The sequence below is a fragment of the Schistocerca piceifrons genome, chromosome 4 (genome assembly GCF_021461385.2).
Source record: "Schistocerca piceifrons isolate TAMUIC-IGC-003096 chromosome 4, iqSchPice1.1, whole genome shotgun sequence".
Classification (NCBI taxonomy): Eukaryota; Metazoa; Arthropoda; class Insecta; order Orthoptera; family Acrididae; genus Schistocerca; species Schistocerca piceifrons.
This window is the reverse complement of record NC_060141.1, coordinates 481,163,879-481,452,236: the sequence shown is the minus strand read 5'-3', so window position 1 is coordinate 481,452,236 and position 288,358 is coordinate 481,163,879. Positions and strand designations below refer to the sequence as shown.

The 288,358-nt window shown below is 42.6% G+C and overlaps 1 protein-coding gene across 1 annotated transcript; it reads right to left on the bottom strand.

Moving 5' to 3' along the window:
* Nucleotides 1-100,091: 100,091 nt before the first annotated feature.
* Nucleotides 100,092-111,005, bottom strand: LOC124796285 (glycine, alanine and asparagine-rich protein-like). Its single transcript, XM_047260404.1, has 6 exons — nt 110,923-111,005; nt 109,821-109,886; nt 109,677-109,729; nt 107,139-107,444; nt 104,227-104,436; nt 100,092-100,794 (listed from the first exon to the last, which is right to left on the bottom strand). The coding sequence occupies exons 2-6, from the start codon at nt 109,855-109,857 to the stop codon at nt 100,555-100,557; spliced, it is 846 nt and encodes a 281-aa protein (XP_047116360.1). The 5' UTR covers nt 109,858-109,886; nt 110,923-111,005; the 3' UTR covers nt 100,092-100,554.
* Between the last annotated feature and the right edge of the window lie 177,353 nt (nt 111,006-288,358).

Below are 288,358 nucleotides of genomic sequence, written 5' to 3'. Positions count from 1 at the left end.
AATCCCAACTTATGAATACGCGCATTGCATTAGTTTCTTTACCTTATTTGAAAAATATGTAAAAATCAGCCAACCAGTTGCATAAGTTTTCTATATACCTTGACCAGGTTTCGTCGCCTTTAAGGGTGACTTCATCAGAAGGTAAGGTGTACATCTTTGACGATATGTTCTTCATGTAATTACCTTACCTTCTGATGAAGTCACCCTTAGAGGCGATGAAACCTGGTGAAGGTATATAGAAAACTTATGCAACCGGTTTGCTGATTTTTGCCTATTTTTCAAATTTGTGTATACGGTTGCTGCAAACGTCAGCCATGTTCAAAGTGGTTCTTTATCTTAATTACTTCCAACTTCTGTTGAAATTCCTCTTACAGTTAGCAAACATCATAGTATCTTGCACATAAAAAATCATTACTGCCCATAGCGAGTAAGTGTATATCCACCAGATACAACAAGTCTTTAGACTTGAGAGTCGTCCGTACATCTCTCTACCTAAAGTCAGTCTACCACATTACCCATAACACCTTAAATCAGCAATCGCTGTTGAGCAGCAGCGCTGCTATACAATCGATACTTGTATTTGTCCATCTCTGCTTCAATATAAAATGGTTTTTCAAAACTTGAACTAATTTACCCTGTGTACGTACCTTTCAGTATAACTTTCTGTCGTCTCCGTCAATTACAGACATTAGAATAGAACCGTTGTTATTAAATTATTCATTTAATTTTATTTTGTGTTTTTGTGTATTTTTATTAATTCGTAATTCTAGCTAACGCATAGGTTATTTGGCAGCACGCTCACAACTACAGGTTATTATTCGCAGCAAATTGCCTGCGTTGCATGAAAGTAGGCGTGGGTGGCTCGATCCTAAGACTACATCGAATTATTCTTTTTAAACAGAGGCGTGCATAACCCAAGTACCTGAAGTACGAGTGACCACAGGTAAAGACGCAACTGGTTTGCTCGTATGGGATGCTGTTTGGAAGTGCGGCTACAACTTAGCAGTAACCATTAGGTACCGTCGCAGTTTTGGGCTCGCCCGGGATATCAGTCTGAACCCTTTAGAATTGCATATGTGACTCTGACACGTAACAATATTTTGTAATCCAGGTCACAAATCTGTTGCACGATAGGCACTTTGCTTCGGGGCTCTGAGCATAGAGGTTTGCAGCAGCTGCGCGCATGAGAATCGGTAGTGAGAGCTATGTGTGGAGCAGTTCGTCTCGGAACTTCAAGAAAGAAGAAGAAGGCGTGCTGAGTTCCAATCTGCAGTAGCCAGCAGCAACGGACACCTCGACGGCGGCTGAGCGGCAAAGGCGGCTGTGGCAATGTATGTCACCAACTTAATCGGCATCGACACTTCGGACAACAGCAGTACTGCAGATGCAGACAGCTTGGCCGATATGTTAAGTACTTCCACCGATAGTGTTAAAAAGTGTGAACCTGCAGCGTCACTGTCAGTGATGGAGTTTCCGACTATTAAGCAGTCAGCCAGATTGTGTGGTTCACATAATGTCAGTGGGCCAGTTAGTCCAAAATCTCAATGTGGTCATGCTGGTAGGGACGATATTAGTGGGGCAGATAGTTTGAGAACATAGAAAGGAGATGTAATTGCGAGTGATTCGATGGCATGGTTATGGGAAATTCTGACAAACTTGAACTCTGAAATGGGGGTATTGGCAACAGTGATGGGTTCAATAAAAACAGAGATAGGTCCATTAGAGATGAGTGAAAAAATGAGATGAAGAAATTAAATTATATATGGAATAGATGATTGGTTCAAAACTGGGAGCTACAAGAACAGATGTAGGCAGAATTTCTGAGGAGGTTGGCCTCGTTAACACCAGAGTCGACAGAGAGGAAAACATTTCGGACTTAAGTTGGAAAAGATACAGATCGAATTGGGCAACTAAGTGAAAATTTACGTGCAAAGGGAAAATGTGCATGAAATAGTGACCAATAAGTCTGTTAATAATTTACAGGTAGAATAGCAGAATGTGAAAAATAGTTGCTTAAAAATAAATAAAGAATCTGTGCAGCACGAACAGCAGTTTAAAGTCATGAGGGCGACTGGAAAAAAGGGCCGGTGACGCCTGTATATAAGAAGGGTAGAAGGACGGATCCTCAAAATTACAGACCAATATCCTTAACATCGGTTTGTTGCAAGATTCTCGAACATATTCTCAGTTCGAATATAATGAATTTCCTTGAGACAGAGAAGTTGCTGTCCATGCATCAGGACGGCTTTATAAAGCATCGCTCCTGCGAAACGCAACTCGCCCTTTTTTCACATGATATCTTGCGAACCATGGATGAAGGGTATCAGACGGATGCCATATTCCTTCACTTCCGGAAAGCGTTGATGCCCCACTACAGACTCCTAACTAAGGTATGAGCCTATGGAATTGGTTCCCAAGTATGTGAGCGGCTCGAAAACTCCTTAAGTAATAGAACCCAGTACGTTGTCCTCGATGGTGAGTGTTCATCGGAGGTGAGGGCATCATCTGGAGTGCCCCAGGGAAGTGTGGTAGGTCCGCTGTTGTTTTCTATCTACATAAATGATCTTTTGGATAGGGTGGATAGCAAGGTGCGGCTGTTTGCCGATGATGCTGTGGTGTATGGGAAGGTGTCGTCGTTGAGTGACTGTAGGAGTATACAAGATGACTTGGGCAGGATTTGTGATTGGTGTAAAGAATGGCAGCTAACTCTAAATATAGATAAATGTAAATTAATGCAGATGAATAGGAAAAAGAATCCCGTAATGTTTGAATACTCCATTAATAGTGCACCGCTTGACACAGTCACGTCGATTAAATATTTGGGCGTAACATTGCAGAGCGATATGAACTGGGACAAGCATGTAATGGCACTTGTGGGGAAGGCGGATAGTCGTCTTCGGTTCATTGGTAGAATTTTGGGAAGATGTGGTTCATATGTAAAGGAGACCGCTTACAAAACACTAATACGATCTATTCTTGAGTACTGCTCGAGCGTTTGGGATCCCTATCAGGTCGGATTGAGGGAGGACATAGAAGCAATTCAGAGGCGGACTGCTAGATTTGTTACTGGTAGGTTTGATCATCACGCGGGTGTTACGGAAATGCTTCAGGAACTAGGGTGGGAGTCTCTGGAGCAAAGGAGGCGTTCTTTTCGTGAATCACTACTGAGGAAAGTTAGAGAACCAACATTTTAGGCTGACTGCAGTACAATTTTACTGCCGCCAACTTATATTTCGCGGAAAGACCACAAAGATAAAATAAGAGAGATTAGGGCTCGTACAGAGGCTTATAGGCAGTAATTTTTCCCTGTTCTGTTTGGGTGTGGAACAGGGAGAGAAGATGCTAGTTGTGGTACGAGGTACCCTCCGCCACGCACCGTATGGTGGATTGCGGAGTATATATGTAAATGTAGAATTAAATTTCTTAGCAGCAAATCAGGATATTACTACGATATGTGTTCCATGGGTTCAGTGACAATTGTAGATGCAGGTGCGGGTAATATACATGATTGTGTATCGGAGAAAGTAGATGAAGGTATCTGTGAAGGTGCCTAAACAATAGTCTCGTCAGCTTGAGATTAATTTTGTGTTGTATCGACGGAAATATGTGAAGTTTTTCTTAAGGCGGTGTGGCCATAGTCTCGTCAGCTGATTATAAATTTTATTATGTATCGGCGGATGTGGATGATTTATTTATAAAGGAAAGTAAAAGTGATGATTAAGGCTATGGTTTTGTGAACGTTGAAGCTATTAATTTAGAGATCTCTGAGAAAGAAGTTTAGTCTCTATTTCCGTTGATAAAAGTGAACCGATGGCTCTTGGTGAAAATATGAATTTAGAGAGAATGTTGGAGGATGAATACCAAAGTGTGTTGGACGGAGCGTTAAAGCATAATGTGATGGTGTCGTCCGACAGGGGAGAAAATGCAAAGATGAAAGGGTTAGATCCGAGTTTGGCGGAATTCAAGTGTAGTGTGACTTCAAATGTTGAGCGATGCAATGAGGCAATTTATACGATTTGTCGGCGTAGGTTGACGGAGGTATTGATGGTGATATCTGTAATGTATACACAGAGGTAATTGATGTTTTCAGTAATGAATCTCATCAGTTGAGGATGTTAAGGAGTTGTGATGAAGTTTCTAATGGTTCTGGAGAAGTAACTGGGGATTTTTTAAGACAGACGAAATTTTAAATTCTATATTTAATTGTAAGAATGTTGCAGCTTCTGATTTCGTTAAGTCGGAGGAAGCGAACAGTATATTTGATGCTTAGGAGGATGATAAAAAGACGGCTTTTCGAGGTGGTTTAAATGCTGCAGATGAGTTGTAGATAGATCAGAAGAACCTAAGGAAAGATAATGTAATTGAGGATTGTTCCGAAATTGTAACGTGTACCATAAATACGAGGAAAAAGGAAGCGACGTTGAAAATAACGTTTTGAGGGCGCAATGCTTAAACAGTGGTGAAACTCAAAGATGTGCAGCTTGTAAGTGGAATGAATGATGTTGATAAAGAAATAAAGTGGGCGTTCCTCGAAGCAAAGAATGGTAAGGGTTAGAGTCCGTTCATAAACGATAAAAGAGCTTTCAAGTTAGCGCAGTTCAAAAAACGCAAGAAGGTGATATTTAGTATGTACTCACATTGACGATAAAAATGCTATAGCAGGCAACGGTGGCAGAGTTGCACCTTGCGAATTTTAAAGGGTGTGTATAAATATAAATGTGTATATATGACGAATTTTCAAGTGCAGTTTATAAGAATTTTGGGAGCTATTTCTATATGGTGCATAGGCTGGACTTAGTGAATTTAAGATGTATGTAAGATGTACGGAGACACATATTAGCGCAAGGAGTTTGTCGGCATTGATAGCACAACACGGAAGTCGACAGAACGTAATTATTTAATTATTTGCGAAGACAGGAATGAATCACACTGTACGTAAGATTTGGTGGGAAATTTCAAGGGGTTATTTAAAAGTATTACTTCTAATATTCTGCATGGGTTTCTCCTATAATATGTATAATTTATTTGTAATTATTTATCACACATTTCTGATGCAAGGAGGTCATCAGACCTCATTAAAATTTTCCTTACTGTTCGGAATAAAACATGTAGTTACGTGCAAAGTGTGGGCTTAGTTTTTGGTGTAAATGTAAATGTCGTGTTACTCGGGGCTATATTACGTGGGTTAATTTTGTGATGAAAGTTACTTTGGAAGGGTTTTTGAACAGATTTATGTATTTAAAATTCTGGGTATAAATGATATTTTAGGGCAAATAAGCGTCAGCATTTGCTGAGTTTATGATCCAGTTACCCGCTGAGTTAAAAGTGGAAGTTAAGTGGGTTATTTGTGTTCAGGGTAGTACTAGTTCTAAATTTTCTAATTAAATGCGGTAAAATTTTAAACAAATAGTAAAATGTTAGTTAATTTATGGAGTAGAACAAATGTAATTGTACGAGAGACATGTTTCGTAGTGGGAACATAGACATAATGTTTGAAATATCGAGCAGAATCAAGAGTTTTGCATATGCTATAAATCGATTTTTGTGAATGTATCGATTCCACTGAGAAGGGCGTTCAGAGTCTGATCTATGGAGATTTGGGAAGTCAAATAAATACCAATAATCACACCATAGTCGTATTTCGTCAGCTATCACCCTTCAGGACTGGCGGTGGCTGCTCACTAACGCATTTTATGCGCAGTATGTGGCCAGGGGTTCAAGAAATTCTGCAGAAATGACTGGACTGCAGACCATGTAAAGTTCGACTCTAGAAAACAGATCGTGTGTTGTGCTAGTTATGGTAAAGTGTTACTGTGTGGTCAAAACAAAGAAAATGTACAATGAAATAAGTGTAAAAGCAGTAAAAACTTTTGAAAAGAAAGAGCTGAATCGAGACTTTATTCAAATAAACGTGTTTTTGCCCCCCATGAACCATGGACCTTGCCGTTGGTGGGGAGGCATGCGTGCCTCAGCGATACAGATAGCCATACCGTAGGTTCAACCACAACCGAGGGGTATCTGTTGAGAGGCCAGACAAACGTGTGGTTCCTGAAGAGGGGCAGCAGCCTTTTCAGTAGTTGCAAGGGCAACAGTCTGGATGATTGACTGATCTGGTCTTCTAACACTAACCAAAACGGCCTTGCTGTGCTGGTACTGCGAATGGCTGAAAGCAAGGGGAAACTACAGCCGTAATTTTTCCCGAGGGCATGCAGCTTTACTGTATGGTTAAATGATGATGGCGTCCTCTTGGGTAAAATATTCCGGAGGTAAAATAGTCCCCCATTCGGATCTCCGGAAGGGGACTACTCACGAGGACGTTGATTTCAGGAGAAAGAAAACTGGCGTTCTATGGATCGGAGCGTGGAATGTCAGATCCCTTAATCGGGCAGGTAGGTTAGAAAATTTAAAGAGGGAAATGGATAGGTTGAAGTTAGATATAGTGGGAATTAGTGAAGTTCGGTGGAAGGAGGAACAAGACTTCTGGTCATGTGACTACAGGGTTATAAACACAAAATCAAATAGGGGTAATGCAGGAGTAGGTTTAGTAATGAATAGGAAAATAGAAACGCGGGTAAGCTACTACAAACAGCATAGTGAACGCATTATTGTGGCCATGATAGATACGAAACACACGCCTACTACAGTAGTACAAGTTTATATGCCAACTAGCTATGCAGATGACGAAGAAATTGAAGAAATGTATGATGAAATAAAAGAAACTATTCAGATTGTGAGAGAGACGAAAATTTAATAGTAATGGGTGACTGGAATTCGGCAGTAGGAAAAGGGAGAGCAGGAAACGTAGTAGGTGAATATGGATTGGGGCTAAGAAATGAAAGAGGAAGCCGCCTGGTAGAATTTTGCACAGAGCACAACTTAATCATAGCTAACACTTGGTTCAAGAATCATAAAAGAAGGTTGTATATATGGAAGAAGCCTGGAGACACTGACAGGTTTCAGATAGATTATATAATGGTAAGACAGAGATTTAGGAACCAGGTTTTAAATTGTAAGACATTTCCAAGGGCAGATGTGGATTCTGACCTCAATCTATTGGTTATGACCTGTAGATTAAAACTGAAGAAACTGCTAAAAGGTGGGAATTTAAGGATATGGGACCTGGATAAACTGACTAAACCAGAGGTTGTACCGAGTTTCGGGAAGAGCATAAGGGAACAATTGACAGAATGGGGGAAAGAAATACAGTAGAAGAAGATTGGGTAGCTTTGAGGAATGAAGTAGTGAAGGCAGCAAAGGATCAAGTAGGTAAAAAGACGAGGGCTGGTAGAAATCCTTCGTGACAGAAGAAATACAGAATTTATTTGATGAAAAAAGAAAATATAAAAATGCAGTAAATGAAGCAGGCAAAAAGGAATACAAACGTCTCAAAAATTAGATCGACAGGAAGTGCAAAATGGCGAAGCAGGCATGGCTAGAGGACAAATGTAAGGATGTAGAGGCTTATCTCACTAGGGGTAAGATAGATACTGCTTACAGGAAAATTAAAGAGACCTTCAGAGAAAAGAGAACCACTTGTATGAATATCAAGAGCTCAGATGGAAACTCAGTTCTAAGCAAAGAAAGGAAAGTAGAAAGGTGGAAGGAGTATATAGAGGGTCTATACAAGGACGATGTACTTGATGACAATATTACGAAAATGGAAGAGGATGTAGATGAAGATGGAATGGGAGATACGATACTGCGTGAAGAGTTTGACAGAGCACTGAAAGACCTGAGTCGAAACAAGGCCTCGGGAGTAGACCACATTCCATTAAAACTAATGACAGCCTTGGGAGAGGCGGTCCTGACGAAATTCTACCATCTGGTGAGCAAGATGTATGAAACAGGCGACATACTCTCAGACTTCAAGAAGAATATAATAATTCCAATCCCAAAGAAAGCAGGTGTTGACAGATGTGAAAATTACCGAACTATCATTTTGATAAGTCACGGCTGCAAAATACTAACGCGGATTCTTTTCAGACAAATGGAAAAACTAGTAGAAGCTGGCCTCGGGGAAGATCAGTTTGGATTCCGTAGAAATGTTGGAACACGTGAGGCAATACTAACCCTACGACTTATCTTAGAAGCTAGATTAAGGAAAGGCAAACCTACGTTTATAGCATTTGCAGACTTAGAGAAAGCTTTTGACAATGTTGACTGGAATACTCTCTTTCAAATTCTAAAGGTGGCAGGGGTAAAATAAAGGGAGCGAAAAGCCATTTACAATTTGTACAGAAACCAGATGGCAGTTATAAGAGTCGAGGGACATCAAAGGGAAGCAGTGGTTTGGAAGGGAGTGAGACAGGGTTGTAGTCTCTCCCCGATGTTATTCAGTCTGTATATTGAGCAAGCAGTAAAGGAAATAAAAGAAAAATTCGGAATAGGTATTAAAATCCATGGAGAAGAAATAAAAACTTTGTGGTTTGCCGATGACATTGTAATTCTATCAGAGACAGCAAAGGACTTGGAAGAGCAGTTGAAAGAATGGACAGTGTCTTGAAAGGAGGGTATAAGATGAACATCAACAAAAGCAAAATGAGGATAATGGAATGTAGTCGAATTAAGTCGGGTGATGCTGAGGGAATTAGATTAAGAAATAAGACACTTAAAGTAGTAAAGGAGTTTTGTTATTTGGGGAGCAACATCACTGATGATGGTCGAAGTAGAGAGGATATAAAATGTAGACTGGCAATGGCAAGGAAAGCGTTTCTGAAGAAGAGATATTTGTTAACATCGAGTATAGATTTAAGTGTCAGGAAGTCATTTCTGAAAGTATTTGTATGGAGTGTAGCCATGTATGGAAGTGAAACATGGACGATAAATAGTTTGGACAAGAAGAGAATGGAAGCTTTTGAAATGTGGTGCTACAGAAGAATACTGAAGATTAGATGGGTAAATCACATAACTAATGACGAAGAATTGAACAGGATTGGGGAGAAGAGAAGTTTGTGGCACAACTTGACTAGATGAAGGGATCGGTTTGGAGGACATGTGTTGAGGCATCAAGTGATCACCAATTTAGTATTGGAGGGCAGCGCGGAGGGTAAAAATCGTAGAGGGAGACCAAGAGATGAATATACTAAGCAGATTCAGAAGGATGTAGGTAGCAGTAGGTACTGGGAAATGAAGAAGCTTGCACAGGATAGAGTAGCGTGGAGAGCTGCACCAAACCAGTCTCAGTACTGAATACCACAACAACAACAACATGTGTTTTTGACATTTAATTAATACGCTTTAATTTTATGTCTTGTATTACATTTAGAAAATTTGAACTGGTAGTATGAAATATCCTAGGAGGCACACGCTGTTTCATACACAGCCACAAAGGTATGTTATTTTTGTACTATTATGTTACGTATGCTGACTTTGGTCCTACTTAATACATCAAGTTAGCGAGGTAATGTGCCACATATACTGTAGATGTGAAACAATAATCGTATTTATGTGAGGTAATAGGCCATTGCGAATTGCTATGAGGAAAGGTGAATTCGTTATACGGCTGAACGCTAGCGGGCCGTGACAGTTTGGGCTTCCGGCTAGATGGCGGGTACGAACGAGTCTTGAGAATTTGGACTTCTCTTACTCGCAAGGTCTTTGTTTAGGAGATGCTCATGGAAATGGCAGGGTGTCAGTAACTCTTAAACATTGCTATGTTACAGCTCTTTGAGATTCGACAATACCACACAGTCGAATATCAGTGCAAATTTGACTGCATCTGCGATCTCAGAAAAAGGCACATGTTCGTTTAACGGCAACCCGTACCTTGGTACAGTTGTTCCGACTATATTTCCGATCAGGAGCTGAATCATTAAAACATTAATGGTCGGGTATAAACTAGAAAGGAAGGCCAATATAATATGAGAAAAATTTTCAAACGATGATTAGTGTCTAGTACAATACTAGAGTCTACATTTACGATCAAAGAGCCGACCAAGTAAAACTCTGAGAGTCCGGTACATACCAGAAAATAATACAGAAAGGCAATATAGTAACCGGACAAATTTTTAAACGACAACCAGTGTCTTAATACAATACTACGGCCTATATTTACGACCAAAGAGCCGACCGAGTAAAACTCTGAGGGTCGGGTACGAACCAGAAAATATTTAGGAGATCGGGTAGACAATGACACCAATCACCACGACGATTATAGTATGTTACTCCCCTTTATCAGCAAAAAGCTCCGTGGATCCACGGTGAGTCGCGGCGGTTTCTGAGTGGTGCCGACGACAGCCAGGCAGAAAGGGACTGCTAGGCCACGAACGGTCGTCCAACACGAATGTTGCCAACCAACAGATGGGATGCCGGCCTGCTGCTTGTAGCCGACGCTGACCCCACTGAAGTACTCCAGTATTTTTCTCTCCGCAGGCCCTCCTTGCGTAGCTCTTGGCTTCGGCCGCTCGGACCTCGTGACCGCCTCTTGTCACGTCGCGACCGCCAACCTCAAACCTGGTGCCTCCACACTCGGGCCAGCGAACCCGTATATACATTGCTGGCCACTAAAATTGCTACACCACGAAATGACAGGAAGAAGATGCTGTGATACGCAAATGATTCGCTTTTCAGAGCATTCACACAATGTTGGCGCCGGTGGCGACACCTACAATGTGCTGCCATGAGGAAAGTTTCCAACCGATTTCTCATACACTAACAGCAGTTGACCGGCGTTACCTGGTGAAACGTTATTGTGATGCCTCGTGTAAGGAGGAGAAATGCGTACTACCACGTTTCCGACTTTGATAAAGGTCGGATTGTAGCCTATCTCGATTGCGGTTTATCGTATCGCGTCATTGCTGCTCGCGTTGGTCGAGATCCAATGACTGTTAGCAGCATATGGAATCTGTGGGTACAGGAGGGTAATAAGGAATGCCATGCTGGGTCCCAACGGCCTCGTATCACTAGCAGTCGAGATGACAAGCATTTTATCCGCATGGCTGTAATGGATCGTGCAGCCACGTCTCGATCCCTGAGTCAACAGATGGGGACGTTTGCAAGACGACAACCATCTGCACGAACAGCTCAACCACGTTTGCAGCAGCATGGACTATCAGCTCGGAGACCATGGCTGCTGTTACCCTTGACGCTGCATCACAGACAGGAGCGCCTGCAATTGTGTACGCAACGACGAACCTGGGTGCACGAATGGCAAAACGTCATTTTTTCGGATGAATCCAGAACAGCGTCATGATGGTCGCATCCGTGTTTGGCGACATCGCGGTGAACGCACATTGGAAGCGTGTATTCGTCATCGCCATACTGGCGTATCACCCGGCCTGATGGTATGGGGTGCCACTGGTTACAGGTCTCGGTCACCTCATGTTCGCATTGACGGCACTTTGAACAGTGGACGTATATCGGCAAGCAAAGAGCTTCCGAGGAACTACCGATAGATACCAACTGTTCCTCATAGATACTGGCAACGGAGCCGCAGGAGGGACAGTCTATATTACCCTTGAGCTAGTGGCGGCACCCAGAAGAGTCTACTAATTTAATGGCGCCACGGCTCAAAAATAGCCATGAAGGTTTCAAGTTTTGTTGAAACTACGCTTCCACTTTATATCAACATTACCAAATTATGTAACCTATACCCGTACGTTCATTATTGTCGTGTAAAAATCTGTAGTAAACCAGTCAAGAACTTTTCGAGATTTTCGGTAACGTTTCCCAGTTATCTATTACGTATATATTTGTAAATTATATATGTAACTCTCAAACTGTTTTTGTTATTAAACCATGTGACAGCAGAACTGTCAAACGGAAAGCAAATATTTTTTATTTTCTTCTTCATATCAAAAAGTGCATTACCATCGACAAGTACCAACAAGGCTGGCCGGAGAGGCTGTGCGGTTCTAGGCGCTACAGTCTGGAGCCGAGCGTCCGCTACGGTCGCAGGTTCGAATCCCGCCTCGGGCATGGATGTGTGTGATGTCCTTAGGTTAGTTAGGTTTAATTAGTTCTAAGTTCTAGGCGACTGATGACCTCAGAGGTTAAGTCGCATAGTGCTCAGAGCCATTTGAACCATTTAGTACCAACAGGCACAAAAACAGAGAAACAAAAAAAATCAACCATATCGGTCGAGCCCTTCTCAAGTGATGATCTTTCACAATTGATTTTAATTTCCGACTTTCTCGGTTGATTTTCCAAAAATTTTCTTTCATACAAACCTTGTCCTGACAATTACGAACACAAAAAAGACTAAAATCAACTCAACCTGTCAACCTGTTCTTAACTGATGATATTTCTTATATGCGGCAATTGATATTAATTTCCGACGTTTTCATTGGATTTTCTCAAAATTTCTTTCGTACGAACACAACAAAGAAATCATTCAAATCGGTGAAGCCGTTCTCAAGTGATGATGTAGCGGCAATTGATTTTTATTTATACAGATTTAAAACACTCCATCCGAGTGTTTATTGGAGCATCGTATAAAAATTGGAAGTAAATCGGTCAGACCGAGCGAGGTGGCGCAGTGGTTAGCACACTGGACGCGCATTCGGGAGGACGACGGTGCAATCCCGCCTCCGGCCATCCTGATTTAGGTTTTCCGTGATTTCCCTAAATTGCTCCAGACAAATGCCGGGATGGTTCCTATGAAGGGGCACGGCCGACTTCCTTCCCCGTCTTTCTCTAATCCGATGAGACCGATGACCTCGCTATTTGGTCTCTTCCCTCAAACAAACCAACTAAATCGGCCAGAACTTTCCGATATTTTTGGAGGCAACGATTCCAGTTTTTATATTATATATGTGACTATATGTTATATATGTTCAAAAATATATAGCCTATACCCATGCGAGTTTTTATTAGACTGTCCTCAAAAATTTGAAATAAACTGATCAATAACATTTAGAAATCTTTGGTAACAACGTCAGACAACGTATTGTCGCTACATAATACATTTCAAAAAAGGTTTTGCATCACCCCTGTTCCGACAACTCCTGCAGATAGACGTTGACTGTGGATATTGTATCACAGACACAATCCCTTTGACTGTTCATAGATGACCCGCCCAAAGATGTAAACAACCATGCAAGAGCAGCGCCTATTAGACGGAGGGGATCGAACAGCCGATGAGTTGCAGTCATTCCATCAGGAAGGAAGTATACGGCTCGTGTTGTCTGTAGTTCAATAACGCCTAGACGGTCCACAACGCGGTTACATCGCTTCCGCATTGTTGCTTTGTGTCAGGAAGGGCCGTCAACAAGGGAAGTGTCCAGGCGACTTAGTGTGAACTAAAGCGATGTTGTTCGGACATGGAGGAGATACAGAGAGACAGGAACTGTCGATGACACGCCTCACTGGGGCCGCCCAAGAGCTACTACTGCGGTGGCTGACCGCTACCTACGGATTATGGCTTGGAAGAACCGTGACAGAAACGCCACTACGTTGAATAATGCTATTGGCGCAGCCACAGGACGTCGCGTTACGACTCAAACTGTGCGCAATAGGCTGCATGATGCGCAACTTCACTCCCGACTTCCATGGAAAGGTCCATCTTTGCAACCACGACACCATGTAGTGCCGTACAGATGGGACCAACAACATGCCGAATGGACCGCTCAGGATTGGCATCACCTTCTCTTCACCGATGAGTGTGTCATATGCCTCCAACCACACAAGCGTCGGAGACGTGTTTGGAGGCAACCCGGCCAGGCTGAACGCCTTAGACACACTGTCCAGCGAGTGCAGCAAGATGAAGTTTCCATGCGGTTTTGGGGTGGCATTATGTGGGGCCGACGTACTAGCCGCTGGTGGCATGGAAGGCGCCGTAACGGCTGTACAATACGTGAATGGCATCCTTCGACCGTGCACATCTTGTGAATGGCTTCCTGCAGGATAACGACATCGCTCGACTAGAGTGGCCAGCATGTTCTCCAGACATGAACTGCATCGAATATGCCTGCGATTGATTGAAAAGGGCTGTTTATGGACGTCGTGACCCACCAACCACTCTGTGGGATCCACGCCGAATCGCTGTTGAGGAGTGGGACAATCTGGACCAACAGTGTCTTGATGAATGTGTGGGTAGTATGGCACGACGGATATAGGCTTGTATCAATGCAAGAGGACATGCTACTGGGTGTTAGAGGTACCGGTGTGTACAGCATTCTGGACCACACCACCTCTGAATGGCTCGGTGTATGATGGTACAAGATGCAATGGGTGATTTTCCTGAGCAGCAAAAAGGGCGGAAATGATGTTAATGTTGATTTCTATTCCAATTTTCTGTACAGGCTCCGGAACTCTCGGAACAGTGGTGGTGCAAAACATTTCTGGTGCGTGTAGTATGTTAGCGACACTAAACATCGGAGGTGCAAGATGTCTTTCTTCTGTAATAAAATGAAACACTTGCAGCCATCGTTCTGAAGTTGTTTTATTGTATTGTAGCCAGTTTTGGTGACTCAACACACCATCTTCAGGCCTTAGCTAACAATAAAGGGGTGAAATCCGATCGTATACACTATCCCATCAGTGGCCAACATCTAATAACTGTATCCAAGATTCTCGGGTGTCCAGCCGGATCCGATCATCGAAGATCCAGCCGAACTTCGACGATCGGAATCGGCTGGACACCCGAGAACCTTGGATACAGCACATTCGCCTCAGATCACATATCTAATAACTGGCTTCCGTAGAGTACTGTAACAGCGATGTTGTTTCTGTATGGCTGCAGATACAACACCGCTGTTACGCTATTCTACGGAAGCCAGTATATAGATGTTGGCCACTGATGGGATCATCGGAGTTCATCTCCTCATCATCAGCTAAGGCTTGAAAATGGTGTGTTGGGTCACCGAAACGAGTTGCAATATAACAAAATAACAGGTGTTTCATTTTATTACATAAGTGAACGGCCGAAGTTCTATGGGCCATCGATCACGAGGTTGGACGTACAAAAAAGGCTTCGTTTTGGCGCTGAGCAATAATAAATAAACATTAATCGCAGTTTTTGTTTGTTATTTATGAAGTTAAAATCACCGCAGACATAAAATTGATTCATGGACCTACAACACTTGAGGAAAATACGGCCAACGAAGACATAATTTCATATAAAAATAGGTCAGTCTCGCTATGTTAGCAGCCGCCTCTAGGCGTTGTGATTTTAATTGCTGGCGATGCACTTTGGTTAAAACAACACGGCGATCGACGTTTCAGATATTCGGGTTGTCGGGGCCATCCATCAGCCAATTCTAGCTCTTTATCAAGTGCCTATTGTGTCGTTATTTTGCCGTTACTTTTGGAGCCTCATCAAGAGTACACACTCTCTTGAACTGAGGGCTACTGCAGCCAAATATTCACATTTTTGTACGAAGGTGGTAAACACCTTTCTGACTGTACAAAGTTTATTAAAAGCACGATGGTCTATACGCGGTTTATGGGCGGCCTCAGGTGATCTAAATAGAGATTAGAAAGGAAGTATTTTACATTTTTTTCTTTTTACACAGGTTTACTGGGAACTGTTACATGGAGTAGAATAGACTCGCACATTAGGTACTTACATTATTGTGTCCTCAACATTATTTAACGCTTTTCTTGAAGCCTCTCTCCATCCATTACGTCACTAGTAACATTGAAACCCACTAGAAGTGTTTGTCAAATGGATGAAACGAGGTGTTCCTAAACGAAATAAAATGAGTATTTGGTGTGTAAAATAAGGCCTTCAAAGCATGCGAAGTTGTATATAAGCACGAATAAACACGTACTATTATATCTACATCTACATCTAACAAGGAGACGGCACGACCGTTGGGTCTGGGATTTGTCCAAAATTTTGTGTGGTGAAAGAGGACCCCTAACACTTCACGTGGTTAAAATATTAGGACTTACTACTCGGAAAATAAAAAAAAAAAAAATCGATACAAAGTTTCTTAGGTGCCTTATCAGTATAAAATGTTAGTCCATTGCAGAGCCGCCGTGTGGCCTACACGGTTAGCAGTCGGACCCTTACGCCAGAGGTATCGGGTTCGATTCCTCCTGTGGCACTTTTTTTTTTCTTCTGTTGCTTGCAAAATTGCAGCGCTTTGCAGGAGAATCGTGAAATTAATTCCCGGGAAGACTGTATAAAAATTCATTCTGTAATTCACCATCAGTTATCGTCACCAATATTCCGAGACATGATTCAATATGCCTCGTTTGCCTCAAAATTATCAGAAACTCGAAACATTTTCGTAAATGTTAATGGGACATATTTTTGCAAACGCCCTGTGATTGTAAAAAATGGCTCTGAGCACTATATGACTTAACATCTATGGTCATCAGTCCCCTAGAACTTAGAACTACTTAAACCTAACTAACCTAAGGACATCACACAACACCCAGTCATCACGAGACATACAGGTTGCATATCAGAAAATCCCTGATCCCGCCGGGAGTCGAACCCGGTAAACCGGGCGCGGGAAGCGAGAACGCTACCGCACGACCACGAGCTGCGGACCCTGTGTTTGTAAAAAAATCCGCCTTTATATGTTGCGCAAGATGCAAAAAATTATTGCTTTGTTTGTTTTCACGATAATTACCACTGCGGTTCTTGTTTATAATTGAATGATTCCCAGTCGAATTTGTTATTCTGATTAAAAACCCAATGATTATCCTTATATACTTTACAATGAAAAATGGAAAACCCACCGCCATGAATTGTGTTGTAGGACAAAAAGAAAATAATTTTTATTCAATAATGTAAGTAATTTCTTAAAAATGATGTAGGTTTGGGAAACTTTCTGAATAATTGGTGGAATAACAAAAGAAAAGGAAACAGAAGAAAAAAAAGTGCCGGAGGAGGAATAGAACCCGAGACCTCTGGCGTAAGAGTCCGAGCCCTAAACATCTTTTTTTTTTAAATTTAATTTTGTTTGCTTTAGTTCGTTTAATCTGCTCGGGGCGGACGTCGTAAGACATCCATTTAAGTTCGTTGTTGATCTGTTAACTCAGTTTTTTTATTACAGAGGGCACATTACCCTCTGACCGAAAACTTTTCACTCACTAGGACAGACAGCTGCTTAGCAATAGACTAACATTTTATACTCATAAGAACCTAAGAAACTTCGGATCGATTTTTCCCGGGATTTTCCGAGTAGTGCGTCCTAATATTTTAACCACGTGAAGTGTTAGGGGTCATCTTTCACCACCGAAAATTTCGGACAAATCCCCGACCCCACGCTCGTGCCGTCTCCTTGTAAGTGATTACTCTGCTATTCACAGTTAAGTGCTTGGCAGAGTGTTCAATGAACCACTTGGACGCAATGCAGGCTCGGTCATAAGGAAAACATAACTGGCTGGAGCCCTATGCAAGCAGTCACGAGGGAAATTGTATTAGCCGTGGTTTTCAAAAAAGCGAGATGCTGCTAGAGAATATAGGACTAGTGCATCAAACGGTGAAGCGTGTAAGAGGGGGAGGGGCAGTACGTAAAATAAATTACTTTTTAAATCAGCAGTTGATATAAAATATGGACGATGCTTAGACAGAAAACTAATACGGTTAATCCCATATGATACAAACTAGTAACATTTATTATTATCATTATTATTCACGTATGGGCCCTTTAGGGCCATGCGAGGTACAATCCACCAATGTCACTTTTGTTGGTTGGCTTTCCTTGGTGTCCGAATTTATTTCATCCTTTCAGAAGGAAGTCTCTTTCTCTCATCAGATCTCGGTGTTGCAGTCCGGTTTCCAATTTACCTCTGAGGAACTTTCCAAAAAACGGTTCAAATGGCTCTAAGCACTACGTGACTCAACATCTGAGGTCATCAGTCCCCTAGACTTAGAACTACTTAAACCTAACTAACCTAAGGACATTCCGGGCGGGAAGGAGCGCCGGTCCCCGACACGAATCCGCCGGCGGATTTGAGTTGACGTCCGGTAAGCCCGCCAATCTGTGGATGGTTTTTAGGCGGTTTTCCATCTGCCTCGGCAAATGCGGGCTGGTTCCCCTTATTTCGCCTTAGCTACACTATGTCAGCGATTGCTGCGCAAACAATTTCTCCACGTACTGTAGGGAAGCAGCATACTCACGCCTTATAAAATTCACATCAGTCTTTCCATTGTGTGCCAGCCTAGTCCGCTGTAACTAGCTCTGACGTCATAAATATTGTGCAATACTTTAAAATGAAGTAAATAACCTGAAACGTTTCTAGCATCTCAGGAGTAATACAAAATCAATATGTGTTGGATATCAGTTCAATAACCATTTTCGAAATTTGGATGTTTTTCTGTAAAAATCATTGGCGCAACAGAAAAGAGCTAGAAACTTAAAAATTTATATTTAGATTCCTTTTCCATAATAATTTAGTAGTAACAGTATTTTGGATCTAACAAATTAAAATTTTAGTTGAAATCCATGATTTTCTGGTTTTTATCTTAAAAATTAAGAAAGCAAGATAGATTAAGTAGGCGAATAAATAAAGCTAGGATGTTTAAATTTAAGTAGAAGGGAGATCCGCTATAATCATAAAAATGTGAGAAGTTTCAACAGAATAACTATAAAACTATAGCTATAGCGTATCTCCAAAGAGCACGTTCAGAGCTCGCCTACTGCGTGTAGTGTAATTAAATTAATTCTCTCGCCCAAAATATTTGACTTAGCCACGTCAGACTTTTATTATGATTACTAACCTGTGTGCTGATTGCACGATTAAATTGAAAACTTCATCGGCCATCAGCAAAGAAAGCAATGACTTATTCGATAACTTAAAATGGTGCATTACTAGCCCATCGGCTAGTCGAGAGAGCAGATTTGATCAGGTGTTCCCTTAGCCGTCCGCACTGAGGCTTTATATGTAAGAACGCTGCACGAGAAAAAAAGGCCCCAGTTCTCTCCAGACACTGATTAGCGCACCACCTGTGCCGGGAGTCCCGTCGCGTCGGTATCGTTGATATAAAGAGCCTCGGATGCAGTAATAAGTTACTCGGGATATGCGTAACCATGAAATCGTTTTCGAGTGAAGTGTTAATTTTGGGATGACTTTAATGTTCTATCTTCAGTTTGGGTATGTCGTATTTTCACGTGCCGCCGCAGGACAGACATTCTACCATTATTTAGCGTGGCGTTTGATGAACATTATCATCAAATTATGGCTAGCATTCACTTAAACATTTAATTTGAACAGTTATAGTTGCATCAGCACATTAGACTCTGAACTGCTCTGGTAGTTGGATTGTGTGGATTCTCTTTGGTCTGTGACTTTCAGAATATAGTGAACATTTTAGAGAGAATGGTTTTTGATTATGAATCCCAGACAATCTCCTAATTCCTCAGAGCTATAAGCTGTAGCTATAAATGTAGTGGGCGCTAGGAATTCTAATTACAGGCTTCAGGTTTTGCTAGTCACTTTCTGGTTGCCAATATTGTAGTTAGAGAGCCAGTGTTGAGAATGGCAAATAACAGCATTAAATAAATAATAGGAACATTAACAATTATTCCACCAGCTGCCCCACAGAACGGGTACAACACCATTACTCTACCACGCAAACATAAGGGTTACACTCGTCTGGTGTGAGACGTTCCCTGGGGGGACCACTTGGGGCCGAACCTCACAATAACCCTGGGTTCGGTATGGAGCGGCGGAGGGGTGAAGTGGACTGCGGTAGTCATCGTATGTTTGCGGACCACTGCCTTTCTGTCGTTTCTAGGTGCCCGGTTAACTTAACATAACATAACATAACCTAAGGACATCACAGACATCCATGTCCGAGGCAGGATGTGACCATAGCAGCAGCACAGTTCCGGACTGAAGTGCCTAGAACCGCTCGGCCACAGCGGCCGGTGAATTTTCCAAGCAGATATCTTTTGCCTCAATGTTTTTCTATATGTGACATCTGTCTGAGTTATACCGGTTACACTAAGATCCTCTTTAATCGCAACGATCCATTCAATTTGCTCAGTTTTGGCCTTACTTCTATTTTTGTAGAATTCTACTATTTGTTTTGTCAACCTAGTGGGTGCCATTCTTTCAACGTGCCCATAAAATTTAACTCTTCGTTTGCTCATGTCACAATGTATGTCTGCATACCCTTCTATTTCATTATTACTTCTCAGCCTATAAGTTTCTCCATCAGTAATTTTGGGGCCTAATATTTTCCTAGCCGCGCAGGACTAGCCGAGCGGTCTAGGGCGCTGCAGTCATAACTATGCGGCTGGTCCCGGCGGAGGTTCGAGTCCTCCCTGGGGCATGGGTGTGTGTGTTTGTCCTTAGGACAATTTAGGTGACGACCTTAGCAGTGAAGTCCTATAAGATTTAAAAAAACAATATTTTCCTAATAATTTTTCTTTCTTTCTCACTTCTAATATTTATATGGATATCAATTCACGCAATGTGAGCGCCAATGGAGAATTTATAAATAGTAAAAGTTTTTACTGGCAGCAAAGTACGTTGTTGAAACTTTGGAACATTGTGATATCCGGACAGGCAGTCAAAATTTCCTAAAATATTCCTGTGTCTCAGTTCTGTTTCGTTGTTCAAGATAAGCACAGGAGATATTTGTAGGCCTCTGAAAATCGCTGTCTCTTCTAAAATATTAGAGTGGCTGGTGGAAAACCACCAGTCCAAGGCCCCCCCCCCCCCCCCCCCTGCCCCTCACCCCATCTACCGCTGCAATCTGTCAATCACGAAGTTATTTTACTTTTATTCGAGCTACATAACAGCAGTAAATGTCAGCGCGCAGCTCGTACTACAATTGCCCCATCGCCGTGCGGTACGAGGTAAACGAACACTCCATTTGAGAGCGGATGGCGAGCCCTCAGCCACGCGCCAACCGGCTGCTCTGCTGTCAGAGGGTGGGCAAATGGCAGGCGGGAGGGGCGGGAGGTCACAGCGGTGATTAATGTTTTTTCGCTCGCCGGCGCCACCAGGCAGATGGCAAGTGGCGAGACCACACGGTGGCAGCGGCGGCGGCGGCGGCGGCGGCAGCAGCGGGCCGGCAGAGCACGCAGCCCGCACCGCTCCCCCGGCGCAGCTCGTTTGTTTCCTCCCTCACTTGGTTTGTTTGATCTGAGGCGGGCGCTGAGTGGCGGCAGCCCGAGAGCTTTTTAATGAGCAGGCTTGTTTGTCGACTGCAAAGAAAGGCACGCCGGCTATGAGCACGAATCGTGCTGCCGCCGCACCCCGTCCGTTACTTGTAGCGTTTGCTCAAATTCCCCGCGGCGCTTGCTTGCCCTTTCTTTCATTATTACTCTTTCCGTTTTGTTTTCGCCACGACCCTTCTCTCCTCTGTCCGCGGAAGAGACCAGTTATTCTGCGTATCTTACCTCACAGATTGCCTGAACAGTAACGAATCGTCTGTGTGTATGTGTGTCTGTGTGAATACGTTTTTGTCTCACTTTTCAGCACTCAGTGTTGAAATTAGCATCCGTAAGGAATATGGGTACAAATAGTGTAACATGTTTCACGTCAACCACCACCACTCCCTCAATTTTTGCATGTTTCCAACCGCCACTCTAATAAAGACAGGGAAACATGGACACTCGAGACGTGGGAAAACGAGACTCTCGTGCAGATCTGAACGAAAACACACGTCGTGAGACAGGCGTGTCTTCATACGTTTCTCTGTTAAACCTAGAAGAGACACGCATAGTTACTTAACACAAGTAGGCACGCAGGGCGTTCCATGACCAAGAGCCTTTCCGTAACGTTACTATGACATTAGTTAAGATTATTACTACATTTCAGTTGCCACTTGAAACGATATTCGGGAAATGTTTTCCCCTGAAGCACGTATCAAAGCCACAGCATCTGTTCAAAGTGGTTCAAATGCCTCTAAGCACTATGGCACTTAACATTTGACATCATCAGTCGCCTAGACTTAGAACTACTTAAACCTAACTAACCTAAGGACATGACACACATCCATACCCGAGGCAGGATTCGAACCTGCGACCGTAGCAGCAGCGGGGTTCCGCACTGAAGGGCCTAGAACCGCTCGACCACCGCGGCCGGCCCACAGCATCTGTTCAGAGCAGTCCTCACCACAATGGAAAGGAGAGGAATAAAATTATTTCTTTAATTATGATCTCGAGATTCGACTTGTAAAGACATTGCTTTCCCCGAAAGTCGATAATATTTTTTTTTCTTTTGTGCATTACCTTGTCATAGTACGTATGTAACATTCATTTCAACTATTCTTTATTTCTTAATATGGCACATTGTTTCTTCATTCATTTTGCCACTGTTTTATATTTTATATTGTTCGAATTTGAATATTCTGGTTTTATATGCTTTGTAAATCTTTGGTTAGGCTAGGAGAAGTCAAGACCACCTACAATACATCAGACCACAACACAGAAACCAAGATGGCGGCCGTCTTAGGCCAAGTATTTCAGAGCTACCCTAATACGAATAATTTACAGACTTCATAAATGGAAAGTAGATTCTAAATTGGGTAAGAAATGTATTATTACGTATTTTTCTATCTTCAAACTTAAATAAAAAGTTGTCACTAAAGCCACAAATTACGTAATAAGAACTACGACGAAGTAATATTATGAGATGCAACTCAAAATCAAATCCAAAAAACTACTACAAAACACATGTAAATGGCATATTTGGACACTAATAATAATTTGCACAATAGAAGCTACATAACAATGATAAATGAAGCGTGTAACTAAAGCACAAAATTGTATTAAACAATATGCAGTTATTTCTAGTCACTGTCATTACGTAATATGTTAGAAGTGTTCGATTTTGAGTACCTGTTGGATTTATTTGCTGCTCAGCTTGGCCACTTTGCGTTTTGTTATTTTTGCTGCAATGTCTTCATGAGTTCCTCTTTTTTGTTTGACTAGTGTTCGAGCAATTTCCTTTGAAACACACTTTTCATTTAACAGTTTTGTGTAATTATTAATAAAAATATTTGAAAGCACTTTAATACTTTTCTTGATTATTGTCTTTAAAGGAATGCCACATTTGCACACATCACTGAGGTTACTAACGGCATTGTCACACAATTCAGTTTCTAAGGCAAGTACTGCATCTCTCTGATTTTCAAGTTTTAGGAATTCTGGTTCATATGTGCTGCTAATCAGAACTTGAAAAAGTTTATACATATTACAACACAAGGAAATCATTATAGAAGAAGGACACTTCAATCCCCCACGATTCAGTTGGTTGAAATAGGAAAGGAGTTCTTTGGTTTCACTCTGCAACAAAATTTCATCCTGTGTCTGCAACATTTCTTCACATCCTGAACATTTTCCACCTTTTTGCAGCTTCTCAAGCACTGTTTTGCTGGTGTAGCTAGCAATACAGACCAAGACTTTTAAGTCTTCATCCATCATGGGAATGTTTGCTAGTTCCTCTAGAGCAGGTTCTAATTTATCTAAATTTTCATACTTTTGGTTTTTTATGCTGTAATTTACTTTTGCTGCAAAATCATTTAATGTAAATTCACCATGTTTAGTAGATCTGAGCTTTAGTAGACTTATTACTTTCAGTTTCCTCTCAGATTCCAAGATTTGCTGAACTGAAACATTATATGTGCAGCCACTTAGCCTTCTATAAGCTCCAAATCTTGCTTCCAAAGCATCAGTTTGTAATTTTGCTGTAAGAATATAGGACCAGTTGTAAGTGTTAAAAATGTATCTGCATAACTGAACTGTTGCTGCAAGTGTGTGAGAGAAAGCAGTATATGTTTCATTGGTTAATTTTCCGTGAGTAGGCAATGCATGCCAGATATCAAGAAATGTTTTCAAATTTTCAAGAAACACAAGTTTGGAGTCAGTAGGTCCAGTGATTGGGCTAGAATTATCATCTGATGTGTATTTGACTTTCATGGGATGCTGTACATTAGAAACTGTCCACCATTTAATGATTAATTTCAAAAACTGAATAGTGCCATCAGAAATCTCAATCCCCTGACTTTTCAAAATTTCTAGTGCTGCCACATTTTTAGAATCAAAAACACTGAGAGCAAGGGTAACATTCTGTCTCACAATAGAAGTTGGATACACTGCCTTTCTCACTAGCTTTGGGGCAAGTTTCAACAGTTTATTTTTCTCAGAATGAAACAGGTTCCTCAAATCTGAAAACTTTGCTTCACTGACAGTATATTCACATGCAGCATTCCCTTCATCACTGTGTAGAAAGGTATTGATGAAAGCAAATGTATCCTCAATATTTGGCATTATGAAGGATTCATTTTTTGCATTCAACCAGTTATTTCTGATACACTTAAGCAAGTACACATTGTCAAACAGAAGAAAGAGAAATTTGGATGGAGCGACTGGATTTGTAATACACGGCTGTAAAGTGCCACCACACATAAGCTGATACATTTTTCTATTAGTGCTATGGTTATCTGTTACCAGGCATATAACATCATACTGCAGCTCATGCATTAACTTTAATACATCAATTGTCATTTTCAGTAGAGTATCAGAATTAACATTTTTTACAGGAAAGAGAGCTATCACTTCTTTATAATCAGAATGTAAAGATGATGCAATGAAAACCTGCATTGTACCTGCTGTTGTAGTATCTGAAGTATTCTGAGCAACACCAAGTATCTTTCCTGCCTTATAAGAGAATTTTGAATTAACATAAACTTCATCTAGCATCACTGAAATTACCTTGTCACTTCCCTGAATAAATTTATTTTTTCCCTCAAAAAAGCAACCTGTGATGGACCAATACAAGGTTTATTTGGACCCATTTTGCATAGAAACTGCCTTAAATAGACAGGATGAGGTAATATTAATACATTTGCTTTTCTCAAGTGATGGTAGGCACCAGGAAATGAAAAGCAAATGGTTGCTGCCCATATCAAAAGCTCAGGAGAATATCTGCTTTTCTTTGTTATTGCGAGTTGTAATTGCTCCAAAACAAATTCTATTTTAGGTGCTATTTCAGCGTCAAAATCACTACCAGCTTTTAGTGCTTGTTTGAGAACATTGACTAAAATTATAATCTTGTCAATGGTGCCAGTAGAGTTATCTGTGAAACCATTTAGGTGACTCACCAGATTATCAAATTTCATCCACTTGTCACATTTCAAGTTCTCTTCCTCCCCAGACTGTAGTATCCATTTCAAGGTTTCCGTAGGCAAACACACATTTTTGTGAAACACTTTTACTTCCAAGGAACTTGACATCTTGAAGCATACTGAAACTAATGGCAAATCACTGACTGAATCATCCTTTAATTTAATGAAAGATATGTAGTCATCCTTTACTAAAATTGTAAATGGACAAACATTCCTTTTCTGCACTTCGCTTTTAAAATGCTGAAAGTCAGGTATAGTGTCATTTTCGCACCACTTACTGAAACTACATTCATCACGTTCCAGTAGCTGTTGAACACGATCTTCAGGATTCTTCCTTTGCTTAGGAACTGGTACTGTGTGATAAGAAGGTTGGTTAGGAAAGATGGTTGGAATTGCATCATTTGTTAGTTTTGGTATTTTTCGTGGCACACGTATTGGTTCACTATTTTCCAAAGGAAAAATGTCTTCCCTAACCACAAACTTAGGTTCAAAATGCTTAATGCACACCACAGCTTTATCGTTCACTTCAAAATTATCTCTATGAATTAGTTTAATCCATTTGTTCCTCAATGCTGTTTCCTTGGGAAACTTAAATGTTGAGGTATCGTATGTTTTGCCGTAATTGGATTTACATCCTGGTACACAACAACTACGACCCATCGCAAGAGCAGTTTACACTTTAAATTATGCCGAACTTACTACAGAATATAGAAAATAAATACTAGCGTAGCACTTTTGACGACATTCACAGCATATAGCATTAATAACAGCTAGTAATAAATGCTTTCGCTTCTCTTGAACGTCACGTATACAATGTTGCACACACGCGTTATGGAAACACAAGCACGCTGGTTTGTTTCCCCCACGATTGCCACCATATTGTCAACTATCGATATCTGCCTTAAGGTCTGATTTATTGTAGGTGGTCTTGGAGAAGTACTCTGTCAGAGACAGAGCGAACGACTATAGACAGGATGCGTGCGAGCTGATGTGGTATCGTGGCCGGTTCGCGGGTGGAGAAACGTCGCAAAGTTCGGCGTGAAAGACGGTGATACACGGAGGAACAATTAATTACAGTGCGTCTGCTGTGTTAATAGGAGATCGTGCATTATTAAGTGAACAGCAAAACCTGAAAAGTATATTGAGTGTTTGCGGTGATGGTTTTACATACTGTGTGAACTTGTGACAATTAGCCGTGAACCACACACCATTGTCTGTGGAGACACTAAGTGTTAGAATTGCGTGAAAGTGGAATAAACCAAAATGTTAAGTAAAAGAACAGTGCTATGATTTGATCAAGAAACATTTATTATATCATCCAAACTGTCTTAAAGACGACGACGTAAATTGAACTGATGTTTAACGGACTGTTATAGTGATAAACGCATGTGACTGTTTTCCTTGGCAACACGTTGAAAGAACTGTGCGAAGTATTGGCATTAACCGGCTATATATCGTAAATACTAAAGACATTGCATAATTTCGACCTACCCGCACCGCGTGATTAATAAACTTTTAATAATAAAACGCCGCGCGCGTAACGACAACGCACACACTGAACCTATTATTATCGCGCCAGTGCTGCCAGCTGATTCGACTACAACGGAGACGTGGACCACCGCCGTAACTGGAATATTAATGAAACAGGAGGATCCATCATTATCTTCGCGCCACGAACCAGGATTCACTTCACACATCGTCCGCGCGGACCACTGCTGACGTCATCGCACTGCCTGCAGCAACAGTTAAGACAGTAAAAGAAAATTATTACGCTCTCTCTCATTTCAAAATTAAAGACAATTGCAGTAAAATTAACTATTCTAAAGATACTGTCACAATATCTCAATTTTGTTTCGTTCCAATAAATATTCTTTCTATTATTTCGTCTTGTTAACAGTGTTGAAAACCCGCCAAATTAAAGTTCAGTTAATAATTTTCTTTCAAAATTCTTCTCAGACATTTTGCTGCTCGTTATAATTTTATTTTAATGTTTGTTTGTAACTTCTTTTGGAGGGAGTACATATTTTATTTTTTGTGTAGTAAAATTAGTTACCATAAAATTACGTATGTTACCAGCTGATGCTGTCCGCCATTACTGCTTGAAAACTGCACTTATTTTCTCAATGGCTGTCAGCTTCAAAACAGAATTACGTATTTCGTGGGCATCTAGCAGATGCGCGATGTCTATGTAGGCCCCTACAATAATTTGTTTTTACTTTTGCAGGCTTACTGGAATTATATTGACTGTAATTGTTCATTTGGCCACTGTTAAAGTGATCTATCGCATCTATATAATAATTGTACTTTATTACCTAATTTATTTTTTTATTACATAAACATTGGCATACCATATTTAGATTAAAATTTACGTCTTATTGGCCCCACATAAGATTCTGCACGTTCTGACAAAGACTATGCCAATTTTTTTTTCGTCCATGACTAACAGATTCCTTGTATACTTCATGTTTTATTATTTAAAAGGTTTTATTTATTTATTTATTTATTTATTTTTGAGAACCAATTTTTGCACAGACTCCATATAAATTTCCAAGTAAGCTGACATCTAACTTCGACCAGTCGAATAATCAATTAACAATTCATCGAACTTGATAAGTCTAAAGACACTACCGAGGTATTGTCTACGTAGAGGACCATCGGTTAAGGGGACAAGATGATTTTAGCATTCCCCGTTTAATCAATATAGAAAAAGCCCAAGATAGCGATATCTAGGTTGCCGTTCTGGCCGTTATTTCAAACTGTCCTGGGAGCCTACTGTCCCCTTTGTAAACCAATTTCTTACTAGCCTTCGAAACACCTGCAGAAGAGACGCAGTCCGACGCCTGGGACGGAAGATCCTTAGGGGAGTGATCAACTAGGGAATATCGCCAGTCGGAGCTCCACTGCTAATCAGCTACAGCTACTTTCACCAAAGACCCAAACGCTACAAACGTTGTTGTAACCTTCAGTGCAAAGAGTACTGAAATACATTTAATGTTTTCGTCAGGTACTTTGACAGTATTATGTTCATCTCGTTCTTCTATAGAACATTGTCTACTTGACCCGAAGCACTGTGAGATATGTTCGTTAGCATTTCAAGGACGGGTTACGATAGTTGTTTGGATGGTTTCACTGACAACTTCGATGTTGTGCCAGTTTAAAAGGAAAATGGGATATCGTTTTAAGTGATCTGTTTTAATTTGTAAGTATAAACATGTATTTTGCACCCATGATTCTTTTTTTAGTTATATTTTCTTGTACACCGAATTTTTTGAAACTTTTTAAAATTCCAGTGTTGACAGATATCCATTCAGGATGTTTGTCTGGAAACGGAGAATGATGTACATGTCAAATAAATCAGCTGTTGGTTAAACTGCATTTTCTAAAGTACTATGATGCAGGTCTCCACACCGGCCGGTGCTATGCAAGTCTCCTCATCTCTGCATAGCTAGTACAACCTACCTACAGCAAAACCTTCTTACTGTACTCAATCCTTTGTCCTCTACAATTACCAAATTAACTACTCCTTGATGCATCAGAGTGCGTCCTGTTGAGTTATTCACTCACATTCACGTTGGGTCATGATTTACTTTTTCCCCGATTTCATTGAGAACTTGTTCGTTAGTGAATAAGATTTTCTTTAATTAATTTATTTATTTTTTGTTGACAACTACCTTTCTGCAGGATCTAGCTTTCAGTATCCGATCTTCGGAAAATCGTTCTTAACAAACGTACATGCCACCAATACAATGAGAACACTTCCCACTCATAGGAAACGACACCATTTTGGCTTGTGTGTAAAGGAAGATGTTCTCAATGTACTGCTGTTATGTATGGATGTTAATAAGAATTTTCCGGTGATATGATGATGACCACAAGATTCTGTCGAAACCGGTCATTGTGAAACACAAAAAAATACCAAGCCAACGTTTTCCTACTCACCAAGTCCCTACAAACATGTGCAAGTTGTTCATTATTTATTCAATCTGCCCATCTAATCGAAAGGCGACATTCAATCCACCTTCCATATCATTTTTATGAGGTTCTGCAACAAGTCCCCTCTCTGCCTATAGTCTCTCATATTTTCTTCATGAAGATCACGATAGGAACCGAAACTGAGAGTGTTTCATTTTAATTTCCATTACATTTGTCATTGAGCACTCCAGATACATGTTCGAACCCTCTTGTAAGTATGGGTGATCGCTGGATTGACTGAATGTGTGAGTAACTGCAAAAGCATGCAACTCGGTGAATTCACGTGGAATGTCTTGGCTCAGCATTGCAGCAGACGCCCTAGAACGGCAATTAAGTTTCACTCAAGCGGGCAATTCTCTGTGCAGGTTTTCTTAACGGGTGCCCTCGCCATAGGCTCCTGACCAAGGCGCCAAGCACCCGTTTGTTCAAATTTTAGTCACAAGAGCGATGGAAAATTTTGACGACGAGTGGACAGACGTTGTTCGTCCTGTGTTCTGATTAGAGAGGACGTCTGGCACCATTGAAAAATCGTCTTGTTGATTGGTCAGTTCGCAACCTCGAAGTTTTTTCGTTATAACTGCACGAAGGCGAGCCAGGTTGGACTTTGCATCGAGTCAGTCCGTCGTAGAAGAGTCGTTGGTCTGATCTGTAGTACGCATGATTTGCCGCTCCTGTGCACACTTACACAGCGATTTTGGATTGGTGTTGGCTCAGATTTCTCGAGATAGGAATTTTCTGTAATTTTCTCACGAGTATAATTTTGCTCTCATTTTACGAGATTCAGATGAGGCAGAACTTATTCTTTACACGGTTATGACTCACTTCAGGCTTCTTATTTTCGACTGAGTTTCGTGTCTCCTTCTGCTGCAAGGCACAAGCCAGTTTTGATGACTCAACTTTTGCTAGAAAGTGATGAGTGTTATCTTCGGCTGTTCAACAAATGTCTGGATCTTTGCATACAAGAAAAGCAGACAAGAAAAGTCTGGAACCGCGAGACCGCTACGGTCGCAGGTTCGAATCCTGCCTGGGACATGTATGTGTGTGATGTCCTTAGTTTAGTTAGGTTTAAGTAGTTCTAAGTTCTAGGAGACTGATGACCTCAGAAGTTGAGTGCCATAGTGCTCAGAGCCATTTGAACCATTTTGAGACAAGAAAAACACACACTACGAAGGAATTATCCAACAGTATAGATTCTCATTGCCTGGAGTAGAATCGTCTCGCTTCGAACTGACCGCCCAATGACCGGCGGAGATATGCCTGCAGATGCCTCAGAAAATGGTGGGATACCCACCCGACTGTCGCCCACCTTAGGGTCCAACAGTCACGACTGATGATCGGCGGTGACATTTCATTTCATAGAAGCACCACATTGGTTGTCACCTCCGGTACTCTTACAGCACAGCGCAACGTCGACGACATTCTGCGCCCCGTTTTGTTGTCCTTCGTGGCAACCCATCCCAGGCTTACATTTTAACAAGATAATTCCCGCCTCGAAACGGATTTTCTTTGTGCTCGCCAAAACATACCTTGACCAGCAAGATCACAGAGAGTGTTAGGAGCATTATGGCCAGAGCCCTTCAATAAGGGCGGGAACTTGACGACCTAGTGCACCAGTTGGACAGAATTTGGTACGATATTTCCCAGAAGCACATCCAAAAACTCCTTCAATCAGCGTCAAGCCGCAGAACTGCTTCCATAAAGGCCGCAGGCGGATCAAAACGGTATTGATTTGCTCAGTTTGTGGAGCTATTTCTCTTGAAAATATAATCAAATTTTTATGAAACTGAAATGATTTGTTTCCACATACACATCAAATTTACCGATTTCCATCCCATTCGGATAATATTTTCGTGGTATGTCCTCTTTCTTTTTATTATTATTATTGTCATTATTATCGTTATTATTCTTCTTAGGGAGTATGTGAGTCCATGTTGCGTCCCTAACCTAGCCTAATCATCACTGAATGACGAGTATTAATACAGTTTGCTAGCACGGAATCATACTGTTAAGATTTTTCACGTTTCCTATGTTCACCATGCTTAATGAAGATAAGGTGCATGCTCCACTTTGTGAATAAATGTCTTTTAAGTATGAGTTCAGTTCGATAAACTTGTCCCCAGTGTTCATACAAGCAAGCCTTCCTTCCTCCTGTCGTCACTAATCTCGTGTACTCAGTAAGAGAAACGTACCAATAGGCGTACAGGAAATTTCAACTCCTGATCGCTCGAATTCAAGTAACGCATGAGATTACCGTTGCACGTTATCCCTCTGGTAGAACCTAGGGCTAAATTCATTTAATATTTCTGGAACTCGAGATGGGAAAGCACTGTTTTACACAGTAGGAAGCTCGTGCCTGCAAAAATTCCCTGCTATACGGTAAAATATCGTCCCACGATGATATTCTGGCTGGTCAAGAAACATTGGAAGCCTCTTTTAATCATCAGCATTATTCTGTAGCACCACATTTCCAAAACTTCTATTCTCTTGTATTATCTATGTGCATGTCACCCATGTTTCACTTCCCTATGAGGTTGCATTCAAGACAAGACACATACGTGCTGAAAAATCATAACACCTAAATTTTTATTTAAAGTTTCCAGAAAGTCTTTCCTTGCTGTTGCAAGTATTCATTTTATACGTCTCTACTTCGGCGACAGCTGGTTGCTTTGACACAGAAATAGTTCATTTAATTCTACTACACTCACCTAACCTCGTGTTTCTTCTGTTTATTTTCATCTCATAATCCATTTTCAAGATATTATCTTTTTCGTTGTAATCTACCAGCTCCTTTCTAGTTGCTGGTATTGTTGAACAGTGTACAAAGTCTTTGCTGAGGATCTGATGGGAGTAAGATTACAATAAACTTTCCAGTTTACGTATCTTTTTCTGTAGAGTTGCTCCAGTTGTTCCTGTTTAGGGGTCTAATACTTGAAGCTGAAACTCTCACATATTACGTTCTCATGGTTCCATTGATCTAAATAATTTTGAAGATTGTCGTTGCAGAAATTTTGTTTTTACCTTAATTTATTTTGTCACATTTTTGTATATCGCACAGTCTTTTGAATTTTCACATTAACAAAGCCCAAATCACATTGATTGCCCAAAACACAAAAATACGCCCGATCACATCAAAGGCATGCTTACTACTACTACTTCACTCTGCGGTAGTAAAAATATTCCAAAGCGTTTAAAATTTCTCTTGACGAATGAATTTCTGTTAGTTTCTATTATTACTTCGTAAATGAATCTAGAAATAAACATAATAAAAATACTAGATTTCGTAATTAATAATAGAAATATTAAGAATCCAAATAATTCGTAATTTCAAACGTTTCTAACAAAAAGATAATTTTAATTCTACATTCAGACCTAGAACTTATCGATTGTAACATTGAAAATCTAGTAATTCCTTTTCATAGATCTTAGCTTGAAATATAACATATTATGTACAAAATTATATGAAATTTTTCAGAAAAAAAGCTGAGATAATACTGACCTGCTCAAAATTCGAAACATAATTCTGGTATCGACTACTACTGTTGGGGGAAATTAATGTTAGAGGAGTTTGTTCATTTACACCATCTAATTAATCTCCAAAAACTTTTGTCACCTGTGACCGAATTACATAGTAACTGGAAAACCTTAAAGATTTTATTTATTCTCCTTGAACTATAGTTGTCTTTCTAATTTCTTCTTGATTTGTCTAACTGCGTGCTCTGTGTACGGATTGAATATCGTGAAGGATGAACTGCTATCCTACACGATTCCTTTTTCAGCTGCTGCCTTTCATGTCCTTCGATTCCTGTAACTCCAGTCTGTATCCGTACACTTTGTAGAAAATTTACGCTTCAGCAGTTTATCCCTCCTATCTGCAGAATTTCACAGAGCATAGTCCATTTACAACCGACAAAAGGTTTCTCTAAATCTACAATAGTTAGAGTATTAATATTCGTTTGCCTTTATTGAATCGAAGTCATAATGCCAGTATTGCCTAGCGAGTTGCTAAATTTCTCCGAAATACAAATTTATCTTTTTCCTAGTCTTTAAATTTCTGCGTAAATATTTCACCTCAGTATTAAGCAACTATGACTTTGTAAATAAATGTATTAGTATTACTCAGCTTGCCAGTCCATGCTTTCTTTCTTAATTCATTTATTACATTCTTCTTGACAGTATAAGGGTATTTGCCCTGTCTTATATCATGATATCACATGTAACATTTCTGTAAAGATTGATTTTCGCGAGAATCTTAATAATTTTGAGGGAATGCCTTTTACTCGAGCTATATTATTTCGACTCGGGTCTTTCAGTGCTTTGAAAATTTATCTCGCAATAAAACATCACCCATGTCGTCCATTTCCTCTTCACTTTCCACCGTACTATTGGTTTCAAGTTGCATTCCTTTACATCCACTTACGGCCTCCTCTTTTTGTTTATTACTGAAATTCCAACTGATCCTTGTATCTTCATAGAGTAACTTATCTTTTTTACTGTGGTTTCTTTACTTTTCCTATATGCGACAACTATTTTTCCTGTTGTCTCTCTGCCTTCTACATATCTGCATTTCTGCTCCAGCCATCCATGCTCTATTTCCTTTTGCCTTACCCATTTACTGCATTTTTTAAATTTTCTTCCTTCATCAATTATATTTAATAAACCGTAAGTTATTCAAGACTTTCTGTGGATCTTGTCTTTTTCTCCAGTTGTTGCTCTACTGCCGTCACTATTTTACCTCCCAGGTACCTCATTATCATCTAATGTACTTTGGGGCGAACTTTGAATCGCTTCAAAATATAAATCATTGACGCGATTCTCTTCTCCTGGTTACAGATGACTCTTAACTGTCTCCGTTTGTACTGGAGTAGTAGGATATGCAAAGGACCTCGTTGTTCCTCGCCACGTCAAAGCAAAACACAGAATCCCTAACACTTCCATCAACCTGACGTTTGCAAGGGAGATCGTCGTACTATCGCAGTGGTACCACGCAGATCCAGAGTCCGCTGCTTTTGCTGCGAGGCTTTACCAGAAAACAATGAAAAAAGCTACTGTTCTTTCACACTAACGTAATGTGTTACTTAGTTTATATGGATATCAGCTATTTTTTATTATGCAAATTTCTTCAGATAGTATAGCAGACTGCACGATAATGAAGTATAAGAATGTGTACACCTACAGCTATCACATTCAATGTTATAATCATTCTTATTCGTCAAAATACAATTCTTTCTTGCCTTAAAACTGTGTAGCATGTGTTAGTAACATTTCATACCCCAAATTACACTTCCATAAACTCAATAAAAGTCGACATTGCTCCCATATTCCCGAACTTTGATTTGCACTCTGACTTAGCGAATTAGGTGTATTCTCTTCGAATTAACACTGAAGTGTTTGGCGCGAACTAACTCTCTAGTATTTCATTCAGCACGAAGCCGATGACAAACAATGTGAGTTGGCTTTCTCCATGTATCCTGTGCTGGCGTAACGACAAGCACCGTACGAAGATCAATAACGATACAGCAGAGACGGCTGTGAGGCGACGTCAGCCAATAGTTCGCTGACTAGGACGTCACCACGACAGGAGTGGCATCTACACAAGAAGAGAATAAAAGCGACTCGCCGGCTAACCTCGGCCGCAGTAGCAGACCGGCATTAGAAGACGGACAGTAGAAGACGCGTACTAGAAGAGCCGCAGAGATATTAACTTAAGAACCTGAGTGATTAGTTTGCATGGAAATTGTATATATCAAAGGATATTGATTATTTGCATGTCGCCAACTGCTTCTGACCCATCATGTAGAAACGAAAGTTATGTATTGTCAGTTCAATTATTGTAATAATCTCCAGTAATACGACCTGCTTGTATGTGGTCTAGTTATCCGAGAAAACAGCTTCCTAGGTACCCTATAGGAGACGAGTGAGTGGGCAGGAGTCCACATATTCAGTTGTCTAATAAAAGTTCCTAGTAAAATTACGTTCTGATTACGTTATGACATATCAGTTTTAACAGGTTCTCCCCTGTTATTTTCAACAAAATTTGAATGTAAATTCAGTAATAATTAATAACCGGAAAAACAGTTTTGGCGAGCAGGTTACAGGTTGATCTTTTATTATGGCAATCAGTCAGAAGAAAGGTCGACTAAATTGAGATGATGGTGATCTCCGGGACATTTTCCGTATCGGAAGTTCCCGTTTTCTATCCTGAAAAACTGAGTCAGCGTCCCTCCGTAATGAATGAGGTGTTGAGCTCAGAAAGAGGAAGAGGTGACAGTAATGTGCTAGGCATAGCTAGGAGGTAAGTATTTCTAGAAAGGAAAAAAAAGAAGGAAAAAACATAAAGTGAATGTGTTATGTGGAATGTTGGATATTTTTATATGGTTATTATTATTATTTATTTGTACAACATTCTTTTTATCATACCACTACTATGTTTTACCTACCTAATCCTTCAATGTATAAAATGTATTGCATAATAGGTACTTTGTAGCTGCCTTTTTAAGTAAGTGTATTTTTGCAATTTCCTTGATCTCTTTTGGTACTTTATTGTACAGCTTTATCCCTTGGTAGAAAATGCTGTTTTGAGTTTTATGTTTACTTTTTCTTGGTAATTGTAAGTTGAGTCTACCTGTTGTTCCATGGTCATGGACAGAGCTGTTTGTGCAGTAGTTACAAATCTTATTTTTTATGTGTATAACTGACTGGTAAATGTATTCACATGGAGCAGTTAAATTCCCCAGTGTTTTGAACAGATCTATACAGTGAGCTCGACTAGTATTTTTGGTTACTATTCTTATGGCTCTTTTCTGGAGTTCGAAAATTGTGTTCATATTTTGTGCATTTGTTCTCCAAAAAAGAATCCATAGCTAAGAATTAAGAGAACATATGAATAATATGTTACTAAAAGTCATTGCATGTTACACACTGACGGTAGGATTCTAAGGGTATAACATGCTGATGACATTCTGTTTGCAAGTACCTTTGTATGTTCACACCACTTCAACTCAGAACCAATATTTATTCCTAGAAATTCTGCATTTGTTACACAGTCTATAGAGGTGCCATCTACATTTAATTTAACATTGTCATTTTTCCTCTTCAAACTGAAATCAATGGCATTAGTTTTCTTTATGTTCAATATCACATTATTGCTTATTGGCCAATCATAAACTTCCTTGAGAGTTTCATTTGCTTTCTGGCAAGGAGTTCTCTTAATTTCTCACTGACTATAATATTGCTCTCATCAGCGAAGAGAATTTTTCACCATGAATAACATTAGTGGGAAAGTCATTGATGTATATCAGGAATAGTATTGGTCCTAATATGCCAACTTGTGGAACCCCTATGTTAACGTATTTTGGTTCTGATAAGTGTTTTACTAAATGTTTAGATCTATTTCATGTATGTGTTATCTCTACTCTTTGTACCCTATCTGCTAGGTATGATCGAAACCAGTCATTAGCTACCCCTCTTATTCCTAATGCTTCCAAAAATATGCCTGTGACATACTCATCTTTATAAATAGCATCAGGTACAACTTTTGTGAATTCTATTACGACTGACTCTGTATTTTTGCACTTCAGAAACCAAACTGTTATTCCATTAGAAGATTGTATTTATTCAGGTAATTTATTAATCTGTCTTTCATAATTGATTCTATTATTTTTGAGAATGCTGACAGCAGGGAAACTGGCCGGTAATTTTCTATGTCTTCTGCATTACCTTTCTTAAGCAAACGTACAACTCTTGCCTGTTTTAACTGCTATGGCAATGTCCCTGATGTGAAGGATTCATTTATTATATTGGTTAAGGGGCCTTGTATAATCCCTCTGCATTGTTTCAGTAGAAACATTGGTACTTCATCTAAGCCTACTACTTTATTTTTTGTTGTTGAACAGTTTCACTTTCATTATCTGTGGTTGGAAGTAACATCATTGTATATAGTGCAACATTATTTACAGGTGTTATATTTGTTTTGGGGAATTTTTGCTGTAACTTCTCTGCAGTACTTGAAACATGCTCGTTTAGATAGTTTGCTAAGTGTTCTGGATCATTTATTACCTTCTCCCACTCCCTTAGCAGATGATATTCTGCAGTTTTTTGCCTCTTCCCAACTGCTCTGCATTTATTCTCTGCATTATATATTATTTTGCCACTAAATGACTTTTTTGCAGCAATCAGCACCTTCCTATAAATCTTTTTGTACCTATGATACAAATTTAAGAATTCTGGATCACTGCAACTACTTTTCATGAAAACTGAGTTGTTTAAGGGTTTGGGAGGACTTCTTATACCTGCTGTTATCCATCTGTTTTTGTGAGATGTTTATACAGTCATGCATACATTTGGAAATGGCTTTTCAAAGTTCAATTTAAACAATTTAGAGAATTTCATATTCACATTGTGTTCCTTATACACTTCATCCCAGTTTTGTTTTTCTAGTTCTTTTGAAAGATCTTTTATTTTGATTTCTCATGGATGTCGTTTGTAGGCTTGTAGTTTAGGGAATAATTCAGTGCCTGATTTTACTTTTATTATTTGACAGAGATGGTTGATAGTCCGAGATCTTAGACAGGTACATCACATTTTTCCCTGTCCATATTTGTGGCTGCATGATCAATTACTGATGCAGTCATTGTAGTAACCATTGTTGCAGTATTGACCAATAGGGACATGCCAAAACTTTGAAGGATGATTATGAAGGTGCTGCTGGATTCATTTATGATATTAGTGTTGATGTTGATGTCCCCACTCAGAATTATTTTGACCTTTGTACTTGATACTTTATCTAGAACTTCTGTTAATTTATTGAAAACAGTGTCCACAGTACCACTTGGAGATCTAATGATTAATTTCTTGGTGATATCAAGCCCTGTTAATTCAATAGCTGATGTTTCAAAGTGTTTGCCTTCACTTACTGTACTGAGGTCATGTCTTGATTTGAAATGTGTTCCTTTTCCGATATAAATGCATGATCCTCCACCCTTTGAAGTAGTTCTGCAGTAAGAGTTTGCCCTTTCATGCAATGATAATACTACATGTTGGATTTCTGTGTCTCTACACCAGAGCTCAGTAAAACAAACTACCATGCAGTTCAAAGATTGGAGCTGAACTTCTGATAGCTGTATATATATATATATATATATATATATATATATATATATATATATATATATATATATATATATACACAATCGTATTGACCAACTAGGATCACGTTAACAGCTTCAGTTCCTCTTCTTCCTTTGTTGTTGTTTCCTATTTTTCCAGTATTCCCTCATTTTCTCCCCATGAAGATTTTTTAATACTTCCGCTTTGAAAGCCTTCCAAATTTAGTATTTTGTTTTTAAAACGGTTTCTTTCTGCTATTTCTGATTCTTTGATATTGTTTCTTTCACGATCTTTTCTTACTTCTGGATTCAATGCTATTGTCGATTTCTTCTTCCAGGAATATAGGAGTATTTCTTTTGTTAGTCTATTTCCATCCATTCCGTAGAGATGTCCAAAAAAGGTTAATCATCGTTTGGCCATTACTTCAGATATTTTCTCTATATTATTGTAGATCTCCTCATTACTTCTTATTTTCCAACCATCTGCAGTTTTCATTGCACCCATTATTTTTCTAATAATCCTTCTTTCCAATCTTACAGTTCATCGTTAGGCATTCAGATCCATGTAAACATTCTGGTCGTACCACTGTGGTGTAGTGTTTTAGTTTTTACTGATTGCATGTTTCGATGAAGGATTCTTAAGTCAGTGAAATTCCCCGAGATAATCTTTCCGATGGTTTGTTTTTCTTTGTGACATCTGGCTTGTATGATATTTGAAGTGTTAAAATCTGTCTTGTGAGTTATTGTTTCATTATTTTTTAAACTGTTAGAGATGCTCTTTAGGCAAGGGAAACTTGTCTCGATTTATCCTAAAATAGACCTACTTTTCCTACCTATGACAACAGGTATTTGACCATTTGTGGCCCAAGATCCACCCACTATACTTTCATGAATCAACTGTACCCATCTTCCCTTCCCAGTCCTTACTAGGTGTAGATCATGCCTAGTGAAACCCCATCTGTTGATAGTCTTAACGGGCACCAGAGAAACATGACCAAAGTTGGATGTCCTCAGAGCCATCCCTAACGAAATATTAATTTGCTTCACAGCTACAAGGTATGGTCGATCATGACGCCTGAACAAATCAAAAAAGCGTACGTTGGTGCCATGAGTCAGGGAAGCTACCTTGTACAGGTCACCACCTATGTCATATGACATATCCTTGCCCAAACAGTTTCCCACACCACCCACTATCTCTACTTGCTCCTCTTTTGTAAAGTCCTTACATAAAGACCCAAGGTCCTCTATCACATGAATTAGCCCTTCCTTTGGCTTGAAGATACTGGTCGCCTGGTACTCTGCCCCTAAACTTTCCTGTAACTAAGGACCGACACACACCCAAGATTCGTATCTAGCAGCACCACTTTCTACTTCCTAAGACTTTGTACATTCCTAGGATTCTTGTCCTCGGTTGAGGTGTACTGCACATTTCCTGCTCCTCGTTCTAATTGAGGCTCTTCTCCACTTAACTCTGGTAGTTGTATATAACAGTGTTTGATGATGATCGATTTAGTCTCTGAGTGCAACTATGTAGCAGCACCACATGTTTGCACCTATTGTCGCTATGTTCTCACATCCAGTGTTTAGTGTGTTTTAGACATGCCTATGAAACACACTTTTGTAATGGGTGACATAAATGACTATAATTGGAGCAGGTAGCGGGTCTCCAACACCCTCAAAACTAGCGAATGTTTTTGCGAAACTCTCTTCAGTGCTAACACAATTTGCGTTACTCTTGCAACGGTACTTTCTTACGATACTGATCGACTTAATCTCTGAGTGAACTTATGCAAGGAAACTTTTAACCCACATATCAAGTACACCACAAGAAAACACAGCCTGTGACCATGTAAAATATTGATTAACTCCACAGAGACCAAGCATGGCCCTTTGCATCCTCTGACGTCAGAAGACAGTAAGGACTGCAAGAAGAGACATAGGAGCCTCATGAACGATCAGAAATAGCATTCATATTGCATACTTTGAAACACACCAGTAAAGCTCGTTATAAGGGCATGGGTGGTGAATGAGGTTGTGTGAGATAGTAATTACGATCGATGTAGTTCCGTTTTCAGCACAATACCAGATTATACAGGATACATGACAGGTTTACTTGATATTTGTGAAACACTGTGATGGAGATGTGTGAATGAGCCAGAAATATTGAGGGAACATGTGGTTAGAGAAACCAGGTTGGCATTGTGTTAGTAACTGTAATTATGTGGCAGTGATATGGCAATCAGATGTAATCCAATTTGGTGAATGTTATAATTGCAGATAGATTTGCTCGTGAAAAAGAAAAGAGTTACAAATTTAGTATTAGCTACTGCTGTCATGTGACACAAACTAATTTGTGATGTAGTTTCCATTTCCTGAAATCTTGAGGCTTGCTAATGTTTTGTGTCTTGACTGGCTCTGTATCTGCTTACTTGGTAGCGCTTCTGTGTATGTTACATGATGAATATTGCATGCCGCATTTATCAAATCTTTCTCCTAGACACAGGATGACAGGTGCATCAGCAGCAATTGCGAACAGAATCGACTTGTATGAGATTTATGGGGTACAAAGTGCTGTCAAAATAGTAGAGGCTCGCAACTAAGTACTATATGTTAATATTAACATACTGGACTGCTTTCAGTGTTGTGACATTCACTGAATGACACTTCTGCAAATTAATTTTGGTAACTATATTTAATGGCAGATGGCCAGACCTGTGGGAAAATACTTTGTGAATCACACTCGTGGAGAATAAGCAGTGAAATTTGTACATGACATGCTGATGCACCACAGATTTGCTGTAATATTTGGTTTTTAGGCGAAGGTCAATGACCGAGAAAACAGGAACGAATGCTTCAGTTAAGAGTCTGATGAGTTGTCACCTGCAGTCTGTATTATGAGGCTCCAGCTGGATAGCAACGCAACTTAGGAATGACGATCGATTACTTTCAATTGAGAACGTTGGCAAAACCAATGATAATCTCGTAACCGCCGTCACGTGATAGGCTTTGGCGCCCTCTATGCTACGTATATAATCGGTGCTCCCTCGATTTCTCGTTGCAGTTCGCCATTTTACCTCAGATGCCTCCCGCAGTCGGAGAGGAAACGCTAGCAGAAAGTTTGATACATCGACCACGGACTAATAGGCTAGACGTTTTAAGTGATGTCAGTACCAGCCGTGAAAGCTTACATTGTATGATAGAGACTTGAAATATTCAGACCCAAGCAGTAGATATTACACATGCATTTATTTATACTGGGAAGAATATTTTTGAATATGGGCTTAGTGCAAGCTGTTACAGTAGTCTTTAAAAGCAAATATTGTCGATTAATCAAGTTTTGAATAAAGTGATTTAGAAGCACAAACCTAGGATCTGTTTATGTTTGTAACAAAAACAAGTCGCTTAGTCGTCAGAATATTAACTTCAAGTGCAAATGTTATGTAATATCTTTTAGTAATTATTAAACTTAAGTTATTTATTATTTCATATCGATTTTTATCATTTCATTTCTTTTTGGAACAAACAGGAACCATTTTCTGAAGTTTTACGTTTTCTATAATCCTGAACAAAAGTTGTAAGAAGTAACCAATAACGAGGTCCAGACTCAATTCGTAAGACAAACTCTTCGGTGGGGAATGTATATTTATTTGCTCTAGTTTTTGAGATGTGTCGTATTATGCATAATTCACTAGCAGATTTAACTTTCTCGATTTTTCGAAAGTTAAGCCATTCTCAGTTCATCCTACAACTTCGACTAACCTACCGAGGTGAAAATAATATAACAATTCCAACTGGATAAAGAAATGATTAAATTTTTACATTTTATTTCGTTGCTTTTTTCTCGTTACGATTTGCATTATGCAATTATTGCGCGCCGTTACATTATGAAGTCGAATTAGCACTACATTACTATGACCAGTGCAGATCTGTGTGGAGGATATAGAGACATTTTGGCCTTCTCGCCGAGCCAACAGACTCCAATTCGTAACAGCTCAACGATGTTTAAAGTTAGTAAGTGTTGCGTGCTTTGCTTCCAAACTCAGTGATTTCAGTAAAACGTAAACTGTTCTTGCCTGTTACCAAACAGTTACGCTGAAATAGTACGTTGCGTCTCCTGAATTATAAAAATTGGAGTAGTAACTGTTTCGTTAATTTACGGCGACCGAAAATCGAACCTGCTTTATTTTGATTTTTTTAAAGTATAGTGTCGTCTACTTACGCCTAGTAAGACACCCAGTGCTAAACTAAGATAATATGGGTATTTCTCTATCTGTCTGAGTCTGATTTCATAGTAGATAAAATTCTGCAACTATTGATTTCATTAAAAATATTGATATAAACGACACTGGAGTAAAATACTTTCATGTGGATGTTGTTCCAGCTCACGCGAATTTGAATTCTGTAGTTGAGTGTAACATATCACACACTTATTGTGCTCATACCTAATGCTTCCAACACACGATATAACACGTGATAGTGCGTTTCATCACAGTACCCACGTTCCACCACGAACTTCTGTCACCTCTCAGTACAAACACGCACAGTGACCGCAGAAATGTGGTACCTAGACAAACTGTAACATCGTTATAATCATTATCGATGAAAAGAAGAAAGGAGTGGCAGGACCAATGAAAAGAGGGGACGGGAGGCTCTTACATAGCATGCGCAAAATACATACATTCCATGGATAACAAGCATAAATACATTATTACACAGAACTTTTAAGAAACTGGGAGTTATATAGGAAACACTAATTCCGCGAATACTTTATAGAACGGCAGTACAGGAATAGATGTTACAAAGTTTTTGTTTACCGCGACGTAATACGGGGTGATAAATTATTGTTAGCATATTTATGCTGTAGCAGAGAACCCGGAAATTTCACAGAAAGGTTTTCGGTTTGCTTTTCTTCCGCAGCAACGAGTGCACAGAAGCTTTAACTGAATTCCCCCATGAATTACTGATGATCACCGTTCTTATGTTTGATTTGTGGGGCGCTCAACTGTGCGGTCGTAAGCCCCTGTACATAGTCCCAGTTTTGTCACAGACCAATTTTTACACCGTCCAGTCTAGCCACTGTCACGAATGATGATGATGACGATGATGATGATGAAAAGACGAGGACAAACAAACACCCAGTCCCCGGACAGAGAAAATCCCCAACGCGCAGGCGAAACGAACCCATGACCCCGGGATCCAGAGGCCGCAACGCTAGCCACTAGACCACGTATTGCGGACTATCACAGTTTCCGACTGCACGGATCGTTCTTGAAATTGCAGTACCAAGGCCTTGGTGTATTGCAGGTGCATCTTCGAAGACTATGTCCTTAGGTAATCCCAAAAGAAGCAATCATACAGGTTGAGACGCTATTCCACACCGTGCTTAGCAACTTGAAGGTGTGGGCTCACAGTATTCTAGTGGAGCCAGTTCTGTTCGTTGACGTCTCCATAAAGATGGAATTGTGCCTTATCATGAAACCTGATTTTCAAAGGTCTCAGTCATCTCATTTTCAAAAGAATACCCCTGCTCTATTGTCCTTCGAACGTTGACTCTGTTGCATTACGTAGACGAGAAAGTTAAGTTTCTCTTTCATCATCCTCAGTATAGACAGTCGTACATCATGTCTTTTGACATTATCGCCTCCTCATTGAGTAGTAGTGTTCAACTCGTGCCACATATTCCAGGGTTCCAGTTGTGGCTGGTCGTCCTCAGTGGCCTTCCTTGAGACGTGTAGGGATCCAATCTCTTCAAAACATTTCATCAACCTGCAAAACAACGTGTAAACATTACACCAAATAACGTATAAGAGGATGTCTAAATTTTGTCATCACAATCTGACTTGCTTTCAGTTCTGTAATCTCACGTCACGGAGAAGTGGTTGTTCATAATGGTGCTGTTATTGGATCAAATGTGCACCTGAATGCGCGTCTCACCATAGCAGTATATCTATAAGTTGTTTAAATTGTCTTTACTATACGTATACGCTATTATAACTTTCGTGCTTCTGATGTAAAAAGCGAACTGAAACATTGTTGAATGCGCTATGGAAATTTCAGAACTACAGGACAACAATATCACAAGGAGACTCATTTACGGGATACGATTAAACCATAGCAGACAAACTCTTTCTAACACCTATCTGACCCTCCCTTTAGTATCACACTTAGCTGTGTAAAATGAGACCTCTTAGATCATTACGTTCCGTTTCGTGTTTTTGTTTGTAGGTGATGAGTGCCTTTTACTTGATCATCAGAGTCTATAATAGAATTATCAATTGAGAGTACGATTTATCACGGAAGAACTTAACAATATCATCACCTCATGAATAACTGCTGCTCAAAAAAGAAACAACCATGTCAAATGATCCCCCGTTTAACGTCTTTTACTTTCCGAGAGATAACCAATAGCACGAAATTTTACAATTGTTCCGGTGTTTAGTATAACAATCGCTGCGAGTGCCTCACTCGACGAGTTATTCATGTCTCCTCTTTCCAGTCTCTCGGGAAGAAGGCTTACGAAAGTTTGTTTCACTTCTTTGTCGCAGTTAATGAAAGAGTTTAGCCTGAAGTGCCCGCGGCATAATTGCAGCCACTTGCAACTTCTGCAGCCAACTGGCTGGAGCTCCATTTGCGGGACACGGAACGGCACTTGACCTGAGACTTCTGAAGACGCACGTCTCGGTTGCCAGGCTAAATCTGGTCTAGCGGACTACCTCCCTCTGCACACAGAGGTGACAAACTTCGCACTGAATACATCCAATAATAGACATTGAGTGAAAGAACAGCGACATTTTGTCTGAGGAGAAATCGTAAGAAGCGTTTTGGCTAGTACATGGAATTCTTAGGTGATGCTCGTGACAAAAACATAAATACAATAGAAGGAAAGGTGTTCTCGTGATCTAGTGATACTCGCGACTCGCAAGAGGAAATAGAAGATACGCATTCATTCATTTGTCCATCTGCTTATCATTTCTGCAAGTGAAGGTAGAAATGAATGGGTCATTTTTAAGAAGCCCCATATCTTAAGCATGCTAGTTTAAAGTAAAACGAAAAATGAATTCTGAAATGAATTTGTGATCCCAGAATAACAATTTTCCCTACATCTATAAAACGCCCGTTAAATCACGCAGGGCTAACAGGTAATTAGGATTGTGGACAGGGCCAAGGGAGTTGCGGTCGGATTCATTTCACAATTGTAATACATTATCATTTAGTTCATAAATACACTTTCGAAAGAATTAAATTTGCTTCGCGGCTGAACGCCTCCAAATGGTTCAAATGGCTCTGAGCACTATGGGACTAAAGTGCTGTGGTCATCAGTCCCCTAGAACTTAGAACTACTTAAACCTAACTAACCTAAGGACATCACACACATCCATGCCCGAGGCAGGATTCGAACCTGTGACCGTAGCGGTCACGCGGTTCCAGACTGTAGCCCCTAGAAACGCTCGGCCACTCCGGCCGGCGAAGGCCTCCAAACAGATGCTTTAGAATAAGTTCAATTTTGAAAAGACATGACACACAGTTAAATTTACGAATGAGATAAATCGTATACATATGTGAGATCAGCATGCGGAGCGGCTGAAGGCCGCCGGATTAAATCTTCAAAATTCCAAATATACTATGATGATTACTGAATGCAGAAGGCCACAATGTTTTAAGATGCTAACAGGGCTGATGGCCCACAAGGGGCACAAAGAGCTAAACAAACGGAATAAGATGGCTGAAGGCCGCAAAGTTAAATTCTACACATTAATAAAATATATATTGCTACAATCGGTAAAATAATATATTAAGTTTAAGAATTTCCTTTTGGAACACCAATGGTGGAAGGCCCACAATAACTTGTAAAATCTTTAGGAGGAAAATACAATAACCTTTCAAGAGCAGAAGGCGATAATATTTGGACCTGAAGGAAACTCTGAAAACATGTTTCCAGGACTGAAGGCCCCCAACTAACATTGCCAAATTAAAAATATAAAATACACTTAAATTACAACAACATTAAGACTGCCAAAAGGATAATTAAGAGAACGGCACTTAGGAGTCTCCAGTGAATCGGTCTGCCCTCGTTCACTTAGGCGAGACAGGTGGTGAGTCCAACTACACTTAATTCGAGCGAACCCATGCAAGGCACAGTCACGGACCGACCGACCAACCGCTTGCTTGCCACGACGGAGTACACGAGAATTCATGGCCCCCAAAAAGTTACAAGTATCACTATCCCCAAACAAACGCGTATGTGAACTGAGCTTCCAAAACTTCACACAATGTTGGGCAGCAACAACAGGTGAGGGAAGAACACTACCTAAAAACTACGTTAGCGGCCAGGGCAGGTAACCAGAACACTAACGGCCACAAGGCAGAAGATTCCGCTGGTGCACTTGACTATGGGTAAATTAATTTGATTAATTCCACCTGACGGTCGCTATCTCGAACATTTCACTCGTTGTTGCTCACAGGAAAACCTCCACAACAGCAACGCCGGAAACAACAACGTAGTGCTCAAAACCACTCAACTTTCACGTCCTGGGTCGTCGGGCGACGATGCTCGTACGGATCGGACAGCTCCAGACTGACTCCGACACTGCGCAGTCGACTACGCCGCACGGAGATGTCCTAGGACCAAACGACCGACCAACAATCCACCAAAGGTCAGGCCCGGCTTAAGTGATGCGTGGCGGCAACGGTCGGGCGGGCGATGTCCACGCAGGGCTCACTGCTGCTGCAAGTCGGCGACTGGTTGGCGCGGGCTGCGCTCCGGACGTGTTGCATCTCCCTGCCAGGGCCCAGCTCACGACCCGAAATGCCGCCGTGACCTCTCCTCCTCGCACGTTCCGACTCACTCGCCTCAGAGTGCCGACAACATCTAAAATAGTCGTCAGTGGAAATAACGCCAACTACACACACAACCTGACAAACACTCCACGAAGATCTGAACGATACCCACCAGTCACTAAGCAAGCAAGAAGACAAATCGGGAGTCGATGCGCGCGCGCGCGCGCGTGCACACACACACACACACACACACACACACACACACACACACACACACACACACAGCCGACTCATGAACGATCGGCTGCCAAAACGCGTCGTCCCGTAGGACGACCGACCGACGATCCACCCAGACCGTGGCCCGGCTCAAGTGATGCATGGCGGTAAAGGTCGGGAGAGCCATCCCGGCGCAGAGCTCACTGCTCCAACCCAACTGCACTAGTGCCGCATTGCAACTCCCGACTGGCAGGTCCGGACTGCGCTCCAGACGCGTTCCAACTGATTGGCAGATCCGAACTCTAACTCCTGACCCGGACTGGTTGACGACAGACAACGACCAGGAAGTAATAGCAGTCGAGCAAAGATACAACGAAAGGGGATATGTCGATAGGAGCAGCTAACGCCGCTCACGGTCAGGCAAAGCAGCAACTCAGTGACAATAGTAATTTAAATTAACGTAGTGAGGTGGAAGTACGTTAAAAATAGGGTGTAAAATACATGATGGCGGGAACACGAGCCACGCACGGCTCAATCTACAGTGAACGTTACGAAATATATCGTACTACAGATCTATTTTTTCACTCATTAATACGAAAACTATAAACTGTTAGCAATATGCTTTTTTTATCCACCGAACACTTAGGGGTTTACCTTTTAAAAACTATATCGTCACTAAATTGTTACGCCAGCCGGAGTGGCCGAACGGTTCTAGGCGCTACAGTCTGGAACCGCGCGACCACTACGGTCGCAGGTTAGAATCCTGCCTCGGGCATGGATGCGTGTGATGTCCTTCGGTTAGTTAAGTTTAAGTAGTTCTAAGTTCTAGGGGACTGATGACCTTAGAAGTTAAGTCCCATAGTGCTCAGAGAATTCAATGGTGGACGCCAGATGTGGACTGCATGACTTACGTCCGAATTCTGAGTAACTAGCATGAATTAATGCTACCTTTGACTGACGTCTCACCTCTCTTCCTCGAGCTCCCATACAGAGTCCAATTTTCTTACATAAATTCAGTCACCTCCTGTCAAATTCTAAAATTTTCTTCTTATTTGCTACGGGGACTGTCTTGTCAGGGTCTACAATGAGTGTTCCATGCTTAACTGCTCCTTGTGCGATTCTCAACCCACATTAGCTGTGACTGCCGACTCTTGTTACACGATATCTTCCAAATGAACGCTATTTTCGTCCCACAAAATCGTAGTCGAATCCACTGATGCAAAAAGAAAACAACACCAAAAAATAATTAATGTGGGGTAATGAATTTTGGGAATAGATTTGTCTAGGTAACATATTTAACTGATTAACATAGTAAGATCACAAGTTAATGTAATGACGGGATAAGCCATTGCTAATATAAAATGCTGGAACATTAATAACCGATATAATTGGCAGAATGTTGAATGCAAGCATGCAAACGTGCATGCATTGTGTTATACTGGTACTGTATATCAGTTTGTGGGATGCAGTTCCATGTCTCATTCACTTTGTCGGTCAATATAAATACCTTTAATGCTCTTCGTGGATGACGCTAGAGTTGTCGTCCAGTGATGTCTCATATGAGCTCGATTGGAGACAGACATGTTGATGGATCAGGCCAAGGCAACATTTCTACACACTCGGCAGAGCATGTTGGGTTACAACTGTGGTACGTAAGCGAGTGATAATCTGTTGGAAAACACAAAAAAAAAAAAATGCTTCAAATGGGTCTGAGCACAATGGGACTTAACTGCTGAGGTCATCAGTCCCCTAAAACTTAGAACTGCTTAAACCTAAGTAACCTAAGGACATCAGACACATCCATGCCCGAGGCAGGATTCGAACCTGCGACTGTAGAGGTCGCACGGTTCCAGACTGTAGCGCCTAGAACCGCTCGGCCACTCCGGCTGGCTGTTGGTAAACACAACCTGGGACACTGTTCACGAATGACGGCTCCATAGGTCGAATCACCAGTGTGACGTAGGCATGAGGCAACTACGAGTGTGTTCCTGCTGTCATACAAAATCGCACCCCAGACTATAACTGCAGGTACACATCCAGTATATCTAGCACACAAACAGGTTGGTTGCAGGCCCTCAACTGGCCTCCTTCTAAACAACACACGGCCATCTCTGGAAACGCGGGAGAACCTGCTTTCATCATCAGACCTCCACCCTGCCCTCCAATGAGCTCTCGCTTGACGCCACTGATGTCGCAAATGGCGCTGGTGTGCGGTCAGTGGAATGCACGCTACGGGCCATCTAGCTCGGGCTGCCCTTGAAGTAACCGGTTTGTAGCAGTTCGATGTGTCACTGTGCTTCCAACTGCTGTTCAAATTCGGCCGGAGTGGCCAAGCGGTTCTAGGCGCTTCAGTCTGGAACCGCGCGACCGCTAAGCTCGCAGGTTCGAATCCTGCCTCGCGCATGGATGTGTGTGATGTCCTTAGGTTAGTTAGGCTTAAGTAGTTCTAACTTCTAGGGGACTGATGACCTCAGATGTTAAGTCCCATTGTGCTCAGAGCCATTTTTTTGCTGTTCAGATTGCTGCAGAAAACGCACAACGATGCGCCAGAGTCGTACGCCGGACACGATGGTCTTCCCTCTCGTAGTGTCAAGTGGCGACCGTACATTCTCGTGACCACAGCTGCCACCATTCATGTACAGTGTCTACATTTCTGCCAAGTCTTTCTGCGATAACGCAGAAGGAACATCCAGCTTCTGTACCCCTACTATACTACCTAGTTCAATCTCAGTAACATGTTGATAATGACGTCTCTGATGCTTAAAAGTCATTCTTTACTACCGTCAACTCAGCACGTCTAATCTCAAAGGTAACTAACGCTCACCTCCGTTGCAGCGTATATTTAAAACAAACCTGATTTGTACCCTCATCGTGCCGCTAGCAGCGCCGGTCTCATGTGACTGGAGCGGAATTTCAATTGAATGTTTCAATTGTAGAAACACGCCTGCCAACTTTCATTCATGTCACGTAGCTCCTTCATGGTGTTGCATTTTTTTCCGGCACTATGTTTCGACTCGAGTAAGGAAATTTGTTGAATTTGTTCGGGTTTGGCGAAGTTGAGGATGGCCGTTGTATTTACAGATTGTTTCTGAGATGGTAAGTGGCTTTTCGAAAATAGTTACGATTGAATACAATTAGTGTACGGCGTACAGATGGTGTACTAATGGAATAAATGATAAACAAATTCAGAAAGACTACAATGCATGATACATAGAATACTAGTGCAGCAAATACAAAACTGGACGCTAAAGGTTCATTTAACAGCCCACGAGCCATAAAATTGTAGGACGCTAGAAGACGCAGAATTTTCTGTGAGTCTGGGAGAGATGTTGTTAAATTGTACATTAACCTGAAATGGTTGTAGAGACAGTATTTTTGTGTTTTTAGACAGGCGAGAAAATAAAATCCCTGAAAAGAACTATCATTGGTAACTAATAATTTTATTATTGAGTGGCAGATAAGGACACCAAAAAACTCTCGGGATTAAAGCTTTCGGCCATTGGCCCTGGTCAACAATAGACACATACGCGCGCGCACACACACACACACACACACACACACACACACACACACACACACGCACACACACACAAACACGCAAACGCAACTCACACATACGACTACAGTCTCAGGCAACTGAAACCACTGTTGCCTGATACTGCAGTCGTGTGTGTGAGTTGCGTTTGTCTCTGTGTGTGTGTATGTCTGTGTGTGTGTTGACGAAGGCTAATGGCCGAAAGCTTTAATTGTGGTAGCCTTCTTGCTATCCCTATTTCTTGCTATCCCTATCTGCGACTAAGCAAATACTATATACGAGTAGCAACTTTTCTTTCCATAATAGTGTTATATTCCATTCTGGATTTTCCAGTGTCTGATTTTATTATTGAGTTTCATAACCTAACACAGATTTTGAAAGACATGGGCAAACTCATTTTGAACGTTTGCAGGACACCTGGAGAGAAGGGTATACGCTGTATTCCTATGGGGACTGATTTCGTGTTTTTGCTTGACATGAAACACTTTGTCTTTTGAAGTAGTGTTGAGCAATACTTTGGTTGACGACATAAGCGACCCCTAAGAGAGTGTGGTCCCTCTACACTCGGCTACGTAGAAAAGCACAGTACAGCCGCTACAGCTCGCGCAGAATAACGGGGAACCATCGCATAAAGGGCGGATACTTCAGGTGAATGAACACTTCAAACTTTCCCCTTCTTGTCACTTCACTAAACAGTATGTCACTGCAGTCTTCACACGGCATAGGTTGATTGATTTTTTTTTGGGGGGGGGGGGAGGGGATCAAACAGCGAGGTCATCGGTCCCATCGGATTGGAGAAGGATACGGAAGGAAATTCAAAGGAACCATCACGGCATTTGCCTGAAGCGATTTAGGGAAATCACAGAAGACCTAAACCAGTACGGCTGGACGCGGGTTTGAACTATCGTCCTCCCGGATGCGAGTCCAGTGTGCTAATCACTGCTCCACCTCGCAGCATATGTGCAGGCATGATCAGATGCAAGTGATTATGTGCTATACAATTAAATATTGGTCATAAAAAGCAAATGATGAAACCAAAGTATCACTAAAACTGTGATTGAGGGGGTAACAGAAACCGCCAGTTATTCCGCTAGCCCAATATTCAGAATAAAGGAGGAAACGAGAGTGCAGATTCTTACCAAGGTTTCACTACTTCAGTAAGATGCACCAGGAGGAGGGCAAAATTTTATTTTTATGTAATACTAACGAACGGTTGTCAGGGGACTGATACATTAATTTCCATGTGATGCTAGTTTCACTTCGACTTATTCGTAGTAACAAACGTTTCCCACTAACTACATTTTTATTCCCATTTAGTTTTTTCCTTCTGGTAGCACACAGTAGATTCTGTTTTGTTTTTGAATAAAATGGGAGAACCACTTGGAGTTCTTCTTTTATTTTAAAAACTATGACAAGTTTCCGCCACAACGACCATTATCTACTGGTAACTACTTAGCAATGACGGAAATAAAAGAATAGATTCCAGAGTCGAATTAAAATTCAAGGTGAAAGGATATCAATGGAAAGATTCGCTGATTACATTGTTTTCGCCAGTGAAAGTGAAGAAGAATTACAAGATCTGCTGAATGGAATGAACAGTCTAATGAGTACAGAATATAGTTTGAGAGTAAATCGAAGAAAGACGAAAGTAATGAGAAATAGCAGAAATGAGATTGGCGAGAAAGTTAACATTAGGATTAGTGGTCACGAGGTAGCTGAAGTTGAGGAAGTCTGTTACCTAGGCAGTAAAATAACCCAGGACGGACGGAGCCAGTAAGACATCAAAAGCAGACTAGCACTGGCAAAAATGTCATTTCTGGCCAAGAGAAGTCTACTAGTATCAAATATAGTTCTAAATTTGAGGAAGAAATTTCTGAGAATCTACCTTTGGAGCACAGCAATTAAACACAGACTGTCGGAAAACCAGAACAAAAGAATCGAACCATTTGAGATGTGGTGCTACAGACGAATTTTGAAAATTAGGTGGTCTGGTAAAGCAAGGAATGAGGAGGTTCTGCGCAGAATCGGAGACGAAAGGAGTATGTGGGAAACACTGACACGGAGAAGGGACAGGATGTAAAGACGTCTGTTAAGACATCAGGGAATGATTTCCATGACACTAGAGGGAGCTGTAGAAGGCAAAAACTGTGGAGGAAGACAGAGACTGGAATACATCTAGCAAATAATTGAGGACGTAACTTGCAAGTGCTACTCTGAGATGAAGAGGAATTTGTGATGGGCTGCATCACATTGGTCAGAAGACTAATGATTCAAGAAAAGAGCTGGCGGTAGGCATCATCAAGAACAAGTGTGATACATATATGTAGCAATAAGTAGCGAAACAACTCGCCAACACACTTCATAAAAACAACAAAATATAAAATAATGGAATGTGAACTCATGCGTTATTGAAATAGATACATTTACGTTAACTAAATAATTTTGAAACAACTTGTGAACAAATATTATGAAAACACCGTGATAACATAAATATTGGGTGAAGTCGTTTACAGTCTAGGAAATCGACATATGTCACATTAACGTACATGTCGGGTGTCGTGGAAGAACACTGAACGACTCCTGAGATGTGCCAGGAGGAGGTACTTACACGGGGGACAGGTAAGTTATAGGAAGGCCTGCAGTGGTAAGTAAGCAGAAGCAAGTGGTGAGATAATAGTTGATAATACACTTTAAAAGTAAAACTGAATACAAAATAAAATGTTATTTAAAACACTGTCATGAATACATGTTAAGATGACATGTAAAAGGTAGTATTACGAAATGAGTAAGGGCAGCAGACGACGCTCAACAACCCTCAAGTAAGTAGGCAGGGGCAAGTAATGATATAAAATTTGATAAAACGCTTTAAAAATAAAATTAAATACAGAACAAAATGCTATTTAAAAGTCTATCATTGATACATAGTAGGATGACATGTAAAAAGTATTATTGCCCTTCCTCTATAGGAAGGGCAACAGACGACCCTCGACGTCTCTACGGCGAACGAAAAGTCGATCTTGGGTGAAAGCGATAACAAAAAAGCAGAAACAGTAACATGTATTTACGCCTACAAACACGATTCTTATACGACTTGCAGCCACGAGGAACAGAGCGTGCTCCGTTATTAACAAATGGGGCTACCATTCTATGTAATGAAACGTCAAAGCTCTGGTATTAATGACATTATAATGCATCAAACACGGTATGAAAAGTTTACAGGAGAGCACTGTTTTAGGAATTTTGGTTGTTCAAGAATATCGTTCTTATTGTGGTGTACACGGTTGCAAATTTCCATTTCCTCCAATTTCATCTATAAATGTGCTTTTCTCCATTTTATGCTAAATCCTGAGGTTATTGACAATACAGACACCGAGTCTTTGTCACATTAAAAGAGAAGCTAAGTTAGATTTGTCTTCTTCACTTTAACTTCCTACTTCTGTATGTTCTTTGAACCTAGCCTAATCTAGCCTCTCTGCCTAATATAGATGTTACGCATCCTGTGAAGTAGTTTTTATAAATACATGCAGATGTAAATTTGTTGTTTTTAGGTTTAATAATATGCACAGCTAGCTTACCTTATGTGTTACTGGTTTTGAAGGCAATTCTAACATTACATATGCAGAACAATGAACTCAGTTTATTAGAAACGTTCCCAAAAAAGAGAGCGGCATGAATTTCAACCTTCCTGGCGCATGGTCATTAAATTTGTTGCTTCTATTCTGGAGAACCTCGAGCTAAAAATTGTGTATTTTACCACGTGCGGAAAAATTATTTTTGCAGCAGTACTGCGCAGTATATTCAGTTCTTGAATCTTCCTGGCAGATTAAAACCGTGTGCCTGACCAAGACTCTAACTCTGGACTTTTGGCTTTCGCAAGCAAGTACTTTATCAACTGAGCTATCCTTGCACAACTCTCGACCCATCCCCACTGTTTTACTTCCACCAGTTCCTCATCTCCTACCCTCCAAAGCTATGTTTTGCTTCAGTGACGCTTTGGTAGAGCACTTCCCGTGAAAGGCAAAGGGCCTGAGTTCGAGTCTCGGTCCAGCACATCGTTGTAATCTGCCAGGAATTTTCATAACGTAGCACTATCCACAGTAGTGTGAGTTTATTATGGTTTCCAGTTCAATGCTAGTTTCTGTATTATTAAGGTATAATTTAAGTAATCTGTTTACCATTGCTTGAAGACGGGCTTGTTTTGGAGCAGAGTGGCAAGAATTCTGAGAAATAATAACATCAGTTGTTGTGGGCTTGCGGTATACCCCAAATAAATGACTTATTGTTCGGATGATCAACGGCATGATGATGGAGAAGGCAATGGAAACCACTACTTTAAAGACACGTAATGAGTATCAACAGGACGTGTGGCCCGTAATTCTGAAATGTGGGATGATAATCTCTCCATTGGCAAATGATTTCGAACTAGTCCCCCATTCGAATCTCCGGAAGGGTACTGCCAAGTGGGAGGTGACCTTGGGAAAAAGATTGAATAACCAACGCAAGGATACCATTATACGAGTCGGAGTGAGGGATGTCAGAAGTTTGAATGCGGTATGGGAGCTAGAAAATCTTAAAATGGTAATGCTAAGGGGCAATCTAGATATAGTGGGCGGCCAGTGAAGCGAAATGGAAAGAAGACAAGGATTTCTGGTCAGATGAGTATAGGGTAATATCAACAGGAGAAGAAAATTGAATAACAGGAGAAGGATTCGTTACAAATATGAGGGTAGGACAGAGAGTGATTTACTGTGAACAGTTCAGGGACGACGTCGTTCTCAGCAGGATCGACGGCAAACAAACACAGACAACAACAGTTCACTATACATGCCCCCGTCGCAAGCAAAAGATGAAGAGACGGAGAGAGTATATCAGGATAATGAACAGGTAATTCAATACATAAACGGAGACGAAAATTAATGATAATAGAGTATCTGTATGCGTTTCTAGGGGAAGAAGCAGAAGAAAGAGAATAGGGAATTGGTAGTAGGAATGGGAGAGGAGAAAGAGTAATTGAGTTGTGCAATAAATTGACATGCTAAGTGCGAATACTCTGTTCAAGAATCACAAGAGACTGTTCACTAGGGAAACACAGGGAGTTACAGGAAGATTTCAATCAGATTATATCATGGCCAGGCAGAGATTCCCAACTCAGAATAGTTTAACAGAGTAGTCGGGAAGAATCAATACACGAAGAAGTGGGATACGATATTACTAAGGAATGAAGAGATACGTCTGAAGATCTCACAGGCTATAGATACTGCCACAAAGAATATCTCAGTAGGCAGTTTAGTTGAAGAGAAATGGAAATATCTAAAAACGGCAATCACCGAAGTTGGAGAGAGGAACGTAGGTATAAGGAAGTAACTGCGAAGAAATGGTTCAAATGGCTCTGAGCACTATGGGACTTAACATCTGAGTTCATCAGTCCCCTAGAACTTAGAACTACTTAAACCTAATTAACCTAAGGACATCACACACATCCATGCCCGAGGCAGGATTCGAACCTGTGACCGTAGCAGTCGCGCGGTTCCGGACTGAAGTGCCTAGAACCGCTTGGCCAGCGAGGCCGGCAACTGCGAAGAAATCATGATTAACAGAAGAAATACTTCAGCCGATCGATGAAGAAGGAAGTACCAAAATGTTCAGGGTAATCTGGGGATACAGGTATAGAAGAAGCATAGTAATGAAATGAACAGGAGGTGCAGGGAAACTACAGTGAAATGGTTAATTGAAAAATTTGAAGAAATCGAAAAAGAAATTATCGTCGGAAAGACTGACTCAGCATATAGAAAAGTCAACACAATCTTCGGTGAAATTAAAGCAAGGACGGTAACATTCAGAGTGCAGTGGGTTTCCTCTGTAAAATGCAGAGGAGAGAGCGGGTAAGGGGAATGGGTACATTGAGGGCCGCTATAAAGGGGAAGACTTATCTAATGATATGACAGAAGAAGAACCAAGAGTTAGTAGGCAAGAGATAGGGGATCCAGTACTAGAATCAGAATTTAGAAGAGCTTTGGAAGACTTAAAAATCAAATAAGGCAGAAAGAATAAATAACATCCCATCGAAATTTCTAAAATCAATGGAGGAAGTGGCAACAAAACGACTATTTACGTTGATGCGTAGAATGTATGAGACTGCTAATATACTATCAGACTTTCGGAAAACATCATCCATAGAATTCCCAATACTGCAAGTGTCGCCAAGTGCGAGAAATATGGCACAATCTGCTAAACAGCTCATGCATCCAAGTTGATGTCATGAATAATATACAGAAGAATGGATCCCAAAACTGGGGATGTGTTAGATGACGAGTAGTTTGGCTTTTGGTGAAAGTGAGGATATGAAAAAGAAAGTTCTGAATTTGTGGCTGAATACTGCAGAAAAATCATGAAACGTTCATAGCATCTGTCGACCTGCATAAAGCGTTCGACAGTGTTAAATTGTACAAGACGTTCGAAACTGAGAAAAATGCTGGTAAGTTATAGGGAAAGATGGGTGATATGGAATACGTACAAGACCCGAGAGCAAATAATAACCGTGGAAGACCATGAACGAAGTCCTGGGATTAAAAAAGGTGTGAAACAGGGATGTAGCCTTTCGCCACTGCTGTTCAATACATACATCGAAGAAGCACTAACGTAAATAAAACTAAGGTTCAATAGTGGAATTAAATCTCATGGTGAAAGGATATCAAAAACACAGTTCGCTAATGACGTTGCTATCCTCAATGAAACTGAAGAAGAGCTACAGCATCTGTTGGATGGAATGAACAGTGTAACGAATACAGAATAGGTTGAGAGTAAAGTGAAGAAAGACGAAAGTAATGACAAAGAGTAGAAATGAGGACAGCGAGAAGCTTTACATCATATTTGGTGACCACTAAATAAATGAAGTTAAGGAATTCCGCAACACAGGCGGTAAAACAATTTATGTTGGACGGAGCAAGAATAAAAAATTTGACACAGTACATGAATTCGTGAAGGGCTGCATCGAATGAGTGAGGATACTGAGGACTCAAAAAAAGATGATGTAAGTAATGCATAAATCCAGAAAATTATTTGACCACTTTGCTGATGTTCTACAGTAAAGTGAATATTAAGCTGAAGTTCATTCATCTTACGAGTTACCAGAAAAGTGTCAACCTCAGATCCCAGATTTAAAAAAAAAATATGAAAAAAGGCAGAATATCAGCGAAACATTTTTTCCCTCTTGTAAACGTTTAACAAAAAACTGGTTTTCAACCTGACTGATACATATATTGTCAATAGTGGCAGCAAGCGGAGAGCCCATGGCTATTCCTTCGCTCTGTATAACTTTTTTGCTGTTGATGGAAAAGCAATTATAATTAAGTACTAACATTATTAATTCAGTAAGTTCAGTTATTACACCCTGCGATGTTTCGTGGGTGAGTAGGTTTTCAATTGTTTCAGTGCTAGCGCGTAAAGGATATCGATGTAATGACTGGTAATCCCAAACAAAGGAAATGTAGCTTCCTGTGGAACGGTGCGGAACGGTAGTCATCTAGCATGTAGCAATTTTTTACCGAGTAATTTTTATGAAAAATTTTCCACAACTGTATTTAATTTTTTAAGAATTAAACATCCTGGGTTGTTAATTGCATTAGAACTCGGTCCTTTGTCACATTTTCTTTGTGTATTTCAAGGTGGGCCGTTTCTCTCGGGTTTCATTGGCCTCGTTATTTATAGAGAAATTTTTTGATATTTGTTAAGCAAATAATTAGAATTTTCAGTAGCCTTTCTAATTTCTATTTGAAATGTGTTGGTTGGAGCAGACCTCATCTCAATGATGTTTTCGACGGCGAAGGTGAGTGTCCTTGATATATATATTCCATTTCATGCGCAATGAACAACATGTTCCACTTTGGTTATTATTAGAGCCTTATTAAGCAATAGTTTACGATTAATAGTATTGCACAAAAATGTTCATAATTAAGAACTGCTTAGTATAAACAGCATTAGAGATGATTTCAAAAACAAAGACTGCAGGTTTATATAGCTGATTTTTCCTAGCTTTGTGTAAATAATTTATTTTCAAAAATGGTTCAAATGGCTCTGAGCACTATGCGACTTAACTTCTGAGGTCATCAGTCGCCTAGAACATAGAACTAATTAAACCTAACTAACCTAAGGACATCACACACATCCATGCCCGAGGCAGGATTCGAACCTGCGACCGCAGCGGTCACGCGGTTCCAGACTGAAGCGCCTTTAACCGCACGGCCACACCGGGCCGGCAATTTATTTTATATGAGTAAAAAGAACTTAGACATTATATACTACGGAGACTATTCTCTTTCGCTTTCGTCGATCCTTTGTATACGCAACTGTTTCTTCCTTGGTGTTCCAGTGAGAAACCTTTGACTTTGAACATTTATATTTGTCGAAATATTGCTAATACTGACATAACCTGTTAATAGGATTGTTTGCAGCATAGTTAGCCGTAGTTTAAACTTCGTGTGAGATATACGTTTCTGCATGGTCTTTATCTGTCAAAATACACCTCCCCTTCTGCACGATGGTCCTTCACAATGTAGATCCCACCATTACCGTTGTACCCTCAGCTGCCGTGCCACATACACAGCTATGTGCCAAATTAATTTTTGCGCCCTCTAATTGCAGGTACTGCCCTCCGTGTGCACAGCACGAGAGCTTCACGTCAATGGAGCAGCCCATTAATAGAGTTCAGAATGGCTGCACCATTCATGTTTTAATTATGTATCGGCGTGTTTCAGTACTGTGATGTGGGTGTTTCAAAAGCACACCAGGATTGCAGACATGCACCGCAAACAAAGAAAAAAGCAGTCATTATACGGACACATTAACGGCACAGATTTAGGTGGAGGTTGTCTTGGACTATAGTTGCGTAACATGACAGTAGACGTCGGGCCTAAACTACCACATTTGCAGCACTGCCCATGAGCAAGGTAGCAACGTAGTTCTTAACAAATGTTTTTTTTCCTCTTTTCTGTGTGTTGTGCAATTCTCCTTGTTTCTTTTCTTATACTGAAATGAGTGAAGAGGCTAATCCTAGTTCATCACAGAGTTCGAGAATTACTCTCAGAACACCGGAGGAAATTGGCAATTAGTATAACCACTTTTACGAGCGGCGTTCGTTAAGTAATGTAACACTTTTTTTTTGAAGGCAGGTTGTTATTTTTCAGAATTCCAATTCAGCTATATTATTGGCAACTCTTTTAGCTACAAAACCCTATTCTTCGACATCATCTGGTTCAGTACTGCGGCCTTAAGCCACCTTACCGAGAGGGCTTGTATGCATTCTAATGGTCGACGTAGCCAACGTCTTGCTGCATCAATAACCTCCTCATCATCCAAGTACTTCTTCCCGCAGAGTGCGTTCTTCATTGGGCCAATCAGACTGAAGTCGGAAGGTGCAGATGTGGGCTCCAGGATGAATGTACAAGAACAATCCAATGAAATTACGTGAGCCCCTCTTGGCTGCGCACACTTGCGTGAGTCATTTTGTGGTCATGGAGAAGTAGAAGATGGTTTACATTTTTGTGGCAACGAGCACACTGAAGTCGTTTCTTCAGTTTCCTAATGATAGCACAATACTCTTCAAGTTGATCGTTGTATCATGAGGGACAATACACTTCAAGTTGATCGTTGTATCATGAGGGAGGACATCAAAGGGAATAACCAAAGTCACAGAAGACTGTCGCGGTGACTTTAACGGCTGAGGGTGCGGCTTTGAACCCTATCTTAGGAGGAGAAGTAGCGTGTTTCCACGCCAAGGATTGCCTTTTTGTTTCCGATTCGAAGTGATGAACGCATGTTTCACCACCTGTGCGATATTCGATAGAAAACTGTCCCGCATCAGCCTCGTATAGTGCAAGTAATACAGCACAGACGATCCTTCGTTGTCTTTTACAGTCTGAGTACCCCAACTGGTGGACCAGTGTGTCACCACCAGCAACAGAGACATCCCGTTGTACAGCGACGTGTTTGATTGTGATACGTCGATCACCTCAAATGAGAGGGTCCAAACCTTTCATCACTGCAGGAGTTGTGTGCGGCCGGCGGCACGCGGGTGACCGGACAGTTTTGAGCGACCTTGTTGCAATGATGACGGACACTTCGTCCAGAGACTCACCGTGCTTTTACTCATTGCCCGGTCTCCGTAGACATTCTACAATCGCCTATGAATATCTGAAATGCTCTGAATTTCATCAGAATAAATAAATAAAAAATCTCTACTTGGAGCGCAGTCACGTTAAAGAGCTCATTTTAAAGGCTACGTATAGCTCCGATGTACACTACTGGCCATTAAAATTGCAACACCACGAAGATGACGTGCTACAGACGCGAAATTTAACCGACAGGAAGACGATGCTGTGACATGCAAACGATTAGCTTTTCAGAGCATTCACACAAGGTGGGCGCCGGTGGCGACACCTACAACGTGCTGACATGAGGAAAGTTTCCAACCGATTTCTCATACACAAACAGCAGTGGACCGTCGTTGCCTGGTGAAACGTTGTTGTGATGCTTCGTGTAAGGAGGAGAAATGCGTACCATGTTTCCGACTTTGATGAAGGTCGGGTTGTAACGCTATCGCGATTGCGGTTTATCGTATCACGACATTGCTGCTCGCGTTGGTCGAGATCCAATGTCGGTTAGCAGAATATGAAATCGGTGAGTTCAGAAGGGTAATACGGAAAGCCGTGCTGGATCCCAACGGCCTCATATCACTAGCAGTCGAGATGACAGGCATCTTATCCGCATGGCTGTAACGGATCGTGCAGCCACGACGACGTTTGCAGCAGCATGGACTATCAGCTCGGAGACCATGGCTGCTGTTACCCTTGACGCTGCATCAAAGACAGGAGCGCCTACGATGGTGTACTCAACGACGAACCTGGGTGCACGAATGGCAAATCGTCATTTTTTAGGATGAATCCACGTTCTGTTTAAAGCATCATGATGGTCGCATCCGTGTTTGGTGACATCGCGGTGAACGCACATTGGAAGCGTGTAGTCGTCATCGCCATACTGACGGATCACCCGGCGCGATACTATGGGGTGCCATTGGTTTCACGTCTCGGTCACCTCTTGTTCACATTGACGTCACTTTGAACAGTGGACGTTACATTTCAGATGTGTTACGACCCGTGGCTCTACTTTTCGTTCGATCCCTGAGAAACCCTACATTTCAGCAGGATAATGCACGACCGCGTGTTGCAGGTCCTGTACGGGCTTTTCTGGATACAGAAAATGTAGCCAGCACATTCTCCAGATCTCTCACCACTTGAAAACGTGTGGTCAATGGTGGCCGAGCAACTGACTCGTCACAATACGCCAGTCACTACTCTTGATGAACTGTGGTATCGTGTTGAAGCTGCATGGGCTGCTGTACCTGTACATGCCATCCAAGCTCTGTTTGACTCAATGCCTAGGCGTATCAAGGCCGTTATTACGGCCAGAGGTGGTTGTTTCTGGGTACTGATTTCTCAGGATCTATGCACCGAAATTGCGTGAAAATGTAATCACAAGGTAGTTCTAGTATAATATATTTGTCCAATGAATACCCGTTTATCATCTGCATTTCTTCTTGGTGTAGCAATTTTAATGGTCAGTAGTGCATATCGGAAATACTTGCCGCTGAAGGGGCAATACAGCACCACGTTCCACAGCAAATTTTACATTTTTCCAACCGAGACTGGCTGAGAACTAAATGTGTTGCCTTACTTATTTAGTGCCTGACGTATGTTAGTTATGCTTTCACAGAATCGCAAATCACTGGTGTGGACTGCCAGCCCTGAGAGGAGGCAGGGAATAATTCACCGTACTGCTGCACAATTCTCGGACGATCTCTCGTTTGTTTACGCTCGCAACTGGGTAATTGTTAACGTTCTCATTTCAATATGACAACTAAAACTTTATGACCCTCTTCGTATGCTATGCCTTCACCCTCAGAGATTTCTTGAAATCCGTAATTTTGGCTTCCGTGAATAACAATCGCCGATAAAGTGCTTAAATGGAAGAGGCGAGGCCCGGGCACTGTGGTACACTATAGAGCGTAAAGTAAGAGTAAAGAAGAGCGCGCTGCAGAAACAAACAGAGTAGAAATACGAGTGGCGGAGGCCTGCGGTGCGTCCCTCGGAGCGCGGAGTGTGCGAGCAGCCGAATGGTGTCGGACGGGGTGGTAGCGGTGGGGTGGGAGTGGGCCGGCTCTGGCCGCGCCGGGCTGCGGGCAGATTCGGAGCGGAGAAAAACTCTCCGGCAGTAAATTCGCGCCGGGGCGATTTGTTTACGGCCGCGGCGGCCGGCGGGCCCACGGGGCGCGCTCCAATTCCCCGTGATGGAGCCGGGCCGATGCATGCGGGGTGCGGGTAGCCCGCCACCAAAGGCGGCCACCCGGCCCTCCTTATAAACAAGCGGTCGTTCCTACTCCTGCTGCCTAGCACCAGATGCTCCTCCAGAGCCCTCTCAGCCCTGTAGAATTTCTGACCGGTATGTCTCAATCACCCTTCCTACGAGGTGACACCTGTCGAGATGCACATGAAGTATAACCCACTGTTCCAATGTAATACTCGTGTTTAGCACAAAGGTGGAAGTATTACAGGGAGGAGACAAAAGTCGTGGGATATCTCCTAATATCGTGTCGGATCTCCTTTTGCCCGACAATTCAATCTTAATGTAGACAAGTGTATGTTGTTGTTGTTGTGGTCTTCAGTCCTGAGACTGGTTTGATGCAGCTCTCCATGCTACTCTATCCTGTGCAAGCTTCTTCATCTCCCAGTATTTACTGCAACATATATCCTTCTGAATCTGCTTCGTGTATTCATCTCTTGGTCTCCCTATACGATTTTTACCCTCCACACTGCCCTCCATTGCTAAATTTGTGATCCCTTGATGCCTCAGAACATGTCCTACCAACCGGTCCCTTCTTCTTGTCAAGTTGTGCCACAAACTTCTCCGCAATTCTATTCAATACCTCCTCATTAGTTATGTGATCTACCCATCTAATCTTCAGCATTCTTCTGTAGCACCACATTTCGAAAACTTCTATTCTCTTCTTGTCCAAACTATTTATCGTCCATGTTTCACTTCCATACATGGCTACACTCCACACAAATACTTTCAGAAACGACTTCCTGACACTTAAATCTATACTCGATATTAACAAATTTCTCTTCTTCAGAAACGCTTCCCTTGCCACTGCCAGTCTACATTTTATATCCTCTCTACTTCGACCATCATCAGTTATTTTGCTCCCCAAATAGCAAAACTCCTTTACTACTTTAAGTGTCTCATTTCCTAATGTAATTTCCTCAGCATCACCCGACTTAATTCGACTACATTCCATTATCCTCGTTTTGCTTTTGTTGATGTTCATCTTATATCCTCCTTTCAAGACACTGTCCATTCCGCTCAACTGCTCTTCCAAGTCCTTTGCTGTCTCTGATAGAATTACAATGTCATCGGCGAACCTTAAAGTTTTTATTTCTTTTCCATGGATTTTAATGCCCACTCCGAATTTTTCTTTTATTTCCTTTACTGCTTGCTCGATATACAGATTGAATAACATCGGGGAGAGGCTACTACCCTGTCTCACTCCCTTCGCAACCGCTTCTTCCCTTTCATGTCCCTCGACAAGTGTAATGTCCTGCGAATACATAGAAAGAAAGATCCTTTATCATTTAGCTACAACATAACAGGTCAGCATCTGGAAGCAGTTAATTCCATAAATTATCTGGGAGTAGGCATTAGGAGTGATCTAAAATGGAATGACCACATAAAATTAATCGTCGGTAAAGCAGATGCCAGACTGAGATTCACTGGAAGAATCCTAAGGAAATGCAGTCCGAAAACAAAGGAAGTTGTTTACAGTACACTTGTTCGCCCGCTGCTTGAATACTGCTCACCGGTGTGGGGTCCGTACCAGATAGGGTTGATAGAAGAGATAGAGGAGATCCAATGGAGAGCAGCGCGCTTCGTTTCAGGATTATTTAGTAATCGCGTTACGGAGATGATAGACTCCAGTGGAAGACTCTGCAAGAGAGGCGCTCAGTAGCTCGGTATGGGATTTTGTTGAAGTTTCGAGAACATACCTTCACCGAGGAGTCAACCAGTACATTGCTCCCTCCTACGTCTATCTCGCGAAGAGACCATGAGCATAAAATCAGAGAGATTAGAGCCCGCACAGAGGCATACCGACGATCTTTCGTTCCACGAACAATACGAGACTGGAATAGAAGGGAGAACAGATAGAGGTACTCAAGGTACCCTCTGCCACACACCGTCAGGTGGCTTGCGGAGTATAGATGTAGATGTAGATATAATGCACCATCTTGACGTGAGATCAACAAGGCGTTGAAAGTCCGTTGCAGAAATACTGAGCGTTCTGCCCCTAAAGCCGCCCATAACCGCTAAAGTGTGGTCGGTGCAAGATTTTGTGCACGAACTGACGTCTCTATTATCTGCCATAAATGTTGGACGGGATGCATGCCTGGTGGCCAAACTACTCTCTCGAACCGTCCAAAATGTTCCTCAGACCAAACGTGAACAACTGTGAGTCGGTGACACGGCGCATTTTCGTCTGTAGAAATCCCACCGTTCTTTGAGAACATGAGGTCCATGAACGGCTACAGTTGGTATCCAGGTTGTCGAACATAACCATTTCGTCAATGATTGGTTCAGTTGTCCCAGAGGACCCACTCCATACCGTGAAAACACTGTCCACACCATTACGGAGCCACCACAGGCTTGCACAGTGTCTTGTTGACTACTGCATCAATGGCCTCGCAGGGTCTGCGCCAGACTCGAACGCTACCATCGGCTCTTAGCAGCTGAAAATGGTTCAAATGGCTCTGAGCACTATGGGACTTAACTTCTGAGGTCATCAGTGCCCTAGAACTTAGAACTACCTAAACCTAACTAACCTAAGGACATCGCACACATCCATGCCCGAAGCAGGATTCGAACCTGCGACCGTAGCAGTCGCGCGGTTCCAGACTGTAGCGCCTAGAACCGCTCGGCCACTCCGGCCGACTTAGCAGCTGAAATCGGGACTCATCTTACCAGTCGTCTAGCGTTCAATCGATATGGTCAGGAGCCAAGAGAGACGATGTTAAGCGACGTCTTCCTGTTAGCAAAAAGCACTTGCGTCAGTCGACTGCTGCCATAGCGCATTAATGCCAGTTTTGGTCACATTTTCCTGACGGATACGTTAGTGTGCGTCCCACATTGATTTATACGGTTATTTCATGCAGTGTTGCTTGCCTGTTAGCACTAACAACTCTACGCAAGTTGCACTCCTGTCAGTAGTTAAGTTAGCCCGTCAGCGACAGAATTTTCCGTGGTAGAACGTATTGCCTCAGATTTGGTATTCTGGGCACACTCTTGACACTGTGGATCTCGGAATATTGAATTTCCCTACTATTTCCGAAATGGAACGTCTCATGCATCTACACTCTTACTCATAAAATAATTGCAGAATGTCGTGCCACACAACGTGGCACCACACAAAACTTGCACTAATAGCATATGCACATAGGGAACACACACGATACACATCTGTAAGTCCACGGTATTGTGATAAGTTGAGAAAACCGTCCCGAAACACATGTGCTGCAAAACGTCACTATTTCCTGCGCATGTACCTCGATATCAGTATGGGATATGATCACCAAGCACACGTACACAGCCCACACAAAGTGTTGGCATACTCTGGATCAGGTGGTCCGGCAGCTGCCGGAGTATAGCCTCCCATTCTTGCACCAGTGCCTGTCGGAGCTCCTGAAGTGTCGTAGGAGTTTGAAGACATGCAGCGATACGTTGACCGCTAGCATCCCAGACGTGCTCGATGGGGTTTAGGTCTGGAGAACAGGCACGTCACTCCATTCGACTGATATCTTCTGTTTCAATGTACTCCTCCATGATGGCAGCTCGGTGGGGCCGCGCGTTTTCATCTGTCATGAGAAAGGTGGGACCCACTGCACCCCTGAAAAGGCGGACATACTGGTGCAAAATGACGTCACGATACATCTGACCTGTTACAGTTCCTCTGTCAAAGACATGCAGGAGTGAACGTGCACCAGTCATAATCCCACCCCACACCATCAAACTACGACCTCCATATATGTCCCTTTCAAGTACATTAAGGGGTCGGTATCTGGTTCCTGGTTCACGCCAGATGAAAACCCGGCGAGAATCACTGTTCACACTATACCTGGACTCGTTCGTGAACATAACCTGGGACCACTGTTCCAATGACCAAGTACTGTGTTTTTGGCCCCAGACATTACGAGCTCTCCTGTGACCAGGGGTCAATGGAATGCGAATAAACCATGTGTGTTCAGTCGCCTGTAGGCTGTGTGTCTGGAAACAACTCTTCCAGTAGCTGCGGTAAGGTCCCGAGCAAGGCTACCTGCAGTATTCCGTGGCCGTCTGCGGGCACTGATGGTGAGATATCGGTCTTCTTGTGGTGTTGTACACTGTGGACGTACCGTATTGTAGCGCCTGGACGCGTTTGGTGTGCGCTGGAATCGTTGCCATAATCTTGAGATCACACTTTGTGGCACACGGAGGGCCCGTGCTACGACCTGTTGTGTTTGACCAGCCTCCATTCGCCCTAGTATTCTGCCCCTCATAACGTCATCAATATGTGTTCTTTGAGCCATTTTCAACACACAGTCACCATTAGCACGTCTGGAAACGTCTGCCCGCTTACTCGCTGCACCGTACTCTGACATGCACCAACACATCTCTGCGTATGTGGATTGCTGCCCGCCCCACCGTGCGACGACCGCAGGTCAAATGCACCACATGGTCATACCCAGAGGTGATTTAAACCCACAAACCGCCCACCAGAGCGTTGTTTCGCCATGTATCAGCATTATCCTTAATTTATTAGCACGAGTATAGCTCCAAATACCATTCCGCGTTAAAAGTCTTGTAATTGCCGTCTTGCGGCCATAATCACGTCGGATAACTTTTCGCCTGAATCACATGTGTACAAATGACAGCTCCGCCAATGCACTGGTCTTCTATACCTTGTGTTCGCGATACGACAGCCATCTGTATGTGTGCGTATTGTCATCCCATGACTTATGTCACCTCAGTGTAACACTCGTATTTAGCTGAAAGGGGGAAGAACTACATAGAGGGGCTGTACAGAAGAAACTAACTTGGATACAGCATTATAGAAAAGGAAGGGGAAGTACATGGTGGCGAGATGAGAGATGTGATACTGCGGGTAAGATTTGACAGAGCACAGAGTAGAAACAAGGCCTCTGGAATAGACGACATTCTCCCAGAATTATTGAGAACCTCGGGAAAGCCATGACAAAACTAAACCACATCTAGTGCAGTATCCGTGAAATATAAAGAAAGTAATAATTCAAATTACAAGGAAAGCAGGTGCTGAAAGATATGAATATTACCAAACTATCACTTTAATATGACATGGTTGCAAAACTACCACTAATTCATTACAGAAGAACCGAAAAACTGGCGGAAGCTGATCTTGGGGAAGTTGGCTTCTGGAGAAATGTAAGAACACAGGAGGCAACACTGACTCAACAACTTTACATTAGAAGACAGATTAAAGAAAGTCAAACCTACGTTTATCGGGCTTGTAGACTTAGACAAGTTTTTGACCATTGCAATACACTCTTCCAAATTTGAAGGTATCAGGGGTCAAATAAAGTGAGAGAGATTGGTTATTTACAATTTGTATATACAAACAATCCTGTCGGAGGAACATCCGCAACTGAGCATTATACCAGGGGTTCAAAATACAGCTACAGTTGTAAGGCTGTTTTATTTAGGACACGACCGGTTTGGGGTTTTATACGCTCATCTTCAGGTGTCGTAAGTTGGTGCTGTGATCCCGAGCGCCACGGTGGACGAGTACAAGACGCGGTGTGCTACCAGCGAGCGCGTATTCCATGCCCTGCGCTCGCTGGTAGCACACCACGTCTTGTGCTCGTCCACCGTGGCGCTCGGGATCACAGCACCAACTTACGACACCTGAAGATGAGCGTATAAGAACCCGAAACCAGTCGTGTTCTAAATAAAACAACCTTACAACTGTAGCTGTATTTTCAGTCTCCGGTAATTTGTACATAAACGAGGGGATAGTTCTAAAAGTCGAAGGGCATGAAAAGGAAACGGTTTGAAAGGGGGCTGAGGCTGGTTTGTAACCTACCACCAAGTTATTCAGTTTGTCAATTTAGCTAGTAGTAAAAGAGGCGAATGTGAAATTAGATATGAGAATTAAAGTTGAGGGAGAAGAATTAAACTTTAAGGTTTGCCAATAACTCTGTAATTTTGTCAAAGACAGGATTCGTCTTCGAAAAGCAGATGAGCGGAATGGACCGTGTCTTGAAAACAGGTTTCCAGATCAGCACCAACACAAGGAAATCACATGTAAAGGAATGTAGTGAAACTAAAATGAGCAATGCTGTGGGAATTAGATTAAGAAATGAAAGACTAAAATTAGTAGATGAGTTTTGCAATTTTTTGATAAAAATAACTGATGATAGCAGAAGCTGAGGGGACGTAAAATATGCATTGGTAGTAGCAAGAAATTACAGAAATGGAGGAATTTGTTAACATCGAATATAAATTTAAGTATACAAATGCATGGTTTTGCAGATATACATACCGACAAAATTTTTCGCGCTCCCAGCCGCGAGCTATCGTCCGAGTGCTTATTGGCCATCGTCAGTTGGTGACTGTCGAATGATTGCTGCTGCCTTCAGTGACGTCGCTGGTTGTCGATCCACGGCCACATATGGCAATTTTTTCATATGCACACGTGCCGCGCATGCTTCAGCCTACCAACGGCCGAGTTCCAAACTGTGCTTAGCTGCAAGCCGCCCTCTTCATTGAAAGTATTGTCACCAATTTTTGGTTCTATTGTTTCTTTCATGACTCCATCCCAGAAACTGTTAGTCCATGTAATAACAGATGTCTCGTGAAATGAAATCTGGTGTCCGTTTTCTAGAGCATGTTCTGCTGCCGCTGATCTCTCAGATTAGCATGTTCTACACAGAACTATTCACAACCACACGGTATTTCACGTACTCTTGGCATATTGAGACCTACATCGTCTTTCACAGGCCTCACGAGTCGAATTTTTTCTGCAGCCCTGAAGACCGCATCTATTTTATCTCTCTTGAAAAACCGGGTAATCTTTCCTGTTACTGAGCCATAGAATGCGAAAAACACGAGGTTCTTCGTGCTCTCATCGGAGGATGGAGATTATTTTAGCCAGACGAACGACGTCACTATGGGAAGCCCGTTAGCTCCAGTTACAAACAACTTGTTTCTGGAGTAGTTTGAAGGCATCGCCCTGGACGTGGACGCTGCACAATGCCTAGTAGTTTTTATCTTTACGTCGACGACACGTTCGTTGTCTGGTTCAAAATGGTTCAAATGGCTCTGAGCACTATGGGACGTAACTGCTGAGGTCATCAGTCCTCTAGAACTTAGAACTACTTAAACCTAACTAACCAAAGGACATCACACACATCCATGCCCGAAGCAGTATTCGAACCTGCGACCGTAGCGGTCGCGCGGTTCCAGACTTTAGCGCCTAGAACCGCTCGGCCACTCCGGCCGGCTCGTTGCCTGGTCTCACGAACGTGGAAAGCTGGGAGAAGTCTTGAATCACATCAACAACGTCCATGCAGCATCAAGTTCACGATGGAGGCATAGACACATGGTGCCTTACCGTTCCTTGACGTCCTCGTCCACGATAAATGGTTGGTTCAAATGGCTCTGAGCACTATGGGACTCAACTTTTGAGGTCATTAGTCCCCTAGAACTTAGAACTAGTTAAACCTAACTAACCTAAGGACATCACACACATCCATGCCCGAGGCAAGATTCGAACCTGCGACCGTAGCGGTCTCGCGGTTCCAGACTGCAGCGCCTAGAACCGCACGGCCACTTCGGCCGGCCCACGATAAATCAAATGGGTATCTCAACAACAGTGTTTATCGGAAACCCAAACATGGACCGTCCTTCGCAGGAAAGGTCTATTCTCGCAACCTTTGTACCTCGAGCGGAAGCCGTTTCAGACACTGAAAACTTGCCGAAGGAACTGAGGCACTTGCGGAAAGTATTCAAAGAAAACGGCTACAGCAACCGGCAGATTTCGCAAGCCATCTTCTAGACAAAACATAAGCAGAGGCCCTGAGGCGACCCGAAGAAGTTAGCGTTTTTGCCGTTCTGTGATTCGGTAACAGTAAAGATTAGCTGGCCCCTAAAGGGCTACAGGAAAAATTCGATTACTCATGAGGCCTGCGGCAGTTAAACATAAGCTACAGAACGCCATTCATTCGTAAAATATCGTGTGGATGTGGACAGTTTTATGTAGGACATAGTGTGACTAGTACTGAACAGCGCCGTGTAGAACACGAGAGATGTTTTCCTCAGCACTGTCCTGAGAAACCAGTGGCAGCCGAACATGCTGAGCTGGTGCGTTTTCTGACGCCAGTTTCCATCGATCGTCATTTTGATCTTTGAGTCGACTTCGCTGCTTATTTGTCTTCTGCTCATCTTTGGCGGCGCCGATGTAACGCCAGCGCGTGCGCTCTGCTGGAGAGGTGTGTCGGAGTCGGTGGTGAGCGAGAGTCACGTGGGACTGTGTACGTAGACAAGACGGCAAGAGGACGAGTCGGACAACGAAGGAGCGGAGCCAGCGGCTACGGCGTGTTGAGTCCTGAGGGCACATCCACCGCCCATGGTGATTTGGTTTTCCTAGAGGTCGGAAGGATAAGCTCCTTCGAGTCTGTTATAAGCTACGCCGGCCGGTTGAATTGGAGTCGCCGAGTTGCTTCGGTGGGTTGCGTGTGGCTTAATTGAATATGCCAGTGTACTAAAAATCATTGAGAATTGTTTTAGTTGTTTATCACCTACCTCGGTGTCGTGACTAACTATCTTGACGGCAGTTGAGGAAGTGTGGCTACGCCCAACCAACCGACATGAAATTGGGATAAAGACGTAGCTAGAAGTGCAACGAGTAATGAATAAGTCCTGCTCTGGCGTTTCAAGACACGCCAAGATACATCCTCTGTTCTACCTTGTAGTTCATTTGGTAGTTTGGCGTTTAAATGTGCGCCGAGATCTTTCTTGTCAACTTTAGGGCATGATTTTTAGCGAACTTATTAATTGAAGTTTAATGGCTGGCACTGGCCAAGTAACTCACGGAGGCTAATTTGTTTCTAGTCAGTTGTATTGATCACTTGTTCTCTAGATAAGATTGTGTAGTTTATGTCTCAGAATACTGTCTGCCGTTGATGTGTGTTGTGTGTTGGCAGCGGTTGATGCGAGCATACTGGGTACAGAGCACCACGGGGGCAGAGAAATATTTAAGGCCCTCTCCTCTCCTTCACATCTTGTGTTATGTTGTCACTGTTGCGTGATTCCATCTTTCCGGTGGAAAATTACAGCATCCGAAGTTCAATTGCAGTGCAAAGTTGAGTACATTTCTATATCATTTCCTGTTTCGTGGATCTCTCGTATTGATTTGAATCCTTGGTCTACTTTCGTCTATCGCTAATTCAGACGCAGTATTGAAGCGACCTCATTTTAGGGATATTGTCATATGGTCATGTTCTAGTTGTAATCATTCTAAGAATATTGTTGATTAATAAACTAAGTAAACTTGAAGATTGGCTTGGTCAAAATTAAAGCAACTCCTTAATTGTTTTAATCGTTTGCATATAGTTTTATTTAGAAAAGTTGGCTAGCCAAACCTTAAAAGATCTGTGTTCATACCCTTAATCTGTTCCTCAGCTGGTTGGAAGTAATGAGAGTTCAAATGGCTCTGAGCACTATGGGACTTAACGTCTGAGGTCATCAGTCCCCTAGAACTAAGAAATACTTAAACCTATCTAACCTAAGGACATCACACACACCCATGTCCGGGGCAGGATTCGAACCTGCGACCGTAGCGGTCACGCGGTTCCAGACTGTAGCGCCTAGAACCGATCGGCCACACTGGCTGGCTAATGAGAGTTCTGATGGGAACTGTATGGACATTTGTACTATTTAAGTAAAGCTTTACCTGAGTATATTTACCTAGTCATATTCAGATTTCAAGTTTTATGGGTGTTGTTCCGGTTAAAGAAATTTATTTGTTGTTTGTCCAAGTGATCTGTCCTTGTAAGGCAGTCTCCTGCATTACTGTCATTGTGATTTTATAATGGTTATATATTGCAGTTGAGACAAGAAGAGAACAGAAGCTTTGTAAATACGGTCCCATAGAAGAATAGTGAAGATTGCGCAGGTAGATGGCGTAAATAATGAGGAGGTGCTAAATCGAATTTGGGGAGAAAAGAATTTTGTGGCACAATTTGACTAAAACAAGGGAGTGGTTGATATGGCATGTTCTGACGCATCAAGGAATGGGAGAAAAGAAATACGTAGCAACTACAACGGATCACTATCGTGATTTTGGTGTGTCACTACCATTACCACAATACCACATGCTCTAGACAACAGACACCGTACTGCATTCGACAGGCGCTCTGTTATTACACGAGCTATCAATTTCTGACATAGTGTCATCAAAGAAGCTATCGACTTAAAAATTTGTGGTAACGCCCCCAGTAAGTACAGTGAATCACAGTTTCGGACTCGCCCATCGAATGCCTGAAGCGAGCGTGCCAGGAGCGCAATGGAAACATTACCATACACAGCGAGCTAGTGACGTCACTGAAGGCAGCGCGGTTGTATAAGGACGGCAGCAGAGATCATTTGACTGTCACCACTTGACGATCGCCGAGGAGCGCTAGGGTGTACGATTGTGGATTTTAAACTAAATGATGTGACTGGAAGGCAGAAAGAATATTAGATATAAATTTTTGTGTTATAAAATGTTATCTGAAAGTATTTCTCTGAAGTGATAGCTTGTGCAGAATTGAAACGTTGACAATAAGCAGTTGAGACAAGAAGAGAACAGAAGCTTGGCAAATACGGTCCCATAGAAGAATAGTGAAGATTGCGCAGGTAGATGGCGTAAATAACGAGGAGGTGCTAAATCGAATTTGGGGAGAAAAGAATTTTGTGGCACAATTTGACTAAAACAAGGGAGTGGTTGATATGGCATGTTCTGACGCATCAAGGAATGGGAGAAAAGAAACATGTGGCACAATTTGACTAAAACAAGGGAGTGGTTGATATGGTATGTTATGGCGCACCAAGGAATTGTCAGTGTGGCATTGCACCGAAGCGGGATAAGTGGCGTGGTGTTAAATTGTAGAGAGAAACTAAGATAAGAATATACCAAACACGTTCATATGTATGTAGGTTATTCACAGTTTGGCACAGGACAGACTAACGTGGAGAGCTGTTTCAAACCTATCTTCGAAGTGAAGACCACAAGATAAAAACTAATCGTGTGTGATCCCATATAGCTCTGAAAAGTGTGAAGCAATTTCAGTCAAACTTGCAGCTATTCATGACACTCAAAGCAGTGATGTAGTACTGATGTTTACCATTTTAGACCTATGTGAGTGTGACTTTTGTTAGTAACAATGGGCAGCACTGTAGCACCTGTCCAATGTGTTGTTCCGACAGCACAGATTAGGTATTCTCTAGCTCGCTCCCGCGTCGATAAGACCTATGCGCGCCTGTGCGCTCGCCAAATGTATCGGTGATGAAATGAAATGAAGAACTCGCCGTGGTGTAGTTTTTCTGTTTTAGACACATCTGTGAACAGTCTAATGAGTACACAGTATGGTTTGAGAGTAAATCGGAGAAAGACGAAGGTAATGAGAAGTAGTAGAAATGAGAACGGCGAGAAACTAAACATCAGGATTGATGGTCACGAAGTCAATGAAGTTAAGGAATTCTGCTACCTAGGCAGTGAAATAACCAATGGCGGACGGAGCAAGGAGGACATCAAAAGCAGACTCGCTAGGGCAAAAAAGGCATTTCTGGCCAAGAGAAGTCCTCTAATATCAAATACCGGCCTTAATTTGAGGAAGAAATTTCTGAGGATGTACGTCTGGAGTACAGCATTGTATGGAAGTGAAACATGGACTGTGGGAAAACCGGAACAGAAGAGAATCGAAGCATTTGAAATTTGGTGCTATAGACGAATGTTGAAAATTAGGTGGACTGATAAGGTAAGGAATGAGGAGGTTCTACGCAGAATCGGAGAGGAAAGGAATATGTGGAAACCACTGATAAGGAGAAGGGACAGGATCAGGATGATAGGACATCTGCTAAGACATGAGGGAATGACTTCCATGGTACTAGAGGGAGCTGTAGAGGGCAAAAACTGTAGAGGAAGACAGAGATTGGAATACGTCAAGCAAATAATTGAGGACGTAGGTTGCAAGTGCTACTCTGAGATGAAGAGGTTAGCACAGGAAAGGAATTCGTGGCGGGCCGCATCAAACCAGTCAGTAGACTGATGACCAAAAAAAAACTGTGAACGTTAGCAGTACTACGCGAAAATAAATAATTTATTGGTCAACATCCTATCAAGAATAACCATGACCGATTGTGACTGCTGTCCGTGCTGTAACCTTACGACGAAAACGTGGAATATATTAAATCTTAATTGTGCAACGTTGAGGAACGAAAGACATGGCAACTTTGGGAGCTTACCTGTGGAATCTCTAGAACTACTACAGTGTAACAAAAAGAGATGAATATACAGACAAAGTGAAGCTATTCTATGAAACAATGCATACAGTTGTGAAAGTATGTATTGATGTTTGCACTAGCGGAGGGTATCATGCCGTAACTTTTTCTGAATTTGACGCACCAATGCTGCAACTATCCACACTCAGTTGGAGGAAGTTTACTGCAACACTACGCCGGCATAATACTATACTGTGTTTAGATACCGCAGACGTTTCCAGTGAGGTCAAAGAAGTCTGAATTACGAAGAACGATGTGGATAACGATTTCTCGGTGAAGAATGTGGAATCGCAGGGGAAGTGGAGGCATTGATACTCAGGAATGTTACTTTACTCGTTTGGTTAAATGAACTATCATTTGAGTGGCTGGCATACAGGGGAGCGTGGTGCAATAATCGCTCGGTTGTGCAGATCATGGTTGGCGTGAATAGAAATTTTGAAATAATTATCAGGAATAGCAAGATTAAACTTGTCACCGACTTCATGTTCTCTATACCACCGCACCATTAACTGCTAATGCGAACCATGTCACAAAAGTTAATCATTAAAAAAAAAAGGAGATCATCTAATCTAAGAGTAACGACGGGGAAACTGTGATACAGGGAGAAGTCTCACAATGAGCCAGTGTAGACATTTACTTCAATTGTACTCCAAAAATTTCGATATAATGTTCGACTAATCGAGACGACAATCTCCTTGCCCATTCTACACACACATCTCACTTCTACCATGAATCGATACAGAGTACTTACTATTTCATTCCTTCATATGACGATGTATAACGGAAAAAAGACTAGCAGCAGAGGAATTAATACGCACCGGGCGCAGAACACCACCTCCTCGCAGACAATAGGAACTCTGCTGAACAGAAAATTCATAACTCGTGACAAAAGACGATGGACCATAACGGGTTGAAGCAAGTTTGGTGACAGCGGGTGGCTGAATGATGTTCCTGATGCCACCCCTCCCCCCAGTAGGGAATCCGTGTACCTCACCTGACCGATTCAATAGTTAAGCACACGTCCAAGCATGAGATCGTTTTCAAAATGCTTGCGTATCATACACATGAGGGGGGACGTGGGAATCAGCCCAGTACTTACCTAGTAGGATGTAGGAAACAGCCTGAAGACCATACCCAAGCTGGGGGCATACCGACTCTGATCGTTAATACGACGGGCAGACTCGATCCGGGGCACGCGCACCTCCCTGAATAACGGAAGCACCGCGATAGTGCGCTCGTCTATCCTCCGGATGGGTCTTTGTTGTTTTTTCGGTTTCTTACGCACTTAATACTTGTTTGAGAAAGAACCAGGTGTTTCTTGTCAGGCTGACAGACTTTCATATTTTATTGTATTTTACTTACGCGACATTACTTTTTATACCAGACTTACATAACTGATTCCTGTTACACACATCAACAACTGTGGAAGTAAACTAAAGCTGGTAATTTACCCGCGTTCGCAAAATATATAAATCGGATCGATAAGGGCTCATAACGTGTGTGAAAGTCGTGCCAGAAGGTAAAACTAACTTTCTCCAGTTCAGCATTGACATGATTCATGTGACAGCTTACAACTTCGTACATTAATATGCCTCTTACTGACCCAATGAGATGTCACCCAGACAGTACATGAACCTGCAGTAACAACTCATAACACTTTGCATTGACGATGGGCTGAGCGAATTTTAGAACTATGCCAATGAGTATGGTTTTGTATATACTAAAACGTATTTAAGCGATTCAGTTTAATTTATGATAATAATACTCGCCACCCCCTTGCCCCAATGAACCTTGGACCTTGCCGTTTCTGGGGTGGCATGCGTGCCTCAGCGACACACACAACCGAACCGTAGATGCAACCGCAACAGAGGGCTGTCTGTTGAAAGCCCAGACAAATGTGTGGTTCCTTTCCAGTAGTTGAGGGAGATGACTGATCTGCTCTTGTAACATCAATCGAAATAGCCCTGGCGTTGCTGTTACTGCGGACGGCTGAAAGCAAACAGACAATACAGCCCGAATTTTACCTGAGGGTATCCACGCGGAGTCTACTCAGAAGGACCTTGTCTTCAGGAGAGACAAAACTGTCGTTCTACGGGTAGGAACATTGAATGTTAGATGCATTAAAGGGTCAGGTATGTCAGAAATTTTAAAAAGGGAAATGTATATGTTGAAGTTAGATATAGTTGGAATTAGTGAAGTTCGGTGGCAGGAAGAATAGTATTTCTGGCCAGGTGAATAGAGGGTTATAAATACAAAATCAATTGACGTAATGCAGGAGTAAGTTTAATAACGGAAAAGAAAACAAGAAAGCGAATTAGCTACAACGAGCAGGACAGTGAACGCATTATCACACCACCATTATATAACAACTTCATATGCCAAATAGCTCCGCAGATGATGAAGAGGTTGAAGATATGTATGACAGTTAAGAGAGATGAAAATTTAATTGTGACAGAAGACTGTAATTCTGTAGTGGGAAAATCCAGAAACGAATAATAATTGCAGGTGAATCTGGGCTAAGGGGTCGGTGATGAGGGAGGGGGGGGGGGGGGGGAGGAATGAAAGAGGAAGCCACCTCGGAGTATTTTGCGCAGTGCATAATTTAATCATCGCTAACACTTGATTTAAAAACAACAAAAGAAGGTTGTATACATGAAAGAGACTCGGTCACACGGGAACGTCTCGAACTGATTACATAATTTTAAGACAGAGATTTCGGAACCAGATTTTATATTGTAAGCATTTCCGAGGGCAGACGTGGACTCTCACTACAATTTATTGGTTATGAACTGTAATTTAAAATTGAAGAAATTGCAAAAAGGTAGGAAGTTAAGGAGCTGAGGCATGGATATGTCTAAAACACGAGAGGCTCTTGAGAGTTTCAGATGGTGCATTAGGCAACGATTGACTAGAACAAGGAAAAGGGATGGAGCAGAAGATGAACGGATAGCTCTGAGACACAAAATAGTGAAGACAGTAGATCATCAAATTGGTAAAAAGATGAAGTCTAGTATAAATACACTACCGGCCATTAAAATTGCTACAACAAGAAGAAATGCAGATGATAAACGGGTATTCATTGGACAGATATATTATACTGGAACTGACATGTGATTACATTTTCACGCAACTTGGGTGTATAGATCCTGAGAAATCAATACCCAGAACAACCACCTCTGGCCGTAAAAATGGACTTGATACGCCTGGGCATTGAGTCACACAGAGCTTGGATGGCGTGTACAGGTACAGCTATCCATACAGCTTCAACACGATACCACAGTTCATCAAGAGTAGTGACTGGCGTATTGTGACGAGCCACTTGCTCGGCCACCATTGACCAGACGTTTTCAGTTGGTGAGAGATTTGGAGAATGTGCTGGCCAGGGCAGCAGTCGAACATTTCCTGTATCCAGAAAGGCCCGTACAGGACCTGCAACATGCGGTCGTTCATTATCCAGCTGAAACGTAGGGTTTCGCAGGGATCGAATTAAGGGTCATAACACATCTGAAATGTAACGTCCACTGTTAAAAGTGTCGTCAATGCGAACGAGAGGTGACCGAGACGTGTAACCAATGGCACCCCCTACCATCACACCGGGTGATACTCCAGTATGGCGATGACGAATACACGTTTCCAATGTGCGTTCACCGCGATGTCACCAAACACGGATGCGACCATAATGACGCTGTAAACAGAACCTGGATTCATCCGAAAAAATGACGTTTTGCCATTCGTGCACCCAGGTTCGTCTTTGAGTACACCATGGCAGGCGCTCCTGTCTGTGATACAGCGTCAAGGGTAACCGCAGCCATGGTCTCAGAGCTGATAGTCCATGCTGCTGCAAACGTCGTCGAACTGTTCGTGCAGATGGTTGTAGTCTTTGAAAACGTCCCCATCTGTTGACTCAGGGATCGAGACGTAGCTGTACGATCCGTTACAGCCATGCGGATAAGATGCCTGTCATCTCGACTGCTAGTGATACGAGGCCGTTGGGATCCAGCACGGCGTTCCGCATTACCCTCCTGAACCCACCGATTCCATATTATGCGAACAGTCATTGGATCTCGACCAACGCGAGCGGAAATGTCGTGATCCGATAAACCGCAATCGCGATAGGCTACAATCCGACCTTTCTCAAAGTCGGAAACGTGATGGTACGCATTTCTCCTCCTTACACGAGGCATCACAACAACGTTTCACCAGGAAACGCCGGTCAAATGCCGTTTGTATATGAGAAATCGGTTGGAAACTTTCCTGATGTCAGCACGTTGTAGGTGTCGCCACCGGCGCCAACCTTGTGTGGATGCTCTAAAAAGCTAATCATTTGCATATCACAGCATCTTCTTCCTGTCGGTTAAATTTCGCGTCTGTAGTACGTCATCTTCGTGGTGTAGCAATTTTAATGGGCAGTAGTGTACTTGGCTATCCAAGGAGATAGTGATTAAACTGATGAAACAAGAGAGTATAAAACTGCAGCAAACGAAACAGGCGAAATGAAATGCAAAGTACTAAAAAAGATTGACAGGAGGTGCAAAAAGGCTAAGCAGTCATGACTAGAAGACATGTATAAGGTTTTGGAAGCATATTTCAGTAGGCAAAATTAAAGAGGCCTTTGGGAAAAAAAGAAGCAGCTGTTCAAAAAGATTTCGGGCATGCAGCGGGGCGTCGTAAACTTCATTGCCGTGAGCCGAAGATGGCTAGTAGTTGTCCAGCTGAAATAAGTTTACGGCGACCGGCTGCATGTCCGAAATCTTTTTGAACAGACGATTCGCCGGGAAAATTTCAAATTTACAAAGAAGCAGCTGTATGAATATCAAGAGTTCACGTCGAAAAACCAATACTAATCAAAGAAGAGAGAGTTTAAAAGTAGAAGGAGTATACAGAGGAACTTTGCAAGGGAGATGGTAGCTATATTATATAAGGGATAGAGGATGTAAATCAAGATGACGTGAGAGATATGACACTGTAGGAAGAATCTGAGTGAGTACTGAAAGACCTAAGTGGAAACAAGGTCTCTGGAGCAGACGACTTTCCGTGAGAACTACTGATAGCCTTGGGACAGCCAGCTATGACATAACAGTTCCATCTGGCGTGTAAGATATTGGCAATGGCAAAATATACTCAGACTTCAAGAAAAACGTATTTATTCCAATTCCAAAGAAAGCAAGTGCTGGCAGGTGAGAATATTACCAAACTGTCAGTTTAGTAAGTCATGGTTGCAAAATTATGTTTGCAAAATACTGACACGAAATATTTACCGAAGATTGGAAACACTGGTAGAAGCCTACCTAAGGGAAAATCAGCTTGGAGATAAGTAGGAACATGCAAGACAATATCGACCCTTCGACTTACCTTAGAAAATAGGCTAAGGAAAGACAGACACACGTTTATAACATTTGTTTACTTAGAGAAAGTTTTTGACGGTGTTGACTGGAATACATTCTTTTACGTTCTGACGATAGCAGGGGTAAGACGCGGGGAGCAAAAGGCTGTTTACAACTTTTACAGAAACCTGACGGCAGTTATAATGGTCCAGGGGCAATGGTTAAGAAGGGATTAAGACAGGTTTGTAGCCTATCCCAGATGTTATTCAATCTGTACCTTTAGCATGCAGTAAAGGAAACAAAAGAATAATTTGGAGTAGGAAAGTTCAGTGAGAAGAAATAAAAACGTTGAAGTTTTCCGATGACACTATAATTCTGTTCAGAGACAGCAAAGGGCTTGGACGAGCAATTGAACGGAATTGACAGCATCTTGAAAGGTTTTAAGACGAACATCAACAATAGTGAAACAAGGATAATGGAAAGTATTCGAATTAAATCAGATGATGCTGAGGGTGTTAGATTAGGAAACGAATAAAAGTATTGGATGAGTTTTGCTATTTCAGCAGCAAAATAATTGACATTGCCGAGGCAGAGAGGATATAAAATGTAGACTGGCAATGTAAGAAAAGATTTTTTATGGTATATGTTTGTTAACACTGAAAATAGATTTAAGTGTTAGGAAGTCTATTTCTGAAGGTATTTTTCTACAGTGTAGCCATGTGTGAGAGTGAAATATGGACAATAAACAGTTTAGATAGGAAGAGAATAGAGGCTTTGGAATGTGGTGTTGCGGAAAAATGCTGCAAGTTGTATAGGAAGATTGTACAACTAACGAGGAGACATGGAATAGAATTACGGAAGCCAAGAAATTTGTTGCGCAGTTTGAACAAAAGAAGGGATTGATTTATAGGACACATTCTGAGACATCAAGGGGTCACCAGTTTAGTATTTGAGGGAAGTGTTGGCTATAAAAATCTTACAGGGAGGCCAAGACATGAATATAGCAAGCAGATTCAGAAAGATGTAGGCTCCAGTAATTATTCGGTGATGAAGAGGCTTGCTCAGGATAGAGTCGCATGGGGAGCTGCATCGAACCAGTCTTCAGACTGAAGACCACGGAAGTGAATAGTAAGGGGTTAAAAGTCATTAAATTTTGTTAAAACTCATGCACCTTGCTACAAGCAGAGTGTAGTCATGCCAGAAGCACAGACAGGACGAAGAAATAAGCGGTATGTTACAAGTGGGTCAGGTCTCGACGGGTTACAACTATACTACGCTGAGAGAGAGAGAGACAGGTGAAGAGTCCAGCAGAAAACAGCACGGGACAGAAAACCAACGGAAACGTGTGACGCATATTCATTAGCTCATAAGAAATGTCAAACAAGCTACCTGTTTCATTAGAACCAGTATCAAAGAACTTATTGAGCGATTATAGCAGAATATAAAGGACACTTACGGTCATTAAGAACTGAGAATGACGTCATAGCCTCACGTTGGCTCCTTTTAAATACTTGAGTTATCCATCTCTCAAGAACTGATCACTGGGATCGACGGCGTTCACAGTAATAGCACTCCACTCCATGATCATGAAACTATAGCGAATCTGTCTCCTAGATATTACAGAACAGAGTGCGAACCAGCCGAAGATGTACTTGAGATGACGGTCTTTTCCTGATGAACTTCGTACTGTGCATCACCTAGCATTGCTTATGGGGAAGCTGATTGTCTTCCGACAATATAACATCGCAAAGTGCTGACAGTACCGAACTTCCGGTAGCAGGGCCTCGTGGGATCCACGTTCCTGTTCAACAGTTAGTCATCTCCGTGTGCTGAAATCAACCTGGCCGGTAGGATGGAGATCGACCGATCATACTACTCCCAACAACACCACATCGCCGATGGGTCATCGAGGATCAACATAGAATTCAGAGTGGCTCGAGCACACCCCAGCAGCTAGACGAAACCATTCGTGCTGGACCATGGCCGCGCCGGCAGCGCGCCGCAGCGCTAGGTCACTCCCTCCTCGCCTGGCGCTGCAGACGAGGAGCTGACTTGGCTGCCGTCAGTGAGAATCCAACACGCAGCTGAATGAGGCATCGGCTACAAGTCGACTGCAAATATGATTAATAAATAACTGAACTTCGACAATGCTGTACTACCGTCAGAGACGCGTCGCAGGTATCCAACTGCTATGCTCACTTCATACGAGGAGTCTCCGCCCGGCCACCCTATTCGGAATGACCTGATTTACGTTCCGCCTGATATGTATGTAATTAAACGTAACCGTCTTGCAAGCTCTCACCAACCTTTTCTGTAGAGCTGCTTGACTATGCAAAATGGTTACTACAAGAGATCTAGAGGAAACTGCTCTGTATGGGTATCAATGCAAACGTAAATTTCTGTTACTATTACAAATATAAAAAAAACGTCATTACAGATGACACAGCCTTTACACTTGTAAACTCAAATTTTCTGCAATAAATGAGATTTAAAGAATCAAGTTTCAACTTGAAATTAAGTGACGAAACTTTTTGTATTGGTCTGGGACCCAGGACACTATTGTCCCTGTTAACTGACCACGAAGGATCTTAAATAATGTTTCAGTCACAAGCAACAAAGCAGGTGCACGTTAAACACTTAAATGATGTTGCATAAAGCTTTATGTTGGACGGAGATTCGAACCAAGCACTTATCCTCGTTGTTTTCTTGTCACAAATAGACGTTAATTATCGATGTATTTCACCAGTATCGCGATTTGCACGTCTCTGAATTGGAAACAACGTGAGGAACAGTTCTGTGTTCTCTGAGAGTCGAACCATTGACATATCATCGTTGTTGGCTACACCCGAAGAGATTTTGACTGTAAAATTCTTATTCAACAGTAACTATCAGTGACATGATGCGATGAGGTTTTCTGTAAAATTCCGTGTAAGTTATATCATTATGATATGATGAGAAGCTCTGTGTGTGACTGGATGTGAAAACTGGCACCATGGCACCAATAGTTATTGTTGACAAAGCATCGAAACGCGTTAAAAATCTTGGTGTGAACACGCTACGACTTTAAACGTCACAATGAAAACTTTCATGCCAGACGAGGATTCGAACCAGGCACTCAACATTCATGGAGAGCATCTACGTAAATCTTCGTCGGCTTTAATCTTGGATCTTGCGGCAGCTCTTAAATACCGGCGTAATTTCTCCGCGGTCCAACACCTTGATTACGAAGTCGCTGATACGTCTCAAGTAAGGTAAGAGATCTGTATGTCTAGGCCGGGAAAATGCTACAAATAGACAGACCGTGTAACAATGTGTTCACGTTTGTCTCTGTTAACAACTGACGTTTTCACGGAGGTCGTAGAATCACGGACTTAGGCTTTATTTCGCTCACAGTGATGGTTAAGATGCGTGAACAACACATTCGCTATATACATGCATGATGAGTCAGAGTTGCGTATGTTTCACGAATACTTAAATAGCTTGAAAAAGAATGTACAACTCACGTGCGAAGTAGAGAACGCTTATAGGATTCCATGCCTGTATACTGAAATATGAGTTTGTAGGAAATCGCATAGCGTCTACCGGATCCCAACACACACATACAGCTACATACAGCTATTTACATGCCGGATGCCATTACCACTCAGCGTAGAGGAACTCTGCCACACACTCGCTGCCCACTCACGGGCAGCGTTGAAGTGATGGTCACAATATAATGTCTGAGCTTAAATGGCTGCAAACAACTTTTTCATCACTTGGTGTATACTAGATGGAGTCAACTCAGAGCTTATCTTATGCGAAGTAAACCAGCGACCAAATAGGGAAACATCTTCACTGGATTGATGTCCACGCCGTCTTCCACAGCACCAAGATCTAAGATGTGTGCCGGCCGTAGTGACCGTGCGGTTCTAGGCGCTACAGTCTGGAGCCGAGCGGCCGCTACGGTCGTAGATTCGTAGGTTAGGTTAGTTAGGTTTAATTAGTTCTAAGTTCTAGGCGACTGATGACCTCAGAAGTTAAGTAGCATAGTGCTCAGAGCCATTTGAATCCAAAATGTGTTATGCTCAACCAAGAGCAAGGCAGATGTTCAGAATAATCCGAGTGTGGATTGTGAGTGCAGAAAAGCATACAATGGCAAAATCGACAGGCCAGCAGCGACATACACATCTCCGGAAACGTACCAAGGATTTGCCAAATCCATATCACGCAGTATTGCTGCTGCATTTTATTCCAAAGTTGGAGCAACGTGCTGTTAAGTACGTAGGCATTTGGTTTGACTCGTCACCGTATATCATCTTTTTATAACTTGGTGATGAGGTCATCACTCCCGTAGTTTCACTTTAATAAATCTGCAATGAAGAGATGACGTCACCATTTCATATCTTAAATCATTTGTTAAATAAATGTTTGTCTATAAATAGGTCTGTGAACTACATTAATAGATTCAGCAGTGTTTCAGTTTTGGGTAATGTGCATAATGTTCATAATTTTGCACTTATTAGCTTTAATATATTCAATCACAATTCCAATACGTTGCATCGTCTTTCCTATCTTTATTTGAAGGATTTTATACCTATTCCAAATATTAGTGGTTTCAAAATTAAATATTGACGTTTCTGGTTCATAGCTTAACTTAACACGTAATTTTACAGAAGTCTTCGAATATTTGTTCAGTTTTTTCTCTGTTATTAGCTACCTGATTGTATACCAGCTTAACTGATGAAATGATCTAGTAGACTTGAGAATTAAAAAAAAAACAATGAAGAAAACACTGCATAAATTGTTACTTTGGTGAAACATAAGTTTTATGTAATCGCGGAACTAGGCCCGAAAAGTTTCTGTTTAATTCAAATTACTGGATCATGTTTCTGTTTACATGAACCACTTTCCTGTAAGAGTTATCATTCATGTATTTCAGAATTTCTTTCCTTTAGCCGCGCGGGATTAGCCGAGCGGTCTAAGGGGCTGCAGTCATGGACTGTGCGGCTGGTCCCGGCGGAGGTTCGAGTCCTCCCTCGCGCATGGGTGTGAGTGTTTGTCCTTAGAATACTTTAGGTTAAGTAGTGTGTAAGCTTAGGTACTGATGTCCTTAGCAGTTAAGTCCCATAAGATTTCACACACATTTGAAATTCTTTTTCTTTCCTTTAAATATATTTGTTCTTCGAATATATTTAACTGTGTGCCTGCCTATGCTTACATAATCCTCACTTTTTAAGACGCTGGATATGTCAGTCAATTTGAACCCGTATACCACCATATTCTTAATTACATTCACATTTTGTGACTATTTTTACTTTTGATATGCTATCATTATTTGAAATCCTAAACTGCTTTCAGACCTTCACAAGATGTAGCCAAATTGTTTTTGTTTGATAACATGTAAGAACGTGCTACGTGACAATGAGAGGAAAGACTAAAGACACATGTAGACACCAAAAATACAACACATTACCGTGCCTGATACGATGCAGTGAACCTGATGGCATTCAAAACAGCTTCTAGTAGAAGAGATAAATACAGATCCTGCACGGTTTCCAAAGAATCTTATACCATTCTATGTGCAAGAAAGGGCGCGTTCAAGTGACGAAGGTGGAGGTGGATGGCCAACAGGGACCTTTCTCTTCAAAGCAGAGAACAAGTCTCAAGAGATTCTGGACGATTCGAGCTATGCGAACACGTGCCTTGTCATCTTGGAACACAGCATTACCATTGGCGAACCAGCATTGCACCATGCGATGGAACTGATCAGCCAAAATGTTTATATAATCCTTAGCAGTAATGGGACTTTGCTGAATAAACTTGCGGCCCATGCAATACCACGACATGGCTGTCCAGATCATCACCGAAATCCATCATGTTTCAATGTTGCGATGTAAACTCGGCCAGATGTTGGAACCAGTGTAAACAAGACTCATCCGAGAAAATAACATTTTTTTACGTACGGTACATAGACTGAAGCGGCGATTGAAAATTTGTTACAAGGCCGGGAATCGAACCCGGATCTCATGCTTACTAGGCAGGTGCGTTAGCCAATAAGCCACCTTGCCACAGCGTTTCGCGTAACTGCGTGGATTACCCTGAAACGCCTCCCTTCTCCATCCAAATTGTCACTGACTTCCAGTCTACTTCTAAATTGCCTCTTACAGGCGAACAGAAATGCCGAGGCTCTCCATGTTCTGGAATAGCAACTCATCATCTAACATAAATGGGGGTTCAGCCTGAAACGAGGTGCACGTGCTTACACAAATGAAATGACACAATTTCAGAGACTTTATGTACACACACTGAAGAGGAGAGTGAAAATTTATACCGACGCCGGGAATTGAATCCAGATTTCCTGCTTACTAGGCAGGTGCGTTAGCTACTAACCTTTCATACTGCTGGTGTTGATAGGATTCCCGAGTGCGACATTCTGTTCAGCAGTCATTTTTGCAGCTGTCATCCCCGTATTCTTCGTCATAATCCTCTTCAATGACTACCTGTCACGATCACGCAACAAAAAATTTGTGACAAAGCGGATGATGTTTTTCCACTGCCGTGTATGCTCTATCGATCTTCGATACGGTGCCTTTTGAAAGCCGGCCGGAGTGGCCGTGCGGTTCTGGGCGCTAGAGTCTGGAGCCGAGCGACCGCAACGGTCGCAGGTTCGAATCCTGCCTCGGGCATGGATGTGTGTGATGTCCTTAGGTTAGTTAGGTTTAATTAGTTCTAAGTTCTAGGCGACTGATGACCTTAGAAGTTAAGTCGCATAGTGCTCAGAGCCATTTGAGCCATTTGAGCCTTTTGAAACACTAATCACTTCGGCTGCATTTACTACGAAAGCACCCACCATACGACCACCTGCAAATTGCCAACGTTCCGATTCGCTATCTCCGTCCTAACACTCTCACAAACACGCGGAACACTTCCGACCACCATTGACACTTGCAACGTGTTAAGGACATTGCAAAGATGCCGTTCATGGTGAAATATAAGAGCGCAAGTTGCAGGTTTGTCTACCATCTGCATTTATGTACAGTCATGCATTTCTCGCGGTGTTTCCACATTTTTGATCGTCCCTTGTAGCTATTACTGCTTGTGGCTTTTTTGCTGTTAGTGCGTTGGATTTTTTTAAAATCTGATACAGTACAGAGCTACACCGCCATCAACTCAGGAGCCCTTGCCACAACGAGGATAAAACCTAACGAAACTCGACGGCAGGCAGCAAGCGAGCCGCTGTTTCCAGGGTAGCTGGCTGGCTGCGTTGCGCAGTTGGCTGCCGTGGATTAGAGCAGGCGTCCCTGCAAGAGCCGCGCTGGCTGCGCTTGTAACGGGACACCGCTTAAGCGCTCTCTCCATCTCTCTCTCTCTCTCCTTCTCTCTGCTGTCCTCATTAATCCTCCTCGCAACACGCCTATCTCTCCGCTCGTACACTGCTTGCCACTGTCTGGTCCACCCCCACTCCCGCCCCCCGCACCATGAGTGCAGGCACTACTTCGTTAGTTTCAACTGTGCTGTTCGTCTGCTGCTCTGCACATCTCCCGTGTTTATGTGGTTGTCGTCATTCAGGCGCCAGCATCACGTACAGCTCTCCGAGAATAGACAGTAGAGAGGTTTCAGCAGTAGTATCAGACGGAAAATTAAGCTGGAGGACATGGCATGCAGCTCCATTAAGCGGAAGTGAAGTGCAGGTTAAACACGTCTGATAAATATTTGCTCTCCTTAAAACACCCTATTTATCAACAGGTGTTTCATACGAGACGTAACTTGGATGTCGACAATAAGGGGATTTGCTTCCTGATGTAGTTTCGTGCTGACCAGGTAGGCGTTGTGGTTGCTGATCCTACGCTGCCATGCGTTAGTTTGAAGTGGGTGTGATCCCCCGTGACTGACTGCCTGACCGCCACACATGTAGGTTCTCATAATTATTTTGTGGCACCTGAAAATGAAGCTTTACGCTTCGAAACTGGTAGTGGAATACATTAAGAAAATTACTGATAGTTGAAGCCAATATTTATTCTATAAATATGTTCTTCAGTTGCAGATGTTCACTTCATCAAATATTTTGCTGATGGAGGCTCAAACACAGGCTGTCCCATAACTTTTGGATAAAAAATTTTAAACTATATTTCAAATTAAAAATCTTTAGAAAGGAAACCAACATCATCATCTGTGTTTCTTGCAACTCCTACAGTTAGTTGCGTCTTAGCAGCCTTTCTTGCTATTGTTATCAGCTCCCCTCTTGTAGCCTTCAGTCTTCCACGGCTTCCTGAATTACAGTACTAAACACGGTCAAGGCCATCTCCTTCTTCTTCGCTTTTGCCTTTCTCTTCTTTGGGAGTGTCAGTTCTATTTTTCGTTTGATCCATCTGCCCATAGGTGTCTAAAAACGTGCCCAAATAACCTAAGATAAGTTTTTTCAATTGTCTCTACAATATGTTACAGCTATTTCTCTGATTTCATGATTACTTAGCAGCTCTCCCATGTGTATTTTCTATTGCTCATTTTTTCTTTGTATTCTTATCTGTAATTTTCGGTCTTTGTGTTTCACGTTTAATTTTAGTTTATACTATTGTTTCTTATTCCATGATGTTATGGGATTATATATATAAGACTACACAAGCTGGCAGATGACGTTCACCGGGCATTCGCCATACCTACACCCTGCCATTGGATCGCCACATTGTGTACCTTGATTCATCACTCCACACAACGTTTTTCCACTGGTCAGTCGTCCAATGTTTACGCTCCTTATACCAAGCGATGCGTCGTTTGGCATTTACCGGCATCATGTGTAGCTTACGAGCAGCCCCTCGACCATGAAATCAAAGTTTTCTCACCTCCCGCCTAACTGTCATAGTATTTGCAGTGGATCCTGATGCAGTCTGGGATTCCTGTATGATGGTCTGGATAGATGTCTGCCTATTATTACACATTACGACCCTCTTCAACTGTCGGTGTCCTCTGTCAGTCAATAAACGAGGTCGGCTTGTACGCTTTTGTGCTGTACATGTCCCTTCACGTTTCCACTTCACTATCATATCGGATACAGTGGACCTAGGGATGTTTAGGAGTGTGAAAATCTCGCGTACAGACGTATGAGACAAGCGACACCCAATCACCTGACCACGTTCCAAGTCAGTGAGTTCCGCGGAGCGCCCCATTCCGCTCTCTCACGATGGCTAATGACTACTGAGGTCGCTGATGTGGAGTACCTGGCAGTAGGTGGCAGCACAATGCACCTAATATGAAAAACGTATGTTTTTGGGGGATGTCCGGATACTTTTGATCACATAGCGTACATAAGACAACCAAGAAACATAGATCATACAAAATACACAGATTGTTTGCAGGAACTCTTATTCGGTATATTTATAAAAACACGCTTCACGTCATACCTGAGAGTCCACTGCATTACTTACGCGTTACTCTCTACATATTTACAACTTATTTACAAAATTACACTTAAAAACGCACTGCTTATCGTATCACTTAATTTCACTTCTCTTTTAGGAAACTATTGCCCAATTTATTTCTGTTTCTGGTTTTCATTCTTTTTCATCGTGACTATAGTTCTAATTTTCTGGAGAGTCGAAACACCTCTCTAGGCAAACAAATTTTATCCTGTGTACCCCAAGAACAGAAGAACGCATTAAAAGCCTCGTTGCGCGAGATAACGAATTTCTCGATCAATTTCTTCTCTCTCTTCCCCTATCGAACACACTTTGTTCACTAAGTCCGTGTCTATTATCTGTTGATATTGCGGTTCATTGGCATCGTTATTCAACTACTTCCGATTGTTTTCATCATACATGATTTCACAACAGGAAAATGGTTTCACAGTATTGATCAGACGAGTATCACTATCACATACCTCCTTCCTACATCATTCAAACCACTTTTACGGGAGAGTATTCCAATTTTCTTCAACTGAAAGCTGTTGTCACTACCTTCAGAAGACTTACAAATACCGTGGACTTATCAAGCAGGTACAGGTATTTCTAGAAGTGGGGTGCCCAGTTCGTTCTTTCTATCTCGAGGATGTGTAAAACGATAGAACCCACAACATTTGCCGGAAGGGGAAATGATAAACAACAGAACAATGTTTCATGTATGTCTCACAGTAATGTTGAAACCCACTGCGTCTTCCGGCCGTGTCCGCAGCTCGTGGTCTCGCGGTCGCGTTCTCGCTTCCCAAGTACTGGATTCTTTGTTCGATTCCCAGCGGAGTCAGGAATTTTCATTTGCTTCGAAATGGCTGGGTGTTTGTGTTGTCCTCATCATTTCATCATCATTCATGAAAGTGGCGAGATTGGACTGAGCAAAGGTTGGGAATTTGTACGGGCGCTGATAACCGGGCAGTTGAGCACCCCACAAATCAAACATCATCATCGTCTTCCAGCCGTAAACATTTTTCCACGATTCCGCAAATAATATATGTATATCAGTATTTTACAGCCATCACTTGTTAAACTTATAATTTGGCAATACACGCATCTTTCAGTATATGCATTCTTCCGAATGACAGCATTCTTCTTGTGGATGGTTACGTTCTTCTTGAAGTCTGAGGGTATTTCAAGTGTCTCATATTCCTTGAACAGCAGGTGGGATATGTCTGTCATGGCTGCCTCCTCAAAATTATTATTTTGGGGAATGTTGTCTATGCCAGGAGCATTTTTGTCTTTGATCTTTCAGAGCTCTGTCAAATTCTTTTCGCAGTGTCGTATCTCCGGAGAATCTCCATCAACTTTCTCTTCACTTTCTGTAAGTAGTGGCTCGTTATCTCAGCTCTTGATAAGCAACTGCTTTTATTTCCCGCAAAGGCCACTTTCATTTTCCGGTAAGTGGTGTCTACCTTTAACACTTTTATGCATCCTTCTGAACCATGCATTTATTCTTTAGTCATTCCTGTTCACTTGTTTTACAGTTTCCAACAACCTTATTTTCAAGCGTCTGTGTTTCCTTCACTTCTACCTTGGCTATGATGGTGCATTCACTATGCTGTTGATAGTAGCTTACACACATACCTGTTTCTTATTCATTCTTGGACCTATTCCTGCATCGCCCCTATTTGATATACTATCTTTAAGACTGCACTCACTTAACCAGAAGTCCAGTTCTTCCTGCCACCATTCCTCAACCCCACTATTTCTAACTACAACTTATCCATTCCTGCTCTAAAATCTGTAACCAACCTACTCGACTAAGGGATCACTTGTCCCCTGCCCCGACCCGTAGAATGGCAGTTATATTTTTCATGGTGACAACATCCTCCTGAGTAGTCACCCACCGTAGATTCGCCCGTAGACTACTTTATCTCCGGAATATTTTACTCGTTAATTAATCTACAGTACAACCGTATAACCTTGGAAAAATAATGGCTACATTTTCCTCTTGCTTTCAGCAGTTAGGTCATGAGGGATAACGTTACGCGGCCTGATCAGTCAATCATCCGTACTATTTACCCTGCAACTAATGAAAAGGCTGCTGCCCAATGTCTGGTCCCTCTCCAGTTATTATTACATTGTGTTTGCACTTACGGTGTGACTATCTGTATCGCTAAGGCATGCAAGTCACCCTACCTCGTTACGGTCCATGGCCTATGGAGGGTGAGGAGAGAGGATGGAATAATTATTAAATTGAACAGAAAATGGTACTTCCTATATTGCAAAAATTGGTAGATGCATCAGAGGTAGATGTAGATAATATGTAAGTGTAAGCGATCAACAATTCAAGAAAGTCGAGCTTTAGCATGTTGCGTCTGCGACACTGCAATTAGACAAGTAATGAATAACAGAGCCACCTCGTAGGTCATCATATAAACCATATCCTATTAAGTGACCTATTATAACAAGTATACGTCTATATACACACTTATATAGAAACACATTAATTTTTTAATAATCGACATAAATTAGACATCTAAGAACTGTAAACCAAGAGTCAATACATGTTTCTCTCATCATCTCAATTCTAAATGTTTCCTCTCTTAATTTAGACATTTTACTCTGAACCATAATTGTCTGCAACGTAAGTACGCTAACATAATTAAGTCCTCTTTCAAATCATCATGCCTCTGAAATCAGCAACCAGCTTCGACGTAACTGTTTAAAATATATCAAATACACTCCTGGAAATGGAAAAAAGAACACATTGACACCGGTGTGTCAGACCCACCATACTTGCTCCGGACACTGCGAGAGGGCTGTACAAGCAATGATCACACGCACGGCACAGCGGACACACCAGGAACCGCGGTGTTGGCCGTCGAATGGCGCTAGCTGCGCAGCATTTGTGCACCGCCGCCGTCAGTGTCAGCCAGTTTGCCGTGGCATACGGAGCTCCATCGCAGTCTTTAACACTGGTAGCATGCCACGACAGCGTGGACGTGAACCGTATGTGCAGTTGACGGACTTTGAGCGAGGGCGTATAGTGGGCATGCGGGAGGCCGGGTGGACGTACCGCCGAATTGCTCAACACGTGGGGCGTGAGGTCTCCACAGTACATCGATGTTGTCGCCAGTGGTCGGCGGAAGGTGCACGTGCCCGTCGACCTGGGACCGGACCGCAGCGACGCACGGATGCACGCCAAGACCGCAGGATCGTACGCAGTGCCGTAGGGGACCGCACCGCCACTTCCCAGCAAATTAGGCACACTGTTGCTCCTGGGGTATCGGCGAGGACCATTCGCAACCGTCTCCATGAAGCTGGGCTACGGTCCCGCACACCGTTAGGCCGTCTTCCGCTCACGCCCCAACATCGTTCAGCCCGCCTCCAGTGGTGTCGCGACAGGCGTGAATGGAGGGACGAATGGAGACGTGTCGTCTTCAGCGATGAGAGTCGCTTCTGCCTTGGTGCCAATGATGGTCGTATGCGTGTTTGGCGCCGTGCAGGTGAGCGCCACAATCAGGACTGCATACGACGAGGCACACAGGGCCAACACCCGGCATCATGGTGTGGGGAGCGATCTCCTACACTGGCCGTACACCACTGGTGATCGTCGAGGGGACACTGAATAGTGCACGGTACATCCAAACCGTCATCGAACCCATCGTTCTACCATTCCTAGACCGGCAAGGGAACTTGCTGTTCCAACAGGACAATGCACGTCCGCATGTATCCCGTGCCACCCAACGTGCTCTAGAAGGTGTAAGTCAACTACCCTGGCCAGCAAGATCTCCGGATCTGTCCCCCATTGAGCATGTTTGGGACTGGATGAAGCGTCATCTCACGCGGTCTGCACGTCCAGCATGAACGCTGGTCCAACTGAGGCGCCAGGTGGAAATGGCATGGCAAGCCGTTCCACAGGACTACATCCAGAATCTGTACGATCGTCTCCATGGGAGAATAGCAGCCTGCATTGCTGCGAAAGGTGGATATACACTGTACTAGTGCCGACATTGTGCATGCTCTGTTGCCTGTGTCTATGTGCCTGTGGTTCTGTCAGTGTGATCATATGATGTATCTGACCCCAGGAATGTGTCAATAAAGTTTCCCCTTCCTGGGACAATGAATTCACGGTGTTCTTATTTCAATTTCCAGGAGTGTATATTGAAACTGAATATGTATGCAAATGCCTCTTCGTGTAATAAATTTCATCAATATGTATACAGAATTTTCAAATGCATATGGAAAGTAATAAAGTATGGTAAAACTCATTATTCACCATAATCCAATAGCTTATTAATAATACGTGTTAAAATTAAAATTATTGAAACATGGATTAGCGCCTCATTTCTTATAATCAGCATATCAGCAATCGTTACTCCCATACGTAAAAAAGTATAACTGTAAATAGAGATCATTGAAACAGATCATCGAAACTGCGCATTCGTTCTACGATATGTACTAAAAACTGTTGTTTCTTCACGGTAGTAAAGGATCTCCAACATATATTGAAAGCTCCAGTTCTGTTACTCATTTTACAATGATTTGTGCGATGATGAACGATAAGATTTCGTAAAACTCTATTGGTTATTGCGCCCTGGTACATTTCCAGATGTCTTCCGAAGGAATGAAATAATCTCAAGTCGAACCATTAAAATATGTTGGACGATTACAAAAGTAAATATTGCGTTACGTGACTCGTTTAAATTATTTCGCCGCTACTATTAATGAATGTGTTGGAAACTATGACAATCTGTCAATGGATAAGTGTGACGTATATAAATTTTTATTTTAGACATAATAACATAATGTGATAATCATCGTAGCCGGTTTAGGCCACACATTGATCATCTACAGATCTGTATGACACAGCCGGCATTCGGTGAAAAGTATTCGCAGCCTTTCCGAATTAAATATGAAAGAATTGTGTATTTAGCAAGTATACTGTTCGGTTATTCAGAAAGATTATCAAGGGTGAGCTTAAATCAGTACTTTCTGTCAACAGCGGAATATACACATAAGATATGGAAACTCGAGCAGGTATTAATCTCCCCAGGGAAAGCGAGGGTCTACGAACTGAAATCATGGAAATTTGCCACTTGTTTCAGTTTAATCGCACAATTCAGTTTAATCAAACTCCGAATTGCGAAGGAAGGAAATATTTGAAGAATTTATATTGTTACATTGCTTCAATATTAATATGATACAAACTTCCAGGACTATTACAAAAGGGCACATGCACAAATTTTAGGTGGGGAGCCCAAAACTGTCAGCAAATGTTATGAAGCCAAATATGTATCATTCTGATAAGGGATACGAGAACCTACTAATCGTTATTTGTACTGTGTAAAATGTTCAAATATGCGTGAAATCTTATGGGACTAAACTGCTGAGGTCATCAGTCCCTAAGCTTACACACTACTTAACCTAAATTATCCTAAGGACAAACACACACACCCATGCCCGAGGGAGGACGCGAACTTCCGCCGGGACCAGCCGCACAGTCCATGACTGCAGCGCTTTGTACTATGTAATAAACTGATTCATTATGTAAGTAGTCGCTAGCATTGTGCGACTGAGAAATTAGACCAACATACGGCAGTACATCACGAAGACGAGGAAACAGGAAACTCAACCAACGCACTACAAATAGCGTGACGTGTACACTAGCATGTCAGCCTTATGTAAAGAAATGTAAGACTGCATTCTCTTCACAAGACGAAGTGTAAATTCTATTAGTCATAGCGAAATTGTGTTTTATATGCTTATGGAATTATCTGGTTATATTTTCGTTTACAGACGAACAAATGGGAACTGTGGACAACTGACAAAACTGACAAATTTCACTGGATCACTTACCGAATTGACATACGTAGCATACTGCTTACTTACCCAAATTTAGAGTCTGCAGACACCTGTTCATCAGTTGAACGTGAAACGGTCGTCATGTGCACTGCTTTGTGGAACGTAATGAGGGTAAAGCAGTTACTCATCTACTATGCACATAAAGTGAAACTTTTAGCTACTGATGTTTGACGCGCAAGTCGCCAAAGTGGCGTCACATCGAAAGACTTGCTCCCGGCGAACGGTCTACCCGACGGAGGCCCTAGTCACACGAAATTTATATTCACAACTACTGATGTCTTCGGGGTTTGTTTTTTACTGTCAATCTGAGTGAATGGATCCTGCAGACCTGTGCAGTCACTCCTCTATTTCTTTGTGTTTGTAATTTAGTTAGATAAAACCTGTTTACCAAGACATGGAATGGTGATAACGATATTCGTGTGTGCAGCGCTTCAGATGTGAAGGGCCACCAACATGTATTTTCAATTAAACTGAATGCGGACATAGTGACTAACTAACAGTCGTGTACTTACTCCTTTCTTTCTTGGCAGCACCAGTGTACATAGTCTTTTACAATCTTATAGAAGTTGCACAGTATCTTGGAGAACTTCGTAGCGTATTCGGTATATGGTACTTCATGTAATTAATCTAAAGAGTTTATTATAAAGTACTTTTTTAATATAAGCTACAAAGTGGTTCGTTTTTTTTTTCACTTGTTTCATGCGCGTCGGGGACATATGGCGAGTGGTCAAGGCTATACAATGCGCGGTACGAGTTAACACGTCACCTTACACTATACCCAGCTGATTGACGTTCGCCCATGGCAACAAGAAACCTTAAGCTATACCACGTCTCCTACAGCTTATAAAGAAATAAATGAATCAGTATTCAAGTTTACGGATTTTTTTTAATATGTGAACCCGTCGTCGAGGCTTAGCGTCTCTCAGTAGTAAAGAAAACGTAATGGGTACTGCGTTCAAATCCAGCCACTGCTTATAATTTGAATAAAAATCTTCCAAAATGGCGGCCGAAGTCTTCCGCCATTAGAAGTCACCCTCATTCTGCCAACAACTCTGTCAAAGAGGATGGACGAGCGGACAGAGTTTCAGGCCACTTCCCTGCCCTTGGGATGGGAAACTGCCCCCAAAAAGCGGAAGACTCAGCAATGATCAGGGGCATGAGGATGCAGAAGGCAGTGAAACCCACTGTATGAAAGACACAATGTGTACCCACACAACATGTGGAATGTAATTGAAAAAGTGTCACGACGATCTCTCAATTGGTAAAAGCTTCAACATTAGTCCCCCTTTCCTATCTCCAAGATGAGACTGCAAAGGGGGAGGTAACGATGGTCAAAAGATGGAATAACCAACAAAGGGGTACTACTCTACGGGACAGAGCGTGGAATATCAGAAGTCTGAATGCAGAAGAAGAGCTAGAGAATCTGAACAGGGAAATACAAGGGCTCAATGAATATATAGTGGTGGTCAGTAAAGTGAAATAGAAAGAAGACAAGGATTTCTGGTCAGATGAGTACAGCGTAATATCAACACAAGCATAAAATGGTATAACAGGAGTAGGATTCGTTATAAATGATAGAGCAGGCCAGAGAATGAGCCACTGTGAACAGTTGAGCGATAGGGTTACTCTCATCTGATTCGACAGCAAACCAACCCCGGCCGTGGTAGTTCAGGTACACATACCGTCGTCGAAAGCAGAAGATGAAGAGATAAAGAAAGTACATGAAGATACTGAACGGGCAGTTCTGTACGTGAAGGGAAGTGAAAATTTAATAATCATGGTGGATTTGATGTGGTTGTAGGTGAAGGAATAGAAGAAAGGGTTATGGGAGAATATGGTACAGGCAGTATGAATGAAAGAGGAGAAAGAGTAATTGAGTTCTGCAATACATTGTAAATGATAATAGCAAATATTCTGTTCAACAACAGCAAGACAAAGAACTATACTTGGAAAAGACCCGGAGGCAGGGGAAGATTTTTGTGGATTACGTCATAGTCAGGCAGAGATTCGAAAATCAAATACTGGAATGTAAGACATACCCAGACTGATTATAAGATCTTAATTTAGCGCTGATGAAGCGCAGACAGCAGTTTAATATAGTAGTACACTTGGTATTTAAAAGAGCTCTGGAAAACTTGAGATCAAATGAAACGGAAGGGATAGGTAACATTCCATCAAAATTTCTAAAATCACTGGAGGAAATGACAGCCAAACTACTATTCAAGTTGGTGTGTAGAATCTATGAGGCTGCCGACCTACCGTCAGACTTTGGACAAACTATCATCCACACAATTCCGAAGATAGGAAGGCGATTTGGATATGAAACAGTGGCACAACCATGTTAGCATTTCATGCTGCAGACAATAATAATGTACAGAGAAACGGAGAAGAAAACTGGTGATCTCTTAGATGACGATCAATTTCGCTTTAGGGAAGGTAAAGGCACTTGAGAGACATTTCTGACTTCATGCTTTACAACCGGAGTAAGCTTGTAGGAAGATCGAATTACACGCATACAATTCGTAGGTGTAGAAAAAGCGTTTGACAATGCGAAATGGCGAAAAATGTTTGAAATTCTGAGAGAAATAGGAGTAGGCTACAGGGGAAAGGTGGGTGATATACCATATGTACTAGAGCGAAGAGGGAAGAATAAGATTGGAAAACCCAGAACTAGGTCCTCATATTAAAAAGCGTGTAAGACAGGGATGCAGTCTTGCACCTCTACTTTTCAGTCTGTACATCGAAGAATCAATGACACTAATAAAAGAAAAGTTGAAGGGTGGAATTAAAATTCAGGGTATCAATGACAAGATTCAATGATGACATTGCTATCCTCAGTAAAAGTGAACAAGTATCACAAGATCCGTTGAATAGAATGAGCAGTCTAATGAGTACATAATATGGTTTGAGGGTAAACCAGAAAACCACAAAGGTAATGAGATTCAGCAGAAAGGAGAATAGCGAGAAGCTCAACACCGAAAGGCTGGTGTTAAAAAGAAGACGGAGTATAGGAATACTGCTACCATAGAAGCAAAAGGATCCACAACCGACGAAGCAATGGACAGTAGGAAAAACGGAACAGAAGAGAATCGAAGTGTTTGAGATGTGCTACATAAGAATGTTGAAAATTAGGTGGAATGAGATGAGGAGTTTGTGCGCAGAATCGACAAGGAAATCAGTATACGGAAAACATTGAGGAGAAGAAGATACAAGATGATAGGACGTCTGTTAAGACATCAGGGAATACTTTCCATGGTACTGGAGGCAGTTGCAGAGGGTAAAAACTGCAGGGGAAGACAGAGGTTTGATTGTATCCAACAGATAATTGAAGATGTAGGGTGCAAGTGCTAGTCTGAAATGAAGAGGTTGGCGCAGGAGAGCAATTCATGGAGAGCCGCTTGAAACTAGTCAGAAGACTGATGATTAAAGAGAAAACGATATGTGGTCAATTATTGTTTATCGATGGTGAAAACAAACCCAGTTATTATGTTTATGAAATAGCATTAATAATCATTAACGGTTTGTTTAACCTTACACTTAGCTTAACTGCGAATTATTCCTGTTGTCCTTTAATGCTAGACAAAATTAATTTCAGATAGAACTGCCAGCACGGAAACCGATTTTGTTGTCTGTTTAAAGAGAATTACTGGTTGTCTGGCTGATTGTGGAAATAGAAAATATTTTCCTTTCTTCGCAGTATTCTTCCACAAATGAGGCGAACCTGCATGTATTCAAGGCATTAGTGTTATAAAGACAAATTCCGTAGGGCATCAGAGTGAGTTGTGTTGGACGTAGGAGAGCACACAATCATATGCTGCTAATTTATATTTTTATACCAAAAATGAAATCGTAGTCGAAAGTAAGCCTTTTCACCACTCTTATTGAAAGATTGCAACGGCCTTGCCGCAGTGGATACACCTGTTCCCGCCAGATCACCGAAGTTAAGCGCTGTGGGGCGTGGCCGGCAGTTGGATGGGAGGCCATCCGGGCCGCCATGCGCTGTTGCCATTTTTCGGGGTGCACTCAGCCTCGTGATGCCAATTGAGGAGCTACTCGACCGAATGGTAGCAGCTCCGGTCACAGAAAACCATAGTAACGATCGGGAGAGCGGTGTACTGACCACACGACCCTCCTATCCGCATCCTCAGCTGAGGATGACATGGCTTGAACTATATTGTTGCCAGTGCTCATAATGCACTTCGTATTCGAGAACACACAAGGTAGGCGTTCTAAGGACTATGCATATGTGGAGCCTCGAAGGTTGAGGTTTGCACCGATATTGTTCAAAAGAAAGACGGATTTAACGTATGTATAACTTTTATTCACAAAAGTTTACACTTTCTTCAATGTGTTGTTGATACAAAACATATAAAAACATATAAGATAATAATTAATAGTATAAAAATAATCTGTAAGAAACTGCGACATACGTTTCAACGTAATCGCCTTTCTTCACAGTCGATCAGAAGCAGTATGCGCGCGACGGCCCTCACAAGTTGAGAGGCAGACAGAGGTGGAAAGACAGTAAGCGAGCAGTAAGGCATTGTAGAGCGGAAAGCTTCGGAAATAAAATAAGTTACAGGGTACGAAGTTACTGGCAACGGGCTCTGAGTTCTTCAGATCCTTATGCAGAGGCCGCTCCTCCGCCGTCCCGCGCTGCGAGCAGGCGCGTCCCGAGCACCAGGAGCCAGACGAGCAGGAAGGCGGCGGCGGTGAGCGCGCAGAAGCCGGCCAGCGTGAGGACCTCGCGCAGCGGCGCCGGCTAGTAGTGGTAGCCGCCGCCGAAGCCGGCGCCGGCGCCACCGTCGCCGTGGAAGCCGGCGTGTAGGCCGTGCGCGTGCTTGTTGGCGTTCGCCTGCGCAGCCTGGGCCGCGGCCGCCGCGTGCAGCGCCGCCTGCTGCGTCGCCTCCAGGTCGGCGCGCGCGTCGCGCAACTGGCCCTCCACCTGGCCCAGGCGCGTGCGCGCCGCCGCCACCATGTTGGACTGCGAGGCCAGCTCGCCCTGCGGCCACACATTACCAACGTGTCAACGTAAAGCAAGGGAAGTTACAGCTTATGGAACAGATCCCCACGTAATTTGCCCAGATGGACAAAGAATCCGTAACCTTCAGTGTGGGATCAGCAGGAATCTTAAAGTAGCGACCTAGAAAGGCATGGATGTGGACAGCAGATAGGTGCCATTAGGTTGGAGTGTGGGTCAGCTGCGAGGGGTGGCAAGATAGTCTGCACATTTCCCATGAGCACTGTGTGCAGGTTGCACAGTGGTTAATCCAGCTGCCTAGTAAGCAGGAGGACCCAGGTATTCATTCATCGCCGCTGATTCCGCGTAGTCCCAATGCCGCTGGTATCATTAGTTCCTTCCCTTTCTTTTCCTTTGTCCCCCCTCCACCTTTCAGTTACGTAATAGATGGGCATATTGTATTTATTAACTCCAAGAACTCTTATGACTGTGTGACAATTACAAACGTACTCAAGAAAAATGTTCAAATGTGTGTGAAATCTTATGGGACTTCACTGCTAAGGTCATCAGTCCCTAAGCTTACACACTACATAAGGTAAATTATCCTAAGGGCAAACACACCCATGCCCGGGACCAGCCGCACAGTCCATGACTGCAGCGCCATAGACCGCTCGGCTAATCCCGCATGGCTACAAACGTACTGGAAGCTAAGGTAGACAGTTCAGTAAAAGCTTGGTAAGGACTCTAAACATAAATCGAAATATGTAAGAAAATGGAGTTAGCAAATGGGTTGGGACAAGGTTGATACATATGTCTCACGGTGTTCGAAATATATATTGATAGCACCTTTGAAAACTTTTGGAAGGAATATCAAAGTATGGATCAGCAAGTATAGTGCACTGTTTGCAAATGCCTAACTGATTGCAGCTGATGTAGAAGGAGATATGTCACGAGTTTAGAATACTTGGGAGCGCGGGGAACGCTAAGAGTGATGAAAGTTAAACTCTGCGATGCAAGCACTTCACTGGACTATCAGATAGAAAGCAGCCTTTTCATTTGCCACAGTACTAGAAGGTGGAAGGTTGGTGGGTCCCTCGCCCTGCCTGCCTTTTATCCCTAGCGAAAAACCCACGGTACTCATTTCGACAGCAGGCTGAGTGAAGCTGTGGCTGTCTCGGACGGATTGGACGAAAAAAGAATCCACACCACTGCCCAGAACTGAACCCAGAACCCCCACGGCTCTATTCGGGTGTTCCACCCTCTAGAACAGCTTGATCACGAAGTGTATGTACATAAATGCTGGTGTAACATAATGGGTAGGAGTAAGACTAAAAAGAATCTCATACAGTTAATAGGGTGTGAAACTTAGATTGGATGGAAGAGATGATAAAGGTGTATAGAAGAAAATTCGGAAATAAATTATTGTAATTAAGAAGCTATTTCGAGTACAATGGAAATACAGAATGTGCCAAGCTACAAAGAAGTGTCTATACGGGAGCTCTGTGGGAATCACTGAGACATATGTGACAGAAGTCTGGCCAGTAGCAAAGAAACTGAAACAAAGATTCTACACTATGGAAGTCATGCATTACAGAAGCTGTTGCACAACTTTAATAACAGGTATATTAATGAACGAAGATATCAGGCAAGTAATGTAAAAGATACACTTGCAGAAAAATAGAATAGGGGCTATTGGAATACTATGGCCATATGGTACATACGAATGGTTATAGAATTCCTCAAAATAAGTGGCTGTGGAGACTTCCAGAAGTGAAACAGAAGTAGACGTAAAGGACAGAATGCAGGATTTGCAGTGAGCATGCAAGAAAGACAGATGTCAGGAGACATTTGCGCTGATAAAGAAGCACAGAGAATAGTTGATATTGCATAGCTAGCAGTACTGGCTTCAGAAGCCTGAATGATACCTGTTGCAAGTAACACACTTCAGCAAAATCCTACTAGTAATCATAGATAATAAGGATGGAATAAAAATTAAATGTCACATCAGCTACCAGCAAAGAATCACAGCAGTAGGGAGACTATCGTAAACCTGTCAGAGACTGCAGAGAATTTGGAAGGTTAGTTGAACAGACTTAATACTGTCATGTAACCAGGTTAAGATTAACATCAACGAAAACAAAATGAACGTAGTTGAATAAAGTCAGGTGATTGTGAGGAAAATAGGTTAAACTTTGTAGGCGAGGTTCGCTGTTTAGGTGTCAAAGTAACTGATGGCGCCAGAAGTCTAGAGAATATAAAATGCAGACTGGCAATAACGAGAAACAGTTTCCAGAAGCAGGTCAACATTGAATTAAAATTTAGTTCTTAGGTTATCTATGTTAGTATTTCACTGAAGTGTAGCCTAATATAGAAGAAAAATGTGAACTATAAGCCATACAGATAAGAAGTGTGCGCTATAAATTTCCGTTTACTTTGGCTTTGCTCAGTATCTCTTCGTTATTTATCCAGCCAAACTAATCTTATGTATTCTAATTCGTAATATTAGAAGCCAAGATCACTTGATGTGAAATAGTTTATTTCGTGACTAGTTTGACAGTAACTGGCAATCATCTTCAGATTACTGCCCAAACTGGTCATTTCATATCAAGCAATCGTGGCTTCCAATATAACAAAATTGCAACAATAGCTCGCCCCCAACAACACGTGTAACTTATGCATTCTTCCTACAGAAGATTGTAGGAGATTAGATGTGTAGGTTGAATAACTAACGAAGAGGGACTGACCATGCCAAGGCATGAATCAATCGTTAATTCTGAAGGTAAGACTGTGGGTAAGATTTGTAGAGGAATTCCAAGACTTGACTATAGTAAATGGGTTCAAGTGAAAGTAGGCTGCAGTAGTTCTACAATTGTTGTTGTTGTGGTCTTCATTCCGGAGACTGGTTCGATGCAGCTCTCCATGCTACTCTATCCTGTGCAAGCTTCTTCATCTCCCAGTACTTATTGCAACCTACATCCTTCTGAATCTGCTTAGTGTATTCATCTCTTGGTCTCCCTCTACGATTTTTACCCTCCACGCTGCCATCCAATGCTAAATTTGTGATCCCCTGATGCCTCAGAACATGTCCTACCAACCGGTCCTTTCTTCTAGTCAAGTTGTGCCACAAACTCCTCTTCTACCCAATCCTATTCAATACCTCCTCATTAGTTATGTGATCTACCCATCTAATCTTCAGCATTCTTCTGTAGTACCACATTTCGAAAGCTTCTATTCTCTTGTTGTCCAAACTATTTACCGTCCATGTTTCACTTCCATACATGGCTACACTCCATACAAATACTTTCAGAAACGACTTCCTGACACTTAAATCTATGCTCGATGTTAACAAATTTCTCTTCTTCAGAGAGAAGGAGTAATAGGGACTGCCTCATCCAACCAGAGAGCAGCTGAAGTTTGGTAAGACTGTTGGGGGGTCGCCGTGTTTCATGAGAGTGTGTCACGTGGTGCGCTCACCTGTGCCTCCTGCTGAGCGCGCTGCGCCTGGTCTGCCGCGGCCTGGGCGGCGTTGAGGGCGGCGGTGACGGCGCGCACCTGGTGCTGCGCCTGGGCGGCGGCCTGGGAGGCGGCCGTGGCGGCGCGCTGCGCCTGCTCCAGCTGCAGAAGCTCCGACTCCACCTGGGCGTGCGTGTCGCGCGTCTGCTGCTCCAGGTTAGCCACGATCACCTGCTCACCGAACACGACACCATCGTGTTACCCCACTGCGTGCCAGGCACTACACTCTAAAGAGGCTTCCCGACAGAATAAACCTGTCGGATCAGCAATGTCATCCTTCCCTATTTCCTGTCTCCCAGTCCAACTTAAAATCTATGAGACACTTTGCAAGAAAAACGTAACCAATAAAAGTGGTAAACATCCTATCTACATTGCCATTAGAGACTGGGCACAAACTCGAATTTGCGAGAGAGAACGGTTGACTGGTTGGGGAGGCGACCAAACAGCGAGGTCATCGGTTGCACCGGATTAGGGAAGGACTGAGAAGGAAGTCAGCCATACTCTTTTAACTGAACCATCCTGGCATTTGCCTGAAGAGATTTAGAGGAATCGCGGAGATTCTAAATCAGGATGACCGGACACGGGTTTGAATTGTCGTCCTCCCGAATGCTAGTCCAGTGTGCCTACCACTGCGCCACCTCGCTCGGTGGAGGTCGGCTGTCTCACTCTGAAAAATGTTCAAATGTGTGTGAAATCTTATGGGACTTATCTGCTAAGGTCATCAGTCCCTAAGCTTACACACTACTTAACCTAAATTATCCTAAGGACAAACACACACACCCTCGCTCGGCGGAGGACTTGAACCTCCTCTGGGACCAGCACCACAATCCGTGACTGCAGCGCCCTAGACTGCACGGCTAATCCCGCGCGTCTCACTCTGAAGAAGACAGGTTAGCCACTATCACCTGTTCACCAAAAACGAGACCATCGTGTCACCCCATTGCGTGCCAGAAAGTACACCCTAAAGAAACTTCCCGACAGATTAAACCTGTCAGATCAGCAATGTCACCCTTCCTTTTCCTCTCTCCTAGTCCAGCTTAAAATGTATGAGACACTTTGCAAGAAAAATGTAACCAACATAAGTGTAAACATCCCATCTGCAATGACATTAGAGGCTGATCACAAACTTGAATTTGCGAGAGAGATCGGTTGATTGGTTGGTTCGGGGGAGGCAACCAAACTGCGAGGTCATCGGTTCCATCGGATTATGGGAGTATTGGGCCATACTCTTTCAAAGGAACCATCCTGGCATTTGCCTGAAGAGATTTAGAGGAATCGCGGAAAATCTATTCAGGATGGTCGGACGCATGCGAGTCCAGTGTGCTAACCACTGCGCCACCTCGCTCGGTAGAGATCGGCTGTCTCACTTTGAAGAAGACAACTAGCGCTCACCTTAAACCAATTAGTGAAATCATGAAAAGTTTTGATGGACGGGCAACGATATGAACTGTCCTTCCCAAGAAGATTCCAGTGTCTCACCACTGTGGCTCCTCAGTTTATGAAACTATTTACAAAAATTATAATAATTCAGTGAAGAGACAGGCATGTTCTCTTGAAATAATTTACAGAAATGTCTCATACGAAAACAAAGCTGATTTTGGTATAATACAGTTTCAGTTACTTTCCCACACCGTGATGGAAATTCTGCCCTAAAATCTGTGAACTCCAAAACAGAAAACTATCTCTGAAAATCACAAGACCAATATCCTTTCATCTCCAATCCCAGCTTGTGCTACTTCTCTAATGACTGACAGAAGTGTAAACCATAATCTTCCTGCCTTTCTTTTCTTGAAGTGTCGCCATAGTGACTTGAAACTAAGTCACAAGTTACACTTTCGTAATTTACGACATTTTTCCATGATACAGAAACTGCTGTGGCTTGGTACATTTAGCTGGTAGAATTATGCTGAGTACTATAAAAGTTTTGTTACTCTGATGAAGGGTACCAACCAAGACAGCTGAAACTGTTGTTATGATTTTAGCAACTTGGCCTCCTTCTTAGTTCTGCTACACCTCAAATGTGAGGTTGATTACTGAGGAAACATTATAGCCAAAAAACTCGAGACATTAGTGTTCTATAATATGGGATGAATTCAAGATGCCGACACATGATGTGTCGTAATCATGCATTGGATGTGTGTGGCGGACATTTTGAAACAACTGAGAATTACGTTGTCTTGTCCCCGAATGCATGGCGAGATCATCCCTCTATCATCTCTTCTGGCGTCTGATTGGCTGGTTTTTAGAACAGAGACTCTAGTACGGAAAGACACGAAGGGATGGTGTCAATCTGCTGGTGGTGGCCTACAGTGAAAGTGTATTCTATTCCGTTTCAGCTGTGTATCATTACTTTGAAGTTGGTGATCACAAGTGGCACACAGTTATTGTCATAAATACAATGTAACACGATAGCTCTAAAAATGATTGCAGCACTCACTGACAATAGCCAAGCAGTCTACTGTGGTTATCTCCAGCGAGTAGAAAAGTGCTGTCAACAGATGCAGGTTCAAAATGGTTCAAATGGCTCTGAGCACTATGGGACTTAACTGCTGAGGTCATCAGTCCCCTAGAACTTAGAACTACTTAAACCTAACTAACCTAAGGACATCACACACATCCATGCCCGAGGCAGGATTCGAACCTGCGACCGTAGCGGTCGCGCGGTTCCAGACTGTAGCGCCTAGAACCGCTCGGCAACTCCGGCCGGCCAGATGCAGGAACCTGTGATGTCTTCTTCATAAGGGACACAGCTGTTGAAGACTCAGAGTGAGTACATGTTCACCTGCAATACCCGCGTGAAAAGCCTGGACTAGTGACGAGTGGATGAAGTTGCTGCACTAGGTGCTTCACGTTCAACTCTGGGCTGGACTCACCTGTTTGCCGGCGAGGGCGGCCTGCGCGGTGGCGGCGGCGGCGGCGGCGTTTTGCGCCAGCTGGTTCTTGGCCTGGAAGGCGGCCTGCCCCGCCGCCTCGTGCTGGTTGGAGACGGCGTTCCTGGCCGCGTCGACGGCTCCCTGCGCGATCGAGACGAGTCCGGCGCCGATGCTGTGTCCGTGTCCGCCGTGGCCGCCGCCGTGGCCGCCGCCGAAGCCGCCGGCGAAGCCGTGGTGGCCCGAAGCCGCGCCGAAGCCGCCGTACTCGAAGCCGCCGTCACCGCCGTCGCCGTGGTCGCGCTTCACCTGTGGGCGATACCCGTCAGCGGCCAGAGGCACGGGAAGCGGCAGCAGCACCGAGTGGCGGCGCGTCACCGGGACACGAGGTGGAGGTGTGGGGGCAATGAGGTAAGTTCGACGAGGTGACACGGGGAAACAGGCGCTTGTGGTGGGCAGGTCGTAGCAAAGGAACGTACGGGTGGAATAAATGTACTGGAAAACAGGTAGTGGGAGTACTTTGGTCTCCTCAACAAATCGCCTGTTGAGTAGAGCAACGCCTCGACGCACTCGGACATTGCTGCTCGTCTGTAAAGTGAAACACTGACTCAAGTCTACGGCATAGAATACCAGCAACGTCTCTTAAAGGAAGTTTTGCATATATGGCTCCAAGGCTGCTAATTTGTAACACTTGCTCCTTTTGTTTTGCAATAAACTCTTTATTTTACCAAAGCTGGGCAGATTTGTCACAGGGAATTATCTGCGATCGCCATATACACGAAATAAGCTTTTTTTCTCTCTGTCGATGGCTGTTTCCATTTCAAAACGATCGGTTTCGGGCAATATCGCCCACTTTCAGATCATATTTCGTAATTACCGAGTAACAGTTCACGGTCGTGTATGTCAGTCATATATGACAGTTATCTGATTGTCGCTTTTCTAGTGGTTATTCTCTAACTACAACGTATCATCTGAAGATGGGCGACATTGACCGAAACATGTACTTTTGAAATAAAAATAGCGAATGACACACAATATGTAAGAAACTGTTACGTCTGCCATATCAGTGTGAGGAAGAATAACATGTATGGGTCTCACTATTTAGAATTCGGAGAACCACTCTAGGTATGGACAAAGGTTCGAAGTCTACATGTAAATTGGAAAAAATCTAGACGTTACACGGGTTTTGTCACTGTATCATTATACATAGCGTAACCCTTGAAGTGGAGGTACATGATGTGTTGTCAACTTCTTAATATCAGATACGATGCATGCCAATGAACTTAGCAGCATTACTATACATTGTCCCCTTAAGCTGTTACAAACCAACTATTCCCATGATAATTACGCAACACTATCTCTCAGATAGATTGTAGTTCTATATCATCATACTTAATCGCAACGCCAACATCTATAGTCACTGTTTCACATTACTTCTTTCTTTTTTGTATTGTAACTGGTTTCTGCTTCTATGTTACTCTTCGCGAGAATATGTTGAATTTCTTAGCTATGTATAAGGAGCCTGAATACAACTACTACCTTCAGGCGCAATTTTTAGTTTAATAAGTTATGACGCTTTACCTTCAATCAGACATATAGTCATAGAAACCTAACAGTTTCGCTGAGTCCCACCTAGGCTCTGAAATAAGATGAAACCAGTATACTACTTTCCGTTAGTGTAACGAAATATTTAAACTGCTTTATGTCGTTAAAAATTATTTTGAATTTTGGCCCGTCAGCTAATAACAGCTCGTGTTTAAAAATAGAATGTTTTCTACATGCTTTGAGTTTAGCTATACTTAATTTTTCCGCGGCGCAATACATGAGCAACATACAAGAGAACATGACCGATGACAAGAGAGCACAACTCAACGCTCGTTGGTGTGGACTTGACACGAGTTCCACGTCGGACGTCCGACACTGCTCGATTGCGAGTCAGCAGTTATAAATGCCGATTCCCAGTTTATTGCGTCTGGAGGAATTGATTACGCTCCAGGCAGGAAAACTCTGGCAACGTGGATCTGCCTACATGCAATAGGTTGCGACACAGAACTTTAAGATGGCCTATTACAGGAACAATGGCTCTAATGATCTCAATTTGTTTTAAATTACTGAAACTGAAACGGCAACCAAAACTGCAACCTTAGGAATTACAAATGAATACTTTTCTCTGAACTGACCTTAAACGAGATGAGTGTTGCAAATTCGTTTTTATGTTACCAAATCCTACCCTATTAAAAACTGAAAAAGCTGCATTAAATGCCACACCTCTCAAGAATCCAAGTTTACGTGAATCTAGAATCAAGAAGTTTATGAACTAGAGAATTTTAAAGCTTTATTTCGTCTTAACTCTTGATACTAACTGAAATGATTTTCGTTCTCTACTGAGTAACTTCAGCGACGGGTGCACAGTGCTCCTAGGATTTTGCAGAAGCAGGTGATATCGTTTCTACGTGGCGGCACACTCGTAAAAGGACTGTCATTGGTTATAGTCTTACGAAACTAGACTAAATATGTAGCATGTGACGCTGTGATACTCACCCTGACTTCTGCTGCAGAAATTTCTGAAGGAGCTGCCTCGCACAAGGCGACGGCTGTTGACGTAAGCAAACAATATCGAATAAGGAACATTGTGTGACATAGAAATGTAATTGCAAAAATTATGACTCTGTTCTTCCCACTTACCGAAACAGACTAGAGCGATGACACCTGTGGTCTTCATCTTGTTGCTAGTCTGTATGTAGCAAGGATCTGCAAAGTATCAGTTCATGATTTACATTAGAAAATATCTTAACTTACAATTGCTTTATACAATATGGGCTATGAGTAGAGGTATCGTTAATGAATCGCACAGGAAGATAGAACCAAGACATAAAAGAAATGTAGCATAGATGACTAAGGGCATTTGAAGGTATTTAATTTATGTGCCGACAGCATACAGAATTTCCCTTGGTGACATTTTGTTGTCGACTCAGAATAAGTCATAGATGCTGTTACAACTATCGACGCTGTCACAGCTACAGTTAGCTTTGGCAGGTTTCTCTCAACAATCCAAATATTATAAAACTGGTTGGAGAGACTTTCGAATATCATTCCTGAAGGTTATCTATGTAACAACGTCAGGGGATGCCTATGTGACAATGCTACAGGATGGTCAATCATTATAAGCTGTGTACTTGCGGCAGTACACGAGATCACTTACCAAGCTAAAGTACCTGAGGATGAAGCTTTACAGCTTAGAAATTGATCGCAAATAGACGAAAAGCCATGAACACAGCTAATTTGAAAAATCGTAGGAGATTATGTAGTTATCTTTTCTCGGGAGTAAAGTATCTAGCAGCTGAAGTCCCGACTGGAAGCCACATGAACTTAAAGGGCGAGAATGGCCATGGCCAGTAATAATAAACACTGCTTCTATTTCTGTACAACGTCATGACCAAATAAATTATTACATTTTTACTACGTTGAAAATGACTCTACAAAATACTTTATGTCACATTCCAAAGTAAATGCCTGTCGTCCCCACAATCATTTAAAGACCTAAACACTACATCGCGCTTTAATCTATCGTCCCTTAGTTGCCTAGTAGTCTCGGCTGATTATGAAGGTCTTGAGCACTATATGTTAAACTGAAATATACTGCGAACGTAAATGTGCAGACGAGAAGATCTTTCCACTTGACACATACGGACACACGTTAACATTTCAGTGCGACACGAAGACATACTTGCTCTTCATGTTACTCCACGCATTGTAGAGATTATTTTCTACGGAGAATTGAACTTACCAAGAGCAGACTCTCACGAAACGTAAGGCGGCAGTGAGGAGGAAGAGAGAGGGAAGAGAGGGCTTGTCGGCGCTGTGGAGCTGCGACTGATGCCGAACTCTGCCCGTCGCTCGGTATTTATACCAGTAGCTCACCCAATCCCGCGAAAGTACCGCTGTGGGCAGCTGGCCTAAGGTGGGGACGGGGGTAGGAGGTGGAGAAGGTTTCGGTCAAGCGTCCCCACCCTTCTCCACATTCCGTGGCATACTCGTCTCTAGACTTTTGTTTGGAATCTCTGGTCCAGCGTTATTCCTCTCTATCCGAGACTCCACCGCTGCCCCTCTCGGGCATTGTCCCGCCACACTGTTACAAAACCGTTGCTATCTTTTTGCGCGCGAGAGATCTCAGAGGCAACTGTATAGCAGGAGCACACTGGCGCAAGCGTGCCGGCAGTAAGGAAAGGAACTGGCAGTCAGAAGTAGGGCGCGTGTAAGAAACCACGGGACGAAGAGCCGCTCAGCTGCCGGTACCGACTAAAAATCGCCGGCGCGCCGAGTTCACTTCTTGCGGCGACACCCAAAAACGCGGCAGCGGCAGCCGTTCCAGCCGGCGCAAGGCACGGCGCGGGAGTCCACCGGAGGGCGGCGTTGCATCCCTGCAGACTCACCGGCGCCGGCCGCCATCCGCCGGTCGAGCGAAATGCCACCGCCGAGACCTACAGTTAGTGGTTGCTGCCTTATCAAATAGTTCAAATGGCTCTGAGCACTATGGGACTTTACATCTGAGGTCATCAGTCCCCTAGAACTTGGAACTACTTAAACCTAACTAACTTAAGGACATAACACGCATCCATGCCTGAGGCAGGATTCGAACCTACAACCATAGCGGTCGCGCGGTTCCAGACTGAAGCGCCTAGAACCGCTCGGCCACAGCGGCCACCGCTCTGCCTTATCAATCGCGTGTCCACTGATGAAATGCTGCGATTAATAAGTTCACCTGATAAAGTGGTAGCCATATCCTTGAAGGGGTATATTGGTCGAACTAAAAAAGACTAAACTCCTCCCGAACAGGCCATGAAGACCCAACGGTACCGCGTCATCCTCAGCCCACAGGCGTCACTGGATGCGGATATGGAGTGGCATGTGGTCAGCACACCGCTCTCCCGGCCGTATGTCAGTTTACGACACCGGAACCACTATTTCTCAGTTTGACTCACAAGGGCTGAGTGTACCCCTATTGCCAACAGCGCTATGGAGACCAGATGGTCACCCACCCAAGTGCTAGCCCAGCCCGACGGTGCTTAACTTCGATGATCTGCCGGGAATGACCTGCTCTTTTTTCCAGTCGCTAGGAACGATGCGGTACACGGCTGTTGGAATAGGAGCAAATTCTTTCGCATAACTGTATTGTTAGCCCATCAGGTCCAGTGACTTTGCTTCTAGGCGCTACAGGCTGGAACTGCTCGATCGCTACGGTCGCAGGTTCGAATCCTGCCTCGGGCATGGATGTATGTGATATCCTTACGTTAGTTAAATTTAAGTAGTTCTAAGTTCTAGGGGACTGATGACCTCAGAAGTTAAGTCCCATAGTGCTCAAAGCCATTTGAACCAATTTCAATGTAAGTCTGTCACCCGCTTAACCACCTCCTTTACCACTGAGTCTATGTAATCGTTCCATTTCGTATTCCATTTGAACAGTAGGCAGGTGGTTGTAGTATATTCCTAGAGCCTTCGTTTAAAGCCGGTTCTTGAACCTTTGTAAGAAAGCTTCGTCAGGATCGGCTGCGTTTATCTCCAAATATCTCTTAGTTCAGTTTCTTCAGCATATCTGTCACACTCTCCCATGAGTAAAATAAACATGTTAGCATTCGTGCCACCCTTCTCTATAGACTGTCTTTACTCCTATTCGAGTAATATTCTATGATGGGTCAACTGCGTGATTCGTAAGCAATCTCCTTTGTAGACTGATTACATTTTCCTAATATTCTACCAATGACTGTAAGTATGTCCGCAGCTCGTGTTCGTGCGGTAGCGTCCTCGCTTTCCGCGTCCGGGTTCCCGGGTTCGCTTCTCGGCGGGGTCAGGGATTTTCTCTTCCTCGTGATGACTGGGTGTTGTGTTATGTCCTTAGGTTAGTTAGATTTAAGTAGTTCTAAGTTCTAGGGGACTCATGACCATAGATGTTAAGTGCTCAGAGCCATTTGAACCAATTTCAATGTAAGTCTGTCACCCGCTTAACCACCTCCTTTACCACTGAGTCTACGTAATCGTTCCATTTCGTATTCCTAATAAGTGTCACACCAAGGTATTTGTATGAGCTGATCGATTTCATTTACGACTCACTGATACTGTAGCCATAACATACCACGTTTCTTCGTTTGGTGTCATGTACAATTTTACAGTTTTCACATTTACAGCAACTGCCAACCTTTCCACGATTTCCAATCTTACCAAGATCTAATTGACATTCGGGCACTTTCTTCATATAGTTCTTCATTATAGATAACTGCATCATCTGCGAAAAGTTTGACGTTACTATGAATATCATCTGCAAGCTCATTAATATACAAGACGAGCAGTAAGTGTCGCTACAGACTTCTCTGGGCATAGTTACATTTACATCTCTTGATCACTTTCCGTACAAGACAATATACTGCTTTCCCTCTCGCAAAAGGTCCTCAATCCAGACACGAATTGCGATTGGTACCACATACAACTGTATTTTTGATAATGAGCGAATATGTCGCATCGATTCTAATTTTTTTTGGAAATAGAGAATTACTACGACTGCCTGATTGCACTGATCCGTGGCTTCCAGTAAATTTTTCACATGATCACTGGTTTCGGAGTCCAAATCTGGTTCGCATGGAGGTGATACCTCGATATTTGTCATTTCGACGTTCAAGCGGCCATTAAAGGAGGAACCACAGAGGGTCCTTCGTTAGTGACACTGTTCTGAAAGTTCCTTGAAGCTTTCCTCGGATGTTGTATATATAGCATATATTAAACATCTTCTATACACCTTGAGGTGCACTAGAAATGTTTTATTTACCAAAACTGGATTTCGGGTTTATACTCCATCATCATGGCATCTGATACAGAGCAACAAACAACTTTATGTACTTCACTTTCTACAATATGATAACTGCATATTTAGTACCAGTAATATTAGTCTTCTTAGTAATGACTTGCGTGTTTGTTGATATGATAGGATCTGAAATCTATCCTATAACGTATACAGATAGTCATGTATGTTACTGCTTTCAAATTTTAGACAATATAGAGATAACCATAAAAAGTAAACATGGATCTTACAGATCAAAGTGTCTGCGTTACCTGGCTTCTGTTATTTCCAATATCATATTCATATATTCATATATATCATATTCATATATTCCTGTATATAAATTATAGTTTTTTGACAACTTTAATGTGAAGGAAGGATATTAAAAAAGGGATAAAATTGCAAAATAATATACCATATCATTTTAAATTAGACAATTTTACATGCAGAACGTAGACATTGTTGAAATTCTGTATATACATCTTATCCAGTAATTCTGCTTGTTAATTAAGTATTTCATCTGATTGTTTTCTCATGTGGGTGTATATTTCAGTTTATTCTGTAATAGTTAATAATCTACCTTTTCTCCTTTATGTGGAATGGTGATGTTTTCGTTAGTATCACTAACAGATTGCTAATTGCTGAGGGAATCGCTTCATTAACAGTAATGCGTTCTCTAATCCTCGTCTTGAAGTTTCTCCCTGTTTGTCCAAGGTAAAATTTACCGCATTCACTAGATGTTACTGTATACCCATTAGACATATTTTTGCCTCTTATGTGTAAGACGTGATCTCACATTTTTCTCTGCCCTGGAGTGAATTTGCAGGCCGGCTTTTCGAAAGAAATAACTTATTTTGCCGAAAATGTGACTACGGTGAGGTAAGGTTATAAATTTATCTTTTTGTACCTGCTTGCTCTTTTCCGATCGGATGAAACTGATGATGGACTATAAACTCGAAAATCAGTTTTGGCAAATAAAACATTTGTCGTACAGCCCATAGTGAGTTGAAGATGTGCTTTAATAAAAATTTGGAAGCTGCGGAGCATTAACATTCAAGATGTGTATATGGAGAAACCGCAACGTCAGAAAATTGCATTGAAATGCAGGAATATTTGCACAGGATTGAGCCGTGGCGCAGCGGTTTGCATTTTATCCTCAATACGAACAAATGTAATGTACTTCCTACAAATAGGCAGAAAGACCAGTTATTGAATGATTTCACAATTGCAGAACAATCAGTGGAAACACTCGCAAATGTATCTAAGAGTACGCTTACAGAGCGGTTTAAAGAGGAAAGATCACGCAGGTAAGGCAGATCTAGACAGAGATTCGTTGAAAGAATCCTCAGCAAGTATAGTCCACCCACAAAGGAGGTAGCTCACAAAAACCTCGGTCTATCAACACTTGAGTGTTGATCGTCAGTGTCGTATCCGTACCAGATAGGATTGATAGGGGAAATAAAAAAGATCCGAAGAAGGACAGCGCATTTCATTACAGGCTCATTCATTTAGTAAGCGCGAAAGCGTCGAGGAGATGCACAACGAACTGCAGCCGCAGACGTTACAAGACACGTGATGCGCACCACGGTGTTGGTTAGTATTAAGATTCTAAGGGCGTACGTTCCAAGAAGAGTCAACTAGTATATTATTACCCCTGCATCTACGCCTACTTACTCAGCAAGCTTCCGTACGGTAGATGGCGGAGGGTACCCTGTGCCATTAGTACTCGTACGGTAGATGGCGGAGGGTACCCTGTGCCATTACTACTCGTTTTCTTTCCTGTCCCACTCGCAGATAGAACGAGAGATGTTGGCAGCAGCTGGGTCGTTCTGCAGTGGGCTTCAGATGGCGATTCTCTAAATTTTCTCAGTAGTGTTCCTCGAAAAGAAAGCCACCTTCCCTCCAGGAATTCCCATTTGAGTTCCCGAAGCATTAACGTAGCACCTGCGTGTCGTTCTAACCTACCGGCAACAAATGAAGCAGCCCGCCTCTGAATTGGTTCGACGTCTTCCTTTAATTCGACCTGCTGACGATCCCAAATACTCCAGAGGGACTCAAGAATAGGTCGCGCTAACGTCCTACATGCGGTCTCCTTTACACATGAATCACACTTTTCTAAAATTCTCCCAATAAACCATTCGCCTTCCCTACCACAGTCCTCATTTGCTAGTTCCATTTCGTATCGCTTTTGCAGCGTAACGCCCAGATATTTAAGCGACATGACGGTGTCAAGTAGGACATAAGGGTTTCTTTTTCCCACTCATACACATTAACTTACATTTTTCAACATTTAGGGCCAGCTGCCACTCATCACACCAACTAGAAATTTTGTCTAAGTCATCTTGTAATATCCTACAATCACACATCCTCGGCACCTTCCTCTATGCCACAGTGTCATCAGCAAACAACCGCAGATTGCTGCCCAGCTTGTTCGCCATATCATTTATGTAATACAGAAAATAACAGTGTTCCCATGACACTTCCCTGGGGCACTCCTGTCGGTAATCTTGTCTCTGATGAACACTTGCAATCGAGGATAACATATTGGGTTCTATCAGTTAAGAATTCTTCGAGCCACTCACATATCTCGGAACCTATTCCGTACGCTCGGGAAGAGTTCATGAACGTAAAACTGGTGAGATTCCAGCTCACACTGTGGCTTCCCGATAATAGTTCTTCCTGCTAATCATTAGCGACAGGAACAGGAAGTGGTGGAAATGACAGCGGCACGTCTAGTAGCCTCATCCATACTCCCGTAAGATGTCCTGCGCAGTACATTTTATGTTATCTCTATTTTGGCCATCACCAATTATTTCGCTATGCGTATAGCAAAATCCATCTACTACTTTTAGCTCCTCATTTCCTAACCTAATTACCTCACCATCACCTGATATAACTTGGTTACATTTTATTGCATTTGTTTTACTTCTGTTGATTTTCATCCTATAACCTCTTTTAAAGATGCTGTGCACTCCATTCAACTATTCTTCCAAGTCCTTTGCTGTCTCTTACAGTCTCATCGACGAGCTTCGAAGTTTTTATTCTTTCCCTGTGAGACTTTACATTATTTTCTAGATATCTCCTTGATCTTCTTTACAGCTTGCTCAAAATACAGACAATATTACTTTCTTACTTTCTTCTCAACCACTGCTTCCCTTTCGTGTCCGCCTCTCACAAGTGCAGTCACGTTTACGTACAAATGGTATCCCTGTTACCTTCAGAATTTCAAAGAGTCTATTAGAGTAACACTGTCAAAGGCTGTTTCTAAATCTACATATATTTATCTTTCTTTCGTCTATCCTCTAAGCTAAGTCGTAGGCTCAGTAATGCCTCGCGCGTTCCTGTATTTCTCCGGCACTCAAACCGTTCTTCCTCGCGGTCGCCTTATAACTGTTTTTCCATTCTTCTACAAATAATTCGTGTCAGTATTTGCCACTATGAGTTATTAAACTGTTATTTCGGTAATACTCGCACCTCTCAGCACCTGCCTTCTAAGTGGCCGTGCGGTTCTAGGCGCTGCAGTCTGGAACCGCAAGACCGCTACGGTCGCAGGTTCGAATCCTGCCTCGGGCATGGATGTGTGTGATGTACTTAGGTTAGTTAGGTTTAACTAGTTCTAAGTTCTAGGGGACTAATGACCTCAGAAGTTAAGTCCTGCCTTGAACCTGCCATGTTCGGGTTGCAATAATTACATTCTACTTGAAGTATGAGGGCATTTCGCCAGTGTCTTATATCATGTGCACCAGGTGGAATAGTTTCAACGTGTCTGGCTCGCCCAAATCTCTCACTAATAATGAGAAAATGTCGTCTGTTCCACATTAAATACGTGAATGCAGGGTTCTATAACTACTGAAGACCAGTTTTGTATAAACAGTCACGAATTGTAAGGAATAGTGAATTACCTCGAGTGCGCGTCACAGGCCAGCTTGTTTTGTTTTTCAAACTAGCGCTGTCACTACAGAATCGTCAGGTAACTTTTCGTTATGTAATGTAAGTAGTTTTCAAATACGTGCCTCTCGCACGCTGTTCATTTCAAACCTTGCGCCGCCAGAAGCATTAATTTCTAACCATTGCTTCCTTACCATATTATTGTCTGTTTGAAATCCTATACGGTCTTTTTAATTTGGCTTGAGACACACTGTATTTGTATATACGTGACGTACTTGTGTTTTCTTTTGTTTTATTTTCTTTAGCCCTTGAATGACCTGTGGGTCCATTTTTTGTCACAAATGTGAGTGTATCGCATTCTGGAGAGAGTTCAAATTGCATTACACTGTAGTTTGACCTACTTTCATTGCATTCCACCTGCCTTTCCTTTGTAGATTTGTTTTAATGAATACTTGCATCTATATGTGTGCCATTTAGATCCATTTTGATTGCCTGACAGAGAACTTTCCAAGCTCTTCCGTGTCTTGGTCCAGTGTCTCACGTTACGTTTGGCTGTGTCGTTGAAGCAAAATCTCTGTATTCCAACCTGTCACGTTTTAGTTCGTAGCTCTCCGTTAAAGATCTATAGCGGGGAGTGATCGTACATTCGTTTTAGATATGCGTCCAACTTTGCTGGTACCATATCTCAGGAGAGTCTCAGTGCATATACACTTTAGCATATCGGCGTTCCTCAATAGGACACAGATCTCAATGTGAAATATGTACCCGACACGTTTCAAATGGAAACTGTCCAGTTTCTTGTAAGGTCTCCGATATGAACACCAAATCTGAGGTGTACAAGGGAGTATAGAGTTCAACATTTCTGTAACAGAGAGCTTCGAATCATGAATTTTGTAACATGAAATGGACAAACTTGCTAAACGCTATAGATTCCGTCACATTGATACCCATGTATTCCACGATGGATTTTAGTTTCTCAGCACCAAAATGGAGATCTACAAGACTCATTACTTCAATTTACATCGCATTAATTTCTAATTTAAATCTGTTTCTCGACTCATAGTACCTATTAACAGTGTCCCGAAATACCTCTCTATCGCTTACAACTATGACCAGGTCATTGAAAAGCATCAGTGTAATTATTATATCCTGCTCGGTCTTTCTGCAGATTCGAGACTACAGATTCTCTGTATACATTCCCAAACAGTGGATAATTGTATTGGATTTGCAATTGTGCGTTTCATTTTGAAGATGAGGGAAATTCACTAACTAGGCAGCTACAATCAATATTGTGTCTGACTGCTGTATTATACTCCTCTGCACATCAAAATTGTAAATCTTACGTGAACACCGTTTTACTGGTTGCTCTTTCGTTAGTATTGTTGTATTGTTAGTACTGTTGGCCCTGGTTTTCTGTCCCATAGACATATGCACTGAATTTCACAAGGAAATATTTCAGAATATCATCACATAAATAAATAACGATCCTACTTAAAGTGGGTGCGTAGCGGATGCTGAGTCAAGTTGACGATTGCGATTCAAGAAACGAGACTACTTACTCAAAATGACATCGCTTGCGATACTCGTCGTTAAAACGACGGTACGCATTTTACACAAACTAAATGTGCCGGGATGGCGTTCGTGCACTGAGTTTATGAACTGTAACAGCCATCGCTGCCTGTGGAAAATCATGCAGCCGGTTTCTTCACGACAAGCACAGGTATAATTTCGACATTTTCCGCCAATCTACACATGAAAGTGCTGTAAAAATTACGCCAGCATGCCTTATAAGTTTTTCAGTGTCAGTCATGGTGATAATAAAGTTCGTCCATTGGAATTTTGTGGTAAGTAAATTGCTAACTACTATTAAGTGCATTCGGAATCTTCACTGTTCAAGCTTCTAAACTCGCAACATCAGACACACCGTAATATGCGTCGTTAGAAGCAGCTCAAATCTACCTACATTTTGTATAATGCATCTCTCTGAATGTGTGGCGAATCGTGGTAACCAAGTGCTCAACTGAGCTAGGTGTCTCCCTGAACTTTTTTACAGTACGAACAAGTGAAGAATTCCTTTAACAGGTACTCACTGTTATCGAAACGGGCGCCTTTAGCTGAAGCGTGCGATTCGAGGAATCTCTGCACATACTATACATCATCTAGATGTAACACCCCCGGAACAGTCGATTCACCACAGTGGTCACTTTCATTAGTAATTTAACTGTCTGAAATTTTAGCCTGATCTGTTACGATTTATACGTTCAACTATCTACAAATATATAGTTTCAGTGAGACATTTATCTGCTCATTTTTAATTTTTGTATCAAATCAAGTACTTGAGATCGTATGCACAATGAAAAGTGTGTACACCTTTACACAGAATTTTTGTCTGACAGTTTTCGACAATGGACTCACAGAAACAGTTACCACTACCCTCCAAACTACACATTTTTTGATTAATTCCGTTCTCCCTGTTACGTCCACATATACATGTGCTTGGTACATTGCTTGGTGGCGGATATTTGGTACCAAAATTAAGCATTTTCTTTCATTTTCGGATGAAAAGAGGGCAAAAACTGTAGTTTTACAAGCTGCGACATAGCCGCAAAGAAAAACTTGATCCAGGAACTTCAGAATTTTCTTATGTAATTCGTGTCGATGATAAAAAATAAATTGTAGTTATTATTTTATCGATTTTTGCTGGAGAACATCGCAGCTGTTTCAGTAAATTACACTGTAACAAATATTGCAAACAGCCACAAGTTTTCTTGAAATGATTTTGTTATACCATTAATAGTTTCGAGCCTGAGATAGTCGTCATCACGCTTTGCTCTCTTGACTGGCAAAAGCATTCTATGCAGCATCTTCCTATCTGTAACCCTATTGTATGTTCTTAGCGAACCTCTGCCACTCCCTCTGTCACCATGGAAGTTATTCCCTGATGTCTAAACAGATGTACTATCATACTGTCCCTTCTTCTTGTGTCTGCCATATGTTCCTTTCCTCGTCTATTCTGCGGAGGACCTCCTCATTCCTTACCTCATCGGTCCACATAATCTTCAACATTCTTCTGTAACACCACATCTCAAAGGCTTCGATCCTCTTCTGTTCTGTTTTTTCCACAGTTCATGTCTCACTACCAAACAATGTTGTGCTCCAAACGTACGTTCTCAAACATCCCTTCCTCAAATTAAGACCAATGTTTGATACTAGCAGACTTCTCTTGACCAGGAATGTCATTTGTTTCAGCGATAGTCCTTGCACCATCTGTATTGAGTTATTTTGCTGCATAGGTAGCCGAATTCCTTAACTTCGTCTACTTCTGGTCACGTGATGGCTATTATCAACTGATGTTCATTGCCGAATTCAGTTAGTCTTTCTCCTCTCTCATTACTACTGTCGAGCACACATTCTCCCGTAACCCTTTCTTCTTCTCCCTTCCCCGCAACTGCATTCCAGTTCCGCATGACTATTAGATTTTCAGCTTCCTTCACGTACTAAATTACCCGTTCAATATCCTCATATACTTTCTCTATTTCTTCATCGTCGGCTTGCGACGTAAATGCGTATATCTGAAACATTGTCATCCTTGTTAGTTTGCTATCGATTGTGATGAGAACAACCCTATCAGCGAACTATTCACAGTTACTCACTGTTCACCATGCCTTATTATTCATAACGAATCCTACTACCGTTATAACATTTTCCATTGCTCTTAATATCACTCTATACCATTCTGACCAGAAATCCTTGTCTTGTTACTTTAAATCCGTCTTGGTTGCAAATTTTTTATTATTCATATGACCGGTTTCGGTTCATTCAGAACAATCTTCTGATCTGATATTTAAGTTACAGGAGTAACCCGTCCAATTCAGCAACTTTCACATGCTACGTAGCAATCAGTGATTTTTGCAGTTGGTAACAAAGGCCGCTGGTTAATGGTGATTCGATGAAACAAGGAAATTAATGTAACAAACAGGCTGTAATTCACTATGGGGAGTCACGGACTATGAATTCTCATCCTGTGTGTGAAGCATTATCGATAATGTATGAGTAGCGAACTGTCTTGTTTTACTTAAAAACATTGCACTTCACTCCTGTTTACAAAAAAATAAAGGTCCTTGTGCACGAAATTACAGACCAGTACAACTGACGTCTATCTACTGCAGGATCCTAGAGTATTTGCTAAGCTAAAATGTCACGACATTACTGCAGGGAAACAAGTGTTTGTCAAAGAATCAGGACGTATTTAGGAAAGACAGCTAGCTTTATTCATACACGGGATGTGGCAAACAACGGATACAGATAAACAGATAGATTCCTGAGGGGCAGCCTGGAGGAAAACAAGTTTTTGTCAAAGAATCAGGACGTATTTAGGAAAGACAGCTTGCTTTATTAGTACACGGGATGTGGCAAACAACGGATACAGATAAACAGATAGATTCCTGATGTGTGCTCGACAGTAGTAATGAGAGAGGAGAAAGACTACCAAGATATGATCACACAAAGTGTCTCCGCTGTTATGTGTTTTAAGTTGATGAATGACCATGTCAGAAGCTTGAGCGTGATAGGAAAGATACAAAATCTGAAAAGGGAAACGCTAAGGCTCAGTCTACTTACAGTGAGGGTGACTAACGTGAAACACAAAGAAGACAAGGATTTTGCAAAAACAGACATAATGTCTTATGGGATAACAGCAATCAGTGATTTTATAATGTTACTTTAAATCCGTCTTGATTGCAAATTTTTTATTATTCATATGACCGGTTTCGGTTATTTTACAACCACTGAAATAAAATCACATAACGGCCATCCAAAACAGCTGTCAGTGTAGAATGTGTAAGTTTTCGCAGAAATTATTGCTTTCTACTTGAGCTACTCTGCTACGCTATTTACTAGTGGTAAACGTCGTGCAATGCAAAAAAAAAAAAAAAGATGTGTTACTAACACGATTTTTCCATAGTTCAGTTAACCACAGCTCGTTTCTCTACTAACAGTATCAATATGTTCTAAACTCAGAGATAATTTACTTCTTCCTAACCCGGCAAAATCAGTAAAACTTTGGGAAAACGGTTTCGGGAAAGACCACGTGCCTGCCCGACTGATCAGAACAACTTCTGCTCTACGTGCCTATGACCACATCACGGTAGTCGCCGTAAGTCTATGTGATCACGAGAGACAGCGTCTTGAGCGTATGATATACAGTGGGCATTTCTGCTCTCACATTGACAAGCACAAGATTATTTACTATTGTAGTTTGGTCTCCAGTGTCGGTGTACACCATGCAGCAACGATGACATCATAACCAATGTTCAAGCAGCATATGACGTGAGGAGTACTATAGGTGTTTGGGCAAAATTTATCCGGGAAAAGGAGGATGGTCCATACATTCGTTGTGATTTTGCTTGGCATATAAGTATGAAGGTTTTTTTATTTCAAGATCTAGTATCGCTATTGCATTGAAATCTTGGTCGTAGCTTATTTCAAGGTTAATACCGTTGTTTACGTCTTAGAAAATAAAGTGTCAAACTGAAGAAAGTTTAACACTTGTACATTTCGTTCTCTTTGGATTTAATAGTGGTGTGAAAGCTGTGGACGAATCTCTAACATTTGTGCCTTGTATGGAGTGAGTCCTATAGAAGAAATCACGTCAAAAAATAGTTTTCTTGCTACAGGTAGGATCGTTTTGACATGACTTGTTGGCCACGTTCAGGAAGCCTATGGCTGTAGCTTTGTCTATTATGAGACAAAATGCTATTCCCCTGGGAGACTTGAACATAGAACTAATGCATCCTTCGCATTACATGGCAACGACATTTAGATAGACCTAGGGACCAAATGCAGCATTTGGTGCTCCCTCACTGTCCTAGTGATATGAAAAGTCAAAATTAGTTGATGTTTCCGCTCAAAATTAACTTCTTGGGCTAAAAACACGCTTTTGATAGTTAGTTGACACATCATAACTGAATATAGTTCAGAAAATTTAATTAAAATACCAAGAAAATATCAAATCAATTATCAGGATGATTCTGTGTCCCTCCAAGAAGTAATTCCACTCTCACAGGTTCCCAGACATATTCTACAAGCCCAAAGCACTCTCGCAGCAGAGGGAGCGTTTCTTGAGCGTCCTAGCAATCCGACAGTGAAGTTGCGCTTGAAAGAGGCAGCGGAAACAGTCATCAATCTTACAGATTCCTGAAATACGACAGCTATAAGCTAATGTATATAAGCCAACCGGAAAACCATAAACTGAGAGCAGGGCAGCTCTCCTCGTCATAACTGTTTTATTTTATTTTTGTTTTAGTCTCTAATTAAAAAGAATGTTCATACGAGAATTATTGAGGAGTAATTGTTAGAATGGACTGCTACGATAAGTGTAAATTAGAAGTTAACTAATCACTTTAAAGAAGGGCAAGTCCTTAAATACAAATAACTTTAAAAAAAATAGCCTGGATTGGTGTTCACGCACAACGATCTACAGCAACATCTAGGGATACGAATGCGATGGTATAGATGGGTAGACGGTGCTGGGATTTGTGTATACGATTCAGATGCTGCTGATACATTTACTCAGACTGACATGATTCATTAACAGTGTTCGTTGGCAGACAGATTCTAACTCAGACATAATTTCTGCCACCGAAAGGATCGCTCAGCAGTTTTTGAAGAGTATCAACACCTTTGTATCCCACATATAACACAGTCCGGTCACATTCTAGTTAATTACAGCAATACATCTTAAGCGCACATATTTTTGTAGATGTTTTTGTTTCCTCCTAGAAGACAAACACCTCGTTTTGGAAGCGATAAAGAAGAGTAACAGACTACCACACCATCATACAGCTCATACAACTCCACTACTCTGCCCTTCCTCATACTGCATTGAGGATTTCTCGTAAACTATGATCCTACACACGGAACATAACTTGAAGTCATGTTGTCTTTTCGCACTCGAAATAAGCTTGGCAATTCCGTGGGGATCTCAAATGTTTTATGAAATTGGTGTACTACCGAAAATAATTAACATGACTTCTGTTCTACCCTCGACAAGGCGTAACCCACGGGGTGACCACCGACTCCTAAATTCTGCGAGCTCAAAATGGCCCCTGAGTTTGTTTATGGTCTACACATTTTCGCCAATCAACATAGTACGTACACTTTTATCGGCAACTTGTTTCATCTATGGATTTTCCACTAAAAACACTATTCTACATAGCTCAAGTAACTCTCTCGCTGTATTAGAATATTTAATAGCAAACCACCCTATCAGCTACAGGACAGGCGACAAACGTTGCATCTCATCATTAATGGTTGTGTGCGAATAGATGCTCCCAGCTTGCGTACTCTCAGCTCGTATTTGGTTTAATTCACCTAAGCTCTTGCAGCTCGTCCTGTTGTTAAGCTCGTCGGCTAGACCCCCAGTGATAGAAGACTTTCGTTTCTGCTGCGGATAAAGGCGAATACACAGCTCGTTTGCGAATTATATTTATGAGCGGTAGACGGGAGCGACCTATTTTCAGTTATCTGTGTGGATACTAGTTTAGTTCCTTTTATTAGTTCTTGTGTGTTTTTGTACTTACTAGACACAGTTTATTGTTTTAATAGCAGGGTATTGTAAAGTACTCCAACGCATGTATCGACCCTCGTATTGCCAGATTTTTGTTTGGTTGTTTTGGCTATATTACCTCAATGTCGGTTAGACTGTCAGGGAAAGAGATCTACGTTCCTGCAGCAGATAAATGCGAGAACTGTTGCGAATTATGTTTACGAGTACTGTGAGCTGACATAGCCACTCTTAAGAGGCGAATGGTTTTAAATTTCGTCAGTGTTCTTTAGCTTCAGTTCCTATATTTCGTGCGTGCTTGTGTATTTGTCAGGTCATCTTTATTACGGGTAGGAACCTTGACTGCTATGTTCGGATGCGAGCTGAGTTGGTGAAGCTTCGCTTGCAACTCGAAGCAGGGTTGGCTTCGGTGACGTTACTTGAGGCTGTTGCTAATGGGCATTACCGTGTGGGCTGGACGGGGCGATCCTAGGGATGTCCTGCGTGACCTATGTGCCCCCTGATCGATCCACTACTGCGGCTGCCGTGGGTACTGACCACACTGAGATTGATCCCGCACCTGTAGTCGAGCGAAAGGTCGTTCCAAGACTGGCTGGTAGTGAAAGACTTCCCAAGGGGCGCATGGGACGGCCTGCCCGGTTCGTCTGGTGAACAGGGACGGGCACTGTATTTGGCCGACCAAGTCCCTGACCCAGATGAAATGGTTCGTGCTGTTCTAGAGGAAGTCTCTCTGCCAGCAAGATCTGGACATTCACAGACGGTGGGATTGGTAGCTGGAAGCTCCAACGTTAGGCGCGTAACGGTGTCCCTTGCAGATACGTCTGCCAAGGAAGCGAATGAATCTAATGTGCACCCGTGTGCATACCGGGAGGAGTCATTCCAGATGTGGAACGAGGGCGTCCGGATGCCATGAACAGCACAGGTTGAAACCAACTGCAAGTGGTGACGCGTGTTGATAGTAACGATGTGTGTCGCTTTGAATCGCAAGTGATTCTCTCTCGTTTCGGGCAGCTAACTGAACTAGCAAAGACTGCCTGTTTATTCTGCGAGATGAAGACAGAAGATTCTGCGACCGTGTAGGTTGCAGATTCCTCGGTCTGCGGCACATCATGGTGAGTTTCCGGATTCTACTAAACAGGTTAGGAGTCCACAAAACACAGCAAGCAGCAGTACGGGTAGCGGCCGCTGTGTGGGGGGAACTGGGCTGTTATTTAGGTTAGAGGGTCTCGGGAGAGTGCAGTAAGGGCTTCAGTTTCAAAGGCTGCAGGATGAAAAAAAGGGGGTAGACATAGGAACAATGAAGGTCGTAAATTTAAACTGTCGTAGTTGTGTTGGAAAAAGCCAGAGCTCCAATCGCTAATAGAAAAGTCTGCAATTCAAATCGTTATGGGTATGAAAACCTGGCTAAAGCCGGGAATAAGTTCAGCCGAAATTTTTACAAAGGACCTAACCGTTAAACTGATAATTGATCTGTTTTACCGACCCCCCCCCCCCCCCCCCACTCAGATGATACAGTTTCTGAACAGTTCGAAGAAAACTTGAGTATAATTTCAAATAGGTACCGCCCTCATACAGTTATGGTTAATCGTGACATATGTTGGCGAAAGTACGTTTGAAGTCGGTGTTGGGCATAAAACGTCGTCCAATTAACGCATTCTCAGAAAATTATTTTTAACAACTAGTTCGGGAACCTAGTCGCGGTGTAAGTGGTTGCGAAAACATAGATGATCTCTTATTAACAAAAAGTCCTGGCCAAATAAGGAGCATAACGACAGATACATGGATTAGTGACCACAAGGTTTTTGTTGGTATACTGAATACCGTAACATCCAAACCCACCAAAAATGAACGCAAAATACATCCATTCAAAAAAGCACGCAATATTCGCTTGACACTTTCCGAAGAGACACCCCTTCCATGACTAAACGTAGACCATATGTGGTTTAAATTCAAAGGAATAATATCGACGGAGGTTGGGAGATATATACCAAATAAATTAATAAGAGATGGTACTCTTTCCCCGTAGGACACAAAATAGGTCGCAACACAATTGCAAAAGAAACGAATGAAACATGTAAAATTTAAAAGAATGCAAAATCCTCAAGGTTTGCGATGTTTTGCAGAAATTCTAAATTTAAAGCGAACTTAAAAGCGATATACTTTAGTTTCTACAACGAAACTCGAAATCTGACAGAAAACTCAAAGAGATTCTGGTTGTATGTAAAATATACCAGCAGCAAGACCCAGTCAATACCTTCTCTGCACGATAGCAATAGTGATGTTATTGTTGACAGCGCTACTAAAGCAGAGTTACTAAACTTGTTTTTCCGAAATTCCTTTACAAAAGAAGACGAAGTAAATATTCCTGAACTCGAATCAAGAACAACTGCCAACACGAGTAACTTTGAAATAGATATCCCTTGTGTAGCGAAGCAGCTTAAAACATTTAATAACGGCAAGGTTTCCGGTCGATACTGTACTACAGTCAGGCTCCTTCAGAGTATACTGATACAATAGCTCCACACTGAGCGATCACATGCAACCGCACGCCAGTTGAAAAATCCGTACCTAGAGACTGGAGAGTTGGACATGTCACACCAATACCCAAGAAAGGAAATAGGAGTACTCCACTGCATTGCAGAACCATATCACTAACGTCTGCTTGCGGTAGGATTTTGTACCATATTCTATACTCCAACTTCATGAATTATCTCTAAGAAAATGATTTATCAACAAACAGCCAGCAAAGATTCCAAAAATATCGTTCTTGTGAAACTTAACTAGATCCTTATTCTTACGAAGTAATACGTACTATAGTCAGAGCGTCACAATTGAGTACGTACTTTTAGATTTAGAGAAGGCTTTTGATACCGTTCCTAACAAACGACTTCTAACCAAACTGCATGCCTATGGAGTATCGTCTCAGTTGTGTGACTGGATTCGTGATTTCCGGTCGCAAAGGTCACTGCTTGTAATAACTTAAGGAATGTTATCGAGCAAACCCGAATAAATATCTGACGTGCCCTAAGAAAGTGTTATAGGCCCTGTTTGCTCCTGATCTACTTAAGCGATTTAGGAGACAACCAGAGCAGTTCTCTTAGAATTTTGGCAGATGCAGATGATACTGTCATTTATCGTCCTGTAATGCCATCAGGTCATCAAAATTAATTGCAAAATAACTTAGACAAGCTTTCTGGATAGCGCAAAACGTGACAATTTACTCCAAATAATGAAAAATGTGAAGAATCTGCTCAATTTATGTGACCAATCTAAAGGCTATAAATTCAAGTAAATACTTAGTGATCAAAATTATGAATAACTTAAATTGGGACGATCACGTAGATAATGTTGTGGGAAAAGCAAACCAATGACAGATTTATTGGCAGAACACTCAGAAAATGTAACAGGTTTACTAAGAGATGGCTTTTAACACGATTGTCCGCCTTCTTTTGAAGTGTTGGTGTGTCGTGTGGGATCCGCCTTAGATAGGACTGACGGAGGAGATGGCAAAAGTTCAAAGAAGGAAGGGCAGTTCGCTCTGTGTTGTCACGAAACAGGGGAGAACGTTCCAAGGGTAACGTACACGAATTGGGATGGCAGTTATTAAAAAGGCATTTTTCTCTGCGGCATGATCTTCTCATGAAATTTCAATCACCAATTTTCTCCTCAGAGAGTGAAACTAGTTTCTTGACGCCCACCTACATAGGGAGAAATTACCATCATAATGAAATAAGAAAAATAAGAGCTCGCACGGACATATTTAAGTGTTCTTTTTTCCCGTGTGCTGTTCGAGAGTGGAACGACAGAGAAGTAGCTTAAATGTGGTTTGATCAACCATCTACCAGGCACTTAATTGGGTATCGCAGAGTAATCATGTAGATGAGAAGGAACTGATGAGGAGGAATTCGTCCTCCATCATCTCGTTTCTACAGGCTTGTAGACTAAACATTTTATAAAGTAACTCGGTATTCACAAAGCAGTCAACTATGGCAACTCAAACAGTAATATGAATCATGCTTGCCCGCGGGCTCATGAACTGTTTTCAGTACGATACTTCATTAGGCACTAACTCCAGGATTTTGACCCAAAAGAAATTAGTAGTCATTATTTCAGCCTCTTCATATTTCGTTGCAAACACATCAGAATCCCAGTGTCGTGGAACAATTCCATCCATTTTCCCTTAGTTCAACGGATCCAACGGATGAAACACAGAAATCTATTCTAGGCTAATCAAGACCATCTGGATAGTATAAACAAATCTCAGCACCGTCTATCCATCAATGCCGACGCTTTTGTATCCCTACTTGTTGTTGTGAATCGCTGTTTGTAAACACCAACAGAGGCTACGTTTTAAATTACTTTTTATTTAAGGGCTTTCAGCCTCTGAGCCCTTCATTAAAATGATTAGTTAATTTCAAATTTACACTTAACGTAGCAGTCCATTCTAACAACTACTCGTCCATATTTCTCGTAGGAATATTCTTATAACATAGGGACTAAAACAAATATAAAATAAAACAGCTACGACGGGGTGGACCGCCAAATTAATTTTCCCTCTTCTGAATTTCTGGCATTTCCGCTGGCTTTCATACGTTTGCTTATAGCTGTTTTATTTCAGGAATGTGTCAAGTTGGTGGATCTATCTGCTGTCTCTTACAAGCGCAACATTCGCTCCTGGATTGCTAAGATGTTCAAGAAACACACCCACTGCTGCGAGGATGATTGGGACTTGGCAACATCGTAAAACATGTCTGGCAAACAAGTGATAGTCGAATTATGTCCTGGAACGACACGGAATTATCCTGCTAAGTTCATTTGATATTTTCTTAACATTTCAACTAAATATTCTGAACGAATTTAGTTGCGGTGTGTGATATAACGACCAAAAGCGTATTTTTACTCCAGGAAGGTATCTTTGAGCAGCATCATCAACTACTTTCGTCTTTTTCGAAAATGGTTCAAATGGCTCTAAGCACTACGGCACTTAACATCTGAGGTCACCAGTCCCCTAGCTTTGATGATGATGATGAGGTCCCATACTCCGAGGAGCGTAGGGTACGATGCGGGAAACCCGCACCGCCGTACTAGGCAAGGTCCTAGTAGCGGTGGTTTGCCATTGCCTTCCTCCGACCGTAATGGGGATGAATGATGATGACGAAGACGACACAACAACACTCAGTCATCTCGAGGTAGGAAAAATTCCTGTGGATCAGAAGTTGTCCTGGTCAGGCAGGCAGGCATGAACTTTTACTGGGAACGTTTTGCCGATATTTACTATTTCTGGCGGGTTAGCCAAATTATCACTGAACCTCCAACAGAATGATATTGTTAGCAGACTGACGAGTTCTGATTTACTAAACTACGGAAAAATCGAGTTCAAAAGCAAAACTTTTCTTTAGCTCTACGCGATGTTCACCACGTGCAGCAGAGCAGCTAAAGTAGTAGGCAACAAATAATGTGAAAACTTCCGCATCGTACGGTGTCAGCTACTTGCGTGGATAGGCTTTCTGTCATTTTATTCTAGTGATTACGAAATCATGAGGAATGTCTGCATTGGGTAGTAGAGACCGCTGGTTAATACGATTCGATTAGAGAAGGAAATGAATCTACTGAACAAGCTGTAATTCACTCCAGAGAGTCAGTGAGTGTGGTTCACATGCATTACGAATAAATAGTTACCCAGCCACATGTGGAGTTTGGTTGTCTTGTGGATCGAGGGTAGGTGCCTATACTTACGGTCTGGATTCGGTTTCTACGGTGGCTACGATTTTTAGTAGGTATAAACGGATCCTATTCACATTCGGCAGTGCCAAGTAAACAACGTAAGACTTCACTGTGGTTCCAAATACACATTAATCGTGATGTCACTTAGCAACCGGCTAGAGGTTAAGTTGGATGGAAAAATGTGTGGAAGTGTCAGGATGTAGAAACTCTGTCACCACTAAACCTTCTTACACCTTAGTAATGAACGAAATGCTATGTTATGTCACAAGACACATATTCAATCTCTTATTTGAGCGTAAGATGATGATGATGATGTTTGGTCTGTGGGATGCTCAACTGCGCAGTCATCAGCGCCCGTACAGAGTCCCAATTTTCACACAGCCCAAATTTTTCACATACCAATACAACCAATGTCACGAATAATGAGGCCAAAACAAATACCCAGTCACTGGGCACAGATAAATCCCCAACCAGGCCAGGAATCGAACTCGGGACCCCGTGATCCAGAGGCATCAACGCTAGCCACTACATCACTGAGCTTAAGATGTTGAGTATCTTGATTCTGTATGGGAATTCGGACTCTCATCTTTCTTGTCGAACGATCTGATTCTTTGGTGACAATACAGTTCGATCAATTCTTTTTCTGTTCAGGATTCTAAACTCCTCAATGTCGGTGCCTAATCTGAGCTTGTGCTCCATCTCTCATGACCTCGAAGTTGATGGGACGTTAAACCCAATCTTCCTTACTTTTTCCTTTGTAAGGCACGTGTCTGGCTTCTAATCCTGGTCCAGCACAAGAATTTTCCTCTTATCTTTTCTAGCTCTAGCATGAACACAGTTAACTACTGCCTGTGGAAAACAAACTTTGATTTAAAGCCTCTTCATTCAGTGTCAATAATAACAATATAGGATGGTATTTACTCATAGTCTGACACAGGGCTTTTCGTCACATCATTTCAAGTTCATACATACCACTGCTAGTTACTGGTGGAAAAAGAGTTTCACAGTTAAGTCTCCTCACATGTCGTCAACAGTGATATGTGTGGGATTCGATTCCAGTAAGCATTGGACTCATGTCATTTCTAGTTCAAACATGGGCACATCTAGCTACTGGTGAAAGAAATCTATATTTAAGCTCCATTTTCGCTAAAGAAATGGCGATAAGTATCAGCTTAGAATCATGAGAGGGCAAAATTTATTCATTCACCTCGTCATTTCAGGTTCCGACATTTCGCTACTGCTCCAAAAATTCTATATCTAACATCTTATTGTGCTTAGTTAACTATATGATTATGTGTATAGACAGGGACTTTAGTATGAATAGGAACAGTGATTGCTGTGATCAGATGTGATCTCCACTCACAGCTCCAGGCGGTGTTGGCTTTGGTCACACAGCTTGAAGCTGCTGCCAGTGGGGATCACAGTGGGGTGCCAGACGTGAAAATCCGAGGGACGTCCAGCACGACCCATGTGTCCCGTAATCCAGCCACTGTTATAGCTGCCCCGGGTACTGCCTGCGCTGAGGATGACACGTGGTCCAGTGGGAGACCATTCCAAGAAGTGGTAGGCAGCGAAGGACTTTCAGAAGGACCGGTCGGAGGACATTTCTAGTTCGTCCGACGAACAAGTTTTCTGCTCTGCCTTTCTCCGGCGAAGTCACTCAGACAGATACAGTAGCTTGACCTCTTCCTGAGGAAGCCTCTCGGCCTGTAATTTCTGGGAATTCACGTAAGTTGAGTTAACTGGTAGTTCAGAGCTTCATCGTTAGGCGATAATGGGGCTCCTTAGGGACATGGCTGCCACAGAGTAAAAGGAATGTAGTGTACACTCTTTGTGCATACCACGACAGTCATTCTAGATGTGGAAAGGGTGCTTCCAGGAGCCATGAAGAAATGAGAGCGTAGCAAGATGCAGGTTTTTGTTGTTGTGGTCTTCAGTCCTGAGACTGGTTTGATGCAGCTCTCCATGCTACTCTATCCTGTGCAAGCTTCTTCATCTCCCAGTACTTACTGCAACCTACATCCTTCTGAATCTGCTTAATGTATGCATCTCTTGGTCTCCCTCTACGATTTTTACCATCCACACTGCCCTCCAATGCTAAATTTGTGATCCCTTGATGCCTCAGAACATGTCCTACCGACCGATCCCATCTTCTTGTCAAGTTGTGCCATAAACTCCTCTTCTCCCCAATTCTATTCAATACCTCCTCATTAGTTATGTGGTCTACCCATCTAATATTCAGCATTCTTCTGTAGCACCACATTTCGAAAGCTTCTATTCTCTTCTTGTCCAAACTATTTATCGTCCATGTTTCACTTCCATACATGGCTACACTCCATACAAATACTTTCGGAAACGACTTCCTGACACTTAAATCTATACTCGATGCTAACAAATTTCTCTTCTTCAGAAACGCTTTCCTTGCCATTGCCAGTCGACATTTCATATCCTCTCTACTTCGACCATCATCAGTTATTTTGCTCCCCAAATAGCAAAACTCCTTTACTACTTTAAGTGTCTCATTTCGTAATCTAATTCCCTCACCATCACCCGACTTAATTCGACTACATTCCATTATCCTCGTTTTTCTTTTGTTGTTCATCTTATATCCTCCTTTCAAGACACTGTCCGTTCCGTTCAACTGCTCTTCCAAGTCCTTTGCTGTCTCTGACAGAATTAAAATGTAATCGGCGAACCTCAAAGTTATTTCTTCTCCATGGATTTTAATACCTATTCCGAATTTTTCTTTTGTTTCCTTTACTGCTTGCTCAATATACAGATTGAATAAGATCGGGAAGAGGCTACAACCCTGTCTCACTCCCTTCCCAACCGCTGCTTCCCTTTCATGCTCCTCGACTCTTATAACTGCCATCTGCTTTCTGTACAAATTGTAAATAGCCTTTCGCTCCCTGTATTTTACCCCTGCCACCCTTAGAATTTGAAAGAGAGTATTCCAGTCAACCTTGTCAAAAACTTTCTCTAAGTCTACAAATGCTAGAAACGTAGGTTTGCCTTTCCTTAATCTTTCTTCTAAGATAAGTCGTAGAGTCAGTATTGCCTCTCGTGTTCCAATATTTCTACGGAATCCAAATTGATCTTCCCCAAGGTTGGCTTCTACTAGTTTTTCCATTCGTCTGTAAAGAATTCGTGTTAGTATTTTGCAGCTGTGGCTTATTAAACCGATTGTTCGGTAATTTTCACATCTGTCAACAACTGCTTTCTCTGTTATTCGAATTATTATATTCTTCTTGAAGTCTGAGGGTATTTCGCCTGTCTCATACATCTTGCTCACCAGATGGTAGAGTTTTGTCAGGACTGGTTCTCCCAGTGCCGTCAGTAGTTCTAAAGGAATGTTGTCTACTCCCGGGGCCTTGTTAGTTGCTCATATCGGCATCAACGGTGATGTCGCTTTGGACTAGACGAGATTCTCTCTGGTTTCAGGCGACTAGCTTAAGTGGTACAGACTGTCAACCTTGCTTGCGAGATGAAGGCGGAGCTCACCATCTGTAGCATGATAAACAGAATCATCTGTGGTCCTTTGATGCAGAGCCGAGTCGAGGGTCTGAATCAGAGGCTCAGACGGTTCTGCGATCATGTAGGCTGACGATTCCTCTTCTTGAGGAATATAGGGTGGTGGGGTTTCAGGTTCCGATAGATGGGGCAGGAGCCGCTTACGTGCGGGAGGCGGCTACATGGGTAGCGGGGGATGTGTGGCGTAGTGGAGTGAGCGGTGTTTTAGCACAGAGGTCCTCGGGGAAACACAAAGACGGTGGTCTTAAAGGATCACAATGCTCACATCATTATGCTCTGAAAGCTGGCAAAAGCTGGAGATAAGTTCTGCCACAAGGACCTAACGGTGTTCAGAAAGGACAGGCAAAACACAGTTGACGGTGGTGTGTTTGTTGCTGTTAGAAGTAGTTTATCTTGTAGCGAAATTGAAGTAGACAGTTCTTGTGAACTAGTATGGGTAGAGTTATACTTGACAACCAGAATAAATGAATACTTGGTTCCTTTTATCGATCTCCTGACTCAAATGACACAGTTAGTTGCTGAACAGATCAAAGAAAACTTGAGTCTTATTTCAATTATAGTTGGTGGTGATCTCAATCTACCTTGACATGTTGGCGAAAATACATGTTTAAAGCCGGCGGTAGGCATAAAACTTCATCCGAAACTGTACTGATTTTTTTTTTCAAAACTTATTTTGAACAGTTCGTTCAGGAGCCCACTCGACGTTTAAATGGTTGCGATAAAATGTTTGACTTCTTAGCTATAACTAAGGGTGCATCATGACACATACGGGGATTAGTGATGACAATGTTGTTGTAGCGAGACTGACTACTATAATATCTAACTCCACCAAAAATAAACTAAAAAAGCATGTATTTAAAAAAAAACAGATAAAGACTCACTTGAGCTTCTGTAAGAGATAGTCTCCAATGTTTCCGAACTGATTATGTAAGCGTAGACCATATGAGGTTGACATTCAGTGAAACTGTACCGACGGCAGTTGAGAGATATATACCAGATAAATTAATAAGACATGGCACTGATCCCCGTGATACACAAGATGGGTCGGAACACTCTTGCAGAAGCAAAGAAAAAAAGTATGACAAATTTGAAAGAAAGCTAAATCATCAAGATTGGCGATGTTTTCAGAAATTCGAAATGTAGTGGGTACTTTAGTGCGAGAAGCTTTTAATGTTTCCGTAACGAAACTCGAAATCTAGCAGAAACCCGAAGATATTCTGCTCGTATTTTAAGTACACCAGCCGCAAGACGCAATCAGTACCTTCACTGCGCAATAACAATGGTAATGTCACTCATGACAGTGCCACTAAAGCGGAGTTACCAAACATGGTTTTCCGGAACTCCTTCAGCAAAGACGACGAAGTAAATGTTCCAGAATTCGAATCGATAATAACTGACAACATGAGTAACTTAGAAGTAAATATTCCCAGTGTATTAATGCAGCTTAAAGCACTTAATACAGAAAACGCCTTAGATCCAGATTGTATTCCACTCAGTTAACTGTCAGAGCATGCTGATATAATAGCTCCATACTTAGCAATCATACACAGTTGCACTCTCGAAGAAAGATCAGTGCCCAAGGACTGGAAAGTTGCAAATTGCCAACAATATCCAACAAAGGAAATGTGAGTAATTCGCTAAATTACGGATCCATACAACTAACGTCGATTTTGCACTAGGATATTGGAACATATACCATGCTCTTGTGAAACAAAACTATCACTTCATACTCAGGGAGTAATGATTGCTATCGAAAGGTAGTATCAAATTGTTTTTTTTTTTTATGTTTAGAGAAGGCTTTTTTCACCGTTCCTCAGAGGTGGCTTCTAATACGAAAGCATAACATTCTACGAGTCGGGGCACCAAATGTTAGACGTTTGAACGTGGTAGGGAAGCTAGAAGATCTGAAAACGGAAATGCATAGTCTCAGTCTATATACAGTGGGTGTGAGTGAAGTGAAATGGAAATAAGGCAAGGATTTCTGATCAGATTAGTATAAGGTAGTTTCAAAAACAACAGAAAACGATATAATCGGAGCAGGATTCGCCATGAATAGGAAGGCAGGGCAGAGAGTGAGTTACTGTCAATAGTTTACTGACAGGGTTGTTGTCGTAAGATTCGACTGCAAACCAACACCGGCAACGATAGTTCAGGTGTACATGCCGAAGTCGCAAGCGATGATGAAGAGATAGAGAAAGTACATGAGTATGTAAAAAGGTTAATACAGTACGAAAACTGAGATGAAAATCTAATAGTCATGGGGACTGGAACGCAGTTGTAGGGGAAGGAGGATAAGGGCTTGGAACAAAGAATGAGAGAGGGGAAAGACTAATTGAGTTCTGTGATAAATTTCAGCTGGTAATAGCGAATAATCTGTTCAAGAATCAAAAGAGGAGGAGGTATACGTGGAAATCGCCGGGTGAAACTGGAAGATTTCAGTTAGATTACATCATGGACAGACAGAGATTCCGAAATCAGATACTGGATTGTAAGACGTACCCAGATTCAGATCACAATGTAGTAATGATGAAGAGTAGGCTGAAGTTTAAGAGATTAGTCAGGAAGTGTCATTACACAAAGAAGTGGGATACAGGAGTATTAAGGGATGACAAGATACGCTTGACGGTCTCTGAGGTTATAGATAAAACAATAAGGAATGACTACGTAGGCAGTACAGTTGAAGAGGAATGGAGGTCTCTAAAAAAGGAAAACATAGAAGATAGAAGTTGGAAGGAGATACATAGGTACAAAGAAAGTAAGTGGAAAGAAACCATGGCTAACAGAAGAAATACTTCAGTTGATCGGTGAAAGAAGGTAGTACAAAAATGTTCAGGGAAATTAAGGAATACAGAAATATAAGTCGCTGAGGAATGAAAGAAATAGGAATGCAGGGAAGCTAAGACGAAATGGCTCCATGGAAATGTGAAGAAATCTAAGAATAAATTATTGTCTGTGGAACTGACTCACCACATAGATAGGTCAAAACAACCTTCGGTAAAATTAATAGCAATGGTGGTAGCTTTAAGAAGGTAACGGGAATTCCACTGTTAAATATAGAGGAGAAAGGGGATAGGTGTAAAGAGTACATTGACTGCTTCTGTGAGAGGGAGGACTTACCTGATGACGTGATGGGGGAAGAAACAGGAGTCGGTACAGCTCATAATTTAAAAGAGCTTTGCACGAATGAAGATCGAATAAAGCAAAAGGATTAGATAACATTCCATCATAATTTCTTAAGTCATTTGGGAAAGTGGCAACAAAACGACTATTCACCTTAATATGTAGAATGTATGAGTCAGGCGATACACCATCAAGCTTTCGGAAAACATCATTCACACAATTCCGAAGTTTGCAAGAGCCGACAAGTGCGAGAATTATCGCATAGTCAGCTTAAAAGATCATGCATGCAAGTTGCTAACAAAAGTAATATACAGGAGCATGGAAAAGAAAATTAAGAATTTGTTAAAGGACGATCAGTTAGGCTTTAGGAAATATATCAGAGAGGCAACTCTGACGTTGCGGTTGATAATGGGCACGAGACTAAAGAAACATCGAGACGCGCTCATAAGATTTGTCGACCTGGAAAATACGTTCGACAAAGTAAAAAAGTGAAAGTGTTCGAAATTCTGAGAAAAACTGTGGTAAGCTGTTGTCAAAGACGCTTAATATACAATTTGTACAAGAACCAGGAGGGAACAATAAGACTGGAAAACGAAGTTCAAAGTGGTTGCATTAAAAATGGAGTAACGCAGGGATATCAAGTGTTTCGCCACTACTGTTCAATCTGTACACGGAAGAAGCAATGACGGAAATAAAATGAAGGTTCAAGAGTGAAGAGTGAAGTTGAAAGGATATCAATGATAAGATTCTCTGACGACATTGCTATCCTGAGTGAAAGTGAAGAAGAATTATAGGACCTGCTTATGGAATGAAGAGTCTAATGATACAGAATATGAATTAAAAGTAAATCGAAGAATGAGGGACATAATAAGAAATAGATACGAGAATAGCGAGAATTTTTAAACCAAGACTGGTGATTACGAAGTAGATAGATGAAATTAAGGAATTTTGTTCCTAGGTAGCAAAATAACGCATGACGGATTGAGAAAGGACAACATGAAAGGCAGACTAGTACTGACAAAATGGGCATCCGTGTCCAAGAGAAGTCTTCTAGTATCATCAACCATAGACTTTAATCAGAGGAAGTGATTTCTGAGAATGTACGTTTGGAGCACAGCATGGACTGCGGAAAAACCGGAAAAGATGGGAATCGAATCATTTGAGATGTAGTCTACAGAAGATTGTTGAAATTTCGGTGTAGTGGTAAGGTAAGGAATGAGGAGGTTTTCCGTAGAATCGCCGAGGAAAGGAATATGGGAAACTCTTACATGGATAAAGCACAGAATGGTACGATATCTGTTCAGACTTCATGGAATAACTTCTTTGGTGCTAGAGGGAGCTGTAGAGGGTAAAAGCTATGGGGAAAACAGAGATTGGGCTACATCCAGCAAATAGTTGAGGACGTAGGTTGCAATTGCTGCTCTGAGATGAAGACTTTCGCCCAGGAGAGGAATATATCATCTCGCCACAGCTGTGTGGCTCGATTCGTGAGTTCCTGTCAAAAGGTCACATTTCGTAGTAACAGATGGGAAGTCATCGCGTAGAATATAAGTAATATCTGACGTTCCCCAAGAAAGTGATATGTGCTCTCTACCGTTCGTTATCCATATGAGTGACATAGGAGACAAGCTCAGCAGCTCTCTTAGATCGTTTGCTGATGATGTTGTTTGTTGTTATTTACCGTCTTGTAAAGTCATCGCATGAGCAAAATTAATTGCAAAATGGTATAGACAAGGTATGAGTAGATGCAAAAAGTGCTAGTCGACTCTGACTCATGAAAAGTGTAAATTCACCCTCGTGAGCACAATAAAGACTCCGCTAAATATCTGTTATACGATATATCACGTAAATCTGAAGGCTGTAAACTCAACTAAATATTTAGTGATTTAAGTTACGAATAACTTAAATTCGAACGATCACATCGACAATCTTGTGGGAAAAGCAACCCAAAGACTACGATTTATTTGCGGAACACTTAGAAACTGCAGCAAGTCTACTAAAGAGGGTACTTACACGACGCTTGCCCGCCCTCTTCTGGAGTATTGCTGTGTGGTGTGGCATATACTTCAGAAGGGACTGGCAGAAGACATCGAAAAAGTTGAAAGAAGGACAGCTCGTTTTGTATTATCGCGAAATTGGGGAGAGAAAGCCATGGACATGATACGTGAATTCGGGTGGCCATCATTAAAAAGAAAGGAGCTTTCGTTGCGGTCCGCAGCTCGTGGTCGTGTGGTAGCGTTCTCGCTTCCCGTGCCCGGGTTCCCGGGTTCGATTCCCGGCGGGGTCAGGGATTTTCTCTGCCTCGTGATGACTGGGTGTTGTGTGATGTCCTTAGGTTAGTTAGGTTTAAGTAGTTCTAAGTTCTAGGGGACTGATGACCATAGATGTTAAGTCCCATTGTGCTCAGAGCCTTTCGTTGCGGCGGGACCTTCTCGCGAAGTTACTGTCGTCGAGAAATTTCAAACTTCAACTTTCTTCTCCTGTTGGCGTCCATCTACATAGGGAGAAATGATCAACATGATAAGATAGAGCAGAGCTTACACAGAAAGATTTTAAAGTGCTCGTTTTTCCCACACGCTGTTCCAGAGTTCCCGGTAGAGAAATATCTTGAAGTTATACAAAATTGTTAAGGCTTTCGTGGCCACTTGTTGACAAACTGCTTATTGGCTTCTGTCTCGGGTTCTTCGGCCGACGTTCATCTAATGATTTTTCTGACGTTTCGCCAGCACGAGTGGCTGGCATTGTCAAAGCTTCACCCTCCATTGCCGGTGGTGAAATGGAGCCGAGCTCGCGGCCGCAGACTATAAGTACCTGGCGCGCCAACGTCCGAGGGCTTCTCCGCGGTCATTTCCGGTGCGGTTCTCCTCTTGTTACCTGCGACGGTCGTTCGCTGCAGTAAGGGAAGCCAGGTGACTTGCAAACCTAAGGTGTGGTACAGGTACGTCGATGATACTTTCGTGGTGTGGAGCCATGGTGAAGAACAGCTCGATGACTTCCTAAGGCACTTGAACAGCCTCCATTCCAACATAACATTTACCATGGAAGTAGAAAAAGACAAGAAACTGCCATTTCTAGGTGTGCTGGTCACCACCGGTAATGGAGGGTGAAGCTTTGACAATGCCAGCCACTCGTGCTGGCGAAACGTCAGAAAAATCATTAGATGAACGTCGGCCGAAGAACCCGAGACAGAAGCCAATAAGCAGTTTGTCATCTTGAAGTTAGTTCGATGAACCCTCTGCCAGGCACTCAGTTGTGAATTGCAGAGTAATCATGTAGATGTGCATATAGATGTAGACTTCCCGTCCAACACAGAACTGTACGTTAGGTCATTTAGAGCTTGTTACTTGTAAAGTAAGTCATGTTTAACGTCTTTCGTGATTAGGACAGAGCCTAGTACGAAGATTTTCGTCTTCTAATTTCTAGTTCAGGTTTACTAACTTATACTAGTTAAAATTAAGTATGCCAAGTCTCTTTATGCCTAGTCAACAATGAAGATCGGTCCTATGGTCGAGTTAAGGTCCAGCACGAAATCTTTGTTTATTTTCCTTTGCCTACAGGGTTTGAATCCATATCCAGAACAAAACAGTTGATCATTTCTTGTGAAGTTCAAACACATGCACAGCTTGCTGCTAAAAACTTTTAATGTCACATTGCGTTAAATAACAAGGGTGACAGGCGTCTTTTGAATTGCATGTACATACACATGCTATCATGAATACAATAAAATTACTAGTGACGTATTGTTCATGGTGAGGTATCCATACATCGCGGTTTTCGAACTGGTCAGTACATTAACCAGCTTATGCAAATGACAGATAACAGGTCGTTGGAAAACCTTTTGGAGAGGAAGAGTACTTAGAATTACATAGATGTGCTTCGAATTATATCGTACATAGCGTTAATGGCAGTGTCACCTGTAATAAGATGTTTCCCGACATTTGTAGTATCATTGTATTTGTTATATCTGAAATTACTGCCACGCAGTACAATATTCTCTAGAGCCTCTTGCGGTAACCATTTTGTATAGTCCAACTACTGCACTGAAAAGTGTTTAGAGGACCTGTAAGAAAGTCACATTATGTGCGCCGCATACAAATCTGGAGGAACGCAATTCATGTCATTCGAATAGTTTTGAGCATGGTTGTGCTGCGCATATAGAAAACGACGGAAGTGACTTATTGCAAATTGTCCGAAGTATCAGCTCGTAGTTGCAAGTTATGTGATACGTGTCGATGTTTAATTTTCGTTTACAATGAACGCATTTTTTTACTTTTGTTCACTGGCACACTAGTATTTAAGGTAAGCGGAAATACTAGCCAGGTTTAATTACTTGTATGAATTCGTAGAGGCAAGACCTGTGTATATGTGCAATGCCTCACTCGCTGTTATAGTTAAACCTCTTTGCATCGGCTCGTGGACTTAGAAAAGTTTCCCACAGAAGGATTTTCGTGCTTTATGTCTTAACTTCAGCGTAATATTCTCGACTTAATAAATTCTTGAACGAGTTCACGGAACAATCTGTCATTCAACTCATAACATTTAAGCAATTGTAAAATAAACCTTTTTATTTATTTTTTATTTAACTAACTACTGCTCTGCTAGCTTCCCTGTAACTGACTGAATTGCGAGTAGCATGTGATTGGCGAAATAGAAATGTTCTTAACTCATTATTCAATAAACAGTAACCATTACAGTAACACATTACTGTCACTGTTTCTTTTACAAACGGTAACCATAATGTGTTAAGAACGCTCTTATTTCGCCAATCATATACTGCTCGCAATTCAGTCAGTTATCACGAAGCTAGCAGAGTAGTAGTGAGATAATGACACGGGTGTGTGGCCAAAACCGCAGATATGAGTGGAGCCAACGAACTTCAGTGGCGGCCATAAACTTTTACTAAGACCGTGTGACGTTCAACGAATTCTATAAAATCGCAGCAGGTTTCTTTGAGAATAACATATAGTTCATGCAAATTATGCAAAATGCAGAGTACTATGCATGCGAAATGTTTAGACCAACGTTACTAATCTAGGATGCAGAATAATACAATTCTCGCTCATCTTTCCTCTCGCAAAGTAGATCGCTGTACGTTAACCTGCGCGAAGAAGTTATCGTAATCTATACCTATTATACACTCCACTAGCTTCTGTACTTGCATGATAGAGTAAATTTTGTACTGCTGGCAGCTATACCCACTGAAGATCCACTAGCAAATGGAGCAAGGAACAAATGACGTGCTTCCACAGGAGATCTGATATCTCTTGTCTTCGCGGTCCTTATGCGGCACGTAGGTTGATGGCAGCAGAACCTTTCTATAGTCTGTCGCAAACGCCTGAACTTTTTCGATAGTGTTAAATGAAAAAAAAACGCCATTCTTCCTCTAGGGATTCCTATTTTAGTTCACTGAACATTTCCGTAGTACTCTTGTGTTGATCGAGCTTGTCGGTAATAAATCTAGTAACATGCCTTTGAACTGCTTTGATGCCTTTCTTCAATGCGACCTGATGAGGATCCGAAAGACTTAAGCAGTACGGTACTCAAGAATGAGTCGAAAAACTGTTCCGTACGTTGTCTCCTTTACAGGCGAGTTACAGTTTCCCAGAATTCTCCAAAACTGAAGCCTACCAATCGCCTTCCATACAACCAGCCATAAGTGTTCGTTCCGTTTCACATTCCTTTGCAGCGTTATGCCTAGATATTTAATCGACGTGACCTTATCAATCAGCACTTCACTAAAACTGTATTCGAACACATAACTGTTTTTCCTATTCATTTGCATTAAGAGCATTTAGAGCGGACTGCTGTTCATTCTACGAAATGTAAAATCTGTCCAAGGCGTCCTGTATCCTCCTAGAGTCACTTATTGGTGAGACTTTCGCGTTTACTACATTATCATCAACAAACAGTAGCAGATTGAAACTTCCTGGCAGATTAAAACTGTGTGCCCAACCGAGACTCAAACTCGGGATCTTTGCCTTTCGCGGGCAAGTGCTGTACCAGATTGCTGCTCATCCTGGTCGTCAGAACGTTTGTGCACATAGAGAACAATGAAGTCCTGTCTCAATTCCCTGTGGCACTCAGAAAGATACCTTTGTTTCTGACGAACACTCGATGTCCAGGAGATGAACGAGGTTCTGCCGCGCGGTATTAGCCGAGCGGTCTTAGGCGCTGCAGTCATGGACTGTGCGGCTGGTCCTGGGCGGAGGTTCGAGTCCTCCCTAGGGCATGGGTGTGTGTGTTTGTCCTTAGGATAATTTAGGTTAAGTAGTGTGTAAGATTAGGGACTGATGACCTTAGCAGTTAAGTCCCATAAGATTTCACACATTTGAATTTTTTTTTTAACATGAACTAGGTTCTGTTACATAAAAAGTCTCCCAGCCACTCGCATGTATGCTATGACATCCGGTAACACTCCACAGTGTGACACTGTGTCAAACGCTTACTAGAAATCTAAGAACAGGGAATCTGTCCGTTGCCCTTGATCTACAGTCCGTCGGACATCCTGCAACGAAAGGACCATCTACAAGCGATGCTCTCGAAATCCGTGTTGGTTAGCAGATAGAAGCATTTACGTTTCAAGGAAATTTTTTTATATCCGAAATTCCACTGCCCAGACACGTTAATGTGACCAGCTGTCCAAAATCTGAATAACCACTTTGGCAGTGTGGACCGCTGTGAGCCATCCCGATTCCAGTGCAGTACCCATCTTCGCTAGGATACACAGCCCGATCGGGATGGTCCCACAGCTTCACCATTTTGCTTAAATCCGGGGAGTTAGGTGACCAGGGGTGTCTGGAAAACAAACTGTGTGTTCTCTAAACCACCCTCGTACACCTCGAGCTCTGTGACACGTTGCATGGTCTTGCTGGTAGATGCTGACGTGCCGAGGAAAAATCGACTACATGTAGGGATGGACATGATCCCCAAGGGTAGATGCACACTTGTGTTGATCTATTGTGCCTTCCACAATGAGGAGATCCCCCTGATCATAACGCTCCGACGATTGCTGTAGTGCATAAGCTTTCAAAAGTTTCACGCTGTACACCCCACCGGCCATACGTCCGATGGAGCACATAACGTGACTCATCTTGAAAGGCCACCTGTCATCACTCAGTAGACGTCCAGTTGCGATAATGGTGTGAAAATTGGAGCCTTCGTCACCGATTAACAACAATTACCACGAGTACGTGAACATGACACTGTGGAGACCCATATGCAGCAACTTTTGCTGAACGGTCGTTGAGGAGACATTGTTAGTAGCCCTTTGGTTCATTTGGTCGGTCAGTAGCTCCACATCCGTACGTATGTCCGCCATTACACATCTCCGCAGCCGGCGTTCACTCCTCTCACCTGGGGCCAGTGCTGCACTATAGCGCCATTTTGCTACTCACGGTATAACTACGGCGGTATGCGGTCAGACAGACTTACCCGTTTCAGAAATGCGTCCACTGTTGTCCCAAAAGCCATTGACCATGCCCTTTTGGACGTCAGATAAATCACTTCGTTTCAATTACGACAACGACTGCACTGTTTTCCTCTCCCCTTCGACACGCCTTATATATATATATATATATATATATATATATATATATATATATATATATATATGAAATGATAATTAAATCGAAACCCTTAGCTGCCGACAGGCGTTGTCGATATACATCAATGGGGACAGCTGAAAATGTGTGGCCTGACCGAGACTCGTACCCGGGATCTCCTGCTTATATGGCAGACGCTCTATCCATCTGAGCCACCGAGGCATTCTAACATTCTTTTGTGCGAATGCGCACACTTTGCCCGATCTCTTAGGGACTTCTCAGACTGGCGCTAGTAAAGAGTGAATGGGAAAATATCTATTAGGAACACTACGAATGTAGGTTGTGGACCGTTGGGAATGTGGGTCCCACGGAAAGCGTGCATGGAATAAGTCCCTGCAGTCGCACTATCCTCTGTGCCCTTGGTGGTTCAGATGGGAGCCGGCACGGTAGCTGAGGGTGTTCGGTCAGAGGACTAGCTGCCCTCTCTAATAAAAAACTGAGTGAACGGCTCAACACTGACCTTGAACGGGAAATGGGACATCCGCACCGAACAAACGCAACGAACAACATCGAACAAAATGAGAAAATAAAGATGGATACAGCGTCTGCCATGTAAGCAGGAGATCCCGGGTTCGAGTCCCGACCAAGGCACACATTTTTAATTGTCCCCATTGACGTATATTGTAAGTAGGCTGTTTAGGTTTTTATGTTGGCAACGTCACGTAGCGCTCTGTATGAAAATCACTGGCTGTGCTGTGTGCAGTCTGTGGCTGGTTGGCATTGTTAGAATATTCGCTATTGTGTTGTTGGGCAGTAGGATGTGAACAGCGCGTAGCGTTGTGCAGTTGGAGGTGAGCCGCCAGCAGTGGTGGATGTGGGGAGAGAGATGGCAGAATTTGAGAGCGGACGATCTGAACGTGTGTCCATCAGAAAGAGTAAATTTGTAATACTGTACATCATGAACTGGTATATCTATGATGACTTTTGAATATTATTAAGGTAAATACATTGTTTGCTCTCTATCAAAATCTTTCATTTGCTAAGTATGCCTATCAGTAGTTAGTGCCTTCAGTAGTTAGAATCTTTTATTTAGCTGGCAGTATTGGCGCTCGCTGTATTGGAGTAGTTCGAGTAACGAAGATTTTTGTGAGGTAAGTGATCCATGGAAGGTATAGGCTATTGTTAGTCAGTGCCATTCTTTTGTGGGGATTATTGAAAGTCAGACTGCGTTGCGCTAAAAAATATTGTGTGTCAGTTTAGTGTTGATCAGAATAAGTAAAGAGAGAAATGTCTGAGTACGTTCAGTTCTGCTTAGCTGCTTGAAAATCCAATAACGTAAGAGGTTAATCAGTAAAGAAATTCCATAAATTTTTCTAAGGGGATGTTTCAATATCAACACCACCTGTCAGTAGCTAAGGGTTTCGATTTAATTATCATTTCATTCTAGAGAAGCTGCACGGTCATCAATGGTATCTGTTCTTTCGGGAACACACAAATAAAGAAAAGATGTTATGTGGACATGTGTCCGGAAACGCTTAATTTCTATGTTAGAGCTATGTCGATTCACCGCCAGTTGGCCCAATTGAAGGAAGGTAATGTTGACTTCGGTGCTTGTGTTGACATGCGACTCATTGCTCTACAGTTTGGGCAGGCATTGTTGGTGATGTCTTGATTGGGCCCCATGTTCTTCCACCTACGCTCAATGGAGCACGTTATCACGATTTCATACGGGATACTCTAGCTGCGCTGCTAGAATATGTGCCTTTACAAGTACGACACAACATGTAGTTCATGCACGATGGAGCTCCTGCACATTTCAGTCGGTGTTCGTACGCTTCTCAACAACAGATTCGGTGACCGATGGATTGGTAGAGGCGGACCAATTCCATGGCCTCCACGCTCTCCTGACCTCAACCCTCTTGACTTTCATTTATGGGGGCATTTGAAAGCTCTTGTCTACGCAACCCCAGTACCAAATATAGAGACTCTTCGTGCTCGTATTGTGGACGGGTGTGATACAATACGCCATTCTCCAGGGCTGCATCAGCGCATCAGGGATTCCATGCGACGGAGCGTGGATGCACGTATCCTCGCTAACGGAGGACATTTTGAACATTTCCTGTAACAAAGTGTTTGAAGTCACGCTGGTACGTTCTGTTGCTGTGTGTTTCCATTCCGTGATTAATGTGATTTGAAGAGAAGTAATAAAATGAGCTCTATCATGGAAAGTAAGCGTTTCCGGACACATGTCCACATAACATATTTTCTTTCTTTGTGTGTGAGGAATGTTTGCTGAAAGTTTGGCCGTACCCTTTTGTAACACCCTGTATATCTCACAGCGTTAGTGTTGCCATCTGCCGTCTGTGATGGTTCTTGCATGTTGACGTTGAACATAGGCGATGGACACATTCATCTGATTGGACTGTGTAGAATAGGCTCACGAATTCTGCAGAAAACCGGCGTTAAGGTTATTGGTCTGTATTGTAGTGTGTCCTTTCCTTTACCGTTCTAAGATGCGTTAATCACCTGACGATGTGAGTTGATTGATCAGAATCGTAGCTTCACAGTCAGGCTTGAAAGGGCCCGCAGAGAAGATGGCTACAGCTGCGAGCGGCTTTTGCGAGTGAGTACAAGTCCACCGTCAGTCCCTCGCTTTTCCTGCCGCTGACCCGCAGTGGCACCAAGTTCCCAGGAGCAGAGTCGTCGCCTTTCCGATGCGTATCTGCTGCCACGTCGGGGCAGCCCCGGAGATATCGGCGGACCATCGGCAGCGGGTGGCGAGGACAATGCACGGCACAGAGCAGGTGGACGCCGGCACCGCCCCTTCCCTGATAGCAGATAGCGGACTCTCTCTCTCTCTCTCTCTCTATCTCTCTCTTTCTTCTCCGGTCGGAGAGCGGCGCGCGGCGCTCCAATTGCTGTTATTAAAGCCGCACCTCTGCGGCCTTCTCCGGCCCTTGGCGAAAGGAGGAGCACGGCCCAGACACAGCACGCTGGATTACGGCGGGTTGGGCGACGCGAAAGCTCCAGCGATCGCCCACCGAGTACTTACTCGGAAGACCGGTAAAGACCCGCCCGCGTGCTTCCTGCTCTTACGTCTACCAGCTGGTCCGTGCAGTGCCGGAACTGCGTCGTAAAACGTCCACAATGCGATCGCTACTTTCGCTTGCTTGCCGTCCAACCATGACTCATTCCAACAATACAGAGAACGCAATGCGATGGAGAATGTAGAATGTTCTCCAGTTCAAGTCTTGTCATCACCGAGGTGTGGCGCTTCACGTCTTCTTCGTTCCAAATATCGCTATTCAAAGTGACCATAAAGTTCCGCAATCAGTTAAAAAAGTCGTAACTTAGGAACTATTAGAGATGCAATATCCGTGGATCGTTGTAATACGTTTAACGGTTCTCAAAGTATTTTTTTTTTTTTTTTATTCCTAGGAATTTCTAAGTTATCCCACTCGTTCCGTTGCAGGACGTCAAGGAGATATTCGAGTTCTCCCGATGCACAGGTCAGCATAGCAGCATGAACACCTGCATCTAGATACACATTTCGCAGCCACCGTATGGTGCGTGGCGGAGGGTGCGTTGTGCCACTGCTTGTCATTTGCCTTAATGTTCCATTCGCAAGCCGGCCGGTGTGGTCGAGCGGTTCTAGGCGCTTCAGCTTGGAACCGCGCGACCGCTACGGTCGCAGGTTCGAATCCTGCCTTGGGCATGGATGTGTGTGATGTCCTTAGATTAGTTAGGTTTAAGTAGTTCTAAGTTATAGCGGACTGATGACCTCGGATGTTACGTCCCATAGTGCTCAGAGCCATTTGAACCATCCATTCGCAAACAGAACGAGGGAAAAACGGCTATCTATATGCCTCCGTACCATCCCTTATCTCTTTATCTTATCTTCATGGACCTCACGTAAAATGTCTTTGGTAGCAGTAGAATCGTTCTGAAGTCAGCCTCAAATGTCGGTTATCTAATTTTTCTCAATAGTGCTTCCCGAAAAGAGCGTCGCCTTCTCCCCCAGTGGTTCCCTTTTGAGTTCGTGAAACATCTCCATAATATTTACGTGTTGTTCGAATCTATCGGTAGGAAATCCAGCAGCCCGCCTCTGAATTGCTTCTCTCTTTCTTTAATCCGACCTGGTGCGGATCTCAAACACTCAAACAGTACTCAACAATGGATCGTACAGTCTTGATTGCTTCAATGATTCGTGCACGAAGTGCAGATATCTCATTCGCTGTTGCTGCGTGCACGTGATCTTTGACGTAATCCCTCAAAATGAAGTCTAATGGTGGGACGTCGAGAGAGCGCGGGGATTAGCGAAGGGAATGTCACGATCCATCTATCTCTCAGGAAATGCGTCATTCAGCACATCCGGCACGTTCAGACTCTAATGTGAGCGAGCACTATCGTGCTGGAAGATGATGAATGGCTGCAGCTCTTCGGTCTATGGTAGCCAAGAACTGTTCGACATGTCCATGTAAACCTTCTCCGTTATGGTTTATCTCTGCGGAGAAACATGGCCTATCACGCTATCGTGAATCACGCCACACCATATATTAATCTTTGAGCTATCACTAACGTGTTCAGGGGTGTGTTGTGGTTTTTTAGAGTGCCAAATCGTAATGTTGCAGCGATTCGCATGTCCAGAAAACTGAAACGGTACTTCATCTGCAAACAGGCTCTTTTTCGAGTAGATGTTGTAATCATCTATGTATATGAGTATGAACGAAACAAATGCATGCCGCAGAAGATGACCGTTTGGCTGCATTACTTGGAGCTTTTACACTTTGTAGACAAAAAGGCGCAACTCTTTATGTATAGTTTATGGACATGTGGTATTGCAATGTAATAATATTCTATCAACAGCCATTATTTTGATTGTTTTTCTAGGCAACGATTTTCGACGTTCCAGTCACGTCATCTTCAGGCCTATCATATGAATGACGCCAAGTGTCAATCGAGTATCAGATCTTGGCCGTAAGAGCGCGGTGAGCATCCATCTCCTTGCGTGCTGACTGCACCGTTTTTAATTCTCCTAGGGGGACGTAACGACACTACATTCGCGATCCTAAATATCGCACCACGTTATCGCAAAACGGCACATGCAAATTTCAACCTTCTCATTTGAACATTCCTTATGCAATCGGTATGTACGGAAAGATTACTCAGTTGGTCTCTCCCTGAGAAATCGCATTTAAATGTTGTTTCTATGTTAAAGGTCGTAGTATAGCTCTCGTAAAATGAAGGAACGTCTACCAGCATGTGACTGAATTCAAGGAGTATCATGGCCTACCAAGGCTGTTATTTATCGTTCTACGGTATCACTGTTTGCGTTGGTCAGGATCCCATAATAGATATTTTGTTGTATTAGTTTGGGAGATCCTAAAGAATATTTTTCGATTTAAATTGTCTATACTCTCGACATTCATCATGAATAAGCAAACGTACTATACTGCTGTAATGTATTAATATATGTTACCATTTAAGATGTCGATTGTGTAAAAAAATAATTTACTTATGTAACATGTGCTAGATTACGTTTCTGCCTCTATTTTGTAATTTCTGTTGCCAGCATTCGTTGGGCTTTGTGTTGTGTTGTGAGTGCAGCGGCCTGTGGTACGACGTCAGCACAGGTTGTAGTATAGAGGCCTCAATACCGTATGTCGCTCTTCGAGCAGAAGTCTTCCGTGGAGAAACATTACCAACGATATGAAAAAGACAGCCAATTGAATATTAGGTGGGAGGAGTAGTTTGAGATCCTTTACATTGAGAAAGTCTACCATATCAAAATACGGCAATAAATCAGATTGTTACTCTCCGGTCTATGACTACTCATAGAAATCGGCTTGAGCAACATATATTTAGTTACATTCTGAGGAAGAAGGAGGACGTGAGTTCTCTAGGTCCAAAATTCATCTAATTTTATTCTGCGGAACCCTCGCAAACCATCATACGAATAAGGATTCGTTGGATCAGGAGAGCCACTCGCAGCGCCGTGCAGGATCTCACTTACGAAACTAAACGCAAGGTACTACGTACACCATCACCCAAGAAAGTTTCGAGACTGATTTTATGCCTGGTATATAAGCGACTTAAGATAGTAATTACGGTGTCAGCTCACACTAACAGATTCAGATATGCATTGACCAGTCAGCTTTGAGAAGACACATTGTTAAGCAGTGGACTTGCGATCAGAAGCTGTCAACATTGTTGTGTAACGAACTGCAATGGAGCAGCAGTTCTAAAGCAAATGCTCAAGAAATTCTCCATAGCAATAACATCTTCTGGGGTGTGAGGGTGCGTCATATATCTTCTACACGATTGGCGTTTCGATGTCTTTGCTAGGCTCTTCTTCATAATCTTGTGGTGTCCAAGGTTAACATTTCTGGAACAGGAGTAGGCATTAGTGCCTCCTTAAGGACAAGGAAAGAGCTTTCTAGTGCCTCATTTCAGGGAAATTTGGAATCTACCTGTTTTTGCAAGGAACGTGCCTTGGTACGGAAGTCATTTATGAACGTAGCTATTTTTACAAATATCTAATATCCTAGTACTGGTATTTATACAAACATCGAATATTCTAGAATGTGCAGTATAAACATTACAAAAGTAAGATATTTCAAGAACCTTCCAGAAAAGATAAATGCGAAATAACGGATAATTGCCGGTCCTTGTGGCCGAGCGGTTCTAGGCGCTTTAGTCCGGAACCGCGCTGCTGCTACAGTCGCAGGTTCAAATCCTGCCTCGGGCATGGATGTGTGTGGTGTCCTTAGGTTAGTTAGGTTTAAGTAGTTCTAAGTTCTAGGGGACTGATGACCTCAGATGTTAAGTTCCATAGTGGTCAGAGCCATTCGAACCATTTAACGGATAACTGCTGGTGGTCAGGTGTGAACTGGCGAACTGCATGGCGCCAACCAGCGATGCTACCCACTACGACACACTGCATTCACCACAGCTCCCCGCAGTATAGTCATTGGTCATAATTGTGGCATTATTATACTACAGTAAACTTCAAGAGTTGTAAAACTATTGACAGAGTCACCCAGAAATATATGAGATAGCTCGATTTAGTACTATGTTGTTATATAAGCACATTTTGTACCACGCCTTGTGAATCAGTGGGCGCGTAGACATTATCCTGCCACAAGCTATATGTTGGTGAAGATGATAACCTTTTACAGTTTTTGAGTCATTTACGTGTATTAATATCACACTGCTTATTTACGAGGGGCGTTCAGTAAATAATGCGTCACATTTTTCTGAAAGCAGGTTGGTTTTATTCATTATTCCAATAGATCATATTATTCCCCATTCTTTTGGCTACAAGACCCTATTTTCACCATAATGTCCAATCAGTGCGACAGCTTTACGCCATATTAGTGGGAGGACCTATATATCATCATGGTACCACCCTACAGGTCAACGTCGGAGGCAACGTCGTGCTACATCAATAACCTCCCCATCACCCACGTACTGGTTCCAGCGGAGTGCTTCCTTCATTGGGCCAAAGAGATGGAAATTGGAAGGTGAGAGATCCGAGCAGTAGAGAGGAAGAGGAAGAACAGTCCAATGAAGTTTTGTGAGCTGCTGTCGAATGGGCAGATTTGTGTGAGGTCTTCATCGTCATGGAGAAGTTCGTTAGCATTTTGCGGCGCCGAACAGTCTGAAGTCGTTTCTTCCATTCCCTGAGAGTTACACAACACACCTCAGAGTTGTTCGTTGCACAATGAGGGAGGACATAAAACAGAATAACACCTTCAGAGTCCCAGAAGACCGTCGGCATCACTTTATGGCTGAAGGTCAGACTTTGAACTTTTTCTTCGAAGGTGGTATGGCATCAGTCCATGGATTGACATTTTGTTTCTGGTTCTAAGTTATTAGCCCACTTTTCATAGCCTGGACGATTATCGACAAAATATTGTCACAAGCAGCCTCTTAGCGCACAGATAGTCCTTCGTTGGACGTTATATTGTTCCGCTAGGCTGCGAGGAACCCAGTGAGGACACACCTTTGAGTACCCTCAACAAGTGGAAGTGTGTGTTAGTACTGCCAACAGAGTCGTCCACTTGAGCAGTGAGGTGTTTCATTGTGATGCGTCGATCACCTCGAATAAGAGTTCGATATTTTAATGCCTGTGTTATTACGCTACAAAGTTCCTTTGGACATGCATGATTGTCCTAAGAAACAGGCACTGCAGTGATCACAGTTACAACACAGTCCGTATCACGATAGCATATAACTGCTGGATTATGTATGCCAACATTGAATAAGCTGGCTTAGATTGACAGAGAATGATAGACACATCGCTCATGAGGGTTTTTTATTTGATACTCACTAAATCTAACTCAAGTGCACTTAAGAACTCGAGAACAAGGAGAAAAAGATTCGGTCTGGCTCAGCGTTGGCGTAGATATCAACAAAATATTTTTATATATACACTGATCAGCCAGAAAATTTTGACCACCTACGTAATAGCCGATATGTCCACCTTTGGTACGGATAACAGTGTGGTGACGCAACGTAGCATTGCAGCAGTGAGGCCTTCGTAGGTCTCTGGATGGAGTTGTCATTACATCCGCACACACAAGTCACCCAATTTCCGGAAATTTCGGGGAGGTTGGTGATTAGCTCTGACTCCACGTTCAATCACATCCCACATGTCTTTGATCGGGTTCAGATCCGACGAGTTGAGGGACCAGTACATCAACTGGAATTCGAAACTGTGTTCCTTAAAGTACTCCACCACACTCCTGGCCTTATGCCACGGAGCGTCATCTTGGTGAAAAATGCCGCTGTTGTCAGGAAACACGATTGTCATAAAGGGTGTACGTGTTCTGCAACCTGTGTACGATACTCCTTTTGCCGTCATGGTATCTTGCATGAGCTTCCTGGACCCATGGATGTCCACATGAGTGTTCCCCAAAGCATAATGGAGCCTCCGCCAGTTTGTCTCCGTCCCGCAGTACAGGTGCCAAGAAGCTGTTCCCCTGGTGGACGACAGATTCGTGCCCTACCATTGGCATCATGAGGAAGGTATCGTGACTCATCAGACCATGCAACGCTCTGCCACTGCGCCAACGTCGAGTGCCGATGGTTACGTGCCCATTTCAGTCGTAGTTGCCGATTCGTTGTGTTAACATTATTTTATGCATAGGACGTCAGCTACGAAGGCCCGTCGACAAGAGTGTTCGGTGAACTGTGTGTACAGATACTTGTACTCTACCCAGCATTAAAGTCTGATAATAGTTCAGCGGCAGTTCGCCGCCTGTCCTGTTGTGCCAGTCTACCCGGTCTTCGACGTCCGACATCTGTAATGAAGGGTGGCCGCCCAACCTCACGACATCTGGACGTGGTTTCTCTTTGGTTTCGCCGCGTGTTAAAAGACACTCACCCAGCACTCTTCGAACACTCGACAAGTCGTACAGTTCGAGAAATGCTGCTGCCGAACCTCCGGGGCATCACATTCTGCTCTCGCTCAAACTCAGATGGATCGCTTGCCTTGCTCATTCTACACACGGGCACCACGCTCACCGATACTACATGCACCGTGCGTCTGTCTGACTAGCAATCATTCGCCACCAGGTGACGCTGCTATCGCCTGGACGGGTTTATATCCATAGTAAGTCGGTGGTCAAAATGTTCTGGCAGGTCAGTGTATGCTGGTACATGTTTGTCAGCGTGTCAAATTGACCTGTAGAGTAAATACGTTCTTTCAGCTTTTGAATATAGCAGTTTTCCGCGTGTTCGTTTAAAATTCATAAGCTAGAATATTTTGTCATTAAAAAAAATCAAGAAAAAATATTAATACAAAGTTAGTACAAGTTTATAAGGAGACTGCTCATTCATTTTCATGAAACGAATGTCTGAATTGAAACGTGGTCGCACTTCCATTGAGTACGATGCACCCGACAGACAAAAGTTACCTTCAGCTTTTGAACGTAGCAGTTTTCTGTGTGTTCTTTTGAAACAGATAAACTAGACTACAGTATGACTAAAAAATCTCAAATGAATATTAGTGGAAAGATAGTACAGTATCACAAGGAGTCTGATTATTAATTTTCAAGAAATGAAAAACTGAATTCAAACGTGATTGAATGTCGATTGAGAATGATGCACCGCCGGCCGGAGTGGCCGAGCGGTTCTAGGCGCTACAATCTGGAGCTGCGTGACCGCTAAGGTCGCAGGTTCGAATCCTGCCTCGGACGTGGATGTGTGTGATGTCCTTAGGTTAGTTAGGTTTAAGTAACTCTAAGTTCTAGGGGACTGATGACCTCAGAAGTTAAGTCCCATAGTGCTCAGAGCCATTTGAACCATTTTGAATGATGCACCTGATATATTACAGGTGGATCTTTTGAGAAAATGCGCTGTGTATTATTGGGAGCTCCCAAACCGAAGATGTATGGAATATCTGACGGTACAGATACACCTCAAGGAAGAGTATAGTTTCCTTTGTATCAATAACTGACTATGACAAAGTCTTTATGCAAGACGTGTGCCGAATCTGTCGAGTGCTAATCACAAATCGAATTTCTTTTAGACGTTTGGAGCGTTTTAAAAATAGTCCACCATATTTCATGTGAAAATTTCTTAAGGTGGTTAATACTTATGCACCTTAATGCTATAAATAATACAGCAATCAAAACAGTTGTTGAAAGTTACTAGTCCTTCACCAAAAAACACCAAGTCGAAAGGCAAGTAATAATGTAGCTATTGCGTTCGTTTTCTGAGCCAGCAGCAGAAAAAACATAGAAGAGAAACCTTGCACAATGGAATGTTTCTTTACACAAGGGTGCTTTGTCGGTAGGAAAACAAAGGGAATTTAAGTCCGAAATTTTGGAACAACCAAGTAATTGAAGGGATACCGCATCCTCTGATTTCCATCTATTCCCTCAATACTTTTTTTTAGTCCAGTGAAGATTTTATGTAATATGAGTATATGAATTTTCGACATAGGAATAACACAGGTGAATTTTGTAGACCTTGCAGAATCACCGATCATACTTGTAATCTATTTACTGGAACACAATCGGACAGTGTGCATTGACATAAGGGAAACACATGCAAAATTCAAGTGCAGTTTCTACTCCAGACTCCAATCTACAAACACCAGAAAACCTTTCTTTTAGCCGTCTTTCTGCCTAGACGTCTTCTACTTTCAGCTTTATTCATTAATAGTTAGGAATATTCCACTCAACTGTATATATTTGTGTTACACATATTTATATGATACCTGTTTCATAATTATACAACCCCATGGTCAATCGTACACAGCGCAGTCCAAATGAGGCGCCTATGAAGTAATACAGTAACTCAAATGCAAAACCGTAACTTAATGACAAGTCATGTAAAGATTTATAAATGGCTGCTAATCAGATTTTCATTGACATTAATAAATGGTTTAAATCTAATTCACTGTCATTACCACGAACGTACTATGCTGTCATAGTAGGAGGAGAGGTGATACTCCTACGTGGCGCGTCCCAGGTGGCGGATACGGAAGTCCTCACCGGTTTACTGGCGGACTTGAGTGAAATAAAATAGCTCTCGCGGACCAAACACACCCTCTGCGGTTAACAACCGGAGTTGTAAATCGGAGCTTGCTCCAACTAAGGTTGACAACCTTCGTCAGTCAAAAATGGAAAGGTCTTTTAGGAAAAAACTTCCACCGTCCTGCTCAAAAAGGCAGGAAAAGGCTACATCGGATTCGGTGGGTAGTCAACTAGAAGACAGCAACGAATCGGAGCGTTTTCAACCATCCAAATGCACACTAAAACACAAAAAGAAGATCAAACATGAGCAAATAAATTATATAGCAACACACAACATAAACTCACTACTTCACACCGGAAAACTCAAGGAGCTCACAGATGAACTAAATAAACAAAAAATTTTAATAACAGGGATCCAAGAAATGAGAAACACCACAGAGGATCCATTCGAATCACAAGGATACAGAATTTATAATGGGAAACCAGGACCGAGGGCAATGAAACAATGTCCCCAGTCTGGAACAGGGTTTTTAGTAAACCTAAAAATAATAGATTCAGTAACGGATTTCCAAGCAGTATCACCAAGAATTGCGACTCTAAGCTTTAAAACAATGAATAAAACCTATACAATAATAAATGCTTATGCCCCAACAAATGAAAAAATTGTCTAACAAAAACAAAGGAAGAGGTAGATAAATTTTGGGACCTTCTAGAACAAACTGTGAACAGAGTAAATAAAAAGAATGTAAAAATATGATTGGGAGATATCAATGCTCAGTTGGGAAAAGAAAGGAAATATAAAGATATAATTGGAAAATGGAGTCCACATAAATTTACAAACAAAAACGGTCAAAGACTTGTAGAACTCTGCAGAGAACACAACCTTATATCTAAATCATCATACTTTAAGAGGAAGCCAAGTAAACTTAAAACATGGAAACATCCAGACTGGAGGAAGGGCGAGTGGCAGCTAGACCATGTCTGTATGGACAAAAATTTTCATAAGGAGATCCACAATGTTAAAGTACTGAGAGGAGTAGACACAGGCTCAAACCATTATATGGTTAAAATTAAAATCAAATTCACACCGTTAAAGAAGAGGACCGGAAAAACTAATAAAATAAAAAGGAGGTTTGACCCACATCAGCTAATTAAAAATAATAAGTACCAACAAATAACACAAACCATCAAATTAACAGATGATCTAGAACAACTAGTGCCTAATCTTAAAAAAGAAGCAGAGAATCTAGCTCCCTTGAATACACGAAGGAAACATACATGGTGGACATCAGAATGTGACAAATTCCATGAAGATAGACACCAAGCATGGTTAAAGTTTCAAGCACATAAAACTGAAGAAAATGCCATCAACCTAAAAGATGAAAGAAAAAAATTCACTCAAAATATTAGAAGAATCAAGAGAGGATTTCATAAAGATATTATAAAGTCTATAGAAGGTAATTATCATAAAACCAACTCCAGGAACTACTACAAAATCTTTGGGAAACAACTACAACAATATGAGGCCCCTACACTAATACTGAAAGATGAAGATGGAAGAATGACACACAGTAACAAGGAAAATGCAGAAATCATGGCAAAAGCATTTTACAAACTTCTGAATTGCGAGGAACCCAAAGAACCCTTACAAATCAACATAAATACCCCAATAAAAACCAAACCTAACAAACTAGACCCTCCAACTTCCCAAGAAGTAGAAGAAATTCTTAAAGAACAATAAAATTATAAGGCATGTGGAGAAAAGACCTCCTTACACATGGCTCTAACAAAAATTTGGGTAACAGAACAATTTCCCGAACATTGGACCACAGCTATCATCCACCTACTACACAAAAAGGAAGATAAGAGCAACCCAGACAACTACAGAGGCATCTCTCCTAGATTGCACATATAAAATTCTATCCAAGATCCTATATGAAAGAATAAAGGAGCAATTAGAACAGGAGTTAGGAGAATATCAGGGAGGTTTCAGACCATGGAGAAGCTGTGCAGAGCAGATAATTAGTTAAAAATTTATTATGGCATACTACAAGAAACGGAACAAACCTCTGGCAATAACATTTGTAGATTTTAAGAAGGCATATGACTGCCTCCACAGACCCTCAGTATTAAAAATTTTACGAAATCTAGGACTCCATCCAAAACTAATTAAAATAATACAACTCACTCTAACCAACACCAAATCAAAAGTGAAGTTTAGAGGAGAAATTTCGGAACCATTCCTCATAAAAACAGGCTTAAGACAAGGTGACTCCCTATCACCATTACTTTTCAACTGTGCACTGGAATACATAATGAGAGAATGGTACAAGGACAATCCAAAGAGGATAAGAATTGGAAGTGCAAAAGATGATATTAGCTTAAACTGCTTGGGATTCGCTGATGATCTTGCTCTCCTAGCCAACACCGTTCAAGAAGCCAGGCAACAAGTGAAATCACTACAAGAAATAGCAGAGAAAGTAGGCCTTAGAATATCATTTGAAAAAATGGAGATTATGCTAACTGATCCACCACTTGCAAACAAAATTACAATAGGGGAACAGGAAATCAAAATTGTTGATAAATTTAAATATTTAGGCGAAATAATAAAATACAATCTAAATGAGAAGCCATCATGGCAAAATTGAATAAAAAAACTGAACTATGCAAATTACATTACCAAAACTACATACAACAAAAAAAAACTATCTATAGATGCAAAATTAAAACACTATAAAACAGTTACACAACCAGAAATAACATATGCAGCTGAAACTATCTTCAAAACAACTAATACAGCAGAAATTGACAGAATACTAGAAATAGAATGAAGAATAATTAGGACATGTATAAATAAACAGTGCAAAATAATGGACATTGAAGAATAGCATCAAATGAAACAGTATATAAGAAAATAGAACCAGTCATGAGCACAATCAGGAAGAAACGTATCTCATTCTTTGGACATCTGATGAGAACTCCAGAAAACAGAATTAGTAAAAAAATAATACAAAAATTGTCGAATAGCAAGAGCGACATTAAATGGATCACAGAAATTAAGGAAGATATAAACGAACTTCAAATTACAGTAGATGACCTAAAAAACAAGACAGAGAAAACCAGAATACTGCAAGACCCGCAAACCAGACTACAAATGAAAATCAATAAAAGGAGTACAGGAAGAGTTGTCTCAGATGAAGAAAGAAAGAAAATATCTGAAAGAATGAAGAAATATTGGGCAGACAGAAGAGCAAAACACCTTTCATATAAGAACAGCCTCTAATAATTATATTACCTAAATATATTAAGTTATTGTCGAACCAAATTGTATCCATGTGTAACAACTTGTTTAGAACTTTGTGTTTTTGACTACAGTGGTCCAATGAATGCCATAAAATAAATAATAATAATAATAACACTTTCATTCAAGTCCGGAAAGACCCACTGTATGCAGTTCAGAACCTGTAAGAGATCTCCTTCCAGAATGTGTGTAACATATGGAGACATGCAGATCGAAGAGGTTGACAGTGTTAAATTTCTGCGATTACAACTCGATAGTAAATTCAATTGCGAGGGGCATAGAGAACTGCTGAAGCGCTAAAACAAGTCTGCATTTGCAATGCGGATGATGTTAGATGTTGGAGATATAAATATAAGAAAACGTGCATACTTTGCTCACTTTCATTCTATCATTTCATGTGGGATCATATTCTAGGGTAACTCGTCAAACCGAGCAAAAGTCTTCAGAGTGCAAAAGCGTGTAATAAGACTCATTTCTGGTGTAAATACAAGAACATCATATAGAAACCTGTTCAAGGAACTGGGTATTCTAACCATTACTTCTCAGTGTATTTGTTACAAATAATATGTCTCGATTTTCAACCCATAGCTCAGTACATAGCATGAGTACTTGGAATAAGAAAAATCTACATAACTACCTAAAATCGCTTACCTTGGTCCAAACAGTGACCCAATACTCAGCAACACAAATTTTCAATAAAAATCCAGCAACCATTAAAAATTTGATTTGAGATAAAGCGCAGTTCATACCGACTTTGAAAGATATTTTGATAGACAACTCCTTCTCCTCTATACATGAATATCTTAATAGGAACTACTGGAGTAGTCAAATTTCACGTTTGACGACACTTGGTCACAACAGTCAAGTTTAGGTGTTTAGTGTACAATAAATTAATTAAAATTGCATAACTGTGTTTCGTTCTGACAGTGTATTAATTTTATTATTATTAGCAGTTCCAGTTTGCTGTAATGTGTTAACATATTTTGACAATCTCCTGATAAATGATCAGAGAAGTGACTATTATTTTCAGATGTTCTATATGTTTTATGTTATACTTTCTCACATGTTTCACATCTGTGAGAAGTATGTCATTTTTGGGTCTAAGGAACGAAAACTAAATCTAATCTACTTGAAGATCCACTGTGCAATCTATCTATAGAAACGGAAGACTGAAGAAACGCTTTGAGGATCTACGTTCACTTGTCTGCTCAAAGTTTCGTTTGCTACATACCTTTCCGAAAAGTCTTACTGGGTTACAGAAAGTGACACTATCTATGACTTGTTGATCTGTAAGAAGAAGATGTCTTGAATAGTCCATTTGGTGTAATTTTAGAGGTGCAGGATATGTGACTGCGTTTGGTTGTACTGTCTTCCACGTCTGTTATTTGCGTAAGTACTGATTAGTTCTTAAACAGAACATAACAGTTCCCAAACACTCAAAAGTGTCAGTCACAGATATGTGTTCGAGACAATCTATTAAGGAAAGAAGAGGAAAATATGTTAAAAAATTGCTAGACGAAATCCAGTACGTTGTGTAGTAATCTTTAACTAAACAGAGTTTGGTTTCATTGCAAATCTGAGCATGTTAGTTCACTTACAGAAAGGGTACTTTCTTTAGCACTAACGTGAAACAAACACTTATCTTTGCCTGCTCTTGTTTCAATTCAGAACCTGCGAGCTTAATGCAAACAAATTCCTAGGTCACAATTACATATACTCCATTCCATAACAGTCTAAACAGGCGGCACCGCAAGATGACTGTCAAGTTGGTTACAGTACTGCCAATACAACAGCCATCTACTTCGCAGTAACCCGAATAATCTATTGTAGTTTCCGGGGACTTACTACCCCATCTTATAGTCTCGTCCATATATCTGCAACGACAAAAGAACTAGTTACCGAAATGAATTATAAAGTAGCTGACAGTTATAAGATAAATTTATTCACATTTTTATCCTCAATAGTTGCTTAGAAATTAAGAATTTTGGAAATTATTTTTTTTGAGGGGGGGCGTCATCAGTCTTCTGACTGGTTTGACGCTGCCCGCCACGACTTCCTCTCCTCTGCCAACCTCTTCATCTCAGAGTAGCATTTGCAACCCACATCCTCAGTTATTTGGTGGATGTATTCCAATCTCTGTCTCCCTCTACTGTTTTTCCCCTCTAGAGGTGGTGGTGGTGGTGGTGGTGAGTGTTTAACGTCCCGTCGACGAGGTCATTAGAGACGGAGCGCAAGCTCGGGTTAGGGAAGGATTGGGAAGGAAATCGGCCGTGCCCTTTCAAAGGAACCATCCCGGCATTTGCCTGAAACGATTTAGGGAAATCACGGAAAACCTAAGTCAGGATGGCTGGAGACGGGATTGAACCGTCGTCCTCCCGAATGCGAGTCCAGTGTGCTAACCATTGCGCCACCTCGCTCGGTCCCCTCTACAGTTCCCTCTAGTACCATGTTAGTCATTCCCTCACGTCTTAACATATGTCTTATCATCCTGCCTCTTCTCCTTATCAGTGTTTACCACATATTCCTTTCCTCTCCTATTGTGCGCAGAACCCGTGGTCTGCGAGTAGCGTCTTTGATTAATAATCAAAACGTCCTCGGTCCTGGGTTCGAATCCCGGCATTGCTTAAGTTTTGACTAATAATCAGCATTGGCAGCCGAAGACATCCGGCATAATAAGTCACCATCGTTCTGCCAACGGCCTCGTCAAAAAAGGGCGAGGAATGAACAGAGGTTAAGGGCACTCTCTTGTCCTAGGGGTGGGAAACTGCCCCTAAAGACGGAAGAATCAGCAGTGATCAACGGCGTGAGGACGCAGACGGCGATGGAAACTACTGCATTAATGACACGTAACGTGTATCCACAGGACATGTGGCCTATAATTGAAAAGTGTTATGATGATCTCGCCATTGATAAAGGATTCCGGAATAGTCCCCCATTCGGATCTCCGGGAGAGGGCTACCAAAGAGGAGGTGACCATGAGAAAAAGACTCAATAAATTTAGTAAACAATGATTAATATGATGCATAACATCTCAAGATTGTGGAGAAAAAAATTATTATTTAATATGGTAAACTAGAAATACAGATCAAAGTTTAAAGTGGCACGAGAAGCGAATTGTGTAGAGCATATTTGTTGATGTTTTCATGTCATTTCAGTATATGAACTGTTACCAATTTAAAGATGCGTAGGTGTAGAAAAATTAGTAAGTGAAACCTCAGAGGGTATTCCTTCCCAGAGACTGTATTCGAGGCATTTCTTAGTTAATTTTTCTAACTGCTACAGTTAATAAGCTGAAAACTAGGTATATCAATGAAAATATGTTGCAGTAGGCCAGGTTCTTTTAACTAAATTAGTTAAATTGTTGCAGCCCGACTTAACAGATGCGTAATTTTGCAAGGGCACAGAGATAATATTTGAAGCCTGTGGGTAACTTGAAAGAAAACTGCTGATGATTTGCATTTTGTAGTAGCACATAAATGACAAAATCAAGAACCTGCTTGGCAGTAATCGCTGATATCGCTACTTTTCAAAGACAAACTCTTGACTTTTAAAATCAGCGTCCAAATTATAAAATGAACTATCCACTCTAACTGCAACTACTCTTGTCTTGTTACCGGATTGGTATTGACGCTGGTCGATGTGTGTGTAGGCACATTGCTGCCATATTTTATTGTGCTTAATAAATAATGGGGTAGAGTCCATTTATATTCGACTTCAGTGTCCTTACTGAGTTCAACCCTGTGATTAATGTATGATTAAATTGTTTACAGAAATTATGAATTCGGCTGTAGGAGACGGATTTCATTGATTTCAGTTATCGAGTGGAAGAATAAAAAGAATTCACAATAACATAATATTATTCACGTTAAGTTGTCAACCATATTCCTACTCACATGCTTTGAACAACATGCAGAAAATAAATCCGGGTCCAATTCACAGAAAAATTAGTGATTCACTGACATTACAGTCAATATCTTACACATTTAGCAACTAATGTCATTACTATAAAATAAAAAATGTCGTCAGATTTGAGATGTCTCAAATATGGAACTGTGCGTTACTTAGTGTCACTATTTTCAGGAGCATGGAGAAACTGTTTTAACCGAATTCATTTTTTATTTACTTTCATGTCTGAATTTCAAATTCTTAGAAATAACATTCCGTTTCATCCTGTATTGTAGCCTCCACTAACTTTCTTATGGGTATGCAAATAAGGATTGAAACGTGTTCATGTCATCGCATTCGCCGTTGTGTATGTTTTGTGTAGTGTCTGGGTCACCTTTCATTCATTGGGCACATGATCATGACTCTGTAGCATGGAGGAGAGAGTTTATCACGATCGCTGATGTCAAAGATTCAATTGTCATTTGATAATACCTCATACGAATACTGGTGTGCGTCATACCACATATTCACTTAAATCGTGTATAGTACGAGCGTTCGAATGACCTCATACATAAATGTCTGAAATGTATGTCCGAGCATCACCTGCTTTTACTTTAAACCCAAATATCGACCATCACAGCCCATCTTCACGGATCAGTGTTAAAACAGTATAAGCCACGTCATACCTGTCATTACTTAAATAATTCCCACGTCTAATGTGTAGAGCATATCATGAATTGCAGTATGCAACACAGGAATTTTAGAAGCAAACATACCAATAACAAGGGTAAACAGAGCAGTACTGAAGAGAAGATCAGAAGTGATAATGCAGATATTAGTACAGTCTAATTCTTCACAAATTCAATACAGTAATGTGATCGTTGTAAATGGCTGAAGTAAAATGATTTTTCTGTTTGATGGTACATGGTTACAAAGCCTAAGAATTATCTTATGCAGAAGTAAAATATTTTTTGTACTTGAAGATACATGCTTACAAAGCCTAAGAATTACCATATACAGTTCAGTGTACTGAGTATTTACATGTTTTGTCACAAGTTTGCTATTATCTTTTAAATGAAAATATATTAAAGGTTTTTTGACTTATTCCACATCTATCAGGACCATCTCACTTGGGATCTGTGAAAGCTAGATCAGAATATTTGTATTTCCTTGTAAGTACACTCTAAAACAAAACAAAAATATGGCGAATCACGAAGGAATTATCCGAATGGAACAGAAACCGGTAGATGTGAAGCACATGTACAAACAAACAAATGATAACAGTTCCAGAAAAATTGTATAATTTTTTCAAGAAAAAGAGCTTCACAAATTGAGCAAGTCAACAACGCGTTGATCCATCTATGGCCCTTATGCAACCAATTATTTGTCTCAGCATTGATTGATGCACTTGTATGTTCTCCTGAGGGATATCGTGCCAAATTCTGTCCAACTGGGTCATTAGATCGTCTGAATCCCGAGATGGTTGTAGGCCCTTGCCCATAATGTTCCAAACGGTCTCAATTGAGGATAGATTCGGCGGCCTTCCTGGCCAAGCTGGGGTTTTGCACGCACGAAAACAAGCGCCAGGGAATTGACGTGCTGAAACGTAAGCCCACGATAACTGGCTACGAAGGGCTTAGGATATCATCGACCTACCGCTGTGCCATCAGGGTATGGCGTATGACAGCCAACAAGATACTGCTGTGAAATGAAATGCCAGACCATCACTGCCTGTTATCTGGTCGTTTTGCGGATGACAGCCAGTTTGCTATCTCACCGCTGACCGGAGCGTCTCCAGACACGTCTTCGACCTGTAATCTGACTGACTAGAGGAGAAATGTCGTCAGTGATGAAGTCTCGCATCGAACACAGACCCGATGCCCAGAGAAGAGGAGTCTGGTCACGCTCCAGATAGCAGGGGGATACCAAACTGACTGTCTTTCGCCATATGGCGCGACAACCAGGATTGATGGTCCGGGGTGCCATTTGTTTTTATAGCTGGACCGCTTTGGTTGTCCAAAAAAATGGCTCTGAGCACTATGGGACTTAACATCTGTGGTCATCAGTCCCCTAGAACTTAGAATTACGTAAACCTAACTAACCTAAGGACATCACACACATCCATGCCCGAGGCAGGATTCGAACCTGCGACCGTAGCAGTCGCGCGGTTCCGGACTGAGCGCCTAGAACCGCTAGACCACCGCGGCCGGCTTTTGGTTGTCCAGTACGGCGGTATGTCGAGATACTTTACTGCTCGTTATGTTGCCTTTCTCGATCTCTTGGGCTTACATTTCAACAAGATAATAACCGTCTGCACACGGCGAGAATTTGTACTGGTTGTCTTCCAGCTTGTCGAATGCTACCTTAGCCAGGAAGTTCACCGGATCTCTCCCCAACTGAGACCGTTTGGAGCATTATGGGCAGGGCCCTCAAACCAGCTCGAGATTTTGACGGGCTAACGTGCCAGTTGGACAGAATCTGTCACGGTATCCCTAGAGGGCGTCCAACAAGTCTGGCAAGCCGAATAATTGCTTGCATGAGGACTAAAGGTTGGTCAACGCTTAATTATCCTGCTGAATTTGTGAAACTCTTTCTCTTGGATAAATCATCGAATTTTTCTGAAGCTTTTATCATTTGTTTGCCCGTACATGTACATCGCATCTACCAATTTCCGTCCCATTCGGATAACTCCTTCCTGGAGAGTCGTTTTCTTCCTTTTGTTTGTGGAATGTATTTCTTCTGTATTCTCTTTCTTGTGATATGTTGAACATCCTGCAGAATCTGCTCACAGTGCACGTTTTTGAAAGAATAGTACGTGTAGCGTTATATCATCCAAGTATCGTTCAGAATAATGTTTAAAATCAGATAACTTTTGCACATAAGAAAAGAGGATATTGTACTCGTTTTCAGAAAATAGTAATTAGGTAGCATTTCTCCATGCGAATGGATCAGAGGAGACTAGTTTTATCCATCAATCTCCGCCAGATTAAAGTTCTAATGAAGTACAAGATTTTATGTACAGTATATTAGTGTTTTAGTACTTTCACTTGTAAAATGGGAAAGCAAGGTAATTAGAAAAGAGGTAGAAGGTTTAGCGCGGGACCATAAGCATTTGTTTGCGAGCAGAATAGATTTACGTGTAAAAATCATGCTTAAAACTAGAAATGCCAAAGAACGCTTTTTCGTCGTCTTCCCAGAGCGCGTCGAGGCGTGGAAAACAAAGGAGGCGGATCACGTCTTTTTAGGGTGGCCGTTCCTCAGGCTCCCCACTGGTCACGGGAAGGAAGGAGTGCGGTGCCGGAGCTTCTTGTAGCACACCGCGGCAGCGTGCAGCTGGTCCAGCTCCAGTTCCAGGTGCAACTGCTGACCACTGGAGCCTGCAGCGCGCGCCGCGCCGCCACTCAGCTGCGACGCAGTCTGTGCTTAGGGGGGCGGGGAGACGCGGCCAACCGCTCCAAACGGTGATCTGTTATGCTGAACACGAACTAGAAGACATTCGGTTGCCTCGAGATTTGATCTGATGGATAATCTTCATCCATTAACGTTGTAACACCTTCACAACCGCATTTTACCTAAGGCGTGTACACAGCATACAACGACGAATTTAATTTATAGATGACTTGGGGGCATAAAGCGTGCAAATTTCAGTACACAGAGCTGCCACCTATTCAGCAAGAATAGCACTAACACGGCTGAGCATACGGGAGCTTCGTTCCATGCTGTATCCACTCTGTGCCAGAGTTCATTGAACGAAGTGGCATGCGAGTGATGGCACTCCAGTCCTTGGCTAACTCATGGCTAGATGTTCTCTGTGGGTGAGGAATCTGGACAAAATGATATCTAGGGCAACAGTCAAACACCCCCTGCGTGAAGGTGTAATGTCTTGCCTTCACTTTTTGTCAGACATCGTCACGGACACCTCGAAGGTAGGGCGATAAACAACCAACCCCTTTTGTATCCTTTAGTGATTCAGATGTTTGGCCTAGCAAGGACGTGGACGCGTCAGAGGTACTAAGACTGCGAGCGACTGCTGCAGGCTGCCGTCATAATGAGACCCGAGATATGAACATTACGTGGCGCAACCCGGTGGCGACTGTTTCCCGCTCAGCCTGTGGCCGGGGCTCGCGGTGCTGGCCATTCCTTGCTGCACTTCATAGCTGTTCGTATCGCGCGACTGCACAGCCAAGCTGACTCATTTTGTTTCTGGTCTCAAGTGGCTACCGATTTGAAACCATTGTATTGCTATACGTATGTTTTTGGATAGGGTCAGCCTTTAGCAAAACACAGTTTTGTTTTCTAACCCAAACATGTTTCACTGGGGTTGCAGCATCTTCAGTGGGCTTTTTATTTTTCATCTGTTAAAAATAAACAATGTTCTTTACTGTTTGCATACATGTAGCTATAGGTTTTTAAATCGTAATTACAGATATTTAAAAAAAACACATAAATTGTGAGTTCATACCTGTTTACCATATGGTGTGGTTTTTCTGATGTGGTAAACAGGTATGAACTCAGAATTTAAGTGTTTTTTTTTTCAAATATCTGTAAGTACGATTAAAAAACCAATAGCTACATATAAACAAACAGTAAAGAACATTCTTTATCTTTAACAGATGAAAAATAAAAAGCCCACTGAAGATGCTGCAACTGCAGTGAAACATGTTTGGGTTAAAAAACAAAATTGTGTTTTGCAAAAGGCGGACCCTATCCAAATACACACTTATTGTTAAAGCAAACCCCAATATGATTATTGTATTGCTACGCCGACTTCGCTGCGTCCCATACTTTTTAGTGTATCGTCCACTTCGCGAATTTAATCTATTGCGGATTTATAGGAAGATGTGCTAGTTTTCTTCTGGTTCGATCTACCCACGGGAACAAGTGACGATAAAGCGCTTCTGCCCAATCCACGCATGAAAGAAAAACACCCAGTCTCCGACCCCACTCCCTGCCTCCGCCTCTCTCTGCCTCTGTCCACCCGACCAGACACAACCCCTAGCTCAGCTGAAATGCAACACAGGCATTGTGTGGAACCTGAAGAAAACTTTGCCAGCCAAGACCGCTAAAAAATCATTTTTTGGATGACCAGTTTCGACTGAGCTATGCTGTCATCATTAGATCTGCTGGAGGATGAACGGCAAATGATAGGAAATATGTTTTACGGTCATGACCACGTGACACGATAAAGTGTACCACAAACTTTGGAATTGTAACGTACCTTACACCTCAAAATATTACAAAACATTGTTCATTAGTGTTATAAGTCTTTACTCATTGCATATACGCTTCTCACTATCATGAAAACAAATTGTCATGTCAAGTGTTATATTACTATGTACAAACATAGATATAACTGTATTGCGCCGATTACAGTATTGTTCATGTTCACCACCAGCTGGCGACTTACAGAGAAGTGGTGTAAACACAACGACCACCATGAATGTCCACCAAATGGCAGTGTCACGGTTGACTGGATTATCATCTTGTATACAACACAAAACGTACAAAATGATTTCATATAATAATTGTTAACACATTTTTAAGAAACACTTTTATTTAAATTAATGTATAATCCAGATCAGAGAAATACAAAACTTTTTTTGTATAATTACAGAATATAACTTTGATAAATTTTGTAGAATAAACCTTCTTAGCGATCTTGGCTTGTGAAGTTTTCGTCTTTTAGTGTACACAGCGTGTCACTCCCGTACTGACGATGTTAGGTGTATATAACAGGCAATGTGTGTCCAACCGACGCCTTGTAGGAGCATAGGGGTGTGTATTTATGTTAGTGTGTTTGTATGTGTGTTTTCTGTGTGTATTGTGTGTGTGTGTGTGTGTGTGTGTGTGTGTGTGTGTGTGTGGTGTGTGTGTGTTGTGTGTGTGTCTGTTGATTACTCAAAGCTTCTGCTTTTCTGTGAATGGTCGACTTTAATTCAATTCAGTTATCTCACTTTCATTTCGTTTAGAAGGAAAAGAAAAGTGAAGAAGACCAAAAGAAAACAAGGAAGAACTGTTTTTCTGCAAGACTCACCGGCATTTATTTATCTGAACAATAATGATTAACATCAGCGTCGTACAGGAGAAAGCATAAAACTTTACGGTCAAATGACTATAAAATTATATCGTCCATAGACAGTCGACAATAGTATGATTAGTTACGAATCAAAACGCTGGGTACGAAAACCAAAGAAGTGAGGAGATTATGCTTTTAAAAATCAGTGTATCAAATCAGCACCGTTGTTCACGTTTGCAGGAACAGGTAACTTGATGATCCCATTGTATAATACGCTGGACAAAAATATTTCAGAATGCGTCAAATATGTAACAGCGGCAAAAAGACGGGTAACTGCAGGGTACTTCAATGCTCCGAAATGGAACGTAAGTGAACGGAAGGAAGATGAGGAAATAAATGGAAGAAAGCGATATTAATTCGGATTAGTGTAGTTATGGGAGCAGGATTTGGTACTAGCTCATCCTCTTCACGTATATCCATTATGACTTGCTTTTTTTTACTTAAATATTCGGAAGAAAGAGTTCTCATGCCAGCTGGAACGTATTTGCCAAGATACTTCATACGGATCGTCTTCTTCGTTCTACTTTTAACTACTCTTTTTTTGTCATGCTTGTTTACTCGCAACTTATTGCTCAGTGCCAGAAAAGCAGACGAGGAGTCACCTGATGCAATACCTATCGAACGAGTGTGAATTTGCAAATAGTATTTTCATCTGTTGTTGTAGATATGTCAACACATACTGCTGTTAGTAAAGATATATATCCTTGAGCTAAGTTCTTCACTTTTACATTAGACACGATTTCGTCTGACACAAATATCATGCAATAACTAGCGGCTGTAAACGTACCTTGACGGGTAAATCATGTTGGAAGCTTAAGAGCAGAACAGCTAACTACGAATTTTGTATAGTACGATGTGTACCATGAATAATCCGGGTAATTAATGTTCATAAAGGGTTAACGGATGAGTGAAAATTATGTATTTCTTAACGAAAAGTAGTAATCCTATTTGTGTGACCCTGGAACTTTGCTCGCGGGATACTTAAACAGAAAATTATGGAAAACATACGAGAGGTTAAAAATCTGCCATAAGTACTATTGCTCTATCGACAAAGACAGAACGTGGACCATTTCGTATTCCTTGAACACTGCTCCAAAGCTTGTATTCAGTTTAAAAACCACATTATATTTACAACTAAAGCTGCCGTATTCTTGGACCGTAATTTCTGTAGCTAGTTCGGACTTCGGACAGGACACCACCATGTGGCACTCATAAAGTATAAACTGCTCAATACAGTATAAATGTACTTATTTCGATAGGTTCTGTAAATTTACGCTTGGTAATTGTACATATAATAACGAAAGCGTGATGACTAAGAGATTTAACAAAGTCTCAGAAACACGTATCTCATATGCGCGTTCGCACTAAATCTTCTGTATACAATATGGCAATAATTATCCAGTCTCCGTTGGATACATTACAGCAAAGGGCATCCAGTCTAGTGCTCCACCTGCATGCAGTAAGCCGGAATGCATCTCGAGGTAGTTTGTTTGATGCAGAAACTGTTACGACTATTATGTTTCCAAATTGCGTATATGTACATATGTAATAGCTATTTCTAAATGTGCTGAAACTGAAAATATAAAAAAAGATGTACTATCGAAACTCGTTTATATTTCACACCTGCCAAATGATTACGTTCCACCGAAACCTGTTTCAAAAATAAAAGTTATAAATGTATAACATCTTCGGTGGAGAAACTAATTTTTTTCTTAGACTGTAGTCCTATAGGACAAGAACTACTGAAAGAGACTTATTTTTGAGCAATTATGTTATAGCCGGTATGGGTAATGCACGGGTGAAAGAGCACACACGTAACCAGTGAGACTCTATCGCAACCGAAAAAGGATTACAAGGCAAAACCGCTACGAAAAGAATGCGTAAAAGATTTGAAGAAACATGTTCCTGTTGAATGGATTGCAGCGTACGGTTCACTGCTGTTTAAACGAAGTGGAAAATTAAGATACAAACATATGATGCGTTCACCGAATACCATCCTTACATCGAAAATATAATAACTGACTCAAAACTTACAAATAAAAAGGTCAGTCATGTGTTAAAATGGATCAGCATTCTCCTGAGATGAAGTCCTCTTATTAAGGGCAGGTGTGGGAAAAGGAGGGAGGCGAGAGGGAACGTCATGTTGGCTCTATGTTCTGTGTGTGAAGGTTACTTGACTGCACTCACTCCACTTTCACGTAGCTGACTTCCTTGACATTTAGCGCTCATCTACTGATGATAAGCTGGGGCGAATTGGTTCACAGGACCGAACATTCTAAGCCAACTTCACAATACTTCTGCTTCACACGGTAGAGGAATGGGTCCAATATCAGGTTTTTACGAAGCATATATGTTGTAGTGGGACATATGTATCACACTATTTTTTAGTCTATTTTTATTCAGTAGCCTGCAGACCTTTAAATTGAGTCTTTCTTCTATGAGGCTTAAAAAATATGTGTGTTAACCTACAAGTGTTTCCTTTCAACAAATTATTGTTCACTGTAGCCCAGTAACGAAACGCATAAATAGCAGTGGAACTGGAAAAATATTCGTAGAACATTGGACACTGTGCTAAATAAAAAAGGATGAGTGAGAAACCAAACAAAAAGTGAGACTGAAGATTAGTCTCAGCTGTATGTGCACGTTTGCAAAAAGTACACATTATATGAAACATATGCAACAACGGAATGATCACATTTTGATAAACGTATAATACATGTATCATCATCTGTAGAAGGGCGCAGGAATGGAGGTTTCTTGTCAATTTGAGCAGCACCAGTTCGATTAATAAGAGTCAAACTGTTTTGTAGACTTCTAGTTTATCATGGTGGCCACTGTAGACGGAAAATCATCTCGAGGGACGAAAGATGGGAAAAACAGGCCACGGCTTTAGCAAATCATACAAATTGCTCTGTTACCCTTCAGTGGAACTACTGCAAGCGTGCTTTACTCACTTCTTCCTATAAACAGGAGACTAGATAAGAGCAGGACAGTAATGGACATTATTTCACCATCATTGACTGTGTGTCTGCGGATATTGTGCAGTTTCTGCAGAAATTCGGGAGAATTCTCGACTCGCGTTTGCTTTCTTATGAAGATTATGCTGTTTCCTTTCCGTAGTCCTCTGGCTGCTTCGACACGACCCATTCCCCTGTGCCACCCTCTTCATCTCCAAGGAGCACTTGCACTCTGAGTTGTTTGTTGGATGAAGTCCAACGTCTTTCTTCCCCTACACTTATTACCCTCCACAGTTCTGTAGTATCATGATAGCTTTTTACTGATGTCTTAGCAAAAATTCTATCTTCTGACCCTTCCCCTTTTCAGTATTTTCTACAAGTTCCTATCCTCACCGATTCTGCGCAGAACCTCCAATTATCTCTTCAGTGCACCTATCGTTTCAGAATCTTTCAACAGCATTTTATCTCAAACGCTTCGATTCTCTTCTTTTCTAGTTTTCCCCACAGTTCAAGATTCACTTCCATACAATGCCGTGCTAAAAATGCACTTTCTCAGAAATTTCTTCCTCAAATGAATTTTAATTCTAGCGAGGAAAGTGTAAGATGATCAAAAGCAATGTTCTTGAATAGATTAAAGATTTTCTGTCACATTATTTTAACATTACAGTGACAGTGTAAAGAATTACTCATAACTTATCATTATTAACAGGACCAAACTTTCTGGGAGACAGGCGTTCATCAAGTATTGTACAGCTGAGAGGGCGACTTTGACGACCTGACTAGAGTGCGTTTTGAAGTTGTCAGTTGTGAGTCAAATGACTCACTGGAGCCGGCCGTGGTGGCCAAGCGGTTCCAGGTGCTTCAGTTTGGTACCGCGCGACTGCTACGGTCGCAGGTTCGAATCCTGCCTCGGGCATGGATGTGTGTGGTGTCCTTAGGTTAGTTAGGTTTACGTAGTTCTAAGTTCTACGGGACTGAGGACCTCAGATGTTAAGTCCCATAGTGCTAGGAGCCATTTGGACCATTTTTTGACTCACTGGGTCGCATCGCATTTCAGGCAGGCAGAATTGTGACTGACATAGTTATGCTATGTATCGAATAATATAAAGTAAATGTCGACGATAGATAAGCAGTGGAAGTGGGATGAGAAGAAGGAAACTGGAAGATTCATAGGAAACAATGAGAATAAGGAGTTACTAAGAAATTTGTGTTTGGATTTAACTCTCCTCGTCTATAAAGGTTAAAAATGACGTTTGAATAACAAGATATGGTGATGTGGTGTACTTATTTCAGCCAAACTTTAGTGGTATTAGTGGAGAAATTTTTAAAAATGAAACCGAAAAGCGTGAAAATAGTATTGTAAACGTAGCCGTGATAGCAAGCGCAAGTTGAATATTCTTACATTTGAAATTTCGTCAAACAGACAATGATTAAAATTACATAAAGTGTCTATGTGAGTTCTTGAACATAAACTATCTCCATAGTATGTATCAAAGTGTACAATAAACCTATTGGCCTATATCTCTGACAGCGGTCTGTTATAGAATTTTGAAACGTTTTGCACTTGCGTAGTGCGACGTTTCTGGGGATCGAAAATCTTCTATATAGGAATAAGGTTGATTTTTTCCGAAAACGACGATCGTGTGAAACCCAGGTCTGTTTGCTCGTCCACGAGGCCTAGAAACCTGTAGATACTGGCGCAGAGATTAACGCAGTCTTCCTGAACTTCCAGAAGGCTTTCGACACACTTACATGTGTTTTATGCGGATAATGCGGTGGTATACAGACGAAACTGTAGGTTAGGTATTACTAATTAATAATATTCTGCAACCAGCGACACTTTTTTCTTTTTCCTTTTTTTTTAATGTACTGATTGCTGCCCAATGTGTTTCGGAGCTACAACTCCATTTTCAAGGACTTTATGGATGTACTGGGCGTTACATCTGTTTTAGTTTTCCACCTAACAGTAACACAACGACACAGTTTTTAGATTTAACGAGATAAACTATACCTCAGGCAGGATTAAGAAGATAAATTGTAGAAATAAAGTATAGTATCACGTTATTTGCCTCTGACCACATGATTTTCATGAATATGAAAATACGGCCTCTTAATTTGGACAGGAACGAAAACAAGCAAGAACTAGAATAGTGGAGATTCCACAAACTTCAATGACTGGTATAACATACATTTACTTTTCACAGACTGGATTACATTAACCCGATTAAGAATTTACTTAATTTGAATACTGAATAATAATCAGGGATGGCAGAAAATGTCAATTATAACTCGTACGCACTCACTGTTTGCCAGATCATAATATAAAAGACCAATGATTCAAATTTAGGCCGAATTTAAACAGCTATAAAAATTACCAAAACTTCATGAGCAGAAGCCACTAATAAAAAATTTACTAAAACTGAGCCGGCAACATAAAAGAAACAGCCAAAAAATTATTATACTAAAATACAAAAGACCAGATGAGAGCAAAAGATTTAAAACATCATAAAACAGACACTGCAGCGAGGTTTACAGGTTTCCACAATAATATTCAAGTAAGTCAAACTTATATTAAATAAGAATGACCGTTGATATATCAACCACTAATAAAATGTTTAAATATCTCAAGGAAGCATAAGTTTATAAAATGGGAGCCTCTTAAAATGGTTCAAATGGCTCTGAGCACTATGGGACTCAACTGCTGAGGTCATTAGTCCCCTAGAACTTAGAACTAGTTAAACCTAACTAACCTATGGACATCACAAACATCCATTCCCGAGGCAGGATTCGAACCTGCGACCGTAGCTGTCTTGCGGTTCCAGACTGCAGCGCCTTTAACCGCACGGCCACTTCGGACGGCGGAGCCTCTTAACTTTAAACTGCTGCATTAGAGGCCACTGCTGCGCTTGGAAGAAATCTAACTGCAAAAGACCGCGCGAGCTTTCGCTGGCTAAGCCTTGAGCACAGAATTGCAAAAACAGGCGGCTGTGTAAGCCGACTGCGGCCAGGTTGACTGGGTCTAACAAGGATCAGTTCAAAATGGTTCAAATTGCTCTGAGCACTATGGGACTTAACATCTGAGGTCATCAGTTCCTAAACTTAGAACTACTTAAACCTAACTAACCGAAGGACGTCACACACATCCATGCCCGAGGCAGGATTCGAACCTGCGACCGTAGCAGCAGCGTAGTTCCGGACTGAACCGCTCGGCCACACCGGCCGGCTTTGTACTTACATTCTGACACTATTTAAATTAGGAAACTTTACCGAAACGCAGGAAGACGTGCATAGTATCGATGCTTGGTGCAGGGAATGGCTGATGATATCACTGTTCGACATGGGTTCTATTTCTGATATTAAAGTATGTGCTTCTAGACCGTTTCACCGTGGGAAATTCAAATATGTAAACAAAATATCGTTGTCATGGATACTTTTTATGTAATATGTATATATATGTATATTCACAATTCATGGCAAACATAGAGACGTTATAGAGAAATACGGGTATGTTGCCGCATCCAGTAGTGATAGAACGTGTTAATTTCTTGTGCGACACCAGGTGGGAAGCATCAGACATCATTAGGTTATCTCCCGCCACACCTATGTCATTAAGACCACCTGAAACATCTCATTAACTTGAACGGCGACAGCCGGTCGCTGCCTCGGCAGTAAAGCTTCACGCCTCCTAGGGGCAGGTGCATCGAGTTTACAACAGTGGTGTTAGCCGCAATTTGTGTCAGTCTTAACGAGTGGGTGTTTTGGCTGACAAGTAACTGCCTGTCATATTTCCGAGCACGGTTGAATTTTTTAGTTCCTGTGTGTAAACTGATTGAGCCTGGTGCTGAAGGTAAAACGACTGCTTGTTTTTACACATCGGCATCCTCTAGTTCCCTACTATTAATTTAATACAGGTGTATTACCAAAGTGGTATTTTTAAATTTGCAGAAATGCCACGTCGTCGGGGATGTCGATATAAGCCGGACAACTTCTGCTATATCTGTGGAAAGTTCACTTTTGCCAGAAATAGGAACAAAATTTCTTCAGTCATAAAGAAAGCATACAAACATTACTTTGGAGTAGAGGTAGGAGACCAAGATAAAGAATGGGCACCACATTTCTGTTGTGCTACATGTTACTGCAAACTAATTCAGTGATGGAAAGGTAAAGAGAATGTGGCGTTGTTTGCTGTTCCCATGGTGTGGAGGGAGCCTAAGGACCATGTTACTGATTGTTATCTCTGTCTAACAAAACTTCCGGGTTTTACAAACAAAAAGTCGAAGAGGCACATTGTTTACCCAGATCTGCCTTCAGCGACAATGCCAGTGCAGCATTCCGACAACCTTCCAGTACCTTCAAGAGCTCGAGGTCAAATTCCGAGTGACAGTGAAATAAGTAGTACTGAAGAAATCATAGATGATGATTCTTTATATCACTGCACAAGTGAGTCATCGCCACATTAGTTAACACAGGCAGATTTAAATGATTTAGTACGTGATCTAGGACTAAGTAAACAAAAGGCGCAGCTGCTTGGTTCAAGATTACAAGAGTATAATCTACTGCACCAAAGTACTAAAATCAGTGTGTTCAGACACAGAGAACATGCCTTTATTTCTTATTTTTCAACTGACGAAGCACTGATATTTTGCAATAACGTTGCTGGCCTGATGAAAGTGCTGAACTTCACTTATATTTCACAGGAGTGGAGACTTTTCATAGGTGCATCGAAAACAAGTCTGAAGGGTGTTTTGCTCCATAATGGAAATAAAATACCCTCTGTTCCAGTAGCTTACGCTAGTTTGACAAATGAGAATTACGAATTCCTACAAAGGATGCTAAATTCATTAAAATACAATAAACACAAATGGAAAATAAGTAGAGATTTCAAGGTAATTGCTATGGTACTGGGAATGCAACAAGGCTACACAAAGTATGCCTTTTTTCTTTGCGAGTTTGATAGTCGAGACCGAAATTCTCACTACGTGAAAAAGAAATGGCATAGGCGAAGATGGAAAGTTGGCGAAAAGAATGTATAACGTGAAAGTCTGGTAGATCCTGAATATACACTACTTCCACCGCTTCACATCAAACTTGGCCTGATGAAACAATTCGTGACTCAGGCCATAGATCCAACAGGCTGTCGGTTTGCATATCTAGCTACCAAATTTCCCCGTCTTTCAGCTGCAAAAATAAAGGAAGGTTTATTTGTGGACCCACGAATCAGGGAGCTGCAGAAAGATGCAAATTTTGAAGCATGTTTAACTGATAAAGAAAAAACCGTATGGGACTGTTTCAAGATGGTGTCGGAAAACTTCCTCGGAAGAAGAAGAGCTACTAACTACAAAGCAATGGTGAAGGATATGATCAAATCATATCAGGATTTGGGGTGCAATATGTCTTTGACGGTACATATGATGGACTCTCATCTGGACTACTTCACAGAGAGTTGTGGTGATGTATAGGATGAACATGGGGAAAGATTCCATAAAGACATTTCTACCATAGAAAGGCGCTATGAAGGGAAGTTGGTACCTCCTACGTTAGCAGATTATTGCTGGAATATCATTCGAGAGAAGAAAGATTCAAAATACAAGAGAAAAAAGTGATGTGCATTACAAGGCAGTGGCTCATTGTTTGTCAATTTTCTGTAATTTCTCATGTCAAATAAATGCTTCAAAGTGTATACACAAAGGTTACTGTGTTATATGTTAGATCCCACCCTCCATTAATGTGATGAACTTATAACATCATAAAGATGTGCATTTGTTTGTCGAATTTCACCTCACGTTTGCTGCACTATATCAGAAACTGAAAACAGAAATAAAATTGCGATTACTCATAAACTATCCCTGACAGAAAGAAACCAAAACCAGTTTTCAATTCAGAACTCAGAATAAAACTAGGATCACAATATTTTTTATCAGAAATAGAAAAAAAGGTTTTTTTGTAGAACAGTGTATTCAACGTAAAAAATATAGCGTATTGCTTATAAATAGACATCTATTACCGTATCATTACAGGTCTACAGAACAATCACTGGAAGCAGTTAAATCAATAAAATTTCAGGGAGTACGCGTACGGAGAAATTTAAAGTGGAGCTGCCACACAAAACAAAACGCAGGAAAGGTAGAAAAAGAATGAGATTCATTGACAGAATCACCAGGAAAGGAACTCGTAGTTCAGCCACAAAGAGGTTATCTCACGAAATCCTCATTCGACCAATACGTGAGATCTGCTCATCGGCCTAGGATCCGAACCAGATAGAACTGATAGAGAAAATATAGAAGATTCAAAAGAGCAGCGCCTTTCTTTACAGGTTCATTTTGCAAGCTCAAAACGTCAGGAGGTGCCGAGCTAACTCCAAGACAACTCCAGATGGTGCAAGAGAGTTCTTCTGCATCACGAAGAGCTTTATTGTTAGTTACGTCAGCGCACGTCCCTACAGGACTCGGCCAATATATTGTTTCCACCTGTGTTCATCACATGAAACGACCATGAAAGTAAAATTAGAGATATTCGAGTTCACACGGAGGCTTATCAACAATCGCTCTTACTGCGGACCATAGGCGACTGGAATTGGAAAATGTGGAGTGAGAGTGGTACACAAAGGACCCTCCGCGAACACCGTAAGATGGTTTGCGGTGTGTAGACATCGATGTAGATGTAGAACAATAACCGAAGTATATTAAAAATTCGGAACACGGGCTTGTGTTTGGTGCTAGCCATACTGCCACAGCTTTTTACTTGTGTGTGAGTTCTTCACCTCCTACCATATATCTTCCGTTTACCTTTAATTAAATTTGGTACCACTACTATTCATAGAACTACAGGCGAGTGGGAGGTGAGGAGTTTACAACTTGTAATGGAAAAAAAATAGAAATGAGCATATGGCATAGTTGGCCGGGAGGCCCTGTGCGGCGAAGTTCGGCAGCCAAGTGCAAGTCTTATTTCATTCGACGCTACATTGGGCGACTTGGTGCCGGTGGTGAGGATTAGATGATGATGAGGACAACACGGCCGAGAATCGGACCCGAGTCCGCTTGCGTGGAAGACGAGCACGTTACCACCCATCTATGCAGGCGGACACAACTTTTAATACAAGGATGAAAAACAAAACTGAAGTAGTGCATCACAGGTATAATCAGTATCGTTTGGAATTCGCCCGTCTTTTGGTTTAAATTTTTTTTTAATTGTCATCCTGTATTTTATGTTACTATTTGACTTCCGCTCACTGCTCGCTGCATATAATATCAGATTGTTTATAAAGGTCAAAACAGATCTGTACGTAGAACTAATTCCTAATGTCGCCATGCAGAGAGTAGCAAAGTGTGCAGGGCGTAACAGAAACATTTGCATCACAAAGTAAAGGAATCTCGAATGTACCCAAGAATAAAGGTTGCTGATATTTTTCCGTAGGTCAAATATTTCAAATTTTACCTTTGTTATCATTACTTGGGGTGCAGGTTGGAAGAATAAATATGTTTCTTGACTTTGAATACGGACTCTCGGGATGTAGAGAGTAAGTCTGTAATGAATGAACAATGCCTTTCTCGCGGCACTGGAATTTGCTGATCATCAATGCAACGCACTCGCACTTACTGTACACACCTCTGGAAAAGAGTGTACTTCCTCTTTGATTTGTCTCAACTTATAGAACTTAGTTACTATTCCAAATTGACAAATAATGATCAACAGTTGGGATTACTCTAGTGAATAGCATTTCATATTGATTCCCACGATTTAATGTACAGATCTGAAGTCTCAACACTTGAATTTTTGTGGTCCATTGCGTCACATCGCCGAAGTTAAACGTTGTCGGGCTTGGCTAGCACTTGGATGGGTGACCGCCCGGACCTCCCGAGCGTTGCCAGCAAGCGGCGTGCTCTCAGCCTTTGTGAGGCCCATTGAGGAACTGCTTGACTGAGAAGTTGCGGTTCTGTTCACGAAAACTGGCAAAGGCTGGGATTGCGGAGAGCGATGTGCTGACCACATGCCACTCCACACCCGCATCCGGAGACGCATCGGCCGAGGATGAAGCGGCGGGCGTCGATACCGTAGGGCCTTCCGAGGCCTGTTCAGAGGGAGTAGTTTATTTTTTACTTTAAATCACTCTGTAAACTCTTAGATGCTTGATGGGTCACACATTCCAGCGCTTGGTCTCCTAACATATAGCCAACCGATATCGAGGCTCTTCGATTATTTTCGCGCAGTACGTAACATTTATAACTTTCGACAGTCAACTCTCAGTCGTACCTCGATATTCTGCAGCTTATATAAGTGCATAGGTGTGTGTGTGTGTGTGTGTGTGTGTGTGTGTGTGTGTGTGTGTGTGTGTGTTACTAAGGTCATAGTTTCTTTGTTTTATATATGATTGCAGGCTTTCTCGGCGTATTTTAACTATGTATCAGCCGAGTGGCGTCGTCGTCTTGTTGCAACGTTTCAATGGATTCCATATCCATCATCTTCAGGCGAAATCAAGAAGATCCATTGAAACGTTGCATCAAGACGACGACACCACTTGGCTGATAACCCGAGGAGATTTCATAGTTTCTCTGTTATTAATGTTCACCACACAATGCTTCACCACTGAGTGCCGTAAAACCTGCACCATAAGTGGCGGTCAGCAAGGAAGAAGTGCTCAATGTGGCCTGAAGAAGGAAGTATACTAAGAAAGCCAGCTAGCTGAACTGATTTATTAACAGTACTACAGAGGATATGGCACACATAGAAACCCCGCCCGGTGGAGCTGCAAGAACCGTAGGTTAGAGCGAAAACGTGAAAGGAACTATTTAACGGTAGATGTTTTTTTCCACAATCATGCATCCATTTTTCCCGTTCCAAGCGCTTACTGCAACACCGTATTTCACAGAGTGGTCGAGCTCCAAGAAGAAAGCCATAGATAAAAGCGAACAGGTCGGTGCATTGTTACACGACTTCCAATATTGAACAAGTGCTCATAGCTCTTAAGGTATGCCTGTTGGTGCTCATGTTTACTGCACTTTTTATATTGTTTTAGTCCATACAACCACCTCTGGAAGTTGCCTATTCTACAGTCTTAGCAACAACAGTACCTGTACACGTATTCCACAGACAAAGGTATTAGAACGGTTTTCGCTTTTCACTTTCGACTCATCCATTTCCAGTACAGGGACTCTTCTTCAAACTGATACATTTATCCCTCTCCATCATCGTGGAAAGTCAGTAACATCACCACGGAATCACGGAATAAAAATACATTTACAGGGCAGCGCCTTTAACTTTGACGCATTCTGGAGTCGTTGGATGACGCTTCCGAACATGGGTTCCTATGTAAAACTTGATCTACTAAGTCCCCCTACGACATTTAGAATTGTGTAGCTTGAATTGTGGAACACCCTTTATATATATGAACTTATTTCTGAATCCTTTCTATCCAGACCTACTCATTCCTTTGTTACTTATGCTTGACACAGTTTTACCATGCATACCCTCCGTATTACTGTAAGTTGTCTTTCCAGTCACGGCCAGTAACTCTTCTAATGTATCAGAGTGTGAGTTAATGAGCATTTCGCTATTATGTAAATATATGCATGAAAGAGTCAGCCTTCACGAATTCTGAAACGAACCCTGTCGTCCAGGACCGTGTGCCGCAAAGATTGCAGATTCGCCACGAGTTGGGGAAATTCACAGGCGTCTATTATGCTGAATGAAGCGTTAGCGCTGTAGTGTGCGACTGAGACAGAGGAGAACCTACGTCACAGCGAAATCCCGCAGAAGGCGTTTGTGGACAGGAAGACGTAGCACTGTTAAATATGGTGGAACTAAGATCGGCCATAAAGGGAAACAGTTATGAAAACCATTTAATTCTGTAGTAATTTCGAGAATGAAGCCATAGTTAATTTAATCTACCATCCTCCATAGATTTTCACGTTGATCCCAATAAAACTTGATTATCGATCACATCTATAATAGTTTAGGATTTACCGTTAAAGTGAAATTAACAAGTTTTGTAACAAAGACCTGAGTCCTAAAAACTGAACGCTTTGGTCGATCTTAACGATCGACATTTCATAGAGAAGCACATCATTAAAATGACAAATGTTGTAAATATTGGCCCTGTAACTTTATTTGTTTAAAATATATAGTAAATTTAAATTATCAGTATTTTCAGTTAAGTATCAGATCATCATTTCCACACAAAACACACTGAACCATGACAGCATGACACCTTATTGAATCATTAGGTAACAGAATATTTGTTGTAAAGTTTAGTGCATGATAGTTGCTTTTGTTCTTTATTTATTTATCAAAAAGCACATTCGCGCAATGCTACTGGCCGTAACATTCAAAGTTAAGAAGGATATTATATTGGTTTTATGTAAAAGAATTTAACTTTTATGATTTAAGGGGTATTATTGTCACTTTATTTAGAATGTGAAATCTGTCAAGCTTTGATTATTTAAATATGTTAAAATGTAAAATAATGTAGAATAAGCTGTATCCAATCAGATGGACGGCTTCAGGGAAGGGAACTGCACTAGTCAATTGAGAGACGATGTTCGGCACGCCAGAGTTCGGCTGGAGACACCAAAGTGGACAGTGCGGATGGAGACATGAAAGCGGACGGTCGGTCTTTAGATAGCTAGGAAGTGAAACGACTTAGAAAATTTCGCGTTTTGTGGTATCGCGGGACTTAATCTTTGAGCTGTGAGCAGTCTGGTGTGAACACTAATTTTTCGCGTAAATAACGAGGTGGTGTATTGAACTTACATTTCGTGATGAGATTGTGAATGATCGAACTGAGTCAAACGGATATGTTCTCGAGGGTAACAGTAACTGTAAATACGACAACTTTCGCTATTAGTTTGCTTCCTGAATGAACATTATTCTAACCAAATCGCAACTGTGTGACCTAGTTTAGCTCCCGATATTATTATTACTGTTGTTATATGTTATATTAACTTTGAATGTTTGATACAATTTCGCAAACTTGCCATCAACCAGACAATTTAACCAAAGGATCACGAGTGTCTAATTTAGGGCGTGTAATGCGACACATACGGTTCAACCCCTAGACGAGTTGAAGCCAAGAGATTTCGGCGAAGAGGAAGCACACGTGAGCCCGAACATGTTTTGGATGTTAGCTCGCAAGAGGCCACATACTGAATTGTGGTATAAAAACATTAGTAATAAATAGTTTTTTCTCTGCACATTCTGTTAGGTTGCAGATGCAGAAAGGTGGTCAACCAGTGCCGTGTCGACGATCGCTGTTTGCTAAATGTGCTGTGGTTCTACATTTAAATGATATTCAAATTTTGCGTTGATTTTGATGACTCAGTTGCTCTTTTATTCTTAAAGTCAATTCTTACAAGATTGAGGAAACGACATCGTGTGCACTGTTGCTCGCTATTAGCAGAAAGCGAACACTCGATCAATTCCTTAATCACTTTCTTGATGAGTCATTTTTCAGTGCTGAATATTCAAACGGTAGCTATGCGAAGTCCAGTTTCACTTGCGCTACATTATGTAAACGTACGCTGACGAGCCAAAGTATTACGACAACTTGATTAATATCTTCTTTGGCCGTCTTTGAAACTAAATACATCACTGATTCTGTGTATCATTGATTCGACAGTTTGTTGGTAGGTTTTTTGAGGTATGTAGCATTAGATATCTGCGCACAGATGATGGAATTCGCGTAAATAACGGGCCACTCATTTGCGTATGCAGTGATGGCGCCCGATGGTGATCCAGGTGGGTGTGGCAGTCATTTCTTTCCGACGCGCGTGAGGTAAATGCGGAAACGTCAACTATGGCAAAGTTTTTACCAAATGCGTCCAAACCAACGTGCTGTTATTGTTTTATTGGTAGCCGTAGGACAAACACTGGGAGACATCCATGAGAGAATGCTGAATGTGTATGGGACAACGTGTCTGTCGAAAAACAAATGGTGCGCCAAGTTCGTGATTACGCACATCTCCGTATCGCAAATGCCGTAAAGCAGAAGTTACGCCGATTCATGCTGGAGACACTCCAGCATCCGTCCTATAATACTGATATCTTCCCATGCGATTATCACTCTTTTGCTCCCTTAAAAAATGCCTTGAAGTGTCGATGGTTCCTGTTTGACGACGATGCGCAGCGGTCAGTTATGGATTTGTTCACGCAGAATTTCACGTCTGTACTATCAGATGGGTAACTGCAACCTGGTGTGTCGGTGAGGTGATTACTTCATTGCTCAGGGTCATCTTGCCTGATAGGCATAGCGATTCTGGAGAGTAAGGCCTTCGAAAGGAAACTTTTTGATCGCCTTTATTCATCTAACAATTGATTCTACTTACAGAGTTGGTTTTGATCAGAAAATCTTCTGACTGATAAATTTGTGCTGTATAATCAAATGGTTCAAATGGCTCTGAGCACTATGGGACTCAATTTCTGAGGTCATCAGTCCCCTAGACCTTAGAACTACTTAAACCTAACTAACCTAAGGACATCACACACTTTCCATGCCCGTGGCAGGATTCGAACCTGCGACCGTAGCCGTCGCGCGGTTCCAGACTGTAGCGCCTAGAACCGCTCGGTCACTCCGGCCGGCGCTATATAATCCCTGAAAATTTGTAACACCAAAGCGGAATGATCCAGTAGCTATGTGCAGTTAATGCTTTCACAAAAATAAGTGAAGTACTTTCCCACGCTCTGCATATGTTTCTGAATTTTTCTGCATCCTTCTGTAATCATATCAGTGCACGAAGTTCTAATATAGTCTCACGAATTTCTAAATTTACGCGTGTCTACACATACGGGGCAACCACTTACTACAAATATGTGTAGATACGGGGCAACCACTTACTACAAATATTTAGAATTATTGTACTTGCATTTCCATCGTAGTCACAGAGTAACGAATGATGCACTTCAAGTAAAACTTTCATAATTCAATGCTACCCCCGTAAAATCTAACCGCAATCAAATCCCACTGTTGTGTAAGTTTTTCTTCCGAAATCTATATTTGGCCTTAATTTAATTCACATTAGAAATAACGTTTACCTCGTTCAGTTCGAAAATTTATTATATAACGGAGATTTGAGGACTTTCAGAATCATACTGGATTAAACACAAAGGAGAAAAAATTACAATATTCTGTAATCTGGAAGTAATTTCTAGCAATTAGAAAAGTTAAATATGATAACAGCAGCGAGATGTAAAGAGTCTCATGGAATGTGGAAAATTGTTATCCACAAACAACTAATGTGTTCCATGACTTTGTCCCTTGAAATAACAGTCATGCAGAATGGTATCTAGAGAACGTTGGCGAAGACTTATAGACTATAGCATGGTGCCACTACCCGATTAATGAAATTTTAAGTACTGTCAGAATATGGACTACAGCATAATCGTCGGTACTGTCGACTGAACGGGTTCAGAGACGTAGCAACGAACGAAACATTTATCATGATTACTTCCTAATTTAGAAGTTCAGCGCAGCGTATGTTCGCGTTAAAGCCATCTGTCAGAAACACGGTTGCCCTCACGTTCTGTTACGACTCTGCCTCAACTGCCATCACAACTGACAGCTACCTGACATCGTAATGTGGTATAGATACAAATGCACATTTCGTGCTTTTTTCCGCTGTCAAGTGGTGAAAATCTCACCTGTATCAGTATTGTGACCTTTTGACCCTAAGTACTGGAAGTTAGAAATTAATAATCACCGTTCTCTACCTTTGCGATCTACTGAGGTGAATAATAGTTACACAGTTACTAAAAGGTTTGTGGATCTCAACCTGTGAACAGGCTTCTGACCGGACTGCAAACAGACCACAGATTTTCGTTCTCTGCGTCACTAGGAGGGCGACGGTGGCGAGCCCATCGCCCTAGACGCCCCGAGAATGGTTTCCGGTGTTCAGTTTGAAAAGGCATTACGAGGAGCTGGCTTCACACTGGGGAGATTCAGATGAGGAATAACCGCTGCTCCTACTCAGGATACAACCCTGGATATCCATGGATAAAGTCTAGTGCTCTGCCCGCTAGACCACCAAGGCAACTACAGACTAACGGCAAATGAAATATTACCTCTTTCAAAGACGTGACGTAGAAATATATTTACGCTGTGCACTGATAGAAGGCATTCAGTCCTGTAAAATACTGTACTGTGGTATGAAGTACTTATTGAGCTATGGAGGTTACATCACATCTAAATCAAACAAAAATTAATTGTAGTGTCAACTCGTTACGATAAGCTGATGAGTTACTGTCGAATAATACCAATATTATAGTACGTCATGCCATCTATAGTGATTTCTAATATTATTGAAACACGGTATAGACCAAATGTTAAATTTTATATTGGAGGAGGTCCAGGTCCTTTCAGTAAGGAACTTGATTCTCTTTTATACCTACCTTTATTCAATAAAACCACAAAAAAGTCGTAAGCATTCTTTTCTGAAAATCAGTCTCAAAATACAGTCCTTCAGGCTCTCCAAAGTGTATACTGCCATAATTTTATAGCAATAGTTACAGCTCACTTCATTATTATAAAGTCATACACTATTAATTTCACTACTTCACAGAAATTTTATATCATTCTTCTCGTTACAAATAACTCAGTCTTTCTCTTTCACGTTCATTAATACTAAATGGTGCAAATGGCTCTGAGCACTATGGGACTTAACATATGAGGTCATCAGTCTCCTAGGACTTAAAACTACTTAAACCTAACTAACCTAAGGACATCACACGCATCCACGCCTGAGGCAGGATTCGAACCTGTGACCGTAGCGGTCGCGTGGTTCCAGCCACAGCGGCCAGCTCATTAATGCTACAATTTTTTTGGGTAAATTGTACTTTTACGTCGTAAATCAATGTTTTCACAGTGATCTATTTCTGGACTTATTACGTACAGTCTTCTACTGATTGGGTTACAACTCTTGCCCAGTTCTTCAACAACATTTTTTAAAGGTAGCCATAAATCATTCATCAGGTCAATGCCACTTACATGATATGTCAAATCTCATCTGGTGTAGAATTTGAAGGTTCGACATATCATATAACTGATCATCACTGAATGATGAGATGTTGCGTCTTATGTTCTTCATGTGTGCTACGGTATGCAGCGTGACTAATTACCATAGAATAATAATGAATCACATGACATCGGCTACAGAGCCGAACCGACGGAGATTCGAATCCTCCCTCGGGCGTGGGTGTGTGTCTTTGTCCTTAGGAAAATTTAGGTTAAGTAGTGTGTAAGCTTTGGGACTGATGACTTTAGCAGTTAAGTCCCATAAAATTTCACACACATTTTTTTGAACAGAGCCGAAACTGCATAAAAGATCAGTAAAATGGAGAAAGAATTTTCATTTATAGATGTCAGTCTAAGACACTTCTGTCAGTGTGCTCTACATGTTCATCTAAATCTACATTGATATCTCGGAAGCCTCTTTAGGGTGCAAGGCGGAGGTTACTTGGTGTGCCACTCTCACTTCTCCCTTTTCCTATTACACGAAAAGGTTTATGTAAAGAATAACTTTTGGCAAGTATCGGTACGAACTCAAATCTTTCTAATTTTTCCTTCATGGTCTCTTCAAAAGATATTCGTAGCAGTAATTAATAGGTTTTTTGACTCTTCCAGGAACGTAAGCTTTCGGAACTTTAACAACGAAACACACCGTGATGCAGAAAGCCTTCTAGCAGCATCTGCAATGGAGTTCGCTGAGCATTTCTGTGACGCTTTAACGCTTATTAAACGAACTTGTAAGAGAACGTGATTCTCTTCTTTGGATGTCCTCTGTATCGTCTGTCGGTCCTGTCTGGTGCAGATCACAGACTGACCAGCAGTATTCAAGCATTGGTTGAATGATGGTTTTGAAAGCTACCGCAGTTGTGGGTCGACTAAACTTCCTGATTCTTCTAATGTTCAAATGGTTCAAATGGCTCTGAGCGCTATGGGACTTAACATCTGGGGTCATCAGTCCCCTAGAACTTAGAACTGCTTAAACCTAACTAACCTAAAGACATCACATACATCCATGCCCGAGGTAGGATTCGAACCTGCGACCGTAGCGGTCGAGCGGTTCCAGATTGCAGCGCCTAGAACCTCTCGACCATACTGGCCGGCTAATTCTTCTAATGTATGTCAGGCATCTCACTTGCATGCGCCGTATGCACAGTCCTAGTTAGTTTATGGATGTGACACTCTCTACTGCCTTCTCTGCTATCGTGTAATCATACAATTATGGGTTATTCTGCCTATTTGTGAGCAATACGTTACTCTGTTTATGTTGACGGTCAACTGTCACTCCTGTCGTTCCCAAATGCCGATCCTGTGCCGATCTTCCTGCAGTCTGCTTCAATTTCCTAGTGTTTCCATTTGTCTGTATAAGACTGCATCATGCGCAGGAAGCCTCATGGAACTTCCGACATTACTCACTAAGTCGTTTACAAACATTATAAAACATAATGGTCCTACGACAAACATCTGGGGAAAGCTTGAAGTTACTTCTGAAATTTCTATCTGTTGAGAATAACGTCCTGGATTCTGTTTACGATAATCTCCTCAGCCCAGTCACGCAGTAGGTCTGATACCCCGTACGCTCATACAATGACGAAAAAAAAATCACAACATCAAGAAAGAGTTGTGCGACATAAACGAAATTTGTTCCTCCGTCTGACAGATGATGACTATTCAGATTTCGTGGCAGTCGCGTAAGAGTGTTGCTAGTAGCGCCACTACGAGGATCCAAATCAGATTTTAAATACACGTTGTAACAGTCGAGCCCGTTAGTTACCTTTCATTTTGGACGTGGTGAGTTGATGTTAGCCAAGAAAGCCTTCAAGGCAACATATACGCCGTCATCAATACTCTAGTGAGTTTGAACGAGGTCGCGTAATAGTTGTACGAGAAGCTGGATGTTACTTCTGCAATATCGCAGAAAACAGCAATGTAGTCATTGTACACGATTACTGGTAGCGGTCGACACGAGACTGTACGGTCGCAAGAAGACGGGCCCTGTACGGTCACGTGGCGTTACCGCGAGGAAAGACCATAGTGTTCAGCGTATGGCTCTGGCTCATTGTACTGCATCAGTTTGAGGAGCAGTCTGAGCAGCAGTTGGCCCCATAGTGACACAACGAACTGTTACAAATCGGTTATTACAAGCACAGCTCCGAGCCAGACGCCATGTCGCGTGCACTACACTGACCCCAAACCACCGTCATCTGCCTCTTCAGTGGGGTCAAGTGAGAGATCAGTGGAGAGAAGGGTGGAGGCCTGTTGTGTGTTCTGATTAAAGTTGGTTCCGACACGGTGGAAGTGATGGCCGTGTGTTGGTTAGGAAGAGGCCATTTGAGGTTCTGGACCTACAACTGCAGTTACGGTCTGGAGTGTGTTTTCTTCTGACAACAGAAGCATTCTCGTGGTTATCCCACGCATCCTGACTACAAAACTATACATCAGTCTGGCGAATCTACTAGTGCTTATATTCGTGAGCAGCATTTCGAGGGCTGTTTTCCAACAGGAAATAGAATTGTTGAAACCTAACACACTTTACGGAGTGTCGACGTGTTGCCTTGGTCTGCTCGATTACCGCATCTGTTTCCAATCCACCACATATGAGGTATTATTGAACGACAACTCCAGCATCATCCACAAACACATCTAACTGTCCCTGTATTGACTGCACAAACGCAACAGGCATGGAACTCCATCCCACAAACAGATATCCGATACCTGTATAACACAATGCACGTACGTTTCCATACTTGCACTCAACATTCTAATCGTTCTACATCTACATTTATACTCCTCAAGCCAACCATCGGTGTGTGGCGGAGAGCACTTTACGTGCCACTGTCATTACCTCCGTTTCCTGTTCCAGTCGCGTGTGGTTCGCGGGAAGCACGACTGCCGGAAAGCCTCCGTGCGCGCTCGAATCTCTCTAATTTTACATTCGTGATCTCCTCGGGAGGTATACGTAGGGGGAAGCAATATATTCGATACCTCATCCAGAAACGCACCCTCTCGAAACCTGGACAGCAAGCTACACCGCGATGCAGAGCCTCTCTCTTGCAGAGCCTGGCACTTCTGTTTGCTAAACATATCCGTAACGCTATCACGCTTACCAAATAATCCTGTAACGAAACGCGCCGCTCTTCTTTGTATCTTCTCTATCTCCTCTGTCGATCCGACCTAGTACGGATCCCAACTGATGAGCAATACTCAAGTATAGGTCGAAGGAGTATTTTGTAAGCCACCTCCTCCTTTGTTGATGGACTACATTTTCTAAGAACTCTCCCAATGAATCTCAACCTGGCACCCGCTTTACCAACAATTAATTTTATATGATCATTCCACTTCAAATCGTTCCGTACACATACTCCCAGATATTTTACAGAAGTAACTGCTACCAGTGCTGGTTCCGCTATCATATAATCAACAGTAAAGGATCCTTCTTTCTAGGTATTCGCAATAGATTACATTTGTCTATGTTAAGGGTCAGTTGCCACTTCCTGCACCAAGTGCCTATCCGCTGCAGATTTTCCTGCATTTCGCTGCAATTTTCTAATGCTGAAACTTCTCTGTTAACTACTGCATCATCCGCGAAAAGCCACATGGAACTTCCGACACTATCTACTAGGTCATTTATATATATTGTGAAAAGCAATTGTCCCACAACACTCCCCTGTGGCACGCCAGAGTTTACACCGGTTATTAAGGTAGCAGCGTTTCACATTTTCAATGGATTACGTCGAGCTTACATCAACACGTGAGTTTGCAACGTTAATTGTTTAAATATACCACCTAGACAAATGTCTTCCAGAAATTTCATTACTCTACATTAATTAGTTTTTGATGCTGCATTTTTTTTCGGTCAGTGTATTTTGTCTATTAGGCAACATTGCGGAACTACTTCGAATGCCTTCTGGAAGTCACGAAACAGGGCATCTATTTGAGCGTCGGTATCTACTGGTTTGCCGGCCGGTGTGGCCGAGCGGTTCTAGGCACCACAGTCTGGAACCGCGCGACCGCTACGGTCGCAGGTTCGAATCCTGCTTTGGGCATGGATGTGTGTGATGTCCTTAGGTTAGTTAGGTTTACGTAGTTCTAAGTTCTAGGGGACTGATGACCTCAGATGTTAAGTCCCGTAGTGCTCAGAGCCATTTGAACCATTTTTATCTACTGGTTTTCTGGGTCTCGTGAACGGACAGACCTTGCAGGGTTTCACACGACCGTTGTTCTCGAAACACATATTGATTTCCGACTCCAGAAGTGTCATAATAATCAAGCACAAAACATGTTCCAAGATTTTAGAACAGACTGACCCCAGACATATATATGACTTCAATTTTGTGCGGCTACTTGTCGATCCTTCTTGGAAACAGGAATGATCTGTGCTGCGCTCCTCCACCAATCTACGGTACAAAGCTGCTAGAAGAGGAACCAGTTATTTCGCATGCCGAATGTAAAATCCTGTTAGTATCCAGTCAGTTACAGCTGTCTTCCCTCTGTCGGGGCGCTTTCAGTTGCCTTTCTATCCCGCATACACTTATTTCGATATCCCAGCAAAACACGCCATCCAGGAAGACAAAGTGCTCTCTCCGTGTTAAAGAACCACAGAGTTGCAGTTGAGCTCTCTTCGGCGGGCTGCACGTCGTTCCCACAATGGCAGCCGGCCCGCCGCCGGGCCGTCATGTATCTGCCCCGCCTTATCTTTTTGTCGCAATACGGCCGCAGTAAGAAACTGCGAACCGGTGGCCGACATTTGAGGACAAAAGAGGTTGGGCGGGAGATGGCCGAGCAAAGCGGCAGCCGGCGAATGTTCGTGGCTAATCGGATCTGTGGACGTGAGCAGCGAGCAGCGGGCAGACGGCCGCAAAACACAGACTCCCGCACTCCCCGTGCTACCTACCGGTTAAGACTGTGCGGCCGTGGCTGTGGGTGGCACGCCGGGAGCGAAGTTACGCAACTCCGCCACGTAATTCTGGTCTTTACGGCCGTTGCCCATCTTTGGATGTTCCTTGCGGTTTGTTTGTCACGTCACTCCGCTTTCGCTTTCTTCCACAAAAACACCACTCGCCAGTCCTTTTTCCTGAAGGATGGGCGTGAGAACCGTCTGATGCGTCTCCCGAATCTCTAGAAAGAGAAATATTCTTACGGAAAACATCACAGGGGACGTACACGGTGAATGCACCATGTTGAAATCATTGGAAATTATGATAGCGCTCGTAAAGAAATTTCCTGTCCTCATGCATCTTGTGAAACTTCAAGCACCGAAAAAGAGGTTTTTCGAAAGTTTCCAAGCACTTCAATAATGATTTAAGTAACAAACTACCGCAAAAGTTAGTTTTTTCGTGCGTAGTACGAGGGGTTTCAAGAATTTATTCCAACTTGATAATGAGAATAAATTTAATAAACGTGACGTTATATGTATCAAAAATCCGAAGCGGTGGAGAACTTGTTTTGTAATTAAAATCAGTACTTGTCGCAGCTACAGTACGTAGAAAAAATAACATTAAAATCATTCATCGAGTATTAATTCGATTACTTTATTGATTAAAATCATAATGGTCGGCCACTATGGCCGAGTGGTTTTAGGCGCTTCAGTCCGGAACCGCGCTGCTGCTACGGTCGCAGGTTCGAATCCTACCTTGGGTATGGATGTGTGTTATGTCCTTAGGTTAGTTAGGTTTAAGTAGTTCTAAGTCTAGGGGCTGATGACCTCAGATGTTAAATCTCATATTGCTTGGACCCATTTGAATTAATTTGAAAAACCACAATGAAAAGCATAATGTAGTCTATCATACACTAAGTCCGTAGTTAATGGCACACGAATACAGTTCCTAGTTTTAAAAAAAACTATTAATCACATTTTTGGCTGGTCTCTGAGCACTATGCGACTTAACTTCGGAGGTCATCAGTCGCCTAGAACTTAGAACTAATTAAACCTAACTAACCTAAGGACATCACACACATCCATGCCCGAGGCAGGATTCGAACCTGCGACCGTAACGGTCGCTCGGCTCCAGACTGTAGCGCCCAGAACCGCACGGCCACTCCGGCCGGCAATCACATTTTTCACAAGATGTGCTTACTCAGATAATCTTCCATCATTTGCAAACAAAATAAAGCTTCTACATATTACCTGTATAATAAATGCATTAATCAGTCTACAGTACTGCACTCTGCTACGAGCAAACAGTAATAGAACTGTACCGAACAGGAAACGGAAACAGACACTGTGCTGTACATTACACCAATGTAGCTTAATTTTTTCTGTGTTCCAAATACCATTTTAAAGATATGTTACTGCGTCACACCACCACCTGCTCGATAACTTTCAGCCTGGAGCTTATCCACCACATTAAGCACAAACATGACGTGATATGCATGAGACAAATGAAGCCAGATTGCGAGCGGTAAGAAGTTGTATAATAAGCAAATTAATAAAAACATAACATATCTGAAGTATTCAGAATATTATCTAACAGAAATAAAACCTGGCAGTGTCCGCCAATTTAATGAAACGTTACGACGAAGCTCGTGCGTCGGCTTGCAGCTGTCACTTTGATCTGCATCGACTGAACCCTACCGAATTGCAAGTCGATCCGTTCTGACTCAGATGTGAAACGAAAAGCTATAACGCAATGGAACTGTTGGAAAATTAATGGCCCTAACAAACAAGTCAGTGTACAGTCTACACGAAGAATCAACAGTAATAAAGAGGTACCGGGTTCATCTAGCTGCTGAAATCAAAGAGTCGTTCATATCGACCTAAATTTATTATTATCATAAGTGCGATCAAGAACAAACACATCATTTGATGACAGCGCAGAATTAATTCTGAACAATCGGAGACAAAAGAAAACTAAAGCACAAAATATTTAAACAGACACAGTTAGATGGGACTGTAGTAAGACAAAGTCTGAGAGGTGTAGGGTGCAAAAAAGGATCTGCATATTAATTCACATTCTTTGATAAACAAATACAAGATTCCAGTGAAAACCTGCGACTGCTCCGATCTGTCGTTGAATACAGGACGTAACGTGCAAAACGCCAAAGTTTCTGAATCTTTAGCGAGCTATGAATTCTTTAGTGCGTTTCTGAAACTAGATTCAATTAAGTTATACAAACACAGCTACATATTCCTATTCATTCTCAACACGCCTTCGCTTTTGCAGGAAGATCTTACCTTGCTTCCTCTCCGTTGCTAAATGCACTGCATATGACATCTTCCTACTCACAACTGCATGTGGGATGATGTATGTGACCCCATCTCCAGACTGCGGTCATCGAATTTGCCTCTGTCAACCGTCTGAATACCTCTTAGTCACGAATCCAAGTCCCCGAAAAGTCCGCTTTGCTCCCACTTCTTCAGGGAACCGCTGCCAAAACACACTACTCTCCCAATCTAGAAGTTTTTCAGTAGTTTCATCAATAGCAAACACTGTGTCAAACTCACCGTATCTCCTCCATAAACGCTTATTTAAAGCTAGCCAATCCATACCACTACAGAAAGAAAAGTCGTTATTTAACGCCTTTAGCAGAAGTTTTTCGCCGAATTACTACAAATTTTTACACGTTACTCTAACATTGTTGTTGTTGTTGTTGTTGTTGTCTTCCGTCCTGAGACTGATTTGATGCAGCTCTCCATGCTACTCTATCCTGTGCAAGCTTCTTCATCTCCCAGTACTTACTGCAACTTACATCTTTCTGAATCTGCTTAGTGTATTAATCTCTTGGTCTCCCACTACGATTTTTACCCTACACGGTGCCCTCCAATGCTAAATTTGTGATCCCTTGATGCCTCAGAACATGTCCTACCAACCGATCCCTTCTTCTCCCCAATTCTATTGAATACCTCCTCATTAGTTATGTGATCTACCCGTCTAATCTTCAGCATTTTTCTGTAGCACCACATTTCGAAAGCTTCTATTCTCTTCTTGTCCAAACTAGTTATCGTCCATGTTTCACTTCCATACATGGCTACACTCCATACAAATACTTTCAGAAACGACTTCCTGACATTTAAATCTATACTCGATGTTAACAAATTTCTCTTCTTCAGAAACGCTTTCCTTGCCATTGCCAGTCTACATTTTATATCCTCTCTACTTCGACCATCATCAGTTATTTTGCTACCCAAATAGCAAAACTCCTTTACTACTTTAAGTGTCTCATTTCCTAATCAAATTCCCTCGGCATCACCCGACTTAATTCGAAACATTCCATTATCCTCGTTGTGCTTTTGTTGATGTTCATCTTATATCCTCCTTTCAAGGCACTGTCCATTCCGTTCAACTGCTCTTCCAAGTCCTTTGCTGTCTCTGACAGAATTACAATGTCATCGGCGAACCTCAACCTTTTTATTTATTCTCCATGGACTTTAATACCTACTCCGAATTTTTCTTTTGTTTCCTTTACTACTTGCTCAATATACAGATTGAATAACATCGGGGACAGGCGACAACCCTGTCTCACTCCCTTCCCAACCGCTGCTTCCCTTCCATGTCCCTCGACTCTTATAACTGCCATCTGGTCTCTGTACAAATTGTAAATAGCCTTTCGCTCCCTGTATTTTACCCCTGACACCTTTAGAATTTGAAAGAGAGTATTCCAGTCAACATTGTCAAAAGCTTTCTCTAAGTCTACAAATGCTAGAAATGTAGGTTTGCCTTTCCTTAATCTATTTTCTAAGATAAGTCGTAGGGTCAGTATTGCCTCACGTGTTCCAGCATTTCTGCGGAATCCAAACTGATCTTCGCCGAGCTCGGCTACTACCAGTTTTTTCATTCGCTGTAAAGAATTCGCACTAGTATTTTGCAGCAGTGACTTATTAAACTGATAGTTCGGTAATTTTCACGTCTATCAACACCTGCTTTCTTTGGGATTGGAATTATTATATTCTTATTGAAGTCTGAGGGTATTTCGCCTGTCTCATACATCTTGCTCACCAGATGGTAGAGTTTTGTCAGGACTAGCTCTCCCAAGGCCGTCAGTAGTTCCAATGGAATGTTGTCTGCTCCCGGGGCCTTGTTTCGACTCAGGTCTTTCAGTACTCTGTAAAACTCTTCACGCAGTATCGTATGTGCCATTTCATCTTCCTCTACATCCTCTTCCATTTCCATAATATTGTCCTCAAGTACATCGCCCTTGTATAGACACTCTATATACTCCTTCCACCTCTCTGCTTTCCCTTCTTTGCTTAGAACTGGGTTTCCATCTGAGCTCTTGATATTCATACAAGTGGCTCTCTTTTCTCCAAAGGTCTCTTTAATCTTCCTGTAGGCAGTATCTATCTTACCCCTAGTGAGATAAGCCCTTGCATCCTTACATTTGTCCTCTAACCATCCCTGCTTAGCCATTTTGCATTTCCTGTCGATCTCATTTTTGAGACGTTTGTATTCCATTTTGCCTGCTTCATTTACTGCGTTTTTATATTTTCTCGTTTCATCAATTAAATTCAATATTTCTTCTGTTACAGAAGGATTTCTACTAGCCCTCGTCTTTTTACCTACTTGATCCTCTGCTGCCTTCACTACTTCATCCCTCAGAGCTACCCATTCTTCTTCTACTGTATTTCTTTCCCCCATTCCTGTCAATTGTTCCCTTATGTTCTCCCTGAAACTCTGTACAACCTCTGGTTCTTTTAGTTTATCCAGGTCCCATCTCCTTATATTCCCACCTTTTTGCAGTTTCTTCAGTTTTAATCTACAGTTCATAACCAATAGATTGTGGTCAGAGTCCACACCTGCCCCTGGAAATGTCTTACAATTTAAAACCTGGTTCCTAAATCTCTGTCTTACCATTATATAATCTATCTGATACCTTCTAGTATCTCCAGGATTCTTCCATGTGTACAACCTACTTTTATGATTCTTGAACCAAATGTTAGCTATGATTAAGTCATGCTCTGTGCAAAATTCTACCAGGCGGTTTCCTCTTTCATTTCTCTCCCCCAATCCATATGCACCCACTATGTTTCCTTCTCTCCCTTTTCCTACTCTCGAATTGCAGTCGCCCATGACTATTAAATTTTCGTCTCCCTTCACTACCCGAATAATTTCTTTTGTCTCATCATACGTTTCATCAATTTCTTCATCATATGCATAGCTAGTTGGCATATAAACTTCTACTACTGTAGTAGGCATGGGCTTCGTGTCTATCTTGGCCACAATAATGCGTTCACTATGCTGTTGGTAGTAGCTTACCCGCACTCCTATTTTTTTATTCATTATTAAACCTACTCCCGCATTACCCCTATTTGATTTTGTATTTATAACCCCGGTATTGACCTGACCAAAAGTCTTGTTCCTCCTGCCACCGAACTTCACTAATTCCCACTATATCTAACTTCAACCTATCCATTTCCCTTTTTAAATTTTCTAACCTACCTGCCCAATTAAGGGATCTGACATTCCTCGCTCCGATCCGTAGAACGCCAGTTTTCTTTCTCCTGATAACGACGTCCTCTTGAGTAGTCCCCGCCCGGAGATCAGAATGGGGGACTACTTTACCTCCGCAACATTTTACCCAAGAGGAGGCCATCATCATTTAACCATACAGTAAAATTGCATGCCCTCGGGAAAAATTACGGCTGTAGTTCTCCCTTGCTTTCAGCCGTTCGCAGTACCAGCACAGCAAGGCCGTTTTGGTTAGTGTTGCAAGGCCAGATCAGTGAGTTATCCAGACTGTTGCCCCTGCAACTACTGAAAAGGCTGCTGCCCCTCTTCAGGAACCACACGTTTGTCTGGCCTCTCAACAGATACCCCTCCGCTGTGGTTGCACCTACGGTACGGCCATCTGTATCGCTGAGGCATGCAAGCCTCCCCACCAACGGTAAGGTCCATGGTTCATGTGGGTAGGACTCTACCATTATTTAAACAAAATTGTGCAGGTTTTCTGTCGAAACCGACTACGAAAAAGAACATGCTGTGCTGTTCTCTCCTTGAAAACGAGAGATTTTTATTTCTATCTTGCATTCAGTTTCAAATGCGATAGTAGATATTTGAAACCATTAGACAGATTGTTTCTGCAATATATATTCTTTGTCATTATACATACTTGTAAACAAAAATTGTTCCCACACCACGCGCTATTTTTTCTTCTTCCTAACAGTCGGTTTTCACAGGGAAGAGGAAAGTTTTATTTATGGGTTAGCGGCTTGTAATTACATTTCCACTCTGAAATCTGATTTTGCAATTAGAATTAACAAAGCTCGAGATCAGAGAGAGGGAGGAGAAGAGATGATGTACAGAGGGAGGAGGCAGAAAATGGACGTGGAGATTGGGGATAAGGAGATGGATATGGAGAGCGGCCAGAAGGAGAGGAAGAGAGGGGGAAGGAAGAGATGGAGAGGTCATAGCCAGAGGGAGAGGAGGACATGGACATAGTGATGGGAGGAGGAGGGCAACAGAGGCGGAGAGAAAGAGATTGAACCATATATCCAATACCTACACATATTTATTAATAGTAAAGCATTGCCTGTTTCGTAAATCATTAGAATTTGGCAACATTCTCCCACTTCACAGGAAATTTTCTGCGCTAACCATTACGAGAACCACCCGCGCTTGCTTTTATTGGAAAATGGCGTCCGATCCACACCGAAACTACTATTTTCAAGCACTGTCCAATCGGCATTCTCCTCACTACTTTTTGCAGTGCTCGGGTCAAGAAATTCCGTGATCTGGTTACAGAACCAAGGCACACGAGCTCTTTATAAAGCGCGGCCGACATTCCATAGCCCAAACACGATTTCAAACATGATTTTTGCACTTCTCACCAACCAAATAAGACGTACCTTTCCAGCAGCACTTACAAGAGTCTTTTACGACCAGCGTACCTACATCTACTTCTATACCTATACTCTGCAAAACATCGTGAGATGAATGGCAAAGGCGTAAGACCATTTTAAAGCTGAATTGGGCACCACTTAAGGAAGCGCACAGGTCCTGCAGACTCCCAGCTTTCTCTTAACCGCTCATTGTTAAGAGCCATTCGACGATGCCCGTCCACCAGCTGCTTCCTCAGTTTCTCCGAAAAGCCAGCAGGCCACACCACCGCGGCACCGTACACACAATGGCACAGGCGTGGCTACCACGGCCTACGTGACCAGGTGCTTCGGCGCATCGCCCTGCACTGTGCAGCAAGGGTCTCCAGTTCTCAGGTTAAGTTGTCCCCTGGGACCAGCAAGCAAGCCCCTATTCGGCTGGCTCTTGACACTCAGCCAAATTCTCCAACCCCATACTAGACACAAACTATACTGGTAAAAGTTAATGAGATTTACTTTATATCATAGAGGGATGACTTGATCTCTGTAGTCATCTGTATCACCCATTTTCGTGTCAAAGCTTGAATTGCTCGAAAGACAGGGAAAATCTGTCATAATATCGATTAATAATAAATGATAATCAAATTAAACGACAGTCTGGCACCAGCCTGACGTGTTTCAAGTATATGATAATATTAAACGTCTATCCCAGTATGTTAAGGTCCATGACAATCGATAATCTCGGGGACTGGAAAATGTGTTGAACGAAGAAATATAAGAAAGGAATACCGGAGAAAGTGAGATTGTTAGCAGGAATGAGAAAGGAAAGCGAATAATAGTGTTCGGCAATAAATTTCAGGTAGTAATAGCAAATGCACCGTTAAAAAATCGTAAGATAATATGTATGCTTGGAAAAGACCCGGGGATGTGGAAAGATCGCAGCCGGTACAGCACGATCAAACACAGATTCCAAAATCAGATACTAGATTGTAAGGCAGATACAGACTCAGATGAAAAATCAGTAATTATGAGAGACTAAGGTTTAAGAGAACCTTCCAGAAGAATCAGTGTTGAGAGAATTGGTATACTGTAATACTGAAGATGGATGACATACGTCTGAAGTGCAATTGGAATTCCGCTTGCTCCCTCCACTGAGAGAGAGAGATAGAGACAGAGAGAGAGAGACAGAGAGAGCTAGTCTGATGATGTCGTAGAAGAAGAAATGAGAAGCGACATGGAAGAAAATGTTCAAATGTGAGTGAATTCCTAAGGGACCGAACTGCTAAGGCTATCGGTCCCTAGACCTACACACTACTTAAACTAACTTATGCTAAGAACAACACCCACAGCCACGCCCGAGAGAGAACTCTACCTTCCGGTGGGAGGGGCCGCGCATTCCGTCACATGAATCCTCAAACCGTGCGGCCACTCCGCGCGGTGACATGGAGGGTATAGAGGAGCCATTTTTAGAGTCAGAGTGTAGCAGAGCTTTGGAAAACTTGCAAACAAATGAGGCAGAACGGATAGATAATATTCTTTATGAATTTCTAAAATAACTGGTGGAAATGGCATCCAAATAACTACTCAAGTTAAAGTATAATGTCTAAGAGACGGAAGATACATCACTAGACTTTCTGAAACATAACGTCGAAACATTCCTGGAACAGGAAGTAGAGTCATGTGCGAGAACTAACGCACAGTCAGATTAACAGCTAATGCACCCAAGTTGCTGACAAGAGTAATACACAAAAGATTCGAAACGAAAATTGAAGAACTGTTAGCTGACTATCAGATTGGACACTAAAGAGACAGTGCTCATGTTGCACTTATAATACAGTGTCGGAAACAGTAGTATACGTGAAAAGACGACGTCGATTTTGGTACGATGGCGGCATATGCCACCTGGGGGACACTAGATGTACTAATCATTGTTTCAACGTCGTCCGCTAACAGACAGCGTAGTGGCATAGCTACCAGAGCGCCATCTGTGTCTACCCTTTAATAGGGAATTCTTACAGTCAGGTATCTCATTGTGTTGCAAACCTGCGAAGGAAGCATGCAACCACGCCACGGTGACGCAACCGTGCTTCCTGCAGCCATCTGAGAGAGTTTCAAAGGGGTCAAACTATGGCCTTCCGGGTTGCTGGATGGTCCTTTAGGACGACTGCCACACAAGTTAGACGCGCTGCGTTAGGTGTGCAATGATGCTGGTATCAGTGGTCACATGAACATTCTCACACCCGTAGTCGAGGTTCTGGACATCCATGCAGCACAGACGCCTCCCAGGAAAGTCGTATTGCAAGGGCAGCAGCAGCAGATCGTACTGCTACCACAGCACAGATATGGGAGCTTGTGAGCCCAGACGTGTCAACACGAACTGTGGCGAAACGGTTATGAGCGGTGGGACTTCAGGAACGCACACCAATAGCGCGTCTTCCACCCACGACACAGCATCGATGTGCTCCGCTTGCCTGGTGACCTCAGAGCATTACTTGGAATGGCGCGCCGTGGTCTTCAGCGATGAAAGCAGATTCTGCCCGCTCGCAACTGATGGTCGTTTGCGCTCTCGACGAAGACCAGGTGAGCGCTGTCTCGTAGAGCGCATTCGCCCAAGACACACTGGCCTAGGCCCTATGGTATGGAGTACAAGCTACAACTCTCGTACACGATTGGTGTTTCTGGAGAGGGCGCCAACTGGTGCTCGGTACGTGCAGAATGTAGTTAGACGTATTCTTCTTGAAACAGGAAAGTGATGCGTTGCTCTAATAGGATGATGCTCCCCCACACACTGCCTGTGAAACTCAATGCTCTGAAAGACGTGGAACAACTTCCCTGGCCTGCACGATCTTCGGACTTGTGTCCAATCGAGCATGTCTGGGATATGATGGTGCGAGAAGATAATCGTGTGACTAGTCAACCAGCAACTGTCACGGAACTACGAGAATAAGTCTAACAGGCGTGGCAAGACGTATCGGAGGACAGTATTCGCCATCAGTACGGTCGTTTGGATGTCAAAATCGGCAGGTGCATCGTCGGCCATGCAGGTTACGCCGCATGCTAAGATGAGTGTTTCAGCATGGGTCGATACCTGGTACCTCAGAACCGCTAGCGCAATTGATCTGTAAGCGTAATCATTCCACGTACTCTTGAGCGAATTGGAAGCCTCTAAAAGGGCGTACTAATTTTTTCCCGCTTAGTAGAAGCATTGCTTAAACAAGTCAAGACATCTTCATAGATGTCAGCCTAGAAAAAATGTCCGACAATGCAAAATGGTGCCATATATTCGAAAATCTCAAAAAATTGGTATACGCTGTACGGAAAAATTGGTAACGTACAGCGTATAAGTGGAAAGAAGAAACAATAAGAATGGAAGACCAAGAACGAAATTCTCGCATTAATGTGTAAGACAGACATGCGGTGATTTGCTCCTACCGTTGAAGCTTTATACCGAAGAAGAAATGAGGGAAGTAAAGGAAAAGTTCAGGAGTGTGGTTAAGTATCAGGGCGAATGGATATCAATGATAACATTCACATATGGCATTACTATCCTCCCTGAAAGGGAGAAATGATCTAGCGAACAATGTTAACAGTCGCCTTAGATTTTCCGCAGATGCATTTATTTATGACGAAGTACTGTCTGAAAGCAGCTGCATAAATATTCACTCCGAAGTTGACAAGATTTCATAGTGGTGACATGATTCGCATCTTGTTTTAAATGTTCAGAAATGTAAGTCTGTGCTCTTCACAGAACGGAAAAATGTATCATCCTATGATTATAGTATCAGTGAGTCACGGTTGGAATCGGTTAGTCCATAGAAATACGCAGTTGTAGCACTTTGTGAGAGTATAAAATGGACCGATCACATTGGCTTAGTCGTGGGTAAAGAAGGTGATAAACTTCGGTTCGTTTGTAGAATACTGGAGAAATGTAATCAGTCTACAAAGGAGACTGCAAACAAATCATTCGTGCGACCCATCTCAGAAATTGCTGAAGTCTGTGGAACACATACCAAATAGGACCAACAGTGCATAATGAATGTATACAGATAAGGGTATCACGAATTGTCAGAGACTTGTTTGATCTGTAGAAGAGAGTCACATACGTGCTCAAGAAACTGAACTGGCAGACTGTTGAAGATAGACGTAAACTATTTCGATTAAACATACTTACAGTTTTTCAAGTACTAGCTTTAATGATGACTCTAGGAATAATCCACAGCCCCTATACAGGGATCGTGAAGAAAAGATTAGTTTAAATACAGCACGCGGGAATTAGTTTAACAATCAATCATCCTGCTCTCCGCAGGTGAATGGAACGGGAAAACATCTCAATAGCTGGCACAGTGGAACCAACACTCTGACGTGCACTTTACTTTGGGTTTACAGAGATTGGATGTGATGAAGCAGAATTGCGGGACATACTGAATGGATGAACAGTGTACTGAGCACAGCATCTGGATTGAGAGTAAACAGAGGAAAGACGGGAGTAATGAAGAGTAGAAGAAATGAGATCAGTGAGAAACTTACCCAAAAAATTGGGTCCTTATGTAGATGAAGTAAAGAAATTCTGCTGCCTTGGAAGCAAAATAACAGACGACCCACGAATCAAGGGGGATATAAAAAGCAAACTATCACTAGCAAACAGGGCATTCCTGGCCAAAAGACATTTACTAGTTTCAAACCAAAATATGAGGAATATATATGTGAGAATGTGTGTTTGCAGCACAGCATTATATTATAGTGAATCGCGAACTGCGGAAAAACCAGAACAGAACATAATCGAAGAGTTTGACATGTGACGCTGTGAAAGAATTTTGAAAATTGGGTGGAGTGATAAGAAATGAAAGGGTTCTCCGCAGAATCAGTAAGGAAAGGAACATATGGCGATCACTGACAAGAAGATGGACAGGGTGAGAGGACGTGTGTTAAGACATCAGAGAATAATTTTCGTAGTAGTAGAAGGTAAAAACCGTATGAGAAGACACAGACTAATAGCTCTCCGCTCTGACGTAAGTCAGACTTCAGCAACGGCGATGTGTGGAAACACTTGAGTACCCGTCTACGCCGATATCTCTCATTCGTCGCTGCGTTTGGCAGCGACTGTGTTACTTGCAGTTCTGTCGAGAGGTAACACTTTTGCCACGGGACCTCGTTCATTAGACGATGCCATACTCCTCTCCCCTAAACCACCATCGTCCTGTGTTGCTATGTGACGTGACCATAAATTGCCACATAAAACAAATAGCTGACAGACAGCAGTAAATAGTTTAAAAACAAATTGAAATCATACCTCCTTTACATCTTCTTCTACACCATAGATGAATTCTGGAATAGGAATAAATAAATCTATAGGTATAATATATGCATTTTGTGCCTTTTAACGGAATGGGGTAAGTAATAAAAATTTTAACTAGGAAAAAACCTTCATTCATACGCTATGTGATCAAAAGTATTCGGACACTGGCTGAAAATGACTCCATCGGTAGCGCTGGAATTCAATATGGTGTTGACCCACGCTTAGCCTTGCTGACAGCTTCCACTCTCGCAGGCATACGTTCAATCAGGTGCTGCAAGGTTTCTTGGGGAATGGCAGCCCATACTTCACGGAGTGCTGCACTGAGGAGAGGTATCGATGTCGCTCGGTGAGGCCTGGAACGAAGTCGGCGCTCCAAAACATCCCAACGGTGTTCTGTAGGATTCAGGTCAGGACTCTGTGGAGGCCAGTCCATTACAAGGATGTTATTGTCATGTAACCACTCCGCCACAGGCAGTGCATTATGAACAGGTGCTCGACCGTGTTGCAAGATGCTATCGCCATCCCCGAACTGCTCTTCAACAGTGGGAAGCAAGAAGATGCTTAAAACATGTGCTGTGATAGTGCCACGCAAAACAACAAGTGGTGCAAGCCCCCTCCATGAAAAACACGACCACACCATTACACCACAGTCTCCGAATTTTACTGTTGGCACTACACACGATGGCAGATGACGTTCACCGGGCATTCCCCATACCCACACCCTACCATCGGATCGGCAAATTGCGCACCGTGATTCGTCAGTCAACATAACGTTTTTTCCACTGTTCAATCTTCCAGTTCTTACTGTCCTTACACCAAGCGTGGCCTCGTTTGGCATTTACCAGCGTGATGTGTGGCTTATGAGCAGCCGCTCGACCATGAAATCCAAGTTTTCTCACTTCCCACCTAACTGCCATAGTACTTGCAGTGGATCCTGATGCAGTTTGGAATTCCTCTGTGATTGTCTGGATAGATGTCTGCCTATTACATATTACGACCTTCTTCAACTATCGGCGGTGTCTGTTAGTCAACAGACGAGGTCGGCCTGTACGTTTTTGTGTTGTACGTGTCCCTTCACGTTTCCACTTCACTATCACATCGGAAACAGTGGATCTAGGGATGTTTAGGTGTATGGAAATCTCCCGTACAGACGTATGACACAAGTGACACCCAATCACCTAACAACTTTCGCAGTCCGTGAGTTCCGCGGAGCACCCCATTCTACTTTCTCACGATGTTTAATGATTACTGTGGTCGCTGATGTGGAGTACCTAGCAGTAGGTGGCAGCACAATGTACGTAATATGAAAAACGTAGGTTTCTGGGAGAAAGAAAACTGGCGTTCTACGGATCGGAGCGTGGAATGTCAGATCCCTTAATTGGGCAGGTAGGTTAGAAAATTTAAAAAGGGAAATGGATAGGTTGAAGTTAGATATAGTGGGAATTAGTGAAGTTCGGTGGCAGGAGGAACAAGACTTTTGGTCAGGTCAATACAGGGTTATAAATACAAAATCAAATAGGGGTAATGCGGGAGTAGGTTTAATAATGAATAAAAAAACAGGAGTGCGGGTAAGCTACTACCAACAGCATAGTGAACGCATTATTGTGGCCAAGATAGACACGAAGCCCATGCCTACTACAGTAGTACAAGTTTATATGCCAACTAGCTATGCAGATGATGAAGAAATTGATGAAACGTATGATGAGACAAAAGAAATTATTCGGGTAGTGAAGGGAGACGAAAATTTAATAGTCATGGGCGACTGCAATTCGAGAGTAGGAAAAGGGAGGGAAGGAAACATAGTGGGTGAATATGGATTGGGGGAGAGAAATGAAAGAGGAAACCGCCTGGTAGAATTTTGCACAGAGCATAACTTAATCATAGCTAACATTTGGTTCAAGAATCATAAAAGTAGGTTGTACATATGGAAGAATCCTGGAGATACTAGAAGGTATCAGATAGATTATATAACGGTAAGACAGAGATTTAGGAACCAGGTTTTAAATTGTAAGACATTTCCAGGGGCAGGTGTGGACTCTGACCACAATCTATTGGTAATGAACTGTAGATTGAAACTGAAGAAACTGCAAAAAGGTGGGAATCTAAGGAGATGGGACCTGGATAAACTGAAAGAACCAGAGGTTGCAGAGAGTTTCAGGGAGAGCATAAGGGAACAATTGACAGGAATGGGGGAAAGAAATACAGTAGAAGAAGAATGGGTAGCTTTGAGGGATGAAGTAGTAAAGGCAGCAGAGGATCAAATAGGTAAAAAGACGAGGGCTAGTAGAAATCCTTGGGTAACAGAAGAAATATTGAATTTAATTGATGAAAGGAGAAAATATAAAAATGCAGTAAATGAAGCAGGCAAAAAGGAATACAAACGTCTCAAAAATGAGATCGACAGGAAGTGCAAAATGGCTAAGCAGGGATGGCTAGAGGACAAATGTAAGGATGTAGAGGCTTGTCTCACTAGGGGTAAGATAGATACTTGCTACAGGAAAATTAAAGAGACCTTTGGAGAGAAGAGAACCACTTGTATGAATATCAAGAGCTCAGATGGCAACCCAGTTCTAAGCAAAGAAGGGAAGGCAGAAAGGTGGAAGGAGTATATAGAGGGTTTATACAAGGGCGATGTACTTGAGGACAATATTATGGAAATGGAAGAGGATGTAGATGAAGACGAAATGGGAGATAAGATACTGCGTGAAGAGTTTTACAGAGCACTGAAAGACCTGAGTCGAAACAAGGCCCCGGGAGTAGACAACATTCCATTAGAACTACTGATGGCCTTGGGAGAGCCAGTCATGACAAAACTCTACCATCTGGTGAGCAAGATGTATGAGACAGGCGAAATACCCACAGACTTCAAGAAGAATATAATAATTCCAATCCCAAAGAAAGCAGGTGTTGACAGCTGTGAAAATTACCGAACTATCAGTTTAATAAGTCACAGCTGCAAAATACTAACGCGAATTCTTTACAGACGAATGGAAAAACTGGTAGAAGCGGACATCGGGGAAAATCAGTTTGGATTCCGTAGAAATGTTGGAACACGTGAGGCAATACTAACCGTACGACTTATCTTAGAAGAAAGATTAAGAAAAGGCAAACCTACGTTTCTAGCATTTGTAGACTTAGAGAAAGCTTTTGACAATGTTAACTGGAATACTCTCTTTCAAATTCTGAAGGTGACAGGTATAAAATACAGGGAGCGGAAGGCTATTTACAATTTGTACAGAAAGCAGATGGCAGTTATAAGAGTCGAGGGGCATGAAAGGGAAGCAGTGGTTGGGAAGGGAGTGAGACAGGGTTGTAGCCTCTCCCCGATCTTATTCAATCTGTATATTGAGCAAGCAGTAAAGGAAACAAAAGAAAAATTCGGAGTAAGTATTAAAATTCATGGAGAAGAAGTAAAAACTTTGAGGTTCGCCGATGACATTGTAATTCTGTCAGAGACAGCAAAGGACTTGGAAGAGCAGTTGAACGGAATGGACAGTGTCTTGAAAGGAGGATATAAGATGAACATCAACAAAAGCAAAACGAGGATAATGGAATGTAGTCAAATTAAATCGGGTGATGCTGAGGGAAATAGATTAGGAAATGAGACACTTAAAGTAGTAAAGGAGTTTTGCTATTTAGGGAGTAAAATAACTGATGATGGTCGAAGTAGAGAGGATATAAAATGTAGACTGGCAATGGCAAGGAAAGCGTTTCTGAAGAAGAGAAATTTGTTAACATCGAGTATAGATTTAAGTGTCAGGAAGTCGTTTCTGAAAGTATTTGCATGGAGTGTAGCCATGTGTGGAAGTGAAACATGGACGATAACTGGTTTGGACAAGAAGAGAATAGAAGCTTTCGAAATGTGGTGCTACAGAAGAATGCTGAAGATAAGGTGGGTAGATCACATAACTAATGAGGAGGTATTGAATAGGATTGGGGAGAAGAGAAGTTTGTGGCACAACTTGACTAGAAGAAGGGATCAGTTGGTAGGGCATGTTTTGAGACATCAAGGGATCACAAATTTAGCATTGGAGGGCAGCATGGAGGGTAAAAATCGTAGAGGGAGGCTAAGAGATGAATACACTAAGCAGATTCAGAAGGATGTAGGTTGCAGTAGGTACTGGGAGATGAAGAAGCTTGCACAGGATAGAGTAGCATGGAGAGGTGCATCAAACCAGTCTCAGGACTGAAGACCACAGCAACAACAACAGGTTTTTGGGGTGTCCTGATATTCTTGATCACACAGAGTACGTGCATTTCTAATGCACTTGACACGTTCCACATTATAACGGTTCCCGTGAGACTGATGAATGGAAAACGTAATTAACTAGCTAACTAACGACGACGATGGGAAGGGGGGGGGGGGGATCCCTGATAGCTCCCTGGCCCGCAACCTTGTTTCCACATTGGGCGAGACCGGCTGTACCGGACAAAAACCATCCACAGGATCCACACATGCACGCAGTGACTCAGTCGCAAGTTGACAGAGGTGAAACTCCAGAGGCAACGGCAGCGACGTCAGCGACAGCTGCGGCGCGCGTAGAAATCTCCGTGGCCACCAGTATGGCGGACGTCAGCAGCATTTTGGTGTCTGGGCACAAATTTTGCGACACTATCATTGACATAAGAGTGCTGCAGCTGGTTCTGCTGATGCAGCCCAGTGATAATCTTGAACGATGTAAAATGAATATCCCATAACCTTTGTGCTAACACCATGCTCGAGCGCTTTTTCTGGCCAAAAACTTTAAAGAAAATTTCATCCTACGCCTGAAACTTTGTCTGGCCCGGCAGAACGTATTATTTCAGCTGGTGCAGAAGATACAACATGATACGGTGACGACGATCGTGTAATAATTCTATCGGCAACCTTTCATCGTGTTGCAAGGAGTTGTTGGAGGAAAGAAAAATTCCTAAGGCTTGCTCCCATTTCCGGGAGTAACGGAGCGTCTCCATGTGACTTTAGAAAATTGAAACCAACCGTTCAGTTGCGCTGTGTGCCGTTGGCGGAACAAAACTGCAGAAAATCGCCTGACTTGAATTGCGGTCCATTGTCCGAGACAAGAACCTCAGGAAGTCATTTAAGACAAAAAATAGAAGGCAAGGTGGTTATTTTTCTAGAAGTGGAGGTAGATGTCCTAGGGACGGCAAAGAGACTTTCCTATACTTATCTAACACTAACAACCTTTGCGTGTTCCAGAACGGAAGCACGAGATCATTGTGTATACGTTGGCACGGTCCGGATGGTCTTGGGCATCATTGCGGCAGAGCCGAATGATGTTCCATACAAACCCTACAACGGCAGGTCATATATTCAGTTTGGGCGTCCGTGCCGTGCCAAGTTCAATGACATCAGGTGAGTTTCTTTGTGCGAACTAAGCCCCAGTCGTCTTGGCTCAACAAAAATAAAACATCCCACTGGAAGATGTGAGGAATCATAAGCCCGTGCGTCGTCATTCTCTGTATGCAACAATAGAACACTTGACCACGCATACCACATGACGATGCGAAAAACAGCGACGCCCCACTATGTGGGGAATTTGTTTCAAACTACTGTACACAGCCACCCATGGCGCACACCACAAAAATACCTGAAGAGTTAGGTCAGAAGCAATTGCTGCATCAGCTTGCCGTAATAGAGAAGAAAATTTTGAAGAATTTCAAAATGTTGACCTCCGATTCGATAACGCAATTCCTCATACAAATCAAATGACCTGTCGGTACCATCCGTAATTGAGACAACAAGTCAGTGTTTAAATGTTGGGGAGTGAACCTGTGCAACAACTCATACGAATAATTAGGCATCAGAGCCCAACGTTGAAATTTTTGTGCTGTTCGTGGTGGGACAGGCTTGGAAAGTTTGAACAGATCCATTATAGGCCGATGAATTGTAATAAAACAGAACTTCTGACTGTACAGAGGACCTTGTTAACACCACAGATAATGGCGAGCACCTCTTCTTCAAGTTCACTGAAATTGCACTAAACTGCTGGGTTGCTATGCAGAGAAATCGAATTAGGATCGTGGGTAGTGTTACGAGCGAAGCGAAGGAACAGAGTGCTACAAGAAGCTCATGATCACATATTAGCGGGTCATGGAGGCTGCAGATTTACCAACAGAAAAGTACTGATGAAGAAATTGGCTGGCGGACGTAAGCCAGTATGTACGAAATTGCATACAGTGCGCAGAGAGAGCAGATTTGTGTCAAACAAGAGGATCATTTCAGAGGTTACCTGAAGCATTAGCACAATTCGAATATGTGGGAGTTGATGTTTCAGGTTCGTTCAGTAGAACACCTGCAGGGAATAAGAATGTACTCATAATCACACATCATTTTTCCAGATACGTAGAAATCGTTGTGATTCCAAACCAGCAGGCAGCAACAGCAGCACAAGCATTTGTGAATAATTGAATTCTGAAGTTTAGAGTTCTTCAAAAAAAATGGCTCTGAGCACTATGGGACTCAACTGCTGAGGTCATTAGTCCCCTAGAACTTAGAACTAGTTAAACCTAGCTAACCTAAGGACATCACAAACATCCATGCCCGAGGCAGGATTCGAACCTGCGACCGTAGCGGTCTTGCGGTTCCAGACTGCAGCGCCTTTAACCGCACGGCCACTTCGGCCGGCTAGAGTTCTTCAAATAATAGTAATAGAACAGGGAATGGATTTCATGTCAGATCTACCGGAGGAACTATGTGACTTATTGAATGTGAAGAAGTTAAAACGAGTCCTCTCCATCAACAAGCTCTTGGAGGAACTGATAGAGTACATAAGACAGTTGTGAAGATACTTGGATATTACGTTGGTTCCAACCACACCGGCTGGAATGTCTATTTGAAATATGTCGTCTCCGTCTGCAACTCAGAACACCATACGAATACAGGATTATCGCCATATGAAGTAGTATATGGTGGTAAAATGCCATCACCGTTCGACGTATTGAAAACAATAAAAGGGAAGACTGGATAGACTGTTAAGGAATATGCCAGAGTGATTAGGGAAATATGGAATAGAGTACGGAGGGAAAATACACGAGCACTGGAAAAAGAGGAAGAAGCAGTGGGCCGTACGGCAAGAATGCCACAGTATAAGACTGGTCAGCGCTTGATGCTATCGACTTCGTATAAGCCGAATGGCTTATAGAGAGCTAGAAGTTATTGTGCAAGAAGCCTAGTAATAAAATAGGTTCCATGATGTTTGAGTTACGGAACAGATCACAGGGCCCTGTATAAGTGTGTAAGATTGATAGGGTTAACGAAACCAACCGTTAGAATAATTCTTAAGATGCGAAACAGGGCCACAAGGGCCAGTCGCCAAAAACTCTAAAGGAGAATCTAGTTTTGTCGACCCAAGCGGCCAGGTCATGATAAAAGGAGGGCAATGTACCATATCAACTGTATTCAGTCAAAAAGTACGCCAGAGCGCAAATGAATTGCGACAGACTTAGCTGCAGGCAGGCAAGAGTGTTATGCATTGTGAAGTAAAACACGACCGACAGGTATTGTGAAGCAGTCAGCTGGGGCGCGGTGTATCAATAGCCAACGCTGCAATATGATTGTGGAAGGACGGAAGCCTTTCCTCACTTGCCACCATGTAAGTGTTTAAGAGTACATGACTTAGACAATTAAAGAACACAGTCTGGAGCGTATAAGTTCTCAGTCATTCATGTAGTAACATGTTCTCATCTCAGTATCACAGCCTACACCAGAAGTCTGTGACACCTGGAGCAACATCCCGGAATGTAGTACAGGCTTCACTGTCATTATGGTAGCGGCTGGAGACATCACTGACAGCGGCATTCGAGAGACGCCACATTCGGCCCCACTCGTTGCACTATCAGCAATGCCGGATGTCTATTTTTTCCCTGATGTACTATGGCAGAGAGCCAGGATAAAGAAGTTAATTAAACAAATCTACTGCCGTCGTGATGTATTATTTCACTCTCCATGTGTGGTAACCCACGCACGGTTCATCTAACAGAAATCAGGAGAGAAAAGCCAATACAAGGGATCAGCCTCAGTGACATTAGTTCTACTAGATGAAAAAACCACTCATCGGCATTTTGGCGTGTTCTTGGATTAATTCTGGAGAGTTGATACCGCAGCGCACACAGAATATAAGATCACATTAATACGACACGAACAAGTTGGAATATTTAACTTTCAGGCAATCCATGGTCACAGGAATCTCACGAGTGTTTGTTATTGTCAGTGGACATTAACATATCACTTCATAGAGTACAAAATGATAGTCTCTTTTCTCAGAATGCTATTGACTATAAACTTTGCTACATAGTTCTGCTGCTACGAAGCTCACACTGCTGGCTCTCTAGTGAGACGATGCTGAGTTTCTGGTTGATGATTGTAGAGTGGGTTTAGTAAGTCTTAAGCAGCTTCGGCGCATGGAAATTCTAGAGGGCGTGGCTATGCCATCGTCCCTTATTTGCCACCGTGTTTGGCAGCGAGTGTTCTTACTTGAAGTTCCATCGTGAGCAACCAACTTTCACCCACAGCCTTGTTTCTCAGACAACACCACACTTACATAGTAATTTTAAGTCATTAGATTTGTGGCATGATGCATTCATCTTCAAACTAACGGCTGCAGATGTTTATCACAGGTGTTAGCGTAGCTAGGCCCTCACTTCTGAGCACCATCTCGTAAGCAGACTGGAGGTAGCTGTTTCTCGTGCTATCCATCGATTTTCTCCATTATCTCAATTTAAGCGTTTGGATAAGTACTCCACGAATAATGTATCGAAGTTTGCTTAAATCACACAACCCTCTGGTGAATTGTATTTTATTGGTTATATTGTCGTCATCCACTGGCTGTAATCATAACCTTTTCGTAAATATGACTCAGAAGCCTTACATGGTTCAGATTTACAGTGGACTCCTTGAGCAGTTTTATTTCCATTATACTTATTGAAATACTTAGTTGGTATAAGTCCGTATAAGTCAACATTTTCACTGAGTTGGTTGGTTATGAATTTAGTCTGTCATAAAGACGCGTTGGAAGGGAATTCTAAACATTATCACTCATAATAATTTTGAACAATAGCATCAATTCATCATTTTTCCAAATGCTGGCTACCCTCAACATGTTTGTTTATTTGAGTTATGTAACTTCCAACTTGTGTCTTCCTCCTCGTTACAGAACTTTGCTTTTTGTCCTCTCCTGGGATCTTTTTGTTTCTCATTTGATTCACTGCAGGTAGCAACTACTTCATACACATCCATTGCCAGTTGCCTTCCTGCAGGTGCCTGGTACTACTTCGAAAGTTTTCTCGGTGAAGGTACATTTTGAAAATTCTCAATAATGTGGGGAATTGCTACCGATGTTACTGCAAAACTAGGGGCCTAATAGGGACCCTTTTCTGTTCTGGTAATGCACGTGCCGATGTCACACCCTTTGGTAATCATGCCAAAGGAGATCATGAAACAGAATCACTGAAGAAATATAAGAATCATTTGCTCTTCGGCTCAGGTTCAAGTTTCGTCGAATGCTTTTGAAAGGTCCCTAGTGCTCCAAATCTGCAACCGGAGCACTCTGGGGGGTTGAGATCACGTTCAGTGTGGCTGCTAGCCCACAATGTCTTTAGAGAAGGGTTAAAGCGTCACAGAGATGTTAGCAGTATCAAAGATTATTAGGAACGTCTTCCTATTGCTCATCGCACTGAAAACTGTCACTTTCGATCGCGAAATTTGTGGGGATCAACATCCCAAGGAAAGGAATGGTTTTTTTGACGCCCCTTATACCACCCCCTGAGGCCTTTCCGCGTCGGTTCTCAGTTACTCAGAAGAAAACCCACCTTATCAACGCTGGGCGTCGCGGTTCTGTCCTCCATTAATAGAGGCGTCAAAAGAAGTGGTGTAACGAGGATAACACTGGATGTGACGACCTTCCCAAAGTGTGACAGTCCACGACGTTGGGAAGAACTGTGGTGAAATTTGCTGACAATGGAGCATCATCAACCCAATTTACACGTCACATGAACGTCTGAGGTCTGACCTTTTTTTTTTTTAGCATACATCGCCACCTCGCTGTTTGACGCTTCGTCGAGACCGAAGGTAACCTAGCAGGACGTCACGCTTTAGCACCATAACAGAGGAAGGTTTTAGGCACCTTAGAGCCAAATTTGAAACTTATGTGTCGCTATAGCAGACAATTAGGCAGTTTCGAAAAAGTTCTACAACCCAGTGTGTTTTCAGATTAATAGCAAAAGGACTGACATAATAAATCCCTCAGAGCTCATTCTGATATTGTAAACTTAATGACTGATCGCACATAGGTCTACAAAATTGTGTTGTGTGAATGCTCAGTAATTCTTCACAGGTGGATATTTTTTTCAACAAGTTTCGATTCTTTCCTTCGGAGACTGATTCTTCAGGAATTTTTGTTCCCTGTAGCACTCGATGAAGTCAACCACCATTTCCTGTGTTCACTAATTTTTGCAAACATTTCTCGTGGAAAACAGCGGTCTGCCAAAAGTACTTTAAAAATGGATACAGTCTCGACCATTGATGATAACCAGTTTCGGACAGTTTTTGATCATCATCAGACCCTCGTAACATGGTGATCGGCGCTGACGGTGAATGTAGTGGCTGTTGTAACTCCACAAACGTCAACTGCTCCAGCTCCTCCAGCTGAGCAGTTGACATTCGTGGAGTTACTACACCCTCTCGATTCATAATAACGGAAAAGCCCCTAATAGACTTAAGGTAGAGTTACATGAAGAATTGAACAGGGTAAATAAGGCCGGAGAGAAGCTGTCAGGGAAGCTCATACCACACTTTTGGGGGCCTTTACCAAGTTCTTAAATTTGTAACTCCAGTCACTTATCTTTTAAAGGTAAATGCAACAGAAAGGGAGTGTCGAAATCATATTACCCAGCTCAAGCACGCATATAGCTCTGATAGGTTACAGAATGTCCCCCCATTGCTAGAGTTTTTGTAAATTTCTTGTACACCAGTTCTTGACGTATAGAATAAATGCGTACAGGGTGATCCATTGATAGTGACCGGGCCAAATATCTCACGAAATAAGCATCAAACGAAAAAACTACAAAGAACGAAACTCGTCTAGATGGCGCTGCCATAGGTCAAACGGATATCAATTGCGTGTTTTTTAAATAGGAACCCCCCCTTTTTATTACATATTCGTGTAGTACCTAAAGAAATATGAATGTTTTAGTTGGACCACTTTTTTCGCTTTGTGATAGCTGGCGCTGTAATAGTCACAAACGTGTAAGTACGTGGTATCACGTAACATTCCGCCAGTGTGGACGGTATTTGCTTCGTGATACATTACCCGTGTTAAAATGGACCTTTTACCAATTGCGGAAAAGGTCTATATCGTGTTGATGTATGGCTATTGTGATCAAAATGCCCAACGGGCGTGTGCTATGTATGCTGCTCGGTATCCTGGACGACATCATCGAAGTGTCTGGACCGTTCGCCGGATAGTTACGTTATTTAAGGAAACAGGAAGTGTTCAGTCACATGTGAAACGTCATCCACGACCTGAAACAAATGATGATGAAGAAGTAGGTGTTTAAGCTGCTGTCGCGGCTAATCCGCACATCTGTAGCAGACAAACTGCGCGAGAATCGGGAACTTCGAAAAAGTCGGTGTTGAGAATGGTACATCGACATCGACTGGACCCATACCATATTTCTATGCACCAGGAATTGCACGGCGACGACTTTGAACGTCGTGTACAGTTCTGCCACTGGGCACAAGAGAAATTACGGGACGATGACAGATTTTTTGTACGGGTTCTATTTAGCGACGAAGCGTCATTCACCAACAGCGGTAACGTAAACCGGCATAATATCCACTATTGGGCAACGGAAAATCCACAGTGGCTGGGACACGTGTAACATCAGCGACCTTGGCGGTTAATGTATGGTGCGGCATTATGGGAGGAAGGATAATTGGCCCCCATTTTATCGATGGCAATAAAATGGTGATTTACTACGTAATGTTCTACCGATGTTACTACAAGATGTTTCACTGCATGACAGAATGGCGATGTACTTCCAATTGATTGAAGCGATACTGAATATATTTCGTCACAGGTTGATTGGTGGTCGAAGCACCATACCATGGCCCGCACGTTCACCGGATCTGACGTCCCCGGATTTCTTTCTGTGGGGAAAGTTGAAGGATATTTGCCATCGTGATCCATCGACAAGGCCTGACAACATGCGTCAGCGCATTGTCAATGCATGCGCGAACATTACGGAAGGCGAACTACTCGCTGTTGAGAGGAATGTCGTTACACGTATTGCCAAATGCATTGAGGTTGACGGACATCATTTTGAGCATTTATTGCATTAATATAGTATTTACAGGTAATCACTCTGTAACAGCATGCGTTCTCAGAAGTGATAAGTTCACAAAGGTACTTGTATCGCATTATAACAACCGAAATAAAATGTTGAAACGTACCTACGTTCTGTATTTAATTTAAAAAACCTACCTGTTACCAACTATTCGTCTAAAATTGTGAGCCATATGTTTGTGACTATTACAGCGCCATCTATCACAATGCGAAAATAATAAAAAATGGGGTTCCTATTTAAAACAACGTAGTTGATATCCGTCTGACCTATGGCAGCGCCATCTAGCGAGCCAGCCATTGCGCCATCGGGTTTCCCCCTTCAAGCTAGACAAGTTTCCGCATTTGTAGTTTCTGCGTTTGACGCTTTTTTCGTGAGATGTTTGGCCCGGTCACGATGAATGGACCAGCCTGTATAGAAGTATAAAGCAGAAATATTACATATTCTTCGTTACAGTGATATCCTTCCACTTAAAACAAGAAAGGAGGAGGCGAGCATTTCAGTGTGAGAAATTGTGCCGAGATGTCGCGGCCAGCTCAGAAGGTGGGGCCAAAGTGGGAGAGAATTCTCGCTACGACGAGAGAGCACGGGGTCGTAGCATCCCGTTGCTAGTGCTACCGGTGTCGGTGAACTGAACGACTGAGACGACCATAGCCGGCCCGGCGGGGAGGAGCACAATACGCTGAGACCTCCGGCCAACGGTCGAAGAAGACGATTCGCGTATGGCAGCTGAGTGGGGAGGAAACAACCAGTGGCGCTGACAGCGCGAAGGTCTGGCGGGCCGATGCACTGGTACATGGAAGGCACAGACAGTGACTGTGTGTACCGCACGCCATACTCCCCAGGTGAAACTGCTTTGTGTTCAGACAGTGAATTTTCTGATTGTACCACTTGTAATGGTTCTTTATTTGCGAAACCATTAGTACCCGCCAACCCTATTTTTCGATACCATAGATTAATGAATATCTCATATTTTTAACTCTATTCAAATTTGGTTTCATTTTTATATGTATGTACGTCGATATTTTGAGATGTTGAAATCGATATAATATCTAGTGTGAATATCTTTGTACTTATTGTTGTCTTTGATGCTGGTCTGTGACTTTTGGCGCGAAAGCGTACAGAGTAGTCAAGTTTCTGTGTTGAATATGAAAAGTCTTGACTTTGTGTTGGAAATGAAGAGATGAGTCTGAGTTGTGGACAATGAAAAATGTTGTGAGGTTCATTAAGAGCAGTAACGGCTGCGAAATTGTATGATGAAGTAATGTTTTGAACATGCGAAACTATAAAAAGTTTAATAAATGTGAATTTTTGTGAAAAGTGATTGTCAAGAATTATTTTCAAGTGACCATTGTTTAAAAAAGTATGAAACACATTGCAATGAAAAACACAAATCATCAAATTAATCCTGAAAGATTGTCTTCGTAAGTTCTTCAAGTCGGCGTAATTAACATCCGAGTGCCTTTCGCACCAACAGCGACAGTCATGCTACCTAGACAACATTTTAATTATGAGCCAAAGCCAGAGCGAGATAGTCGTTGGATTGCAAATACAAGATAAGTGATATTATTGTTCACTTTCTTCAGTGACTGTAATCAATTGATGTAGCAATACCTGCCACATTAAAGACCTTTTAGTTGCGCAATAAGAAGATCATACTTTGAGTGCGCGACGGGATAATTTTTGAACTAATTAACTGTTAGTGGAGGTATTGTCATACACTCGACACTGTTATGTATCTTAATTCACGAGTACCGAACACGTTGCTTCCATCTCTTCCCCTTTTAGAGAATTTCGAGAAATGCTCAGTTACTCTATTGAGTTTGTGTAACGCATGTTTGAAGTGTAATTTAGTTACACCGTTAATTGAATTTTAGGTATTGGCCGTTTGTTCGGTTACAGAGGACCTTGCTATATTGATCTAAGAATTGTATTAGAAGAGAACCAGTGACAGTTTTTATAATTATCTATGATTGCTTTATGATCATGATTTTTACCATGGGCTCATTCTGATTTTTATTAATTGTGATTCAGCACAAAAGGTATTCGTTAATAAAATAGTGTGGTTCTTAAATGCCGAGTGATGCAGCTGCCACTACTGAGAACGTTTTATGCAGCCTGCAACGTTATATCTGACCTCTAAAAACCACGCGCAAGGATTTCATTTGATTTCATATTCTCTAACTCGGAATGCGCGAACTGTTTGTCCTATAGATAAAATGAACAGGATCTTTTTTGCAGGCAAGTTAATGTAGTTAAATTTTGTTCTAATATACATTTTCACTAGAGGCCGCACTTTTCGATTTATTCAAGAGAAAGACGCAAATGTGAGTTCCAAACACCATTCCCACACTCAGTCCCCACTTGTCAGGATTTCTAGTATCTTGCTCATTGCACTCCCTGCTACGACTATACAAAAATTTTCGACCGCACCAACTATTCCCGATATTCGACCTTCTTTGGTCTCTACTGAGAGGGATATCATGCCACCTGCATAGGCAGCTAATTCGTTAATATTATTAATTTAAACGTGCCAATAAGGGTAATGAAAGAAAAATGACTTTCGTAAACGTTACGCTAAAACTAATCACACTGATACTTCGATGCAAACTTAACCATTACGAGCACAGAAATTTCGTAGTGAGAAGGCCTGACGAATACAATGACATAGTTGTTTATTTTAGCCAGTTAAAAATCACGAAACTGTTAGGTCAAATTTACGCAACATCAACTTTACGATGTGTAAGTGCTTGATGAAGCCGGTGGCGTAATAAGGCCAGTTAAGGAAAACCGAGAATGTTCTACTGTGGGAAATAATTCATGCAGTAGCAAAATTTTTTTAGAGTTGTGCGAGGGTGTGGCATGAGCAACATACCAAAAATCATCACCGATGGAGGCTGAGTGTGGGAGTGAGGGTTGAAGCTTACTTTTACGCTTTTATCCTCTCCAGAGGAACATATCACTGTATAAAATTTAACTACACTAAGTTTCCTACAAAAAAGGTCAAGTTAATTTCTTTCTGTGGGAAAAATAGCTTGCTCGAAGCGAGCAAGAGAATGTCAAAATCTCACAAGCTGTTTTTAAAGGGTGGACATAATATATAATATTGCGGATTGTATAAAGCAGTATCAGTAGGGGCAGCTGAATGACCCTTCCAGCTTCCACAACACACAATAACTTCCACTCAGCAACCTATGTTGTGTGTTGTGAAACCGTGAATCACTAGACCAAAAAAAAAAAGACTCATGGCTGCACATGTTTTTAGCAGACTGCCAGAATAGATTAAACGGTACGTACATATTAAGCCTTATCTTTTAGGTAATAATTGGGTTAGAACTATAACGCAATAGTCTTTTTTAATATGAAGTCATGTCACTGTAATGCAAAGTCGTGGCTCAGCTAACCACACTAAACACCACCAGCCAGCTACTGTCCAGCTTCTGAGTTATTTGACTCGTTGGAAAAGTCCTGTGAGCGAAGTCTTTTTACGGGCTCTACGGACTATGGCTAATGTAATGTAAAAGTGACCAAGTTACAGTATTCCTCTTGTTTTTAAAAATTATAACGTTACTAAATAACATTTATGGAAACGGATTACTGCCTTCAGTTTCTTCTTATGAGCAACTTCTGTAATGGTTTTCGGTATTATTTTAAAAACACCCAGCTAACGTGTAGGTCAGGACTGTAAGCACATGCCGCAATAACTGTTGAGGTCTTAAGATAGTGGTTTAATTTATTATTTTTCCTGGCACTGTGAATGTTTGCTCTGTATACAGGGTGGTCCATTGATAGTGGCCGGGCCAAATATCTCACGAAATAAGCATGAAACGGAAAAACTACAAAGAACGAAACTCGTCTATCTTGAAGGTTGGTTCAAATGGCCCTGAGCACCATGGGACTTAACATCTGTGATCATCAGTCCCCTAGAACTTAGAACTACTTAAACCTAACTAACCTAAGGACATCACACACATCCATGTCCGAGGCAGGATTCGAACCTGCGACCGTAGCAGTCGCTCGGTTCCGGACTGAGCGCCTAGAACCGCGAGACCACCGCGGTCGGCTAGCATGAAGGGGCAAACCAGATGGCGCTGTGGTTGGCCCGCTAGATGGCGCTGCCATAGGTCAAACGGATATCAACTGCGTTGTTTTAAATAGGTACACCCATTTTATTACTTATTCGTGTAGTACGTAAGGAGGTACTGAAACAAATTGCACCGCAGATCACCCCGTTTCTCACAACGTTGTTAAACGATGCATTAAGGCTGGGCCGTGTGCCTGCAGTGTGGAAGACCTCGAAGGCGGTTATCATCAAAAAGGCTCCAGACAAAGACCCATCAGACCCCAAGTCATACAGACCAATTTGCCTTATCAATACACTCGGTAAAGTACAAGAAAAACTACTCTGCAAAAGACTACAAGCACACCGAACACTACGGGGACTGACACCACACCAATACGGCTTCAGGGAAGGGAAATCTATAGACGACGCAATTAACAGAGCACTCCAAATAGTACACGACACACCCTCCAAATACACACTTGCAATTATGATAGACATCTCAGGTGCCTTCGACAACCTCTGGTGGCCGGCCTTGTTCAAGAGGCTCAGACACCTGCAGGTACCGGAGTCTCTGTATAATAGTTTCATGGACTACTGCAGAGACAGAACGGTCGTTTGGCAAATGGACAACCAGAAAGTGATTAAACGAATTACAAAAGGCTGTCCACAAGGGTCGATCTGCGGCCCCATCTTCTGGGACATAGTTATAGAACCGCTCCTACAGTTACTAGAGGAGCACATCTTGACAGATGGAGCTGTCGCTTATGCTGATGATCTACTCGTCGTAGTTTCAGCAAATAATCGTGCCCAGCTAGAAGAAAGAGCCAATGGAACACTTAGGACAATAACCCAATGGTGCACAGATAATAAATTAAAGATAGCAGGAAACAAAACAACTTATACATTGCTAAAGGGTATCCTGCGCAGGAACCCAATAGTCAAAATTGGGGACACAAACATAAAAAGACTAGCAGTCACACGCTATCTAGGAGTATACATTGATGAACGATTGAACTTCCACGAACACATGCGAATATGCACAAACAAAGCAGAAAAGATACTACACAAACTGGCTAGGCTAAATTCGGAACAATTCAGACTACCCCTGTCAGTGACACGAACATACCATTGCGCTCTCTTCGAGTCAGTACTATGCTTTGCTGCCAGTACGTGGGCCCACAGGTTAAATCTCTCAACCAACAGAACCATTGTACGTCGAGGCCAAAGAAGTGTTCTATTTCGACTAACAGGGGAATTCAACACAACATCAAATGACGCACTATGTGTCGTCATGGGAATTTTCCCCATAGATATCACCATCAGGTACCGCGCAGCAATGTACTGGCTTAGGATGGGGAGAATAGACCAGGTTCGGCAGATCACTGGTGTACCGATTGAGACAACACGCCAACTCAGAGCATGGCGAGTGGATACCTGGCAGAGCGAGTGGGCCAACAGCGATAAGGGCCGCCGTGTCTACAACTTCTTCCCTGACATCCGGGAAAGACTAAAACTAAAACATATTGATCCCAGCCGCGGTATGGTACATTTCATCACAGGACATGGCCCTTATCCCACGCACCTGTACCGCGTGAGTCTGCAGCAGACTAATAGATGCACATGCGGGGAAGAAGGTTCCCCTGAACATACTGTCTTCTTCTGCGGACAACGCACGAACATAAGACACACAGTACACATAAATCGCCTGAACACACAGAACGAACTACATGCCATAATACGCGACCCGGAAAGGTGGACTGAACTCAACAAACTAACGGACGAAATCTCGAAGATCCAACAAATAGAATACTTGCGCAACAGACCCTACCGAAGGCAAGTCGGTCCAAACAGACGTCACGATGCCCAGGGGGATACAGATATGATTAGCACCACGAGTGATGAAGAAGAAACAGATACAGACCAGGGCACCAACATAGATATTGAAGCGTCCAGCGCGGATGATCCATAGTGTCAACCAAGTCAAATTCAAAGAACAGAGTGGAACAACCGACAAGAGGTGCACAAGTCACACACAATCCTAAAAACAGATTGCACCGTATATATAAATAGTTTACAGCATCTCCATGTCCAATAAGAACTTAAAGCTAGGTACCTCTTCAAGGGACCTACACCTTCCGTTAAGAGGCAGCGCACAGTCTGTATGGAAGGATCTTAATTGTGGTCCCTCTCTTTTGAGCCCAACCCGACGGATACCTATGGTAGATCGGGGAAAACCACCGCTCAGGCTGTGTTGCTGGCGGGGCCGGAAGGTGCTAACTGCCACACCACGTATCATTGTAAGTCTCATTGTCTCAGTGTGAACTGTTTGTACAACCAACCTACACAGCCTATACCTCAACCTCCACTATACTAAGAACCTCTCATCTGAAGCTTAAAGTTGGGCACCTCTTCAAGGGACCTACGCCCCCCTGGTAAGAGGCGGCGCACGTCCTGGATGGAAGGATCTTAATTGTGGTTCCTCTCTTTTGAGCCCAACCCGACGGATACCTATGGTAGATCGGGGAAAACCACCGCTCAGGTCGTGTTGTCGGCGGGGCCGGGAGGTGCTTGCGCCTGATGTACTCTACTAGGAGCCTTGCAGGCTCAACACAAACCGTTAGCGTCATTACCTTATTACTTTTACCACGAGTACCCTTTCATTAGCAACTTTGAGCCAAGCACAAAATCAGTTACCTCTCTATTGTATATCGTAAATAGTTTAGCAGGCTGGACATGGAGGTCTTAGTCTTTGTTTCTAGCTTTAACGTACCCTAATCTCTTCTAGTTAAGGTAGTTTTTAGGATGGTAGATGTTAAAGGCATGGTGAGCAACGGCCAGCGTCTTGAGGGTCATTCCAAGACCCGGGCCGCCGCCCACAACCAGGTGACGGGCCATATTATACCTATAACTTCTCTATTCAGTTCTCTTCCTTCCTTCTTTCTAAATATTTAATTTCGTTTTGTTTATTAATATCTTACTTGATTTTGTATTAGTTATAAGTTTTTCTAATGCTGCACAAAAAAAAAAAAAAAAAAAAAAAGATAACAAATGGATCTAAACAGAGCCCGCCTCCACGTGGCGGGACACGGGCAACGGTGTGAGTGGGGACGGGGGCCGGTGTGGTGCTACTTTAAGTCACTGCGGACCCCGGACCCAGTCACAGCGGCTAAGTGGCAATATACGACCCACCATAAGAAATTAGACGGTGGGTCATAAAATATAAGCAGCTAGTGAAAAAAAAAAAAAAAAAAAAAAAGTACGTAAGGAAATATGGATGTTTTAGTTGGACCATTTTTTCGCTTTGTGATAGATGGCACTGTAATAGTTACAAACGTATAAGGGGGTGCTATCACGTAACATTCCGCCAGTGCGGACGGTATTTGCTTCCTGATATATTAGCCGTATTAAAACGGACCGTTTACTTATTGTGGAAAAGGTCGATATCGTGTTGATGTATGACTATTGTGATCAAAATGCTCTACGGGCGTGTGCTATGTATGCTGCTCGGTATCGTGGACGACATCAGACAAGTGTCCGGACCGTTCGCCTGGTAGTTATGTTATTTAAGGAAACAGGAAGTGTTCAGCCACGTGCAAAACGTCAACCACGACCTGCAACAAATGATGATGCTCAAGTAGGTGTTTCAGCTGCTGTCGCGGCTAATCCGCACATCAGCGTTCTATTTAGCGACGAAGCGTCATTCACCAACAGCAGTAACGTAAACCGGCATAATATGCACTATCGGGCAACGGAAAATACACGATGGCTGCGACAAGTGGAACATCAGCGACCTTGGCGGGTTAATGTATGGTGCGGAATTATGGGAGGAAGGATAATTGGCCCCCATTTTATCGGTGGAAATCTAAATGGTGCAATGTATGCTGATTTCCTACGTAATGTTCTACCGGTGTTGCTACAAGATGTTTCAGTGTATGACAGAATGGCTATGTACTTCCAACATGATGGATGTCCGGCACGTAGCTCGCGTGCGGTTGAAGCGGTATTGAATATCATATTTCATGAGAGGTGGATTGGTCGTCGAAGCAGCATACCATGGCCCACACGTACACCGGATCTGATGTCCCCGGATTTCATTCTATGGGGAAAGTTGAAGGATATTTGCTATCGTGATCCACCGACAACGCCTGTCAACGTGCGTCAGCGCATTGTCAATGCATGTGCGAACATTACAGAAGGCGAACTACTCGCTGTTGAGAGGAATGTCGTTACACATATTGCCAAATGCATTAAGGTTGACGGACATCATTGCATTAATGTGGTATTTACAGGTAATCACGCTGTAAAGGCATGCGTTCTCAGAAGTGATAAGTTTACAAAGGTACATGTATCACAGGGCTTAACAACTGGCCGGTTTTGAGCGCGAGTACTCGCGTCTGCTCAGGCATGTGCTCGCGAGCAGGCAAGGTCGCGGAGTAGGGAGGGTAGGGAGGGAGGGGAAATGCGCGCGCACGTTTGAATAGGGCCGGAGCGTGCCTATTGAATTCGCGCCGACTGTGTAACATTTAAAGTACTACGATCAGCTCTAACAGTCACTTCGCTGATTAAGAATCATGTCAAGTCGCCGTTGTGAAACCCCAACCATGCTTTCGCAGTTCAACCCCCATTGGGAGGAATTGTATCCGTTTACAGAAAAAGATGGTGTTGCAAAATGTTTAGTATGCCACAAAACGCTGAATTCTTTTAGGAAATTTAATTTGCAGTGACATTATATGTCGTACCACGTGAAAGACTACGGAAGTGGAAACGGTGATGGACCAGATCGTGCACAGGAAGTTATTAAACTTAAAAGGAAGCTATCCGAAGAAGATCTGGACGACGAAGAAAAATCAACTGAGGCAGGTCTCAGAGTGAGTTACAAAATTGCTTTGCTTTTAGCAAAATCCCTGCGCCCCTTCACTGATGGCGATTTAATAAAAGAATGTTTGGTAGTTGCAGCGGAACATTTGTGTCCATCTTAAGTTGAACAGTTTCGGATTGTGCCATTATCTAACACGACCATTATGCGTCGCATACAGGACATGGCAGACGACGTCCAGAGCCAGCTTGCAAATATCTGTAAAGACTTTATGGCGTATTCTCTAGCTCTGGACGAAAGTGTTGATATCACTGGAACAGCGCAGCTTGCCACATTTATTAGAGGTGTTAATAGAGATCTTCAGGTGAGGAAGGATCTCCTCCATGTAGTAGCCAAGAAGAACACTACAACCGGAGGTGATATTTTAAGCAGAGTTGAAGAAAGTGTTGAAAATATAGGATTGTCGTGGAATTCTTTGGTTTCAGTGTCTACAGACGGTGAGCCAGCGATGACAGGGAAAAAATCAGGTTTCGTTGCGCTGTTGACGGAGAAAATGCAAAAACTGACCGTGCCGAATGAAATAAGGGGCGTTCACTGTGTGATCCACCAGGAAAACCTATGTGCAAAGAGTATCACTCTAAAAAATGTGATGAGTGTTGTTCGTACAAGCAATTATATAAGGAAGCATGGACTACAACACAAGCAATTTAAAAGCTTTCTTGAGTATGTAGAAAGCCAGTATGGTAGCCTGCCTTATTACAGCGAGGTCCGCTGGCTTAGTCGTGGCGAAATATTAAATCGATTCTTTTGCCTATTAGATGAGATAAATATATTCATGGAAATAAATAACATGTGTGTTCCTGAATTGAAAGAGCCTTCATGGAAATGTGATCTCGCGTTCTTAGCAGATTTAAGCAGCCATCTGAATGCTTTGAACATTTCACTACAAGGTAAAGATCTGCTAATTACTCATTTCATAGATCGAATACGACCTTTTAAAATGAAATTGACACTTTGGGTGAGTCAGCTGGAAACAGGAAATCTAGCTCATTTTCCTAAATTATCATCCACGCAAGATGTTCACAAAGACTGTGAACGTTATTCACATAGTTTAGTTGACCTTAAGAAAGAATTTGATCAACGCTTTCAAGATCTGACAGCACTAGACAGTGATTTTGATCTGTTCTCCTCTCCATATTCAGCGAATATTGAAGAGATTCGTCCTGAGCTGCAACTAGAAATTATTGACCTGCAGTGTGACAGAGAATACAGAGACAAATTTCAGAACAAAAAAAAACATTTTGGATTTGTACAGACACTTCCCTCAGGATAGATTTCCTCGTTTGCACAAACTGGCGGCTACAATAATATCAATGTTCGGTTCCACGTATGTTTGTGAACAACTGTTCTCTACAATGAAATGTAACAAGACGCGCCTGAGAAACGCATTGTCTGATCGAAATTTAAACTGCGCGCTGTGCCTACAATGCACAAGAACAATTACTCTGAACATAGACGCAATTGTAAAGGGCAAAAAGTACAAGATAACTGAGAATCCCACACTTCAGTGACACCTTTTATTGTGTAACAGTTCACAAATTAATACGTATCAGAGGCATAGACTAAGCTAATAAAATTATGTGGCACATGTACATTCTCCATTATTTGTTTCGCTTGGCGCACTAATAATTCGTGAGTGATATCCCTACAGGTGGTCGCGGACTTACATTGACTGGCGGCAGCTGTTGTGTGCCCCACGGGACTCTCCCCACTCTCCGCTCTGGTCCGGTAGTGGGGGTAGCGTGCTCGCGCTGCTCCATGCTCGCGCCTTGCTGCTCACACCTTGCTCCGCGAGCACGTATGTTGTGAATCCCTGATGTATCACATTGGAACAACTGAAATAAAATGTTCAAACGTACCTACGTTCTGTATTTTAATTTAAAAAACCTACCTGTTACCAAGTGTTCGTTTAAAATTGCAAGTTATATGTTTGTAACTATTGCTGTGCCATCTATCACAATGCGAAAAAAATGGTGCAACTAAAACATTCATATTTCTTTACGTACTACACAAATAAGTAATAAAAATGGGGGTTCCTATTTAAAAAAACGCAGTTGATATCCGTTTGACCTATGGCAGCGCCATGTAGCGGACCAACCATAGCGCCATCTGATTTCCCTCTCAAGCTAGACAAGTTTCGATCTTTGTAGTTTTTTCGTTGCACGCTTATTTCGTGAGATATTTGGCCCGGTCACGATCAATGGAACACCCTGTATACTGGGTAATTCCGAATTTCTATAAGACAGTATCTAACATTCTGCGTGGTGTCTGTTTGTTCTATATCGTGTCTCCCTACCACTTTCGCGCAACGACGCTCTGAGCGTGTTTCTTATGGAATTGACTAGTTTGAACCTGGGACCTGTTGCTGGTAAGGAGACGCCAGACCACACATGACATGTAGAGTTCAGAAGAGTTCAGTGAGACTAGCGATGGTATAACCAAATACTTAATGATTTCAGCATCAGCTCCACTACACTCCCTGTAAAAGAATCTTAATACTAACTGAATTTAGTGGGAGGGGTTCAAGGCTTTCCTATTTTTAGTTAGCTGGTAAAATAACGTCGAAAAAGCAGTTAAGTTTACCCTTGGAAATTTTATTCTACTCACAAAACATTGTTTATAAATTGCACTATTGATAAACGGAAATGTTTTAATACAGGATGGTAAAAACCAATTGCGTTCAACAAAAATGTGAACGAATATTCCCTGAATGGGTTTCCAAGTTCTACAATGGATCGAAGGACGACCTATGCCATATCACATGTATAATCTAGGTTTAAATTAAGTTTCACAAAAGAGAAAACTATCAAAATGGTCTACAGTGACCCTCAATTACCTTTAATTACTTATCTAACTTGTCGTAAATTACAGTGGCTGATGTGGCTTCTCAATAACTACATAACAGAGAAATCATCGCGTTACAGATTTTTACTTCAAGTGGCAAATGTGAACACCATGAGCTTTAATTGACGATCGACACTACTATTACGCAAAAAGGGGGTGTAACAGATGAGACTTCTGCAGTTCTGAGTGAAACTTTATGCACTGTTATGCGGCATTGCGTGCGTTCATTACCTTGTCGGTGTTCGTCAGGGGGCGGCGGGCAGCACAGCTCCGCTCACCTCGCCATCTCAGAAGCAACCCTCTCCTAACTTCTCCTTACTACAATTTACCGAAGTTGGTTTAAAAAAACTATCTGGCTGTGTTTTCATCTGACCAATCAGGATTTCAATGTTAACCTTAAGCTCCACCTACAAAAATTCTGTCTATCCAATGAGAAACGTTATATTTTTCATGGTGGGGCAATGTTTTTAAAGTTTGCAACATAACAGAGACACGAAAAAGTCTCACGCTAAAACTTGCAGGTGGTGTGGTCCTTTTAGTGTTATCGTAAGATCTATACTGTTCTTCTGGAGAGCTCTACCTTTTAACATGGGCTGGAGGGTGGTCCTGACGTAACAGAGACCCGAAAATGTCTCACGCTAAAACTTGCCGCTGGGGTAGCCCTTTTTGTGTTATTGTAAGATCTATACTGTTCTTCTGGAGGGCTCTATCTTTTAACATGGGCTGGGGGTGGTCCTAGCGGTTAGCTGGCGACGTGGGTGTCCGTCCCTTATCGTAGGGCCTTCCAGCTTAACACGATCCTGCTCTTGGCTTCTGTTCCCATTTCTGCTCTTGGAACTGCATGTGTCTCACGGTGGGAAGGTGTGACATACATTTAGGCCTTCTTGTGTTAGTCTGTGGTATTCCATTTGCTCACTCGTTACTCCCATTACTTTGGTTAATTTAATGTCAGGATTTATTCGGAGCTATGTGACATACTACTGGATTTGCTTATCATGTCAGGGTTTTCATGGAAGGTGTTGGATTTGCCTGACACCTTACATATCACCACCCTTCGAACTTAATTTTTGCACTGAAGTTTGGCAATGACTGAATTGTTGTCTAAGTCAGTCAAAAATTATTCCGTTATCTAAATTTTGTTGCGTGCTGTTCAGCCACGTTATTTTGTTCTATGCTAGTTTGTATTACTAAATTATATTTTTATATTCTTCCACATTATTATCAAAAATATGTTTATATTGACAAGGGAAGAATATTTTTATTGTATTATAATTATTATTTTTTATTATTATCTTTCTTTATTTAATTGTGAAGTTTGTTTTTTAAGAAGTTTTTTATCGAAAGTGAGGAGTCTTTCACATCGATTTCCTTTGAAAGTTTGTTTTTATAAATTAGTAACAAGTAAAATCTATTCCTAACACATTTTCTAAATATCATGTACAAGGAAAATGTTTTTGTTTCTAGACACTCATTTCAACATTGTTACATTAACAAATAAGAATTATTTCCAAGAAGTGCTTTGACAAAGAAATATACATACACAAGTATTGTGATATTATCCTAACAAATGGTACATATGTTAAAAAAGGGAAAACATCCAACAAGATAATTTTTTATTCTTTGTTTTTATAAGGAGAAAATAAGTAAAATATAGTTATTCTATTATTTTTATGAGGAGAAAATACACTCCTGGAAATTGAAATAAGAACACCGTGAATTCATTGTCCCAGGAAGGGGAAACTTTATTGACACATTCCTGGGGTCAGATACATCACATGATCACACTGACAGAACCACAGGCACATAGACACAGGCAACAGAGCATGCACAATGTCGGCACTAGTACAGTGTATATCCACCTTTTGCAGCAATGCAGGCTGCTATTCTCCCATGGAGACGATCGTAGAGATGCTGGATGTAGTCCTGTGGAACGGCTTGCCACGCCATTTCCACCTGGCGCCTCAGTTGGACCAGCGTTCGTGCTGGACGTGCAGACCGCGTGAGACGACGCTTCATCCAGTCCCAAACATGCTCAATGGGGGACAGATCCAGAGATCTTGCTGGCCAGGGTAGTTGACTTATACCTTCTAGAGCACGTTGGGTGGCACGGGATACATGCGGACGTGCATTGTCCTGTTGGAACAGCAAGTTCCCTTGCCGGTCTAGGAATGGTAGAACGATGGGTTCGATGACGGTTTGGATGTACCGTGCACTATTAGTGTCCCCTCGACGATCACCAGTGGTGTACGGCCAGTGTAGGCGATCGCTCCCCACACCATGATGCCGGGTGTTGGCCCTGTGTGCCTCGATCGTATGCAGTCCTGATTGTGACGCTCACCTGCACGGCGCCAAACACGTATACGACCATCATTGGCGCCAAGGCAGAAGCGACTCTCATCGCTGAAGACGACACGTCTCCATTCGTCCCTCCATTCACGCCTGTCGCGACACCACTGGGGGCGGGCTGCACGATGTTGGGGCGTGAGCGGAAGACGGCCTAACGGTGTGCGGGACCGTAGCCCAGCTTCATGGAGACGGTTGCGAATGGTCTTCGCCGATACCCCAGGAGCAACAGTGTCCCTAATTTGCTGGGAAGTGGCGGTGCGGTCCCCTACGGCACTGCGTAGGATCCTACGGTCTTGGCGTGCATCCATGCGTTGCTGCGGTCCGGTCCCAGGTCGACGGGCACGTGCACCTTCCGCCAACCACTGGCGACAACATCGATGTACTGTGGAGACCTCATGCCCCACGTGTTGAGCAATTCGGCGGTACGTCCACCCGGCCTCCCGCATGCCCACTATACGCCCTCGCTCAAAGTCCGTCAACTGCACATACGGTTCACGTCCACGCTGTCGCGGCATGCTACCAGTGTTAAAGACTGCGATGGAGCTCTGTATGCCACGGCAAACTGGCTGACACTGACGGCGGCGGTGCACAAATGCTGCGCAGCTAGCGCCATTCGACGGCCAACACCGCGGTTCCTGGTGTGTCCGCTGTGCCGTGCGTGTGATCATTGCTTGTACAGCCCTCTCGCAGTGTCCGGAGCAAGTATGGTGGGTCTGACACACCGGTGTCAATGTGTTCTTTTTTCCATTTCCAGGAGTGTAAGTGGCATATAGTTTCAGTGTTTATTATGCCTTACTTTTGTTCTTTATATACTGTCCATTTCAGAACTAATGACTTATTTTTATCGATAGTCTATTTTATTACTTAAGTCCATAGTCAATGACTTTTATTTTGTAGTCTATTAGCTGTCTGGTGTGCTTAACTTATTTAGTTTTCCACACGTTTCTTTTGCACAATTCTTACATTACATAATTTGATTTCACACATTCACACAATCCTATGAATGTTTAAGCATGAGGTTGGCGAATGTTTTTTGCACGAAGGTGATAGACTTGAACGAGCTGGATGTGGGCAAGTATTTGATGTACAGCTTCATTAGTCATTCCTTGTTGGCTTTGCAAGTGTGTGTTGTTGTTGTGAAGGTCCCATAATGGAATGGAGCTGTGAGTGCAGAATCTCGTGGTTTACTGGCTTTGTATGCGTGAAAGTCATCGTTATGTGTCGCTGAAAGCGGTCGTTTTTCGTTGTAATACTTTGCAGACGACTAGTCTACAGTAGGATAGGGATTTGGGATTTGGGAAGGTATGTCGTCTATTCTTCACCCTTCTTCTTTCTTGGTCTCAATCTAGCGAATCTTCAACTTCCGTTCTTCCTGCTTTTTCTCTGCTTCTTACTTGTTTCTTGGTTCTTCTATCGGCAGGATATGGAAATATTTATTGATAACTAGTCGCTTTGAAGTTCTCCTCTTAGTAACAGTTTGATAAATTGTTTGGGCGTGTCATTTTTACTTTGCGAAAGTTTTCTTCAGTTTCGTGCATCAGCGTGGTGTTTAATAGCAGTAGCATGACTTTTACACATATTTTTTTTGTCAGTGGTGGCTTGCCCAAGCGATCTTCTCGTCGGGCAGTTTTTTGTTCGCTCCACTGAGTCAGGGCGTTTGGAGACCCTTCTGGCGTTCGGTGTCCTCTCGTGTCTGCAGGGTTCCGCCACTGTGTGGTTCCGTGTTCTGTCCCAGCAGGGTTCCGCCACCCTGTGGTTCAGCTTGGCAGCAGATTTGTTTACTGCCCACTTTGGCTACAAGGGCCTTCTGTTGGTCTCGCTGTCCTTTCCCTTCTCTCGACGCTTTTGCCTTGTAGGAATTGTGTCTTGCTAATTACGTACTATCCTTTCTTGATACTTCTCGCGTTGCAACTTGTGGGTCGTTGCATCTCGTCCTTGCTGGAGTTTTTACAATGGTTCTTACAAAAAGTTTTACTTATGATCATGTAACATATATCTAGTACCTACATTGTTTTACGCCTTCTTAAAAGCTTTACAAATTTCGGCGCCCTTTCCATGTTACAATTCTAAGATATTTTGAGTCTTAACGTCTACAAGAATCCTCAAATTCGTTTTTTATTTTTGTGTAGTGTCGTGGTGTATAGCATTTTAGTATTTCATGCCGCTAGACTATCTACGATTTATCCCTTCACCTTAATCTGTGCTACTATTGATGTTATTTTTGTTTTTGTTTTTATTGAAACTACTTTCTTTTTCCCACCTTCCTCTCTCTTCATTCTTCTTTCTCCTGACGATCTTATCTGAAACATAATCTTGAAATATTGTGCTGATTATTTACCAGTAATAAAATTAATCTTCAAACTTTTTGATATGGCTCACATGGTGAAGTCCTATGGATTTGCCTGTTTTTGAGTTCATTAGTTCCACAGCATTATCATGAGCAATTCGGCTAATTATGACAGGTCCTTTGTATGCAGCGTAAAACTTACGTATTTTGTGTTTCTGTTTGCTGGAGAGATAGTGTGTTTTTACAAATACTTTCTGGCCTACTGAGAATGTTCTTTTAATTGCTGTTCTATGTCTTCTTTCTTTTCTTTTAATGGCTGCCTTTCTGATGTTGGAGAGTGCTGTTGCTATGACTTGTTTGTGCTGTCTACGTGGTACAATAGGAAATCTAACATTTTCTCTGATTATGTTTGGTGGTTCAATATTTTTAAGTAACTGGAGGTAGTAGTAGTGCTATGCGGCATTTCATTTATTACTTCTTGAAAATCTTTAAGGTATATATCCCAAGTGTTCTGTCTTTTGCCTGCATATAATCGGCATAAAGTGCCTATGTCCTTCATAGATCGTTCTGCTGGATTTACGCTAGGTTTGTACTTAGATATGTAGATGGGTTTTATTTTGTGTTGTTTTAACGTGTTCTGCCATTGCACTGATTTTTATTGTGGGCCATTATCCGAAACTATTCGTTCCACTCAACCTACTTGTCTGAGAAAATCTTGTCTAAATGCTTTACTTATAGTAAGACCTGTTGCCCGTTTTAATGGTGTCAAGGTAATATATTTAGAAGTAAGTTCCAAAACGACAAATATGAAAATATATCCATTTTTGTGCGTGGGAGGGGCCCCATCAAATCTGTTGCAGCTATTTGTTTTAATCTTTTAGGGATTATTGGAAACATAGGTGGTTTGGTTTGGAAAGTGACGTGTTTAGCCCTCATACAATTTTTGCATTTGACTAATACTGTTCTAATTCGTCTTTCTGTATTAGGAAAATGGCTTGTTTGTTTTATTTTTAAAAAGCATTTCTTTGGTCCACAGTGGCCATTATTTAAATGTGTATACCATATGTACTTATTAATTAGTTCATCTGGGGTATACACTCCTGGAAATGGAAAAAAGAACACATTGACACCGGTGTGTCAGACCCACCATACTTGCTCCGGACACTGCGAGAGGGCTGTACAAGCAATGATCACACGCACGGCACAGCGGACACACCAGGAACCGCGGTGTTGGCCGTCGAATGGCGCTAGCTACGCAGCATTTGTGCACCGCCGCCGTCAGTGTCAGCCAGTTTGCCGTGGCATACGGAGCTCCATCGCAGTCTTTAACACTGGTAGCATGCCGCGACAGCGTGGACGTGAACCGTATGTGCAGTTGACGGACTTGGAGCGAGGGGGTATAGTGGGCATGCGGGAGGCCGGGTGGACGTACCGCCGAATTGCTCAACACGTGGGGCGTGAGGTCTCCACAGTACATCGATGTTGTCGCCAGTGGTCGGCGGAAGGTGCACGTGCCCGTCGACCTGGGACCGGACCGCAGCGACGCACGGATGCACGCCAAGACCGTAGGATCCTACGCAGTGCCGTAGGGGACCGCACCGCCACTTCCCAGCAAATTAGGGACGCTGTTGCTCCTGGGGTATCGGCGAGGACCATTCGCAACCGTCTCCATTAAGCTGGGCTACGGTCCCGCACACCGTTAGGCCGTCTTCCGCTCACGCCCCAACATCGTGCAGCCCGCCTCCAGTGGTGTCGCGACAGGCGTGAATGGAGGGACGAATGGAGACGTGTCGTCTTCAGCGATGAGAGTCGCTTCTGCCTTGGTGCTAATGATGGTCGTATGCGTGTTTGGCGCCGTGCAGGTGAGCGCCACAATCAGGACTGCATATGACCGAGACACACAGGGCCAACACCCGGCATCATGATGTGGGGAACGATCTCCTACACTGGCCGTACACCACTGGTGATCGTCGAGGGTACACTGAATAGTGCACGGTACATCCAAACCGTCATCGAACCCATCGTTCTACCATTCCTAGATCGGCAAGGGGACTTGCTGTTCCAACAGGACAATGCACGTCCGCATGTATCCCGTGCCACCCAACGTGCTCTAGGTGTAAGTCAACTACCCTGGCCAGCAAGATCTCCGGATCTGTCCCCCATTGAGCATGTTTGGGACTGGATGAAGCGTCGTCTCACGCGGTCTGCACGTCCAGCACGAACGCTGGTCCAACTGAGGCGCCAGGTGGAAATGGCATGGCAAGCCGTTCCACAGGACTACATCCAGCATCTCTACGATCGTCTCCATGGGAGAATAGCAGCCTGCATTGCTGCGAAAGGTGGATATACACTGTACTAGTGCCGACATTGTGCATGCTCTGTTGCCTGTGTCTATGTGCCTGTGGTTCTGTCAGTGTGATCATGTGATGTATCTGACCCCAGGAATGTGTCAATAAAGTTTCCCCTTCCTGGGACAATGAATTAACGGTGTTCTTATTTCAATTTCCAGGAGTGTAAATTAACCATTCATTCGTTGCAACATTTCGTCTAAAAAATAAAACATTGTTTTTTACGAGATAGTGCTGTCGAATGTCTGGAAAATCGTTACTTCTCCACTTGTGTTTGATTCCTAGTATTTCGGGATCCTTGTCCTGTTCTTTGCCTATATTTTTCAATACTGTCGTAATGTAGTTTTCGAAAGGTACTTGTTTCATATAGTACATTGTAAACTGGTCTTCTGCTGCTTCCAAACCTATGTTATTGGATGCACCCTGTGGACATCGTGATAAAGCATCTGCTAATACATTCGCTGGTCCTGGTATGTCTGTAATAGTGAAGTCAAATTCTTGTAGTATTAACATCCATCTGGCTAACCTCCCATGAGTTAGTTTGGCGGATAACAGAAATTCTAATGCTTTGTGCTCAGTGTATACTTTTGTTTTTCTTCCGAATAGGAAGTATCGAAAACGTTGGAAGCCCCATACAATGGCCAATGCTTTCAGCTCCGTGACTGAATAGTTTTTCTCGCTTTTTGTGAGTACCCGACTGGCAAATGCAATTGTTCTATATGATCTTAGCGCTGCCTGTTCGTATTCTTGGAATAAAACAACTCCTAAACCTGTTTTCGCGCTATCAGTGGCCATACTAAAATTTTGTGTTAGATCAGGATGTGCTAAAATCGGTGCTGTTGTTAGTGCGTTTCTCACTTTTAAAAATTCTTCATTGGCTTGTTGATCCCATACCCATGGCGCGTTTTTTCCGGTCAATGCACATAGGCTTGGTGTTGCGAGAGAGTCGATCCAAATAAATTTTTTATAGAATCCGGTGAGACCTAGAAATCCTCTGAGAGTTTTCTTATTATAGGGAGTACAGAATTCTTTGATTGCCGTTAGTTTTTCTGGGTCTGGCATTACCCCTTTCTCTGAAATTATGTGTCCAAGAAATTTGACCTCTCGCCTCCCAAATTTGGATTTTGTTATATTTACTGTGATCCATGCTCTTTCATGATCTGTAAAAACTGATTTAATGTGTCGTTGTGATGTTCGCAAGAGGATTCTGCTATTATCACATCATCAACATAACAAGTAACTTTTTGTAAAATTTCAGGACTGAATATAGTATTAAATCCCCTAATAAACGCTACTGATGATATGTTTAAACCAAATGGCAATCGTTTAAACTGGTAACATCTACCGAATACGATAAATGCTGTAAATTTTCTACATTCTGGGGCCAATTCTATTTGCCAGAAACTACTCCGTAAATCAATTGATGAAAATAGCACCGTGGAAGTTTTGTATCAATTCCTCTAATTTTTCTGGGCGATCTGTCTCAGTGATTATGATTGTGTTGATCTGTCTGGAATCAAGCACTAACCTGATGCTCCCATCTCGTTTTTGTACAATATCGATCGGGCTGTTATATGTGGAGGTAGCTGATTCAATAATATCATCATCTAACAGTTTAGATATCTCCTGGAATATTTTATTCCTGTAGCTTAATGGGAATGTATAGGGTGGCACTCTAAATGGTTTGTGCTGTTCTACTTCAAACTTGCACTGAAAGTATTTAATACTGCCAGTCTTAGGTAGAAATACCTCTGCTTTATCTCGTAAAATACCCTCTAATTCTCTTTTACTGTGTTCCGAAATACCTTGAACTTCTTGCAATTTTTCGTCGATTTCATTATGGACTTTTAACATGAGTTGAGGCGATTCCCCCTTTCGTGCATACCATTCTAATTCTTCATCCTCTTTATCTTGCGTCATTCTCAATTTTTTCTTTATAACTGGTATTTCTCCTAATTTTACCTTTTGCTCAAAGAGAAGTGTGACATTCCCGAATGTTACGCTACCTTTCCCCATATCTATTATCGCTCGTCTATCATTTAAAAAATCTGCACCTATAATCAAATCTACAGTTAGTTTAGGTATAATCACGAAGTTGGCTTCGATCGTTTGACCTTGACACGAAAGAGTTAACCTTGTTTGTCTCGTAACTTCCACAGCATTGTTTCTAATAGGACCTCTTACTTTAATCTTACGTGTTTTCAGAACTGGCAATTCCTCATTGGCATTACACTGCATGAATAAATTTTCTGAGATCGCAGTCAGTTCACTTCCGCTATCAGTTACAATATTGACTGGGATATGCTTTACCATGGCCTTCACAATTGGTTAAATTTGACAGGGTTGGTTCTGTTCTTCTTCTTCTTGCATCAACGAATCCTCCACTGAATCATACATGAGTCTTTTTAGGAATTTCCCTTTTGAATTCGAAATTTCTGTAGGATAAGCTTCGACAGCTACTTCTCTCTGTTTTATTTCCTCTTCTCTACTTCTTCCTTCATTTACGCTTTCTTCAACATCCTCTACTTTTTACTCATCCTCGTCTATCTTCTCCTTCTTCGTCGCTACTTCCACATAATCGCATCTAAATGCTCTAATTATCGCTTCATAACTTCCTTCATTATATACGTTGGGTTGTGTGCCCACTCGTAACTTATTGTCAACTTCTGTCGACTGCGCATTTTCCTCATTGAATTCGCTTTCCCTGGTTTCCATCTCAAATAGCTCTGCAATACTCATTACTTCGTCCTTTCCTCCTACATTCGTTGTGCATGCCTCTGGTAGTTCATCTTCCTCGTCAGTATTCTCCCAATTAATTTCGTCCCAACACGATATTGTTATTTTCTTTTCTCCGTTTTCATCTGGTCACTGCGGATTTGTTTCTTCCTTCTTCTCTTCTCGTGATAAGATTTTTACTTCTCTGTTCAAGGTGCTGCAGTTGTCCTGGGTCGGTGCATCATTCTCTTTGGCATGGGCGCTTAGCTGTCAATTCGAACGTTTATCGGGGTTTGGTGGTCTTACCTCCACCTCTTCTATCTGTATTCTCTTTTCTTGTTCAGCTTGTTGATAGTGGTTTCTTTGTTGATAATTTGTCGGTATATTGGTTCTCCAGTACCCATTCCGGTTGTCGTTATTCCCTCTGTAATAGTTGTTGCCGTTCCTGGGTGAATTATAGTTATTGCCATATTCTAAATCCATAACCGGTTCTTTGTTGAAATCTATTGTCGTTTCTTGGTGCGAAGTTATCACATGGTTCATAATTATTGTTTCTTCGTACTGTGTCTTGTGGATTCCACCGCTTTTTGCTTTCGTTTTCACGTGCGCTTCGTCTTTTTCTTGCGTCATCTTCCGAAAATATGAACTCTAGTTCTCTTAGAATACCTTTAAATGCTTCGACGTCATTGCCTCCGCGACCTACTAATGATTGCTGGTATTTCGATGGTAGCTTCATCGCGCATAATTTAATCAACTCTCCGTCACTGTATGGTACTTCTAAGCATTGATTTTTCTTTGCCATTAATTCGAAATATTTCACGGGACTCTTCTCTCCTGAATTTTCAAAATATGGGTTCTGTAATAATTCGTACTTCACTCTGTTCCGTGCTTCGCTGGACCAATATCGTGAGAGAAACTTCTCTCTGAAGTCTTCGTACGATCGGCATGTCGCTGCAACATTCTGCATGGTTTCTGCGACTGCTCCTGACATGTGTGCACATATAAAGTCTAATTTGTGTGCTAGCGTCCAGTGTTCTGGTAATCGTACTCGGAATTGATCAATAAAAGTTCGTGGATGTAATGAGCTTCCTTCTCGAAAGTGTTGAAATTTTCTGACTGTGAGGAAATGATCGTTGTCGTACTTCGTCATAGTTCCATATGAAATTCGCGATTCTTCGCCACTTTTGTTTCTGATCATTTCTCCCGCCGTTCTTTCCGGTTGTGGTAGATCCATTGGATATTGTCCACTGTAACTTTCGCCTACCCTTGCGTAGTATAGTTGGAGTGGTACGCAATAATTTTCTTCCATCGGTTGTGAACGTGTAGCTGAATGCATTGCACTGTACTCTTCGCGACCTGGCTTTCCATTGTCAGATATTGGATCGGTATCTTGTCTGGCTAACCTTGCTGCTTCATTGCACGATCCAAACTGTCTTGAAACATACATTTGTGGTTCCGCATGTGTTTGTGATGACGTTTGTTCATCAAGAATTTCGAAACGTGTTTGTTGCTGTGCAGGCTGTCTGATTTCACGTATGTTACTTTCCGCCTGTGATTGGAATCGCAAATGCGTAATATCTTCGTTAATTGCTTGTTTTTCCTGTGCTGTTACAGATACGGATGTCGTTGCAGACTCTGTGCTTGCGCCGGCCGCGGTGGTCTCGCGGTTCCAGGCGCGCAGTCCGGAACCGCGCGACTGCTACGGTCGCAGGTTCGAATCCTGCTTCGGGCATGGATGTGTGTGATGTCCTTAGGTTAGTTAGGCTTAAGTAGTTCTAAGTTCTAGGGGACTGATGACCACAGCTGTTAAGTCCCATAGTGCTTAGAGCCACTCTGTGCTTGTTCGATCCTGTTCACTACGCTCTTCAATGATTTGCGACAACTCTGTTCGCAATTTCTGAAATCGTCGCTTCGTTCGCGCTTCTATTTTGACTATGCGGTTATCATATCTTTTCAGCGCTGCTTTTGTGATACGTTTGTGTAACACACTGTTTTCAGCAACTTCACGCTCCTGTACCTGCTGCTTTTCTAGTAATTTCGTTTATCTGTTTCTCTAGTTTCTTGATTCTCCCTGGGTGTTGTTACGTAATGTTTTGATCTCGTCCTGAATGTCATTACGCAATGTTTGTTCGTCCGCTTGTACCTTGTCAATGTCTGTTCTCAATTGATTGTGACCTGTTATTAAGTTTCCTATCACTTCTCGAGATTCTTTTGCCTCGTCTTCAATATGACTTAGGTGTAACTGAATTTTTTCGTCTTCAATATGACTTAGGTGTAACTGAATTTTTTTGTTTTGTTCTTTAATCGCACGCATTTGTCTCGTGGTTTCTGCATTCTGAATTTGAATTTGGTTCGCTATGTCTTTATTTTGTCTTTTCATGGTTTCCGTAATTTGTTGTAATAATTCTGCCGGATTGGTGGGTCCTATTGCGTTTTCTTCCGACGTCCTACGCTCTGTGTTTTCGCCCAAGTGTTGGTTCGCAACCGATTGCATTGAACTGTGCTGTGACACGTTTCTGCTCGCATTCCTTGTACTCTGTGGTGAGGGAGCTCTGATTACTTGTACTATGGGTTCTACGTATTCAAGACGCAAGTTGGAATCCTCATCGACTGTCTCTCTACTTTCCTGCTCCTCTGTCGTATGCTGACTTATGTTTTCTATGCCTTGACGTACATTATCCTCGTTATGGTGCGTAATATGTCCTATTTCTCGCGATAAAAGCATCGTCTGTTGTACTGTCCTGTATTCTCTGTCCATTTTCATGCTGGGTCTCTACCTCAATTCGATCAAGGTCTCGATCTGCCATTGCTAATCTTTCCGAATCCCTTATTTTCTGGGCGGCCGCGGTGGTCTCGCGGTTCTAGGCGCGCAGTCCGGAACCGTGCGACTGCTACGGTCGCAGGTTCGAATCCTGCCTCGGGCATGGATGTGTGTGATGTCCTTAGGTTAGTTAGGTTTAAGTAGTTCTAAGGTCTAGGGGACTGATAACCACAGCAGTTGTGTCCCATAGTGCTGAGAGCCATTTTGAACCTTATTTTCTGTTTTAAAAGCAATTCACGCGCCCTACTTCGAGTCAACATGCGCTCATACGATCTCACGCGTTTCATAAACGTTTTGCTCACACTGACAATCCATTCACTTACTTGTTGGGTCAGAACCAACTTGTCAGCGATGTATCCGCCACCTGTGCGCTTGCATTGAGGAGAAAACTTAATTCTAACAATTTTTAAAATTCATAACTTAATTATGCTAGAATGTCTCACTATCTATCGCTGCAGATACTGTTTTCAACTATTTATGCCTTACAAAAAAAAATTTTTTTATTACGAAAAATTTTTAACAGGATATTTTTCTGACCTAATTAGGCATGTGGTCGACTTTCAATCATGGTATTTTACCATCCTGGCAGGGTCGCCATTTTCTAACATTCTGCATGGTGTCTGTTTGTTCTATATCGTGTCTCCCTACCACTTTCACGCAACGACGCTCTGAGTGTGTTTTTTAGGGAATTGACTAGTTTGAACCTGGGACCTGTTGCTGGTAAGGAGACGCCAGACCACACATGACATGTAGAGTTCAGAGGGGTTCAGTGAGACTAGCGATGGTATAACCAAATACTTAATGATTTCAGCATCAGCTCCACTGCACTCCCTGTAAAAGAATCTTACTACTAACTAAATTTAGTGGAAGGGGTTCAAGGCTTTCCTATTTTTAGTTAGCTGGTAAAATAACGTCGAAAAAGCAGTTAAGTTTACCCTTGGAAATTTTATTCTACTCACAAAATATTGTTTATAAATTGCAATATTGATAAAAGGAAATGTTTTAATACAGGATGGTAAAAACCAACTGCGTTCAACAAAAATGTGAACGAATATTCCCTGAATGGGTTTCCAAGTTCTACAATGGATCGAAGGACGACCTATGCCATATCACATCCATAATCTAGGTTTAAATTAAGTTTCACAAAAGAGAAAACTATCAAAATGGTCTACAGTGACCCTCAATTACCTTTAATTACTTATCTAACTTGTCGTAAATTACAGTGGCTGATGTGGCTTCTCAATAACTACATAACAGAGAAATCATCGCGTTTCAGAGTTTTACTTCAAGTGGCAAATGTGAACACCATGAGCTTTAATTGACGATCGACACTAGTATTACGCAAAAAGGGGGTGTAACAGATGAGACTTCTGCAGTTCTGAGTGAAACTTTATGCACTGTTATGCGGCATTGCGTGCATTCATTACCTTGTCGGTGTTCGTCAGGGGGCGGCGGACAGCACAGCTCCGCTCACCTCGCCATCTCGGAAGCAACCCTCTCCTAACTTCTCCTTACTACAATTTACCGAAGTTGGTTTAAAAAAACTATCTGGCTGTGTTTTCATCTGACCAATCAGGGTCTCAATGTTAACCTTAAGCCCCGCCTACAAAATTCTGTCTATCCAACGAGAAACGTTATACTTTTCGTGGTGGGGCAATGTTTTTAAATTTTGCAACGTAACAGAGACACGAAAAAGTCTCACGCTAAAACTTGCAGGTGGTGTGGTCCTTTTAGTGTTATCGTAAGATCTATACTGTTCTTCTGGAGGGCTCTAGCTTTTAATATGGGCTGGGGGGTGGTCCTAGCGGTTAGCTGGCGACGTGGGTGTCCGTCCCTTATCGTAGGGCCTTCCAGCTTAACACGGTCCTGCTCTCGGCTTCTGTTCTCGTTTCTCCCCTCGGAACTGCGTCTGTCTCACGGTGGGAAGGTATGACATGCATTTAAGCCTTCTTGTGTTAGTCTGTGGTATTCCATTTGCTCACTCGTTACTCCTATTACTTTGGTTAATTTAATGTCACGATTAATTCGGAGCTATGTGACATACTACTGGATTTGCTTATCATGTCAGGGTTTTCATGGAAGGTGTTGGATTTGCCTGACACCTTACAAGTAATATGTGTTGTACAGGGGACTCAAGGCAGCTGTATTTGGTGATAAACCCATGCACGGAAATACGTCATTTGGAAGATGAACAATGAAAGGCAATACATACTGACTGAGGTTAGTATCTCGTATCACGCGATATTTTGTGTGACGTCAAGTCACTTGTCACCATAGAACAACCCAATGAATTAAACCGCATGTAAAACAGGGATAGAGAAAGGCGGTGCATTACAGAACGGCTGAGTATACGTTTTCCGAGTATACGGACATGTTGCTCATCTACAGCGGAAGTGGGTGAAATGGCCGATTAGCACAACGCCTAAATCACGAAGGATTTCCTTACAGTGTCCGTTCATCAAGTGTCATGTCTGCAAGACTTGAACAACAGCTTCAAGAAACCTGAAACTTCAAGGCTAGTGGGGTTGATTGCGATCGTGCCTTGACGCACCGCGCGGTTGACGTGAAAGAAGAAGTCCTCCAACTGGTCGCCTATAACCTGTCGATAAGTACCTGCAGCATCGCAGGTTCCGTGGTTGTATCACAGAGCAGTGTCCGGTGTGCTCTCCATGAACAGGTTCAAAATGGTTCAAATGGTTCTGAGCGCTATGCGACTTAACTTCTGAGGTCATCAGTCGCCTAGAACTTAGAACTAATTGTTGTGACTTGGCAAGACAGCCAAGTCACTATGAGGTGAAGCCGAAAGGCACGCGCTTAAGCTCACGCAGGGTGGCGCGAGGTCTGGAACAGTTACGGGAATTAATAGTACCAAATAAAGTTGATGTAATACTTAACTTTAATCCATAATTGGTGTACATCGCTCTTGTTGATACATCAATAATAATCTCAATACAAACTGGTAATGGCGCCTTGCTAGGTCGTAGCAAATGACGTAGCTGAAGGCTATGCTAACTATCGTCTCGGCAAATGAGAGCGTATTTGTCAGTGAACCTTCCCTAGCAAAGTCGGCTGTAAAACTGGGGCGAGTGCTAGTAAGTCTCTCTAGACCTGCCGTGTGGCGGCGCTCGGTTTGCAATCACTGACAGTGGCGACACGCGGGTCCGACGTATACTACCGGACCGCGGCCGATTTAAAGGCTACCACCTAGCAAGTGTGGTGTCTGGCGGTGACACTACACTAATTAAACCTAACTAACCTAAGGACATCACACACATCCATGCCCGAGGCAGGATTCGAACCTGCGACCGTAGCGGTCGCTCGGTTCCAGACTGTAGCGCCCAGAACCGCACGGCCACTCCGGCCGGCTCTCCATGAACAGGAACTTCACCTATACCACCTGCAGAGGGTACATGCATCGGGTTCAAAAATGGTTCAAATGGCTCTGAGCACTATGGGACTTAACGTCTGAAGTCATCAGTCCCCCAGAACTTAGAACTACTTAAACCTAACTAACCTAAGGACATCACACACATCAATGCCCGAGGCAGGATTCGAACCTGTGACCGTAGCATGCATTGGGTCCAACTGGTTCTGCGCCACATGCCGATTTCTGCGTACGTTTCCTACGCCACTGTATTGATGTTCCAGACTTTTCTCGAATTATTCTTTTCACGAACTAAGGCTTGCTCAACTGTCGTAACAGCCACATTTGGGTCGAGGAAAACCCACATGCCAAACATCGCCATGGATATCAATCGCTTCAATATTAATGAATGGCCTAATATCAACGGTCTTGTGACTGGCCCGAGGATTCTACCACCTCGTCTTACGGGTCAGAGCCGCTTGGCCTTCATGCAAGACGTACTGGTGCAGCATTTGAAGGACGCGGCATTGCATATCCGACGGACGACGTGGTTCCAGCATGATGGCGTGCCAGCCCACTTTTGAAGCGACGTCTGTCGGCACCTTCACCAAACGTTCCGGGACATGTGGATAGATCCCGGTGGACCGATACGTTTGCTACCACGATCGCTCAGTTTAACACCTCTGGACATTTTCCTGTGGGGTTACACGAAGAATATTGCTTACGAGACTCCTGTGGAGTCGCACGTCAATCTCCTTGACCGTGTGATGGCTGCAGTGAAGGTGATTCACGACACTCCAGGAGTTTTGGACCTGGTGCATGTGAACATTTTTTGGAAGGGCACTACGCGCAACGGAAGTCCTGGTCACCACTTCGGGCATATGTTGTAGTTCATGCAGCTACGAGGTCGTTTATGCGTATGCTGCGTATATTTTGACGTTCTTTCGGTTTTATCTCCCAAACGGCCCATTTTCAGACTTGGATTTAATACCAAATATTGCTGGCGTGAGTCCTCTCTACAACACCTAGAACTGCAAAGAAATTTTCTTATGGCCAAGATCGCGTTCAAAACCATTTTTATCGGCCAGTTTCGACATGTAAGACTATAATCTTCAGACCTTCCAAATTTTTTTTCGTTAAACGTCATGTTCCAATGTGCGTTCATTACTCAATGTGGTTAACATTTTACAGGAGAATGTATTGCACATTCCACAAAGATCTGTCAAAAATTAAATTACATGCAGGTTTGTCACAAGTAAAAATATACGGAGCTAAACTGCACGTTGTGGAACTTAACATGTCTTGCAGTAATCCTTTGAAGTCTGTCAGTTGTTAAAATCCTCAATATATAGTAAAGGTATAGTGAAAACATTTTACCACCTGTTGTGAATTTTAACAACTGACAATCATCAGAGGAGTGCCACATATTTACACTTGCTAAATTCCACAAGGCGCATTTTAGCTATGTATTATTTTATTTTTGTTAAATCTGTTTCTAATTTTATTTTAGAAAAACCTGTGAGGGATGTTCAATATATTTTACGCTAAGTGTTAACAAGGCATGAGTAATGAATGCACAGTCGAACATGACATACAACCAAGAAAGTTTTTAAGGATCTGAAGATGACATTCTTACTTATCAAACGGTCAATAAAAATAGTTTTGACTGCTATCTAGGATATAAAAAGTTATTAAAGTACATAAAGATCCCTCCTTCTCATTTCTTAACCTCTAGGTATCTCTGTAATAGGAATTCCGAATCACTCTTTGTAGCTTGGAGAATCTTGCACACCTGCTTTTGAGTCTTCTCTTCGTCAGTGACTGTCTTTAGCCAACAGCAGCACTACACTATGTCACTCACAAAACTGGCCACTGAAAACCGTTCTTGCAGCGCACTTCTCCTACGTGACGACAACACGCCAGGCTGCGGTCACAGCTGCGGCTGGTAACATTCCAGACAGCTTCAGTGCAGTGGAGCGTCACGTGGTCAAGGTGTCGCCGCAAACGACCCTTGAAAGCTGTTTCTCAGCGGCACCTCGCAAGTAGACGTCTCGTCCCTTCACTCTTTCTTACGTGGCTCTTACAGACCCCACTTTCACCGCTTGAAGTGATGACAGCACGTTGAATCCTACAGAGAGCAGGATAATGTGGGACTATCTGTCACTACATCAGACTTCACCAACAATCTCTACAGAGTTGTCTAACCATAATAGTTATTCGCGTGCTTAACCTCACACCCTTAACAATGTCGTTGCTCGATCGAAAGCTTTGATAGTTTCGAAGAAAGTACATAGAAAATGAAAATCAAATCTAATTGAAACTGTGAGTATATTTTAATGACAGGTAGCTGACTTAGATTTCGATATAGCCATTTATGATTACAAAATGCCCGAACTCATCCGATAGGAGCGAGGTTCAAATTTTTATCCAGGTAACTAGTTTCCGTGGATAACCTAAGTACCTTGAGACGTATGCTGTGAAACAGCTTTAGAAAACCAGAATGAGATTTTCACTCTGCAGCGGAGCGTGCGCTGATATTTAACTTCCTGGCAGATTAAAACTGTGTGCCCGACCGAGACTCGAACTCGGGACCTTTGCCTTTCGCGGGCAAGTGCTCTACCAACTGAGCTACCGAAGCACGACTCACGCCCGGTACTCACAGCTTTACTTCTGACAGTACCTCGTCTCCTACCTTCCAAACTTTACAGAAGCTCTCCTGAGGTTCGCAGGAGAGCTTGTGTAAAGTTTGGAAGGTAGGAGACGAGGTACTGGCAGAAGTAAAGCTGTGAGTACCGGGCGTGAGTCGTGCTTCGGTAGCTCAGTTGGTAGAGCACTTGCCCGCGAAAGGCAAAGGTCCCGAGTTCGAGTCTCGGTCGGGCACACAGTTTTAATCTGCCAGGAAGTTTCATATCAGCGCACGCTCCGCTGCAGAGTGAAAATCTCATTCTGGAAACATCCCCCAGGCTGTGGCTAAGCCATGTCTCCGCAATATCCTTTCTTTCAGGAGTGCTAGTTCTGCAGGTTCGCAGGAGAGCTTCTGTAAAGTTTGGAAGGTAGGAGACGAGGTACTGGCAGAAGTAAAGCTGTGAGTACCGGGTGTGAGTCGTGCTTCGGTAGCTCAGTTGGTAGAGCACTTGCCCGCGAAAGGCAAAGGTCCCGAGTTCGAGTCTCGGTCGGGCACACAGTTTTAATCTGCCAGGAAGTTTCAGCTTTAGAAAAAGTTCCTGATCCAATCCGAATTGTACTCTGCCTCTAGTGACGTCATTGTCAATGGAACACTAAACCCCATTTTTCTTTTTCCTTCCTAACATTTCTATCCCTACAACTATGTTTGCAGCCTGAACACTTTTTTACATTGTAGGGCAGGGGTGTAGCCATGTCCCAGTTATCACATTGTGTGCCTGAGAAATGAGCTTTAAGGCTACGAAATCAGTTCCATATAGACAATGGACTGGGATGACACGTCTAACTAGTACGTTGCTTCTTCATTATGGCAGGTTGGTTACTCATAGGTCCAGTGTCTCATCACTTTTGCTGTATGCTTCGCATTCATCTGCAAAGCCCTGTAGTTACCTTCGGGTACGAAACCGTTCACTTGGAGGCCTCTGACCCGTATGTTTGTAGACTTACTCTCTGAGTGTATAGCACAAGAGGACTCACTACCTTCCCCTCATATCTTCTCAAATTATAAAACATAAAATATGGTCATATATGCTTGACATTGTCATGTTTGGGGGGGGGGGGTGATTTGAATCACTATTGTACAGCATTTATTGTGATTCAGCAAAATATTTTGCAGTCGATCTGATGATGGCAACGTAGTTTGCTGAAACCGGTCGTCACAATAAATGCGGTGCAATAGTGATTCTGGCTTTTCGAAGTTGTACTTATGTTTCTATATAAAATTAGGTGTCTAACAAAAGGCAAGATACACAAAGAGTTCCTTCCATTACAGAGTTTGCCAGCTTGAGACGGGCATTTACTTGCTGTCTCCGGTGTATCTGATGTATTGGCTGATTGCTGAATTTACTTGTCTGAAACATTCGTTATCAGATCAGAAGAAGCCGAATACCCATTAGTCGCCTTTGTGCCGGCATGAACACTGCTTTCAATAAGGCGTCTGGATGTCTGTGGAGGAATGACAGAAATGGAAAGACCTGAAACCACAGAAGATAGTGATGTTGAACGCTGGGATCTGTAATGAAGTCGACGCTCCACCTCATTCCAAAGGTCTTCCATTGGTTTTAGGAGGGGACTCTAGGCAGTCAAGACCATTTCAGGAATATTATTGTCCACAAATAATTGCTTGACATTTAATGCTTTATGGACTTACACGTTGTCAATGCTGATACTGTCATCGTCTCTGAAATGTTCCTCTACGGTATGAAAGTACACACTGCTGTAAAACTTAGTTTATATTTCCACATTTACCGTTTACTTATGCGCTGTATGGGGACCACACTATGCCTATGAAAAACATGGTAGCATTTCGCATATCCACTTTACAATCACATGACCAACAGCTCATTTTTGTAATTTTTTAAGGATTGAAATGTCCCTCATGCGTTTGCTATTCAGGTGATACCTACTGAGTACCCCCCTTCTAAGTCACGGAGCTCTTCTCGCTGACCCATTCTGCTGTTATTGTCTCTCTACTCAACACAAGATTCACCACCCCTTTTTATCCTGTCGGGTCCACTCTTGTGCCATAGACGCACTTGGATAGTTCTGTTGAGACAGCATATGTCCCCTAGTTGCAATGTCTTGCTACTGCCTACTTGTTCTAAAACTAAAAGAGACAGGTAGATGTACGAAATTACAGTTCCGACAGGGAGTTGATTACAATGGGTAGGTTGACTTGAACAGTTAAAAGACACAGTACTAGATGTCACTGGCAGTGGCAAAAGTGGTTGGGAAAACTGGGAAAACTTAACATCCGCCCTTATTTCGCTTACCTGAGTAGGAGATGTTGACGGCAGCTTCAATGAATTTTCGCACTTGCAATCCTTCTCTGTAATGATTGTTTAGTTTTTAGTTCGAGCCTGTTACTGAACTCACATTGGTATCTGTGTATTAACGCGCCGCTACCACTACGGGGGGCAACGGCCTTGCCGCAGTGGATACGCCAGTTCCCACCAGATCGCCGAAGTTAAGCGCTGATCGGCACTTGGATGGGTGACCATCCGGGCCGTCATGCGCTGTTGCCATTTTTCTGGGTGCACTCAGCCTCGTGGTGCCAATTGAGGAGCTACTCGACCAAATAGTAGCGGCTCCGGTCAAAGAAAACCATCATGACGACCGGGAGAGCGGTGTGCTGACCACACGCCCCTCCTACCCGCATCCTCAGCTGAGGATGACACGGCGGTCATATGGTTCCGATGGGCCATTTGTGGCCTGAAGACGGAGTGCTCTTTTTCCAGGATGGGGAGGTGAGCCTGCCTAAAATTTAATCTGCCCAGCAGATTAACAACGCGGTTCAGTGTGCCGACTAGCTGACTATGGCTTTTAGGTGATTTGCATATCCCACTGGGTAAATATTGGGCTGATACACAGTCAGGCTACAATTACACAATTCGCAAACTTATGCTCCTTTTCACGTGAGTAACGCTACACACAGACAGTCGAGGTCACATATTCTGTCTCGGTAGCAACGAGGTGACAATATGATAGGCATCCAGACACTTCTTAGATTAACGACATAAATCCGTCATTAACCTTGCAACCCCGCACCGATGCAGGAGAAAGTCGCAAGAAAAAGAGAGAGGAGGAGGGACGAATGATGTGAAACCAATAATTACAGAACGTCTTTTTGACAGATCCTACTTAATATGTATCTTAATTTCTAGATACCGCAAATTAAACTTTTTTCAATCATCGGTCATCTGACTTGTTTGATGCAGCCCGGCATGAATTAATTCCTCTCCTGCGCCAATCTCTTCATCTCTGAATAGTATTTGCAACCTAGGTCTTCAATTATTTCCTGGATGTATTCCAATCTCTGTCTTCCTCTACACTTTTTACCCTCTAAAGCTCCCTCTAATACCACGGAAGCTATTCCATGACGTCTTAACAGATTTCCAACTTTCCTGTCCCTTCTTCCTATTAATGTTTTCCATATATTCCTTTCCTCACCGATTGCCGCTTGCCGCACGGAGCAGCCCCGCGGTCTGAGGCGTCTTTTCACGGTTCGCGCAGCTCCCCCCATCGGAGGTTCGAGTCCTCCCTCGGGCATGGGTGTGTGTGTTGTCGTTAGCGTAAGTTAGATTAAGTAGTACGTAAGCTTACGGACCGATGACCTCAGCAGTTTGATCATAAGACCTTACCACAAATTTCCAAAGTTTCCTCACCGATTCTGGGGAGGGGGGGGGGGGGGGGGGGGGGGAACACTCTTATCCCTTACCTTGTCAGTCCACCTAATTTTCAACATTCTTCTGTGGCATCACGTTTCAGATGCTTCGATTACTCTTCTCTTCCTAGTTTCCCACACTCCATGTTTTAGTACTACACAATGCTGTACTCCAAACGCACATTTTCAGAGATTTCCCCTTCAAATTCTCTGGGCCAGGAAAGCCCTTTTTCCCTGTGCTGGGCTGCTTTTTTGTCTTCCTTGCTTCGTCCGTCATGGGTAATTTTTATGCCTATGGAGCAGAATTTCTCAAGTTTGTCTACTTTGTGATTACAAATCCTGATAAGTTTCTCTCTGTTCTCATTTGTGCTACCTCTCATTACTTTTGTCTTTCTTCGATTTAATGTCAAACCACATTCTGTGCTCGTTACACTGTTCATTTCATTCAGCAGATGCTGTAATTCTTCTTCACTTTCACTGAAGACAGCAATGTTATCAGCGAAACTTATCTTTGACATTCTTTCACCTTGAATTTTAATCCCACTCTTGAACCTTCCTTTTATTTTTGCCATTGATTCTTCGTAGTTGGGGCGAAAAACTACACCTTTGTCTTAGACCCTTTTTAAACCGAGTACTTAGTTCATACTCTTCGACTCGTATTGTTCTCTCTTAGCTTTTGTACATATTGTACATTACCCGTCTTTCCCTATAGCTTACAACTATTTTTCTCAGAATTTCGAACACTTAGCACCATTTTACATTGTCGAACGCTTTTTTTTATTTTTCTTCAATTTTGCTTCAGTTATCAACTTAACTTTAAAACTGCGCCTCTCGTGCCTTTACCTTTCATAAAGCCAAACTGTTCATCATGCAACACATCCTCACTTTTCCTTTCCATTCTTATGTATATTATACTTGTCAGCAACTTGGATGTATGACCTGATAAGCTGATTGTGCGGTAATTCTCGCACTTTCCAGCTCTTGGAATCTTCGGAATTGTGTGGATGATGTTCTTCCAAAAGTCAAATGGTATATCGAAAGAAACATACATTTGTTACCGCTTCCTCCAACTTTTTTTCGAAATTCTGATGGAATATCATCTATTCCTCCTGCCTTATTTGGTCTTAAGACCTCCAAATGTCTTAAATTCTAATGCTGTATACTCTGTGTCTTCTATATCACCTCCTGTATCATCTTCAATCATGACAATTCTTCCTCCTCACAGAGGCCTTCAACGTACTCTTTCCACTTATCCGCTCTCTCCTCTGGATTTAACAGTGTAATTCACATTACACTCTTAATGTTACAATCTTTGCTTTTAATTTCACGAAAGGTTGTTTTAACTTTCCTATATGCTGAGTCAGTCCTTCCGACCATCATTCCTTTTTAGGATTCTTCACATGCTACATTCAGTCATTTCCCCTTAGCCTCCCTACACTTCCTACTTAGTTCATTTCTCAGCGACTTGTATTTCTGTATTCCTGAGATTCCCTGAACTTTCTTGTATGTTCTTATTTCATCTATGAACTAAAGTATTTCTTCTGTTATCCATTGTTTCTTCTCAGTTGCCTTCTTCGTACCTACAGTTTTCTCTCTAACTTCTGTAGTAGTTCTTTTTAGAGATGTTCTTTCCTCTTCAACTGCACTGCCTGTTGAGCTTTTCATTATCGCAGTAGAAAAATTCAAGCATGTCTCTTCATTCTTTATTCCACATTTTTACTCACCGTTTCCTCCCGACTAGTCTCTTAAACTTCAGACTACTCTTCATCACTAGTAAATTGTGATTGGAATCTATACGTGCTCCTAGGTACACCTTAGAATTCAATATTTGTTTTCGAAATCTCTGGCAGACCATGACGTAATCTAACTGAAATCTTCCGTATCTCCCAACCTCTTCTAAGAAAACCTGCTCATCTCGTGATTCTTGAACAGAGTATTCGCTATTACTAGCTGAAATTTTTTGGGGAGATCAAGTAGTGTTTCACCTCTCTCATTCCGAATCGAAGTCGATATTTTCCTCTATCCTTTTCCTCTATTCCTTTCCCTACAACTGTATTATCGTCCCCCATGACTATTAGAGTTCCATCACCTAAATCTTTGCCTTCTTTATGTTTCACTTCACCGACCCCCACCATATCTAGACTGAGCCTTTCATTTCCGTTTCAAGATTTTCTAGCTTCCCTGCCACTTTCAAGCTTCTGACATTCCATGCAACGACACAAGAACGATATCCTTTCGTTGGTTATTCGATATTTTCCTCATGGTCACCTCCCCCTTGGCAGTCCCCTCCTGGAGATCTGCATGAGGGATTAGTCTGCAATGGGGAGATCATGATGACACTTTTTCAATTATACGTAGGTCGTGCATCCTGCAGATACATTTTAGTGTCTTTAATGCAGTGATTTCCATTGCCTTCTGCATCCTCATACCGTTGGCCATTGCTGATTCTTACGACTTTAGGTGCAATTTTCCAGGCCAAGGGCAAGAGAATTCACGGAATCTCTGTCGCACCTCCGCCCTCGCCGCCGTTCCTGATGATTTTTATACAAAATTTAAACAGTGGCGGGGTTCGAACCCGGATCGAGGACGTTTTGATCACTAACCAATCCCTAGACCACGGGTGATCGAACATTCGGTAATTATGGTTGACCAAACATGTTGACCGAATTAAATTCTTGGAAGGTGGAATCGATAATATTTACAATGTAAGGTCCCACAGCCACATAGTATGAATTAGCTGGTACACACTACCAATGAGTTATTTTTTTCTCTCTGTACATTCTATCACGTTGCAGACGGACGCATGGTGAGTGCAATGCGGTAGACGAGTTAAACCGATAGGCACACGGCACAACTGGCAGATGATGCGACCATACTGCTGTAAAAGCGCGCCGTCTGTGGCGCACCGGACAAGGCGGGCTACCACAGGACCGATACATCGGCATCTACATACGTACTCTGTAAACCAATGTGGAGTGCACGGCAGAGGCTACTACACCCACTGTACCAGTTATTACGGTTTTTCTCTATTCCATTCACATATGTAAGAGTGTTTAAGTAAGAGTGTTTAAGTGTCTCTGTGCACCCCCTTTTTTCTTTTCTCTTCCATAATGCACCTTCTTTTCATATCTAGGTATGCCATCTTTTCTCCTCTATGTTACTTTAAATGTCTTCTATTGCACAATTTGTGTCTTTCGGTTCAAGAGCAGCGCATACGCTGCTGCCAGCCCGCCCCAGATGGGGCTTTGAAATACAACAAAGAAAAAAAAAAACTCTGCTTACGCCTCCAAAGCCTTTCCCATTCCCATTTCCTCTCGCGTCCACCTTGCCTCTCCCCCCCCCCCCCCCTTTATGAATCCTCCCCGCCTTGGGCGCCACACTGTTACTCGCCGGCCACTATGGCCGAGCGGTTCTAGGCGCTTCAGTCTGGAACCGCGCTACCGCTACGGTCGGAGATTCGAATCCTGCCTCGGGCATGGATGACTAATTTCCTTACCTTAGTTAGGTTTAAGTAGTTCTAAGTGACTGATGACGTCAGATGTTAAGTCCCATAGTGCTCAGAGCCATTTTTTTTTTTTTTTTGAGTCCTCTCCCTCCATCAGATTATGCCCCATCCCCCCTTTGCCTTTCCCTCTCCTCCCCATTTTTTCCACCCTTATCTCTGCACGTCCCGTCCCCTCCCCCCCCCCCCCCCCCCCCCCCGTCCCCCAGTCTCCCATCTGCCTTAGGTTGTGGTGCGTCATCTCTGTGTCTACTGCTTAGTGCAGTGTTTAAGTGGTGTTAAGTGTTCTACGTCTTATTTGAAGTGTTGGGAACAGAAACCACACTGCTGCTAGGTGTGATTTTTTATCTCTTGCGAACAGAAACGAGACTGTCGTCGTGTTTTTCTAATTGCCTGTCTACTGTTGTACCTGTCTGCTTACTGTGTGTCTTAATTAGCATCACCAATCCTTTGTTTTTATATTTTACTTACACACATTTACGTCATTACAATTTAAAAAGTTATTATCTTCTTAAATATTCTGTAGGCTGAGGAGCGGCGTACTAAGCTGCTGCCAGACCGCCCCTCCGGAGCCGATCGAAGCCCAATAAAGGAAAAAAAAGAAAAGAAAATGGCTCTAATTATCGTTATTTTATTATGACTCTCATTTCTCCCAATGTAGCTGCGCGAGATAAAATATCTTCCCATTCTGCGGAGAAAAGTGGTGATTGAGAAGATCCTGTCTAAACAAAAAGCGTCTTTGTTTCAATGATAACCACCAGACTTCGCGTATGTGTCCGTAGCACTCATTCCTCTATTTCGCGACAGTACAAAACGAAAAAAATTTTTAACTTTCTTCTAACACTTTCGAATAGAACTGCTGGTTTCGGCTTGACAATAACTATCTCTCATTCTGCTGCACTGCAATAAGTCATAACCTGTAAAAACGGTATTCGTTTGCAGTGCATCAGAATGACAGAATCTGAAGACGGCTACTGTATAGCCGAAAGAGATAATTCTACTCGAAAAGGTGTACAATCAAGATAATTACATAAAAATTACGTACATCATGATCGCACTCCAAATGGTCATTTTATGCCAAATTCTGGTCAGTTCAAAACGAGCTGCCACGCTTTGTACTCTTTCAGTGTCCTCCGTCAATCTTATCTCATGTGGATCCCACACCGCACAGCAGTACATAAGAGGACAGACAAGCGTAGTGTAAGCAGCCTCTTTAGTATACCTGTTGCATTTACTAAGTGTTCTGCCAATAAATCGCAGTTTTTGGTTCGCTTTTCCACAACATTATCTATGTTATCGTTCTAATTTAAGTAATTCATAATCGTAATTCCTAAGTGTTTTGCTGCATTCTCAGCCTTTAGATCTGTGTGATTAATCGTGTAAATGAAATTTAGCAGATTTGTTTTATACTCATGCATATGACTTCACACTTTTCAATATTTAGAGTCAATTTACACTTCTTGCGGCCATCCTGATATCTTGTCTAAATCGTTCTGCGATTGGTTTTGATCATCTGATCACTTTACAAGACGGTAAATGATGGCATCATACGGAAATAATCTAAGAGAGCTGCTGAGACTGTCCCCTAAATCGTTTGTAAAGGTCAGGCACAGCAGAGAACTTATAACACTTACTTGGGAAATGCCTGAAATTACATCTGTTTTACTCGATGACTTTCCGTCAGTTACTACGAACCATCACCTTTCTGACGGGAAATCACGAATCCAGTTGCACAACTGAGACGATGATTTGTAGGGACACAATTTAATGACGACTGTTTATTTGTTAAGTAACCATGCAAACAGTGTGGAGCTTGAAAATTTCAAGTTCCTCCCAAGTAAATGGTGCAATGTGGATGATGTAAGTTAACGCTGAAAAATCTTTTCTTTTGATGATTTTATTTGTAACAGCCATTTAACTAATTCAGTGGTATATACTTACATACGTGTTACGGATAGTTGATGACCATATCGCTTGGGTCAGTGGAAATGCTTCTGAAACTAAGAATAACTTGTTTTTCTTCAAGTGAGTGTCCCGCAGTTATTCAGCATAAAAGTGCAGCATCTACTCACTATGAATTTACAAGATCAACGTTGTATATCTACTGATCTAACCTATCGAGACGATGAGAAACGATGAGTTACTCTGATCTTCAGTACTAGTTAGCGATTTAATTATAAAATGTACTGTCTCTTCGCTAAAAGGTGAAGCGCCAACAGTTACAATGAAATGGCATGCTTTAAATCCTTAAAACTACCTGACGGTTCATTCGGGATACTCTGTAGGTAGGCACCTGGAAATGCAAACGAAGTAAATCGGTTTTTACGTTCCTCTACTTTCCTGCATTTGTATTCCATTTGCATGCAAACAAGCAATATTTATTTCAAATTACGTATCAAATTGGACCAAATGAAATGACGGAGAGAAACAGATAACAAAACGTCGGAGGTGAGTTACGTTGAAACTGTTGCTCTATGTCACTTCTTTCAACACTCTGCAATGGGTCCCAGCGTGATTGTCATGATAAGCAAGATAAGAAATTTCCTTCACAAATATAAAGGTCGTAGTTTATGGGTACGACATTCAATGCGTTTGCGTCTTTCCTATATTGAGACATGTCACGTTATTCCTCAGTGACAAAATTCGCTTCTACGGAATAATATGCTGACAACTTTGAAGGAAAACTCAAGTCATACTGATATGCAAGAGGCTTGCTCAGTTTTTTTTTTTTTTCGTAAATTTACTCAAGGAAGAAAGTAGTCTATTACAAAACTTTGTCATTTAGAGGAAGGAGTTCGACTTTTGGGGACCACACAATAACGAGACTAATGATGAAATTGGAATTATGTTCACGAGCCAACGAATAATTTGTAAGACAAACAATTTCAAGAAGCAGAAGTAATGTACGACAGTTATTTCAAAAGTCCTGCACTGCGCATGCGCAACCATTATGATGGTCTGATCAAGATGAAACTCATGTCAGCTGTAAACGAGACTTACGGCGTGGCTATCGTATACGTGTTTCCTGGTTCACTTGTACGTGTCGAGAGAAAATTAAAATGAAATCTGAAACAGCGTCAGGTCGGAGTACATCTAGTGACCAGTGTTCCTATATCAAAATCGAAACCCTACGTGGAAAGAACCCAACAGAGTCTTACAACTGTTCGAGATAGTGTGTGGAGGTGTGTGGGAATAGCGTATTTGATCGTAGCATTGTTCCACCGTGATCTGCTTGTTGTCGTGAAGGTCGAGTAAGCACTGAGGACAACCCACAAAAGTGAAAGGTTTTCAACTGCAAGAGACTACACGTCTAAGGTTATTGTCAACGACATTACGAGACAGGATCGACGAAAAAGGTGCGAGGAAGTTGTACACTCATACTCATAAATTAAGGATAATTGGTGATGAGTTGAGAAAACCGTCCCGAAACTCATGTGCTACAAAACGCCACTGTTTCCTGCGCATGTATCGCGACATCAGTATGGGATATGATCAATGTGCACACGTACACAGGCCGCACAAAGTGTTGGCATACTCTGGATGAGGTGGTTGAGCAGCTGCTGGGATATAGCCTCCCATTCTTGCACCAGTGCCTCCTGCAGCTTCTGAAGTGTCGTGGGGGTTTGAAGACGTGCAGCGATACGTCGTCTGAGAGCATCCCAGACGTGCTCGATGGCGTTTAGGTCTGGAGAACAGGCAGGCCACTCCATTCGCCTGATATCTTCTGTTTCAACGTACTCCTCCACGCTGGCAGCTCGGTGGGGTCGTGCCTTATCATCCATCAGGTGGAAGGTGAGCCCCATTGCACCCGAAAAAAGGCGGACATACTGGTGGAAAATGACGTCCCGATACACCTGATCTGTTACAATTCGCCGGCCGGAGTGGCCGAGCGGTTCTAGGCGCTACAGTCTGGAACCGCGCGACCGCTAGGCTCGCAGGTTCGAATCCTGCCTCGGGCATGGATGTGTGTGATGTCCTTAGGTTAGTTAGGTTTAAGTAGTTCTAAGTTATAGGGGACTGATGACCTCAGAAGTCAAATCCCATAGTGCTCAGAGCCATTTGAACCATTTGTTACAGTTCCTCTGTCAAAGACATGCAGGTGTGTACGTGCACCAATCATAATCCCACCCCACACTATGAAACCTCGATCTCCATACAGGTCCCCATCAAGGACATTAAGGGGTAGGTATCTGGTTCCTGCGTCACGTCAGATGAAAACCCGGCGAGAATCACTGTTCAGACCATACCTGGACTCGTCCGTGAACATAACCTGGGACCACTGTTCCAATGACCACGTACTGTGTTCTTGACACCAGGCTTTACGGGCTCTCCTGTGACCAGGGTTCAGTGTAATGCACCTTGCAGGTCTCCGGGCGAATAAACCATGTCTGTTCAGTCGTCTGTGGACTGTGTATCTGGAGACAACCGTTCCAATGGCTGCGGTATAGTCCCGAGCAAGGCTACCTGCAGTACTACGTGGCCGTCTGCGGGCACTGATGGTGAGATACCGGTCTTCTCGGAGTGCTGTACACTGTGGACGTCCCGTACTGTAGCGCCTGGACGCGTTTCCTGTCTGCTGGAATCGTTGCTATAATCTTGAGATCACACTTTGTGGCACACAGAGGGCCAGTGCTACGACCTGCTGTGTTCGACCAGCCTGAAGTCGCCCTATATTCTGCCTCTCATAACGTCATCAATATGTGTTCTTTGAGCGATTTTCAACACACAGTCACCATTAGCACGTCTGAAAACGTTGCACACGTACTCGCTGCACCGTACTCTGACATGCACCAACACACCTCTGTGTAAGTGGACTGCTGCCAGCGCCACCGTGCGTGGTCATACCTCGAGGTGATTTAAACCCGCAAACCGCCCACGAGAGCGTTGTTTCACCATGTATCAGCATTTGTCTTAATTTATGAGTCTGAGTTATATGAGGTCAAAATATCTGGCACTTCAGTTTACAAAATAATAACTGAAAATTTATAGAAGGAAAAGTTTCTGCCCGATGGGTTCCGCATGATCTGAGTGAAGAGCAGAAAGTAGGTCGCAAAACAATGGCAGAAGAATTGCTTCGTCGTTATCGAACAGACGGAAAACAACAATTTATAGCTACAAATAGGGTGCCCCAGGGGACGTCTGGTAACAGACGCCTACTACAAGCTGATTATGCGAAACATTTTGCATATGAAAATTCGCCAAATGAGGCCTGGCGTTCTTGCATCTGGTGTCCACATTATGCACGATAATGCAAGGCCGCATTTTGCGCTACCAGTGAGAGAAACGCTCGACAAATATGGATAGGGAAATACTGCCCACCCACCATGCAGTCCTGATTTCAGCCCATCAGATTCTGATTTGTTTCGTAAATTAAAGTAACAAGTCGGTGGAAACCTTTTGATACAACTGATGAAGCTATCAGTGCGCTGAACCGAGTAATCAGACAGCTCAACAAGGAAGGTGTTCTATTCATAATAAAGAAGCCAACATGTTGGGAAGCTGTCATAACACGAAATAGAGATAGCATGGAAGGCCTGTGAAGGTATTTTGCAAAATAAATTATTTTCGATTCTCACAGTGTGCTTAACTTTTGACATTGCCCTCGTATAATTATAGTTTGTTGGTAACATACAACGAAAGAAAGCACAATGAAACCGTTAGTAAAAGAAATCGAACTTAGATATTGTGTAAAAGTTTTCTGGGTGTTGCACCACGTTATACACTGAAGGAAAAAAAATCACAACACCATGTAGGAGTTGTGCGACATAAGCGAGAGTCTGTAGGTGTGTATTTACACCTGAAACTTGTCTATTCGCGTAAGAGTGGGGCTAGTGACTTTAAGGCAACAAATACACCATTATAAACATCGCACTTTGTTTGAACGACATCGTATAATATAGCGACGAGAAGCTGGATATTCCTTCTGTGATATCGCAGTAAGACTTTACACGAATTTAGCCACGGTACATGATTGGTGGCAGCTATGGTCACGAGTGTTGTGTCCTCGGCAATGGACGCAACCGCAGCTGGCGGGCTAAGACAGACTGGAACACGGTCAGCGCTTTGAAGATCACCGTCAAACACAAGTGCGGTCCAATCAGCAAGCTCCGCGCCGCAGCCAATCAGATGGACTTCCGTGTTGTGACAAGCTGCAGCCACAGGCAGCAACGGACGGTTGAGTTCGGTGTTGGCGTACGACCGTTGTAATATGGAGTTCCAGAGTTGACGTTGGTAGCCACAGTTTGTAGTGGAGATCAGCGGGCGTAGCTTAGTGTACGTATAAAGTTGTCTATAGCCTTCGCGGAGGCAAATGGACAGATGTTTACTATTGTGACTGACAGTGTTCCAAAATGGTTCAAATGGCTCTGAGCACTATGAGACTTAACTTCTGAGATCATCAGTCCCCTAGACCTTAGAACTACTTAAGCGTAACTAACATAAGGACATCACACACATCCATGGCCGAGGCAGGATTCGAACTTGCTACCGTAGCAGCAGCGTGGTTCCGGCCTGAAGTGCCTAGACCCGCTCCGCCACAGCGGCCGGCGACTGGCAGTGTGGCGCCTAAGACGGACATAGTCTTGTTCACGCTATATTTAGTAACGAAAGCCTTGACAGGACACTCCTTAGTTGTATCTGTCCGCAAGCACATCCAACAACTTCCTGTACAACTTTGGTTTAGTATCGAAGCAAAGTGTATATTTGTAGGCCACTATTTTCTTTGCACTGTCACATTGTCGATCTCGGGGCACATAAGCCTAATATGACATGTGCGAGCCATTCTACCCAGACATCAACGGGAGTGTACACATCAATGAGGATGTGCAGTCGCAACAAGACCCGGCTTCGGACAGTTATGTGACACTACCGAGATGGAAGACCATTGTGTTCGGCAAATCGTTCTGGCGCATTGTACTGCATTTACAGCAGCAATTTAAGCAGCAGCTGGCACCACAGTGACACAACGAACTGTTACAAATCGGTTACTTCAAGGACAGATGAAGGCCAGTCGCCCTGCAGCGTGCTTTCCACTGACCTCAAACCATCGCCATTTGCGATTTCAATCGTGTCAAGCGAGAACTCATTGGAGGGCAGGTTGGAGATGTGTTACGTTTTTTGATGAAACTGTGCGGCTGGTCCCGGCGGAGGTTCGAGTTCTTCCTCGGGCATGGGTGTGTGTGTGTGTGTGTGTGTGTGTGTGTGTGTGTGTGTTTGTTCATGGGGAGACGGGTTGTACATCTCCCTTTTCTCTAATACAGCTATTAGCTATTTAGGTTAAGTTGTGTATAAGCTTAGGGACTGATGGCCTTAGCAGTTAAGTCCCATAAGATTTCACACACATTTGAACATTTTTTTTATGAAACTTGGTTCTGCCTCATTGCTAGGGGTGGCCGTGTATCGGTTAGGAGGCCAGTTGGTGCCCTGCAACCAATGAGTCTGCGAGCTAGACAAACAAGACCTACACCTGGAGTTATGTTCTGGACGGTGATTTCGTATGACATCAGGAGCACTCTCGTGGTTATCTTACGAACCCTGACTGCAAATTTGTACAGGGAGTCTGGTGATTCGATCTGTTGTGCTGCCATTCATGAATAGCATTCCAGGGGACCATTTCCACTAGGATAACGCACGCCCACATACCACTGTAGTACACCAACGTCTTCTACAGAGTGTCGACATGTTGCCTTGGCCTGCTCAGTCAGCAGACCTGTCTGAAATCGAGCACAAATAGGACATCATCGGACAACAACTCCGGCGTCATCCACAAACAGCATTAGCCATCGTTGTATTGATCGACCAAGTGCTCTACGCACAGAAATCCGTCTGAAAAACTGACATCCGGCACGTTTGCATGCTTGCGTTCAACATTCTGGCCGTTATATAGGTTGTTAATGTACCATTATTTCACGTTTGCAGTAGTTTATCTCGCCCTTACATTAATATGTGATCTTTCAGTGTTAACCAATTAAATATGTTACCTACCCAAATATATTCCCGATATTCATTACGCTACAGTAATTACTTTTTGATGTTGCGTTTTTTTTCATCATTGTATTAGAGAAAAGGGAGATGTACAACCCGTCTCCCCATGAACCACGCACTTTGCAGTCGGTGCTTGCATGCCTCGGTGATATAGATTGCTGTACCATAGGTGCAACCACAATAGAGAGCTATTTGTTGAGAGACCAGATAAGCGTGTGGTTTCGGCCTCGTCATTAGTTGTAGGGGCAACAGTCTGGATAACTGACTGATCTGGCTTTGTAACATGAACTAAAACGTCCTTACTGTGTTGATACTACGAAAGGCTGAAAGCAAGGAGAAGCTACAGCCGTAACTTTTCCCGAAGACATACAGCTCTATTGTATGGTTAAATCATGATAGCTTCCTTTTGGGTAAAATATTCCGGAGGTAAAATCGTCCCCCTTTTGGATCTCTGGGCGGGGACAACTCAGGAGGATGTCGTTATCAGGAGAAACAAAACTGGTGTTCTACGGTTCGGACAGTGGAATGTCACATCCCTTAATTGGGCAGATCGGTTAGAAAGATTAAAAAGGCAAATGGATAGATTGAAGTTACGAGGGTCGTTCAATAAGTAATGACCCACATTTTTTTAAAAAGCCATTAATATACATAGACAAACGTCCTTGTCGGTGTCTCACATTGGATGCTTGTCCTGTGCGCCGGTGAAGTTTCAAACCGTTCTGGCAGACGGCAGAGACGTAGTACAGCGTCAAAATGGCGTCTAGGTAGGACTCACACTACAAGCAGCGTGCTGTTATTGAATTCTTGTGTGCAGAAGAAGAAACCGTGGTGAACATCCATAAACGTTAGTGTGCAGTGTATGGCGATGCTGCAGTTGATACGAGTACAGTTGGGCAATGGGTAAAGAAAGTTATAGCCTCAGGAAATGCAGAAACAGAGTTCCATGATCAGCCACACTCGGGACGTTCTGTTACAGCCACTGCTCCAGACATGCTGAGTCGTGCAATGCCATTATTCTCGCCGACCGGCCCTTAAAGAGTCTTCCCGGGGTACACACTTTGAAGATGACGAGAGTGTCAGTCATGCAGTGAAAGCAAGGCTACGCCTACAGGACAAGACCGTTTACCAGCAGGGAATACATACTCTTCAACAACGTTGGCGTACGGCCATAGAACGTGACGGAGACTATGTAGAAAAATAGGACACGGACAAAACATGTTGATGTATATTGTCATCAAATTCTGACTCTTAACAATAAATATGTTCTGAGACATAAAATGTGGAGGATTACTTATTGAACGATCCTCGTAGCAATAGTGGGAGTAGGTGAAGGTTGGTGGCAGGGGTAACAAGACTTCTGATCAGGTGAACACAAGGTTACAAAAACAAAAACAAATAGTGATAACGCACCAGTAAGTTTTATAATGAATAAGAAAATGGGAATGCGTGTAAGCTACTACGAACAGCATAGGGAACGCATTATTGTAGCCAAGACAGGCACGAAGCCCACATCGACCACGGTAGTACAAGTTTACGTGCCAACTAGCTCCGTAGATGATGACGGGATTGAAGAAATGCATGATGAGATAAAATAAATAATTCAAATAGTTAAGGGAGACGAAAATTTAATAGACATAGGGGACTGCAGTTCAATAGTAGGAAAAGGGAAAGATGGAAAAATAGTAGGTAAATATGGTCTGTGGGAAAGGAATGAAAGCCGCGTGGCAGAATTTTGCACAGAAAATAATTTAATCATCGCTAACACTAGGTTAAGAATCGTGGAATAAGGTTGTATACGTGAAGAGAGACACTGGAAGGTTTTGACTGGTTATGTAACGCTTAGACAGAGAGTTCGGAACCAGGTTTTAAATTGTAAGACATTTCCAGGGCCAGATGTGGACGCTGACCATAATTTCTTGGTTATGAACTGTAGATTAAAACTGAATAAATTGTTTAAAGGTAGGAAATCAAATGGTGGGACCTGGATATACTGAATGAACCAAAGGTTGTTTGTGGGTGTCATAGGGAGCATTACGGAAGGTTTGCAAGAACAGTGGAAAGAAATACAGTCAAAGAAAAATGGGTAGCTTTGAGATATTATATAGTGAAGGCAGCAGGAGATCAAATAGGTAGAAAGACGAGGCCAAGCAGAAATCCTTGGACATAAGATTTAACTGATGAAAGGAGAAAATATAAAAATACAGTAAATTAACCTGATGAGAGGGAATACAAACATCTAAAACATTATACTGGTAGGAAGTGCAACATGGCTGGGCAATAGCCTTGGGAGAGCTAGCCATGACAAAACTCTTCCATCTCGTGAGCAAGATGTATGAGACAGGCGAAATACCGTCCGACTTCAATAAGAGTATAATAATTCCAATTCTAAAGAAAGCACGTGCTCACAGGTATGAATATTATCAAATTGTCGGTTTAATAAGTCATGGCTGTAAAATACTAACATGAATTCTTTACAGAAGAATGGAAAAAATGGTAGAAGCCCACTTCCGGGAAGACCAGTTTGGATTCCCGAGAAATATAGGGACACGCGAGGCAATATTGACCCTACGACTTCACTTAATAGACAGGTTAAGGAAAGGCAAACCTACTTTTATGGCATCTGTAGACTTAGAGAAGGCTCTTTACAATGTTGACTGGAATACTCTCTTTGAAATACTGAGGGTAGCAGGTATAAATACTGGGGACAAATGGCTATTTACAACTTTTGAAACCAAACGGCAGCTACAAGTGACGAAGGGTATGAAAGGGATGGGGTGGTGGAGAAGGGAGTGAGACCAAGAGGTGAATGCAGTAAGTAGATTAAGGAGGATTTAGGTTGGAGTATTTACTCGGATATTGAAGAGGCTTGCAAAGGATAGAGTGCATAAAACCACTCTTCGGACTGGAAATGGAAACGTCGTGTGGCTAGAGCCTCCCGTCGGGTAACCCGTTCGCTGGGTGCAAGTCTTTCGATTTGACGCCACTTCGGCGACTTGCGCGTCGATGGGGATGAAATGATGATGTTTAGGACAACACAACACCCAGTCCCTGAGCGGAGAAAAATCTCCGACCCAGCCGGGATTCGAACCTAGGCCCTTAAGATTGACATTCCGTAGCGCTAACCACTTTTTTGTTTTTTGTTTTTTATTTTTTTAATAAAAAATAAAATAAAAATAAAAACGCAGTTCCTCCGCTTTATGGTCCAACAACACGACCACAAATTTTTTTCTTTTTTTGTGGAACAGGAAGGCAGGGTAAAAAAACAATCTTTATTCGTACAATTGTGCTATCCTAGGGTTGGGTTGGGTTGTTTGGGGAAGGAGACCAGACAGCGAGGTCATTGGTCTCATGGGATTAGGGAAGGATGGGGAAGGAAGTCGGCCGTGCCCTTTCAAAGGAACCATCCCGGCATTTGCCTGGAGCGATTTAGGGAAATCACGGAAGACCTAAATCTGGATGGCCGGAGGCGGGATTGAACCGTCGTCCTCCCGAATGCGAGTCCAGTGTCTAACCACTGCGCCACCTCGCTGGGTGCTGCTGTCCTAGGGATTAGAAAAGTAGCGAGACAGCAAAAACAATTTGGAAACCATAAAATCAACGTAAAGGCCGCCCTCTTATTGTTTTTATTTATTTTTTTTTAGCACGAATAAAGTAAATGACAATCCTAGTCACGAGCGGGAGTGAAAATGAAGTTATCATCTGCATCACAATCCCTGCTGCACGCGGTGTCGCATCATAAATCTGGCACAAAGCCACATAATGTTGACCATTTCTGCCATTGTGGGCGGCATGTATTTCTCCTGCGTCTACCATTCGAAGGACCATTATCTGAGGCGTTTCAGTGTTTACCATCGTTGTGTGTGTGTGTGTTTCTTTCTTTTTCACGTTAACATAATCCAGTCATAACTGGCACCAACAGGTAGTGGCCAGTTTTCTTCTCAGTGTGCAATATGCCAATTTGAGTTCTAGGCGCTCAGTCCGGAACCGCGCGACTATTACGGTCACAGGTTCGAATCCTGCCTCAGGCATGGATGTGTGTGATGTCCTTAAGTTAGTTAGGTTTAAGTAGTTCTAAGTTCTAGGGGACTGACGACCATAGATGTTAGGTCCCATAGTGCTCAGAGCCATTTGAACCATTTTGCCAATTTGAACCGCGCAGTACTGTCTCTAGTCGTTCTGCTGCAGGAGTCTTCTCATTTCTTGGACACCCCACCTGTAGGGCGGATTGTGAAAAACACTTCGTAAAAAATTGGAAAAGTAAGTTCTGTATTTCGTATGACTCCGTATGATCTCGTGTTGTTTTTGTAAATACATCCAATAATCCATCACAGACTTAATATCGTACGAATACACATATTTCGTCGCATGTCCAGCGATCCAATTGATCGCATACGTCTTTTGTTTGGGAAAAAAGGTCTTGTCCGGTAGAAAAAGTACATCCGATGTGATTTCTGTGTAGTTCGTGCGCCGAAGGAAGGCCGGTATTCGACGCGTCAGCATCCAGACGTCGCTCGCTGCGCCACACACTAAACCATGTTCTTCCGTTGCTAACAGTCCACAGTTTGTGCAAAGAGGAGAATCGATCATATGAATTGTATGTAATCGACTCCTGGTCACAAGTTTACGGTTTATAAGACTATACCACAACGATATCGCTGCTGTTGACAGCAATGGCGTATGCACTGCACACCAAATGTGGTTCCAAGTTCTCGATGGCTATTTGAATTCCATTATGTTGCGGCCATGGTGATCCATCAAGCACCTATAGATCTCCCGAGTCGTGGGTATTCTCGTCGAAGGTACTTTCAGACGAGCATAATATAATCAACAAGAAATGAGGCAATATGTGCAAGAGAAAGCGAAATGTTACCCACCGCCATCGGGGGTTCTTACGAAGGCGGAACAAGTACTTCTATCACAGCTGATGTTATGGTATGCTTTCGTTGTCGCCAATTTCGTATCATCGCTTGCATGTAAAGCGCCAAAGCTTTGTTTCGCACGTTTGTGAGGTTGAGGCCACCGTTCCGGAACTGTAGCGTTAAAGTGTCATATTTGATCGTAAATAACGTCCCAGTGCTAACATAATAACCAAAGGCAGCCATGAGGCGGTCTGCGATACCCTTCGGTATTGGTAGGATCTGCGCCAAATGGGGCAGTCGTGACGCTATGTGAACGTCGGTGTATGCCACACGTTGGATCATGTCAAAGGCTCTCAGTGAGTTGTTGCGTATCGTCAGACGAACATTCTGCAGAAGCCGCCGAGAACTCGCCGTCGCTGACCGCCGTAGTGAACGGGTAAATGTGATCCCCAGACATCTCAGCGATTCCACCGTCTGAAACGGTCCCAGTACGTCTTCAGACCCCGTCCAATGTGCATAAGTTTGGATTTCGTCATGTTAACGTCCCCTAAGAGTCTAGATGTTCAACAGCCTGACGCACTTCATATCCTGATCTGACAAGAAGGATCAGGTCGTCCGCATATGCGCGACAAACGAAAGACCACTCAGCTACCGGGGGTGGACACTCTTAGGACTGAAGACCACAACAATAACAACAACAACAACATTACAAACTATTATTGGTGACTGGCCACATCGATCTACGCATTTACGAGTATATTAGACACTGTACTGCGTGGACAAGAAACCAGCCTTTCACAGAGGGCTAGCCTTAGCATCACTGCCGATCGCGGAAATTGTGTCATGCGCCCGCGTTAATTTTCGCGTAATTGGTGCGGATTTGGAATCCTTCTGGGTGCAAGAGCACGTGGAGCGTTACTGACGTCGGCAGAGGGCAGGTCGGAGGAGAAGGGAGTTAAGGGCTGCGGCGACTTGGAGAAGGGAGAGTGTGACACGGGCGACGAAGAGCGCAAGTGAGGCTGCGTGTTGTGGCCAAGCGTCTGCCGTGGCCCGTTGGCAAGAGTGGTGCCTTTGCTCACTGGGGTTTGGCGGGGCCGAGTGTTGGTCGCAGCCATGTACATGGCTCATTAAAAGCTGCTTCGGCAGGACGCACAGTATTCGGCGTATCCTCTGCTACTGAAGTTGCAAGCAGTTTGTGCCCATTCTGGTGCCGGGTTGGAGTCCAGTGTGACCCTGCCAAGTACTGGACGCGGTGGCGTCTGCTGGATGATACCCGTGGGTTTCCGACTACGAGTGATCGTTACATTCCTCTCTCGGAGCTCTCTAAGCAATCGTTTGTCACTGGGTGCTGGATTTTACGATAAATCACGATGAGCATCCGATTAGTGTGCACGTCACTTGGCGTCGTGTGGCGGCTGTTTTGACTCCGTATCCTGCTTGCCCGTTGTTATGTATATAAAGGTGTTATTTGTGAAGCTTTTGCCTGGTACTGCTTGAGTCCAGTTCTGTCAATGTGTGTGGGCTTGGGGCTGTCTCTATTCCAAACTGACTTTAGAATCTAAGGGTATGGAATGCTGATGTAATTCATCTGAGTTACGAATTGTACTTTATAGTCAGTGAAAATTGTGGAATCTGGCTACCTTATTTCTGAGGCATGTCTATAGTTACCTGTTGTGTAGTATCACCATCTCGATCTTCTAACAATACCACCACTTGCAAAGTAGGTTAGTAATCAGATTAATAATGTTGCTCACGCAGCATATGTTCGCTTTATCGGGCAACAACAAAGTTATTCACTGTGGACGGTATCGTCAGAATGAAAATAATGAGCTCACTACAAAAAAGTCATTAATTTGGCACTTATCTTGAATGGATTCCCACGTAGTTTTCGTCGAAGTTGCTATGGCTCATCTTGTTGATTCTAGGGTTATTCCACTTTGAGTGCTAGAAGGTCCAGATATGTATTTTAGCAATATTTGAAGACCTAACAAATGCGTTTTTCAGGAAATTCTTAATGATCGAACAATCCCAGATCAGAACAATGGTATGGTGGAAGTAATTTTTGACTTGGTACTCACGATCCACATTTTTATTAAACTTCTTGTAAATTCACATATACTTCTTCTTAATTGTCACATTATCAAGAAAACAGTTTTGTATCAATTTTCATATATTTAATTTCCACTTTAACCAAACACAAGACTTGACTGTTCTTTTACAAAGCTAAATAACAACTTAACTTCTGCCAAAATGAAACAAAGACTGCTCTGTGCGCATTCGCGCCAAAACGGTTACAAGTAAGTCAAAGATTATTACAGTCTCACAGAAATGAATACATACAAGAACCATATCATTGTAATATATCGATACATCGGAGTACCTGTACATTAATAAAACCAAATGTGAATATTGTCACAAAAATATGTCTGTTACTTCGCAGAGAAGTAGTATGATATTACTGGTATCGAGAACTGGGGTTGGAGTGCCGTAATGGTCACGTAAATAGATAACCATTACAAGCGTCTACTAAATTGTTTGCATCTATAAAAAAAAACTACAGAAGCATTTCTGCATTTGTAGTATGTTAATTTTTACTAAATATCATTAACTAATTGTCTCTGTGTTACAGGATAGGTGATGCTATCTCTTGTTAACTGTAATCTTGTTAAAGATGCCTGAGGACCATGTTTGAAATTTTTAATGAAGGTTTCTAGTACTGTGGTAGTGGCAACTGCTGTCCTATGTTAGTAGAGAAGGAGTAATTATTGCCACTGGCGACGCCTCTGCCACCGTCTCTATCATCTTATAATTACTGGCAATAGCCGTGGTTGATATTTGCGATATAATCGTTTGATCATATGCTTCGCTGTTTGTAATGTAAATGCATTTTTTTACTTAATTTCTTATTCTTCACAGAAGGAAGTCATTTTATATTGTTGCCCTTTTGAGTGTTTCCCATCAGTTGGTTACTGAAATTAATTCTTTTCAGTTAATGTTATCTGGTATTTTTTTGGTTTAAAAAAAATTATTTCATTAGTGTTTTTGGAAACGTTCATAAATTCATTTATGGCTCAGTACCTTTCCATTCAACACCAGCTCCCTACCGCATTTCAGAAATGTTGTCATTTCTGAAATTTGTAAAAGGATTTCAACAGGCTACGCAAAACGTGCATACTGTCGATCGCGGAAATGTTGTCATTTCTGAAAACTGTAAAAGGAATTCCACAGCCTATGGAAAACGTGCATTACATGACGGCAGAAAGGTCCGCGCCACGCTGGAACCCGTGGAATTTGGTAACAGAAAACTAACGCAGCGCTGTCCGTGCCGCCAGCGGAAAGCAATTTCATTCAGCATAGTACGGAACACGGGCGACGTTGAGTGAAGGCCGCCCAGCGGGATGCGGAGGGCGCGGCACACAGCCGGTGCAGTGGGCGTTTCGGCCGCCTTTGTCTGGGCGTCGTCAGGCAGGCGTTTTAATTAACTGCGCCCGCAGCGAACCTGGCGCCTCTGCCGTAGTGCCTGCCGTGGCGCTGTAGTCTGCTGCCGACCGAGAGGCATTCGCAGGCCACGTGGCCTGGCCGGTGCCGCGATCGCTCTACCTGCTTTGCCGGCACAGCCGGCCCACCTTCATTACCTCGTTCGCCCCGAGGCCTCAGCTGTAGTTTACTGCTCGCCTGTGATGAATATTCATGCAGCACAACAATAGTGTCTCTCGGTGGCGTATTTGTGTGTGGCACATTCCGCAGGCTACACGAGATGACAAACCTGTAAAACGTTTCCCACTCTTATGGGACATTATGGTTCCTCTGTATAGCGTCCCCAGCGAAATAATAAGAAAAGACTTAAAAACAGTATTTATAAAGAAGACACATTTAAAAATTGAATAATATACATTTTTCTCATGTATCCGTATTATAATAATTTCTCTGTGTAAATTTCGAGGGCAAAGAAATATAACAAAATGATCTAAAGAGACGACAAGATACGCTCTTTTGTCAATTTTTTAGCCGTTTTCACTTCTTCTCTTGTCTTGGTTGCGTGTAGACGGACATTTTGCCAGTGCTGGCCAATTTAAGCATATTTGTACTAATGAAGCAGATAATATATTGATTTAATATTATTGTTCACTTTTAATTTGTAAGAGGTGATCCCGATTTCATGTTCGCCTTCCTTGAATTAACCTGCATTCGAGTAATTTACAGTTCAACAACCGCAGTGGCCGATGCAGCCAACGACGCCATTACGTGGCGATATTAACTTATAAAAAATTAGCGGAAGCGAAAGACACGCGCACTATTAACATAATATACATTTTGCTCCACAGCCGCCCGAAGTTGCAAAAAATACGTAGCGTTAAGATTCTTATTTTCAGTACAACAGCCGAGAGCCAGAGCCAGGACCCCGACTACAATGCAATGGTTAACGGAGGTAAGAAGAAATACTCTTGCGCGTGTGTGGGCCGCGACTGTAATTAATAACTAAAGATTTTTTGCTTTAAAGTGAACTGACTAGCCAAGGAAATTAATATGAAAAGTGTATTACATTGTTCAACTTATATGTTTATGCTTTAAGATTCAGTGACTCTAACGTTCATTAACGTAAAAAATAATTTCCACTCAAGTTCAATATTGTTAAAAAAAGGAGAACTTCGCAAAAGCATTTAATTGTAAATCAAAATTGAATGAAATATTTTGATTAAGGCCCACCACGTAAGTCGGCAACAATCACCAATGAATTTTTGTGGTAAATAATATATTAAATTACGACGGCCGACGGACGCTAAATTGCCGCTGCAACTTTGGGGCCCGATCAAAGAAAATGTGAAATTTATTAAACCTGATTCTATTGTAATGAATGTAATTATGTATGTGCCTAATTGTTGTAAAATATTAATGCCTATATGAATTCTTTTACATGTATGACAACAAAACCACACCCTGAGGAGATCTGGAGAAGAAAAAGTGTAGAAAAGAAAAAGGATTACGTGAAAGAGAAATAACAAAGGTAAGATTCTTGACTTTCTCCCGGCGTATTTGATAGTCAAAATATCCACGGGTGTGATGCCAGTCTATAGTGTCCAACGGGCACAATATTTCGGCGATCATACATGTCGCCATCATCAGGTGAACTGACGGACTGAGCTCCTGTGAACGTGCCGGCACGGAGATCCGTACGCTATGGCTGCTCAGAGGGAACTGGGTTCGGTCGCGGCGGCGGCTGATTTAAATACCCTCCGCCCGCGGCGCGCTCCCTCCGCCGTCCGCGCCCCGCGCCACGGTCGCGCGGTGGAACAGATTGCGACGGCGTCTGAGATGAAGTCGGAGTGATGGCTCTGTCCGCCGTGGTCGTCACAACTATACGTTTGCTCGATTTACTCTTGATTAACTCGATCGCTGGTTCCCAAGCCTTGCTAAGATTATAGCCACAGTCACGGTTTATGAGGTCGTCATTGGTGCGAATTTCGATGGCCTCTCTAACAACGCTGTCCCAGTATCTCGACGTCTGTACCAGAATCCTCGTGCGGTCATATTCCATGGCGTGATTTTCCGACAAACAATGTTCAGCGACCGCCGACTTGCTCGGATACATCAGGCGAGTGTGCCTCTGGTGTTCACGGCATCGATCCTCGACGGTACGCATCGTCTGACCAATATACGACTTGCCACATTGACACGGAATCTGGATCACGCCGGCCTTCCTCAAACCGAGGTCATCTTTGGCGCTCCCCACCAGTGCACGAGTTTTATTTGGAGGACAAAACACAGTTCCGACCCGGTGTTTCTTCAGAATGCGAGCGATTTTCCCCGAGAATGCGCCTGTGTATGGAATAAATGCAGTGCCTACCTCCTCCCTGGTGACTTCATCCATCTCAAGAGGTTGTGCTGCAGTGGTTGGGCGGAGAGCACGTTGAATCTGCCACTCTGAGTACCCATTTTTTCGAAATACAGTTCTCAGATGTTCCAATTCCTGGGGTAGACTCTCTGCGTCAGAGATAGTGCGCGCCCTATGCACTAGAGTTTTAAGTACCCCATTCCTCTGTGAAGCGTGGTGGCAGCTGTCTGCGTGCAAATACAGATCAGTGTGCGTAGTCTTCCGATACACCCCATGACCTAGGGTGCCGTCAGCCCTTCTCTTGACCAAGACGTCAAGGAAAGGTAATTTACCCTCCGTTTCAGTCTCCATAGTGAATTTGATGTTGGGGTGTATGGAGTTTAGATGTGTAAGGAAATCAAGGAGTTTATCCATACCATGTGGCCAGATGACGAACGTGTCGTCCACGTAACGGAAAAAACAAGTAGGTTTCCATACGGATGACGACAGGGCTTCCTCCTCGAAGTTCTCCATGTACAAATTCGCTACCACCGGTGAGAGTGGGCTACCCATGGCGACTCCCTCCGTTTGTTCGTAGTATTCTCCATTAAAAAGAAAATACGTGGAAGTGGACGACACGTTCGTCATCTGGCCACATGGTATGGATAAACTCCTTGACTTCCTTACACATCTAAACTCCATACACCCCAACATCAAATTCACTATGGAGACTGAAACGGAGGGTAAATTACCTTTCCTTGACGTCTTGGTCAAGAGGAGGGCTGACGGCACCCTAGGTCATGGGGTGTATCGGAAGACTACGCACACTGATCTGTATTTGCACGCAGACAGCTGCCACCACCCTTCACAGAGGAATGGGGTACTTAAAACTCTAGTACATAGGGCGCGCACTATCTCTGTCGCAGAGAGTCTACCCCAGGAATTGGAACATCTGAGAACTGTATTTCGAAAAAATGGGTACTCAGAGTGGCAGATTCAACGTGCTCTCCGCCCAACCACTGCAGCACAACCTCTTGAGATGGATGAAGTCACCAGGGAGGAGGTAGGCACTGCATTTATTCCATACACAGGCGCACTCTCGGGGAAAATCGCTCGCATTCTGAAGAAACACCGGGTCGGAACTGTGTTTTGTCCTCCAAATAAAACTCGTGCACTGGTGGGGAGCGCCAAAGATGACCTCGGTTTGAGGAAGGCCGGCGTGTACCAGATTCCGTGTCAATGTGGCAAGTCGTATATTGGTCAGACGATGCGTACCGTCGAGGATCGATGCCGTGAACACCAGAGGCACACTCGCCTGATGTATCCGAGCAAGTCGGCGGTCGCTGAACATTGTTTGTCGGAAAATCACGCCATGGAATATGACCGCACGAGGATTCTGGTACAGACGTCGAGATACTGGGACAGCGTTGTTAGAGAAGCCATCGAAATTCGCACCAATGACGACCTCATAAACCGTGACTGTGGCTATAATCTTAGCAAGGCTTGGGAACCAGCGATCGGGTTAATCAAGAGTAAATCGAGCAAACGTATAGTTGCGACGACCACGGCGGACAGAGCCATCACTCCGACTTCATCTCAGACGCCGTCGCAATCTGTTCCACCGCGCGACCGTGGCGCGGGGCGCGGACGGCGGAGGGAGCGCGCCGCGGGCGGAGGGTATTTAAATCAGCCGCCGCCGCGACCGAACCCAGTTCCCTCTGAGCAGCCATAGCGTACGGATCTCCGTGCCGGCACGTTCACAGGAGCTCAGTCCGTCAGTTCACCTGATGATGGCGACATGTATGATCGCCGAAATATTGTGCCCGTTGGACACTATAGACCGGCAGCACACCCGTGGATATTTTGACTAACAAAGGTAAGGCCCACCACGTAAGTCGGCAACAATCAACGTTACCAATAAATAATTATTAAATTACGACGGCCGACAGACGCGAGATTCAGGCCACGTGGCGTGGCTGGTGCCGGGATCGCTCTACGTGCTTTGCCGGGACAGCCGGCCCACCTTCATTAACTCGTTCGCCCCGAGGACTCAGCTGTGGTTTACTGCCCGCCTGTGATGAATATTCATGCAGCACAACAATAGTTCCTCTCAGTGGCGTATTTGTGTGTGGCACATTCCACAGGCTACATGAGATGACAAACCTGTAAAACGTTTCCCACTCTTATGGGACATTGTGGTTCCTCTGCCACGTCACCTATTCTGATTAATGCTTCGCGAATGTTTGTGTTCATTATCAAATGGCTACGTTTCATTGTTTCCAGCAGTCTTCATTTATCATTTATTATTAATCTTCTTATTGTCATTTAAATAACGAAAATTTCATCTACATCTACACCTGTATTGAGGTCATGGGACATCGATATGCATATAATACAGATGGCGGTAGTATCACGCAGACAAGTGTAAAAGGGCAATGCGTTGGCGGAACTGTCTCTTCTCTTCAGGGGAATCATGTAAATAGGTTCCCGACGTGATTAAGGCCTCACCAAGGGAGTTAACAAACTCTGAAAGCGGAACGGTAGCTGGAGCAAGACGCATCAGATATATCATTCAAGAAATCTACTCTGTAGGAATCAGCATGGGTTTCTAAAAAGACGATCGTGTGAAACCCAGCTCGCGCTATTCGTCCACGAGACTCAGAGGTCCATAGACACGGGTTGCCAGGTAGATGCCGTGTTTCTTGACTTCTGCAAGGCGTTCGATGCAGTTCCCTACAGTCGTTTAATGAACAAAGTAAGAGCATATGGACTGTCAGTCCAATTGTGTGACTGGATTGAAGAGTTCCTAGATAACAGAACGCAGCATGTCATTCTCAATGGAGAGAAGTCTTCCGAAGTAAGCTTGATTTCAGGTGTGCCACAGGGGAGTGTCGTAGGACCGTTGCTATTCACAATATACATAAATGACCTTGTGGATGACATTGGAAGTTCACTGAGGCTTTTTGCGGATGATGCTGTCGTATATCGAGAGGTTGTAACAATGGTAAACTGTACTGAAATGCAAGAGGATCTGCAGCGAATTGACGCATGGTGCAGGAAATAGCAATTGAATCTCAATGTAGACAAGTGTAATGTGCTGCGAATACATAGAAAGAAAGATCCCTTATCATTTAGCTACAATATAGCAGGTCAGCAACTGGAAGCAGTTAATTCCATAAATTATCTGGGAGTACGCATTAGGAGTGATTTAAAATGGAATGATCATATAAAGTTGATCGTCGGTAAAGCAGATGCCACACTGAGATTCATTGTAAGAATCCTAAGGAAATGCAATCCGAAAACAAAGAAGTAGATTACAGTACGCTTGTTCGCCCACTGCTTGAATACTGCTCAGCAGTGTGGGATCCGTACCAGATAGGATTGATAGAAGAGGTAGAGAAGATCCAACGGAGAGCAGCGCGCTTCGTTACAGGATCATTTAGTAATCGCGAAAGCGTTACGGAGATGATAGATAAACTCCAGTAGAAGACTCTGCAGGAGAGACGCTCAGTAGCTCGGTACGGGCTTTTGTTAAAGTTTCGAGAGCATACCTTCACCGAAGAGTCAAGCAGTATATTGCTCCTCGCGAAAAGACCATGAGGATAAAATCAGAGAGATTAGAGCCCACACAGAGGCATACCGACAATCCTTCTTTCCATGAACAATACGAGAGTGGAACAGAAGGGAGACCCGATAGAGGTACTCAAGGTACCCTCCGCCACACACCGTTAGGTGGCTTGCGGAGTATGGATGTGGATGTAGATGTAGAAATGGTCAGGGAATTTAATATTCCGAGACCCACAGTGTCAAGAGTGTGCCAAGAATAGCACATTTCAGGCATTTCCTCTCACCACGGACAGTGCTGTGGCCGACGTCCTCCACTTGACGACTGAGAGCAGCGGCGATTGCGTACAGTTGTCTGAGATAACAAACAAGCAGCATTGCGTGAGACAACCGCAGAAATCAATGTAGGACGCACGACGAACGTACCCGTTCAAACAATGCGATGAAACTGGGCGGTAATGAGCTATGACAGCAGACGACTGATGCGAGAGCAGCTTCTCTCCTATGCTCGTTACCACATCGGTTGAATCCTAGACGCCTGGAAAACCGTGGCCAGGTCAAAGTAGTCCCGATTTCAGTTGGTAAGAGCTGATGGAAGAGTTCGAGTGGGGTGCAGACCACACGAAACCATGGTGTCAGGTTCTCAACAAGGCACTGTGCTAGCTGCAGTGGCTACATAATGGTGTAGACTGTGTTTACATGGAATACAGCGACTAGAAATGGTTACATTCTGCTACTTCGAGACCCGTGGCAGTCCCAAACAATGATACAATTTTTATGGACGACAATTCTGAGCCGTGCGCGGCTTGTATTCATGCTGTTTATTGCTTGCATCTTATCATTGTGGTTATGGCATCTCGTTTCTTATTCGATTTACTCGCGTCACTAAGTTGCTGGCTTGCCTGCCCGTGAGTGGCAGCAGCAGCGCTTATGAATACGAGTACTGTGGTACTGTCTTTGGAGAGGTCGCTAGTATTTCCAGGTTGTGTTGTGTGGAGTGGGTAGTGGCGAACGGACATCAGGTCGGTTGGGGGCGCAGCAGCGAGCAGGTCCGTGCAGGACCAGGGCAAGCCAGGGCCACTGGCGGCGTGCTGCCACTGCCGGATGGAGGAGGGGTAGCTGCGAGAGCGACGACTTCGTTGCACACCGAACCCAGGATGTTTATGTTGAGTGAAGAGTTAACTGCTAATGCAACCTCGAATATTCTGAGATCTCGCCTTTGGTCGGCGGGTTGTTGCTTCCAGGGCCGCTGAGCCTGGCGGCAACGATTGAAGTGTTTCGAGGTGGTGAAATATTACAGCTGGCCCTCTCTTTTTGTTATTCATAATTGAATTTAGTATTATTCTTACTAGTGAAGTGCAACCAGCGACATTTTCTTCCTTGTGGCGTCTAAAGCCCCAGTTACCTCCTGGAGGTTAGCGTACTTTTCCAGCAGTGTACCCTTCCTCGTCGTGTTGATGCTGTCCGACACGGCGTGTAGTTCGACAGCCTCTGGTATTGTACTGTGCATTTTTTTTTGGAGGTCTACCTTGGTTCTAGGGTTTCCTTCGGTCTTGGGTGTTTTCTGAAGACGTAGTGCTGTCTGTCTCTTCGCCCTTGTCTAAAAACATTCCATCTTTGTACTGGTGATCGGACGTTAGGTGGATTAGTTAGTCGGTCGGTTGGCGCTTAAGCTGCCCCTAGTTCGAGTTGCCATCCTGTTATGTGAGTACAACACTTGGCTGCCTGTTTCACCTTACGTTATGTTTGAATTACCTTCCCAGGCCGACCCTTGGAACTCTTGCTGAGAACCGCTTGTCCTGATTCCTTAGACTGTGATTTTTGTTTTAAGGATATTTGTAATTTTCTAATTATTGTTGGTGTGACCTTCAGCCGAGCAATAATTTCACTTCTTTGGTGATAAGGCCTTCAGCCGTGTTACACTAAGTTATTTTAGCAAACTTGTTTTAAAAGCATGGGATTTATCTCAAAAGTGCTATTTGAAATTGTTTTCCTGATTTCTAATTCAGGCCCTCAGCCATTTGTTATTTGAAATTGTCTGTGGCCTTCAGCCGAGCAATAATTTCACTTCTTTTATAGTAAGGCCTTCAGCCATGTTACAGTTTGTTTTAAAACGAAGTATTTAAATTAATATGTACTATTTGGACTTGCTCTTCTGACTTGTAGTTCAGGCCTTCAGCCGTTTGTTCAAAAAAATGTTCAGATGTGTGTGAAATCTTATGGGACTTAACTGCTAAGGTCATCAGTCCCTAATCTTACACACTACTTAACTTAAATTATCCTAATGACAAACACACACCCATGCCCGAGGGAGGACTCGAACCTCCGCCGGGACCAGCCATTTGTTATTTGAAGTTGTATGTGGCCTTCAGCTGAGTAGTAACATCACTTCTTTCATAATAAGGCCTACAGCAGTGTTACAATAAGTTTTTTTTTTTAGCAAACTTGTTTTAAAAGCAAGCTATTTGTTGAGATATGTGCTATTTGGAATTGTTTGCCTTCAGCAGTTCGTTATTTGAAATTGTTTGTGGCCTACAGCCGAGTGATAATTTCACTTCTTTTATAATAAGGCCTACAGACGTGTTACAGTCTGTTTTAAAACGAAGTATTTATCTTAATATGTGCTATTTGGATTGTTCTTCTGACTTCTAGTTCAGGACTTCAGCCATTTGTTGTTTGAGGTTCTTGTTGGTGGCCTTCGACCCAGAAATAGAGGAATTTTCTTTCCCGTGATAAGGCCTTCAGCTGTCATACAGTCAATTGTGTGTTTTTAAGAGATTGTTTTAAAATTTTAATTTCCTTAAATAATGTTTACGTATCTGTTGTGCAACCGAGAGTAACTGATTACGACCCCATCCACAGTCGTAACCTTATCCTGCCCCATCCTGAATAACCAGCTCACAAATGCGCCATGTCACTGGGCAAAACTGTTCGCGATTGGTTGAAGAATATTCTGGACAATCCGATTGAATGATTTGGGCACCCAGGTTACCCGACAGGAATCCTTTCGGACATAAATGGTACATGATAGAGAGATCAGTTCTGGCACAAAACCCTGCGCCGGAAACACTTTCGCAATTATGGACGGCTATAGAGGCAGGATGACTCAATATTTCAGTAGGGGACTTCCAACGACTTGTTGAGTGCAAGCTATGTCGAGTTACTGCCCTATTCTGGGCAAAAAAAAAAAAAAAAAGGCCCGGCACGATATTGTGAAATGCATGGCAGAGGGCATATTCTATTGTAAAATATATTAGGGCTTTTTCCCGTTCCATTCACGTATGGATCGCTGGAAGAATGACTGTTTAAATGTCTCTCTGCATGCTGTTATTAATCTAATGTTGTCCTCACAATCCCTATGAGAGCTATATGCGGGAAGTTGTGGTATCTCCTTAGGGTCATTATTTAAAAGCCAGTTACTGAAACTTTGTTAGTAGACTTTCTCGGTATAGCTTCTACCTTCAGCAGTCTGACATTTTAGTTATTTCATCATCTCTGTGACACTCTGTCACACGTCAAACAAACTTGTGACCATTCGTGCGCCGGCCAGAGTGGCCGAGCGGTTAAAGGCGCTACAGTCTGGAGCCGCACGACCGCTACGGTCGCAGGTTCGAATCCTGCCTCGGGCATGGATGTGTGTGATGTCCTTAGGTTAGTTAGGTTTAAGTAGTTCTAAGTTCTAGGGGACTTATGACCACAGCAGTTGAGTCCCATAGTGCTCAGAGCCATTTGAACCATTTTTGAACCATTCGTGCTATCCTCTGTATACATTCAATATCCCCTGCTAGTCTTTATAGTAAGGGTCCCACGCACTTGAGCAATATTCTAGAATGGACACCACAAGTGGTTCGTAAGGATTCTCTCTTGTACACTTATTCCATTTCCCTAGTACTTTCCCAATAAACCGAAGTCTGTTACCTGCTTCACAAACGACTGAAAATATATCATCGTTCCATTTAATGTATCTGTTACGTGTGACAAACAGATATTTGTAACAGTTTACCGTTTCCAACTGTTTCTCACTGATACTCGTGTTATACTCATAGGATACTATGATTTTTCATTTTGTGATGTTCAGTTTTACGTTTACGAACAATAAAGGTAAGTTGTAACTCTCCACATCACTTTGAAATCTTACCCTGATCTGCCTGAATATTTGTCCACCTTCATTGAGACTACTTCACAGTTTGATAGTTGCATCATCTACGAAATGTCTCAGGCTGCTATTAATATTGTTCGCGAGGTCATTAATGTGTATCATGAACAGTAAATGACCCAAAACAATTCCCTGTGGTACACCGGAAGTTACATCTATATCCGTCAATGACTCTTCATCCAAGATAACTCGCTGCGTCGAACCTACCAAGAACTCCTCAATCAAGACAGAAATTTCGTCTTATACACCACAACCTAGGACCTTTGATAATAAGCATAGGTGTCGTAATGAGTTCCACGTTTTTTGAAAATCGAGAAATACTGCATCTTCCTGACTGTCATGATCCGTGACTTTCAGGACGTCACGTGAGAAAAGTGCGATTAGGGTTGCGCATGATCTATGGTTTCGAGATTTATGCTGGTCTAAATGGACGAGGTCGTTCTGTTTGAAATACATCATTATGTTTGAGCTCAGAATATGTTCTAAGATCCCACAACAAATGGATGTGAAGGGTACTGGACGATAGTTTTGGGGATCACTTGTGCAACATCTACGAAATGTCTCAGGATACTATTAATATTGTTCGCAAGGTCATTAATGTGTAACATGAACAGCAAATGACCCAAAGGCCGCTTCAACATCTTGGATGGGGCCCCCCGGCAGACAAACTGAGTGCACAATGGAATTCTTTCCAGCCCTGTTATTGGCGCTCCCAATAACCAGGAACTCGGGTGGGAGTCTCTGGAGGAAAGGCGGCGTTCTTTTCGTGAATCGCTACTGAGGAAATTTAGAGAATCAGCATTTGGGGCTGACTGCAGTACAATTTTACTGCCGCCAACTTATATTTCGCGGAAAGACCACAAAGATAAGATAAGAGAGATTAGGGCTCGTACAGAGGCATATAGGCAGTCATTTTTCCTTCGTTCTGTTTGGGAGTGGAACAGGGAGAGAAGATGCTAGTTGTGGTACCAGATACCCTCCGCCGCGCACCGTATGGTGGATTGCGGATCATGTATGTAGATGTAGGTGCTACCGTTCTCGTAGACAGACGTGACCCGAGCTTTCTTCCAGCTAATGCGCACGGTTTTTTATTCGAGGGATCTACGACAGTTCTAACTCAGCCGAGAACTGGATATGAACTCTGACGGAAACTATCGGTCCCTGGAGCTCTGTTCATTTTTAACGATTTCAGATGTTTCTCAACGCCACTCAAATCAGTGTTAAGCATTTGAAATCGGAGTTAAGCATTTTTGCTTTTGCTTTGCCACTCACAATTTCAATTCCTATCTTCTCCATTAGTGACTGGACATAAACTTTGGTGGCACTAACAGCCTTCCATGGGTTTTGTGAAGGAGCCTGCGACAATATTCTACTACAGCAGTCACTGAGGACTTCATGCACTGCTCTCTTGACTGCCAAATGTACTCCTTTTTCCCGATGTCTATATATAGCCCTATGTTTCATTTTATATATTTTTTTAAGTCATCAGTCGTCAGACTGGTTTGATGTGGCCTGCCGCGAATTCCTACGTCCTCGATTATTTGCTGGATATCTCCCAATCTCTGTCTTCCTCTACAGTTTTTACCCTCTACGGCATTTAACCACTACAGCTCCCTCTAGTGCCATAGAAGTCCTTACCTGATGCCTTCACAGACGTCTCCCCACCCTGTTCCCTCTCCTTGTCAGTGTTATCCATATATTCCTCCCCTCGCCGTTTCTACGGAGAACTTCCTTATTACTTACCTTATCCATCCACCTACTGTTCAGCATTTTCTGTAGTATCGTATCTCAAATGCTTCCATTCTCTTCTGTTCCTGTTTTCCTACAGTTCATGTCTCACTACCATACAATGCTGTGATCCAAACGTACATTCTCAGAAATTTCTTCCTTAAATTGAAGACCTATGTTTGGTACTGGTACACTTCTCTTGGCCAGTAGTGCCTTTCTAGTGCTCCACTGCTTTTTATGTCCTCCTTGCACTGTCCATCATGGGTTGTTTTGCTGCCTAGGTAGCCAAATTCCTTAACTTCATCTACTTCGTGCTCACCAATTATGAAGTTTCTCGCTGTTGCCATTTCTGATACTCCTCATTACTTCGGTCTTTTGTCGATTTACTCTCAATCCGTATTCTGCTCCATCCATAATGGGTTGTTTAGCTGCCTAGGTAGCAGAATTCCTTAACTTCATATACTTCGTGCTCACCAATTATGATATTAAGTTCTTCACAGTTCCCATTTCTGATATTCCTCATTTCTTCAGTCTTTTGTCGATTTACTCTCAATTCGTATTCTGTACTCATTAAACTGTTCATTTCACTCAGATCTCCTTTAATTTCACTGAGGATTGCAATGTCATCAGCGATTCATATCGCTGATATGTTTACACCTTGAATTTTAATCTACTCTTGAAGCTTTCTTTTATTTTCGTCATTGCTTCTTCGTTATGCGGACAGAACTGTAAGAACGAAAGACTGCGTCCCTGCCTTACAACCTTTTTAATCCGAGAACTTCATTCTTCGTCTTCCAATGTTATTGTTCCCTCTTGGTCCTTGTACATATTGTACACTACTGGCCATTAAAATTGCAACACCAAGAAAATATGCAGATGATAAACGGGTATTCATTGGACAAATATATTATACTACAACTGACACGCAGTTTGGATGCATAGATCCTGAGAAATCGGTAACCCGAATAACCACCTCTGGCCGTAATAACGGCCTTGATACGCCTGGGCATTGAGTCAAACTGAGCTTGGGTGGCGTGTACAGTACAGCTGCCCATGCAGCTTCAACACGATACCACAGTTCATCAAGAGTAGTGACTGACGTATTGTGACGAGCCAGTTTCTCGGCCACCATTGACCAGACGTTTTCAATTGGTGAGAGATCTGGAGAATGTGCTGGCCAGGGCAGCAGTCGAACATTTTATGTATCCAGAAAGGCCCGTACAGGACCTGCAACATCCGGTCGTGCATTATCCTGCTGAAATGTAGGGTTTCACAGGGATCGAATGAAGGGCAGAGTCTCGGGTCGTAACACATCTGAATTGTAACGTCCACTGTTCAAAGTGCCGTCAATGTGAACAACCAATGGCACCCCATACCATCACGCCGGGTGATACGCCAGTATGGCGATGACGAATACACGCTTCCAATGTGCGTTCACCGCGATGTCTCCAAACAAGGATGCGACCATCATGAGGCTGCAAACAGAACCTGGATTCATCCGAAAAAATGACGTTTTGCCATTTGTGCACCCAGGTTCGTCATTTGAGTACTCCATCGCAGTCGCTCCTGTCTGTGATGCAGCGTCAAGGGTAACCGCAGCCATGGTCTCCGAGCTGATAGTCAATACTGCTGCAAACGTCGTCGAACTGTCGGTGAAGATGGTTGTTGTCTTGCAAACGTCCCCATCTGTTGACTCAGGGATCGAGACGTGGCTGCACGTTCCGTTACAGCCATGCGGATAAGATGCCTGTCATCTCGACTGCTAGTGATACGAGACCGTTGGGATCCATCACGACGTTCCGTATTACCCTCCTGAACCCACCGATTCCATATTCTGCTAACAGTCATTGGATCTCGACCAACGCGAGCAGCAGTGTCGCGATACGATAAAGCGCAATCGCGATAGGCTACAATCCGACCTTTATCAAAGTCGGAAACGTGATGGTACGCATTTCACCTCCTTACACGAGGCATCATAACAACGTTTCACCAGGCAACGCCGGTCAACTGCTGTTTGTGTATTAGAAATCGGTTGGAAACTCTCCTCATGTCAGCACGTTGTATGTGTGAATGCTCTGAAAAGCTAATCATTTGCATATTACAGCATCTTCTTCATGTAGGTTAAATTTCGCGTCTGTAGCACGTCATCTTCGTGGTGTAGCAATTTTAATGGCCAGTAGTGTATATTACCCGTCTTTTCATGGATTGCATCTTCTGTTTGTGCAGTACGTCTAGTTCTTGGGCGACCTCTGTGCAATACTTGTGTACAAAGACTGCCGATTTCCTGAAGGCGTTGCTTCAGGCGATGAAAAACATTCTTACCGTGTTGGCGCCTTTGAGGGTACCGTGCAACATACGCACGAGCAGCAGCGGCATCTTGGTTATCGGATGCACTAGCCCATCGGCTAGCCGCCATACATAAACGTGACAGGACCAGTTATGGCCGTCCTCTGCGCGGTTAGTAGACGTATGTATGCACAACGGACACGTCAGCTTCAGGCTGAGTGGAGACAAGCTGGGCCGGGGTCGAATCCCGAAACCTGACCACGATTACTCCCTCTCCCCCGCCCCTCCGCCTATCACTATGCTGATCGCTCACATGGTACTGGCCTTTCTCAAATTTCTGCCTTTGTTTATTTATTTCTTGAAACCTTACAACTTGTTACTCAAAAAAGAAAGCAACAAAATCAGACGTAATACTACATGGCTTCGGCCACGTTAAAAAGAAAAAGAAATTCAATTCCAGTGCTGGACTGCAACAATGTTCGTTTATTTTCTTATTAATTAAACAAAGAAAGACAAACTGAGCCACGAAAATGAAATAAACTCTCTAGCAAGACAACCGAAGGAAGACCGTGATGCCTTTTCTTTTTTTTTTTGTCAAGTTTACCGAAAGCAAGGAAACTGGGATGAAACAAAATGGCTCTGAGCACTATGGGACTTAACATCTGTGGTCATCAGTCCCCTAGAACTTAGAACTACTTAAACCTAACTAACCTAAGGACATCACACACATCCATGCCCGAGGCAGGATTCCAACCTGCGACCGTAGCAGTCCCACGGTTCCGGACTGAGCGCCTGAACCGCTAGACCACCGCGGCCGGCAGGGATGAAACATTCGAACAGAAAAGAGAGTCTACACTTCATCGAACTCGATTAAATACCAGATACAGCATATTTGCAAGAACCTGACGATAGCGGGGCATCCTTTACCGTATACCATATACTGGTAAAAGACACAAGGATCCGGATGGTACCCATTCCCAAACACGTAATGAACATAATGCCGGACAAGCCAAATAACTGTATTGATCTTCGTTCTGGGAAAGAAAGTTGAACCACGGTGCAGTAGAATCTCACTGGAGATTGCCGCTTTCGTCTTACTGACAAGAAAGGTGAACTGTCGGCGGAGTCAACACCAATCTTTGAGTCCGCAGGCTTCCAACAGACGGTATAATGTCTGTCTACTAAGACCAATGTGAAAAAGTCAAACGTTTGTGAGGACAATGTTATGAACGGCTTGGTACCACGAAAATGTCACTTCCATCGGAAAAATTGGTGAGCGGACGTTGGACCAAACAACATTCCAATCTGTCTCTGGCGATAGCGACTCCACAGAGGAAACACAGTTTGGAAACATCCAACGACATAACAGCATTCTTTCAAAGGGACGCGACTGGGAAAGTATATCAACCCATAAGGACTGACGTCAACGTCCCTCTGCAATGCCTAGGCGACGTTATTATCGTCGCCGTTTGCGCCACACTGTTCCAGAGTATAAATATTTGAAAGCAATAGACATTGAGCTTTCTGGCCAATTTGTGGTCCAAGTGTCTTTCGTGGACTGAGAATGCATTTCACGTGTGATGTTAGTGCTGTCTTTGGATGCAGTACATGGTTGACCTTAGCTGTTGTATGGGACACTCATGCAGATTATGGTGGCCTTGAAGTATTCTCTCATGCAAATAATCTGACTTGGAAGACATGGAGTATAACAGAGACTTCAGGACTACTAGCCAAGGTTCCATACGGTGCTTTGGTTCCAGACAAGCCGTTTGTTTTTTCGACTAGAAGTAAGAAGCTCAACTCTGACGAGTACCTGTTTATTTGGCCCAAAGTGGGGACTGTATTCTGCATTATAGACAATAAAGTTTAAATTCGTTATATCCAATCATTATCTCCATTCCTAATTCCCTATGTCTTTAAAAAATAATTATTCACTTAGTCTCTGTCCTTTCCTCACGAGGCAGTTGGCTAGCGTGAAGTCACTAGGTTGAACCAAGTGGCGAGTGAGTCAAACGCGGCTCATGTTCCGCGCAGTGCTCTAGTTTCACAAGTGCCACGGATACTACATTAATTTCCCTTGTTGATAAGGAGCGCGATTGGGCAATGCTCCGAGTCGCGCAGCTCGACGGGAAGTGAGCCGAACGCAGCTTCCTGCGCTCCGCAGAGGGGGATTGACGTAGAGTCATGCCTTGGTTTATTATTAATCCTACGAATGTCTACTGGAAAGGACAAATCTAGCAGGTCACAGACAGGTAAAAAGGCGAGCTGCAAGTGATTGGAGGATCAGAAGACACGTTAAAACATTGAGTCGAAGAAATAAAACAGAAGCCTTGACCCGAAAATCAGGGATGTCCAAACCTCCCATCAGCCGTAGTCTCACCGTAACCTCATAGCACACACTGAAAATAGTTCACCAGATAAACTTGCCCCATAATCGTTGTAGCTTTAGGGACATCATCGCAAGAAGGGGAAAAGTTTGGGAAACATATAAGTTTCCAAGATTCGAACCTTATGATGTAATTAGAGGGAGCGATGCTCATGATCAAGCATCGCTCCTTGAATCCCGTTCCTGAAGGATTTCCAATTTAACGTAGCCATCTTCATAGGACAACGATCTATAAAAACATCCAACGGTCGATGGCGGGCGACCGCCACAGCCAATGGAATCTCAACCGCGTCAAATTCCCGCAAATTGAGTAATCAAAACTTGCGGTCGCTAATCGGTGATCCCGTAAGACGAGAACACTTATCCAAAATTTCCTAAAACAATGGTATTTCGTCATATGTCGTCATGAGCACAAAGAAGACCATAACGTCATCGTCATAAGTGCAACGGTGAACATTTCTCCCAATAACGACCAGCCACTAAGTCGACAGCTATGGACCACAATAAGAGTTTCAGAAATAGGACGAATAACGACATAGATAGCACCTCGACATACCGACACACTTTTATAGGGGGTGGGGGGTGGGGGGGGGGGGAAGGGAAGGAATAAGTTCACGTCAATAGACGCCTGGATACCAGTAATTACAGAGGTGAACATC

What these genes read in the sequence shown, in the direction of transcription:
- LOC124796285 (XM_047260404.1), bottom strand. Translation starts at nt 109,857, where the DNA reads ATGAAGACCACAGGTGTCATCGCTCTAGTCTGTTTCG. An exon ending in CATCGCTCTAGTCTGTTTCG is followed by an intron (nt 109,730 to 109,820) that starts GTAAGTGGGAAG and finishes TTACGTCAACAG; the next exon opens with CCGTCGCCTTGTGCGAGGCA. An exon ending in GCGCTCAGCAGGAGGCACAG is followed by an intron (nt 100,795 to 104,226) that starts GTGAGCGCACCA and finishes GTGTGGCCGCAG; the next exon opens with GGCGAGCTGGCCTCGCAGTC.